This window comes from Lacerta agilis, chromosome 5 (assembly GCF_009819535.1).
Source record: "Lacerta agilis isolate rLacAgi1 chromosome 5, rLacAgi1.pri, whole genome shotgun sequence".
Taxonomy (NCBI): Eukaryota; Metazoa; Chordata; class Lepidosauria; order Squamata; family Lacertidae; genus Lacerta; species Lacerta agilis.
In genome coordinates this window covers 74,603,490-74,879,373 of record NC_046316.1, presented here as the reverse complement: position 1 = coordinate 74,879,373, position 275,884 = coordinate 74,603,490, and the positions used below count along the sequence as shown (strand labels likewise).

At 43.5% G+C, this 275,884-nt stretch overlaps 6 protein-coding genes across 14 annotated transcripts in view; 4 read left to right on the top strand and 2 right to left on the bottom strand.

Annotated features, from left to right (window-relative positions):
• Positions 1-14,573: 14,573 nt before the first annotated feature.
• SLC33A1 (solute carrier family 33 member 1) lies at positions 14,574-26,196 on the bottom strand. Its single transcript, XM_033150489.1, has 6 exons — positions 25,377-26,196; positions 23,064-23,254; positions 19,406-19,590; positions 17,675-17,792; positions 16,700-16,915; positions 14,574-15,897 (listed from the first exon to the last, which is right to left on the bottom strand). The coding sequence occupies exons 1-6, from the start codon at positions 26,137-26,139 to the stop codon at positions 15,727-15,729; spliced, it is 1,644 nt and encodes a 547-aa protein (XP_033006380.1). The 5' UTR covers positions 26,140-26,196; the 3' UTR covers positions 14,574-15,726.
• Positions 26,197-27,884: 1,688 nt separating this feature from the next.
• Positions 27,885-39,641, top strand: C5H3orf33 (chromosome 5 C3orf33 homolog). 2 transcript variants are annotated; one of them, XM_033150486.1, is made up of 6 exons: positions 27,885-28,050; positions 31,275-31,334; positions 33,006-33,038; positions 34,915-35,068; positions 37,931-38,091; positions 38,324-39,641. In XM_033150486.1, exons 1-6 carry the CDS (start codon positions 27,967-27,969, stop codon positions 38,588-38,590), a joined length of 759 nt encoding a protein of 252 aa, XP_033006377.1. In that variant the 5' UTR covers positions 27,885-27,966; the 3' UTR covers positions 38,591-39,641. The 2 variants fall into 2 exon arrangements, with proteins under 2 accessions (XP_033006377.1, XP_033006379.1); XM_033150488.1 differs by lacking the exon at positions 33,006-33,038 and having other exon boundaries at positions 27,891-28,050; positions 38,324-39,638.
• Positions 39,642-49,721: 10,080 nt separating this feature from the next.
• Positions 49,722-183,984, top strand: PLCH1 (phospholipase C eta 1). Of its 7 annotated transcripts, none has more exons than XM_033150480.1 (24): positions 49,722-49,771; positions 71,586-71,703; positions 119,258-119,404; positions 122,154-122,397; positions 126,393-126,522; positions 131,766-131,936; positions 140,221-140,314; positions 141,722-141,925; positions 144,646-144,766; positions 146,611-146,782; positions 151,063-151,170; positions 154,898-155,059; positions 159,359-159,427; positions 162,241-162,332; positions 162,982-163,082; positions 166,132-166,311; positions 167,525-167,632; positions 169,745-169,869; positions 171,645-171,729; positions 174,189-174,335; positions 175,145-175,224; positions 177,996-178,055; positions 178,596-178,962; positions 181,556-183,984. In XM_033150480.1, the coding sequence occupies exons 2-24, from the start codon at positions 71,625-71,627 to the stop codon at positions 183,622-183,624; spliced, it is 5,115 nt and encodes a 1,704-aa protein (XP_033006371.1). In that variant the 5' UTR covers positions 49,722-49,771; positions 71,586-71,624; the 3' UTR covers positions 183,625-183,984. The 7 variants fall into 7 exon arrangements, with proteins under 7 accessions (XP_033006371.1, XP_033006370.1, XP_033006376.1 ...); XM_033150479.1 differs by having other exon boundaries at positions 162,238-162,332; XM_033150485.1 differs by lacking the exon at positions 181,556-183,984 and adding an exon at positions 181,230-181,258 and having other exon boundaries at positions 162,238-162,332.
• Positions 183,985-220,475: 36,491 nt separating this feature from the next.
• On the top strand, positions 220,476-228,364 carry LOC117046340 (membrane primary amine oxidase-like). Of its 2 annotated transcripts, none has more exons than XM_033148139.1 (4): positions 220,476-222,051; positions 225,315-225,535; positions 227,252-227,374; positions 227,608-228,364. In XM_033148139.1, the coding sequence occupies exons 1-4, from the start codon at positions 220,476-220,478 to the stop codon at positions 227,890-227,892; spliced, it is 2,205 nt and encodes a 734-aa protein (XP_033004030.1). In that variant the 3' UTR covers positions 227,893-228,364. The 2 variants fall into 2 exon arrangements, with proteins under 2 accessions (XP_033004030.1, XP_033004029.1); XM_033148138.1 differs by having other exon boundaries at positions 225,315-225,600; positions 227,245-227,374.
• Positions 228,365-234,239: 5,875 nt separating this feature from the next.
• On the top strand, positions 234,240-246,015 carry STRIT1 (small transmembrane regulator of ion transport 1). Its single transcript, XM_033148137.1, has 3 exons — positions 234,240-234,507; positions 245,627-245,727; positions 245,812-246,015. Exons 1-2 carry the CDS (start codon positions 234,495-234,497, stop codon positions 245,719-245,721), a joined length of 108 nt encoding a protein of 35 aa, XP_033004028.1. The 5' UTR covers positions 234,240-234,494; the 3' UTR covers positions 245,722-245,727; positions 245,812-246,015.
• Positions 246,016-259,533: 13,518 nt separating this feature from the next.
• Positions 259,534-275,884, bottom strand: part of MME (membrane metalloendopeptidase) — a 61,842-nt gene continuing 45,491 nt past the window's right edge. The window contains exons 18-23 of the mRNA XM_033150478.1: positions 272,813-272,932; positions 271,031-271,164; positions 268,686-268,751; positions 265,307-265,402; positions 264,163-264,239; positions 259,534-261,507 (exon numbers count right to left, since the gene is read on the bottom strand). Coding sequence (XP_033006369.1) covers positions 261,408-261,507; positions 264,163-264,239; positions 265,307-265,402; positions 268,686-268,751; positions 271,031-271,164; positions 272,813-272,932 — 593 coding nt within the window. The 3' untranslated portion in view covers positions 259,534-261,407. The remainder of the gene's footprint in view (positions 261,508-264,162; positions 264,240-265,306; positions 265,403-268,685; positions 268,752-271,030; positions 271,165-272,812; positions 272,933-275,884) is intronic.

Genomic DNA, 275,884 nt, shown 5'->3' with positions numbered 1-275,884 from the left:
GTGCTTGGCTTACTCTAAATCATAACACCCAAGAAGGGCTTGCTTCTGTGCATTCAGTCGTACGCATGCAGAACCCTTTCTCATCACCGCTTGAATGTTTGGAGCTTGTAGGCGAGGCCAGGAGCTACAATCCCCTGTCTCCACATACTAAATGAACATGTAAATCAGGGGTTACTAACTTTTTCATTGGCCCAGGGGCCAAAACCGTCTAGGGGCCGCATGGCAGTGGTTGGTGTGGCCAGCCACCCCACACTATCATGTCCTCCACCACAAGCTCACATACCCCTTATCAGCTAAATGAGGGCTATCTCCAAACATAAAATGACCAATCTGCATCAAACTTCATTCATAAAATGATCCACCTGCAATTTGCATTCCCCACTCTCCACTCAGTGTTATGTCTGCTTTAATTTTTTTGCCTTTCCAAAATTGACGGGTAGGGGTCTTGGGGTGAGAAACTTTTGCTGGGGGGGGGGGCTGGGCCAGGCCCTCTGAAACTGGGATTTACCGGTAGCTCCCCTGTGAGAAGTGAAATGAAGGCTAACACTGCATGTGAAGTCTTCTTTTCTACCAGACAATGGAATTGGGTCCTCTGAACATCTATGGTCAAACTTCCTGTCTAGGTCAAGGAAAGGAAGCCGGGCTGCTCTGGAATCAGCCCAAAGAAGACCTGTTTCTAACTTTTCTGTTTGTTTCCCCTATGATAGGGGTTGCACCTTACCCATTGCAATGGTTCTCAGCATTGTCACATTATTTGAAGCAGCAGCTCTGCAAAGACTGCTGCTGAGGGTGGTGAAGCAAGACAACTCAAAACCAGACAGGAAGCAAGACGTTGCCATCTTCCTTTTCCAGCAGCTGCCCTTACGAAAGCCTTCACTAACCTGGCACCTTCTTGGTATTTTGGACTACATCAGCCTCAGCCAGTCAGACTGTTCTGGCTGGGGCTGATGGGAGCTGTAGGCCAAGACATTTAGAAGATGCCACACTGGTGAAGATTGCCTTAAAAAGAGCCCTTCTCTTGGCCTAGGATGCCTCTCAGAACCAGAATAGGGCCTGGAAAACACCCTTGGAACACCTTTACAACCTCACTCCGTACCTTCATAGATCCAACCCTTCTTGACCACACCAAAGCTTGAGCCACGGTTTGAGGGGCTTCTAGGTGACCATTTCTTTCCTTTATTTTGCAATCAGGTCTGGTACAAGGCATTTTGCTGCCTGAGGGGAAGGGCAACATACTTCTCAACAATTTCGTGTACAGAAGGAAGCTGGATTGGCAGTTAAACACTCATTTCAACACTGGTGATGATGCAATGGCTAGCTTAGTGGGCTAGCGTAGTGGGTGGGTGGCAGGCTCTGCCCTTCAACATTTTGCCCGCACTCCCCATCCTCCAGTATTTGCCACCTGAGGCAACTGCCTCAGTCTGCCTAACAGAAGGGCCAACCACATTTCTTATATTCTTAAGAGGGTGTTTAACTCCTCCTTGTAAAGGCTGAAATACACGGTACACCGATATTTTCAACGGATGAAAATCATTCAGATTTTGGTTTAGCTGAGTCCTCACATTCACTTTTAAGTACACAAATGGCTTTGGCTTTGTTACGTTAGTTTGACGTTTAGCAAACTGAAAGTTCAAGCTGGATTAATTGGCAAGTCAACAGCTGAAGTTCAAGGTTGGAGGATTAGATGGTTCTGTATGCAATCAGGCTTTGCAAAAGAGCTGGCCTTGCTAAAAGCAAATCAGACATTTCAGCGGCAGCCCTGAAAAGACTTTCAGTCCCTTAAATCTCAAGTGGACCCACGAGGCTTCAATACCGCTGCTGCTGAGTGCTTTCAGCTCTTGTGACCAAGGATCTGCCTAAATCTTCTGAATGCCTTTGGCTACTTCCATAAGAGTCCCTTATATCTTCCCTCCCAGTTCAAAAAATAAAAGTATCTGTGTGTCGTTATTGTTACACCAAACCAGTTCGGATGTTACTGTTTTTATCTCTCAATCTGCAATCCTAAGTATACTTTCTTAAAACTAATTTCCATAAGGAAATCAATTAATTTATTTTCAAGCAAGACTGAAACTCTCTGAACACGTACGTAGGAATACGTTTACTTGAACTCAGTATTTGAACAGAAACATAAGAATGATTGAGCTAAAACAATGTGCTCCTTTTCACACTGAAAAAGAAAACCACACTGCGTTCACCGGGGCAGGCCCAAGACATATTGCTGCCTGAGGCAAAACAGAGAATGGCACAGCCCACAGGAATTGTAGTTTGCTAAGGGTGCTGCTTCCTCAACCTCGGCCCTCCAGATGTTTTCAGACTACATTTCCCATCATCCCTAACCACTGGTCCTGCTAGCTAGGGATCATGGGAGTCGTAGGCCAAAACAGGTTGGATGGCTTAGCATGGATAATGAATATCAGGCTCAGAGACCAATGCAGACCTCTAGGCTGCTCTGTTGGGACTCAGGCCACCCTCTCTCCAGTCTTGCTTTGCACCCTCCTTGAGTGCCTTTGACTGACTGAAAGCAGGAAAGCCAGGGTTGCAAAATGGGGAAGGAAAACAGGGAAGTCAGGGGGGTGAAATGGAGAATGAAAATGCAGCAGGGAGAGAAGTAGGAAAGCCACAGGGACAAGATGGGGAACAACAGTGGCAGGGGGAGAGAAAGCCGGAAAGCCAGGGGAACATAAAGGAAAGGGGGAAAGGAGGGTGCTTTCCTGCCAAAACTGCTCCGGGGAGAGGGAGGAGGCATTGCCGCTGCAAACAAGCAAGCAGGCAGCAGGGTGGCACAGTACCCAGAAGCAAATTTGCTGCCCCACCCAGAGTGTGTCAAGGCAGGAATTGGGAGTAGGTCAGCAATAACTCACAAGGAGTCAGTGAAGTTAACTCTCTATTTAAAGAAACAATACAGCTTAGGCCTAGTGAGCATAGCAACTCTTCCCAGTAGGTCTTGCCCCAATGAGACAGTTGAGAGGACTGGAGGTCCCCACCTTCCCACGGATCTCTCTTTCTCCCCACCCTAGGTCTTTTCCAAGTAACCTGAGGCTCCTCCTTGTTGCCTGTCTTTGCTCTGCCCTCTTCATACCTCTGAAAGTTCTGGTAGACCAGTGAGGAGGGGAGCTGGTTGCAGCAGGAGGGGGAGACCCCCTGGCTTCTTCACCAGCCCGACTCACCTATGCCCCTTGGCCCACCTCCTCTCCAGCCTCTAATTCTGGGCTGCTCTCTGCCACAACCTCTTCCTGCTCACTAAAGCAGGCATAGGCAAACTCGGCCCTCCAGATGTTTTTGGCCTACAACTCCCATGATCCCTAGCTAACAGGACCAGTGGTCGGGGATGATGGGAATTGTAGTCCCAAAACATCTGGAGGCCCGTTTGCCTATGCTTGGTGTATTGGGTTGGATTCAGACTAAGTTCCAGAGGAAGCCTAGGCACCTCCTCCTCCCAGTCTGCTCCTCCTCTCTCCAAGCACACATCGCCGTCCCACCACCAATCCCCTGGCTCTGAGCCTTCTTCTCCTGGGAGCATCCTTGGGGGTCCCCCAGCTGCTGCCTCCTGCCACCCCTCTTCAGCCAGCCATTCCATGACAAGTGCCACTTGAAGCAGCTGACTCAGAAAGCCTTGTGGTAGCGGCGGCCCTATTGCAACGCAGTATTAAAAATGGTTTAAAATGACTTGGCACAAAAGGGGTCTCTCCTGCCCATTTAAGGTGGCCCTTTATGGGTGCTTTCGCCTGAGAAGGTGAACAAGCAGAAACCTAGCTAACCAGGGCAAATTCAGTTTGAAAGTTTCCTGACAAAATCCTCTATCCCTCCTAACAGTGATGCTACTGCAGCTTACCTGGATGGGGCTGGGGTGCGGCAGGGGGGTGGTGAGGTCTGGGGTGCACTGGTGCACCACTGCTGCCAATCTGATGTTTCATGCAATGTGATGCTACAGCCCCAACCTTGCTGCTGATCTACCCAAGAGGGTGGCTGAATGATTCTGCCCAGTCCTACTGGCCATTCATTCCCCTCTCCACCTCCTCTGAAGCTGAGCTGCACAGACATACCACAACCCTGCTTTCTCTCTCTGTTCCTTGAAAGCCTTCAACAGTCCATCAGTTAATTGCTTCTTTTAATAATATTTTCTTTCAATAAACCCTCATTTGTAGAAAAGCTCTGATTTCATCTCCATTGCTCTCCTGAATATATTGCATGGGCGCTCTGCTGTCTAGTCTAAACAATCCAGAGTTACTCACACTTGACTCCTTTTGTGTTATGCCAGTGTTTTGGTTCCCAGGTCTGCTCAACCAGCCAGATAACAGCCTGTTCTCTGGCAGAACAGAGCAAGGGTTGTGGTGGAAAATGGTCTCTTTAGGTGTGTGATTCATCTTCATTCATTATTCCCTGAACAAGAATAAACAGTCTGCAGATGTGCTTGGAGATGTGTTTTGAAGGTGGACAAACATGCAATGCCACGCCATATATCAGGGATGCTGGTTCCCTCAGCCTCTCTTGGATAAACACAATTTTGCTTATCCATGCTTCATTCGTTTTCCACTGCCACCAATTCACTCCGAATGCTTTCAAAAACCTCCTAGCACCTGGTACAGAAGGCTTAAGCATCAGAGATGGACACCAACACTAGAAACAGGATAAACCTTAAAATGAGATTGTTGATTTATGAAAGGAATACTGTGTACTATGCACCGCGAGTAAGCTGCTCCTGTGTCTGAGAAAATGGCCAGGGTGGGGTTGCCCTCCCCCTGATTTTTGCAGTCTGGGGTGCTGCTTCTGGATCCAGCTCTATCACTGGAGACTCAGGTAGCTTCAATGGCTAGAAGTGCCTTTTACCCACTGCAGCTGGTTTGACAGCTACAGCCATTCTTGGATGGGGAAAGCCTTGCCACGGTACTTTATGCATTCGTTACTTCAAGACTGGATGGCTGCCCTGTGCCCTGTGTGGGGCTTTCCTCATGCATGATCCGGAAGCTGCGGTTAAGGCAGAATGCTGCAGCACAATTGCTGACAGGAATGAGTCCTTGTCATCATATAACGCATATGCTCAGAGATCTGTGCTCGTTGCTGATTTGCTACAGGGCCAGGATCAAAGTGTTTTTATCGGTAACAACTTGGGACCAATTACCTATGTGCCTGCTCAACCACTTCGAACAGCGGAATTGTAATACCCATTCCGCATTTGCAAGAACTCAATTGGGCGCCTGCACTTTGGAACTCCCTGCCTGTTGAGATCAAACAGGCGCCTTCACTGGACTCTTTTCAGCACCTGCTAAAAACATTCTTGCTTAGGCAAGCCTACGCAGATGCTTAGAAAATTGTGGTATTTTTAATCCGTTCCAACATTTTAACTTTTGTGTGCCTTAAAGTGTGAATTTTTCTTTTGTAAACTGCTTTGAGGGTTTTTAATAGTCAAGCAGTGTATAAATTTTATGAAATGGGACAATGGCATCTGGCTGTCAGCAAGAAGGTTGGTGGTTCGAGCCCAGCCAGGGACAGCTGTGTGCAGGTTTCCTGAATTGCAGGGGGTTGGACTAGATGACTCTGAGGGTCCCTTCCAACTCCACAATTCTATGACTCTATGACCCAAAACACTGTTTCTGAAGTGACTTGCCAAATTAATCCCAGCCAAATACATCCACAATCCAGCCCAGCAATTGGGGTCAATCTGTCTCTGAACTCAGAAATGTCCTCTGGTAGTACTTCTGGCTGCTTGGATGGTTTCGCTTGTGTAATCTTCCTCTGGTGGGAAGTAGACCCAGGGCAGCCTCTCAGATCAATTCAGTCACTGGCTCACTTCCCCTGATCTTCACCAGACAAGTATTAGCAACATAAGGTAAAGGTAAAGGGGCCCCTGACCATTAGCTCCAGTCGCGGACAACTCTGGGATTGCGGCGCTCATCTCGCTTTACTGGCCAAGGGAGCCGCCGTACAGCTTCCGGGTCATGTGGCCAGCATGAATAAGCTGCTTCTGGTGAACCAGAGCAGCGCACGGAAACGCCGTTTACCTTCCCGCCGGAGCGGTACCTATCTATCTGCTTGCATTTTGACATGCTTTCAAACTGCTAGGTTGGCAGGAGCAGGGACCAAGCAACAGCAGCTGACCCCATCACGGAGATTCAAACCACCGACCTTCTGATCGGCAAGCTCTAGGCTCAGTAGTTTAGACCACAGCGCCACCTGTGTCCTACATAACAACATACTGGGTATTAATATTCAGGTTTCTGGTTTCTCTCCCCCCCTCCCCCCTGCATCTGCCTCACCAACTCTTCGCCCCTCCAAATCCCCAACTATCTATCCTCAATTTACTCTGTTAATTCCCAACAGACTAGAACGTCCAGCCCATCAGAGCTGGCAGTCACCCAGACCAATCTCGAATGAATTTACCTGCTTAATAAATTCTCACCTCTCTCTGCTCAGAACTACTGCCAACCATGCTTGCGACATTGCAACAGTACAAGGCCTCGAACTTTGACCGTCACGAATTACAGCATTTCTCCACAGTATCAGCTGGCGAATCCAAAAGCACTGAGGCAAGGCCACGGGCTCATTCCATTTACATATACCCATTCTTTCTCACACAAACAGGCACATCTGAAACCCTGCATACCTACTGTCGAAGTCTTGTCCTGAATGCAGGGCCAATCTGACCCAAAACAATGCAGCATCATAGAATTGTACAGTTGGAAGGGACTTTGAGGGTCATCTAGTCCAACCCACTGAAATGCAGGAATCTTGACTAAAGCATCCATGGCAGATTCATATGGTACTGAGAAAGGAGCAATCCTATAAAGTTTTTTTCAAACCTGAGATTCATATCCAAGCTGAACATCTGTCAAACGAGGCTATCGCATCCCCCCCCCCCCCCAGTAAATGGTCCGTGGAAGAAAAATATTTCTTTTCCTTGAATTGAAATGTCTGCTATTTTTTTCCATATTATGCATGCAGATATGTCTATACAGTAGTGTCTTATGGGAAGGACAGCTATATAGCAGAATGATCTCTCATAAGTGGCATGTCTGTTCTTTCTAATGCTACAAACTAGAGAGACTAAAAACAGAGAGGTGAGCAAAAGAAAAATGAAAAGAATGCAGCTGGCAACTGCTTTATACTTGCATTAAACCACACACACCAAAACACCCCCTCCAAAACAATACTATGCATATTATATGAACTGAGAGACTTGGCACCCAGTCACAACACATTTAGAAAGACAAATGCGGTGATTTTACCCCGAGAAATTTGAATAATTCCCTTATTTTACAAAGTGCTCTGTAATTAATCCCCTGTCATCAGCAGGAGATGGGTCGTTATCCAAGTTATCTTGATTCATTGACTAAGATCCATTTCGTGTTAGTTCTACAAAGGTAAATTTAATTAGAATTGCCATTTTGCAGCATTCTTCCTCTTTGCCAAGCTCCAGCATGAATCCAGCCGCTTTCTTGTACTATACTGTCAGGGCAATAGCTGATAAAGGTTCAGCTGAAGGGGAGATTATGCTGCCAACATTTTGAAATCTCCCTCTCCCAAAACAAAACAAACCCCTAGGATCTGGGCTTAGGGAGGGGAGGAAATGAACATAAAAAATGTAAGAGGCTGTTGAATAGGGCCCATCTATGAGAAATACACGAGGAGGACACGACATGAGCACCATGGCACTTTCCCAGTTTATCCTTCCCAGCCTGATGGGAAACAAAGCAACATGACTTCCCCAAAACTTACCCGCTTGCAAGCAAAATTGAAAGCAGGGCCCTGTACAACCACCCCATACCATGATGAGCACAAACCATCATGAACCCACAAAAAAAATGTCTAGAGGGCCCTTTATAGTAAATAGTAAATGTTTGGGGGATTAAAGGTTTTTCATCCTGCTCTGTGTAAACTCACCTTGTAGTTTCATGTTCTGCTCACTAGAGGTTGCTAGCTGTTGTTGTTTTTTCAAACAGATGAAAGCACATTTATAACAAAATTGGTATACCAATTGATATTTTTTCTAGATGTGAATATGAATAAAAAGTCCATCAAGAAAAAGCAGCAACAGCTCTTGAATCCTATTTAAAGTTGCAATCCTGTCCTACGCAGGCTTACTTGGGAGTAAATGCCACCGTACACAGTGGATCTTACTTCTGGGTAATCTAGGGATGATGGGAGTTGTAGTCCCAAAACACCTGGAGGGCCAAGTTTGCCTATGCCTGGTGTATAGGGTTGGATTCAGACTAAGTTTCAGAGGAAGCCTAGGCACGTCTACTCAGAAGTAAGATTTACAGAATCCAATGAGGCTTACTCACAAGCAAGTGTGCATCAGATTGCAGCTTAAATTGCACTTGGGTATCATTGCAATCCATGCAATTAATGTACAGGATTACTCACCTGGGACCTAACATTTGGTCAGAGACACTATGTTTGTCACAGTAGCAGATCCTATTCCTTCACGTTAATATTTTCTGCAAATAGAAGCTGTGCAAATAGTTTGGAGATATCTAGTGTATGCGGCATGATTCACTGAAAACACACAGACATATATTCTCTATCTAACAAAATGAAATGGGGGGGGGGGAGGATATATGTAGGAGAGTTATCTCATAACTCTTTACCATGACTTTGTTCCACTTCAGAAATCACACCCTTTCTGCTCAGTTTATATTAGAGCAGCTTTCTTTGTAGAATCATATTCTTAGCTGGGCTCAATCTAGTTCGTAACATAAACTATCTGATAAGCCTCTAGCACAATTTGACAGCAGGACTGGGCTCCACTACTGTCAAACACAGAGTTTTATAGGTATTTTCTTTTCCAGTCTTGGAATTTCTGCTGTGGCCAAAACAGACTTTTCTCTGCTGGCTACTTTAAACTTTTGCACATATTGGTTTGTGTACTGCAGGCATAAGCAAACTCGGCCCTCCAGATATTTTGGGACTACAACTCCCATCATCCCTGACCACTGGTCCTGTTAGCTAAGGATGATGTGAGTTGTAGTCCCGAAACATCCGGAGGGCCTAGTTTGCCTATGCCTGGTGTACTGGGTTGGATTCAGACTAAGTTTCAGAGGAAGCCTAGGCACATCTACTCAGAAATAAGTTCTACAGAATCCAATGATGCTTACTTACAAGCAAGTATGCATCAGATTGCAGCTTAAATTGCACTTAGGTCTCATTGCAATCCTTGCAATTAAGTTAGCCATTGCTTAATTTAAGTCCCATTGATAGTCCAAGTCTAAACATGTCTCCTTGGAAGCAAGCTCTCTTGACTTCATAGGGCTTAGGCTTACCAGTAGGTAAGTGGGTTTAGGATTGCAGCCTGACATAATGAAGTTATGTGCTGCGAACACAGTCTTCCTGCTTTCAGTTTTGTTCCGTTTGCATTTACTTGAACTGTATGTTACCACACTAGATTGCTATGCTCTACTGTATTGCTAATCTTTCTTTTCCCTTTTATTGTTTTCATTCATTTCTTACAGGGTTCCTTGTGACAGGGGAGAGTAGGGGAATAAGCTTCCTTGCAGGTGCACGTTCTCTAGCCAAAGACTGGGACCCACTATGGCCTTTCCTTTGCCATGATGTTCTTCCCCAATAGGGAGAGGATGTTACCTTCTGGTAGTCCCCTGGCTAGCAGCAGAGGGCAGAGTGTCCTACAAGTTCAGAGCCAATAATAAGCTGACATACATTTGCAAGTTGGGTAGGGTGGCCAGGTAGAAAGGAGGGCCAGGGCTCAATGCCTTTCAGCATCACACAGGTGTTGGAAGTTTGTGCTTTCACCACCATGTGACAAGTTGCCCCTGCCCAAATCTCTTCTTCTGCACACATGTCAGAAGTAACAAGTCAACAAAGTCATAGAATCATAGAATTGTAGAGTTGGAAGGGAACACAAGGGTCATCTAGTCCAACCCCCCTCCCTGCAATGCAGGAATCTTTAGCTCAACATGGGGCTCAAACCCACAACCCTGAGATTAAGGGTCTCATGCTCTAACAACAGGGTTGCCTCAGTGTCAGGAGCCTTGCCCTCTTTTCCATCTGGTCCCCTGAACTTACGCTTGACGTTACTAGGTTACAGACACTTTCTGATCACAGATAAAACATTCATTTTCCAGCTTCTGAGTAGAGGCAGGGGATTTAGATCTGCCTGGTTAGCAGCAGGGAGGCCAAAGGCAAGCACAAAATAACACCCACAGTGCTGAAAGGACCATGCAAAGATCTGGGTTTTTTTACTTGTGTAGGTTGTAGTTCTAACCAGTACTTAAAACACCACTGGGCACCTCCAGAACATTGATTTCCTTTTCAACCAGGGACCCTGAGTCAGCGGCATAGCTAGCCGCTTGGGTGCCTGGTGCGGGGGCAATCCGTGCCCATGGGGGCGGGGCGATCCGTCTGTGGAGGTGGGGCAAGCCTCTCCAATGCTTGGAGTCTCTCTGCTGCCTCCCCCTCAGCTGTAGGGCAGCTGAGAGGCAGTAGGCCGAAGCAAGTCCTACCGTTTCAGGCAGCGCAGAACCTGCAGGCATCTAAACCACTCCTTAAAAGTTCTGTGAGCCCTTTTTTAAAAAACAAAGCAAAACCCCTCATTTTGTCACCCCCCCCCTCAGTGATGACACCCAGGGCGGGCAGCACCCCCTTCCTCCGCTGCTGCCCTGAGTGCTGCCCACACAGCAAGGACCTGAGTGGTTCAAGAAAAGAGCAATTGCTTGGGGAACTGAGGACTTTACTCTCCCCTGGCCTGACTTTGGTATTCTGCTCTGGTTTTAATCCATGGATATCAAGCTTGATACACAAAGCTATGAATCACTTACTCTGGAGCGGTCTTGGAATTATCCCACTAGCATCCAAGGAAACAATTGCATACAATACTGATCCAGACTATTGGTTCAGATCCACACTGTACATTTTAAGCGCACTGCTTCCCACAAAGAATCACACGAGCTACAATTCCTAGCACCCTTAACCAACTACAGTTCTTGGGATTCTTCAGAGGAAGCAAAAAACAACAGAGAATACAAAACCAACCGGCAAGTCACAGATGTTGCATAGAGAGGCAACCAAGTTCAGTCCCTGGCCTGGATTTCCAGTCAAAAGGACCACAAATGTTCCTAAAACATCTTGCATGGCAGTCACCTTTCACATTCAAACACTGCTTTCAATGTTCAGTTGTTCCTGCAGGAGCCAGCCCTAAACCCGAGATCACCTTTCCATACCACCACATTCAACCAAGGGACTCAAGGTAGAGTCTTTTTAGTGGTGGCTCCTGCCTTTGAACATCCCTCCCCAAAGATGCTATCCTGGTGCAAACTTTGTTATCTTTTGAGCAGGAGGCAAAAAACTTTTATCTGCAGAGTTTGTTTTATCACAATTTAACTGCTGCTGTTCTATTGCTTAATGCAATAAACATTTTAAGTTGTTGGGTTTAATTACCAGCTGCTCTGACAGCCCTTTTGGCTTCCATACTCGTCTCACGACACTGGCATAAAACAGGAGGAGATACAGGACAAAATAAAGTAGTGCCACAGCAATGATTATTAGTATCAAATGCCAGCAATGAACACATTTTTAAACCAATGTTCTCAATAGGGCTCCCAACACTAGTTTGGCTGATCAATACAGAAACAAAAAATAAAATTGCAATATTGCTTTATTGAAACAACAGATAAGAGCTTCTGAGACTTCCTAAGGGATATGGTTCCGTAAACTTAGCACTTTCAGCAAGGTAATTGTGTCGTCTCATATTTATCAACTGACAGAACTTAAATAATTTTTTTAAAGCTTAAACATGAAGAGAAAACCCAGGAAACGCTTTGGGTAAAACAGAAAAATTAAACACGTTTGTTCCATTTTACAAGTCAGCTATTTTTAATCATGAAATGGTCCAGCTGTTTTGTTCTGTTCTTCATTATGACTAACAGCAGCTTCAAAAGCAAACCTATTTTGTGTGTACCAGTGCCTCAATTTACAGCACGTTATAAAGGGGGGGAAACGAACAGTCAAGAAATATTCCAACATAGTTATGTTTCCGCTCTCTATTACAGTCAAAGTAATTGGTTTCGTAGAGTTCCTGGCCATTACTTATATGTTTCACACTTTAATCAATTTGTCATCCATTTGAGCAATATTTTAGTTTTTTTCTTCAAGAAGTACCAGTATGTATACCTTCAACAAGTATGTACATCTACAAAACTTGCTTTGTATATAGTTTGTAAATAGTTTTAGCCTTCTTTTAAAAAAGGCAATAGTTTATTATTCAATACTTCTGTCATCTCTGATGAACCTTTGAAGATATAAAAAGAATATTCTTCAAACTATGAACTTTATAGCCAATAGAAAACCCAGAAAAAACAGCTTAAGCTTTGTAAATCTAATCAGAACTGAAGACAGCATCACAGAGTGCAGATGAGAGCTCAAGTGGTATTAATCAAATAATACTTTTTTTCACAACTCAGTATATCTCCCCCCTGGACAATTTCTCCTTTCACATGACGTGATTATTGCTATAGAAAACATTTTCTTGTGAACCTTACATACAAGTGAGAAGATGTGTTCCACTTTTTGTGAGGTACTTAATTGCCATGAATGATCAAAAGTGCTTCAGAGAATCTCTCATTATCCTGAAAATGGGAAGCAATTTTACGCCAAGAGTATCACATTGTTATTTACTCCAATTAAGGGAACACCATATAGAACTTTAATGCGACCTTCCCCCCAATTTACGTCATTTGTAGCCTGCACCTGAAATTATATCAAGCAGCATAATTTACCTCTCAAATAATGCAAATAGCCTTCAATAACTACAGGTCTCATTTTGTTCTCATTTAGTACAATTCAGATAAGTGAAAGGTGAATGCTTAACCTATAGCAACTCCATAGACTCTGCTATCTCGGGTGCAGGCACAGCTCAGGATCTATAGGAAATCCTCTGCAAAATCACATCGGTGATGAGTGTCCAAGAATTCAACACAAGTTTAATACAAATGTGTTTAAGTGCAAAAAAAGTAATGCTGAGCACTTCTTTCATTCTTGGTGTATGTTGAAATTTCTTTTAAGGTTTCTCATTTTTTAGGAAACTTTTAGTTCAAGCTTTGCTATTGATTCTGGGTTTTAGTTTAATTAGCCATTCACAACATTTACCCTACAGCATCAGACATTTGTTTAAATGCATAGCCTTTATTTTTCTTGGCACCCTGTATAAACAGTAATACAGAACTGGAAAACATAAAAAGCCTCACTGGATAATTTCCTGTGCATGTTCTGCAAGCCAGACACCTTTTTTCTAGAAGTATCCCCTCCCTAACATTGTCTAGAGACAGTTCATAAACGTTCTCTGTTAACAGGCTTTTCGTTTATGCTGTGGCAAACCAAAAATAAATGGAAATGATAAACACAAGTTTTAGCCACCAAATACCCTCTCATTAACTATCATACGCATATAGTATTAAAGTAGCATCATTTATTCATCCCACCTAGCCAATAGGGATGGATCAAAATTAAGGCAAACAAAATCAGTTTATTGTAAACAATGAATGAAAACTAAAAGTACTTAATGAGAGCGCCAAGGATTTTTCATTCAAGTAAACGGGTCTGATTATTCATATGAACTGAACTACAAGATATTAATACAACAATACCACCATGTTAGAATATGCCGGGGGGGGGGGGAACTAGGGTGTCTCAAACCCTATGAGGTTTACTAACAGACACAAAACCCAGCCGACACCATGCCTTCAACATCAGCTTGATCTATAGAAATCAACAGGTGTAACTCTTTGCTGTTAGAGATCAGCATTATCACCTAACAAATGCCTGCAAATCAAGCTGCTTTTAAAGGCACAGGAGGGACCAATAAAGATGACATCCCTATATTCTACCAGCCAAATCCAAATGAAGTTATTGGAGCTCAACCAACAGAACACACAAACAACCTGCAATCTCAGCACATACTGCCTACCTGCAGAACATATTACACAGGTGGCCACAGGGAAGCAATGTGTAACCCAATTTCCTGCCAAAGTCACTGGTAGTTCCTGGATGTTATCTAGTTTAGGTCCATGAATTCAATCAGAGTATTGGTGTTTTAACTAGTTTATGAATATCACTGATAGGCTGCAATCTTAAAATCCTATTGGGAACAGTCCAGGAGTTCTCCCTATTATTGTAAAAACAAACAGCTTGCTATAAATATAGTTTTAAGGTTGCAGAAGGATCCCTGAAATCCACAAACCACTTAAACAGCTATAAATCTAAGTACTGGGATCTAAGGTGTTAGCGATTTCGGTTATACATTGCTTAACAGTGGGCCACTTTGTTCTTCGGAAGGAGAGGAATATAGATCAAGGGAAGACTAAGAATGTTTCTCTCTATTGATTTTAAAATCTCTTGCAACCCTATGATCCTAACTCTGTTTCCCCAGAAGTAGGTCCCAAGTAAGTGTGCTTAAGAGCTGTGTAAACTTCCTTCTCAAACAGGCTTAACATTTATTTACACTCTGAAAAGAGCTTTAAAAGAAAAACAGTACACCATAAATCACAGATTCACTTGGAATCAAGAATTAATATCCATTTCAGAAAGAATTGACCTCTTGAAATAACCAGTAAAACTGAGACAGCATCAAGAGTATGACACTAGCCTGCCACACCTTTTGAAGGTATTTTAATATCATGAGAGATGTACAAAATACATCCAACAACATACTATAACAGTGCCCCTTTCTTATGTGTATTGTACATCCTTAAGGCACTAAAGAAAAGATTCCCTCTTAATAACAAGAATTGCAAAAATCACGTTACCAGTTGTAGGAGATTCCAGGTAGGAGCCAGGAATGATTGAATGACTGTTACATTAGAATGATATGAATGTCCTAAAACATTAAAAGTACAGACAATCCATCACCATTTCTTTTCAAAAGGCAGCACATCTTTTGCCTAGTCCTCTTTGGGCCTCATAAAAGAAAAAAAACAGCAATTCTTGAGAAACGGCATATTTGCTTTTTCAAGCAAGCTGAATTCACTGGCCTTGTATGTGCCCCTAATCTTTTGGAAGCCCGTTCTTCAGTACTAGTCAATATGCCTGCCTACCTCTCTACCAGGTGTGATCATCGTAAGTGCCTAGTGAGCTGCTTCTCTCATACGAATGCTGCCCTGAAGAAACCACTTCTATTTGCGAATCAAGTGCCTTGAAGTCAAGTGTGCACATTAAAAGAAAAGAAAACAAAACTCATTTTTCACCATTATAAAAATATTCCTCTTATAAATCTTTAAAGCTTGTAGAAGCCAGGAAAATACATTTTTGAGAGAATCTCTTGATACTCATTGTTTTCTCCCATAAAGCGTAGTTATGGTCAGCAATTAAAAGGGGTCGTGGAAAATGTATCAGATTGATTGTTCTCTCTACAGCTTATTTTACCAAATACATTCATCGCTTACATTTAAATCAAAATGTTATGGTTTCATAAAAGTTTTGTTTAGAGATAATGTTAAATAAATCAATCAGAAGACAAAAGGCAGACACTGCAAGTTAGCACAACAGCTCTGTAGTTTTAAAGTGCTGTTTCAAGTATGATTATTTATTCATTTTCAACTTAAGGAAATGTTGTTGGTGTATGTGCTTTTTTAGCTGATCCATATACTACTTTCCTGGCTTGGTTTTTTTGGAAAGTCATTTGCCATAAACTGGCTATTTCCCCCCCCCCCCAAACATAGATGTATTTATTCTTTTGTGTACTCATTGTGGGATAAAACCATAACAACTTTTGTCAGTGTTTTCCTATGAACTGGCTCTCCTGCATTTCCATGAAGATGCCCTCTCGTTCTGCAGCTTTTTGAATTTGGGACCGAGAAACGACCACCAAACAAATCCCAAAGCCACGCATATTAAGGATTCCACGTAATATCCATCCAAGGTAATAATACAAGATCCACCTTCTTTTGTACAAAGCTGCAAGAGAGAATGGGAGAAGGGCGTTAAAAGATGTTATACAGATATATGTATTAACAGAAGTTAAAATGCATTGATGAAGCATTCTAGAAGAACACACTGCTTTTATCCTTAAAAATATAGTATGTTGGGTGATATTTAACTGATACCCCCACTAAAATCAGTGGATGTTACAAAGTCCATTGATTGCAATGGGTCTGCTCAGAGTATGACTAACTTTGGTTCCCACCCATTAATAATAATTTTCTATTACAGGTAACTCGCAACTTATGTACATTTAAATTGTGAGGATTCGGCTTTACATGCTTGGCAAAAAACAATTTAAAAAAAATAAGGGGGTGGGTATCTAGGGAGGAAAGACTTCTTCCCCAGATGCCCACCCCCTTTTTAATTAAAAAACTATACTTTTGTAGAGAGTAATGCAGTTGCCTTAAGCTTCAAAATGCCCCATCAGCGATGCCTACTGGAGGAAGAGAATCGAAGCATGTGGGTTGTAGCCAAAGCTGAAGGAACAATTATTCTTTCAAGATGATCTTATATAAGCATTCTGGAAAAGTCTTACAACTTTGCTATCACACTACTATGTGGTTAAAATCACACTGTTCAAACCCCATAAGATGAATAAAGTGAAGGTCTTGCATAGCTAACAGAGGAGGTGCAAATTATTTCACTTGATAATATGCAAGAGCAAAAGCTATTCCTAATATGCTTTTTAAATGGGGGAAAAATATCAGTGTAGAAAGTTAGTGTCACTGCATCAAGACTAGTGTTGGAATGAAAGCGTCTCTTATAAGAAACTTACTTCTGCAGCAGCTGTAGTCCCACAGTTATGTCCTTGAGCTCCGACACACTCCTTCACTGTAAGTGGATCCACAAGCCAAAGAGCTACTGTTGCCGGCCAGTTTCCTCCCAAATTTGACACCGTGTTAAGTAGCGTCATGTACGTTCCGCCTATGAGTGGGTCACTAACTTTGGCATTGAAAGCCATTATAGCAACATACATGCTGTACACCGTAACCTGGGGGAAAGACAAATGAGCACAAACAGAATTACGCAAGAGAACTGCTTCAAGTAGCAACTGTTATTTTAGTGAAATGTCTTATGGAACACTGTGGAGCTGCCTTTAACATGAAATGTAGTCAAAAGGTGCCAGCTGTTGAGAGCTGCTGGGGTCTTGGAAGGTCAAAGATTCCCACTTTTATGTATCTTGTAGGAAGAAACGAAAACAGTGTTTTTGCAACAAAATAACCTCCCAACACAAGATTTCAGTAAGGAAAACACTTACATAGTGTGGTGGAAGAACTGGAAAAAAATTCACATCTGGCAATCTGTATACTCCTAGGCTTGGTTTGGTCAGAGCAGAGTTTATATTTCCAGAGTTAATGCTAAATACATTACTTCTGGTAAATGAGCCACCACAGCTGCCCGAGGGCCATTAAAATTTATGTCCCTGGCTTTATAAACTCATCTACTCATGTAATATCTGAAACCAAAGGGGCACATTGGTTGACAGATGTAAAATATACTGGCATTATTTTCAGCTCTCCTACCCCACTATATTTAACATGGAAAAGAAAGAAACTGGTCCATCCTTCTCTAGTATTAACAGTAACAGTAAAGACTTGTAGATAGCAGACAAATGTGTTTTAGGAAATTGAATACACCTTAAGTGGTAACAAAGCCTAAGCTCAATACATTGTTCATATATATATATATCAAAGCCTTGTATCTGCACAGACTACTCAAACAAACAAACACACACACAGCAACTTATTACCTGATGCAAAGCGTAACTCAGAAGCAATATAATATAGTAATAGATGGGAAATCCTCCTTCGTATTTTACTTTGGGAGTCCACCAAACCAAGAAAGCAAATTCTAACCCAAACAGTAACCTGTAGGGAAAAGATAAGGGCAAACACCTTGAATACCCCAAACTCCTCATCATGTCTGCATTAAACCAATACGAGCTAGGAAGGCAACCCATTTTTTTTTTGACAAGGTGTAGACCTGAGGCACAGCAGAGTCAGTTTATGACCCAGTGGTGATTCACTCGCCAGTTTCTGGTGGGCTAACTAACAGATGCAGATTTTGAAGAATGCTGATCTAGGTGAACCTTGGGTTGATTCAGTAATGCACCTTAAAAAAGGTCTGCTTTGCACATGACAATCAGCAACTGTGCAAATGTGCTGGCTCGCACACACTTTGTTCCTCCTTGGGCCTTTTAACATCAGCAATGGCAGCTAAATCAAGGTTTTGCTTACCAAACCATGGTTAAGATGTCTCCCCCTTGACCATGATCTGCAACTTTGCAAGTAGATTTCAGGAATTCTAGTTAAAAAGAGGCAGGCCATACCAGACTGAAATCAGCCCCTTTGATACTAAGCTGCCTAACCTTGGGGTAGTCAACATGGTCCCCTCTAGATGGGCACTCCAAGGCCCATCAGCCTCAGCCAGCCAATGATGAGGGGCGATGTAGGGGTTCCAATCCAAAGCATATGGAGAATACTATGTTGGCTACTCCTACATAACCCATTGTTTCCCATCCATATAAACTGGAAGGAAATGAGTGGTCCATGAGACACATTCTGTGGTCTTCATGGAAATGAAAGGCCCCCAAATGCCACAAAGGATAAAACAGTAAACACATCTAAAAACAATTCCTATACAGATGCAGACTGGGAAATATCTCTACTTAAAAGACTTGCTGAAAGAGGAAGGTCTTCAGCAGGTGTCAAAATGTCTACAGAGGCGGCACCTATCTAATACAGTGGTACCTCTGGTTACGTACTTAATTCATTCTGGAGGTCCGTTCTTAACCTGAAAATGTTCTTAACCTGAAGTACCACTTTAGCTAATGGGACCTCCCGCTGCCGCTGCGCCGCCAGAGCACAATATCTGTTCTTATCCTGAAGAAAATTTCTTAACCTGAAGCGTTATTTCTGGGTTAGCGGAGTATGTAACCTGAAGCGTATGTAACCTGAGGTACCACTGTATTTAGGAGGAGGGCATTCCAAGGGCATGTGGCACAACACTTAAGGCCCAGTTTCAACATCACACAGAATGCAGACCTCCCTATAAGATGGTATCTGCAGGATGCCTTCTCCTGCAGAGCACAGTAACTCATTGGGTATCTAAAGACTGATTTAGGTATCCTGATTCCAAGCTGCCCAGGGTTTTATACATCAGAACCAACACCTTGAACGTAGCCTTGTCCATAGGGAGAAAGTCATCTAATGAAAGCTAAGTGTGGAAAAGAAAACACTTGTTCTGACACAAGTGGAATTTTAACCAAGCACAGCTCTCGTAAAGGATAATTCAGCAAAGCACTTCACTATAAATTGCGTAACAAACAAGAGCGGGGGATTTCGAACCAATAACCACTGCAAAGCTTTCCAAGCAAAAGCCTAACATGCACATCTCATTGCTTTTAATGGTTACAAAATTATAGTTTCACATTAACAGAGCTGTATATTAACAGGTTTAACTATCAATAGGTTTTTTTTACCTAAAAGGCATAGCTTTGTAAAATATGTTCAGGGGCTGTGGACCTGCTGTGTATTTGCTGATGATCAGAGGCAATATGATCTGCAGTGGAACCATTGGAACAGCAAGAAGAGCCAAGTGTTCTTTAGGTACTCCTTCTTCAACCAGTTTGAGGCCTGTGACTGCATCTGCTGCTGAGAATCCAATCTGTAACATAAAATCATTTTACAATCTTACGCGCATTCAACATTATAACAAGGTTTTCCTGCTGTACTGATATGTAGTAACTTATTCATGGTCACCGATCCCTGGACTTTCTGGAACTTGAATCCAGGTCCAAACTCCCAACACTGTGGTCCAGAATAGCAAATCAGTACACTGGTACCTCTAGATGTGAACAGGATATATTCCGGAGCCCCGTTCGCATCCTGAGCAGTCCGCAACCTGCAGTGCTGCTTCTGCGCATCGCGATCTGGCGCATCTGCGCATGCGCAACCCACCGAACCCGGAAGTAATCCATTCCATTACTTCCAGGTTCGGCGCGTTTGTAACCCGTGCCGTTTGCAACCCACAGAGAATGCAACATCAGGTACGACTGTGTTTAAGAAGACGGGGAGAGGGAACCTGTGGTCCTCCAGACAACTCAAATCATCCCTGATCATTGGTCATGTTGACTGAGGTTTATGGGAGTTGACATTCAACGATTCCACAGGTCCTCAACCCAACCTTTGGCTCAGACCAGTGGTTCCCAAACATTTTTTTTCTATGGACCACTGTAAAACTGCCGAGCATCTTGGAGACCACTTAATGATTTTTCTGCTCACAGCAGCAATTGTAATGCACTGTACTAGATGACGTATGATTTCAATTGTATTTTTACTGCTTCCCCCCTTATATTGTTCAGTTATTGAATTCAAATTGTAAAAAATAGAATGCACTGCACTGTAAGAAAGAAAAAGAAACAATCAAAATACAGCTAAAAATCAATATTAGATGCCACATACTACCTGAATGAAGCTTGCAGACCATGGGTGGTTCATGGACCAGTTTGGGAATCACTAGTTTAGACAAATTAAAATGTGCCCCTCCGCTTATAGAAAAGTGACTACATTTAGACATTATGCAAAATCCATGGTTTGCTTCTTTACCTGAGCCTGTGTCAGTTTATAAACCATGGTTTGTGGTGGACCATCAAAGTAGGGTATCAAAACTTGATTTGAGATTGCTTTTTAAGTTACAAGGCTATCCTATTCTATGAGCCACAGTGGCTCTTAGCCAAAGAAACTCTGACCATCATATTAACATATTTCCCCAAACCATAATCATAATATAATCTGTTTTAGTTTCTTGTATTCAGATGCCAGCTTCTTGAACAATCAGAATCATTCCAACATTTGACAGGAAGCAACACAGCTGATAACCATATCAGGGCAAATATAGGAGGCTGTACAGAAATAATTATTTGATCAATAATCTTGCAGTGCTAGCATGGCTTCATAAATATAGCCCAAGTAACAAGTAGAAACTGCACAAAATGTTACAGTGTGGACAACTCTTGTCCAGGGTTCCAGATGTCTAGCAATACCTTCTTCCGGGATATTTAACGGAGCTCCCCCTTGCATGCCAATACCTCCCTCTTTCAGCTATGATAGAGTCACTGAGAAACAATTCTGTTGGCTCTCAGGAGCTGAGTTTGTTTTTAGAAGAAACTCGTTCAACAACTGTTTTTTAATGCAGCTCCCTGGCAGAGAGGCTTCAGTAGCGTATTGTTTATGCAGTCTTGCAAATTACAAAAAGTTTTAAAGAAAGAACCCTAGGAAAATTTGAATGATCATGCTGTAGTTTAATAAGCTGAGACATGCTCAAGCCTTCTGCCTGTGAGTTTTGTTGCTGTGCTACCAATTCACGCCCTGGCATGCTGCAATATGCCACAATGCCAGCAATTAAGCACAGTTAAATCAGAACCAGAAAGGGGGGGGGGGGCGGCACTATGGTTACTAGGTTCAGAACAAGGAACTTGAAACTGTAGTAATCATGTTTTTTTTCTGATTCAGACGTAAGAGGAAATTATGGCTAACTGAGGACTTCTAGGATCCATTGCAGCACACTATGGGGCCATCGTCATAATCCTCTTTCATATCTCTGCTGATTAGGTTAAGATAAGACTGCTCAATTGCAGCCATCAGGGAGCCGATGACAACAGCTATGTTCCTCTCTCAACTGACTGCATTCAATGAGCTCTCAATCAAAGAAAGAGCAGCCCTATGGAGACTGAGCATGAGGCTCCCTCTTTCCCCTCCCATGTCAGAGAATGGTGTTGAAAAATACAAAAAAATAACAGCACAGTCAGCATTACAGAGCTAACAAGGCTCATGTTCTCTGTTAGGGACAGGGAGAAAACAAAAGTGGAAGCTTGCCATCCCCTGGAATGCCAATTCTTAAGAGTCCAATAGTTTAAACACCTGAACCACTGAGAAATGCAATCTTGTTGTCATTTCATTGGAACTTCCCGCCTATTGACATCAATGGTTTTGACACTAGCAGAAAGCATTTTTGTTTAGGCAAGCTTATCCAGACATGCAGAAGGTTGACATAACAAAATAAAAAATAGAAAAATTCCTTCCAGTAGCACTCTAGAGACCAACTAAGTTTGTTCTTGGTAAGTTTGTTCTTACCAAGAACAAACTTAGTTGGTCTCTAAGGTGCTACTGGAAGGATTTTTGTTTGTTTGTTTGTTTTGACTATAGCAGAACAACACGGCTACCTACCTGTAACTAGAAGGCTGACATGTATTTTAATCTGGTTCATTCCTTCTCAATTTATTCCCACATCAACCCTGTAAAGTAGGTTAGGCTGAGAGGCAGCTACTGCCACAAGGTCACTCAGTGAGCTTCATGGCCAAGTGGGGATTTGAACTCTATTCTCCCAGATCCTAATCCAACACTGTAACCATTACACCACATTGGCTCCCCCCTCTGCACCCAAAGTAATGTCTGCAAAGGGCTTCCAATCTATTGCTCCTACAGAAGTGCATACCTGAGATGACACACATATTGCTTTGTATCAACTCAGCAACAATACTATCTCATAACTTACACGGTTCAGGACCTCAGTATCTTAAGGACCACCTCTCCCCATATAAACTGACCCAGACCTTGTGCTTGTCACTCAGGGCCCTTCTCTATGTCCCCACTCCTGAGAGGTTCATAGAGTTACAACATGAGAATGGGTCTTTTCTGTGATGGTTCCCTCATCTGTGAAATACTCTCCCCAGAGAGGCTCACCTGGTGCCAGCATTACATGTCTTTAGATGCCAGGTGAAAACATTCCTCTTTACCAGGAAATTTGGCCATTAAACAATCTATGGTCTGTTAAATGTGGCAGAGGGAACGGACTGTTATTATGATTATTATTATGTTGTCTATTATTAAGTTCAGTATTATGCTTTTATTATTATGATCCGTAAATTATGTTCTTAATGTTGTACACCACCCTGGGATCTTTGGTTAAAGGGTGGTATATAAATCAAATAAATAAATAAATAGCAATAATAGCTCTCTTCTCAATTAATATGTTTTCTGGTATAGTAGCTCCTAAGACTGGCATATAGGTCCATGAATAATAGTAACTTATAAAAATGAGGCACGTTCCCAAATGATAATCACAAATCATGTACTCACTTTTGCTGTTAAAATCAGGGCACAAAATGTAAGAACTGCTGGCATTTTTACTATTGAGAAGAGCAGCTTGTACGTATCCATGATGCCTTTTGTTTCTTCTTTTGATGGGTGTCTTTCCCTATCTTCTTTTTTCAAGAGTGCAACCAAGGTGGTAGTTATTAAGAAAACAGCACCCCAGAAAAATAGGAAATCTGAAAGGGAAATGAAAACTTTTCCATTATGAAGACACTTGATGCTAATAATTTACTATTTAAAACCAATACTGAGACTAGCTGCAACCTTCATGAAACAATTAACATACCATCCAATATGAAAAAATAGTTTTCATAAAAGCAATTCATTTATGCTAGATTATTAGCTCATCCAAATAAATAAGGGGCTGTACAGGAGCAAGCAGTCTACGTAGTGCAGCCTTAATCTTTACCAGAAGAAAAGATGTCAGATTAATCCCTGTAGGAATGGATTTGGAGACCACAATGTGAATAAGAAAATTAAGTTAAGAATACATTGGTACCTCGGGTTACATACGCTTCAGGTTACATACTCCACTAACCCAGAAATAACACTTTAGGTTAAGAACTTTGCTTCAGGATAAGAACAGAAATCGTGCTCTGGCGGCGCAGCAGCAGCGGGAGGTCCCATTAGCTAAAGTGGTGCTTCAGGTTAAGAACATTTTCAGGTTAAGAACGGACCTCCGGAACGAATTAAGTACGTAACCAGAGGTACCACTGTAATGAAAATTAAGAACTCATTTAAGCAAATACTCTTATCCCCAACCTCAAGAACCCTACTTACTTAACAAACTGAAAGCATTGTGATAAATTAAAACATGCATGCACAAAGCAAGATATAAAAGTAGCCAGTCTCAAATCACTGGGACCTCTGTTGCCTCTTTATTGTGTCTATCTGATATCGCAGTAGCCCATAACTTCCATACAGATGCTCTTATTGTCAAGATCAGTAAAGGGGGCCTCCTTGGTAGTTCCACTGCCCTCAAAAGTTCAAGCAGGGTGCTGTGGGAGAGGGAATTCTTTGTGGTACCGTAGTTCCTAGGTTGTGGAATTCCCTCCCCACAGAAGTGCATCTGGCACCTTCATTATATTATATATATATATATTGTATTAATCACTTTTTTCAGAAAAGTGAACTCAAAAACAATGACATACACAATTTCCAACATATGCTAAAGACACACCTCTTTGCTCTGGTCTTTGGCAATTGAGACGTGTGTTTTCAGGAACCACCCTATTCCTGTGACTACAATTGCTTCTAAACTGTTTTTAATACCATGTGGATTACACCTAACATTTCAATTGTGTGATTTCAACCTTATGCAGAAGCTGATGGTGGCAGGAAAGTAGATGTGTAAAAGTAATGCCTCTCCTCCCATTCTTGAAGGGAATTCTGGAAAAAACTAGATTTGACAGGTCTTTACCAATTCTGCTTCTAGTTGTAACCCTATACTATAATTCAGGCCTTTCCAACCGGTTGATTGCGATCTACCGGTCAATCGTGGGACGCCCCTGGTCACCCATTGTTGATCATGGGCTCCTGACACACACACCCCCAGCAAAAAAAAGCTCAGCAAATTTGGCTCACCCTTCCCCCCCAAAAGCTCAACAACTCAATCCAATTGGCAGGGGGTTGGACTGGATGGCCCTTGTGGTCTCTTCCAACTCTATGATTCTATGATCACTGCCAGTTTTTTACACTGGGAGTAGATCGCAGTCTCTTGGAAGTTGGACGTGCCTGCTATAATTGTTCATTTTGCTTTGGGTTTTTTCACCACATGTTACCTCTCATTATTATTAATGTTAGCAACATGGACGAGGACAACTAGCTTAGTTTAGCTTATTAATTAAGATGACATTGCAGCTCCATTTTCAAGCAAAGTAATTTGGGCAAAATATGTAAATGCAGAATTGCTATCTAGCACAAACCAGCAAATGCCAAAACTTCTGTAAGATAACATTGCATTTTCACTAAGTGTGCTAATATAGCAGCATGTGTTCTTCCAGGTTACACACACACACACACACACACACACCATCTTTTTATCAAAAGAGTGTATCAAGATCAGACAGTTACTAAACAAATGTGAACCTTCAAAGTTGGGCAGCTGATACAGCAATCTTGAATAGCAAATCCACACAAATGTTCCATGCTAGACTAATTCATCACCACTTCTTACCACACTACACATGAACAATTGTCAACCTGAAGAGGACATAAAAGGTTTTTTTTGGGGGGGGGGGAGATAAAAGGCGCTCTCAGCTAGATCTGCATCATTATGTTCATTTCAAAAATTTATACCTGAAAGCGTTACAATTCCTCTGGGTTGAGGCTGAAACCGCAAATACTTGTTGCAAAAAGAGGCTGATTCCAGAGCCAAGAACAAGACATTTCCCAAGAAGTAGCCAGCTGTCTGGCCCACAGAGTTACAAGTGGAAGCATAGCCCACATTCTCCCGAGACAACATAGTCAATGCCCAGCCATCTACAGCTATGTCCTGAGTGGCAGCCAGAAACTCAAACACGAAGAAGGTAACTGTAAGGGCCACCACATCTGGGCTTTTGCCATCCTCTTCCCCAAGCAAAGAGTCCACCTGCCTAGAAAGGTACATCATAAAAAGCCCCAAGGTGTACTGAGTGGGCACAAGCCACGACTTGCGCCGGCCAAAGCTCTTGAAGTACACTGCATCCACCAGGGGGGCCCACAGCAGCTTCAAGCTGAAAGGCCAGAAGACGAAGCTGAAGAAAGCCTGGTCCGTGTAGCTCACGTTCTTGCTTTGCAAGATGAGCGGGATGCTGCCCGCGAGCCCCAGCGGGATGCCCTGCAGCACGTAGAGGAAGAGGAGAAGCGAGATGCTGCCCAGCTCCGCTCGGTAGCCCCGGGGTGTCCCAAGCGGTGTGACGCTCGGCTCTTGGAGAAGCGCCTCTCGGTCATCTCCCACTTCGCGGCCATCCCCGCAGAAGTCCGGGGGCGGGAGCTCCCTCTTCAGCATATCCATGGAGTTCTGGTAGGAGCCCGGCCGGCGCTGCCGGCTGCTGTCTTTGTAGGAGATGGTGGGGGACATGTCGCACACGTAGTCCAGCGCCGTCGTCCTCGGGACCGGGGAGCCTTCCCCCCGCAGGGCAGCTCAAGGAAGGCTTCCAGTTCCGCCCCGCCTGGAACAGGGGCCCGGCCTTCCCTCCTCCGCCTCCGACCTGGGCCAAACCCACTCCAGGTCAGAGGGGTCCCCCACACCCGCCAGAAGGACGGAGAAATCGAGGAGAGCGGGGGGGGGGGGGGCTTCAGTCTCGTCAGCTGGAAGTCACGGGCCTCCTCGCGGATCTTCCCCACCAAAACAAAGCAGCGCCGGGAAGGCGGCGGTAGCTTCTTCCTCGTCGCAGCCGCCGACAAAAAACCAATTTCCCTTCTCCCGGCCCCAAAAGTCCGTTAAGAAGCAAGGAACAGAAATTTCTAACCCCCGCCCCCGGCCCACCACAACCTCACTTTATACCCGGCACGGTCCGACACGTCAAAGTTCCCCGGCTGGAAACACAACCCGGCCCGCAAAGGTACCGCCAAGGAAGCCAGAGCGCTGAGCAGCCGTGGTCCTATCTGACTGGACGAGCGGGCGAGCAACGTCACCGGGAAGCCATCCTATCAAGGGGAAGAGGGAGGAAGAAGGGCTAGGGAAGAACCATAGAGCGGCTCTTGGCCGGCTCGATGGAACGGCAGCTTCGCTTCCGGTTCTCAAAGGAGGTGCTTTAAAAGCAGGGCAGAGAGGCGGGAAAAGATCTGGGAGGGGTAGAGCGGCTTTTTGGAGGCCGGAAGTGAAGAGCCGCGTGCTGTGCTTGTCCGTTGCCGCTGTTCTGTTTTATGAGCAGCTGCAAGGGCTGCGTTGTGTGCGCCTGCTTCAAACCGAGAGTCTGACAAGTTTTGCAACAGCCCGATCCTCACTGATACCTGCAAACACTTAAGCACCCCCCATTAACCCTAACCATGCCTCCCCAAGAAATAAGTTCTATTAAGCGCCATTGCCCTTCCCTCTTATGGCAAATAGGTGTATAGGGCTGTAGCTGGCTTACCTGGGAGCAACCAGTTACCGTAAATTCAGTACTTCTGAGAAGAAAATGGTTAGCTAGGGTTGGCCGCCTCTCCTTTGCTTTCCCAATGCAAAATGCTACGTCTCGTATAGATACAGTTTGTCTTGTATTGCAGGTCTCTGCCAAAGGACCCTCTCGAAATGCGTGTGTTTGGAAGGGCGTGTAGAACATGGGCTTAGCCAGGATTTTTGTTAGGGGGTGCAGAACCTCAGTTAAGTATTTTTATTGATATTTATTGATTTAGGGGAGGGCAGCTGCCCCCCATTACGCGCATGGTGTGAAAGGTCATACTGTATTTAAACTCTGGGTAGCCAAGCTCAGACACGAGTTACAAATCCATGCGTGTGTTGACCATAGGCTGCAACAGATTGGTAATGGGTTGCTTTGAAGTCACATTATTATTATTATTATTATTATTATTATTATTTGAATTTATATACCGCCCTATACACGGGGGGTCTCAGGGCGGTTCACAGAATAAAATTAAGATATAAAACCACAAAATAGACAATAAAAACAAAAACACTTCAGCAGCAGATACAAAAATAAAAATCGCTCTCCCCCCCCCCCGGCCCCCGTATTTGGCCAGAACAAAGGTGGCAATCCTAGTTAGGGCTGCGCTGTAAACTGTTTACGGCAAACCACGAAGGAGAAGCTAGGAGAAGGAAGGAAGAACACCTTGGTGCATTTTTATTGCAGCAGCAGCAAGGAAGGCGCGACTCCTGCAAGTGTCCGGCAAGCGGCGCTGCGCCCTGGTGTGCGCGGAAGCCCGAGAAAAGGAAGGCGCAGGCAGTGGCGGCGCCTGGTCAGCCATGGCGGGGCAGCGAGGCGGAGAGCCGGCGAATTACGTCTCTCGCCTCTCGGCCTGGGCGGACGAGCACCTCACCCTCGTCCGGGTAGGAGCAATGGCGAGGGAGGGAGCCGGCTGGCGCCTCGGCAAGGCGCGCTTGCTTGCCTTCGCCCTTAGGTCTTTGAGGATAGGTTGAAACGAAAAGAGGCCAGAACGGCGGCGACCAAGACAATAAAAAATGGGCATGTTGAATCTCTGCAGCCCGGGATCCCTGTTGCTTCTCCAAATATGTCGTGGCCGCGCACCATCGTTGGGGATGGGCACTAAGCATATGCTCAGAGGCGCTCTTTCCCTTCTGGAGGCACGGGAACAGGCTCTGGGTTGTCGCTCTGCTGCGCCAGGCTATAGCAGGGACCCGGGTGCGGATGGAGGGAGGAACATGGGAGTCCCCACTTTGTCCTATTTTGGTTCCGCCTTTGCTCACATGTACGAATTGCTTCACTGGCTGAGGGGAAAACGGGATGCCTTTGGTCCTTGTGAGGGAAGGGTTTGATATTGTGGAGTTAAACGATGTTCCTCCGCAGTCCAAAGATGTTAGGAAATACTAGCCTGTAAAGGTGTTCTCTTTCCTTCAAAATATAAAGTGTGTTTTTGTCATGTGGGGCAAAGAGGAGTTGGGGAACGGGGGTGATGACTTGGGAAATAGTTCTGGAGACAAGACTGGACGCCACAGCCACCAGGTCTGTAGCTCTGATCTAAATTGTGGTTGCATTTACACTTTTAAAAGACCTTCCCCGTGACTGCAATTACACTTTTAAAAAGACCACAGGAGATTTAGGCTTTATTTGGTTTAATTTTTAAAAAATAAGCTGTTCAATTAATTAAGGCAACTTTTTAACTGTTCAAAATATTTTTAATTGATTAATTGTCTAAACTGGAGGTTTACGCCACATCAGCTGGAACCATGGGGTCTCAAGAGGGAAATTATTCAGGGGTGCAACATCTTGAATAGCCTACTTGTCTTTTTTTTCTCAGACAAAACACATTTTAAGGTTTATGGCAGCACATATATCACAACCTTTTTGAAAAAGGTTTTCAGCTTCAAGGCTGAAGTTCTAAAAGCTATTGCAGTAAAGAGATATTTTGCTTGGTTGAAACAAAAGCAATAGCTACTTCTGAATTCTCAGACTAATTGCACTCGTATGCACAGAAGATAGTCGGTTTATGAGGTTTGCTCCCTAACTGGCGTGTTTAGAATGGATTGAAGTATGCAAGTATGCAAATATCAGGAGATCAAGAAATCTTGGGCAGTAGATCTAGCACTAATGATCAGAAAATGCCCGAGGATAAAGGTGTGTTAAAAATAAAATTAAAAAGTTGGAAGCTTGCTACTATCCATGCTTCCCAGAATACTCATATGGAAATTTATGCACATACCATAAATAAAATTTAGAGGATTAATCTATTACAATTCATTTCACTGAGTTGCCGCTCTTCCTGCCTGGACTCACTCTCACTAGCAGAGATTTGGGCAAGGTGTGAACAGCAGCAAAGGCTTTGATAGACCCATATGAAGCTGGCTGCATAAGGAGAGGAGGTGTGGAAGAGCATCTGTTGCTATTCACACTCTGGAGAGAGAGGAAGTTGGAAGTGAATTGAGGTTCAAAATAATGAATGAGTGTGTGTTCCTTGTTACCAGAGGCTATTCTGGGAGTCAAATGGGTGACCTCTGGGTTCTGCTGGGCTACCTGCGGAACCTGGGTCAAAACCAGTAAACAAACAAAAATCAACAAAATAGATTTTCAATATGTCATATTTTGTAAGATTTATAAATGACTGGTTCATTTGTGATGGGCAACAGTTTCAGAATAGCAACATCTCTGAGCAAATTCAATATGTCACCTGTAGTTTAGTGTGCACAATGCTATGATGACCATGTTCAAAATATGTTCCTAAGCATATTTACTCAGAACCCAAAAAGGGTTCACTAGCGGTTCCTTGCCATCCTGGGAACAAGTGAGAAGTGGGGCGCCACAGAGTTCTGTCAGGGTTGAAAGAACTGGGTATGCTTAGCCTGGAGAAGAGGAGACTGAGAGATGATATGATAGCCATCTTCAAGTATCTGAAGGGTCGTTACATAGAAGAGGGAGCAAACTTGTTTTCTGCTGTTCCAGCAGGTAGGATTCGAACCAATAGATTCAAATTATAAGAAAGAAGATTCCAACTAAATGTTAGGAAGGAATTTCTGATGATCGGAACTGTTTTGAAAGTGGGGTGGATTTCCTTGGAAGGTGGTGGACTCTTGTTCATTGGAGGTTTTAAAATAGAAGTTGAGTGGCCATCTGCCAGGGATTCTTTAGCTGTGATTCCTGAATTACTGGGGTTAAACTAGATGACCTTTAGAGTCCCTTCCATCTTAGAAGTCCCAATTATTTTAATGAGGTTTGGGGTTGCAGTAGCTTGCATTTTAGCACAATCCCATGCATATTTACTCCAAAGTAAGCTCTACTTTGGGACGCGGGTGGCGCTGTGTGTCAAACCACAGAGCCTAGGGCTTGCTGATCAGAAGGTCAGCGGTTTGAATCCCCGTGACGGGGTGAGCTCCCGTTGCTCGGTCCGAGCTCTTGCCCACCTAGCAGTTCGAAAGCACGTCAAAAGTGCAAGTAGATAAATAGGTACTGCTCTGGCGGGAAGGTAAACGGCATTTCCGTGCGCTGCTCTGGTTCGCCAGAAGCAGCTTTGTCATGCAGGACACATGACCCGGAAGCTGTACGCCGGCTCCCTCGGCCAGTAATGCACGACTGGACCTACCGTTAATGGTCAGGGGTCGCTTTACCTTTACCTTAAGCTCTACTCTAAAACTGCTTTGAGGTTTGCTTGCTTTTTACTGCCAAGTGGTATATAAATTTTATGGAGAGGGGGATACAATCCCAGGAGCAAGCCATATGGAATTCAATAAGACTTACTTCTGAATAGGGCCAGTTAGGATTGTGCTGTTACATAATGAATTCAGCAGATGCCCAAAAAATAATTATAAATTTTGTATCATTTACTTTACTTTTATTTATTTAGCTTTTTCTTTAAATAATGGATTGCTTAGAGAAAACTAAATCTGAGATCCCTTTGTAAACTTAGTTTTGTTGTTGTTGTCAAGATTAACCGAAACCTAAGTCAGAAAACCTTTCTGACACATAACTGTGGATGCTCTCCGAGATGTATTTTTTGCTTTCCTCTTTATAACGATAGCATGCTCTGGCTTCAATTAAATGAAATTCATGCAGTGGAGACTTAAACAATTTATGAAATAATTTATTATGTTATTTTCCGCAGAACATCAGTACTGGAATGGCAATAGCTGGAGTAATTTTACTTGCAAAGAGTGTAAAATTGGTAAGTTATGTATTGAATTTAATAATGTTTACGAGTTGCCTGTAGCGGTTAGGTGCTGCGCATAGCACAAGTTCAATAATGAGCAGTAATTGCTTGCTTATCTTTAATTTTTAGCCAAAGTCTATTATTGTAATTGAGCCTTTTCAATCTGAAGTGTACTTTTAGCAGAATATTTAGATCTCTAGCCTGTTTGATCCCTAGAGTAAGCTGAAATTTGAAAACACAAGCAGATTCATTGCAGTCGGTTTTCTAACTAGAATGAATATAAAATAAATTATTCTCCGTTAAAATGGTAGTTTTATCTACTCAGGGCCAATTGAAATGAAGAGGACTTAAGAGTCCTTCCCAGAACTGTCAAGCTTTGATGATTTTCCACTCTTAGGACTTTAAAAGGTTTAAATGCCTGGGGACCAAAATATCTTAAGCAGCATCTCTCCATATATCAATCCACATAATCATTGAGATCTTAATGAGTAAAGCTCCTTCAGGGAGTGTTGTAATTGCCAACTAGGTAAGATTGGCTGATGCATGGAACAGGGGCTTGTCACTCATGGCCCCTCCTCTACAAAAAGACCTGTCAAAGCCCATCATCACTTGTTCTTAGAAACAAGACTTTGGGGGTCTCATTTAACATATTTAATTATACTTAACGGTGCACCACATTTTGGCTGTTCAGTTTGTTATGAAAAAACGACATCCAGCTACTCCCATTTTCTTAGTTAATAAAAATGGCCTAGAATATATAAATACAAGCATGAAATATCAGTTTGCCTTAAGCCAGGAATTATTTTTTGTTAGGGGAGGGGGTCATACCTCTGGCAAGAGATACGTTGTGCTCCTTCTGGGGTAGTTCACCCACCTTTGATCTCCACCCTGCTCTCACTTGTAGCTCCTAGAAGCTTCTAATCAGATTTCAACCAGAATATCTGGGAGGCATTTCTCGTCCGTCCCCCCCCCACACACACATAATTTGGGATGGCTTTTTCACACGTTGCTTTCCCCTACAAACCTTTGTGAGAGATTGGCTGGAAAACAGCCTCATGTGTTTCCTTGAAACTCGTGAACTAGTTGGGCATTAGTGGTTCAAGGCTCTGTATTGTGTCCCAGGCTAGTCACGTATTTCACAGACAAAACATATTTGGCCATTTCCCAGCCAAATTCCTATTTGTTAAGCAAGCAAACGAGGAAAGCTGATGTGGAAGGCAGCATTGTAACAGTTGCTTGATGGCCCAAATCAAGCTTCATTTCTTTAAGGATGTAAATCACTAGGATATTAGCTACTTTGTACAGGACTTATGTTCTGTGTAAAAACAGCTGCTTTTATATGCGTTCTATTAACCTTCCATTGCTATTTTATGTTGCATTGTTTCTTTCTCCCCAAATCACCCAGGATGTTTCTCTTAAATTATGTTTGACTTCCTTTGTCAGTACCTGTATGGGTCTTCCGGCACATGGCAAATATAAATATTGATTTTCCTGGGCAGTTTTCCACTTTGCGATCTATGTCGATCTCCTCCTATGAGTATATGAATCATTTTCTTGATGGTGTGCAAACCTATATTGCTCAAATGGGGGTTTGTAATTTACGGATGAGATAGACAATAGGATCACTGTGTTAATTTTTTTTTTTAAAAAAAATCTACCTTCACATGATTTTCGTTTTATTTGCAGAACTATCTGATGAGATACATTGCTTTAGAAAAGGTATCTTATACACTCTCCTTCCCAGATGGAGAATGGGATACCTGTGTGTGTGTGTGTGTGTACGTGTGCAATTTGTTTCATGTGTTCAATTAGTGACGGGCCCATAAGCAATCAAGATTCAAATGTCTCAATGTGCCCACTGGGATTTCTGAAGACCAAATTGGAATGCTTTGCCTCCTGCCATCCATCTGGCTCCTTCTGTTGTTGCATTTAAACACCTCCTTCAAAACTGGGCTGCTCACCATCTTTCTCCAACTCAGTCTTCCACCTTTACCGTTCCCCACCACTGCCCTTGCTTTGAATTCCATCTTGTTTCTTGCAAGCCCGAGGGTGGGTTTTTACTTTGTTTTTAAAAGGTAAAAGGACCCCTGGACAATTAAGTCCACTCAAATTTGACCTTGGGGTTGTGGCGCTCATCTCTCTTCAAGCCGAGGGAGCCGGCCTTTGTCCACAGACAGCTTTCCGGGTCATGTGGCCAGCATGACTGAACCGCTTTGGGTGCAACAGAACACTGTGACAGAAACCAGAGTGCATGGAATCGCCATTTACCTTCCCTCCACAGCGGTACCTATTTATCAACTTGCACTGGCATGCTTTTGAACTGCTAGGTTGGCAGGAGCTGGGACAGAGCAACGGGAGCTCACTCAGTCTTGGGGATTCGAACCACTGACCTTCCAATGGGCAAGCCCAAGAGGCTCAGTGGTTTAGACCACAGCACCACCCGCATCCCTTTTCTTTTTATATGCAACTTGTCTAGTTGAGATATAGCCTAGGGGTTGGCTTCAGTGTGTGAGCAGGTCTTGTTATGTTTTTAATTTTAAATTAGTCAGCGCTGTGCAGTTTCTGTGGCCAAGCATGGCTTCACTGGAGTATTTTCCATGTAAGAATATGTCATGTCAGTTGCTTTTGGAAAGCCAGACTGAGCGCAATCAGCAGACTTGTTTCATTATGTTTATTTACAGAACCTTCGGATGTTGTTTGCAAGGTCTTCTGTTTCTGTGAAGAGACCTTGCAGGACAACAGGAGACAAGGATTGGGTAATAAATTAATTCCTGGTGGCCTGACCTTCTCGGTAATAGAAGCCAGATGTGATAGGGGCAACATAGCAAAAGACCATTCTGGTGGTAAACTCTAGCTACTCTGCTGGGCCCTGCTCCATTTACCAGCTTCTCCTACATACGTACTGCTTTTTCAGAGGTGGGCATCCACCCTCCACACCTCTCTTCCCCTCCCCACCCTCCAAAACCTGGCTCCTTTTCTTTCTGAGATGAGTTGAGGCTGAGGACCTGAACCTTTACATCCGATTGTTTAGAGGGGAAAATGTGCCGAAGTTGCTAGCAGGACGTCTATAGGGCGACATCACACGTTAAACTTTGAAATGTCCCAGGAACATACTTTAAAATAGTAAAATGCAACAAGCATGTTTGCAAGCCCGTGTCTCAAACAGATAATACTCAGAAGGGAACTGTGAGAGGTTGCTCTCCTTTGTTGAATGTGCACTCATTGGCAGCCCATAATGTGTGATACAGCTCTTAAGTTAAGAAGAAGAAGAAGAAGGAGGAGGAGGAGGAGAGGATATACATGCATATTTACTCCTAAGGCCTCATTTTCTTCAGTTGTTTCAATGTATAGCTCATTCCATGTCAGGTGCTTGTGAGTTGTGATATGTGGACCACAGAGTCTTAAACTGCTTCATAGAATAGGTTTATAGAGTGACAACTTGCCATTGATTTATACCTGTAACGGGTTATAGCTTGGAAACATTTGCTGGTATCATGTTATGTGAATTAAATGATTACAGAGATCTATCCGGACGTTACAAGTTCTTCATTTATTTATTCCCCCTCCCCTGTCTCTTTCCTTTTTTCATGAAAAGACAACCAAATTCACAACTGCTATGGAAATACCAGTGGAATTTATAGAGAAGAACGTTAAGTTGCGGGGACGGTTGCACCGGATAAGTGAACGAGGATTGGAAATTGAACACGTTCCCATTACCCTTCCAATCATTTCATCTTTGCAGAGAAGATGTAAGTAGGATGAAAGACATGCGTGAGCCCGTAGTGGCCAAGTTAAACATTATTTAACTATCTGCAAACTTGATACTGTTAATAGTATGATTGTCACAGTCTGTACCTTTCTGCTCATTTCATCCTGACCTCACCCTTCCACACAATTCCACCACCCCAATCATGTAGGTAAGTATGTACAAACTCAGGATAAGACTTCATGCATTTTATGAAATGGACTGTATTCCAGGAAAGCTTAGGTCACAAGAGTCCTTTTTGGTTTTGATACTTAATAATATCCCAATCTGCCTGGTATCATTGAATAGAATCCCCAAAGCAAATGCAATATGTGCTTAGACATTGCAAAGGAATTTGAGTGCTTTAACTGCAATCCTAGCTACGTATTTAATTAAATGAGGCTTGCTCTCCTGGAAGTGGGGTTAGGATTGCTGTCTTAATCTCTTTGAGAAATCCATGGGAAATAAAATCCGGCAAAGTGAAAATAGAATAGCAAGGACTCAAAGAGTTGCACAACTTGTTCCTCTTAACTCAAAGGCGAATCAGGGTTGCTTCCCCCCCCCCCCCATGCTACATGAGATACAACTGATTTCAAAAGCCATTTGCTTTGGGGTCTACCATTCAAGGAAAAGGTAGCAAAAATCTTACAGAGCTGGGTATAACTAAGCCCTTGGGCTAAAAGTCATTCTTAAGGGTAGTGATTCTGGAATTCCAGAACTATTGTACCTACCATGTTCTCCTTTCTTACTTCTGCATGGCTTGATGTAGAGATAACATTGTATTTCCATAACAGTGTCGCACGGATGAAAATAACTGCACTGTTCACTGTTTTCCTACTTCAAAGACAGAGGTCCTCGTATTTTTCAAGTATAATCTATCCTATCCTAGCTATAGAGTGAACATTTTCTAAACGAGGACTACTTCACACGTTACAGCTTGAGCAGCTTGTACTTATAGTATAAAATTTGAAGCACATACTTATTTTCTGAAGCCTTCTGCACACCTTGGAAACACATGCTGTGGGGCTAAGGTTAACTGTCACTCCTTATAGGAGATTATTTACAAGGGTTGTCTACGTTATTTACATTCCTCAAGTGTTGTTCTGTTAGGTGCAAAACGCAGTTGTATAACCTGTACCATTTAAATAAGCAACGTCAAAATATGTTTTCCTTTTTCATGTCTGTATCCTGACCACTTTTGATACAGAAAGCCGTACAGTGCTGTTGGTCTCTGGTGATGGAAGGTTCTTATATTCCACATCACTGGAAATAATGAATGAATGAATGAATGAATGAATGAATGAAATCTTCATTGCTAAAAGCTATAAGCCGTCACAACTGGTCACAATGCGTAGAATACAAATAATTAATTTAAAACTGAACAACAACAACAGCAAAGCAAATGTACAAAAATGCAAAAATCACATCTGCATAAGTTAAGCACTCCACATCTCACACTTTACCTTATGATACTTGTCTTGGTGCCTAGCTCTCAACTTACTTGGAGCCAAGGCAAATTTTGCAACCAGTGCAGTAATAAATATGTTATTGCCAACCAGCAGCAAAATAGAGATTTTCTCAAGGGGAGGTGGGTTGGAAAGGGAGCAAAGGATGTAGTAAAGGAATTTTTGTCTAGGGGATGTATATAAAGGGCGCCATAACAAATAGGGTTCAATGTTCTCCGCATCTCCCGACTCACAGATGCAGAGTTTTTGTGATTACCGTAAATCTTCCCATTAGATTTGCCGAGGGCATGTACTGAAAACGCAAAGGTGTAAATGCTTTTCTAAGTGGTCCCAGAGTGAGATTAATAAAGTATTGCTCCAGCCCAAAAGATGTTTTATATATTGGCTACCAGGACGAGTACCGTATTTTCCGCTCCATAGGGCGCACTGGACCATAGGGCGCACCTCGTTTTTAGAGGAGGAAACAAGAAAAAAAATATTTTTTCTGGGTTTCCTCCTCTAAAAGCCCTGTTTTTTTTAGGATCAGCTAAAAGTTTTGCAGCTTTTTTGCAAAGGGAAAAGCCCTGGGTTTTTTTTTGAGGATCAGCTAAAAGTTTTGCAGCTTTTTTGCAAAGGAGGAAAAGCAAAGAGGAAAAGCCCTGTTTTTTATGGGGTTCAACTCACATTTCTGAAAAATCTTAAGGAAAGGGAGCCGTTTCTACTGTTTCCAGACATAATCTAATCAGCCAGTCACATGTCACTGGGGAAACAAACAACCTCCCTCTGCAGCACATTCAAGAATGGAGGCCTGGAAAAGGGGGCGGCCGAAAGGGAGCCGGGACTCTTATCTCTCTCCCGATCTCTTGCTGATCAGCTGCTGAGCGGGGTCCTTTCAACACCCCCTTTTCTCTTTATTAAAAAAAAAAGCACGATCTGCTTTTGGCCCCTGGGCAATTTGGCTCCAGGGACCACCATTCACTCCATAAGACACACAGATATTCCCCTTACTTTTTAGGAGGAAAAAAGTGTGTCTTATGAAGCGAAAAATACGGTATGCCATCTGGGAAAGTGAATGAAGGTCCCTCCACTTAAGAGTCCAAATAATTTTTTTCTTTGGTGAGTTGCTTGACTCCGTTAGAGGCAAAATTTGGTAGGGTGTCCACATTAATCCCATAATAACAGAGAATCTTGGAAATATTACAAGGCAAATGATTTCTGAAGTAGCGTTGGCTCTATCAGCCCATAGCAAATGTTAACTCTATTTGCCCATGGCAAATGTTAACCAAGAATATTCACTCAAGTTGCGAAATTTTCCATGTAAGCCTAGCAGATCAGAACCCCAGCTGCTTAGATTTATTAAGCCAACAAAGTGTCTCTGATAATGTTGTAATTAAACAATGTTATTGTGCATGCATCCTTAGGGAATTCAGACGGTTTATTGCTGATCAGACTTGCTGGTGTGGAGCTAACACCAGATGGCACGGTCTGGTTGAAAGAAGAGGTAAAACCCCCACAGATGATGTGGTTCCAACTTCTGGGAAGGAAGGACTTAGTGCTTGATTGCCTTGTGGTAGTAAGTAAGGTAAATAAAACTTGGGGTGGGTGGGTGGATATGCATCCATGAAACCTAATCCTAAGCATGTATACTCAAGTCCCTCTGTGTTCACTGGGACTTATTGCCAAGCAAAAATGCATAGAATTGCAGCCTTAATTTCTGCTTATTTAATATTTTTAAGTTGATGTCATGTGGCTGTTGTTTTCTCTAATTCTTGTGTAAGACACTCAACCGCGCTATCGATGTCCATTCCGAACAGGGTAGATTTTCCAGCATCTGCCTGAATGAAGAAATCCTGAGACGAGGGCTTGGCAAGACAGTCCGTATTGACGGACTAGCTCACGAATCCCGGATATACTGGAAACTCCACAAGAGGCTACTTCGGGCTGAATTGAAAGCCGTGAGGAAAAATAAAGGAATCTGGAGAGAAGAAACGTTAATTGAGAAGCTGAAAGAGCGTATAAGAAACAACAGATACATGCAGAAGTTAAAACAATTTGCAACCTGGCTAAGCATCCGCCTCTAAAAATCGATGGGTTTGTCGAGGAGGAAGAACGCACACACACACACACCAGATGGAGAAGGATGCAACGCTGTATTTTCCTCCTGTCAGAATATCACAACTAATGCCTGGCCTTCTGTTGGTGGCTTCTGCCTTAGGGGAAGAAAACGAAAACATCAGAGAACATGTTTCTGGAGGAGATAGATGCACATAGCGTATTCAGATATTAGTTTAGTTCAGATGTAAGTTATCCAAAAGTATAAAAACAGAGACCCAAATCTAGGCCACGTAACATTCCAGCAAGGGAATAAAACTGAAAGCAATGCTCCATAGAAGGAAATACTGGAATTGGTAACTGGGGCATGTCTCATCCATGCATGTGGCTACTGTCAGTCCTTCCCTAATCGTGAGCACCTGAATTAGGCAGCAGGTAGAGTGGAGAAGCCCTTTCCCCCCTGTGAGGTTGTGAGTGGAACATAGGCTCAGTTGCCATGAATGGGGGACACCTTTCTGAATCAGCTAGTGCTGATTTCTTCTGCTGCATCAGCCTGTGGTGAGGTGGTAATGTACTGAACAGTAACTTGAATTCCTAAATGCTCTTTTGGGGGTAAATTTAGTTCACGGCATCAGCATGAACATAACACCTTTGCTGTAAACTGATGCAATTTGACATTGGTGCTGTTTGTCCGCCATCAACTGAAAACGTGGGCATTTGCCACTATTGGGCTCCATAGTCTCTGTTCCCAGGGATATTACAAGTGTATGGTATCATACATTGTACCATGCACGGGCTTTAAAAACCGGAATCGGCAGTTCTTGCTTTTTGTCGTCCCTGGGAATATACCAGGACTGTTCTAGAAGAAGTTGCTTTCGCTTGACTCTGGTTGTATTCTGAGGTTTGGTTCTAATGCAACTGATGAGTGGGGTCCTGCACCATGTTCTGTGCTGTCTACGTGAGTTGTGATTTGTAAGGTCCTCAGTTAACTGCTCACGAGTGACCAGCCGAACTCCGTAGCTTCCTTTTAATGGTTTCATTGTGCAAAACTATTTACAGTGCAGAGCTAACAAATCACGTCTGTCTCATCCACCAGCAGAATCCGGGAGTGCCCCTTTCCGGTTTCTCCCCCAGCATAAGAGTCTAGGGATACAAAATCCCCTCCTTCTTTCCCTACGTGGCACCCCTCTGCGCAATTGGGGGGACGGAAGTGGTGTGCCTCCCTCTGCGCCAGCGGGGTGTGAGGTCTCTCTAAAATCCCCAGAGCCTTGGCTGCCAGTTCCCTGATCTGCCTCCCCTTCCCCATTTGAGGCATCGCTGCTTCTCACGCTGGAAGAGGAAGTGCTGCTTCTCAGGTGTTGTTGAGGCTCTCTGTAGCATCCCGAAAGCCCTTGCACCACCCTGCGCTGAGCCGGGGACAGTTCCCTGACATGAAATCCACCGAACCATGTGGGGAAACGGCTTCTCGTGTACAGCTTCCCCTCCTCTATTGAGCAGTGCCTGCCTTTCAGCATTACAAACCACTGCACACAGTTGTGGCTTGTGTGAGTTAGACTTTGGTTGGTTCCATGGGAACTGAACAGATTTGAAAGTGACACTGCTTACATGGCTTTTGAACTGCTTTCTAAGGTTGCAGTGCCAATTCTACCCACTTGCTTCGAAGTTCAATTGAAATGGAAATTCATTCCTGTATGACCTTCGTTATGTATTCCTGCCAAGATTAATTGACCTGATGATCATAAGATCTGAGCACTTGACTCTTGTTTACTTTGGTGGAACATTATGTGTGCCTGTTTGTTCTGGACCATTTAATTTATATGCTTAGCTAGAATTTGGCGGCCTGATGATAAGGCTACTGTTTTAATAATCTTGCTAAACAATCTAGAATATGGTAATGTTGTACATGGAGGATTAAATAAACTAGTATTTCTCTTGTCCTGTATAATTTTTGCAAATTGCTCCCTTCAAAGGAATATATCTCTCATTCATTCATTAAAAGCTTAACATACTTAGTTATGTGTTTCTATACCTTGAACAAATGAAGTGACCTTTTCCACTCTTGGAAATATCTTATTCCTTAGTCATATAGCTGACAGCATCTCAACGAAAAATGTGGTTTTTATGTACGCAGAGCATCTGTTACTGGCTATGACAGATGGACCTTGGTGCACACACGAATTTTGTGGTTGCCAACAGTGAGGAAAGCCCTTTTTGTGAGCCTGCATCTCAGGACCGTACCTTATGTCTTGTCGAAAGGATAAATCAATAGGCAGTGCCATATTACCTGAGACTGTCAACCTATCTGAATCTATCACTAATGTTTTCTATGCAAATCTCTCAAGAGTTCAGTTGTGTTCTAAAATTAATTTGGGAAAGCACGCATATCGCCCCCACCCCCGCTCTTTCCCACCAGCTGAAAGACAGTGGAGAAGCAGGTTTGCTGGCCAGAATAGCAGGGCATATTCCCCCTTCTCGCAGAGCTGCACTATTGCAGAAGAGGAACTGTGAATGTGTGTTTAGGCAGGGGCAAAACTAGGCTTTATTTCACTTGGGTCAAAGATCCAGGTGGCGTCCCCTCACGTGCATACACACAGGCTGGGGGCCTCAATGGCACCTCCCTGGAGGCTTCACCTGGGGCAAAAAACTGGCTAGCACCCCCCCCCAAGCTACAGCTCTGGTTTAAGGACTTACATACAGGGTGGTAGTGTCATGCATCTGCTGGAGAGCGTATCGGACTGGTTAGCCTGGGATCTAGCATGGAAAACAGCCTCTCGAGTTCTGAGAGCCAAGGGTCATCTAGTCCAACCCCCTGCAATGCAGGAATCTCAGCTAAAGCATCCATGATAGATGGCCATCCAACCGCTGCTTAAAAACCTCCAAGGAAGGAGAGTCCACCACCTCTTGTGGGAGTCTGTTCCACTGCCGAACAGCTCTTACTGTCAGAAAGTTTTTCCGAATGTTTAGCAGGAGTCTCCTTTCATGTAACTTGAAGCCATTGGTTCGAGTCCTACCCACCAGAGCAGGAGAAAACAAGCATGCTCCCTCCTCCATGTGACAGCCCTTAAGATATCTGAAGATGGCTATCGTATCTCCTCTCAGTCTCCTCTCTTCCAGGCTAAACGTACCCAACTCCTTCAAGCGCTCTCCGTAAGGCTTAGCTTCCGACCCTTGATCATCTTGCTTGCCCTCCTCTGCACACATTCCAGCTTGTCAGCATCCTTCTTAAATTGTGGTGTCCAGAACTGGACACAGTATTCCAGGTGTGGTCTGACCAATTCGGTTTACTGGACTTGAGGAAGATCAGAAATGAAACTAGCCTAAACTTTAGAAATAATGTATTTTAGAATGGTTTAATTGCTGCCCTCTTTTAGTCAAGCTTTTAGTAAGACCTAAAATAACAGTCTGGGAAAGAGTTTCTTTGTGCTGTGCTTGGAAACTTGCACAGCCTTTCCCTGTACATTTTGGAAATAACAAAGGTAGAAACAAGTAACCTTGTGGCAAACAGGTGAGGAAACTGAATTAGGGAACAGTAAAAACATCTATTTTTACTGTGTAGCAGCATCTTCAGTGATTAAGTGAAGATTCATTGCTGGGGTGAAGATAGTAAAGAGTCCTGGAAAAACAGCATGACTGCAGCAACCCTGCTGTTAAAAGCCTGGGAATGCGATAAATTCCTTCATGGTGGCCTCAGTGGCTGGTGGACACAATACTTCCAAATTTCTAGCCAGAAACATGTTTGCCTCTTCCGCTATTCCGTTGCAAGAATTGGTCGACTCCACACATTTTACTTTCGTGGTAAGTGGAATATCGAATGAAGCTTTCGTTGAGATTCGAGTCATTTTGTAAAACCCAAGTTTCTATGCTGATGAGGGAGTAATGCTTGGAAACTTGTCAGCTGATGATCCCGAAATCCATGTAAGGGGTTATAGTGGTGAGCTTCAGTCAGAATAGAAAACATAAGGAAAGGAAACATAAAGGTAAAAGGACCCCTGACCGTTTGGTCCAGTCACGGACAACTGGGTTGTGGCGCTCATTTCGCTCTAAAGGCCAAGGGAGCTGGCGTTTGTCCGCAGACAGCTTCCGGGTCATGTGGCCAGCATGACTAAACCGCTTCTGGTGAACCAGAGCAGCCCATGGAAACACTGTTTACCTGCCCGCCAGAGCGGTACCTATTTATCTACTTGCACTTTGATTTGCTTTCGAACTGCTAGGTGGACAGGAGCTGGGACCGAACTACGGGAGCTCACCCTGTCACAGGGATTCGAACCGCCGACCTTCTGATCGGTAAGCCCTAGGCTCAGTGGTTTAGACCACAGCGCCACCCGCGTCCTCTAATTAACATAGCTAATTAATAAAAGGGGGAGACGGTGCTTCAGAATGCCTGCAGCGTTCTGTTTTGCAATGTAGCATGCCTGATAGATTTTCTTTAGGCGGGGAAAGAGGCTCTCACTTTGCTTATTGTATGTATCAATTTGCTTAGAACACATAGTTAAAAATAATAAATAAATAAATCCACTTTACACCTGTGATAAGCAGTGATCTGATTGGTGTGGGCAAAGGAAACTTTATGCAGAAATAATCCTTGTCTCTAGATGGGGATTGGGACATTGCTGAAGGGAACATGACTGAGGAAGCGCCATCAACTTTGGTGCGTGCCCGTAAAAGCAAGCCTAGAGGGGACGGATGTAGGCAGATTCCAGGGACCCTCTTTTCTGTGAGGTTTGGGGAGCTGACTTGCAGGGTTGGGCCCTTGGTGAGAGCCAGGAGACAGAGGTGCTGAGTGGGGTGGAATGTCAGGAGAAGAAGGAAGTGATAACTGTATATATTTGAAGAACTGTATCTGAAGAAGTGTGCGTGCACACGAAAGCTCATACCAAGAACAAACTTAGTTGGTCTCTAAGGTGCTACTGGAAGGATTTGTTTTATTTTTTTATTTTGTTTTGACTATGGCAAACCAACATGGCTACCTACCTGTAACTGTATATATTTCTTAGTAACTTGTACAAATGGTTTTATTGTGTACAGTATATTTGTAACATTTGTTGCTTTAGTTTGCTATACAGCGCTTAGGGAGGTTTTATATATTGTGGTACAGAAATGGTTTAAAGGATGATTATATAAAGTGCAGGGTCCTGTCCCACCCCCACCGCACAATTCTTTGAACTAAAATTGCCTGCATCATTAACCTTATCCTGCACAATTATTTTAAATTGTTCGACTGTTCAGCAGGCATGTCCAAAGTTCATTTCGGGAGCCTAATGCGGCCTGCTGGTTGGTTTAATCCGGGCCCTGTGGCAGTTTTCCTAGGGTAAAATTTCAAAAACTCAACAACTTCAATCTTAAAAAAAGCTCAACAACTTCGGGGTAAAATAATAAAAAAGATTTACAACTTTGGTTGGCCCTTTGTTCGGCCCTCACAGCCCTTCATTTCATCAAATCTGGCCCTCTTTGAAAAAAGTTTGGACACCACTGTCTAAAGCATGGCTTTAGAGCAGGATATGCAAGTTAAAAGTGGAATGAGATCCTGATCTGGGGGCCATTCCATTGTTGAGTTGAATAATTTCAGGATTAATTTTTTTTTATCGTATCTTTTAAGAAAAGGTAGCTTCACCCTCTTTTGGTTCCCAAAAGGAACATTCCTATTCTTTTTGGCTAGACCACTAGCTAGAGTTTGCCAAGGTCCAGAAACAGCTGGTCAAATTACTTCGGCGTGAGATAGGAAATCCTTGCGGGCAGGTAGACTATTTCTCTTGGCAAGTCTCTTGCTATTTTAGCAGGGGTGATAAAAGGTACCCAATTCCAGTGGGGGCTTGCTTTGTTGGCATTATAGAGATGCACAACTTCCCAACCATGACACATCCAATTACCTTTGGATAAAGTTTCTTCACTGGGGGTGGGGGTCCTGAGATGCTTTTGCTATGAAACTGCAGTCACTTGAGTTGAATGGAATGACATCAATGGGCTGTTTCTATGGTTTCAGCCAGCCCCTTGCTGGACAGGGATGAAAAGGTGAAACTTAAGCTAGCTGCTCCTAGAGGTCACAGTTCTCCCCCTCCACCCTCCCCTCCTCAAAGCTGTCTCCTAAGCTGGCAAATCAGACTGACAATAATTCTCTTTTGCAGCCAGTGGTAAGTACAAGAGTGATGCCTCTTCCCCCCCCCCCAAAAAAAACTTGCACAGTTTCTCAGATTCTTCCTCATAATAAACAGAAGAGTCGATGCAGCAGACTGACTAGAGAAGGCTTTGCTCAGACCTCACTGCAGCTGTGAACTCCCTACAGCTGCAGTCCTTGTATATACATTAAGGATGGAGACTTAATTCTGCGCAAGCATGTTTAGGCTTACTCTGAGCATGGCTTTAGGAACTACATGTGCCGTTGGGATTCCCAAGTCCCATCTCTCCCAGCCAGTGGTCAGGGATGGTGAGTTGTGGTCCATCAACATCTGGGGGGACATGGGTTTGCAAACCCTCAAGCAAACCACCACTGTCTTGGGACCCCCTTCCCATACCATGTTGTTGTTGTTGTTGTTGTCGTTCAGTCGTGTCCGATTCTTCGTGACCCCATGGACCAGAGCACGCCAGGCACGCCTGTCTTTCACTGTCTCCTGCAGTTTGGCCAAACTCATGCCAGTCGCTTCGAGAACACCGTCCAACCACCTCGTCTTCTGTCCTCTTCTCCTTGTGCCCTTCATCTTTCCCAATATCAGGGTCTTTTCCAGGGAGTCTTCTCTTCTCATGAGGTGGCCAAAGTACTGGAGCCTCAGCTTCAGGATCTGTCCTTCCAGTGAGCACTCATGGCTGATTTCCTTCAAAATGGATAGGTTTGATCTTATTGCAGTCCATGGGACTCTCAAGAGTCTCCTCCAGCAGCATAATTCAAAAGCATAAATTCTTTGGTGATCAGCCTTCTTTATAGTCCAGCTCTCACTTCCATACATCACTTCTGGGAAAACCATGGCTTTAACTATACGGACCTTTGTCGGCAAGGTGATGTCTCTGCCTTTTAAGATGCTGTTTAGGTTTGTCATTGCTTTTCTCCCAAGAAGCAGGCGTTTTTTAATTTCGTGACTGCTGTCACCATCTGCAGTGATCATGGAACCCAAGAAAGTAAAATCTCTCACTGCCTCCATTTCTTCCTCTTCTATTTGCCAGGAGGTGATGGGACCAGTGGCCATGATTTTAGTTTTTTTGATGTTGAGCTTCAGACCATATTTTGCACTCTCCTCTTTCACCCTCATTAAAAGGTTCTTTAATTCCAAATGGTTTTTTAAATCCATCACACAGGGTTGTTGCAAGGATTACAAATATGGAGAGGCGCCTCGAATGCTTGAAACTCCCTATGTAAGAACGCTAGGTAATAGGTATCACTATTATTTGTTCATTAACCTGTCATGAAACGTGATGCAAATAAATATTGTTATGCTCTGTGCTAGAAGGAAAGGGTGGGGGGGACCTGTATGCTTGGTTCGGGCAGTTTTCCATATAAGCTTTCATTTTCCATTACTGTATTGAGATTTCACTGTGATTGATCTGGCAGTTGCTTAAACAATGTGCCCCAAACTTCCTTGGCTTTCTCACTGGAGGAGAATTTGAAATAAGTGAATGAAAAGCTGCTCAGTTCCTCCAAGCAGACTTTGAACCAGCAAACAATAGAGGCAGGTTGAATTGGGTAAGGAGGCGAGGATACGCCGGAATTCCTGGCACTGGATTTCTCCAGGCAGCACTGGAGTGTCCTCAAAAGGAAAAGCAACATGTGCAAAGCTGGAACTCCATTGCATTGTTGTTGTTTTATTTAAAAAAAACAAAACCCATGCATTTTGGTAGTAGGAATGTGATAGTGTCATTTCAAGTTGTTACCTTTTTTATTTGACTTTTCTGCTATCGAGCGCTGACGTTTCTAGAGGTGGCTGGAGATAATGGCGTTGGAGAATCTTGTCGTGAGCAGTGAGTGTTTTCTAGGACACATTTCTCCTTATCTGGTGGGGCAGTATATAATGCGGCACAAAAAGGAGGCTGATGCCTGGTTGAAGAAGGACCTTGCAGCAATACCAAGCAGATGGTGTTTCCTGCTGTGGCCTCTTTTATTTTTCTTGTACATTCACTCTCTGCCTTTCCTCCAAAGGGCTCAAGGCAGGGGTAGGCAACCTAAGGCTCGTGGGCCAGATGCGGCCCAATCGCCTTCTCAATCCGGCCCACGGATGGTCTAGTAATCAGCATGTTCTTACATGAATAGAATGTGTCCTTTTATTTAAAATGCATCTCTGGGTTATTTGTGGGGCCTGCCTGGTGTTTTTACATGAGTAGAATGTGTGCTTTTATTTAAAATGCATCTCTGGGTTATTTGTGGGGCATAGGAATTTGTTCATATTTTTTTTTCCAAAATATAGTCCGGCCCACCACATGGTCTGAGGGACGGTGGACCGGCCCACGGGTGAAAAAGGTTGCTGACCCCTGGCTCAAGGCAAGGCCCATGGTTCCCCCTGATTCTATCCTCCTAGGGGTGTAGCTAGCTGCTCCGGTATCTGGAGTGGTGGGGGTGGGGGGAGCCCCCCACGGGGGTGCTGCAGCGATCCACGCACAGAGGCGCCACACGGGGGCGCAGCAGCAATCTGCCCAGGGGGGCGGCACGGCGAGCTGCCCACGGAGTCCGAAATGGCAGTTTGGGGCCCCAAGCCACCGTGTCACTCCCAGGAGAGACATGTGGCTTGGGTACATTGCAGGCCAGGCCCCGCAGTAAGTGCCACCCCCTGCGGAGTGCCATTTTGTTACCCCCCTCAAGGATAACACCTGGGGCAGTCCGTGTTGTGAGACTTCCCGGGGGGGCAAGTTCTTAGACTGACCCCCAGACAGGAACGAAGCCTCTGTGCCTTCCTGGCTACTCGAGTCCAGGGGCACGTCAGTAATATGTGATTGTTCCCAGCTTGCCAAGAACAACACACACAAGCCAGTGAAGGCTAAAACTACTTTATTGTAGATAAAATGCAGAATATATCTCTGCGTAGCAAGCTCATAAATTCAGAGCTGTCTATACTTGCGTCTAGCATCTCTGAGCCGGAAACAGAAAGTAAAGATACAACAGTAAATTACAATGACATCACATGTGTGGGAAGGCTGGTATCACCAGTGGTTTTCCCACAGGGTGAAACATGACTCTTAGTCAGGTGACCTCGCTGCTGAGGCGTTCGCAGCTCGGTTTGTACTAATATCACAACAGTCCGCAACCCCCCCCCCCCTTCCTAAGCCCCTGTATCCTCCCAAGAAAAACCACCTTGTAAAGGTAAGTAAGGCTTACACAGTGTGTGTGACTAGCCTAAGGTCATCCAATGAACTAAACTGCTGAGTGCAGATTTGAATCTGGATTTCTTAAATACTAACCTGGCACTGACCACTACACCACATTGGTCCTGCTTTACGGAATAGCAGTGCCTGCCTTGATGCTCACCTCATCCTCCATACTCAACTTTTTTAAAGAAATATTCTTTTTGTACTGATTGATCTCTGTTCTTTCTCCCTTGCAACCCCTTTTCCTTGGAACTGCCTCTCAGGGAAAAACCTGCAGGGTGCTTCCTCCCTTTATTTCCTTCCGATTCACAGCAACTGGAAGCAGAGCTTTTCAGTGCGGTTGCCCCTCTTCTTCGGAAACAGCATCCCTGCTGAGAAAACTGGCAGCCCCCTACTAGCTGTACTTTCAAGAAGCAATGGGGAACATTTTCATTTCAGCAAGCTTTCCCAACTGGATGAAAAGGTGCTCATAGAATTGTAGAGTTGGAAGGGACCCAGAGGATCATCTGATCCAACCCCCTGCAATGCAGGAATAGGCAGCTGCCCTATACAGGGATTGAACCCGCACCATGCTCTAACTAACTGAGCTATCTAGTTACAGATAGGTAGCCGTGTTGGTCTGCCATAGTCAAAACAAAATAACAAAAAAAAAAAAATTCCTTCCAGTAGCACCTTAGAGACCAACTAAGTTTGTTCTTGAAGAAGTGTGCATGCACACGAAATCTCACACCAAGAATAAACTTAGTTGGTCTCTAATGTGCTACTGGAAGGAATTTTTTATTTTTTATTTTGTTTTGAGCTATCTAGGTTCATTTTGTGCTCTTTTGAAACTTACTTTAGCCTCTTTTTTTTGGTACTGTTTTGAAATTTATTACAGCTGCTTTAAATATGTGTTTACAGTTTGCCTTGAGACTTACATGTACAATGTGATTAATAGCAACAACAATAAATAATGATCTCCTCTCAAAGCTTACTTTTCCCATGAAAGCTTTGGCACAACCTCTTACTGCAGCTGAACCTGTAAAACAGCATCACAGCAGCATCATAGGATTAAAGCAGAAGGCTCCCCCACAACAAAGCATCCTGGGAACTGTAGTTTCTTAAAGGTGCTGGGATTGTAGATCTGTAAGTAAACTAAAGTTTCACATTGTGCTTTGGTGCAAACCGTTACTGTTTAAAGTGCTATAAGTGCTGTCGATGTGACTCTGCAACTCCAACAACCTTGTAACACTTGCTGTTTAGTGTTTACCCCTGTGCCCAGGCATTCTATCGCTTTCCTCTGTTGTTTCTCCCAAAGTCGGATTTGATTTGCAAGCTCCTCAGGGCAGAGCCCCTTCCTTTTTTCTTGTAGCCTGCATAGCTCAGTGCATGGATAGGGTAACATAGAATCTTTGTTATATTCTTCTGATAAACAACAATAAGAACAAAACCTTAAAAGATGAACCATGTGCGCCATATGTTTATTTAACAAAATTTATAGGCTGCTTCATCAAAAAGCTGAGGTGGGGGAGCCCAGATGTTCTACCTGCAGTCTGTAACAATTGCACGGAGTAATGACACCGTGTAAGGTAAGGTACTGTAGCAGTCAATCCGATTTTAGCTCTGGCATCTGCTAAGTGAAATGTAAGGGAAGTTAATGAACTTCTGGCAAGTCCCCCTGCATGCTGAGCTGGGAATCCCCATCCGGCAGAATCCACGCCGGGTTTCTCAGCCCTCCGCCGCGCCATCGGGGGTGGTTTGTTGTATGTTTGAATGAGAAAAGCAGGTTGTGGCGGCAGCCGAAGCGAGCTGGTGCCGGCGCGGATCTCCGGAAAGTACTGTACTGCAGAAACCCTACAAAGCCAAGCCTGATTCTGGGCGGCGGAGTAATAATAATAATAATAATAATAATAAGAAAAAGCAAAAGTCCCGAAGCTGGGAACCGAGAGGTGAGTGCGAATCCTGAAGAATAGTGAGGGACTTGCAAGGGGGCGAAGACCTCTTGGAGCGATAAGCCGTTGGAAGGGGGCTTTTGTCTATTAGGAGGGTGCAACCACATGGGCGTAGCCAGGATTTTTGTTGGTAGGGGGGCAGAACCTCATTTAAAGATGCTTTTTATTGATTGGGGGACGCAGCTGTCCCTCCCTGCCCCCCTTGGCTACGCCCATGGGTAGGGGGCTACACCTGCAATGTGAACACCCCCCACCGGATTCTAGTGGGGTGATCTACGCCGAGTCCCTCTTTGCATTGCTTATATTGTAAGGTGGTCCTTTTTTTGTTTTTGTTTTTTTTTTGCCTCAAACTGGTTGCGACCCACCGGCCAATTCACCTGCGCCCCATCGGGGCGAAAATAGAAGCTCCCCTGAATTCCTGGGAAATACCCCGGTGGATCGTGTCCCCGATCCTGCAAAAACGCCCCGGCCGAAACGCGTTAATTTAAGCCGGAACGTAAATTTGCAACTGCCTTTGGTAAGCTGCAACGGCAAGGACGCCACAATCTTATCCTCAGCTCCTGTGCGTGTTTGCTGGAAAGTAAACTCCCACCGGGACTGCTGGGCTGCTTGCGCCACTGCAAAAAAGCGTGCAGAGGATTAACCGGCTATCGTTGGAACCAGTGGAAGCTGATGGATGGAAAGGGGAAGGTGGGGGGTAGGAGAGTTTTGCCGTCCCATCTTCCCGGGCTGCAGCTCACCTCTTGTAAAAAGCCGTTTGGGAGCCAAATGGGAAGAGGGTGTCTTTATTGTGTGCCATCTGGTTTTCCAGATCGTCCCTGGTTCCTGCCAGGAAAAAGGTCATTGCTTGGAGCTTCTCTCACCAAAGGGTTCTCCCCACCAGAAAACCATCACCCTCGTTGGCGGCTCCTTTTCTCCTCTCCCTCCCTCTGCGGTTGGGGGTTGGAGAGCTCCCTTTGTTGCATATTTTGGAGGGAGAGAGAGAGAGAGAGAGAGATAAGAAGTAAAGGAGAAGCTGGTGGGCAGGATCAGCTTCCAGGCAGTGTGTATTCTCACAAACGCTCATTGATCTTGAGATAAATTGTCCGGCATTGACTGTGTTTGATCAGCCTGGTCCAGGATTCTAAGGTTAAAATATGGACCAGAAGCCTTTCAGCTGAATTCGGTGTGTGTATGTATGTGTATGTAAGTGGTCTTTGATTTTGTGCCACTGTCACAGCATCATCCTAGCTCTCTGCTTCAGTTTGCAATCTGTAAAATGGGGAGAAAAGCGGCCTGAGATTTCTATTATTATTATTATTGTATTTCATCCAATTTATATACCACTTGGTTGTAAAAAGCAACAACAACCCAACAACAGCCAGCCACCCTCAAAGCATTTTGCAATTGTTGTGGGCAAGCATAATCAATATTGTAAGGCACTTTGTAAATTAAAAGAAGTGCTGTGTAATCGAGAAGTTATGTCATTCTAGGCTTGGAAGTAAATCCCAGTTTATTTCAATTGGGGATTACCGGTACTCCCAAGGAAATGATTATAACTAGCTATTATCTCCACAGCTGTGAACACTTGAAAGCGCTGTATAAATGTGGTTGCTATTGTTGTTGTTGTTGGTGGTAGTAAAACTGTTAGCTACTATTTATTTAAGGCAAATGCGATTTACAAGGAAAGCCAAAATGTTCACTTTGCACATGTGTAAGTTCCATTAACTTCTGTGGAACTTTGGGGGTGTCTAGGAAAACTTTGCACTGCTCTATTTCCCCGCAACTGATATTGCTTCCATGAAGGTGGAAAAAAAAGATATATAAGTATTCATAACTTGTACTGTGTTTTTTCAAGTGTATGTATGCCAAAATGGCATACATTTATCCCATGTGGTGTGTATTCACTTTTTCTGTATTGGAAACTAGTTATCAGCAAAGTAACCTTTCAGTTACAGGACTGCAGGATGGATTTGGTTCCTTACACATCCCCCTTTAAAGCCCTCAGTTGCATATTTCAATATTTATTTATTTATTTTAAATACATCTCAGCAGTGCTTTTTGCATGGCAGTTTTACACCCCGATTCTGTTATGTGCTTGCTTTGGAAGTAACAATGCAGTTTAATACTTGTCCACTCAGAAGTAAGTTCCATGCATTTCAGTGGGTCTTAGTTTCCTGTATGTGAGTGAATTAATTTATGAGTAAATGTACAGAATGGGCTGCAGGACCAATAGGCTATTTTTTTAAAAAATATTTTTTTTTTAGAAGGCATGTCCTAGAATTCCTTTTTTTTAAAAAGTCTCTATCTTATCACTGACAGCACTTTAGAGGAGTAGCTGCCCAAATGAGGCCAAACACTTTGGGCGTTTTCTGTTTTGATTTTGGTTGAAGTTATATGTAAACAAAGCCAGCAGGGACCGGTTTGATGATTGATCTCCAAGCGAAGCGCTCTTCCTATCCACAGTGGAGAGGTTTTTGAGAAATGCGGATGGATGCCCAGTTTCCAGATTTCCCTCTCTTGCAGTATATGCTCTATGTATTAAACAGATGAGTTGATTTACAAGGAAAGTCGGAGCAAAAGGTGAACCCTTTGATGAGTGGTTGATTGTTTTTCCTGTTGGCTTCCTGCATCACTGTTCTGCCCCTTTAAGGCACTGGTGAGCTGTCACTGCTGACCCAAGAGAGCCATGAAAGACTCAGGGAACCAGTTGGGAAGCACCATTTCTTTGCCTTTCAAAACAAGAGTCTTGGTCTCTGTGCCTGTTTACCAACAGGATTACATCAGGTGCATGTCAATATGCTTAGGTCTCTTGTGTCAACAGTCTTTGCAATTCTTTGGACTTAGACCAGCTTCTTCTGCCTTTGTTCTTCCATCTTCTTTCAAGCTGCCAACCACTGCAGGTTTTTTTTTTTTTTTTGAAGTGCTATGCTGTTCATCCAGCAGTATAACTTTTGTTGGTGACCTCCCCGCTTCCCCCTTTTTCTTGCACCAGTTTCCAAATAAATATCATAGAAGTGTGCATGCACACGAAAGCTCATACCAAGAACAAACTCAGTTGGTCTCTAAGGTGCTACTGGAAAGATTTTTTTTGTTTTGTTTTGACTATGGCAGACCAACACGGCTACCCACCTGTAACTGTCCTCCAATACAGCTGGTGTGCATTTTGGGGAGTCCACTGGTTGGTACCTGATATCCTGGCTCTGTGAAAAGGGACAGGACCAACATCTTTAGGTTGTATGATAATAAAGGTATGCATTTCTCTTTATGCAATTGATGTGTCCATTATTAGGGTATAAAACAGTTCAGGCTTCTTTTCTTCATGAGCTGGTTCAAACTTAGAATATCTCAGTTGAGACTCCCATTTCTCTTCTTGTTGGGTTTTCGTAGGCAGGAGTTTACTTAGTCATGCGAGCAAGGAAAATGTGAGAATCGTGGAACTATGCTTGGAATCTTGTTAGTTTCTATCCCAGCAACAGATTCCGAGTCTGAAATTCGAAGTCGAGGGACAACGACCCCTCTGATTTCAAAGCTGCAATAATCGTCCAGAGTTTTCCAGGTTCAAATTCCCATGCTTCTGTTGCAGCAGAAAACTCTTTCTGGCTTCACATAGGATATATTGCAGAAGAACATGGAGATTATTCAGCTGGATATAAGTGATGCGTTACAAGAGCATCCCCCCCCCATCCTTCTTCCACCTATTTTTGTAGACTGCCATCATCAACTGGTGGCTCTGTGTCTAGCTGTGCAAGATTTAACAATGCCAACTCAACTTGTGAGGTTGCCTAGGAAATGGAGTAAATGCCTCTGTCCTTTCACCCTGTGAGGCCTATTTTCCAGGATGACTGAAAGCATCAGCACTGGGAGTGTGTGTGGAGCGGGGTGTATCGTCTCTTTGGGATAGTAGTGTGTTTAACCATGGCTGCTTCAATGGCAAAAACTCTTTCGAGCATGTAATGATGGAACGGTGCATTTCGCATGAATGGGTTTCTACAAAAAAGCTATAGGATCCAAACAGTTTGAGTGGTACCCAGGGAAGGAGACTCACCCTAGCTACCTTCATACAGTCATTAGCTTTGGAGAGTCCTGAATAGTAGGTTCTAGCCCCCCCCCCCAAATCTGGTACACCCTTCCTCTCCAACATATGGAGCATGACAAGGTCACATGTTGGAGATGTAACTCAGTGTGTGCGGGCAGCAAATACAGCCCTCTTCACGCGATGGTAATCATGCATGGGCATATACCTGAAGGAGCGTCTCCACCCCCAGTGTTCAGCTCCGAGTGCCTTCTGGCGGTTCCCTCACTGTGAGAAGTGAGGTTACAGGGAGCCAGGCAAAGGGCCTTCTTGGTAGTGGCGCCCGCCCTGTGGAACGCCCTCACACCAGATGTCAAGGAAATAAACAACTATCTGACATTTAGAAGACATCTGAAGGCAACCCTGTTTAGGGAAGTTTTTTTTTTAATGTTTTATGTTTTATTGTGTTTTTAATATTCTGTTGGGAGCTGCCCAGAGTGGCTGGGGAAACCCAGCCAGATGGGTGAGGTATTAATAATAATAATAATAATAATAATAATAATAATAATAATAATAATATAACATGGATAGGGTTCCTGTCTTTGGCAGCTATCCACTAGTTTTCAGGTTCCTGCTTTCCATCCAGTGTAACATGAAACATATTCTTGAGTCTTGGGCTAGGAATGGATGGCTGTCCTCACATTCAGTCTGAAAGAGGTTTAAGCTTGTTTGACTATTCCAGGAGTCGCCAACTTGGTACCCAGGGGCTCCATGGCTGCTGTTGTTAATTAATTTCATCAGGGTGGTTCACAGAATAAAACACAAGTAAATAATTGTGCTCATGGCTCTTCTCTACCCCACCCCCATTTAATCCACAACAGTCCTGTGAAATGGAGAATTAGCAACTGACCCAAAGTGAGAATCGCATGGCTGAGCAGAGATTTGAAATTTGGTCTCTCCGGTCTTAGTCCAACATACTAGATGCTTTACCACCCTGGCTCTTACGAAATGAAGAGTCGGAGAAGATATTTTGCTAGTATATGGCAAACTGACTTGAGATCAGCTTGCATCCTACATGTGAAATGGGTACATTTAGTTGTTAACATTTTGAAGGGCAGCAAAGAAAAGACTAGCACGCTTTCACAAGTGAGAACTGACTGCTGTCGACCTTGTTCACGTGTAACGCTGAGCCAAATCATGGCTTAGTGTGAAGGAGCCTTGACTACAACTCATGGTTTGTTTCAAGAACATAATTATAACTTATTTATATTTAATAAATTATATAACTATAGCTTAGCTCAGCACAGCAGTGGAATGACTGCTGGTGGCCATAATCTCCTTTCTGAGAATATGTGTGTTCATACTACGGTAAACTGTGGCCCAGCTTGGCGTTACATGTGAACCAGGCTGTGGTTTGGCTGATGCCACTTTTTAAAATATGGTTGATGTGGAATAAAAAAGGAGAGAGTGAATGACTGTACGCTTTAACTAGCTTAGGTCGTTTCATTCAATTTACAGGATGTGGGAAGTGCAAAAACCGATCCTGTGGAAACAAACCTTTTAGGTGAATTGACACACCTTGTGGCAAAACACACACACACACACACACACACACACACACACACACGGTGGGGGGGAGGTTGAGTAGGAGATAATTCTGTATAGATTGAAATGTAAATTGATGTTGCTCTGAGTGTCAATGAAGATTAATGACCTCTTCACATGTCATTGAGCAATGGCTGGTCCTGCAGAGCACCATCTGTACAGCAAGCACAGGAGCGCATGAAAGCGCCACTGATTAGTTTGTGGATTTTGGCTTAAGCCCTGGGTCACATATTGAATGCATAGCTTGGCCACAGGACCTATGGAAATACGTTAACCCTTCATGGGCGGACTGTTACAGAAAAAAAACCATGAGTTCTGTTGTAGTGGTCCACTCAATTCCTTCCTCTAGATTTGCTTCTTGATGTCCTTTAACCAGAGATTATAGTGGGACTTTCTGCATGTGAAGTTTGTGCTCAGTGGATGAGTTTTATTTATTTATTTTGGGCAGGCTTATGCCTCCCTTTAGTATAAAAAAGGGGACGGGGAGGAATTGAACCCAGGTTGAGTGGGCTTGCAACTAAATAGCCAATAATTCTAATGACTAATAATAAAACTCAGCAGGATCGATAGCCTGCACTTGGCTCACACCAGATGACTACAAAGTCAGGGCAATCATTTGAGATAAAAGAAAAGCTGGCACCAGCAAGAACAGATGGGAGGCATCCCACAAATATGGTAAGTCCATAAGAGGAACCTTGTTGGATCAGGCCAAAGCCCTATGTCTAGTCCATCTCTAGCGTATACTGTAGCTATCCCCTTCCAAGGCCTGACAGTTCCCTAGTTAGGCGTATATTGCCTGGGATCCAGTTTTGCAGAGTGACCCAAACCATGTCTACTCAGCCCTATTGCACTTTTACTCCTAGGTAAATGGGGTTAGCTTCACAGCCTTGGCTCCAGAGGCAGCAGGAGGCAAGGCACCTGTTTCCTCCATGTCCCTGTTGCCCACCCACCCCACACCTGTGTGAGCCAGACTCCAGGTATGGCACACAACAGATCAAAAGGCAGGCAGGTGGCAATCTCTTGCTGCATCAGGGATGTGGCTTTGTTGTCTGATGGCAGGTCCAGATCTCTAGAGACTTGGTGGGAAAGCACACTAATTAAAGACCCCTTATAAGAACAGCTAAGCACCTGGAGCTGACAACTTTTTTAAAAAAAACAACAACCCTAAACTGCTTGGGTCTAAGTCTCAAAGATATCCAAAGAACTGTTTTTCCCCCCAACCAGCCCCCCCTCCTAATTCCTCTAACATGGTTGGCCAGGAATAGAGACAGGGCCCTTTCAGTAGTGGCACCAAAATTATGGGACTCTCTTCCATGAAAATAGGAGGGCTCCTCTCTGCTTGTGTTCTGCCAGCTTTAAAGACATAGTACCAAAAGATGAGTCTGCTGGATCAGGCAAATGGCCCATCTAGTCCAGGATCCTGTTCTCACAGTGGCCAACCGGCAAGCAGGATTTGCTTCCAGCTGTGGAGGCCAAGCATAGCCATCATTTTAAAAGTAAAATAAAATCAGGAGGGCTTTTAGCCTCACAGGAAAGCAAGGTTTTCTCTGAAGACTGCTATTGATCTGCTGGGCTTAGCTTTGTTGCATCGTGTGTGAACATACTGTTAGATTATGGTGCTGTGCTGAGAACTGCTGCTCACCTTGAACAATATGTATGGTTTAGAGCAGACGGGAAAGTGTAACAGAGTTCCACATTATTATTATTTTGAAAATATATGTTGCTAGCAGCTGATACGAGTTGTGGTCCACAGCATCTGGAAGGCACCAGGTTGGGGAAGGCTGGTCTACACTGGCTGGCAGCAGGTGTCCAGGGTTTTTCCCAGCCCTACCTAGAGATGGGACGCGGGTGGCACTGTGGGTTAGACCACAGAGCCTAGGGCTTGCCGATCAGATGGTCGGCGGTTCAAATCCCCACGATGGGGTGAGCTCCCGTCGCTCTGTTCCTGCTCCTGCCAACCTAGCAGTTCGAAAGCATGTCAAAGTGCAAGTAGATAAATAGGTACTGCTCCGGTGGTTAGGTAAACGGCGTTTCCGTGCTGCTCTGGTTCGCCAGAAGCGACTTAGTCATGCTGGCCACATGACCCGGAAGCTGTACGCTGGCTCCCTCGGCCAATAAAGCGAGATGAGCACTGCAACCCCAGAGTCGTTCGCGTGTTGACCTAATGGTCAGGGGTCCCTTTACCCTTTTTTACCTAGAGATGCCCAGGATTGTACCTGGGACCTTTATGTGTGAAAAAAGATGCTCTACTGTTGAGCTACAGCCCTTCCCACCGAAGGGGGAACCAGAGAGCGCTACACTTAACAAAACTGTGATAGTCTGTTACTGTGCCCTATGTATGATTTGAAAATACCAGAGTGATTTGTCCGAAACCACTCATGTTGATTGAAAGTGAGGTCTAGCACAGGGAATCAGGCAGAGGGGCTTCTCAGTAGTGGCACCTGCCCTGTGGAATGCCCTCCCTTCAGATGTCAAGGAAATAAACAACTACCTGACTTTTAGAAAACATCTGAAGGCAGCCCTGTTTAGGGAAGTTTTTAATGTTTGATGTCTTATTGTGTTTTTAATATTCTGTTGGGGAGCCACCCAGAGTGGTTGGGGGAAACTCAGCCAGATAGGCAGGGTATAAGTAATAATAATAATAATAATAATAATAATAATAATAATAATAATAATAACAACAACAATCATAATCATAATCATTTTCATTTTCATTTTCACCATGCAGGGCACCTAATAGAGAGTATTTGCTAAATTATTGCAGAAGATAACCCTTTGTCTGCACTCTGCAGATTAGCAGAAAATTTAAAGGAATATCTACTTAGCATTCTGTGTTATCTGCCAGTTGCCTCTGGGGATATATTCTGATGCCTGGTGATTTAGTTTGTGACATAATGACTATTATTTAGAATTGAGTTTTCTGAGACAGCCTTCCTTACAGGGGGACCCAGACAGTTACCGGGGAGATGCAAGCTTCTTCTGGCACATCCTGGCATAGCCAGGTGGTATGTCCTCCCTGCTGGCACAGTAGAGTCAGTTGCAGTCCTTGCCTTTCAGCTGATAACCAGAGGATGTCTTGCCTCCCTGGGGTCCATGTCCCTCCTTTGGGGGGGGGCCTTAAAGTGTGGCTTCCCTTTTCCTTTGTATTGCTTGCCCCTGGGGCAAAGACACCAGTGAACAGGCAGGCCATCTGTCTTTGTTTTCTCGCTGTTACATTAGGAGAGGGTTTTATGTAACCTTAATGGGCGAAGGAAAGAGAAGCGGACTGCTTGACAACCCCAACTCTAGAGAGGACCTATCGAGATCAAGATCACGTGGTGACTTGGCCTGCCTACACACAATACATTTAAAGCACACGGCTTTGCCCAAAGAATCATGGGAACTGTAGCTTACTCCTTAAAAGGTAAAGGGACCCCTGACCATTAGGTCAAGTTGTGTCCGATTCTGGGGTTGCGGCGCTCATCTCGCATTACTGGCCGAGGGAGCCGGCGTACAGCTTCTGGGTCATGTGGCCAGCATGACAAAGCCGCTTTCTGGCGAACCAGTGCAGCGCACGGAAACGCCGTTTACCTTCCTGCTGGAGCGGTACCTATTTATCTACTTGCACTTTGATGTGCTTTCGAACTGCTAGGTGGGCAGGAGCTGGGACCGAGCAACGGGAGCTCACCCCGTTGTGGGGATTCGAACCGTTGACCTTCTGATCAGCAAGCCCTAGGCTCTGTGGTTTAACCCACAGCGCCACCCGTGTCCCTTACAGAACTATAATTCCCAACACCTTTAAGAACCCTGGGAGCTGTCGTTTGTTAATGATGGTGGGGACTGTAGCTCTGTGAGAGGTGAGCTATAGTTCTCAGGATTCTTTGGCAGCCATGTGCTTCAAATGTTTGGTATGTCCGGTGCAGTGCACACACAGCAGAATGACCTGGTAAAACCTTAAGGTGCTAGAATGGACTGTGGGAGAACGCCATGTTTGAAATCCCGTTATTTGAAAAAGGAAAGTGGCAGCCTCATCCCACCCCACCCCAGCCCTATTGCATGGCCCTACCATTAGGCAGAGTGAGGCACCTGCCTCAGGTGGCAGATTCCGGCTAGCAAGGAGTGGTGGCAGGTAAGTGGGGGAACACAGAACTTTATAGGGCATGCCAGCTTGCCCTGCGGTCCCTCATCAAGTCTGTGGTGCCCAGCAGGTGCTGAGAAAGATGCTGTCCCATCACTCTGGTTGTAGCTCAGCCGGTTTCGGTATGGGGAATGGTCAGGCTGGCCCTGGTCAGTGGCAAAGGTCTTCACTGCTTTCCGCTGTGCATGCTTTCTGCTTGTATTTCTCCTGTGCATGGAGCACACCTATGTGGCCTTAACCAGTTCACTCTTAATGTATTTGGGGAGCCATACGTCAATCCTGCATCGCTGTGTGTCTCTCCCCCATGACACATTCACTCATGATACACGTCCTCCTTGTATTAACTCACTTCATGAAGCTAGAACATATAGCTTTGTCCAAGATGCAGCAGTGACCTGGAAGTAATAGAGTAATCTCCTTGTTGATCTCTCTCTCTTTCTCTCTTTCTGTTTCTCTGCTCTACTCTACTCTTCAAAAGGGCTTGCAAAACCTTGTTTTTCTCTGTGAATTTCCTTTCTATAGTTGTGGCTATATTGTCGTGTGGTTGTTTTGTAGCAAGATTTAGACTACCTAAAAATAAAATAAAAATCTTTATACTTTTATGGTAACTTTGAGGAACCTTGTAGTTCTCCAGATATTATTAGACTACAGCTTTCATGGCCCCGAAGTGTTGGGCCTTACCGGCTGGGGCCTGCAGCATTGCTCTTTGATTCATTTCTGGCTATTTCTGGGACACTTTGCGAAATATTGGCCAAGAAAACGAGCTGCTCTAATTGGAACGTGTTCCGTGGCTTTGTGTGCCTGCTGTTCCGGTTGGGTTGTACAGACTTGGGCTCTGTCAGTGGGGAAAAAGAGAGCATTAAAATAGCCATCTGTGTCGATCAATAGGATTCCCTGCTGATCAGGCAATATATTTGACTGATAGAATTGAAACAAAAGATGGGGGGTGGGGTGGGGTGGGAGGCACTGAAGGAAGAGGAGATTAGTTATCTCCTCACCCAGTGAGCCTCTCATTTTTAATGCATTTAAGCTCTTTGAACCTTAGCAAAAAGATGAGCCGAGGAGGATTATGACTCTGTTTTCAACCTTGCTGACAATTCCTCCACCCAGTCTGAGCTACAGCATCTTTCAGGTTGTGTGTGGCAGCCAAGGAAGCATTCCTAGGACTGCTTGTTCCTTGAAACAGTTCAGCAGGCTAATGAGCCAACCCCCCCTCAGCTGGTCCACCATGTACCTTCTGCATAAAACATAAGGGATGTGGGTGACGCTGTGGTCTAAACCAGTGCTTCCCAATCTTTTTCCGACCATGGCCCCCTTCCGACCTTGTTTCCTTCCTGTGCACTCCCATGGGCATAGCCCGGGGGTGGGGCGGGGCGGGGGCAGTTGCCCCCATAAGTAAAAATCAATACAATTTGTTAGGTTCTGCCCCCTAACAAAAGCCTGCCCCCCCCACAAAAATCCTGGCTACACCCATCCCCCCCCCGCCTACCGGTAGAAAGATAGCTGTTTAAACGTTTTGTTTGTAAATAGAACATGGTTTATTTCTATTTTGTAATAATGTATACAAAATACAATTACATAAAATGATAGGAACATAGTGGAAGATGGCTGAAGCAGAAAAACATAGAATCATGAAGCTGGAAGGGATGGATGCCAGGGGTACATGGCAAATCCTCTGGTTGTTGGTTTAACTCATGGGTGGGATACACACTTCTCTTAGGCGTTTGAAGAACTGCCTTGGGGTCTGTTGCCTCTGTCTCTCCTCCTTGTTCCTCTACTGCCCTTGGAGCCTGGCCTCGCGGCGATTGACTCGGTGGGGGTTGGAATGGAGCACTGGGAACATAAGGGGTTGTCTGCTGAACAATGTCTACATCTGTTCTGTCGAGATCACTTGCTACTTGCAACTGTGCTTTCTCTCCAGAGCATGGCATTATCTTCTTTTTGCATTGTTCCTTCGGGTTCTGGTCTATACACCCTTTCCATATATTTACATATGGAATCTGATCCAAACGTGTTTGGATTACTGCTGCCCACAGTGGGTTCACTTTCACAGGATCAAAGGATCCTTCAGAAGGCCATCCGGTGTCTAGTGTTGGCCAATCCACTTCACAAAGACTTCTCATCTTTTCCTTGTCTAGCTTGATATCATAGTTATTGCCTTTGTTAGCTAACTTCCAGTTGTTCAAAATGCACTGGAGCGGGGTCAGTGGGGTTGAAGAACCTCCCCCCATTTCCCGCGCCTTCAAACGTGCTTGCACACACACACTCGCACCCGGGGTTCGTGGCCTGGGCAGTCTCCTGCACACAGGAATCTCACTACTTGCCAGTCCCGTCTCTGCCAAGGCAGAGATCCACACTCAGTTTTGGGTTTCCTCTACGGTCCCCCACTCATACACTCTTTACAATCACACAGGCGCCTCACACACCACCTTCCCAACCTATCTCTGGTTCCCTTCTGGACGTTTCACCTACGTCCAACCCTTTTTCCTCCTTTGGGAGCAGCGTTGGGTCACGTCTTATACCTGTGCGTGCCCACTAGCCCTCTCCCAGTTTCTAAGACATCCAAGACGTCCTAGTTCCCTTTCCTCTTTTGAGAGCAGCGTTGGGTCACGTCTTATACCTGTGCGTGCCCACTAGCCCTCTCCCAGTTTCTAAGACATCCAAGACGTCCTAGTTCCCTTCTGGGTGTTCAAAACGTCCACCCTTACCCTAGGGAGTGGCTTTCAGTTGTCTTATGGACTGATCGGGTCCACTCGTACAAACCTATACCACCTCCCAGAAGAATGATCAATTCTTCTTTCCCTTATCCCCTCTCCCAGGGGGATTCCTTACTTACCCTTCCCGCGGGTTGCCCTTCAGCGCTGCTCCTTCTCCTGTTCCTTGTGTCTGTTCCTTCGCGGCAAGGCAGTGGCCACAGAAACGGCTTTCAGTTTCCCAGTCAAAGGTAGCCTGGCGTGCACAGAAACTTTCAAGTGTTTACAGCGACCACAAGCCAGACCAGAAAAGGCACAGACCTGCCTTCATGTCAGCATCCAACACTCAAAGAGCCCTGGCCCACCCAGGGACGCCAAATGTAAGACCATAATGGGCTCTTGAGCTCTTGAGTGGTGGATTCAGGAACACGAAGAGGCAAAACACCATGCAGGGTTCAGCAGGATTTATTTTGAGTTACATATGTAAAGCAAAAGGCACAATCCAAAAGTTGGACTGAGCACTGAGAGACTGGCGCGTACTCATTATAAAGGCAATACAGAAACCGAAAATAGAAACCGAAAATTGGCTCAAGGTTCACATGTTCCTTAGGAGTACAACCTCCCAAAGCCTCCCCAACTCGCTCTCCCCAGTCTGGGAATGTCCTGGCAAGCCTTGAATATACTTGGCAGACTTCCCAGAAATATAGCAACATAAGCAACAACAGTCCCCTATTGTATGCTGAAGATTGAACCTATTCATAAGGCATGTGTGTGTGCCTAATCAGCAAGAAAGCATAACTTCAATTAACCGGCAATAATACTTGTTGCATTAGATAGGAAATACAAAAGCATAAATCAATAATACCCATGCAGGGGGATGAGTCTACTAACTAGGAAATACCTTACATCTTAATGGACTGAATATAATATTAATACAGTTGGCAGGAGCCAACTCCAGCTGCATTCCTCCTGTCTGCTCGGAAAGCGCATACATCCCGTCCAAGGCTGAGAGCCCCCCCTTGCTCACACAACTCAGAGCTGCCCCTCTCCCAAAGACCCATAGGAACAATACACAAATATGCAATCAATACATACCAATACATGTAAGGATACGCAACTCCAACAAGCCTGATGCCTCCAGTATGATCAATCAACAAGACCAGCTCTTAAGCCCATTAAAGGCTAACCACAATTAACGGCACATTCCTTAAAATGGGCTTTCCGTCCCCCTCTCTCGTGATGGTGTTTCTATGGTAACAGCCAAGGTGCTAATTTTAGACAGCTTCAAAACTTCTCTAAGGTGCTTTGTTCTAGCCCAGACACCTTATCTGTAACCTTGGCTGGGTTCCCAGGAATTCTTCAAGCTACTGCAAGGAAGACTTGTGTCTCTTTTAATATTAGGCAACACAGAAAATTATATTAATGCACAAATGCTGTGAATGATACACAAATAAACAAGCTTAGAAAGCAATTAAGGCATTTATAATCAATATGGGATATTTAGCTATTTGAACTGTCCCCTTCAGGACCAGCGCAGCGCGACGCTGGAAATTGTGTCTGTGCATGTCTGTGGTGCCCAAAATTGCTTCTGTGCATGCCCAGACGCTGAAAATTGTGCCTGTGCAGAAGCGATTTCCGGAGCAGCGGAAGAGAGTCCCCACGCTGTGCTGCGCCGGTTTAGCACAGCGTGCGGTGACTCGCCGAGCGGGCGGCTCAGTTCGGCGGCAGCTCATGGGCTGGTTAAACGGCCTCCATAGGCCGCAGGTTGGGGACCCCTGTTCTAGTGCAACCCCCTGCAATATAGGAAACTCAGCTAAAGCATCTATGACAGATGGCCATCCAACCTCTGCTTAGAAATTGCAGGGAAGGAGAGTCCAGAACCTCCGGAGGGAGATCCATGTTCTATGTATTATAAAAAGTAAACAACACTTATTTGACACAGAGGAGGAAACCTACAGATACAGTCCAAAAGGTGCACAGGGAGTTCTTTATATATCGGAGAATTTTAAAAAAGCAAGTGGTCCTCACTTACCTGGTGCAAAAAGATATTGTCATCCAGAAGAGCCCTGGCTGCCTAGATAAAACCTATAGCCCTGCACACCCTTACCTGGGAGTAAGGCCCACTGAACTCATTGCAGCTTTCTTCTGAGTAGACAGCTATTTACTAGATGCAAGTCAGCAGCACAAGATGACAGCACTCGACTAGTTGCTGGGGTGGATTGTACCCTGCGCCTTGCAGAGTCAGGCCCAGGCTGCCACTGCGCCCAGCACTGGTGGCAGCAACAAGCAGCTCCGGCTCACTCAGCCCTACTCATTGCCATCCCTCCTCCGCACTTACCTGACCTGGTGTTCTGGATCGTGGGCTCTAGTGGTCAAAATGGGATCCTCAGCGATCATCCTCTCCCACCAGAAACACACCAGGACTGCTTTAAGAAAACACACATGGCAGAAAGGAGCGCTAGGCCCTGGTAAGCCACCCCTTACCTGCTTGTGATTAGCCAAGCAGATAGCCAGCCAATCAGGATTCTTTAAAAAAAAAAATCCTTCATTTCTCACTTCCTTCTGTGGCCCCCTAGCCTCGTGCTGTGACACCTGCCCATTTTTGCGATTTTCACCTGTGCCCCCCTTGAAATATCCTGGGGCCCTTTCGTCCTTGACCAAAGCCTTTACCAAAGGTGTCATGGACTTTGTAGACCAGTGGGGTCCAAACTTTTTTCAAAGAGGGCCAGATTTGATGAAGTGAAGGGCCGTGGGGGCCGACCAAAGGGCTGACCAAAGTTTTTTTTAGGATTTAAGTTGTTGAGCTTCTTTTAGGGTTGGAGTTGTTAAGGTTTTTTTTTTAGGATTTTACCTCAGGAAATAAACTGCCACACGGGCCAGATTTAACCAACTGGATTAGGCCCCTGAAACAGACTTTGGACATGCCTGTTGTAGATGCTCAAACTCAGGACAAAAGGGAATCATAGAGTTGGAAGAGACCACAAGGGCCATCCAGTCCAACCCCCTGCCAAGCAGGAAACACCATCAAAGCATTCCTGACAGATGGCTGTCAAGCCTCCGCTTAAAGACCTCCAAAGAAGGAGACTCCACCACACTCCTTGGCAGCAAATTCCACTGTCGAACAGCTCTTACTGTCAGGAAGTTCTTCCTAATGTTTAGGTGGAATCTTCTTTCTTGTAGTTTGAATCCATTGCCCCATGTCCACTTCTCTGGAGCAGCAGAAAACAACCTTTCTCCCTCCTCCATATGACATCCTTTTATATATTTGAACATGGCTATCATATCACCCCCTTAACCTTCGTTAACACACTAAGAGGAAGGCACATTTGGCAAACCCTCACTGTTATCAACTCCCACTCGGAAACCTATGTCCCCACTGTGGAAGGACGTGTGGATCCAGAACTGGCCTCTACAGTCACTTACGGACTCACTGTTAAGACCGTGTTCATGGAAGACAATCTTACTCGGCTACGAGTGATCTCCAAAGAAAGAAAGAGAGAAGGAAGGAAGGAAGGAAGGAAGGAAGGAGAAGATCCTGGGGCCCACCAGGGGGCCATATGGTCCCTGGTTGGGAAACACTGGTCTAAACCACTGAGCCTCTTGGGCTTGCTGATTGGAAGGTCGGCAGTTCGAATCCGCATGACAGAGTGAGCTTCCGTTGCTCTGTGCCAGCTTAAAACATAATGAGTGGACGTTGATGTCATGCTATGGTGAATGTCTCAGCAGTGCAAGCAATTTGCCAGATGGAGCAATCCCCCGTCTCCTTCCCCATGTGCTATTCTGGGGGTTCTCCCAGCTCCTCACGAACCACTAGTGGGGGTGTTGAGGGATGCAGGGGAAGGAAAGGAGGGGAAAGCCCCATTTCACAGGCAGAAGCCCTCATGTAGGGCTTGCTCTGATAGAAGTTGTCAGGCAAATCTTTCCCAGTAGTTTCTTAGCATTGTTTTCTTTTTGTCAGACTGGCCTCACAAAGATTATAGAAAAAAGAAGGTATTTATTTAAAAGAAGCTGAGACCTAGGTGTTGAGGTCCGGAGTCTGTGCCCAACAGATCCTTATTAGTAAACAGGATCACAGGCAAGCCTTGGGTCTGAATTCCAGTGGTGAGTTAAAAGATGTTCCTGGGGTGTGCAGAGAGCTTGCTCGGGGTGATGGCATACAGACATAGCATCCACAGAGATGACGTATACACAGCAAGGTTAAAAACCTGGTCTTTAAATCAGTTTGTTGGGGATCCAAAAGTGTGTCTAGGTGACTTGGCAAGACGACCAGTGAGATGGGGTCAAAATGAGGGAATGGAGCAGATGGGTTAAATCCAGGTAAGTGTGTGTGCTTGGCTGTGGGGGAGAAGCTTTAGGCGAGAAAACTTCCATAATGTAATGGGGCAGGTTCTGGTTAGAGGTAGATTGGGGCACCTCAAGTAACAAGAATGACTCACCTGTGGATGGTCCTCCTGAATGGACCTATGAAGAACAATGACTATGGCTGGTGGCTTCCTGATGATTCCGGCTGTCTTGTCCGCAGATTCTATTGTTCTGTGGGGTTTGCGTCTTCATTTCTGTGGAATTCCTGGTTTGTTGAGGATGCTTGTCTCCAGATGCAAGGGCTTTTTTACACAAAACCTGCATCTTTTTTTAAAAAAAAAAATTAATGCTTTATTGGTTGAAAACGGAAATATACAATAGATGTTATAGGCAAAATGAGAAATAAAAAAATAAACAATTATTCATACTTGCTTTGCATATCTATTTGTGATTAAATTTTGCAAGATCTCCAGTCTTGCGTTCCCGAATAAAATTCCTTAGGTGCTTAAACTTTGCTTTTTCCGTATTATTTAACTTACTATCATTTTTATTTTATAAAATTATCCTATTTACACACCGAAGCTCAATCAACACTTGCCAATCTTTTGAAAATGTTCTTTTACATAGACTCTGTATATATCCCACTCTCTGATAAATTTTTCATCTTTAACGTCTCTTAGCCTTGCTGATAATATCGCCAGTTCAGCGTACTCTCTTATTTTGTTTTGCCAGTCTGATTTAGATGGGATAGCCTCTCCCTTCCAACCTTTTGCGATTAGAATTCTGGCATCAACTGTAACATACGTAAAGACTCTCCTGAACTTTTTTGGGATATCATTACCCATAGTTCCTAGCAGGAAGACTTCAGGCAAAACTTGTATCTTTCAGCCTTTTGCTTACAAATCACTTTACCTTATTGCCAAGATAGTAAGCCTGGCTTTCTGGTGAATCGAATGGAAGCGTCTGGATCTTTACTGGCAAGAAGGTCAATAAGGTCAACACAGAAGGATCCTTTCCCAGGGTCTTTTGGCTTAGGTGAACCCATCTTTGGTTCACTGTTGAACACAAGATGGAGACTAGCAGCTAAAGCCTCCTAACAGGCCACAGGTTTTCCACCCCTTGCCTAAGTGGTCTGCTTAAACATTTCTCAGAAAACAATCCCCCTCTCTTCCTATACTGTGATTCTTTGTGTGTTTCCCCCCCAACGTCAGGGTCACTGGCATTCTGTTACAGACATCTTATCCCATCTATTGGATGGCAAAAACTAATTAGACTAGTTCAGATTCTTTCAGCATTTAATCACAGGGTTCTATGGAGACACTGAGTTATTATAGTTGGTGTAAATCTGGTTGATTTCATCTTGATTCTTTGACCGGAAGGCTCTTGTTTTTGCTGTTGTGGATGTTTTGTTGTTGTAATTTGACAATAACAAATTGTACATTCCCCCTCTCGCCGTTTTCAGGCTTGTCTAGAAGGTTCTTTTGATGTCTGCACCGCCAGGAAGGCTGCAAGAAGCATCCCTTAATCCTCTAGCCCAGCTTAACATGCACACGTTACTTAAATTGTTCCTAGATAACTTCCTTTTGCTTTGGAACAGGACAAGGCTTCCAGGGAGAGCGCGATGTGATAGGCAGTAAAGGTAAAGGTAAAGGGACCCCTGACCATTAGGTCCAGTTGCGGATGACTCTGTGGTTGCGGCGCTCATCTTGCTTTATTGGCCGAAGGAGCTGGCGTATAGCTTCCGGGTCATGTGGCCAGCATGACTAAGCCGCTTCTGGCAAACCAGAGCAGCGCACGGAAACGCTGTTTACCTTCCCACCGGAGCGGTACCTATTTATCTACCTGCACTTTGACATGCTTTCGAACTGCTAGGTGTGCAGGAACAGGAACCGAGCAACAGGAGCTCACCCCATCGTGGGGATTTGAACTGCCGACCTTCTGATCGGCAAGCCCTAGGCTCTGTGGTTTAACCCACAGAATATTGTCTAAATTAAATGTGCCTCCTGCCTCTTTGAGAGTTGGTTCATAGCATCTTGCAGCCTCTCTAGCCATCTTGGCAATAGATTCAGCAAGCCAAGCTAGATGGAACTGGGCAGGCTGAAAGCAGATATGCTTAAGTACCACACTAAAAGATTCTTCCAAACTGGAAGAAGCCCAGTGATTTTCAAAGGTTTGCTCTTAAATTATTTTATTATTTTCATTTATTAAACTTACATACTGCCCTTCATCTGACGATCTCAGGGTGCTTCACAAGATAAAATGCATTAAAGGTTAAACTGAGAATAGAAACAGGGGGTATTTGACTAATATTTGCTGTACTCATAGAGTCCATCTTATAATGAGTATTGAGGGCATCTGCAGGGTTTTTTGTTTGTTCGTATGTTTATGTGGAGGCAAAGTATGTATGGTTACCAACAAACAAACAAACAGAAAATAACTAGCATCAGAGAACAGGTTTACATTTCTGGCAGATTTGGTGGGTGAGTAATGGTGAGCTGTTTTACTAGACCTGTCCTGAGAAGCTGGGTCTATCTCTCTATTGTTTCTCAGTGGGTTGCTGTCTGTAGGTAGATCTAGAATCCAAGCAACAACTTTCCATTCCCTGCTAAAACACCCAATTCTTTCCCTGATTCCCTTCACCCTTTGCACAAAAATGAGAGAGCCTGTATTTGTTTCCTTCCTTTCAGTGTGACCATACTTGTTACAATTTATCAGTGAAACCTCTAGGGTTTTTAGTTACTTATGCAAGAGGCTCATCAAGTTGATGTTGATGACGACTTGTTCCCCCCCAATGGCTTTGGATGCTTTTTGTCTAAAACTCCTGTCCTAGGGAAGAGCTGCAGGATGGTATGGTTTGCATGCAAAAAAAAAAGTCCCGGGTTCAAGCCAGATCAGGTTGAGAAAAACCTTAAACCCTAGGGAGCCGCTGCCAATCATAGCTGGAGTAGATAGCATCCAGCTAGACGGACCAACGGCTTGTCTATTATGAAGTGATGTGGCAGTTACTTAAATTCCCTTCTATTCACATATTTGAAAGCTTGGCCTTAAAAATGGCTCCCTTTGCAGGCCCTGCATTGAGCAAACTGGACTTTGCAAGGCATCGTTTGTAGGATTAAAGAAGAGTTCTCAAAAATGAATTGAATGAGATTATGGGAACAAAGGAAGCCTTGTGGAGAGAAATCCAATGGTCAACTTCTTAATGAGTTATATGTTAGTCCCTGAAAATAATAGTGGCAATTGTTTGCTTTGTTTGGGGCCCTGGCTGCAAACAATGGACAAAACCATAGAAGCTGATGGAGGGTAATTGTGTGTGTGCGTTTTTTTTTAAATGGAGGTGGTTTCCTTCCCTTTTGGTACCAGTATCTTCAGCTTCACATAGATATTTCACTGCATTGGCCTTGTTCATGAGTTTGCTCATTATGCATTTTCATTGGAACTCTCACGAGTAGCTAGCAAAACACCTGCCCCTATGGTACGTCTGGAGGGAGGGCTTGTATATTGTACATGGTGTGGGGGAAAAGGGGATGCTTTGCATTTCCTTGTGGGATCTGGCTTTACACCGTCAGGGATAGAGCAGCCATAAGAGCATCTCTATGTGCAGTTATTCTTTCCATAGTTCATGCAAAGGGGAGAAACTGCAGAAGGATGCATTTGGGAACACCATTGGATTAGGGGCTAAATCTACCCCTTGTATCTCTGGAGCTGGCTTGGTTCTCCAAAGCTAAAGTTTTTAATAGCACCACTGTCACTTTTGCTTGCATAGCTCCATCCTGGATTCAATTCTGTGGTCACACTAAAATATAAAGCAGGCAAGTTGTAAAACTGAAGGCCAGAACAGAACCTTCTTGCACACTGAAAAGATAGGTCAGTCGGTAGAGCATGAGACTCTTAATCTTAGGGTTGTCGGTTCAAGCCTCACATTGAACGCAAAGATTCCTGCATTGCAGGGGGTTGGACTAGATGTTTCTTGTGGTCCCTTCCAACTCTACGATTCCATGATGTACCCATTGTTTTAAGGGTGGGGAACCTGTGGCCCCTGACATACCCTCCAACATTTCTCTGATGAATATAGGGACGTCCCATTCCACAATAATAATTTTACTGTTTATCCTCCACCCATCTGACTGGGCTTCCAACATATATAAAAAGATAATGAAACATTAAACTTTTTTTTAAAAAAACAAATCCCTATACAGGGCTGCCTTCAGACAACTCGGGGGGTGCATAACTCCACCCCCCAACATTTCTCCAATGAAAATGGGACTTCCTAAGGAAAAGTGGCCCTGCATGGCATAGCTCATACTGTAGCTCTCTGAGTTGTTCAAGCCCCTTCATCATGAGAAGGCAGTGATCCTCATTTGTCTCCTGAGAAATCTCTAAGTGGGTCAGGAAGCTACAGTTACAACTGGAAATGGAACAACTGTTTGATCCAGGGACCACCATTCGCTCCATAAGATGCACAGATATTTCCCCTTACTTTTTAGGAGGAGAAAAGTGCGTCTTATGGAGCGAAAAATACGGTAGTGCATGAAAGCTACCACAGCATGCAAGTACCTTTTGCTTTGATCTATAGGAAAAGATTGGAGAGCATCCATCACCACACCTAAAGGGCAGCAGGCTAGCTTACGAGGTGCAGGTGACATCATGCACACAGTTCTGTACTCAAAACACCCTGCCTCCTATTCTGCCAACAGAGACTGGCTACCTCCCTCCTCCCTCCCTCCGCTCAGTGGTGAGGCTGGCCTAGGCTGAGATTGGGTGAGAAAGCAATGAATACTTGAATACCTGCATTGTTAAACCCATATCCCTTGGCATGCAAACTGTTTCTCTTCCTGCTTTCCATGAGTGGGCGGTAATTGTGTGAAAGTGACCCTAAGCACCTTGATGATGGGCTAATTGCAGATAACTAGAAGTTGTCCAGCCCCAGCCAATAATTGCTGAAGCATTTTGAGTAAAGCAGGAATTGTAATTGTTTTTTAATATATGAGAAATAGTCCCTAAAGAATTCCTTTATTAGGACTAATATCACTGAATTGTTCTTCCTTTCAACTTAATAATTACCTTCACATTACCGGCACTTACGCCTCCTTAATTTTGCAGGAGAATTGTCTTTGATGCTGAGAAGAAACCCTCCTAAGGATGAGTTACTGGAACCTGGATAAGAGAACTTGTCTGCAGTACTGCAGGCATTTTTTGGTGGACAATGGAGTTTTTCATGGTAAGTGGCACCTTACCCCTCTTGCTTCTGCCGTCTCTTGTTTCTTACCTCCCTTTAAGTGTGGCTGAAATTACACAGTGGAGCCTACAAAACAGATGGTCCTTATCTACTTGCTGAGATCCAGTCTAAAGGCTGAATTTTATTCTGAGAAGTGGGGCTTTCTCACTCGCTGGTTTGTTAACACTTTCGTACGCTTTTAGCGGAAGGGGAACCAACCTTTGGGAGCAAAGCAAAATCGGCTATGCAAGTGTGAGGTAGATAGGGACCCAGGTGGCACCGCGGGTTAAACCACAGAGTCTAGGGCTTGCTGATCAGAAGGTCGGCAGTTCGAATCCCTGCCACGGGGTGAGCTCCCGTTGCTCGGTCCCAGCTCCTGCCCACCTAGCAGTTCAAAAGCACGTCAAAGTGCAAGTAGATTAATAGGTACCGCTCCGGTGGGAAGGTAAACGGTGTTTCCGTGCGCTGCTCTGGTTCACCAGAAGCGGCTTTGTCATGCTGGTCACATGACCCGGAAGTTCTCTGCGGACAAACGGCGGCTCCCTTGGCCTATAGAGCGAGATGAGCACCGCAACCCCAGAGTCGGACACGACTGGACCTGATGGTCAGGGGTCCCTTTACCTTTACCTTTACTAAGTGTCAGGTGCCTTGTAGATATCATCACGCTGTCATTCTGATAGTTGCACTTTGAAGTCGGAATCTGATATTTTGGGTGTGTCCTGACCTATCCTGCACAAGAAGTATGCATGCACACGAAAGCTTATACCAAGAACAAACTTAGTTGGTCTCTAAGGTGCTACTGGAAGGAATTTATTATTGCTTTTTATTTTGTTTTGACTACGGCAGACCAACACGGCTACCTACTTGTAACTGTTCCCAGACTAATGTGTGGGTCAGAACATACTGTAGTTATCCTTTTGGATTTTGGACTTTTCTGAATTTTGCAATGCAGTTCTAAGCTTATGAAAAAAAAAAACCTGTCAAAAACTGTTTAGAAATGTGGCTTTTGTGCGCAAATGCATTACAAAAATGTATTGAAATGCAAACTTTTGTCTTGATTTTTTTTTTAAAATGCAGATTAACACAGAAGTAGGAAGGAATGGCTTTGGTTGCTGTTGTTGTTGTTATTAATTTGTTAATCACCTTCTAACCAGTTACCTCAGGGGATGTGAGGGAGAGGAAAGCCAAGGCTTATATTATCCCCTTCCACCCCCAACCCCACATAAAGTGTGATTTGCAACCATTCGCTTGAGCTTTAACCACTGAAATCCTACACTGGGGGGCAGTATTGGACTTAAAACAGAAGAATGTCATTCCTTCACATATTCTCAAACCACCTTGTAAAAGCATAACAAATTATATATAATTAGATTTCTCTTGTCTGGAGACATTATTAAACACAGCGACTTGCAATTTTGCAGCAGTTTTTCAATAAAAGAGGTATAAAATGGCATTTCTGTGTCTAATATTAAAATGAGAATTTTAATATTTATGACTGCTTTTTCAATGGGTGGCGAGTTTTGGACCCCTTCTCCCAGTAGAAGCTGCCCAAGTCCCTTGCAGCATATAGGGGTGTCTCTGAATGCACATTCAGTGCTGCTGCTGCTGCTGCTGCTGCTGCTGCTGCTGCTGCAGTTTTATTCGTCTGCTCCTGCCCTTTCTTGCCTGCTATGAACCAGAAGAAATGGGGGTGGGTCCTTGACTTAACTCTATACACCAGGGGTTGCCAACTCCCAAGAGACTGCGATCTACTCACAGGGTTAAAAACTGGCCGTGATCTACCCCCTTTTTGGGTATTCAGATCAAAGTTGTTGAGCTTCTTTTAGGAAGGAGGAAGGCCCGTTTTTAGGGGTTCAGGTCAAAGATGTTGAGCTTGTTTGACAGAGGAGGAAAGCCCCACTTTTTGGGGGGTGCAAGGCAAAAATGTTGAGCTTTTTTTTAGGGTAGCCAAAGTTGTTGAGCTTCTTTGGGGGGAGCCAGTGATCTACCACAGACGTCCAGTGATCTACTGGTAGATCACGATCTACCTGTTGGACGTGTCTGCTATACACCTTCTCAGGCTCGGTGCCCATTATCTGCATCAGCCAAGGGCCCAACAACCTTTGGCCAGAAATGCTGAAGTATCCAGCCTCAACTGGCAGAAGCCAAAAGACCACCAGAGAACCGGGCTTTGCTCCTCTTGCTATGACCAGGTGTGCTTTCCACAAGGAAATGTGGAAATTCCAAAGGGTGGAACTCCTTGATATTAGCATCTGATTTGGTTTCAAGATTCAAAATTACCATTTTAACACCCTATAAGTATAATCCTATTCTACAATGCTAATGACTTCCCGCTCACCACCCTCAATGTTTATAATTGTAATTGCATATAATTGCATTTTAAAGTGCCCTCATATTGAGTTTCATCCTCTTCATCAGGTTTCTTACCTGCTATTTCCACCCCGCTGTGGACTTCATATATAAAGAGTTGCTTTTAAAATAAGTTGGAATTCAACAACACCTGAAGGGCGTCACATGGATACCCCTGGTTTAGTGTGATATGTGAATATGGCCTGTATCTCTTTAGTTCAGCTGAAGTATTCCCGAGGAGAGGAGAGGCTATTTGTATTAATTTTCATTTCTGCCTGACCGACTCTGTGTCTGTTCTACAGAAGTTACCTGGTTTGATGCAAATTTTGATGCAAATGTGAAAAGGACTGAAAAGCCAATATTCATGTTTTTTGTTGTTTTTCTAAAGCTAGAATTACAATTAGCATGAATTAATTTAAATTCTTATCATACTGGAAACACAATATTCACCAGGTTAGTGTTGTGAAGTTGAGAATCCTGGAGATAATATTGATTAGCATCTCTCATATATTTATTTTTGTGAACAAAATATGAAATATAGCACTAGGCAATGATTTTATCCTGCCTCTTCATTATGCTTGGTTCAAAAATTAATCCATGTTCCAGGAGCTGAGGTCCCCCCCTCCCCCAGGAATAATCTGATTAAAGATAGCAACATTTTGTGTGTGTTTGCCTTGGCTTCTTGCCTGTAGGAGCTGCTACTAGGTGTGACTGCAAGTAAGGACTCGGAAACCTAGGAACCAAGTCAGTCCTCCTGGTCTTGTTGTTGTTGTTCAGTCGTTCAGTCGTGTCCGACTCTTCGTGACCCCATGGACCAGAGCACGCCAGGCACGCCTATCCTTCACTGCCTCCCGCAGTTTGGCCAAACTCATGTTAGTAGCTTCGAGAACACTGTCCAACCATCTTATCCTCTGTTGTCCCCTTCTCCTTGTGCCCCCCCATCTTTCCCAACATCAGGGTCTTTTCCAGGGAGTCTTCTCTTCTCATGAGGTGGCCAAAGTACTGGAGCCTCAACTTCAACGTCTAGGCTGCTAGCCTCAACGTCTAGGCTGCTACTAATCTCCAGATCATTATTTTTATTATTTCATTTTTTATTTATTGCATTTCTGTACTGTGGCTCACAGGGTGGTTTACAATATAAAAACACAAGGATACATAATAACAAACAAAAACAATACCCCTTCATGGTTTAAAAGGCCATAGATTGTTTCATTAGCCAAAGACCTGGGAGAAAAATGAATGTTTTGCCTGGGTTCTAAAGATATGTAATGAAGGCTCCAGGCGAGCCTCCCTGGGGAGAGCATTCCACAAATGGGGAGCCACTGCAGAAAAGGCCTGTTCTTGTGTTACCACCCTCTGGACCAGGCATAGGCAAACTCGGCCCACCACATGTTTTGGGACTACAACTCCCATCATCTCTGACCACTGTTAGCTAGGGATGATGGGAGTCGTAGTCCCAAAACATCTGGAGGGCCGAGTTTGCCTATGCCTGAGTCTGGACCTCTTGCAGAGGTGGCTGGTTTCTGCCCCTTCCACTGCTGGTATGTGTGGCCCCCTACATCTTAACTTGGAGAGAATGTGGCCCTCAAATGAAAACATCTTACCTATCTCTGCTTTATTTAGGATTTAAATTTTGTCAATTATAGCCTTTTACTGTTTTTAGATTAGCCTTATAATATTTGCTTGATTTGCTTACCGGTATTTCTACAGTCTTAGGAATATTAGGGTCATTCAATTCCCTAAGCAGAAAGCAGACACAACATGTTCAATGAACAGCTCCTTTTCTTTGCTCAGTTCCAAGAAGAGCCCACTCCCCTTTTTAGTGTTAGTTACAGGTGGGTAGCCGTGTTGGTCTGCCATAGTCGAAACAAAATCGGAAATTCTTTCCAGTAGCACCTTAGAGACCAACTGAGTTTGTTCTTGAAGAAGTGTGCCTGCACACGAAAGCTCATACCAAGAACAAACTCAGTTGGTGCTACTGGAAAGAATTTCCTTTTTAGTGTTATTATTCCTGGTTTGGAGGGAATTATTCTTCCCCCTCTCTTTTGATGCCTGTCTGAAGCATACAACTCCTTGTTTAAAACTGCATTTAATAGCAGTGGATCCACTTTGCCGTATGAAATCTGTTCCTTTCCTCTCTACCTTGGAGACCTTGGTCTTAAGAATGAATTGAGTGGTGTTAGAATCCTGTCATGTTAGATGAGTCTGGCTCACAGAGAAATCTATCCCTTGCTTTCTTGCTTAGTGCTGTTAATTTGGTTATGTTAAGAGTATCGGATCGTAATTTTCCCACTGTGCTTACTGTGATAAAGTCATAATTGGACATGTAGCATAGGGAACCTCCTTGCAGTCTCAGCAGGAAATGAAACATGTGAGGACTGATTCATTTTAAATCCCAGCAAAGGAATAGCAGAACAATGCCCAATGACTAATGATGGTTCTTAGGCCCGGCGTGGTGGTCGTAAAAACCCCCACCTACGTGCCAATTTCACACAGTAACTAGCAGCTGAATGTACAAATCATGCAAGATGGCATGATATATGTGTCTCTGAACATAAAAAGCTCTCTACAGGATCACACCCAAAGCCTATCTATGCCATGGTCACACATTACATTTAAAACACCTCTTTAAGCAGCCATGACTTCTTCCAAAGGATTCTGGGAACCGTAGTTTATGAAGGGTGCTGAGAGTTGCTAGGAGGTACCTGGTCCTCTTACGAAGCTACGATTCCCAGAGTTTCCTGGGAAGAGGGATTGATGGTCAAAGCTTGTAGCTCTTGGCCATAAGGTTTTTGAAGTTCAGCTTGTGAGATTTGAAAGTCTGGGCATGATTATATAGGATTTTCAGGCACATAGTTCCGATTATGAGATTACCGGTACTTTGGGGATTCCTTTCTGCAGTGACTTCTCTGCAGAGGATCTCTTGCGCATTGCAGAGGATTTTGGGGGGAAGGGGGTGTTCTTGGGAACGGTGTGAAGGTGGATAATGCAATAGAAATAATAATAGGGAGACTCCTATTGCTGGACCTCTCCTCTTGATGTGCCCCATATCCTCATAGAAATGTGGAAGGTTGCATTTTGATTTCCTGTCTGCATTTTGATTTCCTGATCTTCAGGGCAGGGAGATAAAAGGTGTTCATCAGTAGGTGATGAGCCACCTGGCAGAAAGTCACCCCCAGGACTCAGTACAGCAGACAGGAAACCAGAAGGCCCTGAGTGGAGAACAAGAATAGTGAGGAATCCAGTGGGAGAGATTTGGGAAGTGAGAACTGGGGTGGGTTTGTCTGCAGGACAGACAGGTATCTGCAGAAGAGAGTCTTGCCTAGTGTGGTCTGCAGAAGGGAGTTGAGTGGGAAAATGTTTTGCAATAACTGCTGGTAAGTGGAATGTTGGCACCAGACTGAGACTGGAGATTAGGAATGGCTGGATTTCTCTGCTGTGTTCTCCTTTCCGCAGAGGGGAGTTGCTCCATCCCTTTCACCAGCTCGGTTGCCTTCTTCTGAACCTTCCCCAACTCCACGATATCCTTTCTTCAGGTGAGGTGGCCGGAACTTCACATAGTACTCTCAGTGCAGTCGCACCATAGATTTGCATAAAGGCATTATGAGATGACCAGCTTTATTTTCAATTCAAAGTCACCCTCCGACTGTGAGACACTAACCACCCCTTGGACCAACTTTCCAGGTCCTCAAGCAGAAATCTTTCCCTTCTCCTGTCACTTTATTCCAGGGGTCAGCAAACTTTTTCTGCTGTGGGCCGGTCCACCGTCCCTCAGACCATGTGGTGGGCTGGACTATATTTTGAAAATAATAATAATGAATTCCTGTGCCCCACAAATAACCCAGAGATGCATTTTAAATAAAAGGACACACTCTACTCATGTAAAAACACGCTGATTCCCGGACCGTCCGTGGGCCGGATTGAGAAGGCGATTGGTAGCTTTAGGTTGACTACCCCTGTTTTATTCCATTTCACTGGAAATGCCCAGAATTGAACTTAGGAGGTTTTTCTTTCTTCTTTTTGCATGCAAAGCTTGTGCAAGGCTTACTCTCTTTTCCTGCATCTGTGTATTGCAGTGGGATAATTGGTAGTGTTGGACCAAGGTGTCATTCGAAGAGGCTTTTCTGGCATTATCAATCTTCTCACTGAGACTGAGGATACCCTCCCAAATTCTAAGCAATAAACACTCCTGAGTGCAGCCAGTAGAGGTCGGCAGGCATCTCTCTATGCGTTTAGGAAGCTCATTTCTGCTACGTGGAAACTCTGCCTGAGCAGCGAATAGGCATTCTGTGCATGTTAAACCCGACCACTTTCATGACTCAAAACTTGCCTGAGGGTTCCTTGTCCTTTTCTAATGTTATTAGGAAAAACTGTTAATAGCTTTATTTGCATGATATTAATATTCTCATCTGCTTATGTCAGAAATTCCTTGTCACAAACGTTCAGGCTAATGTTGATGATGTCTGGTACTCCAGGGAGACTCTTGAGTGCCCCAAAGCTAAAAATGCCATACATACATACATACATAATCAGAGAGAGGGGGAGGGAGAGATCAGAGCTCAGATTAGATCAAGTGTTATTATTCTTTGCTGGTACTTTTCTAGTGGGAATCTTTAACTTGTAGCATGGAGGAAGGAAGGAAGAAAATAGCCATTTGGATTAGATGTGCCAGAGGAATGACAAATTTATAGGCTACTCCAGGACTGAGTCTCTGGACACGCGCAAAATATTCTAGGATCAACAGATTTAAAAGGGGAGTTAAAATGCATTCATGTACCCCAAAAAAACCAAGCATGGAAACGCTAAACTTAGAGCTCCTATTTTAGTACTGGCACAATGCAAGGAATATATATTTGATTTGAACCAACCCTAGTGAGTTTTAGGTGCATTTCAGAGACACATCTGTTCACTCAGGTAGATATCCCACACTTCTGAAGGCGTTTTCTGAGTGTGTCCTGCTGATTAGGAATGTCAGTGTACCCCCTTCCTTGTTTGCACCTCATGCGTCCTTTTTGAACACCTGAAGCGGGCTTTAGAGTGCCTGCCTGTTCCCTGTGCAATTCTGTTTGGTGGTGGGGAGATGACCCTTCTCCCTGGACTGTAGTGACCTGAGGTCCCTGTGTTTTTCACAGGTGTCTTCTGAACCATGGCATTGACATATTAATGGAGCAGCGGCGGTGGATTTAGACAATAATGCCAACCCGTTCTGCTTCATTAGCTGTTCTGCAGTGCTTCCCCGGTGTTTGTGTATTATTGCTATCTAGAGGGGAACTTTGGCCCTTTAGGGCTCACCCACATTCCCCTTTGCCTGGCTGCTTTCCTTCAGGGAAACCTGCAGTTTAGTGCTGAATCGGAACAAATGGCAATTGGGGTTTCTGCAGTGGCTCTTCTCCACTCTTGCGTCATATGCAGAAGTCAGCTTTTCCCTTGTTTGGTTCCACCTTCACTGAGCTGGCTTGCCTTCCTGCACATTTGTCCAGTCTAGGAGAGCCAAACTATGGCTAGCAGAGGCAGTGTGAATGTGCGGGCTCCCAGAGAGGAACTAACAGCTGCCTTTTTCCTCCACATTTTATAATCATACCTCTTGTTGCGTCCGCTTCAGGTTATGTCTTTTCAAGTTGCTTCCCGTGACAACCTGGAAGTACCGGAACGGGTTACTTTCGGGTTCACTTCTTGCACATGTGCAGAAGCATTAAATCACGCTGTGGGCATGTGGCACTTCTGGATGTGAATGCTTCAAGAGTTGCGGACGTGCCTCTGGGATGGATTACCGGTACGTCCACAACTCGAGGTTCCACTGTATTGCCATGGTGCTGTAAGCCAGCATTGGGCTTAGCATGTTCCCTGAACTTGGGCTGGTGGCTAAGCTCTGTCCCTGCTAACCATGAGCTTTAGCCAAGGGCTGTTCTTTCATACATATATAGTCCTTCTTTGCAGTCGGCTATCTGCATTCCGTTGTAAACGTGCTTCTGCCTGCTCTACGTTCTTGGGCTTATTCTTGTTTGTGGAGTTGGGGAACACCATGCAGACAGGTGCACGTTCAAAAGGATACATCATGCTTATTTTTAGCAGTAGATCTCTGGATACATGTCAGTGAAAAGCCACCCTGCGGCTGTATAACTATTGATCTCTGAACTGCTAATCCTACATCTCTTCATTTCTTAGAACTCTGTGCACGCTATGCTTTCTGGGGGGGTGGGGTGGGGGGGATGGCAGCCAGCATCCTGTCTTAGTTTATCCCAGTGTGTTTCTGAGCACAATTCAAAGTATTGGTGCTGACCATTAAAGCCCTAAATGGCCTCGGCCCACTATACCTGAAGGAGCGTCTCCACCCACATTGTTCGGCCCGGACACTGAGGTCCAACTCTGAGGGTCTTCTGGTGGTTCCCTCACTGCAAGAAGCAAAGTTACAGGGAACCAGCTAGAGGGCCTTCTTGGCATTGGCGTCTACCCTGTGGAATGCCTTCCCTTCAGATGTCAAGGAGATAAAGAACTGCACAACTTTTAGAATAGTATAGGGAAGTTTTTAATGTTTGACGTTTTATTATTTTGCTGGAAGCTGCCCAGAGTGGCTGGGGAAACCCGGACAGATGGGCGAAGTATAAATAAAATGATAAGAATAAGAATGACCCTGTTCATGTCCAACACAAAGCGGAAACATGCTTTAGCGTAAAAAGGTGAGTCAGTTCCAGGAGAGATTGCTGCAGCTTTGTTGCTGCTTGCTCCTTCTGCTGCTGGGCTGCTGTCATCCAAACCATGGTTTGCCTTAGCATATCATCCAGTGTTTCACTCGTCTAGACATGCTGCTGTAACTAAGTTTTGTTCTTCTTGTATATAGGTCATGGCTTGTCTCAAGCCCAGTTTCAGATGATATGCTAAGCAGGATTGGAGTAGGAGCAAAACGTTCATGATCTTCTCTCTTGGAACCTGGAGAAAACCCATCTGGGACGCTCATGATTTCAGTGTGTTTATTGACTTCTGCCTATATTATTCCATTTTGGGAAAAGCTTCCGGGGCTGTGCTTAGTGTTCCGTGGCCTTTCACGGGCTCGTTTTATAATATCTGAATTGGGTAATTTGGGTTGTAACACAATGCTTATATAATATTGTTTTTTTCTTCTTCCATACTTATTGTAGGAAAGCAAAGTTCTGCCCTCCACTAATCACTCTCTTTGGCAAAAAGTAGCAATTTTTCTATGACTTTGGATAGTGAAAGAGAAAGGCTGGCGAAGCAGAAAATTAAAATTATTGTGAGGCTGCAATTCTTAGCTTTAACAAGCCATGTACTCAGTGGTTTTTTTGGAAGGAACATTTTGTAAGGGGAGAGTGTTCACTGTGACTGTTTTGCTTAGGCCACTTGGCTACCTCACTGTGCTCTTCCTGCATTGCAGGGGCTGACTAGGTGACTTTGGGGTCCCTTCCAACTTCGGTGATAGTTTCTGCATCTATGTTATCAAGATTAGGCTTGGCATTTTATTTGCTGTCGGATCTTACTGATTTACCCATGACTGATTGAAGGGCTTTAGTGCTGTCTATAGAAGTAGCATCCCAAGATCTTTTAGCCACATCTTTTTCTCATCAAGTTGGGCCACTCTCCATCTGCTGTCAGCCTGCAGTCAATTGATACTTAAGCATTAATTTCTTACCTGCACCACACCATAAAGTCCCAGCAGATTACCACCATAGGAACATATGAAGCTGCCTTATAGCGACTTGGACCATTCATCTACCTAGCTAAGTATTTACATGGATGAGTAGCGGCTTTCCAGGATTTCAGACAGGGGTTTCTCCCGGCCGTACCTGGGAGACTGATATTCTGCATGCAAAACAAATGCTTTACCACTCGGCTACAGTCCTTTCCCCTATAAGGCAAGGGATGGCTTGTGCTCCCCAAATATAAAGCAATAATCCGTAAAGGAATTTATAGAGAATATAGGACAGTATTAGAATTGGTTAAAAAGTGCACAGTTGTCCTTTGGATATCCAAGGCCAGAGCCAACAGGTGTGCCTTCAGTGTGGGATGAAAGCTGTGCAATGAATATGCCAACTCTTCTCTGTGGGGAGCCAGTGCCACAGTTTATGGGATGCCACAGAGAACGCCCTCCTTTGGACTGCCAGCCCTGAACTTCTGAGGGTGGTGGAAGTACCAAGAGGGCCCCCCTCTGCCAATCTTCTCACACAAGATTTGTAGGCAAGGAGGCAGTCATCTTAACCATATTAAGGGACACACTCACTCATTTTGGTTTCCCAAACTACAGTATGGGTGGGTGGGATTTTATTCTTGACGAAAACGCTAATCTTGTCAGTGTTGACACAGCATCTTAAGAAAGTGTGGTCCAAAGGAACCATTTCATTTAGCATTTGATTTCTCCTAATGATCAAGGCTGAGAGAGAGCCAATTACGATTATCTCATGCAGACCGAAGCCTCTTTGTCCCCGGAGCATCTTGCCTTAATTTATGATTGATTGACCCTACAGAATGGTCAAGAAAGGCTTTCAAATATATCTGCTTAAACGCTGCCCTGGGATGCTCTGCAGAGTTTCCCACTGAATAGATTGGCTCTCTGTGCTGATGTTGGCAACAATTTGAGTGGAAAGCAGGCAATCCTGGAAGGACAGAGATGGCTCAGATTCAAGGTATGTCTAAGCCAAACCTGCCTGTTTGGACAGGTGTTGCAAAAAAGAAAAAAAGAGGATTGTCATTTTAGTTTCCCCTTTTCCTTTCTAGACAAACTAATTATAATCTCAGCGGCTTTCTTCATGGGTGCAGCTGCTTCATATTGACTGTGATTGACAGTCCTAGGGATCTGACATAAATCTTACATTTCAGCTCTAGGCTACTGTCCCCGTCCCCCGTTTGTTCAGGATGAATAAATGCTGCCGCCCTTTCTCCTTTTGTGTGGCACTATATGTAGCTTTTTATTTTTTCAACGCCTAAGCTTGGCTTTCTGTGCACCATCTTCTGTATCTGAAAGTGAAAACCATAGATTTGTAGCTCTGTTGCCGACATGACTTGGCACGACACATCCATTTGTGTGATAAGCAAAGTAGCATCTTTGGGGTGGTCAAATCAGTCTTTATTTCTGATCTGTGCCTCTTTCCCCCAGAAGTCAGTTCCCTCCTGTTTCTGTATTACTTTGGACCAGTCGTGATGGAGCATGCTAGCCAATTCCATAAGAGGCTCCATCGCCATCATCTAACAAGGTCAACAGAGAGGTAGAGTTATTCATGAACAGAGCCAGTGGGGTGGACTAGGACCCAGGAGACCATATAAGTCCCCATTTAGCCCTGAAGCTCATTGGTTGACCTTGGGCTGGTCACTGACTTTGAGCCTAACCCAGGGGTCTGCAACCTTTAAGATAAAAAGAGCCACTTGGACCCGTTTCCGAAGAGAAAAAAAAACTGGGAGCCGCAAAACCATTGCGGCCCACAAAAATATAAATACCCAGAAGCTCATAGCACAATTTAGACAGGTAATGAAGAGCAGGTAATGAAGGCAAAATGGCAAAATATCACGAAACACTCCCCCCCCCAGCCAAACAACAAGCACTGTATTAAAGGAACCGTCCGAACGCCTGACGCTGCAGGGGCAAATCAAGAAGGGGAAATCCAACCCCCCAGAATACTTCCGCCCCATGAACAGCACAAAAACCTCTTTCCCCCTTCTCTCATTGCACACTTTGTAAACCAAGAAAATCTTTTTTTTTTTTTTTTTAAAAAAAAAACCAATTTGGGAATCCAGTTGCGGTGAGGTAATAGCCCAGCTATTAAAGAACAATGTAGCTAATTCCAAGGCAACTGAATAACAAAGAGGCCACCGATTAAGCTGGCCTGGGGGAAAAAAGTCAAAGGGCAATTCTAAAATGCAGCAGGGTGACTTTTAAAACATGACGTTTTTTACCCACCAAAACTGGTGACCTCCAATATGTCCCCAAACCACTGCCCAACACGGATGCAAGTACAGGCTCCAAGCACTATAAACACCCAGAAGCTCATAGCACAATTTAGACAGGTAATGAAGAGCAGGTAATGAAGGCAAAATGGCAAAATATCACGAAATGCTCTCCCCCCCCCCAGCCAAACAACAAGCACTGTATTAAAGGAACCGTCTGAACGCCTGACGCTGCAGGGGCAAATCTAGAAGGGGAAATCCAACCCCCCAGAATACTTCCGCCCCATGAACAGCACAAATGCAACCCTAACAGTTTAGCAAACTTATGCAAAAGCACACAGCATTCACACTGCCCCAATCACTATTGGCCAGCAGAGGGGCTGGGCAAGGCAGCTGAGAGGGGCTGAAGCAGGGGGCTGATCACGTCCCCCCTGCAGGCGCGGGAAAACATTCCTTCAGAATGGATAAAACCCTTCTTTCAGTCCATGGGACTCCCGCTTCTAGGGGGCAGGGGGCTTCTAGGGGGGGCGCTGCCCCCTCCTGCCCCCCCATCGGTACGCCCATGCTCGGGCCCCTTCTCATCCCGTTGGGCCGCCCTTAGCTGAACAGCCGGGCTTCCTTTTCCTTCCCAGACTGCCACGTGTCCTGGAGCCAGGCCCTTCCACTTTTTTAAAGGAGGGCTTCCCCCTTGCCCGCCACCGCTGGCCCAGCCCGCAGCTGCCTCCTTACCTCGTCGAGTCGTCGCGCCTCGTCGAATCGCAGCAGCCAGCAGCTCCACCAGCAGCAGCCAAACACAAGCGCTGGGACAGGCGCCAAGGAGGGAAGCTGCTGCGGTCTGCTGCTGCGCCTTCGCTGGCACGAAATGAGGCACGCATGAGCAGCACAGCCGCCGGCAAGGTAGGGAAGTGGGTGGGTGCAGGCGGGCCAGCAGCGCGGCGCAGCGCCCCCTACATTTCAGCGCTAAACGCACCGGCCCTGCCCGGAGCCACAGCAAAGGTGCAAAAGAGCCACATGCGGCTCCGGAGCCGCAGGTTGCAGACCCCCGGCCTAACCTCCTTCACAGCATTGTTTTGAGGATAAAATGGAGACGAAGGGAGAACCATTTACACCACCACAAGCTCCTTGGTGGAAAAGTGGTATGTAGAGAAGAACGTGAGAGTCCGCTGGATCAGGCCAGTGGCCCATCTAGTCCAACACCTTGTTCTTACAGTGGGCAACCACATGTCTGTTGGAAACCAGGGAGCAGAACATGAGCACAAGAGCGTTCCACCCTCCTGTGGTTTTACAACAACTGGTGTTTGGAAGCTGCCTCTATGGTGTAGTCATAATCCATGAGCCAAGGTTCAAACTTGAAGGGCTGTGTGAAGGATGGTGGAACAGAGGAGCAGCAAGTGAATCTGAAATTGAGTGCTCTAAATAGTTACAAGATCTGGAAGTTAGTGGACAGGCAGACTAAGAGTGAGATGCAGAGATACCTAGAGGAATTAGGAAACCACTCATTGGTCTTTTTCTGGCCAGCTTCTCTAAGCCTGATAGTGGCTTTCATGGAGCCACCCAATGGTTTTGGGACTGAGTTGGAATTTAAACTGGAAGCTCCGTGTAACATCAGTATCTTTTCCAGAATCATGGCATTGCCTGATGACATGGAAGTAGCCTTCCGGATGCTGCTGGACTCTAATGCCCATCATCTCTAGCTAGCATGATGGGAGCTGTGGTCCATGAACACCTGTGAGGTCACAGGAAAATCCCTCGAACATGTGGCAGAAAACGCAAATGACACACAATGAAGGCTTTGGAACAAAAGTCTGTCATAAGTATATCCAAGTCTGTGCTCTATTCACCAACAGTTGATTATTCCAAAACTGTTCCTGGAAGCTTGTTTTACAATTTCATTAGGTCTGGTCTCCAAATTCTCCTTTTAAGTTAATTAGATGCAATGAATAGACGGGAAAAAACACAACCCCCAGCAACAAACCTCAGAACACAGCCGCTCTCTAATGCCAGTTTAATAACATAAGAGGTCCTGCTGGCACCTAGTTTATCATCCTGTTCTCACAGTGGCCAATCAGAGGCCTGTGGGAAGTTCACAAGTAGGACCTGAGGGCAACAGCAACTCTCCCTACTTTTGAGTCTCAGCAGCTAATATTCAGAGCTAAAGGACCCCTGGATGGTTAAGTCCACTCAAATTTGACTTTGGGGTTGCGGTGCTCATCTCGCTTCAGGCCGAGGGAGCTGGCCTTTGTCCACAGACAGCTTTCCGGGTCATGTAGCCAGCATGACTGAACCGCTTCTGGTGCAACAGAACACCATGACGGAAACCAGAGCGCATGGGAATGCCATTTAATTTCCTGCCACAGCGGTACCTATTTATCTACTTGCACTGGCGTGTTTTCAAATTGCTAGGTTGGCAGAATCTGGGACAGAGCAATGGTAGCTCACCCCGTCACGTTGATTTGAACTGCTGACCTTCCGATCAGCAAACCCCAAAGAGGCTCAGTGGTTTAGACCACAGCGCCACCTGTCCCCTGCAGTGTGGGCAGAACATAGCCACCATGTCTAGTAGCCACTGGTAGCCTTGCCCTCCATGAATTTGTCTAATTCTCCTTTAAAGCCATGCAGGTTGATGGCCATCGCTACATCTTGCAGGAAAACACAACAATTTATTATGGCATTGGGCTGCGGAAGAGAGCTGTGTCTGTGCTATGAGTAACAGACTTTGCATGTTAGCACAGCCAAGTCGATGTATGAATAATGGGTAGAAGAAGAAGAAGAAGAGTTTGGATTTGATATCCCGCTTTTCACTACCCGAAGGAGTCTTAAAGCGGCTAACATTCTCCCTTCCCTTCCTCCCCCACAACAAACACTCTGTGAGGTGAGTGGGGCTGAGAGACTTCAGAGAAGTGTGACTAGCCCAAGGTCACCCAGCAGCTGCATGTGGAGGAGTGGAGACGCGAACCCGGTTTCCCAGATAACGAGTCTACCACTCTTAACCACTACACCACACTGGTACTTCCTCTGACAGCAAGACACACGCAGACGTGGAAGATGCACATCCCTCCTAAGTGTGTTTTGCTTGTTAGTGCTTCTCATAGTATCAAGAGCCAACCGGAGATATAGAAGGTTGATTCAGATGCCCATTTTCCACATGGAGGACTACTTGTAAACTTAGCAAGCAACCAAATGGGGAATTGGTTCTCTGTAGTATCCAGACTCCTTTCTCAGGGCAATCTCTGCCTGTTTCTTGTGATTGGTTGTGGAGACACAGTAAAATTATCTTCGTTGCATCGCTTGAGACCAAAGTTTTGCAATGTGGTCTAGACTGCTGATGGGAGCGGACAGGATGTGATAGTTCTGCTAAAGCATTTGCTCTGGGTCAAGTTCAAGGATATTGCATTGATATATGTAGCTCTGAACAACCTAGGTCCTGCCCAGGGTACCTTAAGGACTACTTGAGAAGCTCATCTGGAACTCACCTGGAGGAGCAGGTTGTAGTCCCCCATGTTACAGAAGCCTGAATGGCCTCACCTAAAAGTTGGCTGTTTTGTGTTACCATGCTGTGTAATACTCTTTCAGCAGAAAGGTTCTCTTGATGAAGGAAGGAAAAAAATTTATCATAAGCAGGTGCTAACTTCACAAGTATTGCAATTATTTTTCTGGAAACTTCAGTTGCTCTGTTTAATCTGCTGGATATATTTACAAATTCAAGAGAGCTCTTGGCTTAGGAGAAGATTGTGATGTTCTGCACTCAGGAAAATTATGGCTGTAAAAGTCACAGGGAATGACTCTTTATGCCAGCATTTGTTCTTTGCAAGCAATTTCACTTAAAAACGAGAACTGCACAGGAGCACATTATGCCATAAAGTAGCAAAATGAAAAATAACTTCACTGAGATTTGCTTAGGGATGCTAAATGTTAAAGGCTGTGACATAATTGGCGTCTAATGCTGTGTAATTGAGAGGAATCTGATTATCTCGGGAGTAAAGGAGAGAGTGAGTTCAGCACAGTGATTTGCATTATTAATATTATTGTTACCAGCCCTTTGACAGCAGGCTGTAGGGTTGGTTACAACAATTTAAAATTCAGACATAAAAAAAGCTAAAATGAATTATCGTCACAGAAATAGGGTGGAGTCCTGAAAAACACACCTCATGTTTCAAAGGATAAAGAGGAGGGTTCTACAGCATTAGCTGAAAGTGAAGGTGCTGGACACATCTCTCTGGGGAGGGAATTCCACCACTTAGGGGCTGCCACAGTGAATGCTGCTTCTGTACCCCAACCCCAACTTCTGTACCAAATTTAGCCTAACCATGTGAGATCTGGCTGAGCTTCTATGAAAGGTCCATGGTGAGTTGGCAGGGGGTTGGACTGGATGGCCCTTGTGGTCTCTTCCAACTCTATGATTCTATGATTCTATGAGTTACCCAACCCAACCCAACCCAACCCAACCCAACCCAATCTCTTCCAGTTGTCTTAAACTGTTCTTTTAAAGGAGTTGGGCTTCATGAGTGCTTCCTTCTGAACTCTCCCCTTTGCATTAGGACCTTAGGAAGCTGCCTTATACTGAACCAGGCCAGTGGTCCACCCAGTAAATGTACTGTCTACTTTTACCGGCTGTGGTACCCCAGGATTTCAGTTGGGGTTCTCTCCCAGCCCTACCTGTAGATGCTGGGGATTGAACCTAGGACCTTCTGCATGCAAAGCAGATGCTCTGCCACTGAGCCATAGCTCTTCCCCATGGGACCTCAGTCTCAAAGGCAATGTTACTAGTTCTTGGGGAAACAGCAACAGGTGAGTGCTCTAACTATTGTGCATTACTTGTGGGCCTCTTGAAGGCATTTGGCACAGGAGGAAAAAGAATGCTAGACTAGGTGGAGCTTTGATTTGGTTCAACAGGGCTTTTCTGAGGGTCTCATTGGAAGCCACCAGGGCTGGATTGATTCCATGAGCTTCCAGTCATCTGTCACTAGGCTTTAGGTGCTGAGCTTGTGCAGTTTGACACATTGGCCAGGTCAGACATAGTCCTCCTTTGCTTAAGAAGGATGCGGTAGGGAGATTAATTCTGGGCTAGAGTTGAGGCCAAAGCAAATACTATGCACATTAAGAGTGCTGTTTAATAATATAAGGACATAAAAACCTCTCTGGAGCTCTTCAGATAAGACTCATTCAAGGCAAGTGGTGGTACTGGCAGGTAAGCTGTTTTTTTTTTTTGGGCCACCTTCATTCCTCAACCCCATCGTTCTGCATCAGACCAAAAATACCATAGGGACAGCAAGGATTTTTTTCCTGCTGGCAACTCACTTAGGTGCCAGGTGTCTCCAGTGAGGGTAGGCTGTAGATGGCCTTGTTGACAACCAACTGCTGACAGGCAGCTGGAGAAGAGTGTGTTTGCAGTATACTCCGCAGGCTTTCCTCCTCAGGTTTGCTGGCGCTTGATTGAAAGACAGAGGGAGCCTCTAGTTCTAGCTGGCTTTGCTGAAGGAGAGTCAGAATCTGCTGCTGTACTTGGTATAAATGCTGTGTAATATTCTTGGAAGGACTTGATTCTCTTGAGCAGTTTTACACTGAGGCAAGCCAGTGGACCATCTACTGCAGCCTCCTCTGGCAATGACTCCTAGCAGCAGAGATATATTTAACTGAAGATGTCAGAGGCTAAGCCTTGGCCCCTTAGCAGGGAGACCAGTGTGTTTCGGAAGTCATAATTGCTCAAACAATGCACAAGACACTAAGGGACTCTCCACCTGGAACTGCTGGTGGTTCTGTGCCTTTATCAACTGCATGCCTGATGAAGAGCCTGTTGTTAAGAGTGTTTGCCTAAGACCTGGGAGACCAAGGCTCTAGCTCCCACTCAGCCATGAAGCCATGAACCTTGGGCCACTCACTGCCTCTTAGCCTAACCTATGCAGGTGGTTGCCAGGATAAAATGGGGAGAGGGAAATTCATGTGTGCCACCTTGAGCTCCTTGGGGGAAAGGTGGGGTATAAAAATAATAAAATAAATGGCATGCAGAAATTCAACAGGTGCACACCTCCCCATTGCCCACACAGAAAGGGATATCTGTAGAATTTCAGTCTGCCATGCTCAGGGTTCGTAGACTCATTTAGGCAAAAAAAGGATGCTGAAGCTAATTATATGCTTGCATTTTTCATTTGTTTTAAGTTCAAAGCAAAGTGGGAGTACAGTCCAATTAACAATACTTTACAAGCCCTTCCTTTGTTAAAGAAAGTCTTGGAGGAGCTCATTGTGCTGTCTCTGTCTGCTTCCTTCCACTTCACAAATTCTCTCAGCTACAGATTTATTTATTTATTTCAGTGGTGTTCTGCTTGCTTTTCTTCAGCTTTCAGCTTGCGTCACTCCTCTGATTTCAAAACCCAAAAAACTGGGGGTGGGTTTTCTTTTCCGAGGTGCGAAGGATTTCCTCCATGACGTTTGAGAGACCTGCTTCTCACAGTGCTCTGTGCACATTTTGTGCCTTGAGGATTTGAATCATTTCACTGTGCATGCATGTCTCATACCCAAAGTGGTCCTGCATTTCTACAACAGCAGCTGCACAGAGCAGAGCCTTCCAGGCTTCCTCTCTGCCAGGGGATTTTTTTCTTCTTTCCCTCCCTACCTTCCAGTTTGGAGCAAAGTTAATATCCAGGATCACCTTTTGGATTTTTTTAAAAAATGATTCCAACTCTACGGTCCTATGATTCTTTGATTGCTAATCTTCCCAAATCCATGCTGCGGATAACATAGACTTCAACTTGTTTCGTAATGGACAGGATTGACAAAGTTCATGGATACTTCTAAGAATTGTGTTGCAAATATTCTATCCCCGGAGATGTGAATGAATTTGGGCTTCTGCTTCAAGGAGACTTCTGCTCTGCCTGCCAATAATGTATAACAATAACAGATTTAATGGCAGACCTCGAAGTATATAAAAATTTAAGCCCAGAGAAAGGTAAGGATGCCGTTCACATTCCTGTAAGTCTTTGGCAATCTCTTTTTGGATTTTAAGGTGCATTTCATCTCGGTGACTGTTAAATTACCATTTCTATGTTTTTGGGCATGGGCAGCTGGTTATTGCGAGATGACTGTCAGTATGATGGAATATTTTTAAGCCTGTTTTTCTCCACTCCCTTTTTATTTGATGTAGGATTGATTCAGAACATCTTCATGTGCAGGTAAAAGTCACTTCTGTTCATGCATGAAGGAGTCACCAATTTTCTTTCTCTGAAAAGCCTCTCCAGAGAATCAAAGGACCAGAGTACCGGGAAAAGTGTCAGTGTGGTTGGTAATGAGTGGGGGCTGCAGCCCAAGGGAGGGAGAAAGTGTCTCTTCTAGCTGAGATGATGATGATGATGATGATTATTATTATTATTATTATTACAGAGAATCTTTGGACTCAGCCCATTTGCAAACCTTTAAAAAATGATAGTTCTCTCTCTCTCTCCCCTCCAAACCTATGCTTTCTTATTGGCACTTTAAAATTATATCATCTGTTGTGCATCATCTTTGAATGAAGGTTGATTTCATGTCGCCCAAATGTATTCTGAATGAATTGTTCAACCAAACATTTTTCATGGGGTGGCATTGTTTATGGTGAAAAGTGGGTTAATTTTAAGCCTTACAAGTTGAAACAAGCTGCTTTCATATTTATAACGACCGGGTCAATCTGTCAAACACAAGGCGTCGTACATAAATATAGTTTGCCGTACATGACAACCTACATCGATCTTCCTTAGCGGTGGGAGAAGGTATTGAGTCTCGACCTATAAAAACCACAGTTTTTCTTTAGTGCGATAAGAGACAACATTTCTCCGTTTAATTTAGTAGATTGTAATGGGAACCGAATTATACAGGAAGCCTGGCTTCTCTTGATGCAAAGGGGGATTGTTGATGCCTCTTGAAAACAGAACTTTCCCGCTGCTCTGACCTTCCTCTGCACTTCCACCTGCCCAGTTTTTACCAAGTGCTCCTCCAGAGATACAGGATGGGTTGAAGGGTTTGAAAAAGCAGCTTGCTGCGGTGTGTGGGTGTGTGTGATTCACCTCAGGGGTTTTCTTTGTAGTGTTGCTATGATAAGTTCGCTGCAGCTTGTGCGGAGATAAGCGGTTCTGATTCCTTGCGGTACTAGGATGTCATGCATGGTTGTTAACTGACCGATAGTGGAAATTCTATAGTTTTTATGCAACATGTGACTGATGGATGTCGGTGGGTGCAGCACAGGTACTGCATCCCAGGTCCAATCTCAAGCACATCCAGTTGGCTACCAGGTCTGCAGAAGATTGCTTCGGAAGTCCTGCCAATTGGATTAGGGAGCACTAGGCTGAACTGCCCAGTAATCTGATTCTGTATGAGGAAAGTTTCTCTCTTTTTCCGCAGCCAATGTTCATCCTGGCTTTTCCTTGTTGATCATTCCTCCTGTTTTCCTTTCCTTTGCACCCTGATGTACCTTGTCTTGATCTTTCAGGCTACAAGGCTGAAGGCAGGGCTTGTGCATTTTAATTTTTGTGCAGAGCCTATCATATTTAGGGGCCTTGAAACGTCACCTCTTAATTAAATACGTGTATATATAGATTCAAAGAATCATAGAATTGTAGAGTTGGAAGGGATCCCAAGGGTCATCTGGTCCCCAACCCTATGCAACACAGGAATAATTATGCAAAATCTTCTTTTAAACTAGCCTGCTAAGAGTCTTAAGTCACCTGTGTTTCTGTGCTAGCTGCAGAGGAGAGGTTTTACCTTCTATGAAGCCAGAAAGGAAAATGCAGGCTCGTTTTTCTTTCTTTTTTTGCAGGTTGCAACAGCCCTGGTGTTACGTTATGATAAGATCACATGGAGGAGAAAAGTGGCTGGTCAGGTTCTCCTCTAGGATAGCGTGGTGTAGTGGTTGGAGTGCTGAACTAGGACCTGGAGACCAGGGTTCAAATCCCTGCTCAGCCGTGAAGCTTGCTGGATGACCTTGATCCAGTCACAATCTCTTAGCCTAGCCAGCCTCATGGGACTGTTGTGAAGATAAGAATGGGGAGGAAGAAAGCTTCAGGGTGTGATATAAATGCAGTGAAATAAAAAAGTATTAAAATAAGAAATAGGACGTGGTTCCCAAACGGTGGCCCATAGCGCGTTGGTGAAGAGCACTGGGAATTCAAATTCTGGAGGATTCGAATTGCAATACGATAAAATGCAATGTAAGAAACAAAAGTAAAAATTGCACAGCTCCTAGCACAGCACATTACAATTGCTGCAACAGGCAGAAGAATCCTTAAGTGGTCCGCTAAAACCTTCAGCAATTTTCGGAGCATCCCTGGGGGAAAATCAAGTTTGGGAATCAGCCGTCCTAGGAAATGCCTTTTGAATTTTTTGGAAAGTAATTTGAGGTAGCACTTCCTGGCCGGTCACACTTCTGGCATGCTGTTTAGAGCAGAGGCCAAATACACAAGAGGGTTTAGTTTATCTAGAGTTCCAGGAACTGTGTTTATATTTTTGGAGATCTCCCGTGTTTTGTATACAGAGCTTGGAGATTAATTTCATGCATATGCTGGAGCAGAAACGGGCAGTGTGCCAGTCCATCTGCCGTATGCGCAGTGTTTTATAAGGTAATGGATATGTGAATAAGAGTTTAATAATTGACAAGGATTAGCTTTGTAAAGGGCAGCTTTGCTAAAGTCCTTAAAGTAGCAGAGGGAGGAAGGGAGACCTAATTGGTTCGGCCTCAGCAGTTACTGTTTTACACGTACCAGACTTTGGCAGCTTAAAAAATTGTGTGCCTCCTGATAAAAACGCTTCAGACAAACATTTAATGTTGCAGTTGATTTACAGGTAATCTTTTTCTCTTGGACAACTGTGAAATAAGGGCCTATCCACATACCTTCAATATGATTTATGTGTCTCTGATTAACATAGCCTGTGTTCTCGCTACGGGAAGCTGTTTGCCTCTCAAAGACTAGGGCATGTTCACTCAACCCCTCGTGATCCACCCAACCACGAACCTGGCCCCTGTGCTTTTCAGTGATGCCACTCACGTAACTTGCGTTATACTTTTAATGCAGTGAGATGAACAAACAATGTTCCCCCCTTGGTGGTGCCTGTTCGGCCGCGTATATATATATATATATATATATATATATATATATATAACCTAAAAATCTGCACGAGTCTTGATCGCATCGTAAATCACAGGGCTAGAGCACCTGCCAGAGCTGTGTGAAAAGGAGGCTAATGGGAATTGTAGTCAAAAACATCTGAATGCTGCTGTAGATGGTTTTGGATGGAGCCCAAGTAATGGGGCACTTTGGACAAGTTTAAAATATCCTTGGCTATGGGAATCCCTTTAAAGGAGAGCCTGCTGGGTTAGCATCCTGTTCTCACAGTGGTCCTCTCGATGCCTGTGGGGACCCACAATAAGGACCTGAAATAGCATGCAGGCTCTCAAAGATCCATGCCTGAGCATTGCTCAGACTTGCCTACTTAGGAGTGGCTTCTAATTAAAGTTTGGGCACAGGTGGCGCTGTGGTCTAAACCACTGAGCCTCTTGGGCTTGCTGATCAGAAGGTCGGCAGTTCGAATCCCTGTGATGGGGTGAGCTCTGTCCCAGCTCCTGCCAACCTAGCAGTTCGAAAGCACACCAGTGCAAATAGATAAATAGCTACCGCTGTGGCGGGAAGGTAAATGGCGTTTCTGTGCGCTCTGGTTTCCATCACGGTGTTCTGTTGCACTAGATGCGGTTTAGTCATGCTGGCCACATGACCCAGAAAGCTGCCTGGGGCCTGAAAGCGAGATGAGTGTCACAACCCCTTAGTCGCCTTTGACTACGACCAGACTTAGCCGCCCAGGGGTCCTTTACTTTTTAAAGGAGGGGAAGAAATTGCTGCAGGTTGTCTTCTGTCTTGTTTTTGTACTGTGGTTGCCATCTGCATTGGGCAGACAGTGTTTTTATATGTTGAGAGCGAACAACACAGCAGTATTTCTGTATTCCAAGTAGTACAATCTAATGTGCCATTCCAGTGGGACCAATAGAAAGCTCGTTAATGAAGCTGTTTCTGTTGATCTTGTCACTTTCGTTCTGTGTGCTTATTGCTAGCTCTCTCCCTTACTGTGATTTCCTCCTTTATGAGTGTATATTGCTTATTTAAAGCATCCTTATGTGTGTTTTTGGGGGGGACTTGGGTGAGTGAAGATTGTGATTGCAAGCGACAGGCCCTGCTTTCTGCTTTTGCCTGATGTCCAGAGGTTTTGCTGAATGTGTGCACAGAGGACTAGGCACATAGATGAGCAATGCATGAATAGGGCACCAGAAAAATGCATGTGCCAGCTATACAATTCCTGTTTATGTGGTGAGATCACTGTAGAAACAGAAATCAGGTGTGTAGACGGCAGAAATGTCAGCAGAATGGTTGCACACACATACACAGAGAGGGGGAGAGATGTAGGGAAGAACATCTGCACATAGCTCATGTAGCAAGGATTCACCAAAAGTACTTATTGCTTTGTCAACACAACAAACTTTCCCCCTCCCAGGCTGTCATAACATAGTTGGTTTTCAATGTCAGGATATAAACAAAGGAAAGGTCAGTGCTTAAAAGGGGATGATAATTGCCTGATGGAGCAGTCAGCTGCACCGAATGTGATCCAGAGTGCCCAATAAGCCGTAAGATCTTTTTTCAGCACAGTTATTGTCATTTAGGATAACAAGGGAGTGCTCGCAGCTCTCCCTCATCAGAGACGTACATGAACTCAGCTTGTGCCGGGAAAGCTGCCCTAGTTCACTGCAAAATGCTTGTGTCTCTCTCATGCTATTTTTTGCAATGAAAGAAGGCTTTGGCACGCTTGACCTGCAAATTCTATGATTTTACTGATGGGGTCCATGCAGACATGACACTGCTGGTCTCTTAACTGCATGTGTAGCAGTGCAAACATTGCAAATACTAGCATAAAGAGGCCCTTTAAGTATTGACTGCTCACGGGACCCAAAGAATGCACATCTGATACTGCCCGGAAGAAAACATGCAAGGTTCTTTTAAATTGCAGTAATGCATTTACCTTATATGGGACGCGGGTGGCGCTGTGGGTTAAACCACAGAGCCTAGGGCTTGTTGATCAGAAGGTCAGTGGTTTGAATCCCCGCAACGGGGTGAGCTCCCATTGTTCAGTCCCTGCTCCTGCCAACCTAGCAGTTCAAAAGCATGTCAAAGTGCACAAAGTACCGCTCTGGCAGGAAGGTAAATGGCGTTTCTGTGCACTGCTTTGGTTTGCCAGAAGCGGCTTAGTCATGCTGGCCACATGACCCGGAAGCTGTACACCGGCTCCCTCGGCCTATAGAGCGAGATGAGCGCCACAACCCCAGAGTCGTCCACAACTGGACCTAATGGTCAGGGGCCCCTTTACCTTTACCTTTAATGCATTTATGTTGGAAGCAGTATCACCTACAATTTAAAGCTGCAAGGCTTAATTTCTGCCAGGATTCAGCATGGATTCACGCATACATGTCAGGGGGAGGGAGCTGGTCCCACCTCATCCTTATCTCCCCCATGAAAAATGGGGCTGCCAACCTGTCAATCACCCCTGATGTCACAATGATGCCAGGTAACTTGTTCTTGCTTACACAAATGATCGGCGGATCAACAGGGTTCGCAACGCATCGCATATGTAGCTATGCAAGCTAAAACAATCAATTTTGGTTTGTATCCAGTGTGGCAATAAAGTTAAAGCCACTTAGTGGCATACTAGTTGGCTGGGAAAATGTTTTTCACCAGTGAAACGTCGTTGCACAAAATAAATGCGCAAACAGGCTGCTGGTAACGTTGTTTCACAATAGGTTGTGCTATCTGTTGAGCAAGTTGGATTCCTCTGTTGTGCATCATGTCTGTGATGAAGGGACAGGACTTCAAGGTCAGAAGAAGTAATTTCCATGCAGTTATGCGTCGGCACCTTTTGCATTGAAAAACAAGTTATTGAAGTCTTATTATTCTTACACCAAAACACCACTGGAGGGTAGTGGCAGAAGTGGGAAAGAGGTCACTAGGGGGGTGGGGGGGAGAGGGGAAGTCCAGTTCACCCATGGTCTGCGTTTTGCCTCTGGTTTGGCAGAACTCCTGAGCATAGCTATCAACCTTTTCCTTTTTTTGCGGGAAATTCCCTTATTATAGCATTGGGAAACAGCAGGGAGGGTTGACAGCTATGTATATAGCAGTGGGAAACAGCAGTCCCCTCCTGTTCCCTTGCTTCTGGCTGCCAATAAGTCTGGGCTGGTGTCTTGGAGGCTGTTATTAATGCTGCTTAAATGAATCTGCAACTTTGAGCACCTCTGTGCCTTTAAGGCTGGACTTTAAAAAGCAGACCCGTAATTCAGCAACCCTCTTTAATAGTACTTGTGGTCTGACTCAGAATAACACAGCTTCCTATGTTACACTACCCTCTTGTGCTCATTCCTTTCTACTAAGGGCTTATCAGCACTTACCTTTCCTCTGCTCTTTCCAGGCATGGTCTGCGATTTATTGCCTTGTGTCCAAGCACCACATTCCCCCCTCCTTCCGGAGCATCCCCAGCAAAAACCTGCTCTTTAAAGCTCAATCAGAGCAAACATCAAACTGTTGAAAACCCAAATTGACGTTTGCTGCCATTCAGCTTTAAAGAGCGGGTTTTTGTGGGGAAAGCTCGGGGCAAAGACAAAACAAAATGCTCAGACATAGAGTGTTAAACTGCAGACCTGTGCCTGGAAAGTGAGGGCAAAAATTAATTGTGTGGATTAGTCCTAAATTAGTCCCCATTCCCCTCCCCCCAATGCTCTAGCCCCTCTCACTCCCCTGTTTCCCTTGTAACAATCTCTGGTATTGTAAACTCATTGGGGCAGAGACGTCTTCTCTTTCTTTGCTCAAGTCCATGTTCATGGATGGAGGTACATAAAGAACAGCAACTTTGGCTTTGCTAACGTAATAGGTAGAAATGGGAGCTTCCTGTTGGGCTTCTCTCTATCTCATGGTCATTTCTTCCTTTACTGCTTTGGCCGTCTTGGGGATTCTGGAAAAACGACTGTGGAAAAGAGCTGAGAGGCAGATTTCCAGAATCCTGGAAGTGAGGGAGAAAAGCAAACTCCAGGACATTAAGGAAATATTGAAATCTGCCTAATACATACTTGCAGGGAGCAACCGTTAATTCACTCTTTCTTTCATTGGCAGTATGAAATATTTTAAAAACGCATAAGAAATATTTTTGTTTGAAAATGAGATTAAATGCAAGTGATGGATTAATACCAGCCTTCCCCAATGCGATGTCTTCCAGAGGTTGTTGGACTCTAGTTCCCATGATCCTTGACCGCTGGACATTTTGGTGGGGCTGATGAGATTTGAAATTGGCAGACTAGATTAGGGCATCTTTGGGAATTGCCTCTCCAGTGACAATGAGCTTGATGAATACACATACCACCGTGCTTTTTAAAAAATCCGCATCGTTTTTGTTAAGAGCTGCTTTTTGTGCTTGTCACAGGCTAATTGACTGCTTGAGGACATGCTCTTGCCTTTACATGTTCTCCTCTTGAATGTGCTTATCTGAAAGGCTGCTGTGTCTTCTCCCATCGGAGCAAGAGGATTTTTCCGTAGAGCCCCCCCCCCCCGTATCTGTTGGAGGAGGGAGAGGCCACCTCAGCAGCACCCACTTCGAAGGAGCTGGATGATGGGCAGCACTTAACATACTGCTCTGTCTTTTCTCATGATTCACGCAAACTTTTCAGGTGTAGTTGCCTTCAATTTCAGGCACTGAGCGAATCTGCAGGGAGAGGTGGAGACTGTGGGCTGAATCCAATCAAGGCAGGGTTCACATTACCGCCTTTGAGCATAGCAAAAAGTTTTTGGGTGTGCGGTGAACAGTGTTAGAAACTCAGATACATGAGCTAGACGCCAAATGGCTCTTAAATAAAGGTTGCAGTTGCCAAAACTGAATGTCTAGTTGCCATTTTTGGGCAAGACGGCTGTAAAGTCTTATTTTTCAAACGATGGACTGATTGATTCTCAATTAAACACCTGGCTAGTTCAGATGACAGCCTTGAGCTAGGTTAAGGATTTTGAGAACTAAAAGAAAGAATAGTCACAGACATGGCCCATCGCTGTCAACTTTTTCCTTTTTTAAAGGGAAATCCCCTTATTCCGAATAGGATTCCTCGCAAGAAAAGGGAAAAGTTGACAGCTATGACGTGGCCTGTTCCAACCTCTTTTTCTTAATGGTGACTGCTCCTGCTGAGGCTGCACAGAAAAAAGCACTTTGGTTCCAGAAATTCATTTTCCAATTGTGCAGCTAAAATTTAACTGATAGGATGGGGTATTAGTGTGTGAAAACAGTTCAGATCCAAGGATCTCCAGATGGTGGAGATGTCAGGCTCCCTGGTGCCCAGGTATCTTCACTTGGTCACAAGTGGTTGAAAGCCAACTGCGAAAGGCGCCTGGCTGATATCAAACACTATTGGAGGGTTCATGACTCCCCCCCCTCCCCCAGCTATTCACACCAGCATGGCTTCATTAGTGTCAAATTTGTCTCTGTTTCTATACACGCTGGGGGCGTTGATAAGGCGGGGATGTGTTCAGCTTCATTCATACTTACTGGAAGCAGCAGGGGAAGTCCCCCCCCTCGGCTTTTGTCCACTTAATGTAGTAACCTAGGAATTGAAGGAACCTCATGGTAGGGACAGGACGACTTGGAAGAAGCTTCAGAGACTGGTATGGAGGGATACCACTTCTGTAACTCTTTCTATGTAATTCCACTCTTCATACGTTGATTCTCCATTCTCATGGTACCGAAACAGTATGAGAAGGAGAATTCACTACTGGGAAATGCAGCTTGATTCACAGAGAAGAAGAAGAAGAAGAAGAGTTTGGATTTGATATCCCGCTTTATCACTACCCGAAGGAGTCTCAAAGCGGCTAACATTCTCCTTTCCCTTCCTCCCCCACAACAAACACTCTGTGAGGTGAGTGGGGCTGAGAGACTTCAAAGAAGTGTGACTAGCCCAAGGTCACCCAGCAGCTGCATGTGGAGGAGAGGAGACACGAACCCGGTCCCCCAGATTACGAGTCTACCGCTCTTAACCACTACACCACACTGGCTCTCACAGAGTGCTTTGGGGGTAACTTTATTGGGACAGGGTGGGCTATATTTGTATAATTAAAGCATGTACTTGCTGAAGACAGGGGCTCCGCATCTTACATAAAAGTGAACTTGAATCTTCACATGCAAGTGAATGGATGGGATCGCAAGACTTTTGTGCCTATCCTTCTTACAAGAGGGTGAAAGGGTTCGTCATAATATATGCAAAAATCTGCAGCTTTCCGTAGTAACTTGCATCACTCTGGCTGGCTTTCCTGCTTACACAGTGGCTCTTCCAGACCCTGCATGAGCTGGAAGTGGAACAGATCCCGTGTGCGCTGAGAGAGACCTAGAGAGACTTTTAGTACCTGAGCCGGTATCCAGCGCCGAACCTATTAGGCAAGTAGATATATCTCCTCTTTTTATATTTTGCCCTTCAGGGTTCCTGCACGGGGAATCTGTGCCTGACAAATCGAGAGCTGCCTTTATAGTTCAAAATCCTGCACGCTCTTGAGTTAGCTAGGATGGAACAGCAGAGGTTGGTGCAGGAAAAATCCAGGGCCTTTTGTTGCTGTCATTGGATCTAAATCATTTTGGGAGGGAGGCAGAGCAGAAGAGAATGTATTCAAGATGTTAAAAAAAAATGATTTTCTGCTACGGATCTGGGTGTTTTCATAGTGTACCCCTGGGCATAATCAGACATGAGATCAGAAGATGCTTTTTATCTGCTCCGGTGGCTGAGATAGTTATCTCACAAATTAACCCTTCTTGGAGGTCAACAGCCCCTTGCAGCCATGTAGGAGCAGCATTTGCTCTGAAGAGGTAGAGAGTGATTAATGTATTATTATTTTATTAGCAAGTCTCAGCAGGAGGATCTTTTGATGTCCAACATTGATTGCTTAATAACAAATTACTCTCCTCTTCTTGACCTCTGGAGAAGGTTTCACACTGGGGTGGGTGAAGATGATTGTTTTACCACACATTCTTCCAAAATTGCAGGATGATGCCCTGACTTGTTTGCATGCATACGGAGAAGGACCCTGAGAGTATTTCCTGTGGTGTGATCCTGTAGGTGCATGACTTCTGGAGCCACATAGGCAGAGTCCGTTGTGTGTTCCCTTCCTATTCATTCCTATGAGGGAGGACAGTGCCTAGGTGTGGAGCACTCATGCAATTTGCCCTGTACTCATTTTTTTTGCTTCATCCTTGCAGGCTCCCCTGCAGCACCGGCTCTCGCAGCAGAAAAGCTGCTCCCATGCAGCTGCAGGCGTTGCTGCATTCCGACGGCTCTTTATCCTGCTTTCCTGACATTCCCCTCACTTGTTAATTTCTGCGTTTTCGTGCGATCTTTCACACAATGTAAAAAAAAACCACTTCTGGAAATCCAGTGGAACCTGGCAGAAGTTTAGCGTTGATTTCCAGGAAAGATTTGTTTGCAAACCCGTTAACTCGGAAAACCACAGGAGCACTGCGTTGCAGTTTCATGTGATGACATTTTGGGGCAGTGTCACAGCATACAGCTCTTTCCTGCTGTTTAAATTTTAGTGCAACGTGGCGCTGTGTGGATCAGAAAGCCACAACGCAACAGGTACTGCAGTGCAAAAGGAACGTTAGGAATCTGGACAGATGTGTTAGCATTAGAACCACTAAAACTAATGCAATAAGCCCCATGTCCAAATTCAGCTTGTGAAAGTCAGACAATCAACTTACCAGCAAGTTACATGAACACCCACTGAGGGAAGGAGCATAGTATCAGTGCTGCCTGTAAAGGTTCTGAGTTCAGTCTCTGGCACCCCCAGTTGAAATGGATCAGGTAGCAAGTGATGGAAGCGACCCTTGTCCCCAAACCCTAGAGAGCTGTTGCCGGTCAGAGTAGACAATATTGGACTAGATCAGTCTTCCCTCCAGATGTTATGGACCACAAGCCCTGTAAGACTCAGCCTGGCATGTCCAGGGGTGTTGGGAATTGTAGTCTAAAACATCCGGAGGGCACCAGTTTAGGGTAGGCTGGACTTGATGAACAAATAGTGTGTTGTCAAGGTGCTTCCCAGACAAAAGAATGCACACAGCAGAGAGTTAACTTTTTATTGTCAAAGATATCACAATCGCTTCTGCAGCTCTGGACACACACACACACACACACACACACACACACACACCTGGAGTCTAGGCAGCTATTTCCAGGTCAGCGCTCTATGGAGCAGTTGCAAAGTGCTTTCCTCAAAGGCCTGCACACATGTAGCCGGAGACTACGCCTTGCACGGAAACGGCCTCTGCTCTTCCCTCTTCAGTTCTCTCTTGGTTCTGTGAGCCGGTGGTGCAGGACCACCTGGTCTGCCCCTTCCTCCTCTTTCCCCAGCTCTGAAGCTTCCCCTGCCTCTGATTCTTGCCTCCTGGCTGGTACAGGCCCACACAAACCACTGTTCCCCCTCGCAAAAAAGGGACGCGGGTGGCACTGTGGTCTAAACCACTGAGCCTCTTGGGCTTGCCGATTGGAAGGTTGGTGGTTCAAATCCCCGCAATGGAGTGAGCTCCCATTGCTCTGTCCCAGCTCCTGCCAACCTAGCAGTTTGAAAGCACGCCAGTGCAAGCAGATAAATAGGTACCGCTGTGGCGGGTAGGTAAACGGCGTTTCCGTGCGCTGCTCTGGTTTGCCAGAAGCGGCTTAGTCATGCTGGAAAGCTGTCTGTGGACAAATACTGGCTCCCTTGGCCTGAAAGCGAGATGAGCGCTGCAACCCCCTAGTTGCCTTCGACTGGACTTAACTGTCCAGGGGTCCTTTACCTTTTACCTTACCCCCCTCCTGAGTCAGACTCCAGGCCCCCTTCCCCTGGCGCACACTTGTCTGCATCCTTCCCACCCCTGACATCTGTCTTGATACAAGGCAGTTTCTTCCCATTTAAAGTTACCATTTGGAAAATAGCCCTCTGTATTTGGCCTTGGTTTTGGGGCTGCCTTGTCCCCATGAATATTGAGCTTCCAGTCCTACTGTTGGGCTTCCCTTAGGCATCTAGTTTGTAACTGGGAGAACAGGATGCTGGGCCAGATGGAACTTCTGGTCTGATTCAGAGAGGATGCTCTTTAAAAATATATATATATATATATATTAACTTTATTGCATCAATACAGAAGAAAAAGAAAAAACCATTAACATAGAAACATTAACTAAAGAAAAATAAAATTTAAAAGTAACAGATTGAATTCATCCTTAGGTAAAACCTCAAGATACGTACAAATAATACAATCCAATATACCTAAATTAAAAATAATACAAAACCGACATAATAACATCCTATTCAATATTCATATAAATCAATTTCTACTAACCTTTAGCAATACTTCTTTCTTCCGTTCTTCTGTCCATTCTTATCTATTTCTTTTATATATTATCTCCTCCTCCCTCATGGCTTCCACTTGTCATCATTCCAGGAAATCGATCTATCTCCTTTTTCACTACTTTGATACTCTTTATAATCCCTCTATTCTACTTCCTTCTATCTTTCCTTTTTAACTTTTATTCACAATACAGAGTGTCTAGAAATGGAGCCATACACAATACAGAGTGTCTAGAAATGGATGCTCTTATGTCCTTATTGTTATAAGCACATTTCCTGCGTGCTTATTTCACATAATTTTTCATTCTTTCAAATTGAGTGAAAACCGAATCATTGTGAATTTTTGTAGATGGAATTCTTAGGGTTTTTTTTTAAAAAAAATTAAAAACACATTAAAAATAGCATAATATCTGAGTCTTTGTTGTTCTGGAGGTATTAAGGAGAATGTGTGGCTCTGTTCCGCCCAATGGTTGGGTAAGCAAGTCTGCTCCTGCCTTCCAGCATTCTAGTCTAGCTGCTCTGAAGTGTAATTGGCCATTGAAGAAGGGGAGCGATTGCTTGTTCCTATTTGAGAAGAACCGTAGCAGGAAGCTATGTGGTGTTTGATAGCAGTCCTCTAGACTAACAATATCTGCACATGATTAAAGGTAAGACCCTTTTTGACGTACTGATTTCTGGATTCATCTGAATTTAATTGCAAGCCTCTTTCACAGGTGCATGTCATATCTGCTACAATGGCACCATTGTGGTCTGGATTCTGTGAATTAATCTGCACCATAGACACTGTTTTTGCATTGCAAAGGAGGCTTTTGTTCTTTGCAGTGTTAAAGATTTTCTGACCAGCATTATCTCTAAAGCGAAAGAGTATATTATCAGAAAAAAGCAAATGCTCATAGCAGCCTTCCCTAACTTGGCACACCTCCAGATGTTTTGGACTACAATTCCCATCATCCACAGACAGCACAGCAGCCTGGAAGTTGCTGAACCAACTCTAGTCAGCATTAGATAGTATTAGAAGGGCAGCCACTAGAGACAGGGCCTATTTTGTGGTGACCCCATGGAAAGCCCTCCTTAGGTCAAGACATAAGGCTGCTTAATGACTTTTAAACTTAAAGACTTAAAAAGAAATCCAAACTGCTTTTGTGTCAATATTTGTGTTGGTACTTTTCTCCTGGTGGTTTTTAAATGTGCTCTTTTTTGCTCTCTGTTTTTGCGCTTGTATTATTTTAGTCAGCTTGTTACTGGTTCTTCCTGCTGCTGTGATGATTTTTATATGAGTTATAGTGTCTCAGGTGTTTATATTTTTGTGATTTGTAATGTTAGAATCATAGAATCATAGAGTTGGAAGAGACCACAAGGGCCATCCAGTCCAACCCCCTGCCAAGCAGGAAACACCATCAAAGCATTCCTGACAGATGGCTGCTTTAGCTGAGACTTCCACATTGCAGAGGGTTGGACTAGATGACTCTTGGGCTCCTTTCCAATTCTACAGTTCTACGAAGCTATGATTGAGATCTGCCTTGGGAGGACAATCCTGCAAGGCAGCCTATAAATATGGAAAATTTAAAAAATCATAAATGAATTAGCTCCAGCCAGCAAGGTCACTGTGGATGGGTCAGGGAAGGTGGAGGCCTTTTGGCTAAAATGAAGTGTCAGGGATGGTGGAATCTGTAGCCGAAGGGCAACTGCAGAACTGCCATATTGTTTGCCCTTGGCTTAGGCTTTTAGAATCCTGGACCAGATTGAAACGTTAACTCTTCACACTTTTCTTTCGGTGGTACAAACGCTTTCTATCAAAAAGCTGTTCCCCCTCATAGTAGTGATGATTAAGCTGTGTAAACTCATTAGGCATGTTTGATTAATAAAACTTATGTTCTGCGTGGTATAATGAAGTGGCAGAATATTTGCAACAGTTTTTGGCAATTAGCTACATTTAGAGTTAAGTGGTTGCTTCTTTTTCTTCTGCGCTTGATTAAAAAAAAAAAGGCTTACTACCAATGTGGCTTTGAATAAAAAAACTTCCCTCGCCTTCACCGTCTCATCACAACCGTCATGGTTGCAATGTCTAGTGGTTCACAAAAATGGCACTGCAAAAGGAGCAAAAGCATGGGGCGGGGGCTGGTTTAAAATGCCAGCTTCTGGATGAGGCCAGCTAGTCTATTATCCTGTTCTCATAGTGGCCAACCAGATGCTTACCTTGGTTCTCAAACTTAATCCGTTCCGGAATTCCGTTCCAAATCCAAATCGTTCCAAAACCAAGACGTGTTTTCCCGTAGAAATTAATGCAAAATGGATTAATCCATTCCAGACTTTTAAAAACAACCCCTTAAACAGCAATTTAACATGAATTTTACTACCTAATGAGACCATTGATCCATAAAATGAAAGCAATAAACAATGTACGGCAGTCACACAATCAATCGATCAGTAGCTGAACTGGGTTCCACACAGTCACAAAACAAACAAACAAAAAGAGCCCCCAAAACAAAAATATAAAATAAACAGCAAAGACAGACAGACCTCAGTGTAATACTCAAAACGGAAGTGTGGCACTCAAATTGGAAGCATAACACTCAAAATGGAGCATGTTCGGCTTCTGAAAAAAATTCACAAAACCAGAACACTTACCGGTACTTCCAGTGTTTGGGTTCCAAGTTGTTTGAGTACCAAGGCATTTGAGAAGCAAGGTGCCTGTGTAAGCAGGAACTGGGTGCAACAGCACTTTCCCCTCCTGCAGTTTCTAAACTTTACTTAGTGGGCTCATGCAAGCTCCCATTCCCTCAGCTTCAGCCCCTAAACTTGCAATGATATTGACCTACCTTACAGGGTGGTTGTTGGAAGGCTTATTGATTTAGTGCAGGCAAACTGCTTTGACCCGTTTGAAATGTGCCACATCAACATTAGGTGTTAGGATAAGGAGATCATAGTCAGGCAGTGTCCTTGCACGAGAGACAGGTTGTTCAGTGTCCTCAGACTAGGGATGGAGGAATCTGTCTATTTCTGGTCTGTGACACTTTTTGTATGGGTTCACCCATAAGTCTCCTGCCCCCTACTTCTGCATTAATTTGTTTATTTTAAATCTACACTAAAACTTGGATCTAAATAATATTTTAAAATGCATTTTCAATTTTATTTCTGCATTATTATGTACAGTCGTACCTCTGGTTACACTTGCTTCAGGTTGCGTTTGTCACGGGATACGAACGTGCCGAACCCGGAAGTACCGGAATGGGTTACTTCTGGGTTCGGCAATTCACGCATGCGCAGAAGCGCCAAATCGCGTCGTGTACATGCACAGATTTGGCGTTTCATGTTACGTGTTGCGAATGGGGCTCTGGAACGGATCCCGTTCGCAACCAGAGGTACCACTGTATTTCTACATTATTATTTTTTTGAAGTCAAAATCTGCATTGGAGCATTTAGGAAGTGCAAAAGCCAATGGATGACGTTCTGATCTCCACATTTGTCTAGGAGGTGTGGATCGAGTCAGTTCATATCAGCGTACAGAAAGCATACATTTCCTCAAGCATCCCAAACTCAGTCTGAGCACGCTCTGAGGCTGTTTTGTACCTAATGGACAGGGATTGACTCTTGGCTGTCAGCTGATTTCAGTGCTCAGGCAGGCTGGCGCTGCCACCTAGAGAACGCCCTTGAACCACAGGCTTACAGTGCAAACAGGGAACTTCGTGGCATAGGAAGTGAGGAACTGGATTTTGACCGATGCAGACCCTGGCTCAAGACACACGTGGGCCACTCTAGAGAACTATTATAACCCCCATACAGGCACACCTATCACCAATGCCCCGTGTCTTAATGATATTGCTATTTAAAAAGGTATTCTGATATTAACTGTAAGCTCCCTTGGAAGGATTTGTATACTGAAAGGTACGATATTAACTATCAATGGCTACCAGCTACAATGGTTATGCCGTACCGCCACTGTCAGACGCAGTACGCCTCTTGCTGAAAACCATGGGCGGGGCGAGGGCTCTTGTGTTTGGGTCTTGCTTGGGGGTTTCCCACAGACATCTGGTTTTCCATGGTGAGAACAGGATGCTGGACTAGATGGGCCTTTGGTCTGATCCCACAAGGATCTTTATTGGTAGATTTCACAGTTGTATTCAGGCAAGCCATGAGCTTAGAAACAAAAGTTCACGTTGCTTTCAGAGACTTCTAAGCAGGGTTGGTTAAAGCCGCTATAAGAAGCATACAGATTTCCTGCATTGTAGGCAGCGTTAGAAACTCAAGATACATAAACTATGCACTAAATGGCACCTTAAACCTAGGTTACGGTAGCCACAATGGAATGTCTAGGCACCATTTTTTTATTTATTTACAAGATTACAAAGCTGAAAATGAATTGTGTATAGAACCAGCACTATGGAGATTATAGTCATCATTCTGGCACCCAGAGATCTCCACCTTGTTGCAGTTGGCCTGGGAAATTTCTAACACTGAGTAGGGGGTTGGACTAGATGACCATCAGGGACCCTTCCAACTCTATGATTCAATGAAAAATGTTCTGTCTCAAGACTGGGGAAAGCGTAACAGAATAAATGGAAATGATAGTAGGGAGAAAAGAAGCTCAGGTATACCCTTGACATAGGCACAAATAATTCCATGGATAGACAGCCGCAAGTGTATGTCCTTCTGTGTTTTGTTATATAACAGGCCCCCCAAGTAGAATAACAACCGACAGCTTCGTGATGCTAGGGGGTAAGCTGAATTATAGTCTAGATATTAGCACTGCACTTTGGGATTTAGATAAAGTGCACTCTCAGAAGAAAAAAAAAAAAGAATAAATAGCATTAGCTGTGGATGCTTGGAGCGCAAGTTACAGTTTGCTAGCAGCGACCGATCAGGGGTTGATTGGACTTGAAGTCCAACAGCTTCTAGAGGGCTTTAGGCTCCTCATCTCTGCCCCAAAGAATTCAGTGTAATATGCCTTTCATCAGCACAACAACCCAGTGAGGAAGGCTGATGATGACTGGCTTCATAGGTGGGTAGGGATTTGAACCCGAGTCTTTCAGGGTGAAATCCAGTACTCATAACTAATGGACCTCACTGGCATATGCTAACCAATATGTCACCTGCCTTCCTGTGACAGGATCCCACAATGCACTGCTTAATGTTTGGATCAAGGGGTAGGCAACTTCAGACCTGGGGGCCAAATATGGCCCTTCAAGCCCCTCTCTCTGGCCCCCTGGACCCTCAATAGGCAGGTCCCTTCCCCATCCACACCCCCACTTGCCCTGCTTGGCATCCTCCTTGAGTGCTTTTACCTGGCCTTGGAACTCTGATAATGCTTCCTGCTTGCCTAAAAGGAGAATAGAACCATGTGTGTATGTAGGAATTTAGACTATTGTACAAAGTTGGAAGTTATGTTAATTGCTCCATCCACCTTCGCATCTGGCCCTGCCTATCACAAACATGTGGCCCCCAGAAGATCTCTCAGAAGGGAATCTGTGTTCGAAACTCAAATGTATAAGTTAGTTGCCAAATAGCTCCTTAAACCAGTGTTTTTCAACCTTTTTTGGGCAAAGGCACACTTGTTTCATGAAAAAAATCACGAGGCACACCACCATTAGAAAATGTTAAAAAATTTAACTCTGTGCCTGTATTGACTATATATAAAGTAATTCTCTTGAATAGGAATCAAAGAAACACAAAGTGGGCGAAAATTTGACATTTTTTAAAAAAATCTTTTGAATTTTTCCATTTTTCCCAGTGGGCAAAAATTTGACATTTTTTTAAAAAAAATCTTTCGAATTTTTCAATTTTTCCCACGGCACACCAGGCAACATCTCGCGGCACACTAGTGTGCCGCGGAACAGTGGTTGAAAAACACTGCCTTAAACCATGGTTGCAGTCGCCAAAACTGAATGTCTAGTTGCCATTTTTGGGCAAGCAGCTCTAAAGTCTTATTTTTCAAATGATGGACTGATTGATTCTCAGTTAAACATCTGGCTAGTTCAGTGACAACTGTGAGCTAAGTTAAGGACGTTGAGAACTAAAAGGAAGAATAGTCACTTGATCCAGGGACAGTCCACATATCTATTGGCCTATTCCGACCTCTTTTTCTTAATGGCGACTGCTCCTGATCAGGCAGCACAGATAAAGCATTTTGGTTGCCGAAATTCATTTTCCAATTGTGCAGATAAAATATAACTGACGGAATTCTACAAGGTGTGTGTGTGTGTGGGGGGGGGTACTAGTGTGTGAAAACAGTTCGGATCGCAGGCATCTTCACTTGGTCACAAGTGGTTGTAAGCCACCTGCAAAATGCGCCTGGCACCTGGCTACTTTCGAACACCAAAGGGAATGTGACAAATGTTTCCTACCTATGGTCTGGATAAAATATGAAATTAGGGTTATTTGGGAAAGAGCCATGTCATAGCTAGTATCCAAAGTTATGGGGCATCATTTATTCAGGAAGCCAGCTGTTTCACCACTCTCGGTGCCAGATAAAATATGCACAGGGTGCCACAGGGTTCTGTCTTGGGCCCAGTCTTATTCAACATCTTTATCAATGACTTGGATGATGGGCTTGAGGGCATCCTGATCAAGTTTGCAGATGACACCAAATTGGGAGGGTTGGCTAATACCCCAGAGGACAGGATCACACTTCAAAATGACCTTAACAGACTAGAGAACTGGGCCAGAGCAAATAAGATGAATTTTAACAGGGAGAAATGCAGAGTACTACACTTGGGCAAAAAAAGTGAAAGGCACAAATACAGGATGGGTGACACCTGGCTTGAGAGCAGTACATGTGAAAAGGATCTAGGAGTCTTGGTAGACCATCAACTTGACATGAGTCAACAGTGTGATGCAGCAGCTAAAAAAGCCAATGCAATTCTGGGCTGCATCAATAGGAGTATAGCATCTAGATCAAGGGAAGTAATAGTACCACTGTATTCCGCTCTGGTCAGACCTCACCTGGAATACTGTGTCCAGTTCTGGGCAACACAGTTCAAGAAGGATACTGACAAGCTGGAACGTGTCCAGAGGAGGGCAACCAAAATGGTCAAAGGCCTGGAAACAATGCCTTATGAGGAACGGCTTAGGGAGGTGGGTATGTTTAGCCAGGAGAAGAGAAGGTTAAGGGGTGATATGATAGCCATGTTCAAATATATAAAAGGATGTCATATAGAGGAGGCTGAAAGGTTGTTTTCTGCTGCTCCAGAGAAGCGGACATGGGGCAATGGATTCAAACTACAAGAAAGAAGATTCCACCTAAACATTAGGAAGAACTTCCTGACAGTGAGCGCTGTTCGGCAGTGGAATCTGCTGCCAAGGAGTGTGGTGGAGTCTCCTTCTTTGGAGGTCTTTAAGCGGAGGCTTGACAGCCATCTGTCAGGAATGCTTTGATGGTGTTTCCTGCTTGGCAGGGGGTTGGACTGGATGACCTTGTGGTCTCTTCCAGCTCTATGATTCTATGCCTTGTTTAGGCATCCTTTCCAATGCTGTGCTTTTATTTTTCTTATTATGGCTGCTTTGTAACTTTGCTGTTGATGCTGCTTAGTGCTTTTATTTCTGTCGTTCTCCAGATCTGGTCTGCAGGTCTGCTTTGGACCTGAAATATAATATTTCATTAAATACCCCCCTGGGATTTGTGGTGCCACTTGCCAGTGAATTAAATTTTCTGATTGTTTGGACATTTCATTGTTACTGAATTCTGTTGGATTTGTGCCTCCGGCCTTCATGTTGTTCATACCACTTTATGTATTTAATTTAGAAGTACAGTTTAGCTTCCTTTTTTAATAATTACACTTCCACTGTTGGGCAGTGCTCTTTATGGTTGATCTAATCTTCCCTTCGTTTGAATGATGGTAACATTAATAATTCTATAAAAGCCTGTCACTGTAAACCTGCTTTCCCCTCTGGGATTGTAATTTTTAAGGGTTGCTTTTTAAAAAGAAGAGGAAAAACAATGCATTAGGCCTCTAATGGAAGAGCATTTTCATCAGCTTGTAAAATCAAAGTTTTTTTTCCATTTGTAATTCTGCAGCAAATAATTGTACAGTTTGCTACACTATTTTGCTCTCTGGTTATGTAAGTGTGATTACGTGCATATCCACCATAACTCCAATGTGTTTTCCCTGGTCAAACGTTAACAGCTCAGGATATGCAGAATTGGAGGTAGGGTTGTGTGTGTGTGTGTGTGTGTGTGTGTGTGTGTTTGTGTGTCTCACTTTAAACTTGCTCTATATTGAACCACATTTGCCATTTTTGTTGTCTATCCACCCAACTTTGACAGGCTCTTTTTTGAGATTCTCAAGAAATCTTTCGGCAAGAAGAATTGTGGGATAAGAGAAGTCTTGGGAGACCTCATATATCTTCCTAAGGTGACAGCCAGTGTTTATTTGTGCCAGTCATTTAATTCAACCACTCTCAGAATATGACTTAGCTGGATCTTGCCTTTATGAGCAGCAGCACACAGTGGCTGCATCTGGGTGATCAAATCCTGGCTAAATTAACTAGGAAGTGCATGAGGTTCATTCACTTGCACACAACCCCTTTGTTCCTTCCTTCATCAAGCAGTAAAACAAACCATGAAGTTATAGCGAACCATAGTTTCCCATTATTTGTGAACAGGGAACCATGGTAAAGCAGGATCTCTTTCAAAGAGAAGCTGATGTATGCTGCCTACTCTAATAAAATGTTCTTGTTCTCCAGAATTGTTTCTTTTTAACACAAGGATGTGGCTTCCACTCGGCTCATGTCAGTGGCTTTCCACTATCCTTGTGGATGAGCATTTATTTCGGAACGTTTTGTAAGTGAGAATGAAATGCACCAGGAAATGCAATTTCTTGATTTTCTTTGCTGTTGAAAATGAAGTTTTTATAAGTCAACTTGAAGGCAATAGTCTCCTTGTAGTTGCTCCGCAGCACTAATATTCCATGGCAATTCCACCATTGCAAACACAGGTTCCATGTTGCCAGTGGTAAACCTGTTCTCCATAGCCATTGATGGACAAACCTATGGACACATGCACCATAGGTTATGTACCACTATGGTTTGGGGAAATGAATCTATTTTATTGTGATGTCTGACAAAGTCTATTGATCCTTCTGTTTATTTTATCCCCTCTGCGATAATGTGCTCCATGCACTCGTTTCTCTTTGTTTCTTTATTGTTTGAACACTGCTGCTTTTGAAAACTCAAAAACAATCTTTTTTTTAACAAAAGAGCAGTGTTCTTTCCCAGTTCCTCTTTCAGCTGCGTTTTCTTGGGTCAGATTAATTCTACTGGATTTGACTTCTACCCAGATCCCTTGGAAAAGCTCAGTTTTTCTGTATTCTCTCACTTTGTGTGTCTCGGTGGTTGGGTGATGGCGGGGGGCAAGACCAGAGTGGGTGGTGCCCACAGCAATTGCTTTAAAAAATCCAAATCTGCTCACAGGCCTAAAAAGGCAGGTGACTGCTGGTCTGAGTCAGTACTATGGAGGAATGAATTCATGGTACCCAGAGCACTTGCAGGACCTTGGAGAGTTCCCCAGGTTTCATTTTGCAATGTTGGGTCTTGCGGGATTGGGGAGATGGGAGTATTGTGAGAGGGCACTTTATTTATTAAGTATATTGTATTTGTATATCGCCCTTCATCCAAAGATCTCAGGGTGGTTCGCAGCATCAAAATACAAACCAAACACACAGTGCATAATAAAAAGAAGAAGAAAAACAAAGCAAACAAAAAACAAAAACAAAAAAATCCTTCCAGTAGCACCTTAGAGACCAACTAAGTTTGTTCTGATCGCCGAAGAATTGATGCTTTTGAATTATGGTGCTGGAGGAGACTCTTGAGAGTCCCATGGACTGCAAGAAGATCAAACCTATCCATTCTCAAAGAAATCAGCCCTGAGTGCTCACTAGAAGGACAGATCCTGAAGTTGAGGCTCCAGTACTTTGGCCACCTCATGAGAAGAGAAGACTCCCTAGAAAAGACCCTGATGTTGGGAAAGATGGAGGGCACAAGGAGAAGGGGACGACAGGATGAGATGGTTGGACAGTGTTCTCGAAGCTACTAACATGAGTTTGGCCAAACTACGAGAGGCAGTGAAGGATAGGTGTGCCTGGCGTGCTCTGGTCCATGGGGTCACGAAGAGTCGGACACGACTGAACGACTGAACAACAACAACAACAAGTTTGTTCTTGGTATGAGCTTTCGTGTGCAAGCAAACCAACAATCCCTCATCCCAACCTTCCCCTTCCCCCCCCCCGCCGCCCCCCCACTGCTCAAGGATGGAGCCAGAGCCTCATCATCCTGTGAACCATTCACCTCACAGCATAAAATCCCTGGTTCGTGCGTAAAAACCCCCATTGGGTGGGGGAGCAAAGGGTTCCACCATTTAGTTAAATATGCATGTTGAATGCTTGGCATATAGCCTCCTTTCGGTATGTCTTGAAAAACAACATCTCTCATTTTATTTATTTTCCGCACCCAATTCTAGAAGTTGCTCAGTCAGACAGGCCTCCTTCTTTGCGCCTGCCTGTCTTGGGAATTAGATCTAGAAACTCCTATAATTTCTTTAGATAGATATAGATATAGATATAGATACAGATACATTTTTAAAAAGTCATTTATCATTTGGGGAGTGCTCTGTGGTGTAGCAGTTTACACACACACACACACACACACACACACACACACGTTGACGTGCAAATGTGTTTTCAAGGTTGCAGAGAATATGTGTGTTCTGAAGCTACCACCAAAGTCGAAGGAATTCCTGTTTTTGGATTGTTTGCTGCCGTCCTCTGATGCTCTCTCTGCGCGCTGTAAACCAGGCCCACTTGAATTTTATCACGGTTGCAGGCTTTGCATTATTCAAAGAGAGGCATAAACTGCTTAGAAACAGGCCTTTGGCTCGGAAACAGGCTGCAGAAGGGTCAGTGTCACACAGCCGTGTTATCCGAGCGACTCAGTAATACCAAGGGTCTGTACCAAGGCAATCTCAGGATGTTAAAAGACCTCATTTTACACAGGGATAAATGACAAGCAGAAGGTGGTATTGGCTGCTGCTGCCGCTGCCGCACAGATTAGAGGGCTCTTTGGACATAAGGCCGTGTGTGGGCTACTACTTAGACTCGCAGCTTAGCGATCCCAGTCCGGCAGCTTTTGATTTGCTCAGCGCCGCAGAGCGTCGCTTTGGGCTGTGGAATAAATATCACCTGCCTGTTTTGAGAAGCTTCTGAGCAACATCTGGACTCCTCACTCTCCAATGGCTTCTTCTCTGGCTTCGGAGGTCTACCATGTGGTGGGAAGTGTGGGAACTTCACAAGTTTGCCGCTTGGCCCAAATGGGTTGGTACCTCTTTCAGAGTTTCAGATTCGACGTGCGCTCTATGCAACAGGGAACCGGAAGACCGGCAGGGCGGGTGGCGGGTGGCGGCAGCAGGAGGTCACTGTCAGGTGTGATTCCCAAGCTATTTATTTCGACAGATGTTGCCGGCGCTCTGATCTGTTTTTGTTTTTAAAAGATTATTTGAAATGCTTGCGTGATTAGTTTGGGCATGCTGCTGGTCTGATTCCATTTCAAATGGCGACTACTAATTGTTTGGTATCCCATGCTTTTGCGCGATTTGTTCCTGAATAGCAAGATTCGTCTTTTTGTTTTTAGTTTGACTGTCGTTCAAAACAGCTGTTTTGATTTGCTAAATAAAACGGCTGGCAGCTGAACCTTAATTTACGCTCGCTTGGAAGTATGCCACACTGAGTTCAAGGGAATGGACTGTAGGTAAGAATATAAAGGATTGTCGCTATGTGGTCTGCTTTTATGTAGTGTTTGTTAGCAACTAAGTCCCTCCAGAATCGCTACTTTCTTGCTTAAAAGGGAGAATTGCTGAGCTTTGATTTAAGGGTTCACACAGTTATGGAGTAGTTTAAGGAAATTTGTTCTCCATTGTTTAAGAAGGCAGGGCTAGAGCTAAAGGGTGGAAACTGTAGGAACGCAGATTTTGTCTAGACAACCAGCTGAATTTCCTAAATTGCCTTGGGAAGCGGTGGGCTATGTTTCCCTGGAAGGGTTGTAGCTCATTGTTAGAGCATCTGTTTTCCATGCAGGAGGTCCATGGCGGCTCCAAGTAGGACTGGAAGAGACCCCTGGCGGAAACCTTGGAGAGCTTCTGCCAGTCAGTGTAGACAATACTCAGCTAGATGTACCAACGGTCTGACTCTGGATAAGGCAGATTCCTATGACCCATAAACTGCCGGGATAGGTCAGTTGGTTGGGGCATGGTGCTGATAACGCCAAGGTTGCAGGTTCGATCCCTGTATGGGGCAGCTGCATATTCCTGCATTGCAGGGGGTCGGACTAGAATGATCCTCAGGATTCCTTCCAACTCTCCAGTTCTGGGATTCTTCCATGACCCTAAGCGGTCATCTGTTGGGTTGCTGTAGTTGGATCTTGCATTGTGGATCCTGATTTGAGTAGGGAGTTGGACTACGTGATCTCCAGAATCCCTTCTGATTAACTCTAATGCTAAGGTAATGCTGCAGGCCCGAAGGATAGGACCAGATTTCTGTGGCCATGGTTATGTTTGTAGCAGGATGTTCCATTGTCAGGCAATTTTTGATAATGCACTCCCAGAATAGAAGTGCAGACTAAAATAGGCTTTTGTTAGGCTTTCAAAAGTTAGAAGATTTGCTTACCTCTAACCTCCATATATCTGCAGGCACAGCCAGATTATAGATTAAGGCCCTGTGTTACTTAGTTGAGTCCTTGTTGAAAATATAGTTTTCAGTGTTTTTGAGTCACCAGTCATTTCCTGTCATTTGCAGAACAGAAAAGCAACAACCGCATTTCTGTATATACTCACGATTCTCCCCACCCTTGAAAACCTAACAAAAAATAACAAGCTCCACACATGTGGATAACATTCACACACAAATATGAATGATATCACAATATGGTTTTTGTATAAGTGAATATCATTTTCAGGTACACATACATGTGCATTATATGCCAAATGTTCTGAAATACTTAAATATGAAATGACAGAGCCTGCCTGTTCATTTCAAGTATGTTGATTCCGTCATCTAAGGCTGGATGTTTGTACAGGCCGGTATATCCGAAATTGTGTGTTCTTTTCAGTCCCCCCTCCCCCTCAAATAAGTGCTGCAGCAAGTTGTCTTTATAATACACATTTTCAAACTTTTTGTTCCTGATTAGGGTTGCATAATCCAAACAAACATCAAGACAAAATCTGACCTGCCTAATGGGTTTGTTATTTGGTAAGACAGTTTAGCACAAAAGAATTATATATTTTTCTTTTTCTGTGACGAATTCCCATTTGTGATCCCTCCTTCCCCTCCTAAAGAGACTCCATTCCTGGACAGACTTTGTCTTCATTTACCATTATTCTCTTTTGATAACATAACTCATACATTAGGGCAGTCTTTCCCAGCTTGGTGCCTTTCAGATGTTTTGGACTATAATTCCTTTTCAGTTCCAGCCAGTCATTCAGGAAAGATGGCTGTTGTGATTCATTCTTATACATTAATGGTTAGGGGAAAATTATTTTTCTTGAACAAATTCGTGTGTTATTTTCCTTTCGGAATGTTACCAACCAGGCTTGTCTACAAGTAGGTTTTCGGCTATGGCATGACACAAGTACAATTGCTTGACGAATAAGTGTAACCAGGTAATCTCTGGAAGATAGAGTTTTTGAAGGTTCTGAGTCAAACTCTATGAAATATAGAACAATGCTGTAAAATAAGGGCCAGACTTTGTGTAATGCAGGATATCCGCGAGTCTGATCTCCTAATACCCTTTGCTTCAAAACCACCATGAATGGGGAACAGTGGTGTTGAGGGAAATTTGGATTAATTCCTTTCCTTTCATGGTTTCCCCAACTGACACCATCTTTCCCTTTATAAAAGCTGATTTTAGCCCCAGTGGCTAATGACTCGTCAGTTCCATTGTCAAACTGCTCTCACAGTCGTGAGATTTCAGCTACTGTTCAACAGCTGTAAGTTCAGCCTGTCAGATGGAGTCCTGTCGTTGCGGACAACAGAGAACAAGTCTTTTGCCCTTTTCTATCTGACAGTTCTTCAGGTATTTGAAGAATCTTAACATGTCCCCCTGAGTCTTCTCTTCTTCAGGTTGGGCATACCCAGTCCCAGTCTTTTCTCATTGGACTTGTTTTCCATGCCACTGACCATCTTAATTGCCCTCCTCTGAATCTGTTCTGATTTATAGAAAGCTCTTTCACATAGCTTGTGTAAGACTAACTCTCTGCTCTTGGAGTTTGAATTGCATGAACAGGGTCACATAAACAGAGAGAAATGGGAGAGAGTTTATGTAGGGGGAAGTGGGGCAGATTGATACAGAAAAATTCAATCTCATATTTTATGTAACAAAAATGAGTCATATAATAATTTTTTTGGCTTGATTCATGGCATAACTAATCAATATTGTAATAGCAATCAAAAGAACCATTAAAGTTAGAAGAAAATGAGAATATAATGACTTCTGTAAAAAAAAAGGGTTTTGTATCATTCTGCCCCACCTACGGGGCACTTTGATACAAAGTGTAAATTGTATGAGAATGGTAATTATTTGCAAAAATTTAATGAAAAAACAATTTTTATTGTGAGAGATCATAATCAGCCTTATAATTTGTTACTTAAAAGCTAAATTACGTATCAAAACTAACAGTGTTTCACACATATCATAGACTTTATGGCAGGCATTCTTAACAAAACATCAAAACTTATACAGTGGTGCCTCGCAAGAGGAAATTAATTCGTTCCGCAAGTCGTTTCGTATTGTGAAAATTTCATCTTGCGAAGCACGGTTTCCCATAGGAATGCATTGAAATTTAATTCCCATAGGAATGCATTGAAATTTTTGTCTTGCGAAGCACGACCATAGAAAAATTCGTCTTGCGAATCACCGAAAAAATCGCAAAACCCTTTTGTCTAGCTAGTTTTTCATTGTGCGAGGCATTCGTCCTGTGAGGTACCACTGTATTAATCTTTATTCAAACATCTATCCATTAAAAAAAAACTTTGGAAAACTTAAAAAGTATAATAACTCACATTAGGTAGTCAAAAATAGTAATTTAAACAAAATGCTTATAAAAATAAGATATTTACTTAACGTTTAGCTTCTATTGCACATTATATCCACTTAAATCAATAGAAAAAGTATAAAGAGATGATGCTCGAGATGTGCCCTTTGAGAAATTTTATTTTGGCAACTGCAAGACAACATCTTTGAAATCAACGCTTGCCTTATTTTCTACAATGGGGAAGACAAACATACAAGATCCTGGTTTTTTCCTGAGATATGACACTTGATAATCATGTCATATCTCATAAATATAATCCTATTAAATTTAGAAATGACTTTGGCCATGTAGTAAACAACAATTTTTTTTCCTTTTCAAATTTAATGAGTTTAGAGATTTCATGCAAACTTGTATATTGGGGCAGTATTGTACACTAGCAGGGCACTTTTATATGTATCAATGTGCTATGTGCCTTAGTGTATCAAAGTGCCCCAATGGACATTTTCAAAAAAACTAACAATTATTTTAAAAAACCACTGAACTTATTTAAAAATCATGTGTAATCCTGATTACTGAATGGAATAACTTACCTTTGGTATTTTTAAATCTTAACTAAATGACATAAAACTGTTACAGGTAGGTAACAGTTACAGGTAGGTACAGCCGTGTTGGTCTGCCATAGTAAAAAAAACAAAACAAAACAAAACCTTGCAGTAGCCCCTTAGAGACCAACTAAGTTTGTTCTTGGTATGAGCTTTCGTGTGCATGCACACTTCTTCAGATGTGTCAGTGTATCTGAAGAAGGATTATGCAGTATTTATTCTGTTGATAAGCGCTGCAGCAATTACCTAGGCATCAAATCACTCATTCGGCTATATTTGTTGTGTTCTCTCTCTCTCTCCCCCCCCCACCTCAGTTGAAAGATGCATGAGTGTAATGCAGTCTGGGACTCAGATGGTTAAACTGAAGAGTGGGGCCAAAGGACTTGTGCGCCTTTTTTACCTCGATGAACACAGGACTTGCATCCGATGGAGGCCATCCAGGAAAAGTGAAAAAGCGAAAAGTAAGTTCCTTCTAAGATGCGATTTGTGTGTGTGTGTGTGTGTCTTTTAGATCTATCCTTTTTTGAATTTGGAGAGGGCAGGTGCATATCCATCTCTCCTAGTCCCTTTAATGTGGCCCAAATCCCCTGTCCACTCTTCTCACATTCAAACCCTGTCCCCATGGGTAAGTTTAATGCCATATAGAACTTAACTCCAGACTTGATTATTGTAACTCGCTCTACGTGGGGCTGCCCCTAAAGCTGACTCAGAAACTCCAGCAGGTGCAGAATGCCGTGGCGAGGCTCCTTACCGGGTCTTTGCCACGGGACCACATTCATCCAGTGCTTTACCAGCTGCACTGGCTCCCGGTGGAGTACAGGGTCAGGTTTAAGGTGCTGGTTTTGACCTTTAAAGCCCTATGCGGCTTAGGACCCTCGTACCTAAGGGACCGCCTCTCCTGGTATGTCTCGTGTAGGACCTTAAGGTCCTCAAATAATAATCTTTTGGAGGTCCCGAGCAACAAAGATGCTAGGTTGGCCTCAACTAGGGCCAGGGCCTTCTCAGTATTGGCCCCGACTTGGTGGAACAGTCTATCACAAGAGACCAGGGCCCTGTGGGATTTGGCATCTTTCCGCAGGGCCTGAAAGACGGAGCTGTTCCACCTGGCCTTTGGGTTGGTTTCTGTTTGATATTTATGCTTCATTCTTTTATTGGTGGGTTATTTTTAAATTTGTATTTTAATCTATTATTTTAAATTGATTGTGTTTATGTTTTTGCTGTTAATTTAATGAGTGTTAGCCGCCCTGAGCCCGGTTTTTGGCTGGGAAGGGCGGGGTATAAATAAAAATTTATATTTATTATTATTATTATTATTATTAACTGTGCTTAAGATTGGCTGGGGGAGGGATGTGGGTAGGGAAGTGGGTGGGTGGGTTGCATTTGATCCCAAAGCTCTCTCCTAGTAGTTCAAATACTGGGTAAAGTACTGGGTGCCTCACCTTAAAAAGGATAGTGTAATGACAGCATACGAATCAGCATGGCTAACTTGAACCAACAACACCCCCCCAGAAACAAATCTCACTGCAGCCAGCCCAAGACAACCAACCAAGCCCTAGGCTGCCCCCCCAACCTCTCTCACTACCAAGGAAATATAACAAGCGAATAGAAAGAGAACCTACCCAAGTGACGCTGACACAAAACCCCCACACATACCCTAAGTAGAAGAATATAAGCTTTACTACCCCATACCCTCTCTGCCCCCCCTTCCCCCCACCTTATAACTGCATACAATGCTAATGCGTCACAACAAATGTAACTGATCTGTAGAAAACACAACCTGAAGAAAGAGACAATGCACGTACTTTTGTAAATAATAATAATAATAATAATAATAATGTGTAGAGTTGGGAAATGTTCAAAAAAAGGGCAACCAAAATTAACAAGGTGCAACTGCTCTGTGAGGAAAGATTGCCGCATTTGGATCTTTTCTAGAAAAACGGCTAGGATGAGGTCCCAACAAAAGATGAATGGCAAATTAAGTTGGCAGAATATGCACTACTCGCAGACTTAACATATAGAATAAGAGAACAATAAAAACATATGTTTAAGGAATATTGGAATATATTTACTGAATATATGGGAAACAGCTGTATACAGCTGAAAACGCTGGCAGCATTAGGATAAATTCAACAGTGTAAACATGTTTTGATGGATGGATGCAAGAATGGAATACTGAATGGTATAGTTTTTGTAAAATATTCTGGGATTTATGATATGTAAAATGAACCATGGAAAGAGAAGGACGGAAGTCATTGATTATCTTAAGGATGTAAAGCGAGTATTTTAAATTGTAAAACAGAAAACTTAATAAAATTATGTACAAAAGAAAAAGAAAAAATGGCAAGGAAGAGGTGACATGATAGAAGCTTATAAAATTATGAATGGCATGGAGAAAGTCTGTAGAGAATCTCCCCCCACCTCTCTTATAATGCTAGAAGTGGTGGACATCCAATGAAGTGGAATATCAGGAGATTTAGGGCAGATGAAAGAGAGTAATTGATGCAGAACATCGTTCAAATATGCAACTCATTCCAACAGGGAGCAGTGATGGCCACCACATTTATGGAGGATAAGGCCAACCAATGGTTGGTAGCCACGATGGCTGTGCTCTTGTGCTCAGGTCCTCTAATTGCTGGTTTCCTACAGGCATCTGGTTGGCAATGGGGAGAAAAGGATCCTGAACTAGATGGGCCATTATTTAGCCTGATTCAGCAGGCTTTTCTTTGGTTCTTATAGTTAAGGAATTGGGAGCATGGTATGTACACTGGTTTACAGTGTTAAATGTATCCAGTATCTTCACCTGTAGTAGCTAAAGCAACACACAGTCCCTTCCCTTCCCTCCCTCCCTCCCTCCCTTCCTTCCTTCCTTCCTTCCTTCCTTCCTGGAGTTCCTGTTTTGTGTCTCCCCCTCACTTAACAAGAGCACCCCCCTGATACCGTCCAGACATTTTGGACTCCCAACTCCCATCAGCCTCAACTGACATGACCAATAGTGAGGGATCTGGAGGGCATCAGGTTGGGGAAGAGTGACTTACATCTTCAGAGGGATGCAGCTTTGCACAATAAAGCCCCCCGAAAACCACCTCTTTAATCATTTTCGGCCTAGCTCATTAAGGTAGAAGGCTAAATTGCAAGGAGCAATATGGAAACCTGAAGAATCTGAGCCCTTTCACTTTTTTGGTTCCCCCCTGTTTTATTTTGCGTTTACAGTCATAATTGATTCCATCTACAAAGTGACTGAAGGACGGCAGTCAGAAATATTCCATCGCCATGCTGAAGGCAACTTTGACCCGAGCTGCTGCTTCACCATTTACCATGGCAACCATATGGAGTCGCTGGATCTGATCACCTCCAACCCAGAGGAAGCTCGCACCTGGATCACTGGCTTGAAGTACCTGATGGCTGGGATCAGCGATGAGGACTCTCTTGCCAAGCGACAGAGAACACATGATCAATATCCTTTCAGAAAGCTAGATTCTGGCTCCATGTCTGGGGATTCTGGTTGGTGGAGAACCTGTGGGCCTCCAAACAGTATTGGACAGCAGCTTCCATCGGCCCCAACCAGCTTGGCTGGTGGTCAAGAATGATGGGAGTTGTCATCCAGAAACACCTATTAATTCTGATTAAATAATAATAATAATAAAAACCTGGTGAGCTGCTGAGTCCTTCTCAAGATCCTCTTTGGCAGCAATGCCCTGGAATTTTATTTGCACCATCAATAGGTAGTGTGAGGCATCTGCATTTGGTGGCAGAATTAAATACCATTGCAGGTAGGCAAAATTTGTTACTATACTAGCACAGTATTGCATTTTAGATTTTCCTGCATGCAAGCATCCCTGGACTGTGACCACTATTAGAAAGGAAGAAATGTTAAAAGTTCTAGCCAGGACTATGTTAGCTGGACTGCAGATGGTCCAGTTTGGCTCAGAGACAAAGCAGAGAGGGAAAATGGAAGGTGAAAAAGAAAATAACTAGGTGGGAGGCATTTCCCTATAATCAATCACTCAATCAGTCTTTCATGTCACTATATGCTAAGGACAAAACGAGGGCTTAAGACATTGCAAAGCTGGAGTAAATTCAGCGAGCGGTGGTTGGTGGTGGGAAGATTTACTTTCCCCAGAGTATTAAACTAGTTGGAAATGAAACAAATTATTCTCCAGCAAAGATACGGGATGTTTTGGATAGTGTTGATATTGGGTCATAAAAACTTTGACCCAAGTAGTGCTGCTGGCCGGCACTGCAATCAATCACCTTTACGATCGTCTCCGACATCAATGGCGCCCAGGCACACTTCTGCTTCGCCCTTAGCGTTCTCCAGTTGCAGAGTTAAGCACAGCGTCACGATGGCTTTTTAGGTCTGCTTCTCCGTGGCGTCGTGAAATAACTTGACAGACGCCAGTGCTACTAAACTAAACTAGACTTTATTTAGTAGCACACACACACAAGTCCTCCAGACTTGAGCTGCATGCTTGCAGCAAACTAACATACAGCAGTAACACAAAACAATAAGGCAGAATGAATGCAGAGAAGGGGCGAAGGGGAAAGTGAAACCAAACCTCCCCTTTTTCTAGACAAAGGAAAGTGCCCGTATCACAGTGGGCAAGGCTAAACTCCCAGGATCAGAACGCCTCTTGCATCATTAACTCTATGATGCCCAGAAAACCTGACACGGGATTGTGACTCCCATTTCGTTGGACCCAGGTTGCCCGAGTGAACTGCGAAAGTAGGGGACTCTTTCTCAGACCTAATAATTCCCATCTCCAAATTTCAGCTCCAACTGTCAAAAGACAGAGGAGCGCTTTTCAGCCTTTTGTGGCAAATTACAAGCTCCATAAACTCATTCCGCACTTTCTATATTTATCCCTGACTTTTGGAGGCCTGCACGTTGCTGCCGTGTGTTCGGTTGTGCAGAGATGCGACTTCAAGCCTTGTTTGCATTATCGGTCTTGGCAGCTGGGGAGGCGGCAGGGAGAAATGACCCCTGTAACAGCTCCAGCTGGAGTGGGAAGAGAACAGAAGCCACCAGGGGATGTGGATTCGAAAGGGGGATACATCAGTTGGGGGGGGGGAGAGCAGAGGGAGAAAGCGACCAATAGGAGAAAGGTTCCATGAAATTGGATGGTTGGCCAAGAGACTATTGCAGAGCTGGAGAATGTAGACAAAAGAACAACTGAAACTGCAATCCTCCACATACTTACAAAGGAGGAAGCTCCATTGAAGATAGTGGGTCTTACTGCCAAGTAGAGATGCAGCGGTCAAGGGAAGTATTTGGAAACGGGGAAGGGCTGTAGCTCGCTGGTAGAGCCTCTGTTTTTCATGCAGAAGGTCTTAGCTTCAATTCTCAGCATCTGCAGGAAGGGCTGGAGGAGATCTCCTTCTGAGACCATGATGGACCAATGATTATACAGAGGCATTCTAAGTTGCGTGGCAATGTCCCTCCCTCCCCGTGGGAAATAATGACACTTGACACATCATATAAGTTTAATGGGCGAAAAGGCCACAACTTTATCGGTTATGGATGTTGAGCGGTATTGGCTTAGGCATTGCACCCTAACTGACTATATCCGACCCCAACTCGTGTGTTGGAAGTCCGGGAAGGGTTAACCACCAGTAAGGAGCCCAGTGATGCACATCAACTGGAACTCCCTCCATAGCTGTCAACTTTTTCCTTTTCTTGCGAGGAATCCTATTTGGAATAAGGGAATTTCCCTTATAAAGGGGAAAAGTTGACAGCTATGACTCCCCCTATGCTCACTGTTAGGGGCTTGCCTTAGGCCCTAAGCTCCCTAGGCTTCGGACAGGGCCACGCCCCCGGAATCCTTTAATGGAATACCCTTCAATACTCTCAGTGATCGGGCCGTGACACCCGCAACTCCACCTCCCACTCAGGGCGGGAAGTGGCTTTCCTGTCTTCACTGCGAGGCACATCTAAAGAGCTTGCAGCTTTTGAGTTCAGGGAAAAGGACAATGTCACATGGGAGAACATGGTAAAAGTGCAAGAATGAATTAAACAGAATTTCCTAACACAACTCATTCACACATTGCTAGGACTTGGGGCTATCCAGCTGAGTTGTTTTGGCGTAGGTTTGAAACTGGCAAAAGGAAGTATGTTTCCTCTCACAGCACTCAATTGGTTTGTGTAATTGATTAGCTCAATATGTGAGAGTAGCCACTAGTTCAAATGCTAAAATAAATAAATAAATACATTTATGGATGTTTGCTACAGCGAAACAGAATCTCTCTGGTTTAGATGCAGTGCTTTCTGAATACTGGAGGAAGAGGAGGCGTTGTACACAAGCTAATTGCACTCGTTCCCATCAGGATGAACCAATGGTAGGGAGTGTTAACTATGGCCTTGGCTCATTTCAGCACATCCAATATAAGGCTAACCACAGTTCCTGGCTTGAAGAAAACAAAGAACTGTGGTTAGTGGAAAAATGCATATAAGAGCTGGGCAGGCGGGCATACAAGCCAGAGGCTCATGTATGCAATGGGCCATTTCAGTCGTAGCCCCACATCTATGGGATGTCTGCCCTCAGGAAGAAGGTGTGGCCTAGTTGCAGGTGAATTGAAAATGAAGTCAAAATGCATTATTATTTCAATCCATTTTTTTCATTGTTGCATCTTGGTTACATTTTGTTTGTTTTAAGGAGTATAATGTGGATTTATATTACCATGTACACAACCTTGTGAGAGCAACTGCCTTGAAAGCTTGTGTGTGTGTGTGTGTGTGTGTATGTGTATGGTTTCTGTAGCAGCTTCTCATGAGTAAAGACTCCTGACACCGGATCCTCTTATTTACAGGATTTATTGTACAACTATATACATTGCAGAGCTGAAAAGTCCGTGACCGTCTTAGTCACTCTCAGATCCCGGAAGTGGCGCTTTTCGAGAGCACCCCCAACAAAAGAACTTGGGCACCCCAAGTCTCCTCCTCTCATCCCTGCGTTTAACCCCTCTATGTAATTGGGGCGACAGAACTGCCGTTGCCCCCTCCTCCCCTGAGCCGCTTGGCCGGTGTTAGGGATCTGGAGCATCCCACAGCCCCTTCCCCCACGGAGCCCTCTTCCTGCCTGTCGCTCCCACAGGAAGTCTCTATGCTGCTCAGGTGGTGTTGGGAGCCGTCTGCCTCACAGAGCCCTTCCACCACCTCGCTGGGCTCTGACAGTTCTCCCCCCCCCCACGTGTGTACGTGTGTGTGTGTGTGTGTGTGCATATGCATATGCATGGAGAGGTGGAAACATTTGCAGTGTGTGTGCTGTCCCTTGTGGGGAAAATATTGTGTGTGAACTGTTTCTCGTTGCCACACCCCAAATTGTGTGTTTATTAGCCAGCGCCTGATTTATATAACTCGCCTCTGTCCTTTTGCATTCTTCAATAATTCAAAAGCAAAGCCAGGAACATTTTGGTACAAGCCTTTTACCCTTTCTTTCCTTAATTCATCTGCACTTGGGTGAAGCAGACCTTTCAGGAAGCAGACAAGAATGGCGATGGCTTGCTGAATATTGAAGAGATTCACCAGTTGATGCATAAACTGAACGTCAGCCTGCCCCGGAGGAAAGTAAGACAAATGTTTCAGGTGAGCATCTTCCCTTGCCCCTCCGGGAGCTTAAGTGTTAGTCTCGTGAAAGGAGAGAATCCCGAGGGTATCGACGAAGATTAATGGGCAGGCTGTGGGAATGCCATTAATTGAAGAGACGATGGGGACAAGCTAATCATTGTGGCCGTGTCAGCATCTGGCTCTTGCTGGACTGCTGACATCTGGCATCAGGCCTCTCTCAAGGAATTATAACATTTAATTAATTGGAGGCTGGATGCTGAAATCTGCTTTGTGTTGAGGCCAGTGATTGATCGCTCTTAGACCCAGTTGCTTTGAGTCTCCTCTGTATTTAGCTGCACTATTGTGCTGTGAGTTTCCTTGAGCACAGCAGCGCTATTTCCTTTCTCATTCTGCACCTATAACTTAGCAGCTCCCTAGTATTAGAGCCATTGCAGTGTAGCGGTTAGTGTTTGACTTTGGGAGGTCTGGATTCCAATCCCCCCTTAACTAAGAATCTCACCTTGGCCCAGTTACTCTTTATCTCTCAGTCTAAGCTACCTCCCAGGGTTGTTTTGAGGATACGACTGCATGGGACACGGGTGGTGCTATGCTCTAAACCACTGAGCCTCTTGGGCTTGCCGATCAGAAGGTCAGGGGTTCAAATCCCCACAACAGGGTGAGCTCCCGTTGCATAAATAGGCCGGGAAGGTAAAACAGCGTTTTCGTGTGCTCTGGCACTCATCGCGGTTTAGTTGTGCTGGCCACATGACCCAGAAAGCTGTCTGTGGACAAACACCGTCTCCCTCGGCCTGAAGCAAGATGAATGCCGCACTCCCTAGTCACCTTTGACTGGACTTAACCATCCAGGGGTCCTTTACCTTTTATCTTTTCACAACAAGGGGGAGGAGAACCATGTATCTCCTTAGGTGGGGCACAAATGTAAGAATGTACTAACAAGCAAATACTAACTTTAATGGGATGCAGCAGCATTTATTAAATATGTTTTGAAACTCCCACTGTGTGTTGAGATGGCTGCTCTTTCTCAGGAGCAGGGGAGATAGGCAAGGGAAGTGGGTTTTAAAAGTTTTGCAGGCAGATTGACCAAAGGTACTGTGATTGTGAATCACATTCCCTTTATCCCTTTGTGTGGCTGTGGCGGGGCAACTTGCAGCCCTCCAGCAGTTATGGAAGGCCATACTGCCTTTATAGCATTCCCTCATGAGGTTGTTTTTTAACAACAACAACAACAACATAAAAAACCAGTCTTGGAGTCCTACAAGGAGGGTGGCTCCTCCAGAGAGCTGGGTCTTGGCTGGGCGTTTGTCCCAAGACTGGCAAGGGTATAGTTTTTCTGGTGGCAACAGTACCATCCTCCTTTTACTCTGAGGAGGTTCAAAAGCAAGTGAACAAATTCTTTGTTTGCTTGCCCTGTGTCTTTCTCAGGTTGTTGTTGTTGTTCAGTCGTTCAGTCGTGTCCGACTCTTCGTGACCCCATGGACCAGAGCACGCCAGGCACGCCTATCCTTCACTGCCTCTCGCAGTTTGGCCAAACTCATGTTAGTAGCTTCGAGAACACTGTCCAACCATCTCCTCCTCTGTCGTCCCCTTCTCCTTGTGCCCTCCATCTTTCCCAACATCAGGGTCTTTTCCAGGGAGTCTTCTCTTCTCATGAGGTGGCCAAAGTACTGGAGCCTCAACTTCAGGATCTGTCCTTCTAGTGAGCACTCAGGGCCGATTTCCTTAAGAATGGATAGGTTTGATCTTCTTGCAGTCCACAGGACTCTCAAGAGTCTCCTCCAGCACCATAATTCAAAAGCATCAATTCTTTCTCAGGTAAAGGAGCTCAACAGCGGCTGCCTTGCCCACACCCAAATGCTTCTCACTCTTTAAAATTTGATGCGTAGGGGAAATCTGTAATGATGATGGATTTGGACTGTGCTTTTCGACACTTGCTGTCGGGTCTTTATTTCCTGCAAGAGGCTGTGTGCTGTTTGTCTTCAAATAAATTCAAACGTGCAAGCACCAGTTCGTGCCTAGGGGCTTCGACTGTTTGGGACAAGTGCTCAGTTGCATGGAACCTGTACATGTGATCAGGTGCTTGCCTGTTTGAACTGTGCCCTACTCAATGGTTGTTACACCTGGATGGTGGGAGCAGCACTAAAAGCGTGCCTGCCCTGCCCCCACTCCATCAACATTACAAATATGCCCTACATGTGATTGTTGCTTGAACGGAGCTAATAATGAGCAACCCTTTTCCACTCTCCCTTCTGGAATGGCATTCAGCCAGCTGCCTGAAACTTAGCAGGGAAAGCCAAACTTCCTTCATTGAAAGCTTGTTACTCGGGGGACTTAACTACACAAAAGAAGAGTGTGCTTTGGAAGAACTACTGTGAAATGTTTTGTAAATCCCAAGCAAATCCTCTTAAGCAGATGCTGAAAGTTGTTGGGGGTTTTTTTTGTGGAAAAAATAAAAAAGCCATAATAGCATGTAGTAAGTTATCCACCTTTCTTCCCTCAGGACAGACTCAAAAACAGCAATCAAAAGCAGAGTTAGTGTTTTGATACTTCTCCCCCCGGGTCCTCTGTTGTTGTAGGCTTTTAATGTTATTGAATAGCATTTTGGCAGCAGAAATGAAACAATTTGAGGCCGTGGAATTCCACTCACCGCCCCGCCCCCCCAGCCTCCCGCAACTAGGTGTAAAATTCAGAGGCAGCACTGTGCTGATTTTCATTCAAAGCCTCACATTTAAGCCTCATATTTAAGGCTGCTATACATTTACTTGGGTATAAGTCCCATTCAAATCATTGGAGCTGGAGATCAATGTATTTGAAGACGTTACCTTTGTTATTTTATTTTGTTACATTTCTGTCCTACCTTTCCTTTCAAGAAACTCAAGGTCGTGTCAGCGATTCCCCCCTTTTCTCTGCACAGCAGCTCTGTGAAGGCGGCAGGGCTTGGGAGAGAGTGACTGGCCCAAGATCACCCGGTGAGCTTGGTGGCTAATTTGGAGTTTGAACCTCCAAATAGTCTCCCTCCAAATAGTCCCAACGCTCTAACCACTGTACCATGCTGAATCTTTTGCATGGGATTTAGCAGTGAACATTTTGATCAGTGTCGCTTTCGTAGTTATCTCCTGTTTGGACTACTGCAATGCGCTCTACACGGGGCTACCTTTGAAGGTGACCCGGAAACTACAACTAATCCAGAATGTGGCAGCCAGACTGGTGACTGGGAGTGGCCACCGAGACCACATAACACCAGTCCTAAAAGACCTACATTGGCTCCCAAGTACGTTTCCAAGCACAATTCAGAGTGTTGGTGCTGACCTTCAAAGCCCTAAATGGCTTTGGTCCAGTGTACCTGAAGGAGCGTCTCCACCCCCATCGTTCAGCCTGGACACTGAGGTCCACCTCGGAGGGCCTTCTGGTGGTTCCCTCACTGCGAGAAGTGAGGTTACAGGGAACCAGGCAGAGGGCCTTCTCGGTTGTGGCGCCTGCCCTGTGGAACGTCCTCCCACCAGATGTCAAGGAAATAAACAATTATCTGACTTTTAGAAGACACCTGAAGGCAGCTCTGTTTAGGGAAGTGTTTCTACTATTTATTTACACACTATGTACAGACAAAAGCATAATGGTGTCCGTTCTATCCACCTCCGAGAGAACAACAGGCACAAGTGAAAGTACATTACAAGGTACATACAGCTGAAGAGATAAGACTGTCTTCCGTTTCCCACACTCTTCTCAGACAGGCATGTGATTTACACCAATCACAAATGCAGCATCAGAGGATTGAAATTGCTAACATTATCATGTTTTTAATATTCTGTTGGGAGCCACCCAGAGTGGCTGGGGAAACCCAGCCAAATGGGTGGGGTATAAATAATAAATTACTACTACTACTACTACTACTACTACTATTACTATTATATTTGAATGCAGTCAACTCTATCCCTTTTTCCAGGAGATTGGGATTCCTTCCAGTTGAGCTTTTAATCCTTTTTTTATCTCCTTCACTTGTCTGTCACTGTGTCTGTCACAACCCATTTTCTGCTACCTTGGCCTTCCTTCTGGCTCTGGCTCTGGCTCTGGAACCCATTTCTGGCACCTCTCCCAGCTTGTGACGCACGTATTTGTCCTCCACTGCTGCCTAGCTCTGGTGACTCAGGCTGCTGCTATGTAAACACTGCATGCATTTAGGCTGACACATGCAGCAGAGGCATTTGAATGTCCCTCCTAGCTTGGTGTGTTGTTGGCATACGGAACAGCTGCTGAATGACAGTCACAGGAATGGCTGGGATTTGGGATTGGTTGATGCATCGGGCTGGTTTGCCCATCACACCAAGGCATAGCTGGTTCCAAACCATGGTTTAACCATGAATGGCTTCCTTCTCCTCTTCTGTGCATGACACAACCAAGCCTTAGTACAGTGTTTCACTTGAAACAACTCACAAACTGTAAGTCAGGAGGTTATTTCTGGATTACTGCTTGTAGTTTATTTGGAAAAGAAGAAGAAGCAAACCATGATTAAGGTTTTGCAACATAACAAACATGCCATGGCTTGTTTGTGCCACTGTGTGGGAAGGTGTGTTCATGATTAAACCATTATTTAAAAAGAAACTATGGTTTGGCATGGCATGTGAAGTGATTTATTGGCTCAAGGTGGATCTACTCACAGGGAAAATGATATCAATAAGTCAGAATTTAAATTGTTATCGCAAAAGAAAAAACGCTATGGGAAAATACTTAGAAATTTCTTTTGCTCTCTGGCACCGTCTGGTGTTGTATGTTTATAAAATGCTGTTTCATGACTAATGTAGCTGAGTCCTCAGATAAGATCCCTAGGTTTGTTATAGTTTTTTTCTGGCGTGTGAATTTCAAGCCACGCTTATGGTCATCGTTCTGCATTCAGAGGCTGCTGTAGCACAAAGAAATGTATGAAATGGAGTGCCAAGAGGGTGGAAAACAAAAGCAAATAAGCAGCTCTAAGTATGATTTGCCTGTGGTGTGTTTGGAAGCTCAAACTGTGGTTTGGAATTCTAAATGATGGTTATACAATGGATGGAGAACCTTTTCCCCTCCAGATCTTGTCGGACTCCAGGTTGCATCTCCAAGCAGTGTGGCCAATGGTCAGGGTTGATGGGAGTTGTATAGCAACATCTGGAGGGCCCCAGGTCTAAATTAAGTCTGAATTCAGTCACACGGGTATTCACAATTATCTTTTCCTACTGTGAACAGCCTGCCATGCTACCCAGCATACATAATTGGTTATGCTTGTTCCTCAGGAGGCCGACACCGATGAGAACCAGGGAACCTTGACCTTTGAAGAGTTTTCTGTGTTTTACAAGATGATGTCATTAAGGCGCGACCTCTACTTACTGCTTTTAAGCTACAGCGACAAGAAAGACCACCTCACTGTTGAGGAATTTGCTCAGTTTCTGAAAGTGGAACAAAAGGTAGGAAAACCAAGAAATAAATGTAGATTCCATCTTTCCATTCACACACATCAAAATGTCTTCGGCTTCTGTCTCAATGTCCAGCCTTGAAGGCTTTTGAGATGGAGAAAGTGCAGTCAACCGTACAAGGAAGAAATAATTTTGCATTCATTTGTCTTGAAAATATTTAGCAATTATTCTCCCTTGTGTTTGGACCCCTTGACAAATAATGATATTGACAGTCTATAAATTGTTTATTGATTCTATATGGTTTTTATTGTACTGCTTTTGTTATACGATGCCTTGGGAATCTTGTGCCCTATACATTGGTTAAATAAATGGGCGTAAGTGCCCTTTTCTGGATCTTGAGCAATTAAAAACAAGAGCTGCCAGGTAAGGATTTCCAATTCCTACCTGTTGGCAAATTTAGTTTATGTATGGCAGAGTGAAGGAGTCCCCTGTGCTGGAAAAAATAACTTTTGCAACAAACATGTTTCTATAGCACGGAGGGAGGTTTACCATATTTTTCTGTGTATAAGACGACTCCTATTTTTGGGAGCCCTCAACAGTTGTTGAGCTTCTTTTGTAAGTTCGCTGAGCCGTTGAGCAGCTTTTCGATGATCCCCCTCTCTGGCTGACGGAACTGGTGCCGTAATAAACCGCATACTGGCACTCACCAAATACTCTTCCTAAGCCGGGAAGAGTGGGTAACAGCCCTCTCTCCGACATTTCCCTGCTACTGCTGCAGCACCAGCCCTCGCTTACTTAGCATATTAACCTGTGTATAAGACGACCCTCAATTTATTACAAAAAAATATTCAGAAAGAAAGGTTGTCTTATACAATGAAAAATACGGTACTTTTAAAAGGCTGGGACTTTTGAGGGATCCAATAAGGCAGACTGTGGACTTCATCAATATGCCTGTGGGCCATGGGCAATAGACGCTGCCCACACTGTTGTAAATAATTGGTTTTTTGTTTCACTGCTGCTCCCGGCTTCTGCTTGTCATCTGTTGTTCATTACCAATACATTTGTCAGCTGTCTGGCGCCCAGCCTCTGTGCCCTCTCCCCATCACAATTCCACAGGTGCTTTAGGAGTGAACTCATGCAAGGCACTTGTATTGTGTCGATCACTTCACCTTGGATCAGTGGCTTTGAGAAACACCTGCCATCCATTCAAAGGAGCGTGTGCATTGTCAGCATTATGAGCTCCCTTCTGGAGACAAGGAGGGGTTCCAGTGGGATGGGCAGCTCACTGAGCCTTGACCTGCCGCCAGTGAGTAACAGAAGATGTGTGAGAAACACAGAGGCGAGGGTAATGAGAAGTCGCTGGGGCTTGAAGGCTGCTGCTCACTGACCAGCTGAAGTTAGTCCAGTACAGGGTCGTGCAGCCGGGGTGAACAGACTCCATTTTGTGCATTTATTTTTTGCCCAAGCCCTGGGGCCAACCATGCAGGGCCGCCACAGCTTTTTGGATTGAGGGCAGGGAAAACATGTTGTGCCACCTCCGGAGGAGGAAAGAACTTAAAGCACGTTGCAGAGTTTCCAAAAAAATAGACCAGAGGCAATTAATATTTCATCCAGCAGAGCTTTACTGCTACTGAAGGCAAATGAGCATAATGGTCACAAATCCAATACGTTCAGGATTGGCACAGTCCATGAAAATCCAGTTGCAGCACTTACAACAGAACTTACCATAATAAGTCTAAACCTTAACACTATAGCATACGGAACAGAACAGAATACAGAACAAAGAGACAGAAGGAGAAAGTGAGGGAAACCCAAGCTCCTTCTGGCCCTACTATTATAGTCAGCATGACTTTGACAGAACGACAACCAGTTTAAATCAGCTGTACTCAGCTTCCCAGAAGGAATAACCCAAACAAGAACTCTCTGCCTGTTTCCTTCACATAGAAAGAAAACTATCCAGAACACTCTTGAATTAGTCAGAATAGGAACAATTTCTATACATCAGATCAATACTTTCTGTACTAAGAAATGCAAACTGACAAAACAGTCTATTTTGCAGTATATAGCTGTTGCATATTTCATAGGATCATAGTTGGAAGGGGCCTTGAGGATCATCTAGTCCACCCCCTGCAAATGCAGGAATATGTAGCTGTCCCATATGGGGATTGAACCTGCAACCTTTGCATTATCAGCATCATGCTCTAACTAGCTGAGTTATCCACGAAGCAGCATTAATAAGTAAGGAAGAACCCTGCTGGATCAGGTCCAATGCCCATCTAGTCCAACATCCTTCCCTGATTCCCTCTCTGATTAAAAACAAGTAATATGTATATTTATTTTGTTTGCGAGTATCCTGTGGAACTTTCATCACCCTAGGAGTTGGGTTCGTTCATGATAAAATCATTATCACACTTTTCCTTCAGGGAGTTCAAGGTGGTGTCAATTTTTCTCCTCACAAAAGCCCTGTGAGGTAAGTTAACTGAGAGAGTAAGTGACTGGCCCAAGGTCACCCAATGAGCTTAATGGCTGGGTGGGGATTTGAACCCTGGTCTCTAAGGTCTCCGTCCAACACTAACCATTTTTGCAGAATACGGACAGACTCTCTTATCACCCATACTTATCACAGAATAATATTTCTAGAACACTTTATTTGATGATCACAGCACTGTATAAAAGACTTCCTAAAGAAGAAAAAATCTTAAGCCAGCCTCCCGCAACCTGGTGCCTTCTTGATGTTTTGGCCTAGTAAACTCATCAGCTTCAACCAGCAAAGCCAAGGACTGTGATACTGGCAGGAAAAGCTGGAATAATAATAATAATAATAATAATAATAATAATAATAATAATAATGTAATAATGATGATGATGATGTACCCTCCCCCATCTGACTGGGTTGCCTCAGCCACCTTGGGCACATATAAAAACATTATAAAACATTAAAACTTAAAAAGCTTCCCTTTACAGGGCTGCCTTCCTAAATGTTATATAATGGAAAGCTTTCCCTTCCATTTTTGTTTAATTTTTGTTTAACCAAAGTTTGTCCTTTTGTCTAAACAAACAAACAAACAAACTGTGGTTAAAGTTAACTCTGGTTTATTTGAAGCAAGCTAACTTTAAATTGCCACATTTTGAATCCTGTGATGAATGCAGACAAGCCCAGGGCACTGTCTGGTCCTATTTTTGTTGGACGACCACCAGTTTTTAGGAGGCAAGGATGTTTACATGGTACTTAGTCAAATCTAACTAACTAGCTGGGTAACTACAAGAGAGAAATTCTTTCTCCGACCCAGCAGTGTGTCTCCATGGTTGTGGATTGCCCTCCCAGCACCAAATTTAATGTCTCTTCAGCACTAGACAAAAACCACTCGTTGCTGCAAAAAAACCCATCCCTTTTCATTATACAGTCATACCTCAGTTTACAGCTTCAGGTTGCGTTTTTTCAAGTTAAGAACGTGGCAAACCCGGAAGTGTTTACTTCCGGGTTTCGCCGCATGCGCAGAAGCATTCTGTGTGCTTCGCGCATGCGCAGAAGCGCTTGATCGTGCCATGCACATGCGCAGAAGAGGCACTCTAGTTGCGGACTTTTGGGGGTGCGAACGGCACCCCAAAACGGGTTATGTCCGCAAGTAGAGGTATCACTGTACTTTGCATTGCTTTAAGTATGAGAATTTCTTTTTGCTACTTTGCCTTCTGCCTTACTTTTTGTGTTTTGTTTTTCCACTCTTTGCTTTAAAGTGATTTGCTTTGGTTTTATAGTTGTGGTTTTGCTGCATTCTAATTGCATTTTATTATAACTCTGATGGATTTGTTCTGTCTTGTATGCTGCCTAGCTACTGTTAAAAGGCAGTTCATGCACTGAATGAATGAATGTGGCTGGTTGGATTCCCAGATTTAGATTATATTCCTTCTAGTTTTCCCTGTTTAACCTTGCTGTACTTCATACCCATTCCCTCTGCACAGATTAAGAAACTCTTAGAAGTCCCCAGTTCCTTACATCTTGGACCAAATACTGCTTTTTCTGAGGGATAATTTTACTCCTGCGGGTCTCACATTCTGATCACCATGTGGATTAAACCAAGATAATTCAGATTAGCTTCAGCACCTGCAAAATGCCGAGCTTATTATTTAACTATGTCTGTACTGTATATATGTAATGCTCTGGAAACCAATAGGCTTTGACATCAATACTAATCTCATGAGCTGAACTGGAAGTGATAAGTAAAGCCTTACTACATTGGGGCAATTGAATCTGTAGAAATGACTAGATAACGAAAACGTTGGGTTCTGATCCAGCTACACTGCAGTGCTGTTGAGCCCCATTGATTTCCATGGGAAGTTTTATACTCCTCTTTCCACGGAAATAAGTAGAATTTAAATATGTTTCATTTTGACTACCGGTAAATTTTGCTGAGTCCTTGTAAGATTTTTGATTTATTAAATTAGCACCCTCTTAATTGCAGTATGCGTATACATTAAATGATGTGCTGAACCATTGTATTATTTTATATTATGAACCTGAACCATATTTCAGTGTTGCTAGGTACTTTACTTTAGAACCACTGTGCCCAATTAAAGTAAATTATGCAGTCCTGATTCATTATTTCAACCTTGACCTCAGTACACTGCTGCTGCATACCAAGTGGCACATTTCAGAAAGCATTTTCCCCACTACTGAAAAACTGTAGCTGTTCCCCACTCATCAAGGATTATGAGGCAGGATCTGAAGATTAGCAGCTCTTATCATAGATCAAGCTGATTTTGCATTTTGACAAGACAGGCACTGTGTGTTGTGTAGTTCCTGTGTCTGATAAGTTGGTCAATTGCCTGCCCTGGATAGGGATTGCACTCCCCGAGTTGATCATATGCTGCTTGACCACAGTAGTTTAGACCGGTGGTCAGCAACCTTTTTTAGCAGGGGGCTGGTCCACCGTCCCTCAGACCATGTGGGGGGCTGGACTACATTGGGGGGGATGAACGAATTCCTATGCCCCACAAATAACCCAGAGATGCATTTTAAATAAACGCACACATTCTACCCATGTAAAAACAAGCTGATTCCCAGACCGTCTGCGGGCCGGATTGAGAAGGCGATTGGGCCGCATCTGGCCCCTGGGCTTTTGGTTGCCTACCCCTGGTTTAGACACTGTTGACTTGAAGATTGGATTCCTTCCCTTGTAGTTACTGCTGAATGCTGAAGCACATTTATTGACAGGAGTGAAAAGGCTTGTTCATATCTCAGTTGATTAAGCCAGAATATTCCCGTCCAAGTTGTTCCATGAACACACATGTTATAGAGTCATTAGTAAACCCCCCTTTATTGTTTTTACTGAGAAACAGGATACAAATTTGACAAACAAATAGCTAAACCACAAAGATCAAAGTTTGGGCACATAATTGGAGAAGATGGTGTCTTTGAGAAACTATTGCTAGAAAAAACACAAATCTTAGAGTCTTAAAAAAGAAGAAGAAACTCCACTCTATCCTTTAATGGCATATATTTTTACTACATATCTCCTGGGCAATCTGCTTTTGAAATGTTAATTATCTTTTTCATTGATATGCTGTGTGTACAAATATGCTAATATAAGTATGAATAGTAACCATTCTAGAGGGTATTTCTAGGGAATCTGTTTTAAGTGATTCACAATGTAGATGAGAACATGAAATTTCTTTTCCATCAGGAAACAAATGAAATCAAAGCACAAAGAAAAAGATAACGGAAATTATAAATGAGGTCAATTTTGGATTGCCTAAGGTTTCAGTGAGACAAAATTTGAATGAAAGGAATCTGGAGAGGCATTGACAACTCCCCCTCCCCTTCGTCATGGTTATGTGACGAATATTATACACTGCATTAAAATACCATTGAAATCAAGCTGGGATAATAGGTCCCTCTAGAGTGTGTATTATACTGTAAAATCACACATGTTCTTAATGGTTCTTACTGTTGCTCCTGTCTTGTCTATGACACCTTAACTGTGTAGCGCTTGGAAGAAGCAAGGCTTCAGCGAATGTCCTGAAATCTGCCCCCGGTTCAATGTTTCATGTATCCTCCAGTGCAAACACAGACCTCCTTTACAACCAGATTTCCCCATTCACTTGAGCGCTGTGGAGTTTCCTTCACCGTTGAACTGAATGAGGGAGTCCTCTGTGGAGGTGCTCCATGCAAACACACTGGAGCTCTCACTCCCTTCAGGAAAAGTTTCGCCAAGTCAACCAACTCTGTAGACTCGCTGGGTTCCATATAGCCCCTGTTTTAAAGCCGTTGCGTTGACTGCCATTTTGTTTCCAGGCTCGGTTCAAGGTGCTAGTGTTGCAAAGCCAGAAATGACTTAGGCCCTAACTATCTGAAAGATCACCTCCTTCTCCACAGACCCTCTTAGGTTTTTCAGATCAACAGAGGGGGGCCTCTTGGTAGCTCCATTGCCCTCAGAAATTTGAAGGTGGTGGCCCAGAATCAGGCATTTTCTGTGGCAGTGCCTATGTTGTACAATACCCTTTGCACCTTCCTCATACGGTTCCCATTGCACACAGAAGATGCACCTCTTTGACACCTGAGATATACGTTTTCATGGAGCTTGCTTATTTCTGCAATTGTAATTTGGTCTAATTGCTTTTAATGTTGAATTTTAAATTGCTGTAACCCTCCCTGGGGCCAGGTGGTAGAGGCTGGGCAATAAATAATGCTAATATAGGGAAATTAAGTTGATCACATGTGGTAGCCAGAAGGCCTCATTTCTCAAGAGAGAATCCATGTTTTTAGATTGCTAAGGATGAAATTGAGGAGGGAGGATTAAATGCTAGATCCTGGAGGGGAGGGGATGTGACTTCAGCTGCTGAAGAATGTTCTGTCAGAGCAGGACAGTGTGCAATCTCTACTTTGCGGTGGTCATGTTTGGTACATGCTTGGCTGCCCTGCTATACAGTATTTCTAATAAAGACAGGACGGCCAATGGTGGTTTGTGTGTTCACGTGCACATCGCATATGGCCATTGTGTAGTCCTAGTCTTCCAGTCATCGCTGACTACAGTCCCCCTGTAATTTCAGACCTGCCTGTGGGGTTTTTTTGGCTGGAAATTGTTAGAACTGCTGCTTTAAAAGGACTACCCACCATAGTCTTGGTTGGTTGGTATAACAAGACCCCATACACAGACAGACGTTGTATTTGTTGTCAGCCTCAGGTGGTAGACATTACTCATTATCTGTTGGCCTGCCCCTTATATAGAGACTCAAGAGATCACTTTTTGAAACCCCCGTTTACACAAGCTATAGAAGGTACACCCCAGCAGAAACGGCTCAATTTCTTTTGAGTGACAATAGCTTTGTAGTACACAGAGTGGCGGGGCAGGGGGGGTACACACACAGGAAAAAGGAGTTAGATAAAATCCCTACAAATTGTTTCGGGGATTTGGAAGCTTAATCTGAAATCAAGCTAGATTTAAGCTTGTTGGTGTCTCTGGTAATTTCTCTCTTGCATCATGGATGTTTGGTTATATTATGGATGCACGTTCCATGTTACTTTATTAATACCATTGCTGCAAGTTTGTCATGGCCTTTGGCTAGAACAATAAACTTATCAACTAAAGAACTAAAAGGACTGATGGGTGGGGATTGAGAGTAAGGGACGTTTCACATGCTTTGATTTCCAGAAAGAGTCCTTAAATTGGCACAAGACAGTCTCTCTCTCTCTCTCTCTCTCTCTCTCTCTCTCTCTCTCTCTCTCTCTCTCTCTCTCTTTCTCCCAACCCCACATGTTATGGTAGAACAGGGCAGGGGGATGGATAACTGTTCAAAGTGTTAAAATGTTTGTCCTTGTGAAACAGCAGCCCAGACTCTTCCCACCACCGCAAGTGCATCTGGAAGCATGTATTTTATTGCCCGGCAGTGAATTGAAGCTCCCCACTTTGCGAGTGTGGATTTTGTTGATATACTCCCAGAAAGCAACATGTAGCCACTTCTTCAGCAGTGGAAAGGAGAGTGATTTGGCCCCTAAGATATAATATTGAACCAGGACTGAAAGCTTGGCCCAGACAGCTCTTCTGCTCTGACAGATACAGCTCTAGTTGTGATCACCGATTCTCCACAGTGTTCATCTTTAGAAAGATAGCCGGGATGCTTATGGGGGAGGGGAAAGGGGCTAATGTACCCACAAGAATCCCCAGCTCTCTAAAAGGTCGTTGAAGAATATTTTTACTGACAGTTGTATTCATGGTTGGCTGCGTGCTGACTATGACCAAGGGATTTCCAACGAGATTCTGAGTCTGGCAGTCAGTTTTGGCATGTTGGTCACATACTCTGCAGGATCAGAAATGTATCATTGCTGTCTTTGGTGCAGATGAGCAATGTGACGACCGAGTATTGTCTGGACATCATAAGGAAATTTGAGGTTTCGGAAGAAAACAAGACCAAAAATGTTCTGGGTATAGAAGGTAACATCTTTCAGATTTTCCCTGTTTACTTAAATGGCATCTTATATTGCTTTCATGCAGCAATATTTCCCCTGTGGCAAAGGTTTGGTATGAGATTTATGTGTGAGAGCAACCAACTATTATAAGGATTGCCAACATGGCCTTCCTTTGGGCACTCAGGGTCTTATTCCCCCTTTTAAATTAGACTTGAAAGAAGCATTCGGTTTTTGCCAATAAAAATGATTGTGGTGTATGCTTTGCACCCACGAGAGTTTCTCTAGCTTGACACAGGAAAACAACAATAAAAGGTAAAAGTATGCCCATTGGCCCCCAAAGGTTGCTGACCCCAAAAGTGTTCTATAATTCAATCCCAATGATACTTCCAATGACTCTTCTAATTTTTCCACTCCCACCACCCATCCCAGATACTGCTAGGTCTACACTCTTAGGCAGAAGTAGGGTTTGTTGAGTGCACCACTCATCTGAATGGGAAATTGCTCACGTAGACGGCAGCTGCACACACAGTTTGCCTTTCCAGTCCCAAAGCCTTGTGCTAGAAAGTGGAAATACTGCACATGAACTGTTTGGTTTCAGCTCTCCCTTTTCTTCTCCCTCAACAGCTGACAAATGAGGCTCCCCAGACCTTAAAAGGCCTATACAGATGCATGCCATTTTAGCTTGTATGCAGAATTCCAAATTGTTCCTAGTGGAAGAGAAATAATTCTCAAACCCACAAAAAAACTAAAGATGATCTCTCCCCCCCCCCCCGACGGTTGTTGAGTTAATTCCAATAGCAAGGACAATGACTTGCTTGCTAGCGGAATGATTTTGTTGACGGAACAGCAGTAGTCGATGTGAGCAATCTTGCCTAAATCTGTACATTGAAATTGGCACAGTGGAGCTCTCTAGGGGCTGAGAGAATTTTTCCTCCTTGTCCTCTCCTGGAATGCCTGAAGAAATCAGACAGTCTGAAAACAAGCTTAATAAACAGTGCTGGGTGTTTGGGGACCTTCATAGCCTTCTGTTGCTGCTTATTTATTATTGAAGCTCTCTTATATACTTGAATCGCTTTTTCTCTCTCATCGTTACTTTTTGTTAAATAAAAAAAAGGTCTGGAGACTCCATTTGTCTGGTGTTACTTCTTTCTACTCCTTGGTTTCAACTGGGAAAGTAGTTATCTTTCATTACATTACTGATGAGAGAGGTTAGACTTTGGCTTTAATTGGTGGAAGAACCCATGGGAGGGTTTGGTGGTTGTTGTTTTTTGAAATTGTGTGTCCCCCCCCTGTTTTTGTTTCCTGACCCTTTCTTTTTAAATTCCCTATCCCCTCCACCTCCTCATTTATTTCCTCCAAACACAAAGCCCAAGCATGGTTCATCGGATACTTGGGCAAGTTTATGATCTCTCTGTTTGTTGCTCCTTCGAAGGCTTCACAAACTTCATGCGCAGTCCCGCCTGTGACGTGTTCAACCCGCTTCACAGTGAGGTGAACCAGGATATGGATCAACCCCTTTGCAATTACTACATTGCTTCTTCTCACAACACATACCTAACCGGTGACCAGCTTCTGTCTCAGTCTAAAGTTGAGATGTACGCCCGAGTTCTTCAAGATGGCTGCCGATGTCTTGAAGGTGTCCTCTTTTTTCTTTATTTTATATTAGGTTGGAATTCGTTGGGTTTTGGTAAACTGCTTGCTTACATCTGAGTGGTATATAAATTTTGTGCAATTAAGTCAATAAGTATTTCTGTAGGGTTTGCACTCAGTTTAAAGGTTAATTCCTCAGAATAGGTGTGTGTAGAGAGACAGAAAGACAGAGAAACTATGCTGCATGCGGATCAACATTTGATCTGGCATATCACTATATTTGTAGCACAACTAGGTGATTTACCGTTGAAAAACAGCAGGAACGAAAAGCCCCCTGGCCACATACAATCTGAAACGCTGCTTCTTTCATTAGAATGTAATGTGATGCTGCAGAAGACTTGTTCCAACACTCCTGCTTCTTCCCTTTTCTTTTTTTTAAAAAATGAAATCTCTATTGAACCTGCTGGAACGATTCTTTGCAGTTGTTTGTAAAGAGTATGGTGCCATTCAGAAAGTTAGATTTCTGAAAATTGAATTTGCAAAGGCACAGTGTAAGTGCTCACTTTATATGCAAAGGTAAGAGACGGTTTGAGAACATCACTGCTAAAAACTGAGTTTGGTGTTCAGTCATATGCATACGATAATCTCCTTTAGCCGTTTGGCAAGTTATAAAGTAATAATACTAACCATTTGAAATCAAAATCCAATAATAAAGTCACATGAGCATTCTGTTTACATAAGGTACTGCGTTACGATCTCTGTTATTAATTGAAAAAAGATTACTTTAAAAAAAACAAGAAGTCCCCAAACAGAGGTGATGCTAAATATGTCAGGAGCAACCACTTAAATAAATATCAGTAACCACATTATTACATTAATAGCCACTTTGGGGGTGGTGGTGGTGGTAGAGTAATAGCAGGTGTGGTGGTGGTGGTGATTTTCACTGGGGCTGCAGCAAACTGATGCTGATAAAAAGCGCCCCATGCCTGCTATTGGCTCCTAGGAGGGAAGTTCCCGCTGATTTAATTTGGCACATAAATATTGATTTCTATCAGTGAAAAAATTCTGCAGTTGTCTCAGACAAGTGCACCAGCTCTCATTTATTGGACTGATCATGGCATATGCCAGTAATTCTGCCCAGAATATGTTCGTTGTCAAAACACAAACATTTGAAGTAACATGTAATTGTAAGCTTAATAAGATATTATTCCGGAGTCTCTTGTTGAATTCAGTATCAATGAATGGACCTCTCTGGGTGCATTGTTCTTCTGCACCTTCCATGGAAGTAAAGTGAATGAGGAAGCTCCATGTTGGCACGGGAGCTCTGGGTGCATAATGCATTCTTTAAGATGTGATTGCTTAATTAGGGAGCATATGTTGAATTCTTTGGAACATTGCTTGGAGCACTGAGCACAATGGAAGCGAATGGGGCTGGGACTAAGTACCTATGGGAATAGATTCAGGTACGTAACCATGGGGACACTTATGGGAATGTTAAGGATAGTAGGAGAAGATATATTGATTAAATATTATCCTTCCTTCACTCGTGCTAGTGAGTCATGTAGTAGGGCAGATTCCCCTCAATACAGCAGGAAGGTAGTTTGCAGATTCATTTGAATCTCTTTAATTAAGCAATCCAGTCTGGCTTGATCAGACTGGATTATTCCTGGTGTCCCCTTTGATCTCTCTTAAAAGAATAAAGACACAAGATTCTTTCCTTAAAAGTAACAAAAAGTTTCCTCACATTCAGTTCACAGCGTGATCCCTGAAGGCAGACTTTAGCTTGTAATTACAGAACATAGTGTGAGTCCATGAGAGCCAGCAGACAGCAAAATACATTAAGAGAACAGCATCAAGAGAAGAAAATGGCAAAAAAGAGCAGCATGGTATCAATATATATATATATATATATAGAGAGAGAGAGAGAGAGAGAGAGAGAGAGAGAGAGAGATGGCTGTGTGACTCAGCTCTTTTATGAAGTCAGCCAAGGTCATGCCCATCTCCCTGGTCACAAACAGGGGGAGGATGCTCCAGACCAGTGGAACAGGAAGTTATACTGGCTGGAGTAACATCCCCCTGCCTGTGTCCACTCTAGGGAAACAAGGAATGTTGTATTTCACTGCTCCAATGGATTGCATCCCACAGTACCAACAGCCAATTTGGACTCAAGAGGCATGCTAGGAATGGTTGACTGCACGGTAAGGTAGTCTTAAGTGTACGTGCATCAAGGTGAGGAAGATTTGGTTAAGGGGGTCCCTTTTGTGTTAGCGTATTTTTATATAATTCAGATCTCCTTTGACTGTCCCAACATATGACTGTTCCAGAAAACCAGTCTTGTGTTCATCAAATACAGGACCAAATTAACTACCAGATGGTGGGCAAATGATCAAACTTCCATTACAAAGATATGAATTCTTTGAACCCCCCCCCCATTGAACTCTAGCCAAGTAAAAGGCTATAGTCAGAGCTCTTACTCGGACTTCTGCCGTAGTTTTCTTGGCAGGTATCCTTGCTAATTACGCTTGATGATAGTGACAGCAGAGCAGTCAGCTTTAATCATTTTGCCAGCATGAGATTGTGGAAAAGATGAGACTTGATGCATGTAATAAGAGAATGTTCATTTGTTGAGCAGGATTTCCACATGCCAGCTCTTTGTGTGCGTGCTTGGAATGCCTCTTCCTCTCCCATTATCGCGAAAGAAAAAGGGAGGAAAGTTTATTCTTTGGAATAATATTTATTTAATGTGCAACTTTCTTGTCTCAACAGTTGACTGCTGGGATGGTCCTGATGGGGAGCCAGTTGTGCATCATGGTTATACTCTTACATCCAAAATACTTTTTAAAGATGTAGTGGAAGCAATCAACAAAAATGCCTTTGTTAAGAATGAGTAAGTATAGCAGGGACTTTGAACAATTCATAATAGTACAGTCGTACATTGGAAGCCGAATGGAATCCGTTCTGGAAGTCCGTTCGATTTCCAAAATGTTCGACTTCCAAGGCGCGGCTTCCGATTGGCTGCAGGAGCTTCCTGAAGCCAATCGGAAGCCACAGAAGCCCTGCTGGATGTTTGGCTTCCAAAAGAAGGTTCGCAAACTGGAACACTCACTTATGGGTTTGCGCCGTTCGGGAGCCAAAACATTTAACCAAGGTACGACTGTACATGCATTCAATGTACAATAATGTCATAATCTTACGTTACTAAAGTCGCACAGTGATTAATGTAAATCTCTCCCTGTTGCTGTGTTGGGCAATAGATATAGAACACAATATAGATTTTAACCTCTGGTAAAAACTCTGGAAAAGTGACTTGAAATTTACAGCATGTTATTCTTTGAAGGAGAACTACTTGAAAATGATTCACAGGTGGCATTTAACTCTGAGTAGGCTTGCTAAGATTTACAAGACAGAATCAGATAAGTGCTGGAAGTGTAAAGAGGTGGAGGGAACATTCCTTCATATGTGGTGGACATGTAAAAGGATAAAAGAGTATTGGGAAATGATCTATAATGAATTGAAAAAAAATGGTTAAAAATACTTTCCCAAAAAACCCAAAGTTCTTTCTGTTGTTGATAATTCAGACTGAAATTTCCAGGTGTCAGAAAAGGTTACTTATGTATGCAACAACTGCGGCCCATGTTTTGTTAGCCCCAATATGGAAAACAAGCGAGGTCCCAGCTAAAGAAGAATGACAACTTAAGTTGACAGAATATGCACAACTTGCAGACTTAGCGTATAGAATAAGAGAACAAGAAGAATGTATGTTTAAAGAAGATTGGAAAACGTTTATTGAATGTATAGAAAATATTTGTGTACAGCTGAAAACACTGGCAGCATTAAGATAAATTCAACAGTGTAAATAAGTTTTGATGGATGCAATAATGGAATAGTGAATTGTAAAGTTTTGGTAAAATATGCAGGGATTTAAGATATGTAAAATGAGCCATGGAAAGAGATGAAGGGAAGTCATTGATATCTTAAGGATGTAAAATGTGTATTTGAAATTGTAAAACAGAAAAAAGTGCACAGTGTAATGTAAATCTCTCCCTGTTGCTGTGTTTGTGTTGATAGACAACTTTTTAAACTCCAGGGATTAGAATAATAGAATTCTAGAGTTGGAAGGGATTCTGAGGGTCATCTAGTCCAACGCCCTGCAATGCAGGGATCTTTTGCCCAATGTGGGACTAGAACCCATGACCCTGAGATTATGAGTCTCTGTGCTCTGCTGACTGAGCTACGAGAGTCACAACCTCTCCAACAGCCAACTACTTATTATTTTTATTAATATTATTTATTAAATTTATATACCATCCTGCATCACAACATCTCTGGGCGATTCAGAGAATAAAATTCAATAATTCAAGTTTTGCCTACATCCTCTTCCTTACAAGAGGCCGCGCTGAGACTTGGGGGGGGGGGAGGAAACTGATATGCAGCGTTGCTCCCTGGATCGGATGCAAGTCAGAAGACAGGTAGGTGAAGGCAGACTGAGGTTGGTGGAGACGTGATGTAGGTTTCTCAAATTAGATATAGAGTGGAGAAAGTGGATAGAGCTAAGTTTTTCTCCCACTCTTCATAATACGAGAGCCTGTGGTCCTCCAAAGAAGCTGATGTTATGAAAACCAACACACCACAATAATTCTGCGTTGTGCTGTGATGGGCTAGATGTTTGCCGAGATAAATTTTTGAGACCTTGGGGGGTCCCCTCCCCCTCTTCTCCCCTCTTCCTTTTAGATTTCCAATTATATTGTCTATCGAAAACCACTGCAGTATTCAACAGCAGAAGAAAATTGCCCAATACCTCAAGGAGATTTTCAGTGACAAGCTGGACTTGACTTCGGTGAGCATGGGGGATTCCAAGCAGCTTCCCAGTCCTCAGAGTTTGAAAGGCAAAATCCTAGTCAAGGTAAAATGATGTTTTGTTACTCACTGAATTGTTGCCCCCCGCTGCCCTCTCCTCTTTTTGTGTTCCTTTTGAAAGGTGATATTTCACCCTCCGTAGTTGTGCTGAGGCTTAGCATGCATTGCCAGAACTACGAGGTGTATGTTTGTTCCAGAGTAGGAGCATCGTTCCAGTTTCTGACTCTGCCTTTCACGGAGCAGAGTTGCAGCTGGAGAGCTCTGCCTTGGGAATACAGCCAACTTCAGTTTTGTTGTTGTTGCATATTTTCATTGGGGAAACAGCAATTTGACATCTGAGTTCTTTAAGATCTCTAGGGTGGGCACCACTGAGGTCTGGTGCCTTTTTAGCCCTAGAGCTTTGTCTTTTGTTGTATTTGTTGGACTAGTTTTGTCAAGACACTCCCTCCTCCTAAAAAATAATAATAAAAAATGTGCAGGCATGGATTTCTGTCCAAACATGTTCTATATGAAGATTAATGCAAAGAAGTAGTTTAGTTTCTCTGCAGACTCTCTGATCCTCCTTTCCTAACCCTTTCATTCCTTTATCGTCTGATAGTCCAGTTGCTTCTCTTGTGTGTTTCCAGCTTTGGATCATTTGTTTCCATGTTCTTAGCAGCAATATTCCTCCGATTGTCTTGTTTGCTTGTCTCCTTGCCAGCTTACAAATCTTTCGCTGGAGTTTTATGCCAGATTTGGGCAAGTCTTTGACTTCTTGAAAGAAAGTTGTTGTGCCTCCCCCCCCCCACACTAATAGCTTCCTAATAGGTTCTGAATGGTTTTCGAAGGCAGCCCCAGAAAGAGCCCACTGCAGTAGTCCAATTGCAATGTAACTAGTGGATATGCAGCCATGGGCAGGTTTGATTGTACCAAGGATGGGTCAACTGTCTAAGCTGGGCAGAAGCACTCCTGGAATGTTGCCCCCACTTCCTTCTAGCCAGTCTTGAAGGGGACACAGTCTCAAGGCAACTTTCCACTTCCCGAGTGCGACATTAGCTTGATCTGGTGGATTTTTATTTCCTCTTGATTCTGACTTGGATAAATAACATTGCAGTGGTGATCAAGTGATTTCAATTGACGTGAGGAGAGCATACTCTCTTATCACTTTTTGCTTTTAATCAAAACCAGGCAAGTAAGCACATGTTGCAAAATGTGCATTTAATTTCCTGATCATAAGTCTCAGTCAGACCTTTCATTTTAATAACATGCTCTCGAATACCACAGTTGATCTGCTCCTACAAGGGAGATTTTGTCTCTTTGAATAATATTATTGATCCTGTAAGTCATTGATCCTGTAAGTCATCCTGTAAGAGATTTTGTCTCTTTGAATAATATTATTGATCCTGATCAGTGGCCTTTAACTGTTGCGCCAAGTAAGTAAAAAGATAACAGGTATATAAAGTAATAAACTTGTAGGTACTCTGTGCAGCAGTCTTGCGATTAGCCACTTAATCTGACCAAGTAACAATTCCTTCCAGATGAGTATTGCACTTGGAGAGATTGATCAAAAACACATTGGGTTATATTCCAACTAAGTTCTATTAAGAGTAGATCCATTGAAGTTAATGGACCTATGTTAGCCATGCTCGTTAATTTCAGTGGATCTGCTTTGAAGAGAATTCACATTGGATACAACCGCTTGGATGCAAATTATTCATCGTATGGGTGAGTATGTGGGCTGGTAATTGATGGCCTTTCTCTTGCCACCTTCCTATAATCCTTTACTTGGGACGAGTCGTTCAGCCCTCTGTCTGTATTGTATGTCACTGGACATTCAGAAACACTCATGCAGAGGTAGAATCATAGAAATGTGGGGCTGGAAATGACCTTGCAGGCTATCTAGTTAAACACCCTACCCAATGATGGCAGGAAATCCAGAGCTAGATGGCTGTGTTGCCTCTGCTTGAGGACTTGCAATGCGGGAAATCCCAGGACCCCACTACCAAATTGATTCCACCATCTTACTCAGAGTTTCCCAAACTGGGGTCTCCAGCTGTTTTTGGGCTACAATACCCATCACCCCTGACCACTGGTCATGCTAGCTAGGGATGATGGGAGTTGTAGCCCAAAAACAGCTGGAGACCCAAGTTAGGGAAACTGATCTAGCTGCTCTTACCACCAGAAACTTTCTGCTCAACTGAGGTCTACTGTAAGCCCATCAAATGTAGCCATAACCTCTGGGGCAATGGAGAACATGTCACCTTCTAGGTCAGTTGTGCTTTTAAAAGAGGATTAGAGAAATCCATGAAGAATAAAGCTATCAATGGCTACCAAGCCTGATGGTTATGTTCTGCCTTTGCCATTTGCTGGAAGCCACAGGAGGAAAGAGCGCTGCCGCTGCTGCTCTCAGGTCCTCCTGCTTGGAGACTTCCCACGGTCATCCCTGGTTTAGTCTGATCTACCTCTTTTTTATAATATATATAAATTAATTTATTTGGTTTTTCAGATTTAAGTTTTATAATCACATACCCAATATACAACGTAAAAACAAGATTCCAAAGAATCTCATGGACTTCCCCCTCCCCTTTGTGGGTCCTATTGTTGATCATTTCCTCCTGCATCTCTTATGATAATCCAAATCTTTTACATCTCCATTATGCTCAAAATTCACCATTAAACTACAAGTGTTACTCCGATCGTACTAACAATTTTAGCTGTTTACAATGGTTTTTAAGATAAATTATAAATTTCCCCCATTCCCATAAATGACCTGCCTCGAAGGCTTGCCATGTGGCTAAGAAGTCACCTTGGGCTCCTTGGAAGAATGTGGGATAGAAATGTAATTTTTTAAAAGAAAAGCAGTGTAAGAAATTGTTTTTACAATAGCAACGGTTCCTTTGTAAAATATGTGCTAATCAGCGATGAATTGCATACAGACCCAAGCTTGGTGCAACTTTCGCATTTAGTACTGGATAAATGTGCACATCAGCTTGCAGTGCAATCCTAACCCTGCTGACTAGGAAGTAAGTCCTACTGAATTCAAAGAGGCTTACTCGCAGGTAAGTGGGATTGGGATCGTAGCCTTTGCCTGTACTGAGCAACCCATGATTTAGCACGAGCCGCTTCATTTGTTTTACATCCTTATTTGCAGCCAATCTTAACGACGCTTTAGATATTCTGATGTAATGCTTAATGAAAATGAATGGTTTAATGAAAATGAACGGTGCAGCGTTTTGTCTTCATTAGTGCCAGAGATAGCAGAGCTGAGTGTTTTTCCAGCTTGGCCAGTGAAACTGAAAGAATTTAGACCAAGGGTAGCCAACGCGGTGCTCTCAGTATGCTATCAGACTCCATCTTCCATCATTGCTGGTCATGGGCTAATGGCAGCTAGGATGCGGCAGCATCTGGGGGGGGCACCCCATTGGCTACTTCAGATATGGACAGCAAAGTAATGCAAAACGTGTAGCGGGGAGAGCATCTTCTTTGTCATTGTTATGTAATACTGACAAGCTTGTACCAAAACACTGATACTTGCGTACTGTATTATATAAAGCGATATCACACTACGCTAAGTGGAACCAGCATGATGCTCCACATTTGGAGCTTGCAGGCCTGTTCTGACCCATTAGTGTCTGAAAGGCTCAAGATACTCATTTACAAGTATGTCAGCAATCCTTAGTGCACATCTGTCAGAAGCCAGAAGCCAGGCTGAGCTTCTAATTTACGGCTGCCCAGTAAACTTCGAAATAAATCTTCATAGTTCGGTTCTCTGTGGGCGACACAGTGCGTAGCTCAGAGTTAAAATTGAAATAGTGGCTAGGGTTGTTGTTGTTTTTTTAAAGAAAAGGAGGGAAGGAGTGCTTCATGTTGAAAACATAGTAATTTCCTGAATGCACACCAGATCAGAAAAGATACATCAGCTGAATTCTGCAGGGATCACTGCAGGATCCAGCACTGTGTCCAAATATTTCAGAAATCCGTTGAATGAAAGAGCAGAGTGTGTGCATAATAACTGTGCAGGTCATTCGAAACTTGGAGGGACCACAAACAATTTGGAAGATTTTAAAGAACATTTTGCAACCTTTGTTTAATAGAAATGGATGGGCCCCCTGCCCTGTGTGGGTGGTACCATTTTGACTACGTAAGCAAGGCCATTCACAGTCTGAACATCAGAAGCAGATGGAATTATGTGATGCCTACATATTTTATAGAATCATCACGGAGTTCTTTAGATGACTTCAATATATTTTATTGTAAGGAAATATTTCTGCTGCGTAATAAAGATGTACTCGATTTGGATTTCAAATGACCGTAGCAATTTTGTGCTGTAACGCTCATTTTTTTCAGGGTAAAAAGCTCCCCTATAGTCTTGGAGCGGATGCTGAAGAAGGAGATGTTTCTGATGAAGACAGCGCTGATGAAATTGAAGATGATTGCAAGTTAAAGGTTTCTTACGTAAGTGTGCTTAGCTACTTCCCTATAACTCATTTTCCAGCAGTTGTGTAGAGCTGCATTTCACACACAGCTTAAGTTGAAATGTGAATTGCATGTGACATTTTTGTGTCCAAGGACCTGACCTGAACCATGTTTTAATAGCCCTGTTCACACTTGCCTGAGTACCAAGCTTCCCTCTGGTGAGGCTCCATGCTGCTGAGGTGTACAAGAAATTCTTAGCCATACGCTGATATTCCAAATAACATAGATTTTAAGGTCCTTAAGGCAAGGGGCCTGTCTTTTATGAAACTCTGTAAAGTTTGATGTGTGTTGATGTGTTTCTGGGGGAACGGGGAAAAAAACCCTCTTCTCACTGCAATCCATCATATACCACCTTCTGCGCTATTATGTAGGTTTCCTCAGTTCTCTGGACTTTTGAGAGAAATAGGGAATTGGGAATAAATGAAAATTGCATTCCCCTTTTCTCTAGTACGGATGTCTCATATGTGGAACTCTTCTCATGGGAACTGTGGATCCAACCCAGTTGTATATTATATTATATTATATTATATTATATTATATTATATTATATTATATTATATTATATTATATTATATTATATTATATTATATTATATTATATTATATTATATTATATTATATTATATTATATTATATTATATTACAGAATAAATATTATATATATATATATGTGTGTGTGTGTGTGTGTGTATGTATGTATATATATATATATCCATCCACAGTTCTCATGAGAAGAGTTTCACATATGAGACAACACACACACACACACACACACACACACAATCACACACAGAGTAAAGGACCCCTGGATGGTTAAGGCCAGTCAAAGGCAACTATGGGATGCAGCGCTCATCTTGCTTCAGGCCAAGGGACAGCTTTCCAGGTCATGTGGCCAGCATGACTAAACCACTTCTGGCGCATGGAGGAAATGCCGTTTACCTTCCCACCGGAGCGGTACCTATTTATCTACTTGCACTGGTGTGCTTTTGAACTGCTAGGTGGGCAGAAGCTGGGACAAAGCAAAAGGAGCTCACCCCATCGTGCAGATTCGAACTACCAACCTTCTGATCGGTAGGCCCAAGAGGCTCAGTGGTTTAGACCACAGCACCACCTGTGTGTGTGTGTGTGTGTGTGTGTATCTCCCTTGTTTCTCCACCATGTTGTACATTGACTGTTTGTTTGTTTCTTCTGTCTGCACTTGCTCTTGTTTTCTCTTGCTGTTTTCCATTTGTGTCTTGTCTGGAAGTGGATTTTTTTTTATAAAAAAAAATATATCTTTTGCTCGGTGGCTATGCAGCAAGGCTGCTCAGTCATGAACAGATGGTTTGTTCCAGCTCAGAGGAGTTCATACTTGACTGGCTCAAAATATTTCACATGTATTTATAATCTTTTACCAGTCCGGTAGAGAGTTGGTTCGTCTAGGCAACTGGCAAGGTGACCCCAGTGATTTGCAGGTCGGCATGTGACGGTGTGGATTTTGGTTTCTCATTCTCCACCTTGCCCACATTGGAGCTCTTATGTTTACCAAGATGCCTGCAAAACGAGCTCTTTCCTGCCTGTTTCCTAATTTGCATCAGCTATTGGGACATAAACATTTTGCAAGCGGGCTGGGAATTGTTTTGCTGCTTTAGATATTACAGGGCCCCACCAGATTTGGTTCAGAGAGAGAGCAGCAGATGTTCATAATTCTGTTCCTCTCTTAAACACTTTTACCACAGGGTACTTCAAGATTATCTGACATTCATACTGCAGCATTGCCTTACATTTATGCATACAAGGGACCAAATTGAAATCAGATGAACACATTAATACTTAACAGACATGAGGGAACCTTGAGAGCATTCCCATTTTGAAAAACCGTTTCCCTAAATGGTTGTTTCAAACGGTGAAGCTCAGAACGCTGCACAACACTGGATCATCCCTTTTGTGCCCTCTGTGAGATTGTCTTCCGCAGAGAGACGATTTGTCTTTGGGTGCTCAAAGCACAAGGCAGAGAAACTGCACGCAGTGACCCAGGAAGTTATATCCCCTCAGTGCCACCTCTGCATGAACATATTGTATTTTCCTGTAGCAACAGCTCCAAAGCCACAGTGGAGACCAAGAAATGCTACTTAGGGAACAAGATCGATGACTCAGAGCAGGGCTTTTAGTGTGGCTGTTCTGTGGAAGAGCATTCCTGTCAGAATACGACAGGTGCCCACTGCCCGCACTTTCTGGAAACAATTGGAGGCATTTTAGACTTTCCTAGCTAGATAAATGGGTCTTTACCATAAGTATCTATTATGTGTGGCTTTAATTTTGTTTTAAATGTATCTGCTGCCTTTGTTTTTCTTTGTGTGCACCTTCCTTGCACCTCCTGTAGCATTGGATACAGCACTCTGTTATTTTCATTCGTCTACTCCAACACCTACATATTCATTGTAACAGTTAAGTTGAGACCTACCCTTCCCAGTGGGAAATGGTGCTCAGTGTGTCATTGGCAACTAAGGAGAGGCATTGCAGATCACCTCTTGTAATTCCCTGCTCTACGCATATGTCCATGGAGCCATCGCATGACCACTTCCCCACAAGAAGCCCTCTAAGCCACATTGGCTCTAGGTATATCATAAGTATTTCTGAGGGATCCTGATATTCATCAGTTTATCTCCAGGTAGTTTTGGTTGTGTTGTTCTAAAAAAAGAGCTCATCTGTTTAGTCTTTGTAGTTGGTTTTCCCCACCCCACACCCAATTTATGCATCTCATTAAAAAATGTTATCTAGGTGACACAGTAAAATAGGTAGAATTAAAAGCAACAATGCAAACCCTTGATAAAACTAAGCCAGCAATAGATAAAATCCATCCATTAAATCCCATATAGACAGACATGAATTCACACTACAGCAACCAGTCCTACAGAACTGACTGATCTTACTGCTAAGATAACGTAGCCCAACCGTTGAAAACCTGGTGACCCAAAGATCTCTTGGACAACAACTCTCATCAGCCTCGGCCAGTAGTTGTAGTCTAAAATTTATGGAGGGGCGTAGGTTAGCAAAGGGACGAGGGTGGCGCTGTGGTCTAAACCACAGAGCCTAGGGTTTGCCGATCAGATGGTTGGTGGTTCAAATCCCCGCGATGGGATGAGCTCCTGTTGCTCAGTCCCTGCTCCTGCCAACCTAGCAGTTCGAAAACACGTCAAAGTGCAAGTAGATAAATAGGTACCGCTTCGGCGGGAAGGTAAACAGCATTTCTGTGCGCTGTTCTGGTTCCCCAGAAGTGGCTTAGTCATGCTGGCCACATGACCTGGAAGCTGCCTGCAGACAAACGCCAGCTCCCTCTGCCTATAGAGCGAAATGAGTGCCGCAACCCTAGAGTCGTCTGCGACTGGACCTAATGGTCAGGGGTACCCTTACCTTTAGGTTAGTGAAGGCTGACAGGCCGTTGAGTGAGGCAGTCCCCAAATTTGTAAGGGAAATACTGAGGGAGGATTGAATCTGACACTTGTTTTTATTGCCACCCCAGGAGTTCTAACAGGCAGAATGTTAGAATGAAAGCCCACGTTGAAGACATTTTATTTTCCTTTTTTATACAAATTCATTACTACTGCAAAGAACCAGTAGGGAGAATCAGTTTACTTGGGAGTGGAAACAACTACCCTGCTCTGTTTGCTTAAGAAAAGAAAAAAACTCACTGAGCATTTTGCATTGGTCTGACTGATCTATTTCAGAGTAATGGCACCACTGAGCACCAGGTGGAATCTTTTATAAGGAAGAAACTTGAATCCTTGCTAAAAGAGTCTCAGATCAGGGACAAAGAAGACCCCGACAGCTTCACGGTGAGAGCACTCTTAAAAGCGACACACGAAGGTTTAAATGTAAACTTCAAACAGGTAAGATTTCTCTTTCTCCCCCTCCCCATTTCTACTGAGTTCTTCTGTCTCTAGCATTGTTGAGATGAGGTTAGCATTCATTGCAGGTTTGCCGTGAGAAAGAAATAGTCATGCTTCATTTTATATAAGAAATGTCTCTCAGTGAAATTTGCAAAGTGCATTGTATAGGAGCTACTTTTGAAAGGAAGTTACTTTCCCATCTCCAAAAACAAAATAAAACAAAGAAGCAGCATACCATTGTATTTATGTATGTATTTGCAAATAAAGATTTACAGTGGATGTTCTGGATTCTGGGTGAGAATGGTAGTTCCGCATTTGGTTCTTTTCTGGAAAACGCGAGTTGCAGAAAATGCACCCGCATCACCTACAATGTGACCTGCCAGGATGTTTAGGAAAAACAGTAGAAGTGTTTTCCTTTAGGAAGGTATTTAATGTGACTCGTGGCTAATGGTATTGTGTGGAGTGACTTGCAGTTGATCTGCAGTTGTGCCAAACCATGATTTGTGCCAAATGTTGTGCCAAACCATGGCTTGGCATGGTGTCCATATCAACAAATAGTAGTTTCAAGATGGTCTGTAGACCAATTGGTTTGACGCAGATTTGCAAACCATTGTCTACACTAACTATGATTTGCCATATCTGAATTAGGAAACCGTAAAGGTAAAGGGACCCCTGACCATTAGGTTCAGTCGTGGACGACTCTGGGGTTGTGGCGCTCATCTCGCTTTACTGGCTGAGGGAGCCGGCATACAGCTTCCGGGTCATGACTAAGCCGCTTCTGGCGAACCAGAGCAGCACACGGAAACGCCGTTTACCTTCCTGCCAGAGCGGCACCTATTTATCTACTTGCACTTGATGTGCTTTCGAACTGCTAGGAGGGAGGAGCAGGGACCGAGCAACGGGAGCTCACCCCATTGCGGGGGTTCGAACCTTCTGATCGGTTTAACCCACAGCGCCATAGTTCATGGCTATTGCTTTGCCTCAGAAATCTGCCTTGCCATAGAACCCAGCCAGATGGGCGGGGTATAAATAATAAATTATTATTATTATTATTATTATTATTATTATTATTATTATGCTGACAGTACTTTAAGTGAAAGCACAGAAGTGTCTCTCAGTGGTGGTTCACTAAGCCTGCTTGAAAACATCCACAGCTTCACTTTCCAGGCTGCGCACAATCCACCATACAGTGGCTTGTGTCCTCCACAATGGAATAACATTAAAATATGCTGACAAAAGACATAATAATGACGAAATTGTATGTGGCAGCTTAAAACCAAATTTGAATCTTATCTACCCCACAGCGCCACTCTCCCTGCCCTACCATACAGCTCGGGACTAAGTTATTGAGAGACTGCCTGATCCCTTGTATCCCCAGTAGGTTCCAAAAAAATCAGAAACTTGATCTGTCTTGGAGCAGAGCTTTCATTGTGGCTGCCCCTGTTCTGTGGAAGACCCCTGTCAGAATATGACAGGTGCCCACAATCTACACTGTCTAGAAACATCTGAAGACATATTTTGTTCTGACAAGCTTGCTGAGCTGGATGAATAGGTCTCTGCCATTAGTGTTTCCTCTTACCATTTTTTAATTAATTTGCTGCTATTTTCTGTGTTGTTTTAACTGATTTTTAGCTGTTTCCATTGTATTGTGTAGATCACCTTGAGACATATATGTGGAAGGTGATTGATTAATTAATTAATAGTATCAAAGTTGTCCACGACTGGACCTAATGGTCAGGGGTCCCTTTACCTTTACCTTTTTATCGCCATTTTAGACTGTATAATCATCGGCCATGGGAATGATACTATGTGGCGCCCCCTCCCCTGTCAATAAAATTGTGTCATGAAGAAGTCAAGAAACGTTTATCACGGACCTAAATTAATATAGCATTAAAAAAGCAATGAATGCCAGAAGATGTACTAAAAGAGATTGGGAAATCATTCGCAACCTATAGTTTAGTCTCTTCCAAGCAACTTTTAAAATGTGTGTTAAATATTTGATTCTTTTCCCCTTTAAAGGTTCTAAAAAGTGTCCTGCAGGGTCATATTAAAAATATATTTTTCTGTTGGAGGCACAGACCTTTAAGGGACAGAATCTTTTCATATAAAGGGAAAAATTTCCTTTGACTGTCAGAAAGTCCGTATGTCTTCTCTTCTCTGATGCCAGCAGCTAACATTCCTTTCTCAGCCCTAAGAGTTCGGCTCAAAGACTCTCGTCAGCGACTTTTAAATAAAGAAATACATAGTTGGACACCCAAGTGCCAGCTTTTCCCTCTGTTCCTTCCATGCCCGCTCATGGCTTCCCTCAAAGACTCCTGGGAACTGTTGTTTGTTAAGGACGCCGAGAGTTCTTGGGAGACCCCTATTCTCCTTACAGAGTGGTTTAACAATCCTTCCCTCTTCGCAGGGGACTCTTGATCCTCACAACATCCCTGTGAGGTTGGATTAGCCTGAGAGGCTTTGGGTGGCCCAAGGTCACCCAGTCAGCTCCGTGGCTGAATGGGAATTTGTACCCTTTTCTCCCAAGGTTTGTCTGTCACATGAATTGCTACACCACACTGGGTTTTCTTTTTATTACTGCAGCAGGGACATAAACATCAGAACCAATTGCAGAGCAAAACAATCCAATAAAACCGGTTAGTGAAAACAAACAGCCAAATCAATGGGCAAAGACCTTTGCCATTTGGTGGAAGACCACTACATGGAGCCCAGCAAGCCTAGGTCAAACTAGGGATTGTGGGAATGTTGTGGATAGTAGGAGAGGATATATTGATTAAATGCTACCCTTCCTCACTCACGCTAGTGAGCTAGTAGCAGAGCACATTCCCTTGTACATTGCTGGAAGCTAGTTGATGGATTCGTGAGAATCATTTGAGTTAAGCAATCCAGTCTGGCTTGTCCCGATTGGATTGTTTCTGGTAAATCCCCTTTAGTTCCCTCTTAAAAACAATAATGACACATCAGTCTTCTTTTAAAAGTAATGATAAGATTTACTTACATTCAGTTCATAGTATGATCCTGAAGGCAGGCTTTAGCTTGTAGTTACAAGTTACAGAGAAAAGTGTGGGTTCATCCTCTGTGAGGGATGAGCCCATGTGCTGCTGGCTGAGAGCCAGCAGACAGCAAAAGGCAAAATGGAGAGAAGGGATCAAGAGAGAGAGATGGCCATGTGACTGGCCCTTTTGTAGGGTCTGCCAGGGTCACGCCCATCTACCTGGTCACACCCAGGGGGAGGATGCTCCAGACCAGGTATGACAGAAAGTCCTCCTGGCTGGAGCATCATTCCCCTGCGTGTCCACTCTGGGGAAAAAGGAAATGTTGTATTTGAGTGCTTCAGTGATGTTATATCCCACAGGGATGAGTAATGTCCCCGGAAGAGGAAACTGAAAGTGATGCTTAATGTTAAGTAGCTAGTGCATATGAAGAGGAAGGGGTGGAAGAGCTGTGAGTGAACTATGCTCTCCTCCCTGCATGTGCTGAAGAGATACCCCGGGGTGTATCCTGCATCCTGAACTGTAAATAAATATCTGGAAAAGTAGGTTTGAGTTTGTTGAGCTTGACTAGCCAAAAAAAGAAAAGAAGAAAAGAAAAGAGAAGCCATTACTTGTTCTTTGCAAAAAAAGCTAATGGAAAATACATTTCTGCCACAGGCCACACATTTATGTAACTGGAAGTATTTGTGCTGTGAATAGTTGAGGCAATGTATTTCAGTGCCTCTTTTCAGCTCTTCAAATAGATAAAGGGATGTGATGTTCTGACAGCAACACTGGGTCCTGCCACAGATCATCAAACTGATGACCCAGGGGATCTCTCTTACAGCAAACCTCAGGTGGCCTAGCAAACATCACTTCTGTCTCTGTGACTGTGTGCGTGGTTTTTTTTATTTATTCCCTGTTTATGGGTTTCAGAAGTGTGAGGTTTGATATGTTTGTTCATTTGGATCACGCTTTCATTTTTTATTCCTCTTAAGTCGGTTCTTCTTTTTCCTCTCTTTATTTGGGCACCAGATATCTGCTTGCCATGCTTCGTTTGCATTCCTATGACCCCTTCAAATAACTTAATTATTGGGAGCACAGACACAAGCTAAATATTATAGTATGTGTTGATATATATAATATTTAGCTTATACACTGTGATGAGAATTCTGGCCCGAAACATGAGGGGAGCCTCAGTTTGGGGAAGGCTGATTTTCACATATAGTCCCGTTCTTCTGGGAGCAAATACAATAGATGCGTTTACTAGAAAACAACAACCGGTTCCTCGGTCATTGGGTTTTTTTTGTTTATTTTGCTTCCATAGAACTCGGATGTAAAAGATACTGGCAAGAAATCCCACAGTAGACTAATGAGCAATTTTGGTAAACATAAGGTAAGCAGAGCTAAAGCTTCCACCTACGTTTTGCATAGTTATAATTATTATTATAATTTTGTTTCAAGAGCAGCTTCTGTGTACGTGGTGCTTTACATAGAACAGGTATGACGAGTCCCAACCTCCAAGGGGCTTGCAATCTGAAACAGTCGTAGGGAATCAGCAGAGGAAGCTGGGGGAAATGGAGGCACTGGTCGGCAAGAATAGGCAGTTTTTATTTTTATATTCATGTCCCACGTATCCTCCGAGGAGCTCTTCCCCTTTTGAGCTCACAACAACCCTGCAAGGTAGGTTAAGCTGAGAGAATGTGACTGGTCCAAGGTCAGCCGTGATATAATTGGAGCCCTCACATGGCACAGAATCAAGAAAAGAGCCCTGATGGATCGACTCAGACACCTTATACAAAGCCTGCAAGCAAGACACAAGTGCTGGATCCCTTTCCCACTCATGACCCCCAGCTTTGTTTTACCAGTTCTTTCGGCAGATGATAAGGCCAGTGTAAAACACAATTCATTTCTAGTTACAGGTAGGTAGCCGTGTTGGTCTGCCATAGTCGAAACAAAATTAAAAAAAAAGTTCCTTCCAGTAGCACCTTAGAGGCCAACTAAGTTTGTTCTTGGTATGAGCTTTCGTGTGCATGCACACTTCTTCAGATACCATCTGTATTCTTATACTTATCTGAAGAAGTGTGCATGCACACGAAAGCTCATACCAATAACAAACTTAGTTGGTCTCTAAGGTGCTGCTGGAAGGATTTTCGTTGTAATTTATTTCATTAAACTTTAACTGGCAGTACAGTGGGTGCTCGGGTTGCAAACACGATCTGTACGGGAGGCGCATTTGCAATCCACAGCATTTGCTACCCATGTCACTGTGTCTGTGCATGCGCATGATGCAATTCGGCACTTCTGCGCATGCGCAAAGCGCGATTTAGAGCTGCTGTGCATGTGCGAGCACTGAAACCCGGAAGTAACCCGTTCCGTTACTTCCGGGTTCGGCGTGGTGTGCAATCTGAAATCGCGCAACCTGAAGCGGCCGTAACCTGAGGTATGACTGTACATGCTTCTTTACTCTCTCTCTCTCTCTCTCTCTCTCTCTCTCTCTCTCTCCCCTATATGTAACATTTTTTGGCTTTCAAGGAAATGAGAAAGGACAATTAATGAGCTGTTATTCATTCAATTCGCAGATGCGTCCCACAACTTCCAGCTCATATTTGCTAATGGGGACTATTGACAATTGAAATTCCCAGCACACTGATGAGAGAACAAATGTTGTACAGTAGAATGCTTATGAGAGAAATCAGTCTCTGGAGAGCTTACAATTACTCACTACTTTGAAGACTGCAAAATATTTCAATAATGCAACAATTTCAACTAATTAGCCTAATTAGGCTTGCCCTATTTTTTCATGTCTGCATGAAAAAACAGAATGAATATTCTCCTTAATGACCATTGCGGAAATTGATTGACTTTGTGCACTTCTGGCAATAAGAGATATTTAGTGATGCTGTACTGGAAGCGTTCTCCCTTTGAATTAAAAAATTTAAAAGTCTGCAGATGTGAATGAATTTCACAAAAATTCATTTAGCTCATAAGTATTTCTTTAGAAGAATTGTACCCCTATATGTGGGAGGGTTTTGATGTATTCCCTTTTAGATGTTGGCATTGCATTTTGCTGGACGTGCCCGCCGGCATCCTTCACCAGAGTCGCATACTTTTTCTTTGACCTTCCCATTCAACTCATTCAATAAATCCTTGAAATACTGACATTTCAGGGTCGACAGAGAAATAGACGCATGGGGAGAAAAAATGCCTGGGTTGTTTTCTTCTTTCTTTCCTTCCTTCCTTCCTTCAAAATACATTGCTGTCTGTGAAAGTAGGTATAAAATGATTGTGACAATGGGTTTCAGCACTCCGCATAACTCTCCCACCCCTCCCCCATAAAAAATCTTAAATTATGCAGGTTTTGAGGACTTTATAGAAACCTAGTTTTCCGTATACTGGCTGCTCTTTTGCGAGCAGTTTACGATCGCTGTTACAACTGAAGTTGTGTTGAGTTCTCTCACCTTTTGGCATGTGCCTGGCAGGCAGAAAGATGGTTTGCCATCAAATTCAATGGAAGAGTTCATTCTTTCTTAATCAAATTAATTATTTCCCAGTCAAATCAACAGGACTATTAATCTTGGCTGGAGCAAAACCTTTGTAAATTGAACATAACTCTTGGCAATAGTGCTCAGGGCACTGTCTACTAAGCATTAGCCGAGTGACAAGAGTACATGAATTTTGCATGCCAAATGTTCCAAGTCCAATCCCTGATCCTTCCATTTAAAATGCTCAAGGGAGTAAAGAGTGAGGGAAATCTCCTATTTGGGACCCTGGGAAGCTCCCGTTAGCCTGAGGCTGCATTCACATGGCAGCTTATTCTATTTTCACGCCATTTCCCCAACTCTTCATTTCTGCATTCTGTTTGAGCTTTCACTCAACATAGAAGCCACACCCAGATATATAGTGGAAATTAGAAATAGTTGAGTACTTGTTTCTGACGGGGGTGGGGGAAACAAACTTGTTTGCAAATAACACAGAAATGAGCACTAAACCTGTTCTTTATTCCACTATATTTCTGTAAGTGGCTTTTACACCATGTGAAATCTCAATCAGAACGCAGGAATTAACAGTTAGGGAAACATTGTGAAAATGGGGGGGGGGGGGAGCTTCAGTGCGAATGCAGCCTGAGCAGAACACACTGGAAATGAACGGTAACTTTTTTATAGTTCACCACACGGTTAAATCAGATGTTGTTTTCTCAATCAGAAGGCAGCAAAACCAAGGCCCAAATCTCATAGCGCATCTGATGATGAGGATTCTCAACAAAATTGTTCTGGGAAGGAACCCGGACAGCTATACAGGTTAGTAATTGTCATTTCCCCTCAGCCGTTTTACTGCCAAATCAAACAATCTTCAAATGTACAGTTTCCCCGGAATGTAACTGGCATTAGCTTTTTAGAATGAATAAAGCAATACTGTGTGTGTGTGTGTGTGTGTGTGTGTGTGTGGACATTCAATTTTTAGATGAAAACAGGCAAAACCAAAAATACTGCCTGTCTAAACTCATTATGCTACTGAATGTAATAAACAAAGCATATATTTGCTGCAGATCCAAAACTCCCTCTTCCTATTGTCCTGCACATCTTGCCTTCGTTTAATAAGAGAACTTATTCTATCTAGAACCTGCTGCTTCTGTTGGAGAGATGTATCTGGAAGGCATATCTGTATGAAGGATGGGGTGTTGGGGGGGGGGGGGAGGAGAGGCAGAGGCAGGGTTAAAAAATGAATTGGAGTTTTGGAAATGGCTTCACCTCCTGGCTAGCCTATTTTCTTTCCTCTGTTTGGTTGTCTTTTATTTTGTAGCATGCCTTCTAGTCATGTAATAACTGTTCTTGTTTAAGAAATGGCATTGGATTTGTCTGGGCTTAGTAGTAGGATAGAGAGAGAAGCTGACAAATCTAGCCACTTTCCTTAGAAAAAAACCCAAAACCCTCTTTTACCATTATTCAGCAGGTTGGGTCGGCGGAGAAAAACGATGAAGCTGTGTCGCGATCTTTCTGATTTAGTGGTGTACACCAATTCTGTAGCAGCTCAGGACATAGTTGATGATGGTAAGGCTGTGGGTGAATACTGGGGCACATCCTTTTCCTGCTGTCAAATATATTATTTGCTCCTGTATAAGGAAGTAGCAGGGGGTGCTCAGCACTGCCTAGTAATTCAAAGAAACAAGCAAAGATTTTTAAATGGATAGAGTAATTTGTGAGTTTTGGGATGTGCGGACATGGCGTTTGCAAAAAAAAAAAAAAAGGCAAAAACTACCTCCTCCTCCTAGGGAAACCTCGTTCCTAACTGCCACACCAAAGTAGGCGGAATTACACCCAAGTCACATTTGGGCCTGCCATCTTGATTCAAAATGGTGCCTTGTGTCCAAATGTAGACGAAGACTACTGCCCCCACCTCAGGAACCCTTGTGCCGAGTATGGCAAGACATGTCTGAACCCATAAAGGACAGACAGGCAAGCAGGCAAACTGCTTTCCCAAATATATAGTAGATGAGCATGTGGGAATTTCTCCTGTGCAATTTGAGGTGAATATGAGTCACTTGATATTGCCACTATGCTGTTGCACAAATCTTGTTGATTTGTGATCCTTCTGTAGACTTTGAGGTTATAACAATGGGATTTTAGTGGGGGAATGGTGTGGGTTTAGGTGCTTTGTGCATTGCAATCGCACCCTTCTTATTTCTGAGCTTAAAAGTGATGCTCAAGTGCCATTTGAGACCATTCCCAAACATACACCTGGTTCATGCAAAAACCCATCTCGCTTTGTTAGTATGAGTTTCTCAGTCCCATCCTCCCTTTCCAGCTTGGCTCCTGCCTTTTCTGCACCTTCCTGTTTTCTGGGCTTATCCCTCCCGCTTGCAATGGCTTCCCTCTTCCTCCACTGGAAGGGGCACAGATGCATTACAAAACAGGATTGCTTTTCTCACCTTCCTCAGAATTGAAAGCTGTGACAAGTGGTGTCGCCGGTGTCCCCTTCAACACGTAAAAGTGACATGTTCTTTCCACCGAAAGCAGCCTTCAGCGTATGACAAGTGACAAGTTTCTGCTTGGGGATAGACTTTAATTATGAGGAGCTGTCCCTTTATAAGCATTATTTGTGGGGGAAGAAGAGGTTTCAAGCTCCAGGGGTAGTTTTTGTGCTCATTTGTGCTTTTTGTTACGCAGAGAGGCACCTTTCTTTATTCAAGCACATTTCAGCCAAGGTTGGTATGTCAAATGCAGATTGGGGTGAAATCATGGCATATTCCTGACAAGCGTCTTCAGAGAAGTAGTCAAAATCCAGCTGGAAACATGCTGACAGCTCTTTCATTGAGCAATCCCATCTAGTGAAAATAGTATTCTGAATTACACAGCGGGAATTTCTTTATTCTCCTGTGTGTGTGTTTTTTAAACTTTGGTACATGCACAACAGAAACATCAAACCTGAGAGTGGATAAATAATTTGGTATCCTTTCCCTCCCCTGCAAAAAAGGGATGTGGGCCAATCCTAGATAAACATGATTGCAGTGAGAGAGTTAAACCCATGCTTAGTTCTTTTTCAGCTGAAATTATAGCCCATATTTCTAGTCCTAATGATTGCAAAATTAGGCTTCAAGTTGAGTCTGCATCACCTGATAAAACTCAGAAGTGTGAGGAGGGACCAAGGTCTGAGACCCAGTACTCTGGCCCCTTCCATTGTGGTGTAGTGGTTAAGAGTGGTAGACTCGTAATCTGGGGAACCAGGTTCGTGTCTCCACTCCTCACATGCAGTGAAAAGCGGGATATCAAATCCAAACTCTTCTTCTTCTTCCCTGTCACTTCAGCAAATATTACAAATGTGTTTAATTTTATAATTATTTCAACAGGCCATGAAATGGACTGGTTTTTTTTCTGTTGCAGAATTTGTTATCTTGATTCAAAATTATGAATATATCTTCTTTCGTTAGACGTGCAGGCTTCGTGCATCTTTGATATTGAGACCGATTTCTTCCAGAAATGCCTTGAGAAATTTGGTCCTGTCCTTTTTTGATTCTCCACACGTGCTTAATATATATATTCGACTCAGGAAAGCCTGTTTGAATGTGGTGCTTTGCAAAGAATAGCACTTGTGGTCCTCCCCCCCCCCCCCGGCACCTCAACATGCTCATCATCTGAATATTAGACATTCTCCATTTAGATAAATAGTTTTGTATTTGAACCGCTTGTAGGAACTAGTCATGACACTGAACGTGTGTTCTGTTTGATAATGCAATTGTAGATATGGTTCGAAAATGCCAACTTGAATGGTTATGTATATGAAAGTAAACTTATTTCAGTGCCCATTATATTTGGTGAGTGAGGCTATAGCAAACAGCCACTTTGTAACAAAAGGGGGAATATTTGATCATGTTGCCTTGGTAATTGGCGGCTGTGATCCTTTCCCATAGACTTCATTTGCCCTCACTGAAAGCATAACATAGCATAACATCACATTTGCATCACATGACCCTGACTGGCTGAGATGACTTCTTTTTTTTCTTTTTTAATTAGTTATTCATTACAAAAAATATTGCTATTTGTTACAAATGAATTCTTCCCATTTGCAGAGCTTTAAATAGTCAAGTCAGACATACTGCCTTTTGCCAAGTCAAGAAAGTGTGTTTTGGGCTGGTCTCTCACTCAGAATTCAAAGTCGTCAAGAAAGGTGAAGGTGTCGGTCCTTCTCCTGTTTCTGAAATTTTGAGTTTTCACCTTCATTGTCAGGAAAATATTTCTCAATGAGGCCCAGGGGCAGCTCGGTAGACAAAGGTGTTCTCGTGAGTCTGGAGGGCTTTGATTTTCTCCAGGCCCCCGAGCTCTTCCACCAAAATCAAGTAAAAAGTCGCACTGAAGCAACAGATCAGAGGAAATAACAGCTGTTTAAAAATGCGCATTTAGAGGGGAGGGGAGGCTTTGAGCATAACTCCTCAAAAGCACATTTATTCCCAAATTTTCCTCAGGCAAACGTCAGGTGCAACACTAGTATATGTGTGTGTGCGTGCATGCGTGCGTGCGTGTATTTGTGTGTGTACACAACACATGCAGTGTCATACCTGAGCATATCTTCTTTTCCTTGGTTGTTTTCCTTTTCGACATGTAGGATCTGTGGGGAATGTGTTATCCTTCAGCGAGTCGAGAGCACACCAGGTGGTGCAACAGAAGGCAGAGCAGTTTATGCTTTATAACCAGAAGCAGCTCACCAGAATCTACCCATCTGCATATCGGATTGACTCCAGCAACTTCAACCCTTTGGCATATTGGAACGTGGGCTGCCAGCTAGGTGAGTGCTGCAGTGTACGTGTGTGAGGTGTATGCGCACAATACCCAGGTGCCCATTGATCTACCTTCACCCCATTTTTTTTAGATGTCCCTATCCCAGCTGCCTGCTGGATGGGGAGGAAGATAAGGGAAGGCAGGAGGGGAAGGGAGAAGAGTGTCAGAAAGTTACGAAATGATATTCGCTGTTGCTTGAAACCCTATTGTTAGGAAATTACACCATACTGATGTTTTACCAGACTGCAGTAAAGCATTTTTTTAAAAAACTGGCAAGAGAGAAGGAGGAAGAGGGATGTCAGAAGGAAGAGGAGAGCTGTTGGAAAGAGAGAAAAGAGGTGGTGGATAGAAATAAGGGGGGGGGGTATGTCCACTTTTGGTTCAGATCTCACCAACTTTTGACTTTGGCACTACATGCTACAAGCATGTAGCTCCTAACAGATTGCCCCAGAGGGAATGCAGCCTTCAAGAGAACTACAAACTTTGTTCATTAAATCCCATTTATCTGCTTAAAATCAAAGGCAATTGCATTATGGGGAGGGGGAAAGGGTACAAAACTATTTTATGGGCAGGATCCAGGCTAACTTAGGCTGCAGTCTTAACCCCACTTACCTGAGAGTAAGCCCCATTGAATTCAATAGGACTTAACCTTTTAGTAAAGGGTAAAGGTAAAGGGACCCCTCACCATTAGGTCCAGTCGTGTCCGACTCTGGGGTTGTGGCGCTCATCTCGCATTACTGGCCGAGGGAGCCGGCGTAGAGCTTCTGGGTCATGTGGCCAGCATGACTAAGCCGCTTCTGGCAAACCAGAGCAATGCATGGAAACGCCGTTTACCTTCCCGCCAGAGCAGTACCTATTTATCTACTTGCATTTTGATGTGCTGTCAAACTGCTAGGCTGGCAGGAGCAGGGACCGAGCAACGGGAGCTTACCCCGTCACAGGGATTCGAACCGCCGACCTTCTGATCGGCAAGCCTTAGGATCTGAGGTTTAAACCACAGTGCCACCCGCGTCCCAACCTCTGAGTAGACATGGTTAAAATTGTCAGTTGAATCTCGTTTCCATTGAAATTAACGAGCCAAGTTAAGTCCCTTTGATTTCGGTAGGAATGAAGCACCGCTAACTTAACTCTGGGTTTATCTCTGTGAGCAGAAACCACACAAGGTTATGTTAGATGCGTGTGAAGTTTATGAGTCACACAAGCTTTTGCTAATTTCACAGTGGCGTTAAACTATCAGTCTGATGGGCGTGTGATGCAGTTGAACCAAGCCAAGTTCAGGATGAATGGCAACTGTGGATACGTCCTGAAACCCCAGCAGATGTGCAAAGGTAGTACCATTCAATATATTTTAATCCCCTAATGCTAGTATACATGCATTATTTGTGACAAAGGATGGGGAGCCTGTGGCCTACCAGATTTTTAAACACACACACACACACACACACACACACAGTTTTTATTTATTTCATGGTATGGTACAGAAGATAAATTTTGAGAAAACAATTGTTACAGCAGTAAAGAACAAGTAACTTGTCATGTGTTAAAGTTTCGTTGGACTACTCTAAGAGATCACACCACATTTCCCCATGAGTGCTGGGTGGATTCCTGCCACAGTCTGATCTATTTATGTATTCAATAAACATTTGACATATGCTATGAATGGAATATGGATTGTGTTTGCCCTTTGCCGCTCTCACCTGGCATGTTAGTTTCTCAACCAATGCTATTGACCATACTCTGTTATACCAAGAATCAATGTTCATTCAGCTCATTACCAGTTTTCCAACATCTGGCTATCTCCAAACGAGCAGGAGTTAATAGAAAGGATTAAGAGGTCATCTTTAGGATAATCATGAGTAGACAGGATCCTAAGGCCAAATAGTGCTAGTGCAGGGGACATTTCAATTATTTTGTTGCGTATCAAGCTTATTTATTTGAAGACAGCATTCCAGAAGTGTTTGATGATGTCGCAACACCACCACATATGGAAATATGTACCTTTTGACTGTGCATCCCCTGCAACAATTGGGACTTCCTTATATATTCGGGATAGCCTCACTGGTGTATAATGCCACCTACACAGACATTTTAATGAGGCTTCCCTTATTTTTGCAGAAACAGATTTCAACAGTCTCTCAGACCACAAAGCCATCCATTTTTTGTTTGGTATTTCCACATCTAGGTCCACTTCCCATGGTGTTCTGTGTACAATAGATTGCCATATTCTAGTGTTATTAGAGCTTTATAAATTGAGGAAGCTATGCTTATCAAACATTGTTGAACTACAACTCCCTTTATACTTGATCACTGAACATACTGGCTGGGAGATGTAGTCCAAAAACATCTTGAGGGCCGCAGGCTCACCATCTCTATTGTCAACAATCAGGCTGCAATATGTTCGTTAATGGTAATAATGACAGTCCTTTGACAGCGATAAATTTCTAGGCAAAGCTGATAGAATTAAAGGAGCTGACTTGTTGAAGGGTGGGATAGAAAAGTCTAAAATTAAGCATAAAACTTACAGAATCCACTAACCAGAGGAGGATAAATGAACTAAATAATAGAATGGTGGCGGAACCATTGCATTAACTGATTAACACAGGTCTGACCTTTTATCCCACGGCCAGTGCTGGATTTACGTATAAGCTAAACAAGCTATTGCTTAGGGCCCCACTCTCTTGGGGGCCCCAAAAAATTTTAAAGGAAAAAAAACTGGATGTACATTTCCAAAATATAAGATAAATTACAAATAAAATAAAACCTACATACAGCAACAGTGTTTTGTGTTGTGTAGGCTCCTATTTGTTATGTGCAAATGGCTTTAGATACCTGTTAGGTCCATAAATTACTATATAGCATATATTCAACACAAAAACAGCAACAATATGTTGTTGACAAAGGGCAGCCGGACATATAAAAGGCCCCATTACCTTCAATAGCTTAGGGCCTCATCAAACCTAAATCCGGCCCTTCCCATGGCCTATGAATTGTGTATGTGAAGTACCTGCAGTCATCCAGATTGGCAGGCAAAAAGTAAAAGAAGAAGAAAATTCTGGGAGTGGGGGATCATTGCATAGTTGAATTTGTATGTTACTTCTTGACTGCTTGCTTTTATTTAGAAGTGCATAAGACACGCATAACTCCTTATCTGAAGGACCATACCCTTCTGCCAGTGTGGTGTAGTGGTTAAGAGCGGTGGACTTGTAATCTGGTGAACCGGGTTCGATTCCCCACTCCTCCACATGCAGCTGCTGGGTGACCTTGGGCTAGACACACTTCTCTGAAGTCTCTCAGCCCCACTCACCTCACAGAGTGTTTGTTGTGGGGGGAGGAAGGCAAAGGAGATTGTTAGCTGCTTTGAGACTCCTTCGGGTAGTGATAAAGTGGGATATCAAATCCAAAACTTTTCTCTCTTCTCTTCTTCTCTTTGCACCCTCTAGGGACGTTCAATCCCTATTCTACAGATCCACTGCCTGCTTTCCCTAAGAAGCAACTTCTCCTCAAAATCATCAGTGGGCAGCAGCTACCGAAACCTCCGGACTCAGTGTTAGGAGACAGAGGAGAGGTAAACAATGTTGATGATAGCTTTTGTGGATTTCCAGTCTCTTGAGTATGGATGTGCACATTGCCTACAGTACTTCTTAAGGATATGTGGGGCGCACACCTGAATTTTATTCACCCGCAGCCGCTATCTTAGTGTGGGATAAACATCTTACTAATTTATGATTGCACCGAAGGCTAAATTGTGAAATTCACCGTGCATTTCTGTTTAATAATTTAGGGGTATATTCCCTGGTAGTAGTTCTGGCTTGGGAGTTTGCAAACCCCAATAATTTGTATCTTGACGGTTTCATAATGTTCAAAATACAAAGGTGGGGGCTTATGAGCACAGGCATATCTCTTCTCTACAGAGTTATTGCAGCTAGAGAAGGCACCTTGTTCGCATAGTCATCTTTTCTGTTTACTCAACACTTGGCCTCATTACTGCATTTTCTGTTCACCTTTCATGGCACTTTGGATTGCACCCTGGAGGGATGGAAAGGTTCATTAATAAAATTTGTCCTCTTGACAGTGTGGTGCAATGAAGCAGCTACTTAACTCTTTAATGTGAAGTACATGTAAGAAAATTGGTGGAATGCCCTCCCTGTTGGGGTGCATCTGTCCCCCTCATTAACATTCAGGAGGAGTTTAAAAACATTTCCGCTCACCCAGGCGTTTGATGGCTGAAAGAAACTGTTCCTGCAAACCTTGACGTTGTTCAGCTGTGAGTCTATGTGGCTGTCTTCAGAGATGTGTTCAGGTGTTTTCAATGTTTCTAGATGTTCCAAACATGTTTTTATTTTATGTTTGATTGCATTGCTTTCATGCTTGCTGTCCTGGACTTCTTTGGGAGGAAGGACAAGATAGAAAAAAACAAAAAAACCATAAACATAAATAAATAAACATTTTAAGCAACATGCTGATATTTAGAACAGACAAGTGAAACAAATTTCCAATACAGTGGTACCTCATTGAGTGTCCGGGATCTGTTCTGGAGCCCTGGATGCTCGACGAAAGAGACGCTCAACAGAATGTTGCTCTGTGTGCGCGCGTGGAGCGGTTTTGTGCTTCTGCGCATGCGTGAAGCACGATTTAGCGCTTCTGCACATGCGCAAAGTGGCAGACCTGGAAGTAACCCATTCCAGTACTTCTGGGTTTGCAGCGGACGTCCACCGAAATGGACGATTGAGGGGGCGGACGTTCGCGGAGGTATGACTATGGTAAAAATCAGAGCTTGGATTATGGCTCTGCAAGATCTCAGGAAGGGAAGTCTATCCTAGGATTCTTTAACAGGTTCTTTAAGGAACCTGTGTCCCTTCAGATGCTATCTGGATCCAACTCCCATCCACCTCAGCCAGTCAGGGATGATGGGAGTTGTAGTTCCAGCAACATCATTAGGACCCCTGGAATGGGAAAAGCTGGTGATGTCAAGAATGTTTTCCAGCACAGAGCTGTGGGCCACAATGTTCTCATTGTGAGGGAGTGTTAGACTTGAGCCCAAAATTGCCTGAAAACAGCCTATTCTTGTCTCCAGAATCTTAATGATCTCCCTCAGCCCCTTGCTATAAAAGAATTATCAAGACTGCAACAGATGAATCCACATTTTGGCTTCTGAACAAATTCAGACCTCAAAGTTTTGCTGTTAATTACTTGGTTGTGATCTAATATAATGGAAAATTGTAACCTAATATATTATTCTGGTAGGTCTATAAAATTGCTGCCTTGCGTGCGTGCTTTGGAAAGATGAAATAATTATTTGAAATATGTATTTTCTGTCTCCAAAAAAAATGTCTCAAGCAGATAATCGATCCATTTGTTGAGGTGGAAATTATTGGGTTACCGGCCGACTGCTGCAAAGACCAGACCAGGGTGGTAGATGACAATGGTAAGAGGCTGCAAGCTGTATATATGCTTGTTATATGCAAGCTGTAAGTGTTGTCAGGAGGGATTGGTTGTAAAACTGCTCTGGAAATTGTAACTCTGTGAGGAGAATGGGGGTCTCCTAAGAACCCTCAGCAACCTTAACAAACCACAGCTCCCAGAATTCCTTGGGTAAAGCTATGACTGTTTAAAGTGATATATTGTTTTAATTGTATGTTATGAGTGTGGCCTTCATAATGTTCCTTCAGGTATTCAATTTCTCCTCTCCTGCCAATTTTAGTTCCTCATTTCTACTGGGCATAAGTGATTAGCTATATTTTTATATCAACTCAGTACTTCTCCATTATTCAAGACACTTGCCATTTTGCCTATATTCTTCTGCTCCTAGTATCAGTTCTTTTCTCTCTCTCTCTCTCTCTCTCCCCCCCCCCCAATTTTGGCTAAGCCTCTATCTGCAAATCTACGGTTTTCACTTCTTTATTGTGAAATTTGGCATGTTCTTTCTGCCAGCAACAATAAGCACTTTTGAAACCAGAATATCAAGCAAAGTTTTCCAGAACGAGTTGGAGTCTTATATATATATCCCATGCTACCACTAATTAATATTAAACAATTGAATGTGTTGCCTTGTGGAGATTCATCAGAGCCTTCCAAAAGGGGCCGCCCAAAGGTTAAGTTATTGCTAAGCAGAAGAAATGCGGACAGAATCTGATGTTCGTTTTAGCAGATATGATCAGTATGAATGACAAGCCACAGTTGTTATAAAGAGTAGGCTCAAATTCTGTAGATAATGAGAAGGTTAGAGAATGGGTTTTTTTTTAAAAAAATATCCTTCTTATCGAGAGTTATGGAAGAGGGCAGGGCCAAGCAATTACTGAATTTCTGTCACAATGGACAGGAAGCAACAGCACTGAAAATTTGTGCTAGCTAACACAATACTCAGAAACAGCCATTCAGAAGAGCTAACAAAAATGTCATGTTATTTGTTGAATGGCTATTGATTTCCTCATCACTGCTAGTGTCAGGGTAAGAAAAATAATTGCTTGTCCTCCTGCTCTATCAAGTTTTGGAGCGACCTTTTGGTGGATGGCCTTATTTTCACCCCTGAACTTTCAACTTTCTGTTTTCTGTTGGAATAGCAAGTTAAAGAGCTCACTTCTCCTTTTCTTGGTCATTGCATTTCATTCATTTTATCAGGGAACATATTAAAAAAAGGAGAGAAAGAAGCATGTCAGTGGATTTCTTGTTTGTTTGAGTTGAAGTCATCTATAGCATCAATACGGGGCATCCTGTGACTGGGCCAGCCTTAGGCATCATTTCCCCCAAGATTTGGTCTGCTCCTTGTCCCACTGTGGTTCCAGTCATGTACCCTTTGTATTTGTGGGGGGAAGGGGATGCAGCTTCTCATTCCATGCAGACCGACACTGTGCACTCCACCCCTTTATGTTAGTTGTGTACTTACTGGAGTGCTTTTGAGCAAAAGCTCACATGAGTTGTGGGAATGGCCTAGTTGAACTTTCATCTTGGCTCCTATTGCTAGAATTGACCTGAGACCTCAGGCATTTGCCTGAGCACAGAAATGCTCCTAAATGTCCTTGGGGTGTGCACACAAGCACCACTTCTAATGTATGAGTGCGCATTGTCAAACCCACTCAGATCAACAACCTTCTCATATTGAGTGGGAAATGTCTGACATGTGACAAGGTCTCCTGTTCAGGCACAGCACCAGAACAATGTCTGATGCTTCATGATAATACTTGGTAGGTACTGACAGCAATTATTGTGTAACAGCATACAGTGGAACCCCAGGTTATGCACACGATCTGTTCCGGGTAGCCGTGTGTAATGCGGGCATGCGTATCCCGAACGCACGGAAAAACCCGAAAACCCGGAAGTAGCGTGATTTGAGAACTTCTGCACATGCACGAAGTGTGCAGAAGTGGTCTGCGCATCCGAGGGTCGCACACGCTCTGGAAACGCTTCGGGGTTGTGGGCGTTCTTAACCCGAACGTACGCAACACAGAGCGTGCACAACCCGGGGTATGACTGTATTTCAAAAAATTGCATAGTGTAAAAGCTAACGCAATTTGCAAATAGTATAATTTGTGAATTGACCTTTAGTGCCTCATGTTGCATCTGTTTTTCTTGCCTCAATTTGGCCATGCACCAGTGTCAAGGAACATGCTTATAAACTTAAAAAAGATGATGATGAATATACTGTAATGCACAAACTTCATTACAGTGTTTATGAGGCTTGAAGCCGGTGGGTGAAATTACCTCTATTTTTGAATGGAAGGCAGGATAACAGGAATTGCCCATTTCTGTATTCTTTTGGGGGTGCTGTAATTTTCAGGTACTAGACTTTCAACGTAGACTCATTTGGTGGTTTGTTAACAGGGCGAGTACTTAGATGACTTGTTTCTCTCCCCGCACTTGACTTTTTGTATTTTCTGCTCCTTACAGGGTTTAATCCTGTGTGGGAAGAAACTCTCACTTTCAACATCCACATGCCTGAGATAGCATTGGTTCGGTTTCTTGTTTGGGATCATGATCCAATCGGCCGAGACTTTGTTGGACAAAGGACTGTCGCCTTCAGCAGCCTTATGCCCGGTTAGTGCCTCTGCTTACCTATCTCTGATCAGCAGCAAAGGCTGGCAGAACAGTGGAACCTCGGGTTGCAGACGTAATCCGTGACGGAGGCACGTCCGCAACCCGCAGCGTTCGTAACCTGCAGCGCCACGTCTGCGCACACGTGTGACACGATTTGGCGCTTCTGCGCATGTGGAATCAGCGAAACCCAGAAGTAACCCTTTCCGGTACTTCCGGGTTTCCCGCGGTCTGCAACCTGAAAACGCGTAACCCGAAGCGTTTGTAACCCGAGGTACCACTGGATGGGTGAAATTACAATATGTCTCAGCCTGTGCTGGTGCTGTAAGTTTGTGGGATTGGAAGGGAGGGGGCTCTAACTAGGTTTCTTAAACAGCAGTCTTCATCAAAGTAGGAAGCTGAGTCAAGTCATTATGTGTGGCAGACTTTGTGACCAGGACTGATTGGGGATTCTTGCAACTGGTGTCTTTGACGGCCATTTCCCTAGTCCTTTTGTCCCTGGACATTCAGGCTATGATGCAAACATTTGCGCCTAGACTAGTTGTGCCTAGACTGGAGTGCAATCATTTTCTCTGGGATTTGGACATAGCCATTATTGCTTTACAACCTTGAAAATCACAGACTTCACATTTCCTGCCTAATGTATCGTGTGTACAAAGGAAAAGGTAGAATAAGCCCAAGCCTCATCATTGTCTTGTCTTGTCCTCAGCCACCTAAAGCAGGCCTGTATATCCTATATTAACATGCATAGCTTGGTGTGGTAGCGTCTTGACATATCAAATACTAATTGCTGGTTTTCGCTTTCATGACAGGCTACCGCCATGTTTACTTGGAGGGACTGACTGAAGCCTCTATATTTGTTCATGTAACAATCAATGAAATTTATGGAAAGGTAAGGGGGAGTTGTTGCCATTTTGCAGCCTACAGTGTGGTCTTCTGGATTTGTTGGTTTTATTCTCAGGACTGCAATGCCCCAAGGGCCACCTTTCCCCCATATGAACTAACCCAGACACTGCAATCATCATCTGAGGCCCTTCTTCATGTGTCTCCTCCATGAGAGGTCCAGAGGGTGGCAACATGATAATGGGCTCCCTATTTGTGGAATGCTCACCCCAGGGAAGCTCACCTGGCACCTTCATCACATATGTTTAGGCACCAGGTGAAAATGGTTCTCTATAACCAGGCCGTTGGCTGATTAGCATTCTATAACCTTTTAAATGTGCACTTGGGAGCGGTAGTTATTGGTTTGTTTTTGTTTTTGTTATTTATTTTGCATTCCCGTTTCATATTTTTATGTTGTGAACTGCCCTGTGAGCTTCAGATGAAGGGCGGTTTACTAATTTAATCAATAATAATTTAAAAAGACTTGTGTTGAGAAACATAACATAATGAATGCTGATGAATCTGGAAAATAAAATATACCAGGCATGTCTAACTTTCAAGACACTGCGGTCTACTCCCATTATTTTAAAAAAAACTGGCAGCGATCTACCCATTGGATTGCCCAAAGTTGAGCTTTTTTTAGGGAGCCAAAGTTGTTGAGCGATCAACTGCGATCGGCCACCGACACACACACACACACACACCCGGTTGACCAGTAGATCGCAACCGACCTGTTCGACACCCCAGAAATATACCATTCCTCTTCTCTAATGGAGCCCTCAGGGCAACTTCCAAAACTATGGCGTAAAATTACAAAACAAGTAGTAAACGGAACGTCAGAGTTTTTGATTATTAGAAAACAAGTTACCCCATTTTTAATGTATGCGATCCTTTCTCTAATGTTTGCCATATCTTCCCACCACCCCAAACATAAAAACATAAGAACAGTATTTCTGGATCAGGCTCAAAGTCCATCTGGTCCAATATCCTGTTTTGACCGTCCATGAATGAGTTGCTTAGTTCACTACCATGCTTCCAAAGTATACATTATTATTTGAAAGTTGGTGTCTGTGCCCCTCTTCAGCTGTGAGGATCCATGGGCTTTAATATATGAAGGGGTTTACCTAAAATATGCTAGGTAGCCCCATCCCCTACATCAGCCTTTCTCAACCTTGGGCCCCCAGATGTTTTTGGCCTACAACTCCCATCATCCCTAGGTAGCAGGACCAGTGGTCAGAGATGATGGGAGTTGTAGGCCAAAAACATCTGGAGACCCAAGGTTGAGAAAGGCTGTCCTAGATACTGCTGTGTATCGGTCTGAAGACGGCCCATGCCTTGCCCCAACTGTAATGTTCCAGCTCCTCTAATAAATTAATCAATTTTCCTTATCTCTGTTTGTGATCAATGGGGGAGCCAGTGCAATGGTTTGGAAGACTGGGAAGGGACCCTCAGCAGGCATTCACCTTTTTATGAGAGAAGGGGATTCTATGGCATTTGTTTCTCATCTAAGTACTGAATATAGTTACATATTGCAGCAGTCTTTATTGGGGGTTTTGTTTAGTTTTTAAAGGTAATTGATTTTCTTTTGTGGTTGAGTTTGGGTGCATCTTAATTAAAAGCTGCCGCTATTCCATTTCATTTCAGAAAATGGGAGATTTAAAAAACTTGCTCCAAGTTTTAAAATGGCAAAAAGTCATCTTCATGAAGCAAGCTTTTTCATAATTTCTGCCTTGGGTGGTTTTTTCTATTTTCATGTGGATGGATATTTTTTATAGCTGAAGGGCTGTAGCTCAGAAAGTCCCAGGTTCAACCCCTGGCATCTCTAGATTAGGCTGGCAAAGCCTGAAGAATTGCTGCCAGTCAGTGCATGCAATACTAGTTGGACTAGTGGCGTGATTGAATATAAGGCAGCTTGCTACTAGCAATTCAAGAATCCTTGTAAGATCATGACACAATCGGAGAAGTGCAATGTGGCGAATTAACAGAAAGGATTTTTAAAATCTGAAAAGGGAGTTTTTCTATCAATATTTTTCATATCAATTATTATATCAATGAGTTGGGATTTGTCAAACAACATCTGGAGGGCCTGGCTTACTGTACCTGTTATAGGTTTACTATTGGAACCATAGAAATTGCCAGCTATTACTTGATGTCCTTCAGGACTGCAATGTGCAAGATAGTCCCGCTCTATTCTTATTAAACCAGATTTTAGACAATGGAATTTTGAGGTTAGACCCCCCTTTATCCATCTTGCTTGGTAGACGTGGTTTATTGTCAAATAAAACAGTGTTTCTTTGGTACAGTGAATTTATGGCTGCTGTTGATTGGCACACCTTTCCTTCTCTTTTACGCTTCTCCCCTGTCTACCTAGAGCTTGAGGCTGCTGCTTTTTGTTCCTTGTTACTCAAGTCTTGTGGCTTTGAGTAACTCTCTTTTCCCTGGCGCATCCTTGCTTGGTGGAGATTCCTTTATTGTTGCTGCATGGACATAGAACTTTGGCACATTGTCTCAGGGCTTATATTAAATAGGTGATGTATAAATGGGCGTTTAGAAGCCAAAGATCTCTTCCAGTCTCTAGTTCTGAGGAGGGTACAGAGTTAAAATGGGTAGATCAGGGTTTTATAGCCAGATATCCAGGTCTGATGGAACCCAACAGCATCTAGAGAGAGCCATGTTGGCTACCCGTAATTCTGTGACAAACACCATGTATCCTGTTGTTTTCATTGTGACCAAATTAATGGAAATTTAGCCCGTCATTCTGTGCCTTTCTTTGCCTTTCAGTGGAGTCCCTTAATCCTCAACCCCAGTTATACTATAATGCACTTTCTAGGAGCCACAAAGGTAGTTTTTATTTAGCATGCCACTTCTGCATTTGCTGGGCACTGATCGTCCTTTTTTAAAAGGAGACATCCCTAACCGCATGATCTGTTAACTGCTGTGTCACTTCATTTCCCATCAAGCGTTTGAAACCTTGGCCTGCTGCTGCTGTTGCTTCGAAGTGGCCCATGTCATAAAATGCCCCAGGGCCCAGGGCAACTTCTCACCCCAGGACATTTCTCACAAGCTTGTCATGTGTGATTAGGAGGCCTCTCGTAAAACTCCTCTGCTATCATGGCAGGCTGCCTTCCTGACGGAGAGAAATCCCCTCATACATGCATGAACTCATGGCGAGCAGTGCCTGCTTTCTCCTCAGTTGACCAGGTGTGGACATGCTTGGCTTGATCACTTTGTTTGCTTGCTTGCTTGGGATTCTTCTCCATTCATCGCCCAGATAATGTACACAAGCAGCTGTTTAGAAATGTGTTTTTGTGTGAAATAGGCCACATTTTCAAAAACCGGTAGTATTTCCCTCCTTTTCGTTCTCTATTCTTCTTTTTTTAGAACAAGCAACTGATAGGGCTCCGAGGGCTCTTTCACAAGAACCCCAAGCAAAATTCTGTGGAAAACAGCGCTAATTATATTCGGAAAAGGTCGATTGGGGAACGTATTCTCCGACGCACTGCCAGTGCGCCAGCAAAGGGCAGGAAGAAGAGCAAAATGGGGTTTCAAGAAGTCACCGAGCTTAAGGAGAGTGTGTCTGAGGCAGCCAATTTGAAGGAGAAGGAAGGAATCCTGAGGCGTACGAGTAGAAGCTTGCAGGCACGTCCCATCTCCATGCCGGTTGACAAATACCTTCTGGTGGGCTTGCCATCACCAGATCAGGAGGCACCTCCTCTTGCTGACACCACCAAAACCGAAAATACTTCTGGTAAGTTCCTTCTATAGAGGCCTCATAAATGCTTCTTTAAAAATATACATGTATTCAAGCTTTCATGGATTCTGACTCTTGATTTTTGTTTTGTTTTGTAATAGTTGCACTTTTACCTAGTTTCTAGGATATCTTGCTGAATGTTGTTTTTGTTGTTTTTTATGTAAAAGTGTTAAATCCTATTGCCTGTGGTGTCAGGGAGAAAATCTTCAACATATCATAGGTATAGGTGAACCTTAAATTATCCATACGAGAATAAATTGAGAATCAAGCTGTGGGACAGCAAATGAGCTTTATTTATTTTTCTTTCCTGGTATACCTAACCTCTGATAACCGCAGTAGCCATAAATGATTAGATTCTGCTTATTTCTTACTCATTTAAAGTTGCAAGAGTAAGGAATATCTTGCAAATACACCAGCAGTTCTATCAGCTTTAGTGGGTTTTAGTTTTATGGGACATGGGTGGCGCTGTGGTCTAAACCACTGAGCCTCTTGGGCTTGCCGATCAGAAGGTCAGCGGTTCGAATCCCCACGACGGGGTGAGCTCCCGTTGCTCGGTCCCAGCTCCTGCCAACCTAGCAGTTCAAAAGCATGCCCCAAAAGTGCAAGTAGATAAATAGGTACTGCTCCGGTGGGAAGGTAAATGGTGTTTCCGTGCGCTGCTCTGGTTTTGGTGTTCCGTTGTGCCAGAAGTGGCTTAGTCATGCTGGCCACACGACCCGGAAAAACTGTCTGTGGACAAACACCGGCTCCCTTGGCCAGTAAAGCAAGATGAGCGCCGCAACCCGAGAGTTGTCTGTGACTGGACTTAACTGTCAGGGGTCCTTTACCTTTACCTTTAGTGGGTATGCCACTATCGTGACCATTCCTGGAGCAAGATAGCTTGACCACAATAGTCAAAAGTATCCATACCTTCAGGATGAGATGACAAAAATGCACTGTGTGAGGCTTCGTTTGCAGTTGGCCTGGAAGCTGCAGGTGGTTCAGAACGCTGCCATGTGATTGTTGACAGGAGTGAGATACCTCCAGCATATTATACCTCTGTTCAAAGGTGTGCACAGGCTGCCCATTGGTTAATGGAGCAAATCGCCTTGCCCACTCAACCACTTTGATCTGTGCTCTTCCTTGGAGGTTTTTAAGCAGAGGTTGGATGACCATGTGTCAAGGATGCTTTAGCTGAGATTCCTGCATTGCAGGGGGTAGACTAGATGACCCATGGGGCCCTTCCAGCTCTAAGATTCTAAGTACCACATGATTTCCATTCTGCATCTGCTAGGTGTTGAAATTTCAGTGTGGCGGCATCAATGACTTTGCTATACTGTTTTAGACACCTGCTAAAACCTTTACTTTATTGAAACAAGCCTGTTGTTGTTCAGTCGTGTCCGACTCTTCATGACCCCATGGACCAGAGCATGCCAGGCACGCCTATCCTTCACTGCCTCCCGCAGTTTGGCCAAACTCATGTTAGTAGCTTCGAGAACACTGTCCAACCATCTTATCCTCTGTCGTCCCCTTCTCCTTGTGCCCTCCATCTTTCCCAACATAAGGGTCTTTTCCAGGGAGTCTTCCCTTCTCGTGAGAAACAAGCCTATTTGGTTATATAATTTAATATTTGCTTTTACATTTTGCTGATTTTATCCATTTACTGTTGATAATTATATTAATGTATATTGCTTGCAGATTTGTTGTTGTTTTTTTAAATTAAGCAGCTTAAGTTTTTCTAAATATAAACAAATAAAGGGAGGCCCTGACCCTTGTAATCCTTGGCATGGTCAAACTCTTGTGCTCAAGCTCTTCTTTTTGCTTATCCAACAGCCAGGTGCTTTTTAAAAATAAAAATAAAAATCCATACATAGGGAATTGGAAAAGGTCCCTATATATCCTTACTAACTCTAGAGGTAATAGGTCTGCATATGAACAAATTCCAATATCTGTGATCTTACTGTGTCATCGAGACGATATGCAACGGCGATGAAGATTAGCCTGTTTCATGGCAGTCTTGAAAGCGTTTTAATGTGACATCACTCTTTAGTTCCTAAGAATTATAGACATGCAGAAATAGTGTGAAACAAAATGTACCAGTGAAACTGAAAAGGATAAGTCACTTTCTTTTCATGAAAGCCAGATGCTTGTCTAAGGCCACTATGCATGGGACTCCAGGATTTGGACGTGTAATTCAAGAATTTTGATAAGCATGCCTCTTGTTTGCAGATGGTGTTTTAACAGAGCTGTTTTGTTCTGTCTTTGTTTGCCATGCTTCTGTATAGTACAAATCTGAATAGGAACCCAGCTGAAGGTAATGGTTATGGTACCTCATTGACATTCTTTGCAACAAATATTACATCACGCCTGCAGTGATGTAATGAAACATTAAAGAAAAGCTTCAATGAAGTGCTATATATTTTCTCATTTTCTCATATCTCATGGATAATTTGTACTAAACTTGCACAATCCCATAATTAAGTCCTTTCACAATTGTGATCGATTTTTTACATTCTCCATTTACCTATTCCAAGACAAAATGTAGCCATAAACAGGTGGACGAGCATCTTCCTAACCATTGTTTTTGTGTTTTGTTTTTAAATTGATATAGCAAAAAGTAAAAAAGCTACCAAAGAGGACCAAGCACATCTGAAAGAAGCGGCCACCTCTTCTCCTGAGAAAGATTTCTCTCTTGCAAAGTTTGCGTCTCCGCTTAAAAGAGAAGCCATCGAAGCTGGCATTTATGTGAGCTCACCTGTGTATGAAAAGCCGGAAAGCCTAGACTTTGCCATTGGAATAGCTGAAACCTATTTCTCCACGGAGTATTGGAAAAGTAATCTTTCCAGCGAGTCGGTTCACCCAAAGGAGGAACTTGAAAGGGACAAGAATGAAGGTATATGTTGCATGGGTCAAAAGATGTTGAATGATGCTCTGTTTTGCAAAGAGAGAGAACCAGTAGCTGAAAATTCTCTTTCTCCAGGACATCAAGAAGTAACTAGCATTAGATCTCATGCAGTAGTAAATAGTACTATAACCAATTCCCCACTACCTGATATATCTTCACCTACCTGTAGTGATGTCCGTGACTTTCATTCCATACCAGCCATACAAGATAGTGACATTTCTCATCTGATCAGTGAAGTCTCTTTAACAGATAAGAGTGATGTGGGCAGTTCCGTCTCAGCATTGATAGGACAGTTTGATGTCACAAATGACCAAACTAATTTGACTGTTGTTCCAAGTCCTCCTGGAATTAGCAAAAAGATTGACAATAGGAAGCCTGCACATGTACCACTTATGTCTCCAAGTGATCAGAATACATCGTTTGACCACAAGTCTCCTAGTGTAATGCCAGTCGGATCAGCACCAAAAATTACTATGATATCAACCCCTCAGACAACAGAGTGTTCGCTGTACACAATTATCCATGAGGCCTCTCTTTCTCCAGCCTCTCACCAAGCATCAATTGGCAAACCTCCTTGCAAGGACACAAAATATGTTGCAGAGGATACCTGTCCAGTGTTTTCTTGCATTTCACCTGGGCTAAATGCAAACACTAAAAGGAAGTGTGGAGCCAACTGGAACTCGCTAAGCAATAGCAACTCTTGCATCTCTGACAACTCAGATTTGGAACATACAATAGTTGTCCCTTTCACTTGTGTAAATTCTACAGGCAGCAGCCTAATGGAAGTTGATGGAGAGCTGCAGGACCTCTTGATAACGGCCTATGAATATAAGAGAGAAGATATGAGCCAAGTTGCTTCTCCTCTGAAACTTAAGCATAATCAGGACACTCTGTACTATGACAGTTCAGTCTACAGAAACCTAACCAGCGAGGATCTCTCCAACACTAACCTACTTGAGGACTTCAAGTTCAGGAGCAAGAAGAATCAACATCTTCCTTACCCAGAACATCAGTGTCTTGATCTTTTGTACAATAACTATTTGCACATTTCAGACACCCAAAATGAATTGTTGAACATCTCTCCAACAGATAATATGGAGAACTCTCCTGCTCTTAAGAATTCTATGCCTTCTCCCTCAACTCAGAAACAACCAAGTCCTTGTAAATCCAAGAGCCTTGGAGACTTAACATCAGAAGACATCTTGTGCAATTTTGAAAGCAAGTACAAGTATATCAGCAGAGGTTTTATTACATCTGGCATGAGAGACAAGATGGTGACTGCTCTGAAGGCTAAGAAACCAGAGGCTACAGATTCCTTGACGGAACAGTTACGAAAGCTAGTGTCCTTCGATCAGGAGGATAGCTGCCAGTCATTTTGCAACAAGCAGGATGACGATTGCCCTAAAATGTTGGTCAGAAAACTCTCATCCAGGAGTCAGAGCAGAGTGAGAAACATTGCTAGTCGTGCCAGGGAGCGACAAGAAGCCAATAAGCAGAAACTGTCTAACGCTAGCAGTAATGTAGCAGAGGTAGTCCTTAGAAATAAGCCTCTTACACCTCCTCACATTATCAACAGACATTCCACTGGCTCTTACATAGCAAGCTATCTGGATAACTTCAATACGGACAATCTGGTGGACCGAGGGGTTCCGGAGGGTGCATGCACATCATTGCGCTATGGGTACCATGACCGGTTTTATACAGATGACTCTCTTTTAGAGACCAAGCCAAGCGAAGACGATAAACCAGAAATCTATTTTCTCCTGAGACTGTAAATTGTATAAATGTACATCTCCATTGTTTACAAGCTTTCTCACAGAATGAAGGATGATCCGTAAGCAACGTAGCCATTAGCATTTAAATGACTCAGAAATGTATTCTTTTCGCTACTGTTTGAGCCTTGTCATGAATTAATGTGTCCATTGCCATCACAGTTGATGTAAATAGATGTTGTAAAACTTTATGTACTTGGTCTTTTCCCTCATTTTTTAAAAGAAATTATACACAAAAATGTTGTTTGCATGACATAAAATGCAAGAGGTCCCGATGTCCTGTATTTGAAATGCTTGTACAATAGAATTTGGTATGGCTATTGATTACCACAAAATGCTGCACAATACAATGTTTATTCCCTCTTTCGCCTCCTATCATTTAGCTACTTCTAAGGAATTTTAGAGTGGTTTTTTTTATCTCCATGATGTTCCCTCCTTTGAACCTAATCACACAGCTTTTTAATTGATACCATTCTCATCAAAGATATTAAACACACCTGTATTTATTAGATGGTGATCATGGTGATAATAAGCACACCGAGGCGGTGCTGTTTTACACTAGTGAAAGGAATGACAGGGACACACATTTTGAATTCCAAATGTTGAAACAAAGGTTTTGAATTTTCAAGTACAAATTTCAGATTGGGGGGGGGGAGGAGTAAAGGTAGCAAACCTAAAGCCTCACTTCATTGGCAGAAGGGAAAGAAAGCTTAAATGCCAGTGGCATGTCTTAGGGTGTGAAGTTTGGGTTTCAGGATTCGATTTTGTGTGTGGGGTGTGTGTGAGAAATGGCCTCAGTCATACTACCATTTGTGCTTCCAAAGCACTGGCCTGCTTGTCTTGTGCTGAGACTCCACTGAGCATGCACATGAGGAATAATACCCCCCTGACTCTGAAGAGAATGGAGCAAGCATTGTCCCCAAGAGGTTCTGCAATGTTTATGAACTCCCACTTGTCTCTTGAATCATGTGCTCTGTTTGCTATCTTAGTTTTAATCTGCACTTCAGATCTGTCTGCAATTGCTGAGTTGTAGCTCTGAAGAGTGACTTTTTACATTGGGGTGGCTAATTCTGGAGTTGTTGTTGCTGAACTACAACTCCCATCATCCCTGATAATTGACCATACTGGCTGAGAGTCATGGGAGTGGTAGTTCAGCAACATCTGGAAGGCTACTGGTTGTCCATCTTTGTTTTACATGAACCAAGAATCATGTTGATTTGTTTTATGTGTCTGTATCTCAGTATTGGATATCTGCCTGTTTTGAAACAAACACAGTTGATAAAACATCTTACTACCCTTTGAGTGCATATCCTCTTAAGTATTATATAGGTTCAGTCTTCCCACATTGGTTGCCTGGCTGTGTAAACTTAGTGGAATCTGATCTCATGGAACTAGAGAGTTTTAATCCTGCCCAGTCATACATAGTTAATTAAATACTAGGGTTTTTCTAAGGCTATTGCCAAGTTCCAAAATATCGTGCTTGTATTTGTGACTAGATAAACAGTACTGCAGCAGCATCTAGTGACAGATACCAAACACTCGATGATCAGGAAAGGGGGGGGGCAGCTGCATCCCATTCAAACATTCCTTGAAACTTTCCATTTTTGAAACTTGCACGCAAAACTCGGGTGATCGAAGCACAGAGGCCCAGTGCAGATGTAACATTCCTGATCCTCTGATCATGGTGTGTCACAGACTTTCTTCCTTCCTGTGTGATTTCCCGCCTTCTCTTCTGTGTTTTCCTTTGACCATGGCGTGATATTACATTTGTATCAGATGTAGCCATGGTTAACATCAAGATTACCCATGTCACCAGTGTTTGGAATCAGGGTTGGTGGGTTTTCCAAACCCAGGTTTCAGTGGAATCTAGCTCATGTTAACCATGGTTTAAGTTGACGTGGTTGCAACATTATTATGTTTTGCTTTATTCAACTATGTAAAGTTTTTTTTTGGGGGGGGGGAGGTTGAAAGGAAACACAGAAGCCAAAAAAGTTGTTCTGTGTACTTGCCATTAAAACCTACCTACAATTCATAAGACTATCATATCTTCCCTTTTTTCCTTTTCCAATAGAAGCTTTTTCACATTTCTCTGGGATCTATTAGATACCCATCTCTGATGGTCATAAAGGTGAAGATGGTGCAAACCATGGGCTGCAGACTCACCATTCATTTAAATCACATGACTTCCCCCCAAAGAATCCTTGGGGACTGTTTAAGAGTGATGGGAACTGTAGCTTTGTGAGGGGGAACCTGCAGTTCTCTGGATTATTTGTGGAAATTGTGTGCTTTAAATGTATGGCCTGTTTGCCCAGCCCTGCTTTCCATGTATTTTGTTCCGTATATTTGGCAGTGAAACACAGCAGCAAATTGGTGCAGAATAGCCACATTAGGATCTAATGCCAAACCACAAAGGCTTGCTTTTAAGTTATGGGCCTGATACACACAGTCTGAAACACTATTTTTTTTTTTGCACCTCCTTTCATATGAGGGGCAAAAGAAACCCTAGTAAACCATGATCACCAGGCTAACAACTAAACTTGGTTAAACCCTGGGTCGCAATTATGGTTTGCTAGGGTGAAACAAACCATGCCTCTGGGTTCAGATATAGCACTAAGCTAGTCGCTTTGTGGTTTGGTTACCCACTCATGAAAAAAAGAATGCAGCAGGAGGGCTCGGTTCATGCACAACAAGCTCAGTATTATGTGCAAACATGGCCAGTTATGCAACACTTTGTTCCACACTTATAATAGGAAAAACTAGGCTGTTCACCATGCGCTTTTGAGACAAGGGCTTTTTTCAGGAAGAGTGATTTGTCCAAGCTCTTTCCTGTAGACTAGAAGAATGCAACTTTATCCTAGAGGGTTTGTTCTCATTGTAAGCTGAATTTCTGGTTCAGTGTAAAAGTAATACCTCTTTTTCTTTTGTAATACAATATATAATTTGCATTCATGGAAGAGAAACATTAAAATAAATTCTTAAGCACCGAAATGCATGTTTTTGAAAAAAGAAGCCAAGTTGAAAGACGCTGTCAAGTGAGTGTCAGTTTATAACAGCAGTTGTTCTGTCTTGTCATTCGCATTCACTCTTTTCATGGGGAAAACCACTTCTCAGTTCACAAGATGGACGGTCATTCTGTCTAACTCAGTGTAGCCTGAAGGACTGCGCTTTTTCACAGTGGAGGCTGCGGAAGCATCCGGCTTTGAAATAAAACTTGCATAGGCTGTATCTTTCTTGACCTGGCACACACTTCTGCGTAGCCGTGTTGGTCTGCCATAGTCAAAACAAAATAAAAAATAAAAAAGTTCCTTCCAGTAGCACCTTAGAGACCAACTAAGTTTGTTCTTGGTATGAGCTTTCGTGTGCATGTGTGTCTGAAGAAGTTCATAACCAAGAACAACACATTATATTTAATTCTGGTCCGTAGTGTGGATAACAACCAAATGGACATGGTTTTCTCTTTTTACACACTTCATTCTACTGCTTCTGCTGTGAAACTGAAAACCAGTTTAAGAACAAAATGATTTCAAAACAGATGCAGAAAGCATTTATATTATTTGGTCTGACCGACGAAAACATCTGCTGAGAAGCAGGAATTTATATTGGATGTGAGTATTAAATATTTGGTCTAATTTTTACCTATCATTTGATATGAGAAAAAAGAAAGGGAGAGCTTCATTGGAAATAGAATGAAAACTTCATAATGTATCAGTGAAGGCTGGTTCATTAGCAAATGGGGCACCAACCCACCAACATCAGTCTGCCCTTAACTAGTCCCTCCCTCCTTAAACCAGCCCAAGATACAGCCCTGCCTGTCAGCTTCCTTCCCCCAAGTCTCAAAGTTGCCCAGCAGGAAGGAGAATTAGTCACCCCTGCCTCTTGTTGGATGTGACTCCACCTACTGGCGGCCTCCTTGGCTTCTGCCCAATGGGCACCAACCACAGTGGTGAACTCTGGGCTTTCAAATTCCAGTGGCTCCCTGTGTAGTGCAAAAATTTGGTGCCACCCACCTCTTGCCTTCCGTTCCAAGTTGTTGTGGCGCCCCTAGTAGAACCCTCTCAGCTCGGTGCCCGGTGCAGGTGAACCGGCCACGCTCCCCTAAATCTGCCTCTGCCAGCCACCACTGCAACACTCAGCTGGTTTTCTTAGAAATGAGTGCCGTCGTCCCTGACTCTTCCTGTATTTGGACAAAGGTGTTCATTTGTGCCAGTGCTGCAAATGGAGCGTCCCATCTTATTTGACACACTCCATGGAAATTTTAGCAGCAGCAAAAACAAACACTTATAAGATTGCTAAATGTGTGGGCGACCTCTAGGGTGGGCATGTATCCTACATTACAAATGACAGTCCTCCATTTGAAGGAGTCCAATGATTATGGGGCCCTCCAGTTCAATTCCAGTTTCTAAAGATAAAGAACCCTCAGAAGGGAGACTAGGGGCCTTCAAGTTGCCCATCAACACTTAGTTGGACAGACACACAGCAGCAGGCATATAGATCACTTGGTCACAGTCTTCCCCATTGCGGTGATATTTAAATCATGGTCACTGGATTTTCTAGGTGAAAAGGCTACACTACCCCATATAACATCTAGGGAATCACTTTTCCAACAAAAGCTTTTAGTGCCGGGATCACCAGTTGTCCTCCCCTCGCACAAAGAAAACTGAGCAAAGCACCGATGGTCCTACGTGTTAGAAGGGTTACAGCCTTGAAGTGGGCAAGCCAGCTAGATGTAGCCTGGAAAGTGACACCGAGATATTTAAAAGAATATTTAAATTATTTTTCAAAGTATTCTCTCTCCACACAAGAACCCTCTTCCATAGCCCTGGAATTTCTTTTAAAAAGTGGTGATATTTACCCATCACTATAGAAGAATGGGTGACCTTTGCGAGAATGACAAGCCAGAAAGAAGACGGAAGGTGATAAAGCAGATCCTATGCCTATTGCACAGTTTTTGCTGTCTGTAGCTTTCAGCATCTGAGGCATCCCCCGCTGAAATAAACCAAGCCGGACAAAGATGTGATTCCCTAAAGGCCTTTCTGTCCTGAAAGAAAATCAATGTGTTGCCAGTGCTTCCCATCTCCTTCCCATAGACGGGTCATATTATGGCCTGAATGTACCACTAACAGCAACTGAAAAGAAGTATACCTCCCCACTACTGTCCCCTTCTCTGTCATTTTCCTTCCTGTATGTAAGTTGACATAGATTAGGCTGCCTTCCTGGAAGACGTCTAACTTTCCAGGGTACCCTGCAAAAGATATTTGCAAGAGGTGTGTGCAAATAATGCCAAGTGATGTATTGGTCCAGTTTCTCATTTAATGGAGAGGTCTGCTGTCTGCTGGCTAAAACACACACACACCCAAGTGTGGAATAGGCAATTATTCCAATTTGATGGGAAATAGTGGTTTGCACCCCATGTGATGCAATCTAAATTAATTTGTTCGTGCTCTCCGAAAAAGCACATTTATTCAACACAGTATTATCCATCTACTTAACAAATTGGTAGAGTATTCCAGAGGCATGAGAGAGTACCAGCATTGTTAAGAATTCTAGAATGCCCCATTAAATTTTTTTTAAAATTAAAATTAATATACCATTTTCCATTTAGTAGAAAATGCAGAGGGCGTCCAGCATAATAAATACAAAATCTGTTAAAATTGATGAGTGAAATAACAACAGCAACAACAACAATATAGTAACCAGGACATCAGGCACCGGTACTCACTGTCAGGAAATGTCTGGGTGAACAGACAGGTTTTCACTTCCTGGTGTAAGCACCCCAACAATGGAGCCTTCCTAATCTTATCAGCGTGTGCATCCTGTGAGGGACCCTTCGTATCACTCTAAGAGCTCTCACACTTTAAAACGTTTCCCCAGACCGTGTCTCTCCCTAGGTTTCACCGACGACTAAGATGAATCCTAAAGTGATATTATGAGAGATGTCCTCGGTGTACCTCAGTGCTCCACGTTTGAAAACCTCCTGCCACCTTGGGATCTCCCGCCCTGGGTTCCCAAACTACTGCAGCTTGCCTTCCCTTTTTGACAACTGCAGGCACCTTTGGCTTCACTGCTCAGCCCTCTGTATGCCAGGAAAAATAAGCCACCCGTTCCCTCTTCCACAGGAAACCCTTTGTGCTTTTCCCCTCAGCCACACCTCTTGAGGCACTGACGCACTGCCAGAGTCCACAAACGTTGAAACACAAAATAAGTTTATTGAGGTAACTTAAATAACATGGATGTTCAGGTATAATGCGGTTACAATTCTTCTTTTCAGGTACGTAAGCTTGGTTACAACATTAACAAGGATAAAAGCCTTTCCTTCCCTTCTCCTAAGCCTAACCTCCAACCCGCTCACCCTCTCACCCTCAATCCCTGACCAACAACAACCGCCCAACTGCCATTCTCCCCCTTTTAAAAGGTCGAAAAGCCCCGCCTCTGCGATTGAGCTGCCAGTCATCTAGAGTGGGTGTTAACTCTTTATGCTCTGGGCAACTGACCATACCCAGGCTCCGGGTTGATCCGTTACACAGCCCACCTAGTGTGTGCAACAATGGGTGGAAGTAGGGTGCTCCCCCTCCCACCGGATGCATTTCTGAAGGGGTACAGTTGAGGTGTTGGGGGATAGTATTTCTGGGGTGGTTTGTTGACTTTTGGTCCCCACCCTGTACTCAGCCCTCACCTGTTGCTCCTAGAAATTGTCAGCTTGAGACAGCAGGACCCAGGAATGGCTTCGACTGGCCAGCTAAACCAGGTGTTGGTTAGCTGATGAATCTTAAACCCTTGGCATGTTAGTGACCTCCCCTGCATGCAAAGACAGGCTACTGCAGATTGAGCGGACAAGGCCAATAGTGGGTCCAACTGTCAAAAAGGCTGTTTCTGAATGTGCATTACAGGGGGGGAAAGAGGCAGGTGGGGCTCATCTACCTGAGAAGGTAGCCTGTCTAGGAGAAGGAAGACTCTGATCCTAAGTCTCTGCTGCCTTGCGGGTTATCTTCAGAAAAAGAAAAGGCTAAGGAGTAAATCCTACACAAATCTGGAGTGGAGTCCCTAAGACGGTTGGATGGCATTTTGTATGCCTACAACTGGCAACTCTTGCAGCCAGGTTGGTGCCAAATGTATTGCTCTGCTTTCCTTTGGACCACATCAGTGATGCCGAGAGGGGGATCTTGTCTGGACAGCCCAGGCTTGTGCCCTGGAGAAATCACTTTGGTGTTGCTAAACTGGTCCTGGAACTACCGGTATTTAGACCTTTGTAAACCAAACCAAAATTGGCCTCGTAACTAATCAGCAGCCAAAGCAGCTCCTTCCACAAAGGTGTTATGTGTGCATGGCAGGAAGCTTTGTTGAGCTACCTAGCTCCTGCATTCTGGTCCTGCTAGCAAGGAATGATGGGAGTTGTAGTCCAATGACATCTTGGGACCCAAGGTTGAGAAAGACTGCTCTAGTTTTTGCAGCACTGTCTGATTTCATATCATTTACGAATAAGGAGGCATGTGGATGGATGGTTATTCCAACCTATGCTAAAGCATGGGTTGCTTGAAAATACAAACAAGAGACAAGTCATTCATGCCTTTTATTTTGTCTTATTTTACTCTTATTCTACTTCTATTCATTAAAAGAAAGCAAGGGAATTAAGATTAGTATTTTTGTTTGAATTCAACTTATTGGCAATTACTGCGCTATTTACATTTTCAAATACATAGACGTATTTGTTAAATCTCAACAATATTCTGCTGTACTCATGTTGCATGTCTGCGTTAATGCTGCACCATGCTTCATTTTTTTGTTTTGTTTTTGTTTTCTGGCATCTTCTCTCCCTTTTCTTATTTTTCCTTCTGTCACCCCTCCCCCGCCTTTTCTTGTAATTTTACAACATAAATAAAAATTATATGGAAGCCCCCCAAGTACCCTTGATATCACGACCAAATTGTGCACAAAGCATTGCATGTGCTTATAACAGATGTGGTAGGAAACACTCCTTGGCCTTCATTATGTATGTATAAGACAATAGAGTGACTGATTTTGCCGATTACTATTCTGCTTCAATGTGCAAAACCTGGAAGCAACAATAAATTGAATTTCTTTGGCAGATTATCTTTAATGTCCTTTTGCTGATGGAGAGACAAATTAGAAATCAGAAAAGTCTGTGACTCAGTAACTTATTGGACAATAAGTCTTCCTCCCCCTCAGTGTTTCAGAATAACTAATCTAATCTTTGCTCTTCATTTCCTCTGAGCAGAGTACCTGGGTTAAGACCAAAAAGTACTGGAAAATAGTGGCACGATGACTCTTCTTGACATCTTCACACGCATAATGCTGAACGGAATTAAAAGATTACGATCTGCCAGATGTTTGGAGATGCAAGAAATCCCTCTGGACTACATCATTTTGTAATATTTTTGCAACTCCTATATTGAAGAGGCTTTGCTTCTTTAGCCTTAGCTCAGCCAAAGGACAAAGACTTAACAGTCAGCAACACAACTTCCTGTAGTCTTTTCTGTTCCTTGTTTGCTGGAAATGTCTCAGCTGAATTGATTGCGGTCTTGACAACAGTTCTAGTAGGAATGGTTTGGTTCCTGCCAGCAAATCCTTCGTATTCTCTGATGTTATAGTAAATTACATTGGAAAACAAAACGAAAGCCACAGACGTAAACACAGAAGAAATGAAACGGTGTTCTTAAATTAGAGCTGTGTCCCGTTGTCTAGATTGTGCATAGATTTTCCAGGAAGTCATTTCCTTTTCGCAAGGGGTAGCAGTGAAACCTTCCACGTGTTGCTGCACTACAACTCCCAAAATCCCTGAAGCCTGGCCTTGCCAGAGGCAGCTGAGACTCAGAGGCGGAGCTAGCTGCTCTGGGACCCAGAGCGGCGCACATATTGTGCACCTGGAGGTGGGGCAACCCCCTCCCTCCGCCAGTGCTGAGACTAGCAGGAGTTGTAGTCCCAACAATAAATTGGGAAGAGGGAAGAAACTACATTGAACAGCCCTACTTGCACATTCTGTCTTGCTACTCTAACCTTAGACTTAAGCTTTACAATTCCACACAAAGGACTTTGGTTCTTGCTGTATTATCTTCTGATTCATGCCGCTGTACCTTTGACACAATACAAGAGACTACAAAAAGCCATGTCTTTGGAGATAATTGCCTTCAAAGTAAATAGCTTTTAGGCTTAAGAATTAGCAGTTCTGTACTAGGAACCAAGCTTTAAGTTAGCACAGAAAGGCTGTACACACACACAGTGTAGTGATTTGCATTTCTGTTCAACGCTCTTGCACCGCTGCCATCATAATCTTGCTTTGCTTTTCATCAACAATATCCACTAGCTCGATAAACCCACCTTTTCCTCCTAAGAGCTCTGCCACTGTAGAAAATGTCCTGAACCCCTGGCCTACCTGGCAAGTCAGTATGTCAAGTCCCCAGTCCAGGGTCAATCCACGTGTCCAAAGTCCTGCAGGACTCCTGGAGTATCCTAGCTGAGGTCCATCAACATGAGCAGTTGAGCAGAGACAGCACCTTGGCTCTGCTGCCCCTTCGCATGCTGATTGCAGCATCTGGGCTTGATGGGGCAGGTGACCCTCACCTGTCCCAAGCCTGCTCCAGCTGATGAATTGTACCCCTCCCCTTAAAGCTAGTGAGCTCCACCTGTCTTGCTAGTGAGCTGGACTGTGGGCCCTTGCCTGCCACAGCCTCCTAGAGCCCACTGCTCCCTGCGCCTCAGAGCCTGCGTGTTCGGGGAGACGGGTTCCTCTGGCTCTGGTGATGGTCCTGCTGCTCTGGTTCCTGTGCACTGACCTTGCCATCCTCTCTCACCCTGTGAGTACTTCTTACACCAACCTCTCTTTCCCCATCCTCAGCTTGCCCTGGTGTGTCCCAGTCCTGGTTACACCCCTTGGCATGATGCTCTTCCTCCTCCTCATAATCCTGCCAGTTCATGACAGAAAATAGTAAACATGGCAATTATGACAGAGGTGGGTAAAATAGGAATCGCCGGACTTCTCACCTGCTGTTTTAGAATCAATGGAGACCGAGCACTTGTTTTTTCTGTGTAGTTCACACACAATCTACAACATATTTTCTTGCCCCTGAAACCCTTCTTGAGAAACTGGTTTAATTCCAAAGATAGGAGTTCGTTGCAGATTGGTTCTGCCCTTTCCCCTGCAGTGTGTCCATTTGAAAACAGATGGAAACCTAAATAGGCGAGGTCCTGGCAATGGGGTGTGGGGTGACCTGCCCAATTACATTGTGGGTGGGCATATGCCAAGATTGCCATCACCACTTTCTCCTTCAGGGAGGAAAAGGTGTGGTTAATCAAATCAAAGAGAAGGCTTTTGAGCATGGATCAAGAAACCGCACCCATCCTGATGGCAGGATCTAGGCTGGTAAATCAAGATCGAAAGCAGCATGTTGAGGATGAGCTTGAATGATTCTAGATGGATAAAAGCTATATTTTCTGTGCTACAAATGGATATGAGTGTACATAGTACTAGTGTTTTATGAGCAATTGTTCTGAAAATTGAGAGAACCGTCCCTGGGAAAGAAGCCGGACAAATTGCAGGCAAATAGGCCCATCCATATGTTTTTGTACTGAGGTCTTGAGATTTGATTTGTGGGGGAGGGAAGAATATAATATAATATAATATCAGGAAAGCATTCTAATTTCATCCATAAAGCAAAAGCAAGGTGAGCAACAGTTTTCAGCCCACGTAATAGCCATGGCCAGAATAACAACAGCCGCAGGCCAACATTGTAGCGCAGCACAAACAATTGATTAGCTATTCAGGATAATCCGGTTGCGCAGGCTTGGTTGACTTCAAAGGTTTAAAGCAGAGGCATGAACGGGGCGAATTTCTAGACTGATAGTACAGTTACGGGTTTTTTTTAAATCATACTTTCACAGTGTGCCACCCTGATTGCAGGAAGGAAGATGCTGGAGGGATGCGTATCCTGTAGAGATATTCCACGTCTATCAGCAGATTGCAGGAAATTCTTCTCAATGAGAAGGATCTCGAGGGCTTCAGAGCACTCGTCTTAATTTTCCAACACTCAAGGACACCAGGAGACAAAGATTTTCTCTGGGGGCATCGCTGTTTATGAAGCACATTGGTTTATTGCAGAAAGTAAAAGGTTACGATAGCTGTAAAAATGCTAGGCAAAGCAGAAGCCAATAGTTCAATATTACGTGTGACTAAGATGGTTTGTGTGTTGTGTAAATCCACTAAAGGCTTTGTAAATGGCAAGCTGGGGTGCTGTTTCGTTTTCAGCCAGTCGAGCTGTGCTGTTCCCAAGAGGAGCTGAAATCTAAGTTTCATAGCCTTGGATTATTTGTCAATGGAAATCCAGGCGCCACTGCACAGTTACCGGTACTTTGCAAGCATGGTCTGTCATTGCCAGTGCTTTCAGTTGAAATGTGTGTTGCTGCTGAAGGTAGATAGTAACTTGCTCTTAGTTAGGGATGGGGGAAAATTTGATTCCATTTACATTTAAAGGTGAACCTACCTGATTCCATCTTTCTGAAACAGCCAAGTAATGTTTAAAAAAATGCATGTACTGAAGTGAAGTGTACATATTAGTGAAAAGAACATACACAAATGGAGAAATTGGTTTGTAAAAATGTGCACATTAAGCCAAATTGTATGCAAAGATCTGTATACAGGTGAAACTCGAAAAATTAGAATATCGTGGAAAAGTCCATTTATGTAAGCAATTGTTTTCATTAGCTACTGGAGTTTAATATATGCGATAGACTCATGACATGCAAAGCGAGATATGTCAAGCCTTTGCTTGTTATAATTGTGATGGTTATGGCGTGCAGCTGATGAAAACCCCAAAGTTGAAATTGTTAATTTGGGGTTCTCATCAGCTGTATGCCATAATCATCACAATTATAACAAACAATTTTCAACAAATAACAAATTTCAACAAATAACAAATTTCATTTTCATTGGCAATTTCATTTTCATTGGCAATGCAAGTGTCAAGTACGGAATATCCAATCTTGCGGATTGGTCTCAGAAATTTATCTGTGACCAGAAATGTTTGGAGGGCAACCCTTGTTTGGGTTCCTTGTTTCCTGCCAGCAAAACGCAAGAAAGATGTTAATTTACCTCAGAATGCTGATATCCTGGATATAAACCCTGCTTCATAACAAATAAAGGTGCTGTTTCGACACTTCTGTCTCCAGACACTCCTGTCTCCCTCGCAAAGCTAATATCGCGTGTGCGTAATGAGCCTTGGACAAGCTGCCAATATTACTAAACAAGTGGCCAAGATAACAGTAGCCAGGTTTACAAGATTTCCACTTAACAATGCTGCCATTTGGTGTGAAATAATATGCTCTAGCTGTCAAATCCATCTGTTTAGCTACACAGCCTTTGCATGCAAATCAGTCAGTCTTGCACATATACAAAGGTGGATTTGAGACAAAGATTTGACAGTTTAAATTGAATTGGGGTTGTGCGATAGGAATGTCTAAATATATTATGTTTTTATAAAGAGGAGTTTTTAAGTTTCTCATCGCCGAGTTTGGAGAGTGGCGCAGAGTGGTACTGCAGTTGTACTTTTTGGAGGTTTTGACCATTTTTCTCTTCTCAGTAAGGCAAGGTGGCCTTCCAGATGTTGTTGGACTACAACTCCCATCACCTCTGTCCATTGGCTATGTTATATCACGCCGATGGGAGTTGTATTCCAACAACTACCAGAGGGCAACAAGTTCTCTACCCCCGAGATATAGATTGAAAATTCAATCCAGCCTCAATTCAGTAGCCTTCAAAGGACCTTCTCATTGGGCCTGGTATCAGAATGGTTGGATAAGAACCAGGGCCTGGGGCCACGGTGGATGACACTGGTGCTACTTCATTTTCAACTGGAAATGTAGAGGCCTGGTGCCGAATAGAGAAGCTTGGGGCTTGGAGGCTGCAACACCTCTATTTCCCCTCAAGAACCTGTGGTATCTGGCATTGCGTTGCATAGGGATGTGCTGGGGTTGGAGGCAGATGGCCCTTGGAGGAAAGGAGAGAGTGGAAGCCACTCCTGACTCAGGGCTAGGCCCAACTGGGTTTTTGTTTTGTTTTTAAAAAATAGCACAGCCAGGCACATCAGCACCTACCTACCATCTAGTAAACTCAAGAAGACGGTAGGAGAACACTTCAGTCTCCCAGGACATTCTATACAAGATCTCAACGTAACTGTCTTACTACAAAGGAATTTCAGAAATAGACTGGAAAGAGAAGTTGCTGAATTGCAACTAATTACCAAACTTAAAACCATGGAGGGACCTGGTCTGAACAAAGACATTGGATTCTTATCTCATTATACATGACAAAGCTATCTTTAGCCATCTCACCCCTTGCTTTTTCCTGTAAGACCAATTGCAGTTGTTAACAGTCGTCAACAGGTTTTCCACACCTATCAGCCAATCACCCATTCCCGCCACCCTTCTGTGTAATAACCCCCCCCATCCCACCCTCTCACTATATATAAGGGTCTGGTGACTTCTGTTTCAGTGTATCTGAAGAAGTGTGCATGCACATGAAAGCTCATACCAAGAACAAACTTAGTTGGTCTCTAAGGTGCTACTGGAAGGAATTTTTGTATTTTTTATTTTGTCGAGAAGACAGCGGCAGCGGAGAGCATTTGACCAGGATTTCCTCAAAACAGGTATCAGAACTCAATGCCTTATGGCAAAGTCAGACCATTTTTTCTGGAGTACAGTACAGTGGTACCTCTGGTTACATACTTAATTCGTTCCGGAGGTCTGTTCTTAACCTGAAGCACCACTTTAGCTAATGGGACCTCCCACTGCCGCAGCACAATTTCTGTTCTTATCCTGAAGCAAAGTTCTTAACCTGAAGCGTATTTCTGGGTTAGCGGAGTATGTAACCTGAAGTGTATGTAACGTGAGGTAACACTGTATTGCATAACTGGATGGGCAGCAGTTCTCCAGGTTTTTGGATAGGAAGAGTTGCCCAGCCCTACCTGGAGATGTTGATGATTGGAACGGAGACCCATGCTCCACCACTTTGGCACTTGAAAGAGCAAAGCTATGAAAAAGCAGTTGTCCACACAGAGATGGAAGGGAGCAAGCTAGATGGATTTGGGAACTTCTGTTAGGCTGGTAGAGGAAGTAAGTGCAGTACTGTATTGGTTTAATTCTACCTTACATTCATTATGTTTGATTGCCAAACAAACTGTTGACTTCTTCATTCCTGCAAAATCTTTACAGGAATCCTAAATAATATGAATAGAGATGTGAAGGCCCATAAAAAATTCGAGAAATTGGGCAGGATGATTTCCCTCTTGGTTTTTCCAAATTGTTTCCAATATATTATGGGGGGGGGGGGTGGCAAAGAAAAAAATGTAGGGAAATGTTTCTCCCCAGCACTGTCCTCCTGCTGTGCCTTCACACCTCTAGATGTGAAATTAATAAGTTGCTGGAAGGACAGTCCAGGAAAAATGTAACCCCCCATCAAAAATCAAAAGTGCGTACGGATTTTTGCAAGGAGAACACATGACCTTGTGAGCAAGAAAGGTGTGTGTGTGTGATTCTCGTGGGTAAGGGCACTGGCGGAGGAAGAGGAGTGGGGGGGGGAGCGCACCCATCCAAGCCCCCGCAGGCAGTGTGTCATGCCCCCGAGATGTGCGCCAGCCCTGCCCCTGCCTGCTTTCCACCCCACCTCCCAAGCTGGAGCATGAAGTTCCGCCACTGGGTACAGGTAGCTTCCGAAAGAGCTGTAGAAAATGTTCATTGAGAGGCTAAGAACAAAAACAAAACAGAAACAAAATGGTGAAATAAATTGACTGATGTTGCCCTGGGTAAAACTGCAGGGAGAAAGATGATTGTAGAAATGCAGAGAAAGGAAGAAAACAACAAGATGACTTTGACTTTATGTGTTATATCTATTCAGTTTTGATATATGGTGATGTGCTGAATAATCCCTGGGGCTTAAGTATCCAGTGCAAGGCAATTTATGTTGATTAAATGGCCCACTAGCTACGAAATGGCGCAGTGCCAAGTCTCCTGGAATGCATAGAGCTATCCTGGATGTCACCCACACTTGCATTAGAAGGAGAGCTAAAGGAAATATATATTGTTGCATGCCACCCCAATCTCTGAGTGGCATGAGATTCCAGGTTTTCCAGGTGTTCGTGTTTCCTTTGGAATGAGAGACAGCAGAGACTGTGATGTCTTTATGCAATATGGTATATAGTTTATTGACACATATATACAACCTAAGCCTACGATGGAGCATTAAGACCCCAAGAGAGTCTTGCTTCTTCCATAGCCACAGCCGTGAATTCCAGCAGCAATCAGGCATGGCTCTGTCTCTCAGCTGCCCAGCTTGCAGCCTGCCAGCTTCTAGCAACTCCCAACTCTAGCCTTTGTGAGTTGATGGAGGGGACCCACCCATTTTCTATCTGGCACAGAGCCACCTCCTTTGTTATCTTAATGCCCCATACTTTGTCGCGCAGCGAAGTCAAAACGCAGAGTCTTCACAGTAAATGAATGAAAGTTTACTGAGGCAAACAGGCTTCTTTACACAAGCTGTACAAACAACAACAGAAGAGAGCAACGTAAAGATAAATAAGGAGCACACTGAGCCCATGTATTTATCCTTCCTGGCTCCGTGTGACTTCCTGTAATTGAAACAGGATTTGTGTAAGGAATGAGTCAGAGTGAGTCAGCTAGAAGAATGAATCTGCACTTTTCAGCATTTTCCAACACTTTACTGCTTCTGCTCTCAAAAGACCTTTGTCACATGACATACTTATAGGGCCATTACCTCACCAGGAAGCTAGCCTGGCTATTTCAGCAATTGAATCTGTACTAGATCCAGGAATTAGAAGGGAGCTCAGGCATAGAGCACAAACTTATAACACTATATTGCTTGACTCTGTACATGTTGGATTCTGGAAAGGAGACTTGCATAGAACAAGTATAATAAAGAAATAGTCTCATACTTTTATTGATGTGTTTTCATTGCCTATCACTTATCTAAGCTTGTACGAGGAAAAGGCTAATCACAGGAAAGTCATCTCTCCCTTTAAGAGCTGTCCTGGAGTTGTTTTCTGCATGCTTTTCACTAACAAGGTTCTGGATAATTCGAACCAAAATAAAATCCTGACCTCCTTTCTGCCCAATTGCAATTGTATAGCTTTGGCTTAATTCCCTATTACCATCTGGAATCCAGTTGTAAGTGAATCTATGTACCGGTACATTATATAACTTGAATTGGTTTATACAATGAGAAGGGGGGATATAATGTAGCCTTAAGCCTTTTTAAATTGGGATAAATCCAGTGCGAGAAATTTGTTCCTGTTATCTAGTCTTGCTAAATTTGGATAAGTGCATGAGCACAATTTAAAACAACAACAACAACTGTGGCTTTGCAGATGTCTTATACGATCATTCTCTATACTTTGCTGCTTGTTAATGGGCAGAATGATGTTCCTGTTATCAGTGGCTTGTTTAATAATAGTGCTTATTAAACCAAGTGCTTAATTTTTCAAATGGAGATCTGCTAGGACTCGAGCCTGCCTGGTCACATTGTCAGAGCTGAACTTGGAAGCCCTACCTTCCAATCATGTATATACTGGAACTCTGCACATGCTCAGAAGCCATTTTATTATCATTCCATTGTTGGCTGCAGGCACCGAAAGCGTGTTGTGGGAGACTAAGCCTTGGTGGGTCCTAGTTAGGGATGGGTGCATCTCTTAATTGTGGTTTCTCTTAGTTTCTCATTTTTCCAATCTTAAATTTGGGTCTCCACATTTCCACATCAGTGTTTGACCCTAAGTTTGCAACTTATGCAGGGTTATGTTCTGATGATTGCTCCTAAAGCCAAAATTGCATAAAGTCAAAATCCATTAGGTAGGGTTGCCATATTTCAAAAAGTAAAAACCAGGACACCCTAAGCTTTTTGTAGGAAGACCCCAAAATTGTTGAACCTTTTTTTTTTTTAAAGGAAACCACTGAAATTGTTGAGTTTCTTTTGGATAAAACCTGAAAGTTGTTGGACAAACTGCAACACGCTCTACGTGGGGCTACCTTTGAAGGTGACCCAGAAACAGCAACTAATCCAGAATGCAGCAGCTAGACCGGTGACTGGGAGTGACCACCGAGACCACATAACACCGGTTCTGAAAGGCCTACATTGGCTCTCAGTACGTTTCCGAGCACAATTCAAAGTGGTGGTGCTGACCTTTAAAGCCCTAAACAGCCTCGGCCCAGTATACCTGAAGAAGCGTCTCTGTTATGTATTGAAGTTCTCACCCTAGGCCACTAGGGGTGTTGTGTATATAGTTTCACTCTGCCCACCGTGGCTGAAGTTCTCACTCAGGTCCACAACATGCAACTGAAGGATTGAGAGTGCCAATCATGGATTGGGTAGCTAGAGAGATTTGTTACTGTCGCATGTTACTGAGTACTATATAAGCAGGCTGGCTGAGCCCTTCAGTCCAGTTCTGTTCCAGCCTGAGAATAAAGAGAGCTCCTTGGAGAAACACTGTGTCATCTGCTATGTCCATCCACTACTTAATAGTCTCCACCCCCATCGTTCAGCCCGGACACTGAGGTCTAGTGCCGAGGGCCTTTTGGTGGTTCCCTCACTGTTTGAAGTGAGGTTACAGGGAACCAGGCAGAGGGCCTTTTTGGTAGTGGCGCCCGCCCTGTGGAACTCCTTCCCATCAGATGTCAAGGAAATAAACAACTATCTGACTCTTAGAAGAAATCTGAAAGCAGCCCTATATGGGGAAGTTTTTAATGTCTGATTTTTAATGTATTTTTTAATCTTTTGTTGGAAGCCACCCAGAGTGGCTGGGGAAACCCAGCCAGATGGGCAGGGTAGAAATCTATTATTATTATTATTATTATTATTATTATTATTATTATTATTATTCCCTTTTTGGAAATTCCCCCTGGACGTCAATTCTGCCTTTGAAATCCCAGTAATGTCCGGGGGAAATCCAGACGTATGGCAGCCCTACATTAGGTTCAATGGTGGATGGGAGTGCCAAAGTCATTTTTCCCAGAACTTCACTCCCTTTCCACCCCTTCTTAATTTTTTAATATTTTTTTTGCCAATCACATAAAGCTGAATAAACAAAAGTTAATGCAAGTAAGCTGTGGGCTTACCGAATTGTCATTTTTTTAAAAAAAACCTGAAAATTCATCTACACTTCAGAGCAGCGTTCTCTTAATATACACATTTCTGCAAAGCAATTTTGGATTCTACCGTAATGGATTCTTGTATGTTATTTACATTAATATATGTATTTTTATGCACACTTTAACCTAGCATGTGCAATTTTTTTTTTGCTTGGCTGGGGACCTGCATTGCAAAACTCAGAGAAGTGCAAATTTCAAAGGGTTCCACCTGCCCTGTGGAACTCCCTGCTAGCAGAGGTTTGGCAGGAATCACCCATGCTTACTTTCAGCCATCTATTGAAAAACAGTATTATTCAGACAGGTCTTGGAAATCTATATTTCTCTTTCTTCCCAACCAGCTTTCATGGGTGCTTTTCTAATGCTTCCCCTATGGTTTTGATGTCTTTATAGTTGTTGTTTTTAATCAAAGTTACTGTAATTTTCTATGTTGTGTACTGCCTTGCTGTATTTCTATGACATGTGTAGTATATAAATATCGAAATAAAATAAATAAAAATAAAACTCCAAAGTTGACCCAAGCAGATGAATGTTCTACGGATCCCCTTACCCTGAGTCCTGATGGGGGCCAAAATCAGACCCCACCTCCCCTGCAGATCTTAAGGATAAAGTTGCCAAGTATCAGAGGAGCTGCTCCTACAGATATATGTGGGTGAAGCCTCTGCACAGCTCAGTAACCTAACACCTTGAATCAAGTCCAGTGCAGGCCTTTTAGGACAGGTGATACATGATCCCATCTCGGTGCCCTAGTTAAGTAGTCTGGCAGCCACAATCTTCACTAGGGGTGGCTTCCAGATTGTTTTCAAGTGCAGCCCCATGTAAAAGCACATTTCAACAATCCAAACACGGGATCATGAAGGCCTGGGTAACTGATAGCAGGCTATTCTGGAACGGCCACAACTTGCATACCAGATGGCGCTGTAAGTAGACACCCTTTGGCACTGACGTCACTGACGTCACACGAATCTCCAATAACAGCTGTGGCTCAAGGAGTACACCGGCTGAGACCCTACCTGCCTGGGCATTGTCTCGCCAGAGTGGTACATGCTCTGGTTGTCTCCCTCTTGGACTACTGCAATGCGCTCTACGTGGGGCTACCTTTGAAGGTGACTCGGAAACTACAACTAATCCAGAATGCGGCAGCTAGACTGGTGACTGGGAGTGGCTGCCGAAGCCATATATCATATACCGAGACCGGTGGGTCCTAAAGGATGTACGGTGCCTCCCAGTATGTTTCCAAGCACAATTTCTATATAGAAATTCCTTTCATTAGCTTGGGTGTGGGGACAAAAACAGTCATACCTCGGGTTGCGTTCGCTTCGGCTTGCGTTTTTTGGGATGCGAACGCCGGCAACCAGGAAGTGCATTTCACCACACGGATGCTTCTGCGCATGTCCACACAGTCTGTGCATGTGCAGAAGCACAATATCGCGCTTTCGCGCATGTGCAATTTCGTCGCTCGGGTTATGGACTTTTTGGGGTGTGAATGGCAACCCGGAATGGATTGGGTCCGTAACCCAAGGTACCGCTGTAATAAAAGATCCTAGTCCTAAAACCATGTATTTGATTGGTAATGTGTTTAAGTATTTTTAAGACCATTTGAGTCCTATAGCACGGTATCTTTCCGGTTCTCCTTCTGAGTATTTATTGTGATGGCAAACGACCCAAATGCAAACAGTAATTTAGGCCACAATACTGACCACACTTACCTGGGAGTAAAGGTAAAGGTAAAGGACCCCGGGAGTAAGCCCCATTGAATTCAACAGGACCTACTTATGAGTAGGCACGGTTAGGATTGTGTTGTTAGGCCAAGACTTTCTTAGCAGGAAATTTCAAAGCAGATCTGTTAAGTGCTATAGAAAATGTCAACAATGGTAGTGTTTATAAATCATTAAATAATGAAATGCATTAATATTTCAGAGCAATTTGATGTAAAAGTCGCATCTGACAGCACATGCACATTACCTCTCAGTTGTATTTTACATGCTGTATTCAGTATTAATCCCTCCGCCAGCTTAGTCACATGCATCACTAATTCAATTAGTATTCATCTGGAAGGAAACATCCTTTGGCATTTGTCGCATTTGAACTTTGAGGGCTACAGGTTTAAAAATAGCTAGGGGGGGCGGAGCCATTCTGAACAACTTGGGGAACACCTAAAATATTGCTTATTGAAATTATTATTATTTATTGAGTTTATATACCACCCTATACCCGGAGGTCTCAGGGAGGTTCACAGAAATGATCACAACATACATAATCAGAATAAAAACCACAAACGAATATGCCCCTCCCCGAAAAAAGCCACATTTTAAAAGGGAATAGGATAGGATGTCAAACAGATCAACCAAAGACCTGGTTAAAAAGGAACATTTTTGCCTGGTGCCTAAAGGTGTATTCCCTGGGGAGAGCATTCCATAGATGGGGGGCCACTGCAGAGAAGGCCCGTTCTCATGTTGCCACCTTCCGCACCTCTTGAGGAGGAAGCGCACAAAGGAGGACCTCAGGAGATGATCTCGGGGTCTGGGTAGGTTCATATGGAAAGAGGCAATCCTTGAGGTATTGCAGTCCTGAGCTGTTTAAGGCTTTATAGGTCAAATTCACTCTAGTACTGATCCAGAGATGGTTACAGTGGTACCTCGGTTTTGGAACGTTCGAGTTCCAAAACGTTCGAAAACCGAGGCGCAAAGGGCGGTCTGCAAATTCAATGGAGAAAATTGGGGGGGGGGGAACTCAGCAGAAGCCGTTCAACTTCTGAGGCACATTTGAAAATGGAAGCGTTTGAAAACTGAGGTACCACTGCATCACATATAAAAAATTTGCTCTGCATGTGTGGTTGACAGATCAGAGGTGGGTAGCCCTACACCTCTCGCTGCCAAAGCCCACCCATAACACTGCCAAGATCATTCACTGACAACCCACCTGAATTGCTCCAATGTCTACATGAGAACAAGGCAGATGGGATTGGCTGCAGTCCTGTAAATTGTGGAACAGTCAGTGGAATACAGGATCCTGCGAGAAAGAAACGAAAGACGGTGCCAGCCTCTCTATCAATCATGGAGGCTGTATGCCTTCCTGTATAGTGCAAACCCTCTTTTCGAAGGGCTCCTTTATCTGAAGGGCTGTCCGGTTTAAATTTGGTTTAAAGATAAGGAACCCCAAGAAGGGAGAGCCGCGGGGACCTTGAAGCTTCCTGGTCAGTCATTCCCACCATGCTGAGATGTATTGCATTACTATTTAAATTATAGCCATTGTTTCTAAATGTGCATCAACACCTTTTTGCTGACACGTTCTCCTCTTCCTCTCTATGGCCTTAGCTCCTGTGTTTCACGGGCTCCAGGCTAGGAGAGAACCCTGCCTGAAACCCTGGAGAGCAGCTGCCAGTCAGTGTAGATAACATGGAGCTAGATGGACCAATGGAATGATTCAATATAAAATCAGCTTCCTATGTTCCTGTGATCTTCGTAATGTGCTGTTTTTTTAATGCCTGGCCCCAAGCACTTCAGCTGTCTAGTTCAACGTACTGATTGAAAAAGAAAAACCTAAGCAGGAAAGCATTGATATTTTCCCCAACTTACCATTTGTGGTGAGTATGAGGTCCTTGATTGCCATCTGCTGGTAGCAATTTCAAAATTATCTTTCAATCTGAATATACTGTAAAGGGGTGGGGAAATAAGTCACACTTTTGAGTCTTTTTTCTCCGATAGAAGAAGAAGAAGAGTTAGGATTTAATATCCTGCTTTATCACTACCCGAAGGAGTCTGAAAGCGGCTAACATTCTCCTTTCCCTTCCTCCCCCACAACAAACACTCTGTGAGGTGAGTGGGGCTGAGAGACTTCAAAGAAGTGTGACTAGCCCAAGGTCACCCAGCAGCTGCATGTGGAGGAGTGGAGACGCGAACCCAGTTCCCCAGATTACGAGTCTACTGCTCTTAACCACTACACCACACTGGCTCTTCCCCCCGGAAGTTGTAAGTCTTGTTTACTACAGCCACTTTGCCCAATCAGTCATGTATCACTAAGAGTGATAGCTAACCTTCCTGTGAAAGAATGATACTGGGTTCCTGTGATCAGAAGGATCCATCCAGGATAAGTGACATGCAATAGCAGTTTAAAAATACAGCACCGATCATTCCTGTGTTCACAGATGGCGTTACTAAGACCTAATGATCTGTTCAAATCCAGATGCTATATAGATATGTATCACTATTCATAGAAATGTCTGGCAAGCCCTTATGCCCTGAGGGGCTTACACTCTAAAACAGGGGCGAGCAACTGAATCAGGACAGTAGACCGGATCCTTAATTCCCACCCTGTGTCAACTTTGACAGGTGGGGAGGGCTGATAGGCAGTTAAAACAGGCCCCTTTGAAGTCCGTTTGCAGGTGGTTTGGGTTCACATTGCACTTGCAGATCAACATTTTCTCTCTGCAGACAGAGGTATGGTAAAGGTAAAGGTAAGTTAAAGGACCCCTGGACAGTTAAGTCCAGTCAAAGGCGACTATGGGGTTGCGGCGCTCATCTCGTTTTCAGGCCAAGGGAGCTGGCGTTTGTCCACAGACAGTTTTCCGGGTCATGTGGCCAGCATGACTAAACCGCTACTGGCACACAGAGCACCATGACAAGTGCCAGAGCACACAACACCATTTACCTTCCTGCCACAGTGGTACCTTTTTATCTACTTGCACTCTGGCGTGCTTTCAAACTGCTAGGTTGGCAGAATCTGGGACAGAGCAATGGGAGCTCACCCTGTTGCGGGGATTCGAACGGCTGACCTTCCAATCAGCAAGCCCAAGAGGCTCAGTGGTTTAGACCACAGCGATACCCGCGTCCCTATAGACAGAGATACAAAATATGTACCTTTAACCTCATAGATTGCTGCTGTGGGCCAAGAAAGAAGCACTCAAAATATGGCATAGTGTCATGACAGTGGATCTTGCAGCTGCATCATAAATTGCTCAAGGATCTCGAAATGGCTCCACTGGGTCGGATGATGGTACTGTGGAAAGAAAATGCAATGGATAAAGGAGGAACAAATGAAAACTTTTTTGAGAGTGCCCAGTTGTGGGATCGCCTTCTTGCCCCACTACTCCCACCCACAGAATTTCTAATTTTCAACCCTAGCACTGGCTATCACTGGTGGAAGAACCACCAGTGGTAGTTTTACACCCATGGAACTATTCAAGGGCGTAGCAGAGGTGTCTGTGGTAGATGTCCTCCTTCATTGGCAAAGAAATCTGTGTAGAGGCATCTTCACCCCTTAAGCACCTGCAATCACTGTCAAGGGTTCTGGGGATTTGGATTGCATTGTTTATTTACTTGCAGGTTTTGCTGGCTCTTCCACTACATTCTATTTTCAAAGAGGTTTCCCACACCTTCCTTTGTGAAACATTTTTGTTCTGCCTCTTCAGGGAGATGATTGGGTAAGAGTGGCTTACGTTTTACTTTTTCTGTTGTCTGTGTCTAATTAAATCAGGAGAAAAGTGTTCAGACTTGATGGATACAGATATTAAGGTATTAAGGTCTTGCTTTCCACTACAGAAAACCTTTGAAACCCATGGTATGGGTGGTGCTTGCTTAGAGCAAGAGCAGTATTCAGTTCTGAAACTCCCTAGCATAACAAGTTTCTTTCCTGATTTCCTTTAAACTTTGGTTATGCCCTCATGCAGAATTCTGCTATTTCAGTTTGCTATTTCAGTCTATATTCTACAGTCTGCTTTGTGAAATCCCAAGAACCTGCTCACAGCGTTGCTGAACATGAACTTGAAATTGGCTTATCTTCTCCTAGCTCTTTGCACAGCCATCATATTCATCTTGGTCTGGGCTTTCCAAAGCAGAGGAGGGAAGCCCAAGCTTTGTGACAGCCATCTTCAGGAGATGACACTGGAGGAAAGAGGCCATGGTGTCTACAGCCAGGTATTTGCTGATTTGACTCTGGAAGAGATCATGGAAGTGAAGATCTACCTGCAGTACAACCTGGGGGTGCCATTGGTAGAAGCTCCTCAAGCCAAGCCATCGGACAACTGCATTTTTTCTATCACCCTTCAGCTTCCTCCCAAAGCTGAAGTGCTGCAATTCTTGGACCACCAAGGGACCAGGCCAGCGCGGCAAGCTCTGGCTATACTCCATTTTGGAAACCAGCAGGACCCAAATGTCACAGAGTTTGTGGTTGGTCCTCTTCCACAGCCAACATACCACCAAGATGTGACAGTGCAGAAGTATGGAGGGAAGTTGCCTTACTACAGAAGGTTTTTTTTTTGGAGAATGAGCTGAGAGAGATCCATACTTTCTTGAAGAACAAGGAATACCCCAAGGCTCCAAACTTTATGCAGAAAGTGCTTTATTACAATGGAAGCAAGTATGGATACTCCTACGGAATACCACCTGGAATAAAATCAGGAGACCGGAAAATCTGGGTTGCTCATTTCCAGAATGTCCCTGGTAGTTACCTGCATCCAGTAGGATTTGAAGTCCATGTGGATATTCACAGCCTAGACGTTTCTCATTGGAAGGTGCTAAAAGTCTTCTATAATGGACAGTACTTTGAGGACATGGAAGATATTGAGAGACAGTTCATTATGGGACAAGTTAAAGTAGCCAAGGTCAAAAAGGTCCCTTCTTATGGAGAATATTCCTCATTGAAGCAGAGGGTTCCACACCAGAGACTAGGTCCCTTGCACTATGAACCTCGTGGTCCCCGCTACCGAATCTGGGATAACCAGGTTTTCTTCATGTCCTGGAGTTTTGCCTTTGGCATAGATGCTAGTAGGGGGCCACAGGTCTTTGACGTAAGGTTTAAGGGTGAGAGGATAGTCTATGAGTTAAGCTTGCAAGATGCAACTGCCATCTATGGCTCCAACAATCCAGCACCCATGCAGACCAGATACATGGATGTAAGCTTTGGCATTGGTGCACGTGTCTCTACACTCACCCAGGGTGTGGATTGTCCTTACCTGGCTACCTATTTGGACAGGAACTTTTTTCTTGATTCCTCTTTGCCTGTCACTCGCAAAGGCTCTATCTGCATCTTTGAGCAGAATGCTGAGGTTCCTGTGTGACGCCATTATGACAGTTCAGAAGGTGTATTTTACGGAGGGTTGGTTGATTCCGTTCTGGTCTTCAGGTCCATAGCTGCAGTTAATAATTATGATTACGTTTGGGATTTTATTTTTCACCAAAATGGAGCTATCGGTGTCAGGGTCCATGCCAGTGGGTACATTCAATCTGCTTTTTATTTCGGCGATGCCTTGGAATTTGGAAACAGAGTTGAAGAGTGGACCCAGGGAGCAATTCACACTCACAACATTCATTTCAAAGTGGATATGGACATTGGTGGTAAGTGGATGTCTCTTCTGTGCATTAGGATGTCTCTTCTGTGCACTGTGTGTTTCCTTGCTAAGAGCTAATCACCGCTTTTTACAGGTTCTGGTGTTATTTAACATGCCTGTTTCTGCCCAGGGACCCCTGTTTCTGTGATTATTTTGTTAGATTTCATGGAGCGTTTTTTTAAAATTTGCCTTTAAGTATTTGAGAAAAGGCTGCCTTTTATTTTAGCTTTCTGAGTCCTAGCAGTGGCATGATTCTGTATCTATAGCCCATACATATGTTCTCATTGCTACAGTTTTACTGAATGGCTTACCAGAGGTTTCTTCATTCCCATGCCTCTCTGTCTATGCAAAGCACCAGAAAACACACATAAACAAGCACTCAAGGCCCAGTGATGGACAGTTTGCAGAAAATGTGAGATGTTCCTCCTCTCCAACACCTGAAAGTCACCACCACAGACATAGAGTTTGGGCTGTCCTGTAGCTGAGACCAGCTTGCAGCTCGCACCCTAATTTTGCAGAAACCTGCCAGCTTTCGCTGTGCTCCTGACGTTTCTCTTGGCACCCACACTTGAACTCATCATTAATATTTATCCAGGTAACCAAGTAGCATAAGGGAGCTGCACATATAGATTATGTACCTGTATGTTGAGTCACCAGGGACAATGTACCTGATTGTCTTTTCTGCAAGTGAACTTGTTGGGCTCCTCTTTGGGCTCCTCCAGATGACCTGTTTATTGAACACACATCCTAATTTGCCTGCATAAAACTTAGCTGGAGGTTACATTATAGCTGGTCTTCATTGAGCATTATTTTCATTTGTTTGCTGGGCAGATATACAGCAACAAAAGGCCATCCTGACTTTTTCTTTCTTTCTTTCTTTCTTTCTTTCTTTCTTTCTTTCTTTCTTTCTTTCTTTCTTTCTTTCTTTCTCGCCCATCCGGCTGGGTTTCCCCAGCCACTCTGGGTGGCTTCCAACAGGATATTAAAAACACAGTAATAGATCAAACATCAAAAACTTCCCTAAACAGAGCTGCCTTCTGATTTCTTTTTGTTGTTTATTTTTTTGACATCTGGTGGGAAGGCATTCCACAGGGCGGGCGCCACTACCGAGAAGGCCCTCTGCCTGGTTCCCTGTAACTTGGCTTCTCGCAGTAAGGGAACTGCCAAAGGTAGCCCCACGTAGAGTGGATTGCAGTAGTCCAAGCGGGAGATAACCAGAGCATACACCACTCTGGCGAGACAGTCGGAGGTAAGGTTTCAGCCTGCGTACCAGGTGGAGCTGATAAACAGCTGCCCTGGGCACAGAAATGACCTGCACCTCCATGGACAGCTGTGAGTCCAAAATGACTCCCGGGCTGCACACCTGGTCCTTCAGAGGCACAGTTACCCCATTCAGCACCAGGGAGTCCTCCACACCTGCCCGCCCCCTGTCCCCCCAAAACAGTACTTCTGTCTTGTCAGGATTCAACCCTACCTGTGAGTTTCTTGTGCAACTTCCCATTACTTCCCATTCATTCATCCCACACAATTCAATGCATTTCCTAATCACAAAATCTCATCTAAAAAAAATAAAAATCTAGTGGGTTTGTTGCACCAGCTGCCTTTGATCCACTTTAATTGCACAAATCTGAAGTTCCAATATGTGCTTGAATCTTTCCCATGTCTGGAGGCACCCTTTGAGGAACACTGAATCAAGGCTTCATACGTTAACATTAAATCCAAGTGTGCTGCATCCTTAGCAGATTTCAGGGGCAAGCAAACCTGATTTTTAGGCAGTACTGCAGCACTCCCAATGTTGTTTTGTTCCCATGAAAATCACCCCTGCTCAGAAATTCACCGGGTGTGGTAGGGGAGATCCCATTGGTGCCAAGGTTTTCCACCCCATATGGGTAATTTCCATGCAAGGTAGGATGTCAGCTTAGCAGAATTAAACATAGCTTACCTGTGGACTGCAGTCCTAATAGTAACTAGGCCCTCCCACCTGGTATTAGTTCATTAAAAAAAAACACCTGTATATAATGCTGCATATTATGAATTTTGTGCCATGTCTAGTTAGGCTGTAAGTGGCAATGGCTAAGAAAGAGAAACTTTGCAGTTCTCTTCAGTTGTCAGGTCCCCTCCTTTAGCACCCTTTCACTAGCACCCAAAGCTTCCCATCTCACCCTCTCTGCTGCAGTGCCAGACACCCCCTTCCAAAAAGCTTCTGCTGGAGGAGTGGGGACCCACAATTCCTTTTAATTGTGTAGTGAACAGTTACCTTAGCATTAGTTAATTGATTTATTAGGCGATTAAGTCAAGGCCAGTGTTGTGCACGTTTACTCATGAATGCAGATTTCTTGCTGACTTGCCTTATGGGTCACCTGATGCACGCCTGCCATCTCATGCCACACTCTCTACGATCTCCCAATCTTATGTTCCCCGCCATGCAGAGCTGTTTCTACATGACTTTCCGGAAGCTGTGAATGTACCAAGGGCACAGTTCAGAGATAGCTCTCGAATGCAATGAAATGCAATGAAATGTGAGCGTTAGAGAGTGCTGTCTCCATTGAAACGAGAACTAAGGATGATCTGATCGCCATAGGAATAACTGAATGTAAGCAGATTTTCTGTGAACTGCCCTCTAAGCTGTGCTATAGTGCTTGTCACTTAAAGCATCTACAAATTCAGTCATGTACTGAACAGCATGGAAGTTGTAATGTTGCATATGCACCATATATTTAAAGCATATCGGTGCTGGGAATTGAAGTAGTGATGGGTAAACTACAGTTCCCAGGATTCTTTGGGAGGTATGTGCTTTAAATGCACAGTGTGTATGCAGCCTAAGTTAAGCCAATGGCATGCGAATTATGCTTTGCTCTTCTTGTCTCAAGTCTTCCTTTGCCCCCTGGAGGTAATGCTACACCTAGAGTCGGAAGGAGGAAGTCTGTGTCATGCTATTTTGAATATTCAGTCAGTGCAAGCTTTTCAGGTTGCCAGACAGAACAACCCCATTTCTCCTTCCCCATTGTGCTGCTCTACCGCCCTCCCATTGTCACTAATGTGGGGTGGTGGTAGGAGATGGGAGAGGAAAGCCCTATTGTGAAAATGCAAGTCCTTACACAGGGCTTCCACTGACCAAGGGTGGCCCTATGAGTACTGCCCTATATCCCCTATGCCCTCGAGACCAGTGGAAGATACCTTCCTTTCCCCTATATTGGAGTAAGATTCAACTGCCAGTCAAACTTGGGGGAAGGTGCCATCTAGTCCTTCACCTCAAGCAGCAAAATGTCTTGAGCTGGCCGTAACACTGATGGGGCTTGTTAGGTGAATCTCACCCTGTAATATGTCAGGATTAAATAAGTTGGATACTTTTAAATTCTCAGCTATGAATTCTGGCAGCCTGCAAAGCTTGTTTTAAGCTGCAGGGCACAAGCAAAACCAGCCAGGTAACTCTATTCAAGAATTACGAAAACAGCAAATGTGCTCTGCCTTTCTCAGAAATTGTGCTGATAAATTAATTCAGTCGCTGATTAATTTAAGGTCAGGGCTACGCAGGATTGCTCACAAGTGCAGGACTCTTGCTGACTATCGTATTGTGTCACCTGGTGTTTGCAGTCTCCTGCCTCTCTCTCTATGATCTATCAATCTTCTGTTCCTCACTAGGCATAGCCTTTTTCTCCCAACACATGACATTCTCTCTGATCCAAATAGGGAAAATCCAAGATAAGGAAAGCAAAGAGTCAGCTTTAGTGTTTTCTCCAGTCTACAGAAGAATGGGACTGGGGACGAATAAACCAAGTGCAATGGAAATTAATTTGTAAGCCAGCACAACAATGTGAAATGCTGCAACTTATTTGCCTGGTATGGAGGTTGAGGCAGGTGCTATAATGTACACATCCCGTGCTCTTTAGTGGTTGAGTGAATATATAAGCAGTATAACTCTTCTATTGAATCAACAGTGGTTTCGATCCTATGAAATAGTACCGAGACGTAGAGTACCAGTCATAGAGAATCATAGGAACTGTAGCTTGTTAAGGCTGCTGACCTCACAGAGCTACAATCCCCAGCACATTTACAGGATTCTCCATGACTGTTAAAGTGGTGTAATAGTGCTTTGAGAGTACACAAGGCGGGTGTAGAGAGAATGCACAATTGTGGGCCTCTCTGGTGAATGGAGAGGTCTTGAATCCAGTAGATCCAAAGCCATCGTCACCTTGCCTTGCTCACACAATGTCAACTTTCAACCCTAACACTGGATACCACTGCTGAAAGAACTACCAGTGGGAGCTCTATGCTGATGTACCGTTCATGAGCATCTTCCATTGGCAAAGCTCTTCATCATCGGAGAGGCAGCTCCACTCCCTCCTAACCTAAGGTTACCAGATTTTTAAAAATTAATCCGGGGACACTTTTCAACTTCAGTCAGAATAATAGGATTTTGTCAGGGGACTGTTTTGTAAATCCAGGGACTGTCCCTGGGAAACGGGGATGCCTGGTAACCTTATCCTAGCCACCTCCAGTCTCTATCAGCAGTCCTGGAGATTTGGACTTCATTATTACTCTTCTGTAGAAAATTCAGTAGAATTCAGTGGCACGTCAACTTCAAGAATCAGGCACATGCGGGCCAGTTGGCTCTCACATCTGATCCTGTTTTCAAATATATTCCCCACATCTTCCTCCTTGGAACATTTTTTTTTGGCTGCTTCTGCACAAAGACAATTGCTTAATGGCAGTTTATGTTTCAACTGCTTGTGTAGGCTGCGTCTAATCCAATTACGAGAAATGTGTTCAGACTTGACACATCAGCAAATTAAGGTTTGAATGTGTACATCATTCCTTTGCTCTGTGTTACACCTTGGAGAAGCATCATATTAGGTGGTGTTTACATAGATGAAGACAACCACACAGTTCTGAAACTCACTTGCAGAGCTGGTCTTTCCCCCGGCTTTCTTCGAAATTCAGGGTTTTTTATTTATTTATTTAAAAAACCATCCAGGAACCTGCTCACAGCGTTGCTGAACATGAACATGAACATGAAATTGGTTTATCTTCTCCTAGCTCTTTGCACAGCCATGATATTCATCTTGGTCTGGGCTTTCCAAAGCAGAGGAGCGAAGCCCATGCTTTGTGACAGCCATCTTCAGGAGATGGGACTGGAGGAAAGAGGCCATGGTGTCTATAGCCAGGTATTTGCTGATTTGACTCTGGAAGAGATCATGGAAGTGAAGATCTACCTGCAATACAGCCTGGGAGTGCCATTGGTAGAAGCTCCTCAAGCCAAGCCATCAGACAACTGCATTTTTTCTATCACCCTTCAGCTTCCCCCCAAAGCTGAAGTGCTGCAATTCTTGGACCACCAAGGAACCAGGCCTGCACGGCAAGCTCTGGCTGTACTCCATTTTGGAAACCAGCAGGACCCAAATGTCACAGAGTTTGTGGTTGGTCCTCTTCCAAAGCCAACATACCACCAAGATGTCACAGTGCAGAAGTATGGAGGGAAGTTGCCTTACTCCAGAAGGTTTCTCCTAAATAATGATTTCAAAGAAATCCATACTTTCCTGAAGAACAAGGAATACCCCAAGGCTCCAAACTTTATGCAGAAAGTACTTCATTACAATGGAAGCAATTTTGCATACTACCATGGATTGCCACCCGGATTAAAATCAGGAGACCGAAAAATCTGGGTTGCTCATTTCCAGAATGTCCCTGGTAGTTACCTGCATCCATTTGGATTTGACATCCAGGTTGATCTTAGCAGCCTTGACGTTTCTCACTGGAAGGTGTTAAAAGTCTTCTATAATGGACAGTACTTTGAAGACATGGAAGATATTGAGAGAAAGTTCATTACAGGACAAGTTAAAGTAGCCAAGGTCAAAAAGGCCCCTTCTGATGGAGGATATTCCTCATTGAAGCAGAGGGTTCCACACCAGAGACTAGGCCCCTTGCACTATGAACCTCGTGGTCCCCGCTACCGCATCTGGAATAACCAAGTTTTCTTCATGTCTTGGAGTTTTGCCTTTGGCATAGATGCTAATAGGGGGCCACGGATCTTTGATGTTAGGTTTAAGGGTGAGAGGATAGTTTATGAATTAAGCTTGCAAGATGGAAGTTCCATCTATGGCTCCAACAATCCAGCGTCAATGCTGACCAGATACATGGACTTAAGCTTCGGCATTGGTTCAAGTGGCTCCACTCTCACCCAGGGTGTGGATTGTCCTTACTTGGCTACCTATTTGGACAGGCACTATTTCCTTGATTCCTCGTTGCCTGTCACTCGCAAAAACTCTATCTGCATCTTTGAGCAGAATGCTGAGGTCCCTGTGCGACGACATTATGACCGCTCAGAGCCTCCGTTTTACGGAGGGCTGGTTGATTCCGTTCTCATCTTTAGGTCCATTTCTTCAGTTGCTAATTATGATTATATTTGGGATTTTAAATTTCATCAAAATGGAGCTGTCAGTGTTGGGATCCATGCAAGTGGGTACATTCAATCTGCTTTTTACTTTGGCGATGCCTTGGAATTTGGAAACAGAGTTGAAGAGTGGGCACTGGGAGACATTCACACTCACAACATTAATTTCAAGGTGGATATGGACATTGGTGGTAAGTGTATGCCTCTTTTGTAACTTTTATGGATTGCAGTAATTTCTATTGCTGGTAGCGGCTGGCTTGCTGCCAGCTAATAGCTGCTTTTTAAGTGGTTCTGAAGTTATTTTGTTTCCCAATTCTGCCAATGAGCCCATTTTCATGTTTCATGGAGTATTCATGAGTATGCGTTTTCCCACCTCACCTGGCAGGATGCCGCATCATCCTAGGATGTAGAAAACAGCCGAAGTGTGTGTTGTGTGTGTAGGAGGGAATTGATGTGTGAGAAAGTTTGGGCTGATTCTGGAACCTTGGAGACACACAGACATGTGCTGAACCCGAGTTGTGTCAGGGTTTTCCCCCCTGAATGCCTAATAGAAAAGCACAATCTTTTGGTGTGTTAATGCTGTGCACCCATCCGTCCTATGCTCAGGTTCCATATATGTGTAAATAAAACCATACATTCTATAGACATCACCATCTCCAGAACTCTGGGAAAAGTGCTTGGCATTCCTGAAGTCTCTCCTCAAAGTATGTCTTGAGGGAGGCAAATCCATGTCTGCTTCTTAGTTCAATGAATTATGAAAGCACATAATTGTCAAAGTATATGAGCCCTTTGGGGCCACCGGTTGAGCCCAGTATATTTGTATTTAACATACAGTATATTTAAGACCAAGGCCCATCTAGTGGCAGGCAGGTGGCGGGGGTCGGTCACTTCACTTTTGGTAGTGGAACAGAGCAATGTCCACCACAGGGTTAAAAGGCTTCCTATTGAATAGATTCAGGAGTGGATTTAGAAGACAATAGTACATTCTGAGTGCATTTTGTTGTTATTACTTCATATTAATCAGAGAAGTATATGCTCCTCAGAAATAGATGCACATGAGCTAAAACATAATTGATGGAGATTGCCCCCATGTAAGTTAGGTTCATTCATTTCACAGGGTCTTCTCTGAGGAAAACGTAGTTGAATGCCAACTGTTGAACGCTACCTTGCTCTCTCTTTTTTTATATGAACTACTTTTTCTCATCCATAGACAATTTGTAGGCATTAGTTACCTATTTAATTTGTTATGTTAAGGTCCCATCTTTCTTTCAAGACTAGGGGATTGCACTAGATGACCCTCAGGGTCTGAAACTCAATCTAAATGGTGTACTTGGCATTCTGCAAAAATCTTCCGTCTAGCCCAGGGGTCGCCAAACTTACCCGGCCATGGGCTGATTGCGCGACGGGCTGGAGGGCAGGGGAGCATGCGCCCATACGCGCGTGCCCACGCTATTTCCAGGGCACTTTCGGGTCGCGGAGCACCAGAGGTCACTTGTGCACACACGCGCAAACATCATTTCCGGTGTACTTTCAGGTCTGCGGAGGGCGTGCACACGCGCACAAGCTATTTCTGGTGCTCCGCTGACCTGGAAGTGTGCCAGAAATGATGCTTGCGTGCGTGCTCACAAACTATTTCCGGCACTCTGCAACCTGAAAGTGCACCGGAAATGACACTTGCGCATGCGCCCAAGCTATTTCTGGTGCTCCGCCAACCCGAAAGTGGGCAGCCATGCCGCGCCACACCGGTAAGAGTGGGCGGCGGCAGTGGCCAGTGGGGGTCACTGCTGGCTGGAAAAATGAGTCCCTTGGGCCATATCTGGCCTGCAGGCCTTAGTTTGGGGGTGCCTGGTCTAGCCACTTGACCAAGATCTCCCTCATTTTCCAGTAAGGGCTGCTTTGTTGCCATGGTGGCAGCCATGGGACCAGCCAGTAGCCAGGGCTGAAGCCTAAGGGTTGTATTCAGTGTAGAACTAAGGACATGCTAGACATCCGGGGCAAAAACCAAGACAACAACAAAGGACTAAAAAAAAGAAGGGACTAATGTGTAACCAGTAATACTGGGGCACACCAAAAGATCTTGTTATTTGAGCAAAGCTTAGCAAGAAATAGTCTTTCCTGTCCAGGATGATCCAATGGCTAGTTTGGAGTCAGCCCATGGCCCGAAGGTACTTCATTAAGAAACTCAGACTTGCCATTCAATGGTTCACCACATGGGGTATTGCACCAAGATCGAACAGTTCCTGACAATCACGTCTCTTCAGGTCATGTCTTGAGAATTCCATCCATCCACTCTGCTTCCCACTAGGCTTTCTCGTTCAATTTTAGAGTAGCTGCTGTTTTAAAAGAATTCAAATACTACTGCTTCTTTGGCTATGTCCCCCTGAAATCCTGCTGATCCAGGACAACAGAGATGGATAAATCTCTTCTCCACATAAAATAGTTTCCTGTTGATTATTTCCCACTAGAGGGTGGTAAAACCACTTGAGATCCGAACTGCCATTGAATTACATAAAGGCCTACTCTGCACATTTCTTCATGACCTTTCAGAAGCTGCAAACGTGCTAAGGGCACAATCCAAAGAAAGCTCTTGATTTTAATGAAATCTAAGCATGAGAGCGCTGCCTCCATTGAAACCCAAATTAAGGATAATTTGATCCCAATATTTGTAACTGAATTTAAGCATGTTTTCTGTGAATTTCCAGCTAAGCTGTGCCAAACTGCTTGTTACTTCGAGCTCCTACAAATTCAGTCATGTACTGAACAGCAGGCAAATGGTGATGTTGCATACGTGGGTGGTGCCACTGAAACTCTTGGGCTTGCTAATCAGAAGGTCAGTGGTTTGAATCCACATGATGGGGTGAGCTCCCATTGCTCAGTCCCAACTCCTGCTAACCTAGCAGTTCAAAAGCACACCAGTGCAAGTAGATAAATAGGTACCACTGCAACTGTGAGGTAAATGGCGTTTCCATGCGCTATGGCACTCATTTTGGTCCTCCATGTGCCAGTAGCAGTTTAGTCATGCTGGCCACATGACCTGGAGAGCTGCCTGTGGACAAACGCTGGTTCCCTCAGCCTGAAGCGAGCTGAGTGCCACAACCCCATAGGCACCTTTGACTGCACTTAATCATCCAGGGGTTCTTTACCTCTACGTTTTACCTTTACCTATATGCACTGTACATTTAAAACACATTTAAAGTATTTCCTTCCTCCCGAGGAATTCTGAGAGCTGTAGTTTGTTGTGGGTGCTGGGAAATGGTAGTTGTGATGGATAAACTACAGTTCTCAGGATTCTTTGGGAGAGATGTGCTTTAAATGCACCATTTGTATGCAGCCTAAGTTAAGCCAATGCCATGCTGCTTTCACTTTGCTTTTCTCATCGCAATCTTCCTCTGCCAGCTGGAGGTTCTACATGACAAGATACTTTCATTTATTCCGTATTGGAGTAAGATTCAACTGCCAATCAAACTGGCTTCTGTATGTGCCTTGGGGGTGGGTGCCATCTTGTCCTTCACCTCAGGCAGCAAAATGTCTTGAGCTGACCCTGACACTGATGGTGCTCATTAGGCGAATCTCACCCAGTGAAATGCCAGGATTAAATAAGTCAGCTACTTTTAAATTCTCAGCTCCGAATTCTGGCAACCTGTCCCTAGCAAATCTTGTTTTAAGCTGCAGGGCACAAGCAAAACCAGCCAGGTAACAATTCAAGAGTTACCAGAACATCAAACTTGCTGTGCCTTTCTTGGAAATTGTGTGGATAATACAGTGGTTAATTAATTTAAGGCCAGTGCTATGCAGGATTACTGACAAACACAGGATTCTTGCTGACTAGTGTTTGGTGTCACCTGATGCTTCCTTGCTTGCAGTCTCCTGCCTCTCTCTCTATGATCTGTCAATGCACAGCCTTTCCCTCCCAACACATGACATTCTCTCTGACCCAGATATTCAGCATGTAAGGAAAGCAGAGGATCAGTGCGCAGCTCAGTTTCAGTGTTTTCTCCAGTCTACAGAAGAATAGGACTGGAAATGAAAATCAAGTGTAAATGCATGGAAATCAATTTGTAAGTCATAGCAACAATGTGAGATCCACACCAGACATTTTAAGCATGATGATACCACTTGGACGGTTAGAGAGAACCCTTGGAACAGCTTTAGGATGGATCATATCAGTGGTAGAACATCTCCACATAGGGCCGGAAGCAAATCTCCACCTGAGATTACTTATGCTAGCTCCAAGCTGGTATATAGAGAAAGCCCCATTGTGGGCTTCTCTGGTGAGTGAATGGTTCTTGAGTCCAGTGGATCCAAGGCTATCTCCATTCTTCATACCTTCCAGAATGTCTAATTTTGAACCCTAACAGTGCATGGTTGTGGTGAAAGAACCACTATACATCCATGGAACAATTCATGGGCATAGCTGAGGTGTATGTGGCAGATGTGCTCTTTCATTGGCAAAGCTCCATAAATAGACAGGCACTTCCATCCCCTCCTAACCACCTCCAGTCACTGCCAGTAGTTCTGAGGGTGTGGCCTCAGTGGAGTCAAGTGCTGCATCAGCTGGAAGACTCAGCCACTAGGAAGTTCTGCTGGCACTTTCTTTCTGCAAAGCTTCCTCTGCCAAACATTTTTTGCACCATCTGCATAAAGAAGATTGTCTAAGAGTGGTTTGTTGTATCTGTGTAGGCAGTGTCTACCTCAATTAGGCAAAAAAGGTGTTCAGACTTGACACATCAGGTTATAAAGGTGTGAAGGAATATATCATTGCTTTCCTCTTTACAGAAACATTGAGCTGCATCATATGGTCAGTGGTTGCTTACATAAAAAGATAACTGAGGTTTTGAAGCTCATTTGCATAGCAGGTCTTTCCCCAAAACTTTGGTTTCACCCTCATCCAGGATTCTATATACTCTGTTTGCTGATTCAATCTGCATTCTACAGTCTGTATTCTGAAATCCCAGGAACCTGCTCACAGCATTGCTGAACATGAACATGAAATTGGCTTATCTTCTCCTAGTTCTTTGCACAGCCATCATATTCATCTTGGTCTGGGCTTTCCAAAGCAGAGGAGGGAAGCCCATGCTTTGTGACAGCCATCTTCAGGAGATGGGACTGGAGGAAAGAGGCCATGGTGTCTACAGCCAGGTATTTGCTGATTTAACTCCGGAAGAGATCATGGAAGTGAAGATCTACCTGCAATACAGCCTGGGAGTGCCATTGGTAGAAGCTCCTCAAGCCAAGCCATCAGACAACTGCATTTTTTCTATCACCCTTCAGCTTCCTCCCAAAGCTGAAGTGCTGCAATTCTTGGACCACCAAGGGACCAGGCCTGCACGACAAGCTCTGGCTGTACTCCATTTTGGAAACCAGCAGGACCCAAATGTCACAGAGTTTGTGGTTGGTCCTCTTCCAAAGCCAACGTACCACCAAGATGTCACAGTGCAGAAGTATGGAGGGAAGTTGCCTTACTCCAGAAGGTTTCTCCTAAATAATGAGATCAAAGAAATCCACACTTTCTTGCAGAAAAAGGAATACCCCAAGGCTCCAAACTTTATGCAGAAAGTACTTCAGTACAATGGAAGCAATTTTGCATACTCCCGTGGATTGCCACCTGGATTAAAATCAGGAGAACGAAAAATCTGGGTTGCTCATTTCCAGAATGTCCCTGGTAGGTATCTGCATCCATTTGGATTTGACATCCAGGTTGATCTTAGCAGCCTTGATGTTTCTCACTGGAAATTGTTAAAAGTCTTCTATAATGGACAGTACTTTGAGGACATGGAAGATCTTGAGAGACAGTTCATTATGGGACATGTTAAAGTAGCCATGGTCAAAAAGGCTCCATCTGATGGAGGATATTCCTCATTGAAGCAGAGGGTTCCACACCAGAGACTAGGCCCCTTGCACTATGAACCTCGTGGTCCCCGCTACCGCATCTGGAATAACCAAGTTTTCTACATGTCCTGGAATTTTGCCTTTGGCATAGATGCTAATAGGGGGCCACGGATCTTTGATGTCAGGTTTAAGGGTGAGAGGGTAGTTTATGAGTTAAGCTTGCAAGATGCATCTGCCATCTATGGCTCCAACAATGCAGCATCAATGCTGACCAGATACATGGACCTAAGCTTTGGCCTTGGTTTAACTGGCTCCACGCTCACCCAAGGTGTGGATTGTCCTTACTTGGCTACCTATTTGGACAGGCACTATTTCCTTGATTCCGCGTTGCCTGTCACTCGCAAAGGCTCTATCTGCATCTTTGAGCAGAATGCTGAGGTCCCTGTGCGACGACATTATGACCGCTCAGAGCCTCCGTTTTACGGAGGGTTGGTGGATTCTGCTCTGGTCTTCAGGTCCATATCTACAGTTGGTAATTATGATTATATTTGGGATTTTATATTTCATCAAAATGGAGCTATCGGTGTCAGGATCCATGCAAGTGGTTACATTCAATCTGCTTTTTACTTTGGTGATGCCTTGGAATTTGGAAACAGAGTTGAAGAGTGGACATTGGGAACAATTCACACTCACAACATTAATTTCAAGGTGGATATGGACATTGGTGGTAAGTGTATGCCTGTTTTATAACTTTTATGGATGGCAGTAATTTCTATTGCTAGTAACTGGGTGTCTCTTTTGTGACTTTTCTGTGCTTGTTTGTGGCTTGCTTGTTGACAGCTTATAGCCCATTCAGAAGGAATCATAGAATGGTAGACTTGGAAGTGACTCCAAGGATCCTCTAGTCCCCTGTAATGCAGAAGTCATAGCTATTTAATCCCTGACAGGTGGCCCTCCAACTTCTATTTAAAACCTTCACGGAAGGAGAGCTCACCAGCTTTCAAGTTGGTGCATTGAACTGTTGAACATCTACTTGCAAAAAAGTATTTCCATTGTCGGAATCTCCTTTCCTGTAACTTGAATCCATTGGTTCGTGTCCTATCCTCTGGAACATCAGAAAACAAGCTTTCTGCATCATCCACATGACAGCCCTTTTAAGAAGGCTATCGTATCTTCTCTATGTCTTCTTTCTTCCAGGGTAAACATATCCAACTCGCTCAACCATTCTTCATAAGCCTTGGTTTCCAGACCCTTGATCATCTTCATTGCTCTGCTCTGCACACATTCTAGTTGTCAATATCCTCCTTAAACTGTTGTTCTATCTTAAAATATGTTTTCCTCGTTACGGTTTACACGAACAGCTTACCAGAGGTCACCTCCTTTTCATGCCACTCTCTCTGCCAAGAGCAATGGAAAAACAGGCATTCAAAGCTCAGTAAACGAAAGTTTGCAGGACACCTGAGCTGTTGCTTGTCTACAACACTTTGAATTTCCTACCACAGACATAGATTTTGGGCAGTCCTGAAGCCAAGTCCAGCTTTTGGCCTGTAGGTATGCTTGTGACTTGCATGTTTATAGAATCTGCAATCTCTCTTGAGATTTCAGCAACAGGCTCACTCATTCCATGTAAGGCCATGTGAGAGAGGCTGGAGCTGATGGATGATGTATGATGACAGCGCAAACATGAATATGTGTTTGAACAGTGCGCCATGACAACATTGTCTTAATGGCATGGAAAATGGGGGCAGGGATATATTTATTAAGCATGTACCCTAAATATAAATTATGGATTGGAGTAACCTGGGAAGAAATATTCCTTATTCTTCTCTTATTGGATTACCTTAAAATGAACAGGGCTCATTCTCATTGTGGCCTTTAGGAAACTAAATACTGGTAATCGCCTTCAGACTGTGGTTTAGAAGGCTGCATCTTGCTATGCAATTCTCTTCACTTGTCAGGTCTCCTCTAACACTCTTTAACTTGCATCCAAAACAAGAAAGTTCCCCATCCCACCTTCTCCCCTGCAGGGCCTGATACCCCTTCTCTGAAGGGTTGAAAAATGTGGAATGGGGCACAGTGGTCTACTGAGAGATCAAGAATGCAAAACTGGAGTTGGATCTAAAAATTGGCTCTAGGTTAACCTAATGTGACATTCCTTTTAATTGTGCAGCAAGCTGCTGTCTGTGTGGATTTTCTTTATTCAATTACGGATTACCCTCCTTCCCCAGATTTTCATTGAGACTGTTGTGCTTAGCGAGGGAAAGATTAAGCCTTCCCGCTTTAGCCATGATCCTGATAAAATCTGGCTCCTCACATGGTTATGAGGCTTGGGGATGGGAAGCTACCATTTGGCATGAATGTTTGCTTGCTTGCTTGCTGCTTCCTTTCTTAAGTCTCATAGCTGTGCAAAGGACTAAGTTCCATTCAAATCACATCCGGGGAGGAAAGGGTTTAAACCATGTGCTATGGCGGGAAGGTAAATGGCGTTTCTGTGTGCTGCTTTGGTTTGCCAGAAGCGGCTTAGTCATGCTGGCCAATGGTCAGGGGTCCCTTTACCTTTACCTTTTTATGGCCACAATGGACTTAATATCTGTAATTTAAATAAAGGGGGGGACCAGTGTGTGCACTGCACATTTAGAGTAATGTTTAGTTTGACCCTCTGGCAGTCTCCTCCTCTTCCCTCTCAGCCTATCAGAAATTATTCAGGAGGGTCCCAACCATCCCACGAGGCTCTTTTGGGGCACCACAGTTATGTGTAGGTGGAGGAAGGGATGGGAAGCCTTCCTTTGGTGAGCTTCCTGGGGTTATTTTATCTTAGGATCTAAGCTTTGATTTGTTTTTATTAAAATATTTATTGCTTGCCGCAAGGCAGCTAAGAAAACTCAAGCCAAATAAAGTACAGTAGACGTTTTAAAATAGCAAGATAAAAATGAGTTAAAGTTCAGTAGAACATAATGCCACCAAATTTAATCATCTCTTCCTATCTGTCTGGAGCCTGACAAATGCTGTCTAGATCTGGAATCAGCACTTTACATGTCCCCGCAGGTGTCAAGGAACCTGATTTGCAGCCATGCTGAAGGTGATTCTGCAAGTTATTTGCATTTGTTTATTTTGCCGAGACCATTGAAGACAGGGAGGAGCGAGCTCAGCAGCCTGTGAGATCTACTCCCACTTCTAGATGTGTGAGAATAGATGAGATTATGACCATAGCATGGTCTTTGCTGACCTCAGTTCAGAAGATAGGATCCAGGTGTAAGGTATTTGGCATGCAACTTGGGTGGCTTCCAGTCAGAACAACCACCCAGGTAACTGCATTTATAATTGGCCAGCAGATATTTCTGGACAATAGTGGTTACTCCCCCCCCCACAGTTGACCTGGCTGTGATTTGTTTCATAAACCAAGCAGTTCCAAATGCCACAGAGTGTATAACCATGACTATGATACCACCATGATGCCACAATGTAGGGGTAGGACTGTAGCTCAGTGGTATAAAATCTGCTTTGCATGCAGAAGGCTCCAGGTTCAAGCCCAAGCACCTCCAGGTAGGGTTGGCAATGAAGAAGCAATGGAGAGCCCAGTCAATATGTACAATACTGAACATGGCCCCAGTGGCCCTGTCCTCTCCCTTCCTTGGCCGGGAAAGATGGGGGAAACTGCCCCAGTGGTGGCAGCAGCAGCAGGAGCTGCCAACCACAGACCCACACCATACCACACTTGGCTCCAGTATCAGCCTCCTTTTCCTTGTCTTGCTGTACCACCGGCTGCATCCCCTGCCCCAATGCTCCATGCAGTGGGAGGAGAAGGAGCCACCAGCCACTAAAGCTGCACCATGCCCAGCTCCGCGTTTGCCCTCCTCTGCCACCTGAACATTGGGGATCATTAAAAATATTTGGGGGATACAAAGTGCCTTGGACCCTAGCAGTTGGCACTTATGGTTGCATTTCTATGTCAACAAAAGCTGTGTTGTCTTCATTTGTATTCTGTGCTAGGTGTGAAAAATTCCCTGGTAGCCAATGACATGGCTTTTGAGATAGTCAAGGCCCCTTGGAGCCCACAGAATAAGATCCACCGGATGAAGATAGTAAGGGAAGTCTTGGACACTGAGAACAAGGCTGCCTTCCGCCTTCACGACAACATGCCAAGGCACATATATTTTGCTGCCAACAGCACAAACAAGTGGGGCCATAAGCAAGGCTATCGGATCCAGATGGTCAGCTTTTCTGGAGACCACCTGCCAGAAACAGATCCAATGGAGCGAGCCATCAGTTGGGGCAGGTAAGTGACTAATTTTTAGATGCTGAAACCCAAATGGGAAACCCCAACAGGGACATACTGTAGGTAGTTGCTTTATACTGACCCTTGGTTCACCTATCTCAATATTGTCTACCTTATTGACACGTCTTCTGGATGTCAGACCGTGTTCTCTCCCAGCCCTACCTGGAGATGCTGAGGACTGAAACTGGGGCCTTATACATACCATGGCCCTTCCCCATGAAATTGGGTCTCCTGAACTCTAAGGGTGTTGAGATTTTGAGTGCTTTGGTTTGTGTCCATCACTCTGTTTCTCTCCCAGCCCCATCTGAGTCCCTGCAGTTACAAGCTTTGATTAAACTTTGCCAGGGGGGAAATGTCCAATTCCAGGGCTCAGCAGAATATGTAGTCATGTGGTCCTGGAAACAAAATTTAGGCCACTACATAAGAAGGTAGTTTTCTCGGAAATGCTACCTGTTCCATGTAGACAGGGCAAGCTAGACATGCACAGCTGAGATGTCTCAATATGTGGTGTCAGGAGGAAGCTAAGGGATTTGTTATGCCCTGGGGAATGTACAAAGGAGAGGAACCAGACTGCTGACATGTGATAGAGATAGATAGATAGATAGATAGATAGATAGATAGATAGATAGATAGATAGATAGATAGATATGATAGATGATGAAAGATAGATATAAAGTTGCAGAACCACTTTTATTCTGATCATGGGCCAAAAGCCAACAGAAGCTGATGAGGGTCCAGTTTGGGACAAATCATTCCCCAGGGAGGAGGGTAAAAATGTTAATGATTGTCCAGAATGTACAGGGGAGAACTAGACATTGAAGGCACAGGAGCACATGATAGAAGTTCAAAGCACTGCAGGGTAAAACACATGTGCCAAAGATATGTGGAGAGACACACAGTGTACAGTGGTACCTCAGGTTACAGACGCTTCAGGTTACAGACTCCGCTAACCCAGAAATAGTACCTCGGGTTAAGAACTTTGCTTCAGGATAAGAACAGAAATTGTGCTCTGGCGGTGCAGCGGCAACGGGAGGCCCCATTAGCTAAAGTGGTGCTTCAGGTTAAGAACAGTTTCAGGTTAAGAACGGATCTCCGGAACGAATTAAGTTCTTAACCCGAGGTACCACTGTATATGTTTTGATACGGTTATGCTAGAAGCCTCACAGTCAAGCTGGGATGCTTGGTCTTAGATAAAGAGGGTATAATGGGAATCTGGTAGCTTGGAGAAAACCGGTGGAACACAGTTATTATCTCTGGATACAGCTCAGTAGGAAGGACAGGGAAGAGCATACTGGAGGTGGTGTTTCTGTTTGTCAAAGAGGATATAGATTCTAACAAGCTAGAAACCCCCCAAAGTGGCAGGCAGCTCTAGAGAAGCTAAATTTGGGAACCTATCCATCATCTTGAGAGAATGACCAAAGTCAAGCACTACAGCAACTGTGGGGAACCTGTGGGCTTCTAGGTGTTTTTGGACTACAACTCCCAGCCGGCCATTGGCCATGTTGGCTGGGGTTGATGGGAGTTGGAGCAGAACACCTGGAGGTCAGCATACTAACCACCCCTCTTCTGTAGCTTACTGCAGGATCTCCTTCCTAGGGTAGTTGGGATTCCACACACTAGTCTCAGCAGTGCTCTGCTTTTCAGGTACAAGCTGGCTGTCACCAAACGGAAAGAGAAGGAACCATTTTGCACCAGTATCTATAACCAGATGGACCCATGGACACCTTCAGTAGCCTTTGCTGACTTCCTAAACAATGAGAGCATTATCAATGAGGTGAGTTGTTGTGATCCCTGTGGGCACTGGCAGATCTACGCTATCACCCTGAATCCACACAGCGACTGGAGACATTAGATATATTTTAAAATATACAGGATGAGCAGATATCATTGGAGTGCATCAACAGTGGCTCATTTTATCTGAAGCTTCTCCTGCACCATCCTTTTCTCTCACCAGGCCTTTCCCTTAGATAACCATTTAACATGATTCGTTGTGTCTCCCTTTGGCAGGACCTGGTTGCCTGGATCACCACTGGCTTCCTGCATATTCCACATGCTGAGGACATTCCCAATACTCCAACGCTTGGGAACGTGATTGGCTTCTTTTTGAGGCCTTACAACTATTTTGACGATGATCCTTCCATGGATTCTCCAGACAGCGTTTTCTTCAGCAGCCAGCAGGACCCCACTTCCTGCGACGTCAACTACCTCGCCTGCGTGCCAAAAACAGCCGGGTGCTTGCCCAACTTCCCACCTTTCACTTATGAGGGCTTCCAAAACATGACGATGCTCTGATACCTTCTACGTTTGGGATGGGTGGGGATGTTTTGAGTTAGGGAGAAGTTGAGTGGCTGCTGAACAGCTCAGCATGAAATCTGTGTATACCAAGAGCAGCGAATTCCAGCTCCATCCAGTGTCTTTGAAACCCAAATCTTAAGCCTTTCTTCCACACATTCCACATGTTCTCTAGTTGTATTTGCAAGAATCTTTTGCTGGGACTCTGTGCTGGGCAGACAATTAGATCACCATGCATTTTACATCGCTTGCTGTTTGCCACACAAAGCTGCAGTGTGCTAGCCTGTGGCTGTGATAGCACAAGTGACCATATTTCCCTAGCACACTATCAATTTACGATGCCATTTGCCTTCCAGTAAACTCAAGCCGATTACTAAGAAATTTAGTATGTGGTTGCTCACAAATGGCCTGTCAGGAAGATTTATGCACATCAGTTCTGCCAGTGTCAATCCAAAAACAGATCTGTTTAGCAAAAAGCTAAGTAGGAGGAAATTGAAGTCAAAAGTTAGCAGTACATTGGGTTTCTCTTTTTAATGCACCTGAATTATATGTATTTTTTAATTTGATATTTCTGCACGTAGCAGTATTGATTATTGTTTTAATGGAAGCACACCTCCAAAACTCAATTAATTTGGTGTCTTTGGCACTGTTTTGCTGAATTGCTTTTCAATTTAGCAAAAGGCAGACTAGATTGCTATGCCTAAGTGAATGGGGTTTTGTAGTGTCTCATTCCACAGATGTCAGGAAAAGTCAAGCATTACTCCACCTGTCAGGCTCAAAATTTAATCCCTGTCATTTTTTAAACACACTGGGGCACCTTTATAATGGGCACTGTCAAGCTGCCACATTGAAAGACTCAATTCAGGTTTTATCAATAATTGTGTATCTGTTTCTTAGACATATGTCCACATCTCCCGAGAACTGAAAATTGCAAATGTTATTAAAAATGTAACTCAATCATTCTTAGTGGCAAAGAGAATAATCTTTCAGTGGAGGAAATGCAGGTTTACTCCCTCTGACTGCCACTGGGAAACTGAAGGCATTTTCTATTTCTGAGTTTGCAGCTTATCCAAGACAAATATGGTACCTTTCTGGACATCTGGGCAGTCTACATCAATCTTTGCCAACCTGGTACACATATGTATTAGACACATCTGGGTTGACACCAGCATCCTGCAATCAGGATAGAACATGAGACTTTTCATCTCAGGGTTGTGAGTTCGAGCCTCACATTGGGTGAAATATTCCTACATTGCAGGGGGTTGGACGCCATGACCCCTGTGGTCCCTTCCAATTCTATGATCCATTGAGCTATGATCCTTTTAACCCACTAAAACCCAGTGCTATAAAGAGAAGGCCTGACCTCTTCCTGTGCTGCTCAGCATTACATCTGAATCAGGTATTGTGCTTTGTTTCACTCAAACAAACCATGATCAGACAAGGTATGTTATTGGCTTAGAATTATGGTTTGGAGTAAACAAACCATGATCCCTGGTTGGGAAGTAAAGTGGGAAATTATAGTTTCTTTCTCCCCCACATGAATTGGGAGCTGCAATAGGCTAGGAATGGGAGACTCCACCAATGTCAGTTTCTCATTTTTTCCAAACTTAAATTCAGCTCTCTACATTTCTGCATCAGTTTCTTTTTAGAGTGCTCATAAAAAAAAATCATTTACATTTTAGTGCTTATTTCTCATATTCTGGGATCCTATGGGAGGAAGGGTGAGATATAAATTTTATAAATAATAATATTTGCATGCATTTTTGCCTAATGCACACACTTTTTAATAAGCCTTTCCCCCAAATCTATGCATTTACACTAGTATGCCATTTTCACTAATACATGCATTTTTGCAAACGTTATTTGCCTGGGAAACAGCACCACAAAAGTCAAAGAAGTGTGAATTTTGAAGGATGGCTGTGATTCGGTTCACACATGGTTTCGGGAAGCACAAATTGGGTAGACCAGCCTTTAAATGCAAACTGGAACAAATTCATTCTCCGTCTTTGCAATCAGCACATGCACAGTAAACAATGGTTCACCCTGATGTCCAAACTTGGCCCGTGTATTTTATTATTACATTTCCATTGTATCTGATAAGATATGATTCATGGCACAATACATCCATGCTTTAAGTTTAGGACTGCACTGTTTTTCTTGTCTAGAAATTGCATGCTCACATATAGCAGGTCTTTACTTCTTTACTTATGTGGACGTAGAACAAGTGTTTACTGTCAGGCATACCAGCTCTGAGGGGACAAGAAGAGAAGAAGAAGAGTTTGGATTTGATATCCTGCTTTATCACTACCCTAAGGAGTCCCTTTCTCCCCCACAACAAACACTCTGTGAGGTGAGTGAGGCTGAGAGACTTCAGAGAAGTGTGACTATCCCAAGGTCACCCAGCAGCTGCATGTGGAGGAGCAGGGAAGTGAACCCAGTTCACCAGATTACGAATCCACTGCTCTTAACCACTACACCATACTGGCTCTCACACACAAGGCAGTTTTGGTCACCCCAAAGCATTTTTTTTGGGGGGGCGAGCCTCCTCAATATTCAGGGGGTGTTTGGCTCCACCCCTGGCTCCTTGCAACATTGCACATGTGACATCAGGGCATCGCATGGTGTCACACATGGGCCCCCTCAATCCTCCTAAGAAGAGGCACCTCTGTTTAGTCCAGACCACCCCATATTTACAGAAGCCGTCCCAGCTTCTGATTTGATCCCAGAATGTCCCACTTTTCCTTAGGACGTCCCTATTTTCATCAGAGAAGGTTGGAGGGTATGGAGTTATCAGATCCCGAGCTATCTGAAGGGAGCCCTGTATAGGGAAGGGTGTTTTTTTTATTAAAAAAAATGTTTAATGTTTTATTATGTTTTTATGTATGTTGGAAGCCACACAGAGTGGCAACCCAATCAGATGGGTGGGGTATAAATAGTAAAATTCTTTTTCTTATTACTATGGAATAGGACGTCCCTATTTTCATCAGATAAATGTTGGAGGCTATGTAAGTCGTTTCTGCTTGCTTTCATAACTTTCCTAAAATGGCTTGCATTATGTCCTTAAACTTTGCATGTTCCAGGTCTGGTTTTGCTGATCTGCATCCCCCCCCCCCTGAGCTTTTAACTAAATGAACATACTTAAATAAACTGCTGCTGGGAACGTTGACTCCATGTCCTTGCTCAGAACAACAAGGCCTGGAAAGGAACCAATCTGCAAAGGTCAACACGTCTTGTTGGGAATACATTGTTCGCGGTAGAAATTATTTCCACTAGATCAGGTGTGTGTGGTATATAATTAGCTGAAGCACAACAGATAAGGTTGGCATGGCACAAGCGCCCTGTATGTATAAATAAATAAATCAAGAATGGCATGTGGTTCCCAGAAAACTACCCACAAGGCAAAGTGGCTGTTGGGTTTAAAGTGGATCGTCATCATGAGGAAGTTGGTTCAGGCAGCAGATGCTTTGGGGTGGTGGTGATAACAAGAAGCAGCAAGGTTTTGAAGGGCACAACTATGTGTGCTATCTGGGCCGGTCTGTTCTGCCTACGTTCCAATGCTAGCCATGGGTGCGCTAAAGGATATTGTCCTATCACCCATGTTGAAATAAAATTCAACCAGGCCTCCTCCAACCAGGGCTTGGAATGCTCTGCCCATCATTACCAGGTCTAGAGCTTTTTTCAGTTTTGCTCCTCTGGGCTTGTGAACTTCCTTATTGCACTGACTTCCAATTCTTAGAAAGAATTTAAGACACTAGTAATCACCTCGCTAGACGAATGCCTCGCTAGACGAAAAACTCGCTAGACGAAAGGCATTCGCCAACGAAAGGCTGACTCGCAAGACGAATTTCCCTATGGGCTTGTCTCGCAAGACGAAAAATTTTCGCAATCCCCCCCCCGTCAAACCGCTCTTCCCCCATTGGTGCTTCGCAAGACGAAATTTTCGCTATACGACAGCACTCGCAGAACGAATTAATTTCGTCTTGCGAGGCACCACTGTACTCTATTCTTCTCTGCCTTATCAGGAATACAATTTGTATTTCCCTGTACTTAATGCCGAATATCAACATTCCTTGATTGCCATTTTATAATATGCCTGCTTACTACTTGGAAAAGAAACATGGAACTTTTTTAGCTCAAGGCATATTATCTAGTTAAAAACTTTATAGATGTCTACTGAGGGAACCAGTGAAACAGAAGTTGATGCTATTAATAGCATGAAAGTGTTAGGCAAAAGAGGATTTTGACTATTAAGGTCATAAGTTGTAACAGAATTAAAATTTTCTTGCAGGAAAAAAACAAAACAAAACAAAACAACAACATACCTTGGTCTTTAAAATTTCAGTGGTGCCCTGTGTGGGGCCAAAATTTGGCTCCCCAAGCCTTGCACCTCAACTTACTATGTCATAGTTATGACACCTTGTGGCACCCCCAAGGTTAGGTGCCCAGTGCGGTAGAACCAGTCGTACTGCCCTAAATCCAGCTCTGTTGAGGAAGGATACAATTTGTGCTTCTCTCCATTGGGATAGCTGTGTATAAATGATTTTGCTTGAGACTGAAAGTCTTAATCAGCTGTGAATCCTGTTCCTGCTTCTGTCTGATTGTCACATCTGAAACAGCCAAAATATTACTTATTTGCTCATTTGCTACTCCTACTCTTAAATTAATAAAATTATTACCCACAACTCACCAGCAGGTCCTAGGGAGAGTGACAACAATTCAGAATTAAAACAGATTTACAGCCACAGGAATTCTCATTTGTTGCTAGAAATGGATCGGTTCACTGATGTCTTTATCATGACAGTTTTTGAATTATTTGCAGTATAAACGTTGATATCAAACATATCCCGAGCAGTCATCAGAGGAGTCTTTTACAGAGATTTATGTACAGCTTTTTCTCCCATTTCCCCCAAGTGTTTCAGTCCTCATGCAAGTCTCTCTTTGCACTTTGTGCCCAAAAGCTATAAAACAGGATTGCATATCAGATCCATTTTTCCAGATACCACAGAGTGTCTTGTCCAAGCTTAAGTGCTGTCAAAATACACACACATATATATGAGAAATAGCCCCTCTCACTAATCTTCATTTATATACAGGATCCTGCTTAGTTGTTCTAAGGAAGTCAAATCATGGATTCGATTGCTCATTAGGGCTTAAGTGAATTTTAAACTGAGACCAGGCAGAACTCTACATGCAGATTTATTCATTTGGTGCTTTCTTCGTTTTTCTGTCTGAAGTGTGCCCCCCAACCCAAATATCTAGGTACATAGGAACCAAGGCTAGTCAGGTTATTTTTTTGCATTTGAGGTGGAAAATCCTATAAGCACCTCACGTGCAAGGAAAACATAAGGAGAGCCTTGCTGGGTCCAGAATCATCTTCTCACAGTGGCCAACCAAGATGCCCATGGGAAGCATGCAAAGCAGGACCTCAATACAGCAGCATTCTCTCCATTTATGATCCCCAGCAACTGGTATTCAGAGGTATGCTGCCTCCGACAGTGGAGGTGGTAGAACATACAATACAGTAACAACAAACTATATGACTAACAACCTGGTTGCTTTTCATGGTACCCAAACTCATCTGCCTGAAATGGCCATCTCACCTTGCCTAAGGGTAGGGCTGGCCCACATAAGTGCTCAAACTGAAGAATGTTGAATTCTGCACCGTAATCTAAATCCTATGCAATTTAATGTGGGGAAAATTACATTCATATCATACTTGGTTATATCTTATAAATTCAAGTCATCCTTTCCCAACCTGATACCATCCAGGTATTTTGGATTACAGCTCCCATCATTCCTGACCATTGCCATGCTGGCTGGGGCATGATGGGAGTTGAAGTCCAAAATATCTCAAGGGCACCTGGTGTGGCCATTAGCATTACATCAGAACAGAGAATACCTCCTAAAATAGGAACAGAAGCTTACGACATCCAGAGTTTTGTGATTTCTTGTTTCCATAAACCCTATTCTCCTTTTGGTCCAGCTAAAGTTTATTCTGTTTTGGCCTGGTGATAAAAGTGAAATGACACTCAAGATGAGAGAGTCAAATATAAGTCCTCCACTTTGGAGCAAAGTTTTAAGCAAAGCTTCATTGAATGCCTAATCCCAGTGAGAAAAAGCATCAAGTTTGTGGTTATATCCGTGCAGGGATGAATTGCATCATGACATGTTCCATAGCCCAGGGATAGTCAATGCTGTGCCCTCTAGATGTCGTTGAACTACAACTCCCATCATACTTGACCGGACTGGCTGGGACTGAGTTGTCATCCAAGAACACCTCTTCCTACCTCTTCCTTAGCTTTATTAGAGTCATTATAAAAAAAGGTTATCAGAACTTGCTTGACTGACCAGCGAAAACACCACCTGAGAATTCTCAAAGCACTGCTCTACACTAATAATGGACAGAATGACCTGTAAAGTTGTAAGGTCCCAAATTCCTTTCTTTTCCAACCATTGAATGCAGATAACTTACAGCTTACACTAGTGAAAGAAGCAGGTGCAATGCATTCCAGATTTTGCTCTATTTAAAGCTCCAGAAGCCTCAGAGATGTAACAGCAGAGTCGAACGTTAAATCAGATCTGCTTAGACACACAAGAGAGGAATGGAAAAATCAGGTATGGTGAAAAGCCAAAATGTTTTAGAATTGTTGATCACATGTATGCAAAAGTCATATGTAAGAGCTTAGTCCTTCCTCTTTAAGTTTGTGGTTGGGGCTCTTTTATTTTTAGGGTACTGCAATCTCATTTATTAGCAACCTAGTCTTGTTTTTCACTGGATTATTTAAAAAGTGCCTTTTCTTTCTTCTGCATTACTTTGATTGTTTGGTAATTCTACAAGCATCTTTTGGTAGGAGTGAGAAGCTGAATGCTTTTCCTTTCGCAGCAGAAAGCTAAAGTTACTAGCTCTATGGATGAACCCAATGCATGCAATCTTAAATGGTACTGCGATTTAAAGGTAGCTACCATGCTGTAAAAATTAAGTTTGGAAATGTAGCCAGTGTAAGCACAGTACAGTATGTACCTTTCAGGAGAATTGAGCATCAAAATTCTGTTTTACATTGCTTTTGGTTATTGATTAATAATAGAACTTGAAACTGTGAACAGATTTCTCTTTTAGTTTCAATAGCAAGTAAGACAGAAATGTGGCATTTAATATTTACTGACACGTTCTATACTTTTTTTGTACCCCTCCCCGAGTGGAGATAAACTTAGATGAAAGTTGCAGACTAAAGCATGATGCTCTGTTGTATCTTTGTCTTTATATCATTCACTTAAGCCCCTTGCCCAGCAGCAGATAACATGCTGGGTCTCTTCTATTCCCCTGGCCTCTATCCAGCTGTGTCACGGAAGCATACCAGGATAGAGAGGGGTGTGGTGGTGGTGGTGAGGTTGGTGCAGTGCAAACACAGCAACGGAAACACAATGCTCCTGCTGCCGCATTTGCAATATGCCAACCTTGCCACCACCACCAACCCTCCCTCTTTCCATCCACCCAGGTATGCTGCAGCAACTCTGTTGGATGGGAAGTGAGTGACACAGCCTCCCCACGCCATCCACTGCTGTCCTTGCTGCTACTAAACGTTCATCAAGAAGACAGGATCGTTTTCGTTGCAACAAGCAGTCATTCATCCCCTCCCCATCTAGGCTTATTTTTGTGGTTGGCATCCATTTGTCTCGGGAGACAACGGAGGAGTGTGCCTTTGGGAGTGAAGTCAAACCATCAGAGAACCACAGCACTTGCTGTGGCTCTAGAGACTGATGAGGGAGAGACATGTTTCGTTGCAGCTGGGGCAAATGAAGGCGTCCGGTTGTGCCGCTGCAGATGTACCATGGCATTTCTTCTCTCTGCGCTCCTCCCAGTGGTCATTCCTGCTCTGGTCACTGCTGTGGATATGTGACCTGCTTGTTGCAATCATACCTCCTTTTAAAAAATATATAAAAATCATTTATTTGGTTTTTCAAATTAAAATTTTACAGTCACGTATCCATCATACAACATAAAAACAAGATTCCAAGGAATCTCTTCGGCTTCCTTCTTCCCCTTTGTGGGTCTTATTGTAAATCATTTCCTCCTGCATCTTTAATAATAATCCAAATCTTTTATCTCTACATTGTATCAAAAATTCACCATTAAACTACAAGTGATATTCCAATTGTACTAACAATTTGAACTGTTTACAATGGTCTTTCTTTAAGATAAGTTATAAATTTCCCCCATTACTTATTAAAATTTTGGTCTTCCTGATTTCTGACTCTTCTGGTCATTTTAGCCATTTCGGCACAGTCCATTAAATTCATCTGCCATTCTTCTCTGGTAGGAACTTTATCTTCTTTCCATCTCTGAGCCCATAACATCCGTGCAGCCATGGTCACATACATAAATACTATTTTCTGCTCCCTTGGGATTTCGGCACCTAGGATTCCTAAAAGGAAAGCTTCAGGTTTTGTTGCAATCATACCTCCTGTTACCTGGGAGTAAGATCCACCAGTTTCAATGGGCTTACTTCCAAATGGGCATGTATAGGCGTGCACTGTAACTTGGTAGTTTTTATGACCGTTTTAATTATTATGTTTTCATACTGAAGTATTGTTAACCGAGAGAGAGAATGCACAAATATCATCTCTGGAATGAAGAAACGAATGAACTCATTTTATGTATTATCCCAGAGGGAGTGGCTTTGGGGGATATTTATTCTGGCAACCTGCCCTGATGTCTGCCCCATTTATTTGTGTGCCATTGGCAGGCCTTCATGCCTTTAATGATTCCTCTGACACAGTATCTCTCCCAGCCAGCTGCTCATTGCCTCATGACATATGGTGGGTGTTTCAACGTCTCTGACTCTTCCCCTTCCATTGTCTTCTTTCAGCTAAATAGGATCTCGGTTAAAGAGCATGTTTCCCACCACCCTGTTAAGGAATATTAAGTTAATAACTCTTTTTATGTTATATATATGAGTGAGCGCAAATGAATGCTATGGTGATGAGCTGTGCATGTTAGGTTTGCATATTGCAAAAATGACTGCAAAGTGTATTGCATTTCTGGGTGCTCCATGCACCCTCAAGCAGCAGGATCCTTCTCAATGTTGCACAGGTTACCCAAGTTTAGCCCGTCTTGCAACAGTGTCCAGAATAGCACCATTACACTGTGTCATGCATTCTTGTGATGAAACTGTTAGCTTAAGGCAGAACACAAGACTGCCAAGAGGGAGTACTGCTGTACCAGTCCCAGAGCTTTCTTTCTTTCTTTGATTTAAAAATAAATATCAAGCCCTCGTAGAATGAAAGTTACGAAACAACATTTTCCGGCAACATTTAGAGCAATTGCTTTCTGCAATATTAGCTTGTTCCTTTCTTTCGTTGTATTTAACCAGAGTTGGGATTGCCTCTGGAATTCCCTTCTCCAAATAATAGAGAAGGGATTTCCCAGTTCATTTTGAAGTTCTTTTTTGGGCTTTCCTTGCTACGCGTGACTCTAATTTTTCTCTAGATTCAAACAACGTGGTACTGCCAGATGAAGATTAGCCTGATGCAAGACCTAATAGCATGAACCTTGAGTTCTTTGCATGGTTTAGGGTTGACAGGGGGCCCTTGTACCTTTAACAGCTTTGTGGCACACAGGCATTCAGCTGTGTAAGTTTGATAAAAAGCCAGAGATGGAGGATTTCTAAAGGAGCTGGGCATCCACCTGAGACATCTGACAGGGCAGCAGTGCCTTTTGGACTGGATATGTGAAAATGTCAGGCAAATAACAGGCAAATAACACAGTACCAGTAAGTTCCCAGTGACCTCATGCCAGAGGAAATCAATTTCAGCTGGGTTATTGCGAGGATAAAGCAGAAAGGAAGAAAACTACATCACCTTGAACTCACAGGGGTGGATGGGATAGATGTGTAATATAATAATAAAAACACAAGGAGACATAGCAATCAACTTTTCCCTTTTCTTGCGAGGAATCCTATTCGGGATAAGGGAATTTCCCTTTAAAAAAGGGAAAAGTTGGACTTCCGGTTAGGTGCCGATCAATGGCGGACGGGGGTCTGACGGCTCCGTCCTCCGATGGGCTATAGGGACTACCCTGCCTGCGCCAGGGGTCCCTTAAAGCCACGGGAAGAGCGTCCCGTGGACTGCTGGCTTCGTGGGTCCCAGACGTGCCATCTCCGCTCCTGATCGACCCTCGTAAGGGGGAAAATCAGGCGAGCGAAGCACCGGCACGGGACTGAAGAAGCGACTGCCTTCGGAGGATCAAAGCAGCGATCCCGCCAGACTCGAGCACCTGGCACTTCCGACATAGAAACTTCCAAAGAAACTCTGTAAGTAAAAGTTTTGGACTGTTTGACAAGTTTGGAGACACTACTTGCAGAGGAAATTTTAAAAGGAAGCCTGTTCCCTTTGTACTGTTTGCGCGAGCTTGGTAGCGCTAAAAGATCAAAGCCGCGACTAACGGGAAAGTTTTGCGAACTCTGCCAAACTTTTTAAAAGTTGATTAAAAGTTGCTTAAAGGATGTTTAAAGACTTAAAAACAGTTGATATGGCAAAAGAAGACGCCCCTCACCCTCTGGATTAGGATTCCGGGTCAGTAGCGGGCTGCAATATATTGCTGCCATTTTTTCTTTGTTGGTGTTTCAGTGACTGTTTACCAGTGGAGACATTTTGACTTTTTTGTAACCAGATACAAGCTACTTTACGGACTTTGGTGGTAACACTGCAAGTTAGAAACTGTTACTGACTTGGGCTACGTGAAAAGAAATACTTCTTGGCTTTAAGGAACTTACAACTTGGAAAATTTAAACTCTTTGCCTAAAAGTTGGATTTTTGGGACTGGTGTGGGCTCCTGGCTCAGCAGGCTCTTTGTTCTCAGAATTGAGCTGCTGGCCACCTGGTGTTTACTTTTGGGACTGTTGGCCTTCTGCTGTGAATGTCTGAGATTGTTACCACAGCAACTGGAGTGACCTTGAGATTACAATTGCAGAGCCCACAGGAGATGGACACTAGATCAAAAACAACTGGTGCTAGCTCTGCACAAAAAAGAGGCTCTGTTTCCCTAACTCTCCAGGAACAAATGGAGAAATTGGTTGCTAGCGTGGCAGAAATAGCAGCAGGATTGAACAGTGTTACTGAAGGGTTGAAGCAAACACAAGAATCAGTGGCACTAGGAAATACAACAGTGAACTCTGCAATAGAAAAATTACAAGCCGATATAAAAGCTGATATTAAAAATTCTACGCAGACCCTGGAAAAATCAATTGGGCAAATTGAGGAGAACGTTAAGAAGAACAGAGAAGAAATTAATAGAATTGGGCAGGAGGTGACCACTCTGAAAAAGGACTCTGAGGAAATTAAAGTGGTCAAAGAAAAAATAAAAAAAGTGGAGGAAAAATTGGACAATTTAGATTTGGAACAAATAGAGAATATTGGAACACGACAGAGAACTGTTGAAGAGTCTCTTGCTTTTCTGCAACTACATCAGAGAGAGGGTAACATCCGTCTAAGGGGTCTTCCAGAATTGGAAGGGGAAGACCTAAAAGCTTATATTGTGAAGCAATTTTCAGTATATTGGGAGCTAGAAGAGGTTAACGTCTCAGCGCGCATAGTGAAGGCCTTCAGATTTGGACCAAGAGGTTCCAGAGGAAAGAAAAGCAATAAAACAGTCAGTGACTGTTTGATTGTGCTACATGATCGACACGATAGGGACTTCTTTCTGGATTTGCACTACAGAAACAACCTGGTGGTAGAGCAGAATAAAGTAATTTTTTATAAGGATATCCCCAGATTTTTCCTGGACAAAAGAGTTCCTTACAACGACTTGGTGACTGAGCTTAGAAGAAGAAAAATTCCCTTCAGTTGGGAATTTCCAGAAGGCCTGGCATTTACGTTTGAAGGGAAAAAGATAAGAATAAGGTCCTTGGCGGAAAAGCAAAAGTTTTTGGACAAACATCTGGAACAATTTAAAGGTACTCCACTCGATCCAGCACAACTTTATAGGTTTCCAGCTGAATTTCCACCACCGCCGGGACTACCAGGTCTACCAGGACCAAGCCAGGATCCAGAGAAAGATAAGAAAGGAGAAGCAACTGGAGGAGAAGAATAAAGAGGAAAATGGCGCTCAAGTTAATGACATGGAATGTCCGGGGATTGAATCAGAGACCAAAGAGACGCAGAGTGTTTTATAGCATAGAAAAGAAGAATTTGGATATAATATGTTTACAGGAAACCCACATAGCCCGACGTCATAGAAGATTATTACAGAACAAAAAATTAGGCCAAGAGTTTATATCATCGGACAAGGTCAAGAAGAGAGGAGTAGTGATATATGCAAAGGAGAAATATAGCCCAAGACAGCTTTTTAAAGATGAAGAAGGGAGATACATCGCAATTGAAATTAATATACAAGGCGAAAAACTTTTGATTCTGGGACTTTATGCACCAAATGATGGAAAGTCAATTTTTTATAAGAAAATACATGATCTGCTGTTGGACTATTTGGATTACAAATTAGTTTGCCTTGGAGACTTTAATGGTGCAGTTTCCACACTAATGGACAGATCTCAAAGAACTAAATTAACGAATGATGGGAAACTCCCAAAGACTTTTTTCGAAATGGTGGATAATTTGAATTTGGTGGACTCTTGGAGATTAAAAAACCCTACAGATACAGAGGCAACTTATTTTAGTGAATCTCAGCAGTCATGGTCGAGGATAGATTACATTTGGATTTCGAATGAATTGGCTCCAAAAATACAAAAGGCAGAAATTGGTCCTAAAACTCTTTCAGACCATAATCCGGTACAGTTAAATTTAAAAATGATTTCCAAGGATTCTTTTAGATGGAGAATGGATGACGCTTTGATGAGAGACACCAAGCTAGTAGAAAGAGCGGCGAAAAAGATGAAAGAATACTTTCAGATAAATTGGAGTTCCGAAGTGGAGAAAAGAATTGCCTGGGATGCAAGTAAAGCTGTAATGAGAGGATTTCTCATTAGTGAAAAAGCAAAAAAGAAGAGACAACAAAATGCAGAAATGGAGAGATTGTTGAAATCAATCAAAGAAAAGGAAAAAGAATTAAGAGGACATCCCAGATGTGTTAAAATTCAAAAAGAAATCAAATACTTGCAATCCCAATATGCCAATATAATGAATCAGGATATTGAATGGAAAGTGAAAATGATGAAACAAAGAACATTTGAATCGGCTAATAAGTGTGGAAAACTACTAGCTTGGCAATTGAAGAAAAGACAAAAGGCGAATGTCATCAATAATTTGGTAATAAATGGAAAAAATGTGGAGAAACCGGAGGAAATCAGATGGTGTTTTCAAAGATTCTACAAGCAACTGTACAAGGAGGAGAAGATAGATGAAGCAGAAATAGACCGATTTCTGGAAAAGAATGGATTGCAAAAAGTCCCAGAGGAAAAATTAGTTACTCTCAACCACCCAATATCGACACAGGAGATAGAAGATGCAATAAATAACATGCAATTAGGGAAGGCTCCAGGACCGGATGGATTAACAGCAAAATATTATAAGACATTGAAAGATTGGCTATCGCAGCCGCTAAGAGAAATTTGCAACAAAATATTAGAAGGAGATAGGGCACCAGAGACGTGGAAAGAAGCCTTTATCACACTGATTCCAAAACCAGATACTGATAAGACTCAAATGAAAAACTACCGTCCAATATCCCTTTTGAATGTGGATTATAAAATTTTTGCAAATGTATTGGCTACAAGGCTGAAAAGAGTGTTGAAAGATTATATACACAGAGATCAAGCAGGTTTCTTGCCAGGAAGACAAATTAGTAATAACACGAGAATTATTGTGGACATTTTAGAAAAACTGGAGAGAGACATAAACACAGATGCGGCACTACTATTTGTTGATGCAGAGAAAGCATTTGATAAAGTTTCTTGGACATTTATGAAAAAGAATCTGGAAAGGATGGGAGTTGGAGAAAAATTCTTGAATGGCATTAAGGCCATCTACACAGAACAAAGAGCTAAAGTAATAGTAAACAGTGTGATATCGGAGGAGTTTGAAGTTGAAAAGGGAACAAGACAAGGGTGCCCTATCTCCCCTTTACTTTTTATTACGGTCCTGGAAGTCCTCCTAAATATGATACGAAAGGACAAACAGATAAAAGGAATTCGTGTGGGAGAGAAAGAATACAAACTACGCGCCTTTGCAGACGATCTGATGTTATCCCTGCAGGAACCGGAAAGCAGTGTCCCCAGAGCCTTGGAAATAATTGAACAATTTGGACTTGTAGCTGGTTTCAAATTAAATAAGCAGAAAACCAAAGTTCTAGGAAAAAATTTGAGTGCAGAACAAATTCAAAGAATACAGGAAGGCACTGGCCTCAATTTTGTTAAAACAGTAAAATATCTAGGTATCAATCTCACAACTAAGAATTTGAACCTGTACAAGGACAACTACGAAAAACTGTGGACGGAAATAAAGAAAGACATGGAGATATGGACAAGATTGAAACTGTCGTTAATGGGAAGAATTGCCGTGATAAAAATGAATGTCCTACCAAGGATGCTGTTTTTATTCCAAGCCATACCAATTTTGGATAAACTGGATTGCTTTAAGAAATGGCAAAAGGACTTATCAAAGTTTATATGGCAGGGCAAAAAGCCAAGAATCAAGTTTAAGATCCTAACAGACTCTAAAGAGAGAGGAGGCTTTGCCCTGCCGGACTTAAGACTTTACTTTGAAGCAGCGGCCTTTTGCTGGCTAAAGGATTGGTTTAAACTAGAGAATGTTGATGTATTGGACTTGGAAGGACATGATAATATGTTTGGTTGGCATGCATACCTTTGGTACGACAAGGTTAAGATCCACAGAACTTTTAAGTCTCATATAGTTAGAAAATCCTTGTATCAGGTCTGGATTAGATATAAAGACTTGTTAGAGAGAAAGACCCCTAGATGGATCTCTCCAGTGGAGGCCAAAGCCTATAAGAGACCGAACATGTCTGCAAACTGGTTAAGATATATGGACATATTGCAGCAGGAAGGGGACTCTTTTAAGCTAAAAAGCTACGATCAAGTGAAAAGTCAGGTCCCCGACTGGCTGCACTATCACCAGGTATATGAAACATTCAAAATGGACAAAAAAGTTGGTTTTCAAGTAGAAAAATCAAAACTGGAAACAGAACTGATAGAATCGAACTTTAAGAACCTTTCCAAAATGTATAATCTTTTGCTAGAGTGGCATACGAAAGATGAGCTGGTTAAATCGTCAATGATAGACTGGGCGAAAGATGTAGGACATAATATCATGATGGATGACTGGGAGAGATTGTGGCAAAAAGGTATCAAATTCACTGCTTGTCATAGTTTAAGAGAAAATATAATGAAAATGGTTTACAGATGGTATTTGACACCAGTTAAGATAGCTAGGATGAATACCAAAATGTCAGATGTATGTTGGAAATGTAAACATGCGAAAGGTACCTTTTTTCATATGTGGTGGTTGTGCCCAGCGGTAAATGCTTTCTGGGATAAGATTTATAACGAACTCAAGAAGGTAATGAAAGTTACCTTTTGTAAGAAACCAGAGGCATTTCTTCTGAGCATAACAAATGAAGAGATACCCAGTCAGGATAGAGTGTTTTTTATGTATGCCACAACAGCAGCTAGAATCCTATTGGCAAGAACATGGAAAGGCGAAGAGATACCAACGGTGGAAGAATGGCAGATGAAGATGATGGAGTATATGGAACTCGCAGAACTGACCGCCAGAATCCGGGACCAGAGGGAGGAGAAGGTGTCACGGGATTGGAAGAAATTTAAAGACTATTTAGTTAAATCAGTAAAATTGAATATTTGAGCAGAATCAAATAGAACAGCGGCTTTAGCAGGTTTATGTTAGATAAAATTGTTAGGAAGATATTTTTGTGTGAAAGATTTATTTGTTAGAAAATATGTTAAGATTTGATGTTTAAGTTAAGATTTATATGTGATTAGGTATATGATTAAGTAAAGTAAAGCACATTAAAAATTGAGCAAATGTGAATAGAATAAGATACAAAGCTACCTAGAAGATATATATGATTTTGAAGACAGTGGAGGGAATGGGGGAAGTCCCCTAAAACAGAGAAGATAGTACCAAGAAAAGTAAGAGGATAAGTGTTAGTTTAAAGGTTTGTATATGTTTCTTTCTATTGTAATTGTTTGATTGTGTTTTTGTGCTGTGTTTATGTATTGTATTTTTGTATTGTTAATGTTGGTGTTTATGCTATGTTTTTCTTTTGTCTTAATAGAAAATAATAAAATCTTATTAAAAAAAAAAAAGGGAAAAGTTGACAGCTATGCAAGGAGACCTGTGGAACGAGACTTTTTAAATCAGCAGCTATTGAATTGGTGTTTGATTTTATTATTGTTTATACATTTGGATGTAGTTGGGGCTGTTATGGGCAGGGAACAGGGGAGAACTATGATTGATTGTGTATTTGTTCCTACATTCAAAATGAATAAAAATGAATATAAATAAAAAAATTAATTGGCAGTCCTTTTAGTGGGCAAAAAGTGAAAACTCTTCACTGTACATAGTAATGACTACGGCATATATCACCCACCTCTTTTAGCAACCAAACTAAGCTGCTGTTTTGCCCACTATTAGCAAGCAACATGTCCGGGACCAAAACAGCATCAAAAGGTGATTATATAGTGCCTGAGCTCATTGTTTTTAATTGTGAGTTGTGTTGTGGTTTTAAAAGTGTGGCTTTAATCGAGGTTCATGTTTTTACTTTGTAAAATTTATACACAACAACAACAACAACAACCCATCAAAGTGGTTTACAGAAGTAAAATTATAGGTGAAAATGGTTAAAAACAACCCTTTAGAAGATTAAGATCAGCAGCAAACCAAAAACAACATTCATCACCATTCCAAATATCTATATATGCTGTTTAAATGCTGTTTTAATTTGTTATATTGGTATGTTTGTGTTTACATGTCCCACCCTGGGACCATATAGTGAAGGAGCGGTTATAAGTATTTGTAACAATAAGTACCGGTAAGTAGATCCCTTTGGTTTCAACAGGAGAAATGTAAGCAAGTGCTTCCGCCGTGTTAGGAAACTGAGTGGATCGTAAAGTGTTTGGATTTGTGGGGATTTGGATCAGAGCCAGCGTCAGACTACTGACGCTCGCCCAATGAAGCTGTGCAGCACTCTCCCCCTGCCCCTCCTGCTCCTGCCATGGTTTCCTTGAAAAACTCCTCCCTGCCCAGACCCCAAGGTAGTCATTTTAGCCATTAGAAGGTGCTGACGCCACTTCTGAATGTGAGCCAAGGTTAGCTCCCTTTTGCAATGGCAGCGCCTTAACTTACCCCAAATGAAAGTCCACAGACTACAGGTCAATGGAATCAATAGCTTTCATAGATCTTTATGGCAGGGCATTGCAGTTCGGATGCCTTAACCATCATGGTGGGTGGGATGAATGCTTGGCTCCCAAAGTCGGACTTCTGCCTGCTAAGGCAGAGAGCAGTGATTGGTGCCACAGCTGGGCTGAGCCACAGTGAGACTCTAATTGCCTGGGACCTTTGGACAGTTCCTGAACTGACTGACTGCTGGCGGCAGGCCTGAGTGGGCTGGGTGGCTGGGAGAGGTATCCTTTTCTAAACCTTTGATAGGTTCCCAGTCTCTGTAATCAAAATATTCCTCTTAAAGACCTTCATACGTTATGTCTCCAACCACCATGTGAATGAAACCTTTATTTTCTTTCTTCAGAGCCAATCCCGTATTCCACTTATGTTGTACCTGCCCTCCTCTTGCTTGGATGGCTTGTCGGGTGTGTATTAATGGTTTGGTTTGTCTTCTCTTAAAAGAGGGTAAGTAAGTCCTCCCCTACGTGCAGCAGAGAAGTGTTTTCATGTCATCGCTATAATTTATTAACCGCTGTTTCTTTTCTGCAGGAAAGAAGCCTTTGCAAAAGAACTTCGGGAATTGGAGGAAGAAATGCCCATTTCTTGTTTAAATATACTGTGCAAACTACTGTATGTTACAATGAAGACATGATATATACTTTCTGTCTGCAAAGTGCTAAATGCAGAACTCATAACCAAAGCAATTTTGTAGCCTTTAAGAAACTTTTGTATTAAAACTGAATTGGATGTTTAGGGTTAGAATGCTGTTTGTTCATCTCTTGCTACCAACTTCATTTTTTCCTCGTCCATGGAAATAAGCATTCCAATGTGCGTATTCAAAGTCAATATAAAAAATCCTCCTTTGCCCTGGTTATGGTTGGAAAAGTGGGTTTAAGTGTTTGCGTTCTATACCTCTGAACAATTCGTCACCCTATCATTGATAATTTATTTGCAGTTATTCTACACAACTGAGGTATAACTCTACCCAGTCAGTACAGCATGGGGCTCTTAATCTCAGGATCGGAACTTTGAGCCCCACATGGGGTGAAAGATTCCTGCATTGCAAGAGGTTGGACTAGTAGACCCTTGAGGTCCCTTCCAGCTGTTCTATGATTCTGATTCTGTATCCTAAGATTTGCTTCTGGCGCAGGTGGGGAACTTGTGATCCTCCAGATGTTTCTCAGCTACAATGCCCTGGCCGTTGGCTTTTCTGGCTGAGGTTGATGGAAACTGGAGTCGAACAATATCTGGAAGGCCACAAGTTTCTAAGGACACTTTAAAGGTAAAGGGACCCCTGACCATTAGGTCCAGTCATGTCCGACTCTGGGGTTGTGGCGCTCATCTCTCTTTAATGGCCGAGGGAGCTGGCATACAGCTTCCGGGTCATGTGGCCAGCATCAATAAGCCACTTCTGGCGAACCAGAGCAGCGCACGGAGATGCCATTTACCTTCCCGCTGGAGCGGTACCTATTTATCTACTTGCACTTTGACGTGCTTTCGAACTGCTAGGTGGGCAGGAGCTGGGACCGAGCAACAGGAGCATCATGGGGATTCGAACCGCCGACCTTCTGATCAGCAAGCCCTAGGCTCTATGGTTTAACCCACAGTGCCACCCGCATCTTTAGTTGTGTTCAAACGTAGTTCTAGGAAACAGATCTATTTAAAGTGCGGAATCCTGATCTTTAAAATATGACAGAGGATTCTGGGGGCATAGATGTGCATGACTAGGTTGACAGGGTAATATAATTTGGAATACATTTAACTCGATTTGACTTTTGTGGATTAAAGGCTAACCAGAATACTGAATTTTAGGTAGATTGGTAAGAGAGCTAATTCTCAGTGCCCTTTGTTTCGATTGCACTTCTATCATTTTCCTATGGTGTAGACTGGGAAATCCTTAAACACACACACACACTAATGGACAGGACAGGACTTCCAATCAATAATCATGACTCCAAATCACAGAAACCCCTTGCTCCTACTATCTGGTGTTTTTGAAGAGTGCTGCCCATCTGCTGTGTTGCAGTGCATGGAGTGGAATAATCATGGAGATAGGCTCTTCACACCAGCCTAATCACTTGTTCCATCTCATTGTTTTCCTTTTCTTTTGTTTCAATAGCCCTCTGTGTAAAATGCAATCTGAAGTCTATTTTGCACCTAGCAGAGTCTAGCCTAATTAACCGTAGTAAGTTCCAATGTACTTTCTCTGGGCATTGCAGTTTAAGACTCCAAAACACGTCCTGCACTCTTTCTTGAGACTGTTGAAAATTGCAGGCTCCCTGAGATTCTTCCATTGTGACTGTTTCACTTAACAGCCAGCCTGAAGAAGAGTGCTGGAGGACTCAAATGTTTGCTCGGTTTTTCAAGACATTTTAGTTGGCTCCAATAAAGACATGACTGTAGCATGGCTATTTCACACCCTCCAACATCCTTCAGATGAAAATCAGGATGCATGTCTCTTGGTGCTGCACTGCTGCATGAGCCACTGCCTGATGGGAGCCATGACATTTCTTCCCTGGAAGCTGAAGGCAAGGGAGGAAGGGGAGGAGAAGTGATGCAAGTGCCGCCTAGGACGCTGGTTCCTGGAAGCCACTGCACATCAAGGTGCTGGCGGGTTAGTGGCTACCTCCGGTGTGGCTGCTCCTGGGAATCATAGTTTCTTCCTCCCCACTCTTGTGCTGAGAGAGGAGGAAGGTAAAAAGACTCCTGTAATTCTGGGACTACTGCAACATGCTCTTCGTGGGGCTACCTTTGAAGGTGACCAGGAAACTACAACTAATCCAGAATGCGGCAGCTAAACTGGTGACTGGGAGTGGCTGCCGAGACCACATAACACCGGTCTTGAAAGACCTACATTGGCTCCCAGTACGTTTCCAAGCACAGTTCAAAGTGTTGGTGCTGACCTTTAAAGCCCGAAATGGCCTCGGTCCTTAAGGAGTGTCTCCACCCCCATTGTTCAGCCCGGACACTGAGGTCCAGTGCTGAGGGCCTTCTGGCAGTTCCCTCGCTGCGAGAAGTGAGGTTACAGGGAACCAGGCAGAGGGCCTTCTTGGTAGTGGCGCCCGCCCTGTGGAATGCCCTCCCACCAGATGTCAAAGAAATAAGCAACTATATGACATATAGAAGAAATCTGAAGGCAGCCCTGTTTAGGGAAGTTTTTAATGACTGACGTTTTAATGTATTCTTAATCTTCTGTTGAAAGTTGCCCAGAGTGGCTGGGGAAACCCAGCCAGATGGGCAGGGTAGAAATAAATAATAATAATAATAATAATAATAATAATAATAATAATAATAATAATAATAAATAATAATAATAATAATTAGACCATCCCAGGAAAATCAGGACACTTGAAGGGTATGATATATTAACTAAAGTGAGCAGGAATTCAGCCTGGGACTTTCTGCAGTCCAGTAATGTATTTTACTACTGAATTATGGTCCCTTTCTTCAACAAGCTTTCTTAAATTATGACAATTGGACCTTCTGATCCAGTACTGTGGCAAGGATAACCAGTGGGGTGCCCTCCAGTTGTTGTTGGACTACATCTCCCATCATCCATGACCATAGCCCATGCTGACTGAGGCAAATGGGCATTGAAGTCCAACAACATCTGGAGGGCACCATAAGGTCATTAAAGGAGCCTGGTGGATCAGGCCAGTGGCCCATTTAGTCCAACATCCTGTTCTCATAGTGATCAACCAGATGTTGGTAGGAAACCCTCAAGCAAGAAGCAAATACTGTACAAGAAATTCTCTCCTCCTGCAGTTTCCAGCAACTGGTTTTCATAAGCACCACTGCCTCCATGGTGTCTACCATTAATCTATGGTGACCACCGCCTGCTTTTTCTATTAATTTATAGCCCGTCCCTACACATTCTATGGAGTCGAAGCTACTAACATGAGTTTGGCCAAACTGTGAGAGGCAGTGAAGGATAGGCGTGCCTGGCGTGCTCTGGTCCATGGGGTCACGAAGAGTCGAACACGACTGAACAACTGAACAACAACAACACATTCTATGATATCAGTTTGAACAGTGTGATCTCTGACTCATGGAATATATAAGGCATTTATAGAAGAAATTGTACACCTCAAACCATTTTGCATGGTGTTTAATGAAAGACAAGATCAACACGAGACTACATTGCAGCCTTTCCCCCATTTGTATTGGCCACTGTCTGCCACATGGTGGGGCTGCATGTTTCTAATATCACTTTATGGAGCAATGCATCTGGTGCATATCAACCAGTAGATGGCACTGCCTTTGCACTCAACGGCTGTTGTGCAACAATTAGCAAAACCCAAGGAGGCGTTTCATTTCTCTCTGTTTTATTTATGGACTCTGGAGGCTATAATTAAAACCCCATAAACTGAAACTGAAGTGTGAGGAAAAGAGAGAAAATATTTTGTTGATGTGAAAATGTTTTGCTTTTCGCTTATGCCCTGCTAAACGCAGGAGGGGAAGCACAGATCAGTTTTGAAAAGACACACACACACACGGGCGCACACTAGTAAAACCACAACAAGAAAGTGTTCCAAAGGCAACTCCACACTCTCAAACGTATGTTAACCCTTACAATGTATTTAGATCTCTCTCCTCACCCACCTGGGACTTCCATACTGTATACCACCCAAACCACCTTGTTAATGGTCACACTGTCAGTATTTTGTTTTATGTCGTTGCAACTGCTCATTATACATTTTATATCCCTCAGATCACTTTTTCCTCTTTCTCCCCCCACCCCAAGATACATATTCCTGACAATTTAGGATTATACTTCATGGGTATGATATAGAGGTCCCTAATCCAGGGGTGAGCAGATACCAAATTTGCAGGATCTTTTCTTTATACTGTAATCTCGTGGATGCCAGTTCATTTGGGTAAATGGGGAACTTCCCTACCAACTTCACTCTGCCTCAGCCAGCACCTACTTTCCTGCCATCTTCCTTAAAACCCATCCAGGGGGTAGAACTGGGTGTCATCTTCCTCCTCCTTAATCTCAGTGTAACCTGAGTGAAGAATTCAGCAGGCAGGTAAAAGGTAAAGGGACCCCTGACCATTAGGTCCAGTCGTGTCCGACTTTGGGGTTGCGGTGCTCATCTCGTGTTACTGGCCGAGGGAGCCGGCGTACAGCTTCCGGGTCATGTGGCCAGCATGACAAAGCCACTTTTGGTGAACCAGAGCAGCGCACGGAAACACCATTTGCCTTCCCGCTGGAGCGGTACCTATTTATCTACTTGCACTTTGACATGCTTTCGACAAAACTAGGATGAGTTGGGTCTGCCTGTCATTGGTTCTAGTCTCACCTACTGTGGTCCTCCTGCTTTCTGCCCCACCAGTAAATGGCATGGAAGATTGGTGGCTTTTTTAAAAAAGTCATTTCAATTTTCTTTGCATCAGATGGGGGCCATAGCTATTTCTACAACACATGCCCTTCCTTTTCTGCCACCCACTAACCTGCCTGCTGAGTGATTTTTTCCACAGTCAGTTCTTGTTGTGCCGGCTCCATTCTCAGAAAAGCCTACACAAGATTCCTTATTCATAGCAAAACAACAGTGTTATGTCTCTGAATACCAGTTGCTGAGAATCACAGGCAGTGGGCAGAATGCTGATGTGCTCATGCCCAGATTGCAGACTTCCCACAAGTGTCAGGCTGGCCATGGTGAGAACAGGATGCTAGACTAGATGGGCCATTGGCCTGATCCAGCAGGCACATCTTGTGTTCTTTATGGTGCTTCCACTTTGGAGATCTGTAGAAACCTGGCCTTGCTTTAACAGTCCTTTATTCTGCCCACCTGCTCTGTCTGCAATGGCACTAGCATTCCAGCCTCCAACTGTATATGAATCCTGCTATCCGTCTCCCTCAAGACCATGTTGACTGCCTAATGCCCATAACCAAAGACATGGTTATGTTGCATTTCCCATTCAGCATCCTGATTCTGCAGCACCAAATCCCAAAAGGAACTTGGCTGGCAATTTTAACAAAAGCAGAGCCAGTGTGGTGTAGTGGTTAAGAGCGGTAGACTCGTAATATGGAGAACCGGGTTCGAGTCTCCGCTCCTCCACATGCAGCTGCTGGGTGACCTTGGGCTAGTCACACTTCTTTGAAGTCTCTCAGCCTCACTGTTGTTGTGGGGGAGGAAGGAGGAGGAGAATGTTAGCTGCTTTGAGACTACTTTGGGTAGTGATAAAGTGGGATTGTTGTTGTTCAGTCGTTCAGTCGTGTCCGACTCTTCATGACCCCATGGACCAGAGCACGCCAGGCACGCCTATCCTTCACTGCCTCTCACAGTTTGGCCAAAAGTGGGATATAAAATCCAAACTCTTCTCCCTCTTCTCTTCTAGCCTGCTTTCGTCCTGAAAAGTGACGAAAAGTGATTCATGATGTTGAGCACCCTCAACTGTAAACAAAACTTCTTCTTTTTTCATGTTCAAGATTTGACCTCTCTAAGCAGGAACTCCCCCCCCCCCGCAAGCATCTTTCTGACATCTTGAGGCCAGTTCGCACAGGTGAGCAGCCCATCGTTCCCTCCTTCAATGCTGTTTTGTCCCCTCACAGATCTGTGTGAAGAAATGGCACGGGAACTGACGAATTGCCCTGTTCCAAGGAGCTTATGGCTATTCCTGCTCTGCCTCACCACAATAGGGTGGGCTAGGATGGTAGTGGGGAAAACAACTGGGCCTGATTGGGCCTGATCCTTTTGTGTGATGATATGAGAACAGTTTGGGATCCAGCAGATCCCTGGTTTATCTCATCCTTGCCCTCAGAACATCCCACTTGGGGACCTTTCACTGATTAGCATCTGTAGGCAGACTGCCGAGAATATTCCTGCTCACTTGCATGTTCAACCACTGGTGGAATACCTCCACTTAATCCACACACACCCCTCAGCCTGGTTTAAGCGGGGTTGGAATTGATCTGTTCATGAGAGCTTTTAAGGTAGCTTACAATGTAAAATAAATAAATAATCCACCTAGAATTATAACAATGCCCCACAAATAACCCAGAGATGCATTTTAAATAAAAGCACTCATGTAAAAACACCAGGCAGGCCCCACAAATAACCCAGAGATGCATTTTAAATAAAAGGACACATTCTACTCATGTAAAAACACTCTGATTCCTGGACCATTCATGGGCCGGATTGAGAAGGCGATTGGGCCGGATCCAGCCCCCTGGGCCTACCCATGGCCCAGATGGTACAGGAGAGAAGGTGGCATACCAATCGAAGTGGCTTTTCTAACAGTAATTTTCATCCATGAGCTGGTAAACTCCTTGTTGTTTAGGTATGGAAGTAACCCCTTCCCTAGGCCAAAGACTGAGATCATGAGCGACTATCTCAGGGCAGCCCACCAAGCTTTAGTTGATAGATGCTTTAGGTGACATTCACCTGTTTCTAAAAATAGTATTGCATTTGGAACCAAAATAAGGTAACATGAACACAAGGATGGCCCATAATACCTGTATGTATAAAATGGTGCTATGCTGTGCTCATGAACATGTTATTCCAGTGCGGTACTCAGGGCATGTCCTGAGGGCATGGATGACTCATTGTAAGGCTTCTCTGTGGTTCCTTTCCAGACTTTCTAACATAAGGCAAATGTTAAATTACTTGCTCTTAATGTTGAAAAATGATCTGCTATCAGAATCGTTTTGTTGCTCTGCATTTTCCCAGGCAATTTGTCATTGTCGCAAAGAAACTGCGAGGTGAATGAAATAGAGGGAGGGGGACTCACATTGAACAAGTCTCCTCAAGGGACAAAGAGGGGAGATCTGAGGAGCAGGACAACGGAATAAGAGTGACCACCTCACAGAATGGATTTCAGTATTAAGCCAGAATGATCTATAAACTACGCTAAAGATGCTCACTTGAATATTTGGAACTGATGATGGGCTGTAGTTGGCCTCTATTTTTAGATTCTGTTGAAGAGCCAGGCTCCTTTCCAAAGAGCATTTCAAGCGTTGATGCTGCCCTTGTTGATCCTTTTAGATCTCCTGTCCCTTGCACTTTGGGCTAAGCGTAAATTTATATGCCCAGACATCACGTACAGGCTGCTTAAATAGTTCCATGCAATGAGGGCTACCAGCAGTTGTGGACTTTTCTTTTTTGCATGTTACTAGTAGTTGTAGCTCACCATGGGATAATAGCTATTGCACTGAGCGATCTGAAAGCAGTTTTCACTTGGGTGTTGTAACATGCAAGGCTACATCCAAACCATAAATTTAAAGCACAGGGATTCCCCCAAGAATCATGGGAGCTGTAGCTTTCTGAGAATTGTATCTCTGTGAGTACAGTTCCCAGGATTCTTTGGGAGGCGGGAAGCCATTTGCTTTCGACACATGAGATGTATATTTTTAGAACACATGTTCCTTCTGTGATTGTAAGTTGTTCTAAATTGTTGTGACCTGCCTTGGGACCTTGGGATAAAGAGCAGATTAATAATAGTAGTAGTAGTAGTAGTAGTAATAATAATAATAATAATAATAATAATAATAATAATAATAATTATTATCTAGAATAATAAAACTAGTCACCTGCATCTGGGAGTGTGGTCACAGGCTTTATAGTCCTTAGCTGTACCCCTAGGGTCCTCTTTGACCACCCTTTGCACCTGCCCAGCCCACTTTTTCTTCTATAATAGGATTTCTAGTCCCATTGCAGCCAAGTAAGATTTTTTCTGCCTGCCCTCAAAATGGCTGATGTGGGCAGCTTTCTTTGCCTACTCTGTATTTGATTCTGGGAGCATAGAGGTTTAGGGGTGGATACGGTTAAATAGGTTAATTTGGTTGCAAGATTTATTTGCCATGTTGTTGGCAGGAAGGTGTGGGAAAGGTTAATGAAGGGAAATGTATACACCTTTGAAGCCAGCTGCTCTGGGCTGTGGGGGCCTTAACCTGAATATAGGGCATGAGGCTCACATGTTGTGGGGCTCCAGGAATGCATGGGACAAGAAGGTGGGCCTCAGGCTTTGAGCCTATACCTTGTCATGTAGAGTTTGGCTCATTCAAGGTTGAGTTTTAAATTAGCTGCCTGCACTTTTGTGTTTTAAAGGGGGGGGGAAGTATTGGGATTTCTCTGTCTCATAGACCTGAATGGGACTTAGAGCATGTCTGTGACTTTTGGCTGCTTTCCAAAGGTCTTGGCTTGTTTGGGTGGCATGAATCAAATGTCAAAACCGAGAATTGAGTGTGTAGCCTGATACAGTAACTGATCAGCCGAAGCAGCTGCGATTTCCTGGAAGTGTTTGCAAATGTCTGTGCAGAACACTGAAGATCTGGGGGTCGTCCCACGCTGTAGCGTGCCTCTTCATTGGGGCACAAAATTGCGTTCCCAGCTTCCTGTTGTTGCAAGAGATGCTTCTAGCAATTAGCCTGCCATGCATTGGCCTACAAAATACATTAATTAGCAGCGACCTTGCTTGCTCCAAAGGGCATGAGCCAAATACCAATTACAAATGTTGAATTGCAAACTAAATTACAAATTAGGGGAATAAATCAAAGGCAATCCAAGTCCAGTAACAACTGCATTCGCGACTGACATATTTGCTACATGCAGACCATCTCTATTTATGAGAAATAGAGTAACCTGTACCAATTGTGGCAACATACCAATGCTCGCCTCCCCCCCCCCAGTCATGGGTACATTATTTGGGCACCAAAGGTACCCATCCCTTTAAATGTGTTGTTGATCATCTCCTGACAGACTGTTAGTCCACACCACGCCTTCCCACTATGGTGAGGAGGACTTCAAGTGTAGTCCAGAGCAGCAAGCAGGGGGCGAGCTTAAAAGGAGAAGGGGAGTGGGAATTGGTTGGAGAAGCAATGATTGCCTTGTCTCAGGATTTAGTCACTTGTCTCTCATGTTTGCACCTACCAGATGTGCCAACTTTAGGGAACCCCCTCAGTATTTGTTTGAAGGGGGCCCGTGTTGATGGGCCCATTGCAGAAGGCTGCATCATGGGGACTGGCAAGGCCTGGCGCGAGGTCGCACCAACCTGCACAGCACCTCTCGATGCTGCTGGGACTGGTGTGACTTAGTGGAAGGCTGCGCCAGCCTGCACAATGTCAGGAGACATGTACAATGTTGTTTGTCGTGCATATGCTCTCACCAGCATGCAACGTGCGCCAGCCCCGCCAATCTTGGGGGCAACCCAGCGCCTCTGGGACCTACTGCCCTGTTACAAACTCTGGATTTGACTACAACTGCTTATTCGTTGTACTGAAATTAACATTGCAGCCATCGCCTTTCCTTCAGCTAATTCTAAACATGGCACTGACTGTTGAGTAATTCAATGTACAGTGGTACCTTGGTTTACAAACTTAATCCACTCAAGAAGTCCGTTCTTAAACCAAAGCGTTCTTAAACCAAGGTGCTCTTTCCCATAGAAAGCAATGCAAAATGGATTAATCCGTTCCAGACTTTTAAAAACAACCCCTAAATCAGCAATTTAACATGAATTTTACTATCTAACAAGACCATTGATCCATAAAATGAAAGCAATAATCAATGTACTGTACTATAAAATAAATAAAACAGTATTGTAGGTGATAAAAATTAAAATTAAAAAAAAAATCTTACCTGCACTGATGATAGTCATTGTAGTGGTGCCCACCCTGTGGAACTCCCTCCCTTCAGATGTCAAAGAGATAAACAACTACCTGACATTTAGAAGACACCTGAAGGCAGCCCTGTTTAGGGAAGTTTTTAACGTGTGACATTTTAATGTATTTTTAATCTTTGTCAGAAGCCGCCCAGAGTGGTTGGGGAAACCCAGCCAGATGGGCAGGGTACAAAGAATAAATTATTATTATTATTATTATTATTATTATTATTATTATTATTATTATTTGGATGGGGGGCTTTTATCCATTTCCGCAGTCACACAATCAATCAATCAATCAATCAATCAATCAATCAGTAGCTGAACTGGGATCCACACAGATACCCCCCCCACGCTGCTGCAGGAAATGCTCCCTAGAGTGTGTGCCTCCCGCTACTGTGAGAATGGGGGGGGGGGATGGACCTTTGGCCTGATGCTACAAGTTCCTCAGTCCCAAGGTTGATTTCCTAGCTTTTCCTGCTGTCTTGATGCACCACTGTTTTCATCTGCACAAAAATTCATCAAATCATGAAAATCCAATAAACCTGGCACCTGCACTTCAGAGCAGAATGGTTCTTTCTTTAGTTTCCATATGTTGCTGGCATTTACATCTAGGGACTCAGCTACATTAGTAAAGAAAAAGCGTTTTAAATGCGTTATAAGACTGTGACACCAGATGGCGCTGTGGAGTTCCATCTTTCGGCAACGAGATTTCCCATTATGAGGTTTACAATGCGTTTTCCTGAAACTTCTTTTATGTGTCTAGATCCAGCCTAGTTCATATATGCACACATTTTTATCCATGCTGTTTTGCACGCAGAAAACCAACAATGTGGAGAAAAGTGTTTATGACACTAAGTGGATTTAATTGCACAGCCAATTCTGTCTTTATGGCTTGGGGAAAATATAGTGGCAATTTCAGAAGCAGCTGCTGGCTGAGTGTTTGTGTGTGCTGGGCCACCTGCTTCACACCAGCGTTGCTGCAAATGGCTTCTGTGATTCTGTGTATGAGATCATGTGGAGAAAATAAGCATGCTGAAGTCTATGAACCGGCTCTTTGTTCAAGTCCTCAACCTTGAGCTTTGAGGGTCAGTTGAAACAGAGCAGCTGAAAGGCCCAGGCCATGAAGCAAGGCTCATGTGCTCCTTCCATGTTTCCCCTCAGCAGGTTGTTTGTCCTGATAGGAACTTTCTGGACCTCTATTTTAGAAAGTGTGAACAAAGTACTCAAAGGCACTCTGAAGAACATTCCCTCTGAGGTCCACCATGTCTAGGGATAGAGGAGAATCATAGAATTGTAGAGTTGGAAGGGACCTTACTGCCAAAAAGTTATTCCTGGTGTTTGGTTGGAATCTCTTGTAATTTGAAGCCATTGGAGCAGGAGAAAACAAGCTTGCTTCATCTTGTGTGTGACAGTCCTTTAGATGAAACAAAATTTTTTAAAAAATCATTCCATTAGCACCTTAGAGACCAACTAAGTTTGTTATTGGTATGAGCTTTCATGTGCATCTGAAGAAGTGTGCATGCACACGAAAGAAGTGTGTATCTGAAGAAGTGTGCATGCGCACAAAAGCTCATACCAATAACAAACTTAGTTGGTCTCTAAGGTGCTACTGGAAGGAATTTTTTAATTTTGCTTCGACTACGGCAGACCAACACAGCTACCTACCTGTAACTAGTCCTTTAGATATTTGAAGATAGCTAGAATGTCTCATCCCTGTCTCCTCTTTTCCAGGCTAAACATACTCAGCCCTCTCAACTTCCAGACCCTTGATCATCTTGGTTGTCCTCCTCTGCACACGTTCCAGCTTGTCATTTTGAATTCTGAATCTGTCTTCTGCGGCATTAGCTAGCCCTCCCAGTTTAGTGTTATCTGCAAATTTTATGAGCACCCACCCAATTCCTTCATCCAAGTCATTTATAAAGATGTTGGAACAACAATGGGCTCAGGTCATCTCCAGAATTAATGAGCACCCTGTGGAATTTAGTTCAGTTCTCATTTAAATGTGAACCTATGTCATTTGCACTTCGTGATACAGGGTGCAAACCGAAACAGAGCCATCCTTCAAAATTCACACTTCTCTGAATTTTGCAGTTCAGGTCTCCAGGAAAGTAGTGCGTACAACGGTGCATATACTAGGATAAAGTGTGCATAGAAACACATATATTCATGAAAATAACATACAAAAATGCAACATATATGGGGAAATGGCTTGAATGTGATGGAGAAATTCACCCTAAAACGTTACTGAATTTTCATGAGAACTGTTTTTTGTTTTTTTAAAATGATGTGGAAATGTGAAGAACTGAATTTAAGATGGGAAAAATGAGAAACTGAGGGAAACCTAATTTATCTTCAAGCCAATCATTCTGCCCAGACTAGTGATCAATGAATATGTATATGATTTCTCATTAATCATTTGTTCCTCCCACACTTTTCAGTGTATTTCACTATTACTTTCCTAACCACAAAAGTTCTGGTTTTTTGTTTTTAAAAAAATATAAAGTGGATTTTCTGTGCCAATGTGACACAAATAATGCACTTTAATTGTGCAGATGTACAATTTTCAGCCATCCTGCCCACAAAATACTGAGAGTCTGAAGGTGACCTGAGTCCTTTCTTGGATTGAATTGAATCTAATAAATATAATTTCTAGAACTAATCCAATAAATAATTTTTTTAGGTGTTATTAGGTTGAATTGGAACAATACAGTGAGTTTCAAGGATACCTGATGGTTACTATAGCAATGTAATCATCAGACATTCAGCCACAAGTGTGTTAAAATAGAGAGTTGGCTTGAAATATAATTACTCATGAGGAGTTGGTCTGAAACCTGGAGGGAGGTGGGCGTTCTTAAGATATGTGCCTGATTCCCTGTGTCAACTCAATAAACTGAAGGTCATTGCATGCCAGACAGAGGTGCTGTTAGTGGGAAGTTCCTCTGCCCATTTATAAATGCTATTTAACTTGTTTTGGATGGGACTGAACTTCTGCTAAAGCAGATTACTGAAACACCTTAACCCCAGTGACTATTCTGGTCTGCAAGGTGGACCCTTTGCCTTCGATCTCAGAGGGTTTCTGTCCACAGGCATGAGGATCAAACAAAACAATACCAAGGTACCCCTTGGAGATCAGAAAAGTTCAGACCTTAGTACACACTAAGTATTGCTGGAGAGGTGTAACCAATTTGACGAAATGAGATGGCACCGAAGCCTGAAAAAGAAAATGAAAGAAAAGGGCAACCATAGAAGCAGGTCACCAGACACCTTCACTGCAAGCAGAAGTCAAAATTTTCCAAATCATCACTCAATGTGCATTGAAGAGATTTATGATGTCACGTGGAATTTCAGCTTCTGAATCTTAGAAATCACGGCAATGAATCTGAACATTCTCTTCCGCCAAAGAAAGCTGTGTAATCCCATGTACAGGGCATGCTCCAAGAGCCACTTTCCTCCAACTTAATAGTGTCAAATGAGTGTGTGTGTGTGTGTGTGTGTGTGTGTGTTACACCCTTCCATGCCAAGCAAAGATGTACTGCAACAGTACAAGCAATAAGGGACACATGGCTTAAATTTAATTATCACAATGCTTTATCAGATGACAAACTTGAAAAGAAAAAAAATTGCACAGGCAGTCCTCAAATGCTCAGAAATGGACCCATTCAAGTCATCTGAGGTATCAAGTAGTAATTTATTTGGAAAGATCTGTGTGTTTCAGTGCCAGAAGCAGTATGTTCCTTGGCCACCTGCAGTAGGGCATTTGAAAACTATTGTAGCAGATTTAAAAGACTTATCACTAGTAAGGGTCCACATAATGTAAATGCCTACATATGCACCATTATTACTGAAGCAAAATGTCCTGTTGGTTCAAAGGAATCACAAGCAACTTTTGTGCTACATTTGAAAGTCCTAACATTTGTAGAACCGGCTTCTAGAAGTTCTTCTCAAAACCAGTCTGTATATCTTATTAGTAGAGATCTCTGTGTTGAGACTTAAATCATCTGTTGAATGGTTTGTACCTCAACACTCTAACAAAATGCACCCATTGTAATAATATATAACAATTCATGTCCGGTATAATTCAGAATTAAATATAAAAAGTATGGTCATATATATTATTACAAATACTTTTTCGTCGTCTTCTTTGAAAAAAAAAAACCAAAAAGACAAAGTTTTGAGAAAAAGCAGGAAAATCTTAGAAAAAACATGAAGGAGTTTTTGATTACAACTGTAGTGATTACAACATATGCTTTAAAATTTTCATAAATTATCTACAGTATAGGTTTTGGCTGGAAAGCAACTAACAATAAATTTGGTCAACAGTTAATCCCTTAAGTAGATCACACTTTCTTCTTTGGGTTGTTCTCATGAAGATGGCTTCACACAAAAGAGAGAGAGAGAAAGAAAGAAAGAGAAAGAAAGAAAGAAAAGGAACAGAAGAAAGCTTGGAGACGAGTCCATGAGGTGAAGGCGTCTTGTATGGGCAAGGGTGCCATATGTAATATGTAAGTCAGAAGTGCTTTGCACCACTACCTGCTTCCCATGAGGATGAAAACAGTAGTGAGGAAGGAGAAGATCTACTTGGTGGCTTGGCCTTCATCCAGTGATTGTGGATGTCAAAGCAGAGCACAGGACAGTGCCAACCACAACCTCTCAAGAAACAGCACCCATAACCAGATGTTTGCAGGTAAGCATTGCCATCTCCCATATGGTTCCACATCTCACCTGTATTGTAATGCTCACCTGTCCCCTGCTGATCCTGCACGTCTTTTGTTGTAAATACAGAAATTCCTTATGTGTGACAAGCTTTCTGCCACCATGGCTGGGGCCATTGGTGCTTTCTAGATGCAAACTGCTTTTTCTTTTTCTTTTCTTTTTTTTAAAAAAAGGGTGCACTGAGTTTCGAGCATTTACAAATTGCAAATCGCTAGGGTCCCTTATAGGGTTCTTTTTTCCTCCAGGCCCTGCAGTTCCCAAGGCCACATTGGGAGACACAAGCTCACAAAGCCGTAATAGGAGATGTGTGAGAAACCACATCGTAGGCTTTTGACTCACTTGACACATGTCCAAGCTAATGTGTTACTTTGTGCTCCCTTCTTTCATTTGATTTATAAATATCAGAACACCTTCACGGGACAGCAGGTCATTAAGGCTGAATGCACTTTCCTGGAAACAAGTTTCACTGAAATCGGTAGGACTCACTTTCACAGAAAAAAACGTGGCGATGGAAAGGGTAAATCATGAAATAGAATCTGCAGGCTAAATGGAAAGCAGGATTAAAATGGTAAGATCATTGCAGGGAAAGAAATGAAGAACCCTTAAGTATGCAGTGATTTATCATTTCCCGAGTTTCGTCAGAGTAATTGTTGGCAGTCGCTGCCTTAGCGAGGTTTTCTCCTCCTCCTCCTCCCTTTCTAGAAAATGCATCGCTTGGTATGTCTCTGTTATCGTTCCTTTTTTTGTGACAAATCCACTCCGGCCATCCTCAAAACATTCTTGATTTCTGGAAAGCTTCTCCTCCTTCAAGTCCGCTCTATGTAGCTTCATCACCAAACACGGCACTTTTTCACGGGATCCATGTATTCCGTATTGGTACACTTAAAGGCTTCAGAAAACTCTGCTGTGTTCTGCAACGTTCCTAGGACCCTTTAAAACAAGACGAGAACATGTTAGTTCTGCTTCATAAATAACTACTCCCAGGGCAGCAACTTCTGCTGCTTGCTCAGGAAGCATACAGTTTATAGGGAGACGACTATGGCATCTTAGCACTGCGTGAAGAAGATCCCAGTTTCAGTCCTCAGCACCTTCAGGTAGGGCTGGGAGAGATGAATCTGAAAAACTGGAGAGCTGTTGCCAGTCACTGCGGACAATACTGAGCTAGATGGACCCATTGTCTGACTTGGTATGCAGCAGTTCCATGAAATATACATTTTTAAAAAGCAACCATCTTCTTTGCAATGTGGCTGCCATTGCAAAACCACTCCCCCCAGAGGTGGCTCTCACCAGGGGCGTAGCAAGGGGCAGGGCCAGCCCATTTTCCATAATGGAGGGGGTGACAAATTATCAAGGAACAATTACTGCCCTACTAGGGCGGTTCATAAAAAACCTTTTTTTTAAATGCCTGCTCCAATGGTCTTATCTTACTATACTAGGGATTATATAGCCATATATGAAATTTCATGCATATTGGTTAATATCTTGACCCTCCTCCACCAAAATAGCTGTTTACTTGGCTGCTTTCCTATGTTGTGAAGGCTGAAATTTCAGTTCAGTGGAGCACTTCCTGTTCCCAACCCTAACCCTGTGGAAAGCCATCTAATTAGACTTTAATTTGATTTTGAGATGTTTTAGGAGGTAATTTAATTATTGTTTGATTTTATACCAATGTTATGTATCTGATGTTAGCCACCCTGAGCCCGACTTCGGCCAAGGAGGGTGGGATATAAATAAAAGTTTATTATTATTATTACTTGTTATTATTCATTTGTAAGAAAATATGAAATAACGTAAAACCATTTTTGCGGGGGGGGGGGGAATCAATGGGGGGGTGACAAGAAATTTTCTGCACCGGGTACCACCTGACCTTCCTACGCCTCTCACTGTGAACGGGGCAGTGTCTTTGCGGAAAGGCAACTAGGAACTGGGAGCTGGAACATATAGCATAAAGGCAGGCCAGGAGACCTGTGCATTCTTTCCCGCACATAGATTACCAAGGAAGGGGGAAAGGAAAGCTGCCATCCCACAATGCTTAAGTGATGATGCCCTCCTACTCACCACTAGGAATTACTACCCAGTGGTTGTGACAGTTACTATTGGCTGAATGTGTTGTCCAAAGTGGAGTGTATATATTTACAGCTGACTTGTCAGTAATGAAATGCAGTGCTTGTTACGGAACTCTAAAAACCGTGTCCAAACAAAAGATATGCAATGATCTCAAAGAATGAATCAGCAATGCAAATGGATAAAAGGCAAACCAGGCAAATGTCCTGGGAACTGCCCCATCCAAAGCAAACACTGTAGCTGAGAAATTCAGCTGAATGTAGGATTTTGGAATATAATTGCATCAGGGAGAAAGTCACAGATTTCCTGGAAAAACAACAACAAAGCCTTGAGAGCACACCCACATGAGAATACCATTCTGAGGCCAGCTTCAGGAACAGTTGATGCATTCAATAAATATTTGGTTATGCAGGGTATACTGATAAAGTGAGCATTTGCAAAAAAGGGGGGGGGAAGGAATACTGACGAGAAGTATACTAGGTAGGTAAAAGCACAGGCTCAGAATTGTTTAATAGCAGCACAAAGGCATTCACTCATCTATCACAATATCTTTTTATTTTCCATTATTAATCCACTTTGATTTAATAGAACATTGCATTTCTCAAATGATATTTATCTGGACCATCCTGTGAACTCAGAACAGGATGGAGAAACCGATGTCTTGTGATGGGTAATCAATGTATACATTGCAAACTGGATTTTTAAAAACCCGTTCGGGTGCGATGAACACATTTCTAAGGCCAAATTTTTGTGTGGCTCTCCGCACAGTTCTACTGCTATCCAAATAGCCATTTGCTGTTTGGGTGGTAGTAATACTGTTGTGCACTGTTGAAAGGGTGGAGACAGTTACTGCTCTCCCACACTATGATGAAACACAAATTGTTCCAGGAAGCAGACATTAAAAAAAAACATGTGGTGGAAGCCATTTGAACCCACGTCTTCTGCCCTAGTAACAAGCACCTTAGAATGCAGGGAATGTTTCAGTGGTGGACCTGGGTAATATGGTGCTGTGCGTGAGGCCAAAATCCCCCCTCCCAGCCCTTGTGCTGCCTTCCCGAAGGTGGGTCAGAAGGTGACTGGCTTTGGAAAGGAGGCACAAGGCTCAGGCAGGGTCCTAGAGCCTTCACATCTCCTTCCCAAAGCTGGGAAAATGCTAACTAGGCTTTGGGAAGGAGGGGGAGGACTCAAAGCCCTCCCATCTCCTTCCCAAAGCCCTCTTGTGGGCAGTTAACAATTACTGTATTTTTCTGTCTATAAGACGCCCAATGTATTTTGGGGGACTCAGATTTAAGAAAATGGGGGGAGATGGCCCAGAGTTTAAGACGCCCCCTAATTTTTGACATTTTGTTAAAAGGGGGAAAACCTAGTCTTATACATGGAAAAATATGCTCTGCATGACAAAGAGTCTTAAAGATTAACTTGTTTAACTATGCTGTTGACTTTTGTGAGAAAGGTGTGAATTTTGTGTGTGTGTGTGTTTTAAAAAAAACTTTAAGAAAATGGACGATTTAAAATACTAACCTGAATTTGCCTGGGCTGTGGGAGTCTGTTTTAATAGAGTTGACAGCATATTCCGGCCTGTATGTCCCACACCATACCTTTAAAAGAAGACGCACGCACACACAAAATATTGCAGAAATGATTATTTAAAAGCAGTGACACAGTAGTTTTGATTTCCAGAGCACTGGTCATGTTAGTCTGTTGCAATTGTAGCACATTACCTGCCACAGGGTTTAAAGACTAACAAAATATATTGTGGCATAAGCTTCAGTTGTATTTTCCTGTAGTGGGGATGTGGGAAGGCTGTGTCCCATGCAGTTTTTCTTCTACTTCTAATTGTTTAGTCATATATATATGACTATATATATATATATGATTAAATTCAGTGCAATTTTTTTTAATTAATTAAAAGGAATTATTTAGGAATTATTTAGCTTAGAGAAGCAAAACCAGCAAGTGCATCAACTTCAGGGGTTCAGTGGGCAGCCTCTGTTATCTAGCAATGGATAGCTCATTTGGTTAGAGCATGGTGCTGATAACACCTAGGTTGCAAGTTCAATTCCCGTATGGGACAGCTGCATATTCCTGCATTGTTGGGGGTTGGACTAGATGGTCCTCAGGATTCCTTCCAACTCTACAATTCTATGATTCCCTGTAGATTCCTGCACTTCAATTAATGCCCAGAGGAATATGTCATGAGGTAACTGTGCAAGCAGGGATGCTGCAAGGCACTGGGATAAACGTTTAATGGAAAGAAAAACACCCTCAGCCACCTCACAGTAGAAAGGGAAGCTCAGCACCTATGAAAATCATAAAGACATTCTAAAGAGCCCCCAGAATGAGGAAGAGAAACAGAACCATTTTTCTCCGGGGAAGGAAACTTTCAGGAAATCAGAGAGCAGGTTCAATCCCGGCACTAGTACATGACCACACATTAACTGCGCTTTACAGACTCACCTCCTGGATGCCTCTGTGCACTTAGCAGCGATTAACTTAATCTGACAGGCCACTCTCCTCTCGGCCCTGCTGCCATGAAGGCTGCTTGATTTAGCAATTCTGCCAGTTCACATTAAAAGGAGAAAAGCCAGCCTGCTGTTTCCAACTTAACTGTGAAATTGCAACTCAAAATAATTTCCAAAGCTTTCAATCAAGCAGAGTATAATACCTGTGCAAAGTTCAGAAAGAACAGCTGCTTATGGTTGAAGTCAAGTCCAGGGAGCAGCTTCTCATCTCCGTTCTTCTCTACAAACTTTTGATAGGCCTGCCAAAGGAAGAGGAAGGGAAGAGAGATCATGGCCACCTTGAAATCCAACTGAGTTTGAACTGCGATGAGAATCAAGTGCAAAACTAGGGAAGGAGAAATCGTGGTTTCTGCCACTTCGTGTCCTTGTCTATGGGCACCTCCAGGAACATTATGCCAACATGTTATTGATCCGATAACAGTGCATTAGTGGTGGGTTATTATTATTGATATTATTATTATTATTATTATTATTATTATTATTATTATTATTATTATTCTGCATTATTAGTTGCTCCACAATTCTTCTCCAAAGCTGCCACATTTTTGTGGGCCAGTGGGGGGGTGGGCTATAGCACAAAGAAAGCAGGACAAAGACTGAGACAACATGGTATGAAAAGGTTATGGGGTTTCAGCAGGAAGTTGCAGAACATACACCAATTGGAAACAGAGCAATATGACCATTCCAAAACAACTGTGTCCATCAGCTGACGAGCAGACACTTCATCCCTGCTGGATGCTGCTTCAGAGTGCAGGGATCACAACGTGAGCATGAAGATGGCACAGTGCCACCTTCAGAATATATGTGGATGCCACACAACTCCTCCAGCACAGTATAAAGAGAAATTTAGAAGCAAGTCAGTTTTCCCTTGCGGAAGATATCGCATGACTCACAACGCACTGGGACCCATTAGTAAAAATTGTTTCCTGTATGCGGTGGAATCACATTATACTAGTATAAAAACCACATGGAAGGAAGATGGCTTTTATGTCTCTTATGTTGGGATAGTTCATCTTGCTTTACTGTGACTACGCACTTGGGAAAACTTTTGAAAAACGTAAAAAGAAAGATAAAAGAGCCATAATCTCAGTACAAGCAAAGAATGACAGTGTGGTTCTTGCTAGAATGCACTTTGTCCTGGACATTCGGCTAATAATTACTGTGTGTTCTGTACTCTTAATTAAGATAACAAGAATAGAAGGGAGGAACTGTTTTTTCTATGGCTGCCCTTGAGAAAGATTCACATCGGAACTGTATTTTACAGACAGAATTTGCTTTCCTTATTTTTTAGCACTATTTATTTACCTACCACATTTGCCCAATTCTTGCTTAACGCCACGGTGAAAGTCCAAGCTTCCCACCTCATTAAGAAACATTCTTCCCAAGACACATGACTAAGTTAGGTCCATTCATGCTATGGGGGTCTACTCTTAGCTGAATACCACTTAGCTGAATACCACCCTGTTTCTTGTTCATGTCAAGTCTGAGTTGTGTGCATGTAGTTTAGTTTATGGAAATGCTGTAACTCATTTCTTCCTGAGAAACCCACATAATTTTGCTTTTTAGATATTTAATACTCTGGAGCAGGCTTCCTCAACCTTGGCCCTCCAGATGTTTTTGGCCTACAACTCCCATGATCCCTAGCTAGCAGGACCAGTGGTCAGGGATCATGGGAATTATAGTCTCAAAACATCTGGAGAGCCGAGGCTGAGGAAGTCTGCTCCGGAGGGTCTCAGCAAGTCTGCATGGAATTGGATTTTAATTGTTGTTGTTGCTGTTCAGTCATTCAGTCGTGTCCGACTCTTTGTGACCCCATGGACCAGAGCACGCCAGGCACCCCTATCCTCCACTGCCTCCCGCAGTTTGGCACTGCCTCCCGCAGTTTAGCATAGCCTAAAAGCAACTTCTACGAGCATAGCAATGATACTGATGATGATTATGATGATAATGATGAGAAGAAGAAGAAGAAGAAGAAGAAGAAGAAGAAGAAGAAGAAGAAGAAGAAGAAGGCTCTTTGTGGACAACTGTGGAAAATTGGAAAGTTCTTAGTATATAGCTTTGGTGGGGACCCTATTGATTTGACTCATCAAAATTATGTTTGGTGATTTTGTTTTATGGCATTCCAAATAACAAAAGAAGCATAATTGTAGCTTAGGACAGAAAGTGTGAAACATGGTATGAATGAGTTGCCAATAAATGGATGTGGAAATTCTGAGGCAATGGGGAAAGAGAAGCATAACTCATTTGGCTTCTCCCCCCCCTCTCTCCCTTCATGATTTATGTTGCATTTGCAAATTTACAAATGCAACCAACTATACAATTTTTTTTAGACACCTAGGATTTTCAGTATTGTAACAAGCCACTTGGGCACTGTGCCGCTCACCCTTGCTTTGAATCAGGGCTGGGCAGAGTGAAGGCTTGCAGGAGCTACTTCCTTTCTCCCAGAACCTTGAACCAGAGCTTGATGCAAAAGCACAAACCTGCACACTTAGAATTAAAGAATTGTGAGGCCAGGAACCTGATGGCATCTTTTGTTTTAGTACCAGAACTCAACAGAACTCACTGTTCCTCAACACAAAACTCTACTCTGGGTTATCCCTCAAGTTTTCTTGTGTTCAGCAGTGGGGGTTTTTAGGGCACAGGAGGAGTCATTTTGTTGTTGCTGTTGTTAATCAACTGGTGGTCAAAAACGCTTGTTGATCTACTGCAGATCACCCAGAGGTCCACCAGTAGATCCCAATCTACCTTTTACTCACCCTAGTTGCTGGACCATCTATATCAGGGATGGAGAATCTGGTTCAGATATTGTTGGACTCGCAACTGCTATCAGCACCACCCAGCATGGCCAATGGCTAGGAATTATGGGAGTTTTAGTCCAGCAATATCTGGAGGGTCATGGGTTCCCATTCCCTGCCTCCCTTTCCTGTCCAGCCACTGATGATGTTTGCAATTGCAATAAAATAAAAATAAAAATTATTTTGGACCTTCCTCCCAGGAAAACAGGTGAATTGTGGCACATGCAATAAATGAAAAAATAACTATTTATTAAATTTGGATACTACCCTTGATTTGAGGATCACAGAGTGGTTTACAATTCCCTAACTCTCTTTCCCTAACTTCCCTGACTCTCTTCATAATGAAGAGGGAGAATGAAGGACAGGGAGAGGAGAGGGAGACTAGGGATGAAGTAGGAAATGAGGGTTGTAGTCTTGAAGGGAAGAAGCATGCATAAGGAGGGAGAGTTCTGTTGTACTGAAGTCCTGCTTGAAGGTTTCCCATAGGCATCTGGTTGGCCACTGTGAAAACAGGATGCTGGACAAGATGGTCCATTTCTTATGTTCTTATGAAGTACAGATTAGGCCCTGAAGACCAGGTAACTAAAGTTCAGGAGTTTAATAAAGCAGCTTGTGCGGCATATAAATAGTTTTTTTAAAAAAATTAAAACCCCAAACAACCCAACATTTTAACAAATTTGCACCAACTTACAATCATATGAAGTAAGAGAAAATGGGCATTTCTTACCCTGTATGCTTGTCTGATGCCACCATTATCGGCAATGTTTTCACCAAGGGTATTGATTCCGCTGAGCTGCAGAGAAAAGGAAGAAATCAAAATGCTACTGACTTTTTTTTTTTTTGCCTGAGTGCAGAATGAAATTCTTGGAAGAACAATGAGTCATGGCTTGAAGGTCAGAAAATGGATTATTCCCAACCATCTAGATGTGGAATGTAGAATATGAAGTCTACAAGGCAACATCCAGAGGGCTATGACTGTCAACAGGGGGAGAGCTACAACCAGCAGAGCTCTGTGGGAGCTCTCCATGGTGCTGTTAAGACCTGACTATATCTGGTCGCATCTTGCCAAGTCCAGCTACTTTATCCTGAACCAGTCTTTTACCTTGATGTGACCCTGCTCAATGAGACGTTACATGACATGACCTTTATGGAAGAGTCTTGGTTTCATGGGAGATCTGCTACCACTTCATCCGATCACCCCCAGCCTCAGCAAAACAGCATTGCTGAATTACTGATTCTTTGTCATTTTCTATTTTGAGTCATCTTCTTCTTTGGCTATCACTTGGAGCTGAATAAGATTGTCTTCCATGAGCACAGTCTTAACAGTGAGTCTGTAAGTGACTGTGGAGGCCAATTCTGGATCCACACGTCCCATTAGCCACAAATTGGCTGTCTTTGAATACAACACTGAACCATTGTTTAGTGCTACGTGCCCAAGCAGCAGTTAGCCTGAGCTTTATCAGTGAGCCTTTGACTCGTGCATGTTCCCCTCTCCTCCCTCCCTTCAGAGAGGCCACGAGGAGGAGATTGAAAGCTTTTGCTTCCTCTTCTAAATTAACTCGCTTTGACTGATACACCAGGAACCACCATAACTGGATAGAAATGAGCTGGCCACACTTTCTGGAAACCCCCTGTTCAGACTATTGCTGTGTGTGTTGGCCTTAAAATAGTCTAGGAACTGAAATTGGTCCAGAATAGGGCCAGGAATATATTGATTAGGACTATATCACACCTGATGCTCCCCAGTCCATTTCTGGGTACAATTTAAACTGCTGGCTTTAACTTTAAAAAGCTTTAATTGCTTGAGATTAGGTTACTTGTGAGATTGCCTTCTCCTGCGTGTACCTACTTGAAACCTATCCTCTAGAGAGATCCTGCTCCAAGTGCCTTGTTCAAACCTCTCTAGGTTATTCCATCACTGAAAAGATCCTCTTCCTAGTGGTCACCCCTATACTTCTAGGGGTGACTACTAGGAAGAGGATCTTCTCAGTGATGGAATAACCTAGAGAGGTTTGCGCAGTGGATGCTGCCAATCTCTTTATCCTGGCTTTACAGGAAGATGAGATGGGAGGGCTTAATGTGCAACCAAAAGCTCGCAGACATAACACTAGACCATGATTTAATGATATATCTGAACTGCAGCATTATTTCTTGGACTTTATCTGTGAACCTTGGCAAAGGCACCTCTAGGAATACAAATCATTTAAATGTAAGGGGTTATTTGCACCCATGTACATGTTTTTCTTCTATGGAAGTGCAAAGTGTGGTGGCTCAACTACCATCACAATATTCCACTACTGAATGAATTGCACCAGCTGCCAATTAGCTACTGGGCTAGGTTCAAGGTACTGGCACTGGTTTGCAAACCCCTACAGAGCTTGGGACCAGGATACCTTTAAAAAATTGTCTTACCCCAACCTATAAATGCTTTTTGCAGGAAAGGGCACCCTGCAGGTACCATCCTATCAGGATGTCCAATCAGCATGATGTTGGAATTAGACTTTGAGTGTGCTGGTACCTGCCCTTTGGAATTTCCACTGCATAAGAGACAGGTGCCTTCTCTATTGGCTTTTGGCACCTGCTAAAGATGTTCCTCTTTCAACAAGTCTTCAGAAATGTTTATCTCAGTTGGGATCCATCCTGGACCTGACCTGACTTGTTGTTTTAACCTGGTATTAGATTTATAGTCGTTAATTGTTTTTATATGCAATTGCCTTTACATAACTGTTTTATATATGTCATTATATTGTAAAATGCTTTGAGATGCCTCATTCGGAGGAATTCATAAATGAAAGAAATATACAAATATTAATAGAAACTAAATTTGGCCTCCAGCAGGTTTGTTCACATGGTTAAGTTTCCTTTTGAAGCTGTTAGGTCTCTCAACATCTGCCACCATTACCATGTGGAATATGTTTCATAGAATCATAGAATCATAGAGTTGGAAGAGACCACAAGGGCCATCCAGTCCAACCCCCTGCTAAGCAGGAAACACCATCAAAGCATTCATCTAATAAAATAAAAGAATGTGCATAAAAATGTAAGCATTTCGATAAGAAAGAAGGGACATACATTTTGTCCACCAGCCAGATCCCATTTGAAGTTTCCATACTGGTTTACCATGCACTTAGATTGCGTCTTAAAATTTGTTGCAGATGCTGGACTCCACCAGTCTACAAGGTCCCCATTCTCATTAAAATTTCTACCTGAAATAACATATAGACATAAGAAATTTGCAATGATAGTCTTGAAGACACTGAAAATATGAAATTGCCTTGTGCTGTAGCAGACTATTGGTCCATGGAACAATACTGTATTGCCTACTCAGAAAGGCTCTCCATGACCTCAGGCTAAAGTCCCAAGGATTGAATTTAGGATCGTACACACCAGGTTGAGCAACCTTTTGCCCTCCACATGTTGGTGAACTCCAATACCAAGCAGCCCCAGCATGCATGGCTAGTGTCAGATATGGGGATCTACTACTGAGTGATAGTCTTCTGCCTAGCAACAAGAGTTTGCACCATGAGCACAAACTTCCAAGCCAACATCAGTAGAATGTGCAGTGCTTGACTCAAGCACCACTTACTTTCAGCACCATCGCCAATCCTTTTTGTATAATGTTCTATCATAATGTATGTGGTATGCTGGCCTGACAACCATGACAGAAAGTCTCTACAGAGGGTGGTGAATACAGCACATAATATCATGGCCTGTCCCTTGAGTCTGCTAGATGACATCGCAAGGGATCGTTGCCTTAGGAGAGCGAGAAAAATTCTCAGGGATGACTCACACCCCAGCCATCACCTCTTAAATCTTCTACCCTTGGGCAGGAGATATAGAAGTATAATTAGCCATACCAACAGGCTAAAAAATAGCTTCTATCTGTGGGCTGTTAGGCTGCTGAACGGAAAATAATATAGTGCAACAGACTTTCGGGGTTGGTGTGTTGTTTGATAAGAGATTGAGTGTTTTTTTGGGTGGGGGGAAGGCTCGTTTAATTTCATCGTGTACAGGTTGTACAATGACAATAAAGGTTTATTATTATTATTATTATTATTACATCAGACAAAATATGAAGGTCTTTGACTTTTCTGATGGATTAATCTGATTCCAGGTGCTCTGCTTGATTCAGGAACCTGGGTTCTTCACCAAGCATGTTTCCCAATGTAGGCAATGATGTACTCATCCAGTGGTTGGCAGGAAGCTGCCATTTGCACATTCACTGTTCCTTTGGAATCGGTTCAGTGGCTGGCCAGGACCACAAGATCATCCCCCTTGGAAAGATGCAGGGGGATGGGAAAAGCAGAATATTTGGCATCATGGCGTGACTGATGTTTCATTCAGCTGCTTTGTTCATAAGGTGCTGGTTGTGAATGAGGAAATGTTATGTTGCTGGCATAAAGCTTTGGTTCTTGCTTTATGGTAAGGGTGGGGAAGCTGTGGCCCTCTAGAGGTTGCTAGATCACAACTTCCCCCATCCCTGGTCATTGGCCATGCTGTCTGCGGCTGATGGGAATTGCAGTTCAACAACATATGGGGACCACTGGTTCCCCATCCCTGTTTTATGGGTAGTATCATGTAATGCAAGAAATGCCAAGAAGCACGGGAGCGAGGGCCTTGCACACTTGTTGTTTACAAGATAATAATAATTGGTGTTTCTGGTAATATGTAAAGCCATCCTTAGCCCCTGGGAAACGTATAATAGAGATTTTTTTTCTGGTGCAAAGCACACTGCCACACACAAGAAACAGGGCTTGATTGTAAAAAAAAATTAAATCAGGATTGTCTCTCTTCATGCACCATACAGATTAGGTAAAGTAATACCAATGGTGAAACATGAGTTCTCTTTCTTACCGTTATCGTCAAAGCCATGAGTGATTTCATGCCCAATGACCATGCCAATGCCACCAAAATTCAAGGATTTAGGCTGAGCTGCACTAAAGAAAGGTGGTTGCAAAATGCCAGCAGGAAAGACTGCAGAGAGAGAGAGAGAGAGAGATGACACCATAGATGACAAGTTAATCTTTTGTACCAGCTCAAACTATTTGCAAAAACACAAGCTCAATTAAATAAACACCCTGAAAATTTTAGCCAAGGATGTGGCTGATTAATTCAAACTACCTCTCCTTCCCCTTACACCCGATTTGTCTTGCTCTTTGATCACCAGGTGCCCTTCAAATGCACGCTCAGCTGTATGGGATCCAACAGCATGATGCAATCCAAGGCTGGAGGGGAGCAGCTGTGAATAATGTGACCCCTGCAGGTAGGGCCAATGGTGCAAGGATGTAATTGAATGTCACACTTAGTGCGAGGATTTTTCTGTCTCTCTTCTCTCCTCACCTGCCTCTTAAACCTGCTCTAGGAGTTCCCCAAACTCAACTCTCTGGACCTCTGGAGTACATTTGGGGAGCACGTGGGACACATGCGTGGGGAAGAGAGTGGGAACACCCCACTGTACAAGAGGAAACCCCTTGCTCTGATGGGACACGGTAGCTGCATACCTCCCTAAGTCTTTCCTATGAAAATGAGAGAGACATACCAGGGCAGGGCTGGGGAATTTGTGCCCCCCCAGATGTTACTAGACTACAGTTCCCATTATCCCTGTCTTTGGCCAGTATTGAGTCCAATAGTACCTTTTACCTACATGATCTGCACTGACCACATGGTCATATTATTTATGGATGTGCCCTTCTACCCTAAGTCAGCATGATGCTGAAACAGTTGTTATTTTCTGGGTCTGCAGGTTCAGGGCACATGTGTTTCCAAAGCCTTTCTTGCCTAGAGCACAATGGCTCTCCTGTCCATAAGCCATGGGTGTGGTTTTCCCTCTGTTTTCCCTCAACAACATGAGTTTTGCATCCCTCCCCTTCCTTTCAGTTTCCTCCACTTCCTAGATCCCAACCCCATTTCTCAGCCTATTGCCTACTCTGTTGTTTTGTATTTTGTTTTCAATTATCCTGATTTCCAAAATTGCAGTTCTCCTGTCCCATAGCTCCTATAAGTTTTCCTCCGATGCTTCAAGCTGAAATTTCAGGATCTGATTAACAGGACCTATTATGTTTCTTCTGTAATCACCCAACTCTCAGAGGAACTGATCCAGATGTTGCAGCCAGCAACTGTTGGCTTGTTCAACCCTTTGCTAAGGTCACGCTAACCATCTGTTGTCTTGTAGCCCTCCAGAAATTAGGGTATTGCCATCGTTGGTTGTTTAGATAGGAAAGGGAGCTGCTTCCAACTTGTGACAATACACCATGGAGGCATTCCATTTCCCATGGTTTTCACAAATTGTAGGCTGTGATTGGCAAGTGCAACCCAGGAAGAGCAGAAGGTGACCATTGCCTCAGGGAATAAAATTATATTGACTTGAGGTTAAACTACCTCCACCACACATAAGTTTAGGGTAAAAGGATACACAAAAATAAATACACCAATCCCTACACATGGGCTTATTGTGTTTCCTTTGCAATTTTATGAACTGCTTCACTTTGCATTGCATCCCTTGAAAGTGTCAAAACGTTCTATTAACTCTGCTAGAGAAATGCAACTCTAATGGGTGGAATGTTTATTCTAAGATACTTCATAGCAAACCAATGCTTGCCTATAACATTTGCAAAACTTGAGCAATCTCAAGCAATGCCAGAGAGATGAGAATTATTCCTACGAGGCTCCCCCTTCCTAACTAGTAAAACATTTGCCCATATCCATGAGCTGTATAGCTGTGAAGAGGGAATTGCAACTCTTTTCCCGGCTGCCCATTTAAAGACTGCCAGGAATAGAATCCAAATTTCCTAAATTCTTGAAACTTGAGTATGTCCACAGAGACCTTTGCCATAATATGTTGTTTATGCACTGAATGTGGGCATGGTGGAACTAACTCTTTTTGTTAATGGATGAGTAAGCATTCCTGCTAATGTGCTGCTTCGTTCTGTCTTGCTTCTGCATAGCACGGCATTTCGCTGTGCTGCACTAGAACCCTTCATGGCTGCCTAAAGTTTTGCGGCTTCATTTTGACCTAAAGTATATTCCAACCTATTTCAGCTTATTCCAACAGGGCCAAGCTCTCTTCCTCAATGTCCATCAGATTTCACACCAACTGTGACTAGGATGAATTCCCCACAGCTGTGTCAAGGTTGTCCTCACTTAGCCATGATTTCAAGCAAGATATTCTGCATGCACACTTCTTGTTCATACCAAGAACAAACTTAGTTGGTCTCTAAGGTGCTACTAGAAGGAATTTTTTTATTTTGTTTTGACTACGGCAGACCAACACCACTACCTACCTGTAACTACAAATATGTCATAGACTTTGAAGACACTCAAACTCAGGACAAAAGGGAGAAACATGCTAAGAGGAAGGTGCATTTGGCAAACTCTCACCATGATCAACTTCCACCCAGAAACCTATGTCCCCACTCTGGAAAGACGTGTGGGTCCAGAATTGGCCTCCACAGTCACTTATGGACTCACTGTTAAAACCATGTTCATAGAAGACAAACTTACTCAGCTATGAGTAATCACCAAAGAAAAAGAAGTCCATCACAGTGAACTCAGATGTCCTTGTTCAGGGTAAATTCCACTTTCTGTCGTGCTAATAGAGTGTGAAAATATGGTCCCAGAATAGTTGCAAACCATCACTTTCATTTCAGCATTACTGCTGGCAAGGTCATCTCGCACAAAAACTGACATCATTCTTTTTACACCCCTGCTATGAAAGTTCAACATGCAAGACTTGCAATCTGGTTTGAACCTGGCTGAATGCTTAGCTTAAAACCAGAAAATTCATTAACGAATTCCACCTTTACTGGGCAAGGACTGCAGGGCCACAACTTGTGCTTTTCTTCTATGTCTGTCTGTCTGTCTGTCTGTCTATCCTAATTTTATACTATTTAATATAATAATAAAATCTAAGTGTTTGAGAGAAAAATC

Excerpts from the sequence above, each read along its gene's own strand:
- LOC117046340 (XM_033148138.1), top strand. The coding sequence starts at position 220,476 with ATGAACATGAAATTGGCTTATCTTCTCCTAGTTCTTTGCACAGCCATC. Across the intron at positions 222,052-225,314 it reads GGTGGATATGGACATTGGTG|GTGTGAAAAATTCCCTGGTA; the intron begins GTAAGTGTATGC and ends ATTCTGTGCTAG. Across the intron at positions 225,601-227,244 it reads CGAGCCATCAGTTGGGGCAG|GTACAAGCTGGCTGTCACCA; the intron begins GTAAGTGACTAA and ends TCTGCTTTTCAG.
- PLCH1 (XM_033150479.1), top strand. The coding sequence starts at position 71,625 with ATGAGTTACTGGAACCTGGATAAGAGAACTTGTCTGCAGTACTGCAGG. Across the intron at positions 146,783-151,062 it reads AAGGCAAAATCCTAGTCAAG|GGTAAAAAGCTCCCCTATAG; the intron begins GTAAAATGATGT and ends CATTTTTTTCAG. Across the intron at positions 175,225-177,995 it reads TCAATGAAATTTATGGAAAG|TGGAGTCCCTTAATCCTCAA; the intron begins GTAAGGGGGAGT and ends TTTGCCTTTCAG.
- SLC33A1 (XM_033150489.1), bottom strand. The coding sequence starts at position 26,139 with ATGTCCCCCACCATCTCCTACAAAGACAGCAGCCGGCAGCGCCGGCCG. Across the intron at positions 17,793-19,405 it reads TACAAAGCTATGCCTTTTAG|GTTACTGTTTGGGTTAGAAT; the intron begins GTAAAAAAAACC and ends TTTTCCCTACAG. Across the intron at positions 15,898-16,699 it reads GGACTACAGCTGCTGCAGAA|CTTTGTACAAAAGAAGGTGG; the intron begins GTAAGTTTCTTA and ends TCTCTCTTGCAG.
- C5H3orf33 (XM_033150486.1), top strand. The coding sequence starts at position 27,967 with ATGGCGGGGCAGCGAGGCGGAGAGCCGGCGAATTACGTCTCTCGCCTC. Across the intron at positions 28,051-31,274 it reads AGCACCTCACCCTCGTCCGG|AACATCAGTACTGGAATGGC; the intron begins GTAGGAGCAATG and ends TATTTTCCGCAG. Across the intron at positions 35,069-37,930 it reads TTCATCTTTGCAGAGAAGAT|GGAATTCAGACGGTTTATTG; the intron begins GTAAGTAGGATG and ends ATGCATCCTTAG.